This window comes from Athene noctua, chromosome 1 (assembly GCF_965140245.1).
Source record: "Athene noctua chromosome 1, bAthNoc1.hap1.1, whole genome shotgun sequence".
NCBI lineage: Eukaryota > Metazoa > Chordata > Aves > Strigiformes > Strigidae > Athene > Athene noctua.
The window spans coordinates 198,498,745-198,708,062 of record NC_134037.1 but is presented as its reverse complement, the minus strand read 5'-3'; the positions used below and the strand labels follow the sequence as shown (position 1 = coordinate 198,708,062).

Genomic DNA, 209,318 nt, shown 5'->3' with positions numbered 1-209,318 from the left:
CTTGTTCCCTAAGGCATTACCAGAGCTGGGAGGCAACATCTTTGCAATACTCTTGTTGAGCTCTGCAGATTTGGTACCCTGAGCTACTCCTCACTTCTGAGATGCTTTCCCGCTTCTGCACTGCTTGTGGGAAGCACAAAACTCTGGCTCTGGTTGTTCTGCTTTCTTTGGGGCATGGGCAGATCACTAACTTTAGCTCCATGCTGCCTGGCTAGTAAAGCTCTTTTGGAGAGGTGTCATCAATATTTCCTGAAGATGTAGAGCCACCCCCAATGGACAGGGAGAAAGGGAATAGCCGTAGACCATGGTCCTGCAGAGGAAATCACCAAGTGGCAGCCTGGTATCTGGAATTTGGGTAGCATAACCAAGTTTAACCATGCAGCCACAATGTTATTCTACTGAGGCAGAACTTGTCCTGGGTTATGGACTCCCATCTTCCTGAGGAGTCTGAGATATACAGGTGTCACAGCCTCAGTGGCAAACCCAGTTCCATACTGCCCATGCAGGAGAGAGGGGCTTTGCCGACACAAGGTGCCTGCAAGCTATTGGGGTGGCACTGGTGCAGCACAGTGGCTTTTTTCTGTTTGAACATTGTCCCATGGTGACTTTGAGCTCAGGCTTTGCTCTTAGAGGTTTTGTTTTCTCGTGAGTTAATGACCTTTGCACTGTAGTGTTTCTCATTTAGCAGCTGTCCCAGAGCCCTGCAGAGAAACCGGTGGGACACGCCTGGTGAGCTCGGAGGATGGCAATGGCAGGTGATTGCAGGACAATGTGGCTGCTTCCCATTGTCCTCCTTCTCCTTCAGATGGTTCAGACAGGTACAGCCTTTGCTTTAACTTGGCTTTGTGCTGCTTTGCCTAAACCATGCAGGTAATTATTTGACGTTATTTGTGCTTTGTGTACCAGGGTGACATGAGTGAAAATGTGGTAGCTTTGCTTTGTCACCCATCTTGCTCCCATTGTCTGCTGCAGTGCAGTAATATCCAGGGCTGAGTCACTAGGGGAATACCATTTTGTGTCAGTGTAAAACAAGGGGTCAATATGCAGGGCTTTCAAACTGACAGCACAAACAATGTGCTATTCTTCATGTCCTCAGGAAATGTGGTTATTAAATAATCTTTACTATCCATTCATAAACTATTGGGTGGCAAAATGAACCCCACAAAGTTTAACAGAGCAGAGGGGAATGTGAACCCTACACCATCACCCACTGTGCTTGTCTAAGTCTAAACACAAGCACCACATCTCCACTTGAGGAAGCGTCCCAACTGTCTTTGAGGTTGGACCCTGAGATGCTTCTCTACAGAGTAAGTCTGTGAAACATACTGCAGACATGATGCATGCCTTGTTGTTCAATTTTGCTGTAAAAGTCATTTGGTGATTACAGAGGGCTTAATTGGAGACAACTGAACAAACACCTGAGTCATTCATATTCCAAGAGATGAGAGTTAGAGGGAGATTTTGACATCCCAGAGGTGAGGTGGGAAAGGTACTTAGTGGGACATGGGGTGCCTGAGAGTCTTCAGAATGTTTCAAGAATAATTTTCTCATAAAAAACACATAGAAAGCAATTTTGAGTGCACTCATCTACATTTTATTTTAATCAACAGACTAAAAGTGCCTGACAATACAAAGACAGTAGATGACTTTAATAAAAGTAACTATAAAATGACAGAGCTCATGGAGGAAGTAAAGAAAAAAACCAGGAGAATAAAGATTAATGTTTATCTTTTAAAAGAGAAAAAGATCAGGCTACTTCTGAAAAACCCCACAGAAACTCTAATCAGAGGTTCTCAACCTTTCTTTCACCACAGACCCCCTTTAAATACTTTTTGTGGCTGTGGACCACCAAGTCTTAATTCAAGATTTAAAGCACTAGACTGCATCAAATATTTATTTCCGTTTTCTCATGAAGTGTCTTTAGATTTGGAGAGAAGGGGAAATAAGTTAATCTGTTAATGCACACACTCCTATTATAATATCTTTTTTACAATAGTTCCATATGAATTTAAAATAATGGCATCAACACTCTTCTTGCTCAGATGGCCCATTTTATGGTATTTTAACGTGCTAATTCTGAATTGGATGACAATTTTTACATTAAAAATTGAGGAAAAGCTTTTACAATTCTTCTCACCTCCCCACTTGTTTGTCTATGTTCAGTCACCATATATTTTTGTTTACGGGTCCAGGGCCACCACTTGGAGGAACAGATTTCAGCCCCATTGTGGCCCTAAAGAGAGCTGTTGGATTAGGAAAATGTCTATAAGAGAAAAAACACCTAGTTAAAGTGGGTCCTACCAACCATACTAACACCGAATATACCAGCGTGTCAGGGCAGGAGGGAGGGGGGGGGCGGCTTGAGTATGAGAGGACCATTGAGGGGAGGGGGCTGTGGGAAAAGGAGGCGCAGTGCTTGCCTCAGGCCAGACCAAATGTTTCTGGTCTGGACGTCCCCCACCCCTGCTTTAAGCCTTCGTGGACCACCTGTGATGACATTGCAGCCCCTCAGGGCTCCGCAGACCACATGTTGAGAGCCACTGCCTTAAGTGTTTAAGGCATATGTCCAAACTATCCCAAGGTCAGGAAAAGACAGGAGGATTAATTAAAATCATGAGCTCCTTCATGACCTGACCTCCAGAAGGGAGTATAGAAAAACCTAGATCCATATAAAAGAGTTGCAAACTTCCTGGCATAAAACCAGAAAAGCTAAGGAATTAATACAATAAGATAAACATGATGTGAAAATCAAGAGCTGATCTAAGTATATGGATATTGGAAGAGAGACCAAGAAGAATGTTACTCTGTTCCCAATGGAGAAGAAAGTCTTTATTCCTTAAGGTACCAGATTACTTGTGTCCAATAAGGAGGAAAGAAACTGCTGAGTTGCACTAGTCAAGAGCAAATCATGTCAGTGTCCTTCAAGGACAGGATTACAGGCTGGGTGGGTGCTAAAGAGGCAGTACATATCAGGTCTCTCCATTAAGGGAGGCTTCTAAAATAATTTTATATAATGCTTTTACTGTAACAGAAAGGGAAGCACTGGTCTGGATGAAACTACTCTAAATTTCATGCACACCTGATTGAGAAACTGTGTGAATTGGTTGAAAGATTATATGGAGTACAGAGATGAGCCACACAGGTGAGCCTGAGGACCTCTGATACTTGGTATTTTCCACAGTGACATGCAAGATGGAAGAGAGTGTTTACTCACTGCGTTTGTAGCTCATTCCAGACTGGAAGGACTACTATGAGTCAAGATGAGAGTTTAAGACAATCTTTTGAAACTGGAACAGTGGTCCAACTTAAATAGGAGGTAATTCAGTAAACACAATACTTCACCTTTGGTTCCATAACACACAACCAAGGAAATTTGTAAAACATGTAATAAAAGCAAGAAATCTTCTCCATTTTCATGAGGATGAGGAGCTAGGACAACAAGTAATGGGATCCTATCTCTCTGAGGGACACTCAGGTTAGATATTAGGAAACACTTTTTTAGACATTATAAGGCTAGTTAAGGAGCGGATTAAACTGTGTGGGTGAGCTGTGTAATCTTGTTGTGAATCTGTAGGAACAGGTTAGACAGCATCTGTTAGGACTGGTTTACCTCTCCTTGCTCTGTTAGTGCCAGGAAAGCTCTCCCATTCTGCCTGTGATCTTGCAATGCCAGGGACTGAGCTAAGGTGAGTAGTGTGACCGATGTACAGATGGCAAAGGAGTATTGCAAGGGTCTACCAAGAGTCTAACACTTCATTTACTGCTGATACTTTAGTTGTTGGTAATTTTAGCCTCTTACCCACATCCATGTTCATCTTTGCCTTAATACAATGGCTGTTCTGGGGAGTACAGATTATCCCTTCCTTTGCTCTTAAAGAGCTGCCATTATAGATGGGAAACACAGCATAAGATGTAAATGTTGACAGTTTACTATTTCTTAAATAAAGAGAGTTTCAACTCTTGTTATTACTAATGCCTCTGGCAGGACTTGTGCAGAATTTCCCCAAACCATGAGGTGTTTGACTAATGTTTGCAAGCGAGGTTTTATGAGCTGCCTGTGCTTTTATGGAATCACCATGAATTTGTAACCTGCCTATACATTTGTCTCCTTTGCAGTCATACCAAATGCATGCAAGGTCAACAATGGGAACTGCAAGCAATTCTGCAAAACTGAAGATGAAGGAGTTGTATGTTCCTGTGCTGCTGGCTATGCCCTGGGCAATGACAACAAAACCTGCATTCCTGTAGGTATGAAGCCACAGTTAATGTTCATTCTATGGGACACACATCACATCTTCACCACCTTTGGGAAGTGCTGATGTGTACTGCAGCATAAAGAATAATGTTAACTCTTCATGCCTTTCACGTGGCTTACTTGAGGTGTTGCCAACAAATTTAATAAAAATCTTAGCTAAAGGTCATAATTTAAGTAACATCAAATTGTGCAACTGTGAGTGATGTGCAGTAGCAAAAACAGCTCACGGAAGTGTTCTGTGCAAGTGGGTGCATTCTCCGAGCGGACCGCAAAGCCCATGTTCCAGCAGGTATGTATGAAGCCATATGAGAAACTGGTGATTACAATGGAGGTCAGAATCCTCTTCTCTCACAGACTGAAAGGGGTCTTTCAGCTTCAGGAGATTTTGTTAGAAAGGAACAGGTTAGATTTATCATTGGCAAAAATTGGTGTCTATTTTCAAGGCCTCCAGGGTGTGCTGAATGCCTACAGATCCAAATGAGTAGGAACCCAAGAAACTTCTTTTACAATCTGCAGTTCACAAGGACTCATTATAATTTTAGTGGTAGTGACATCATGTGATTGCAGTTATATCTCACTTGTTTCCCCTCAAATATCACCTCTTCTATTTTCTTCTAAAGGCAGGTTTTCTGCAGTTCACATATAGTAATCAAGGTACCTGAATAACTACTGACATTGAATTCAAATCCATCAATTTTGCCTGCATTCAAAGTGAACATTAACAGTTATTAATCTTAGTCTACTTTTCTGTCTGTCTGATGATATTTTTTATAATGCTGTTTGTAATTTAATACCAAATTGCTGTCATGAGCTTATAATTCCTAGCATAGAAAACTTTGCCCTGTTTTCCAATTACAAAAAATTTAATAACAGCAGGTACACAAAAATAATGAAGCCAATAATGGAAGATGCTTAGCTTTTAAATACTTCGAAAATGCCGAACCCATTTGTCCCCTTGCTCAAAATGCGCAAGTTTTAGAAGGGGAAAATTATTTTAATTTTTCAAGCATTCTGGTCCTTTTGCATTTGCAAAGATTTTATTAATGTCTTGGAAAATCTAGCAGAGCCAACCCTGATAAGGACACCTGCATATCTAATTGGATTGCAAAAGGCTGCTGTCAAGGAGTTTTCCTTGTGGTAAGCGAGTTTTCCTTGCGGTAAGCGGGTTTTCCTTGCAGTAAGCGAGTTTTCTCTCATTTTCCTGAAGAGTAGATTCCCTGAAAGTGACCTGTTTCTCTACAAATAATTTTCCTCCACTGTAGGTAGCTATCTGTAACTCCAAAGGCTGCTTTTGACATCAAAGCTAGATTTACTTTTCTGACCATGAAACTGTCCATTGTTCCAAGGGCTCTGACAGACAAGCTCTGTTGAATGGCACTTGGGTGACAGAAATTGTTGTCAACAGCAACTGTCTGTCCTTTTGCTCTGCTGGAGGTTACTATCCCTTGCATGTCTCTTGGCTTGGCGCCTCAGGCACAGCACAGGCACCATCCCCTGCAGAGATGGAAGACCGTGGTCCTCCACATCCTATATATTGGCTTAAATCAACGAGAAAGGTAGCTCTGAGCTAAAGTGAAGGCTGGTAACAGCAGCTGAGCCTTCACAGCTGTTTACTCAGTGTTACGGACAGGAACCCCTTGCTCTCAGTATGTGACACATGCCTCAAAGTCACATTACCATCCAGACATCAAGTATTAGCATTCTGATTTTGCCTTTGCAGTCAAGTTCCCTTGTGGTAAGCTTCAGAGAAACCATGAAGCCAGTCGAGAGAAAGTCACAGGAACCACAGCAAGTCCTGATGCCCATCCTGAAAATGAGGAAACCACCGAGACCCCAAGCAGCCATCCGGAGGTCACGGGGGAGGCTGGCAGTTTACCCACAGTGTCCCCATGGCAGGTAAGGTAAAATTGTCCTGGGATGTTTAACACCTGACCCCACTCACCAGGACCGACAGCCGTTTACTCTTCATCATGCTCATCCCTGCTTGCCAAGGGGACCTAGCCTGATTTGAGGCAGACTCCCCTGCTGCCAACATTCTGGGTGGTCATTCCACTCCCCTGAGTACTGTGTTTCTGCACAGGTCTCCTACCATGAATGATGTTGTGCCTCCTTTTCAGCATCAGTGCTGGGAGGGGGAGGCTAGGAGAGAAGTTGGGTTGCAGATACAGGACATAGAAATGGGTGTGAGCCACAGGGCCCCTTCCCTGCCAGCCAACCCGTTATTTGGGTTGCAGTGTGGTGGTATCAGAAGAATAGCCTGAATTCCTGTTGTAGCCAAGACCAAAGTGAAACAAAAAACCCAAGCAGGAACAGTGCTATTACAATATTAGCTAAATTTTGTTCAAAAAATAGCAAGCAAAAACTGTTGGCAAAATAACTGAATGCACAACCTCTGCTTTGAGCCAGGAAAAAGGTCTGTCGTGACCTTGTTTCCCGCCGTGGTGGCTACACCTCAGTGGAACTCTCACCACCTCTGAATGAGGGATACCTTTGACAGAAAATACATATGAAAATGTCTACTTTAAGAAAATGGCTTGAATCTCAGCCAGCTGTTCAGGATTTCTCTGTACATACGTTTCTGTACTTTAGCTTTCTTCTCTCTCTTTGCAGGCTGTTCTACTAGCAGATGAGTATGATGAATGGTTTTGTGGGGGGACAATTCTGAATGAGTATTTTATACTTTCTGGAGCTCATTGTGTTCAACAGTTTGAAAACTTACAGGTTATTGTTGGTAAGTGCTTCTCATTTTGCCCTTTACTACAAAAATAAACTATCCCGTGTTCTAGTCTCCACATACAAGACACTGAACTCTGTCAGAGTTTTTCTTACCCTCATTATTTCTCACTGCCTTATCTTGTCTCAACTGACAGTGAAATACATATTCAGCTTTGTTGAATGGACAGTTTTGTTAAGCTTGGCTTGGCCTAGTGAAGCTTTGTACATGACAGAAGCCAAGCATAAACTGAGAATGTATGCGAGCAAGTAAGGTTGAGCTGATGTAGTTAAATTGGTCTAACATTACACCTTTAGACAATTTCCTGTGTTGGCCAAACCTTGAAGAATTCCAGATGCCTCGTTCAGATGTTTTGACAGCATGTAGATACCAACCTGAGACTGTTTCATACTTGAAACCTCTAATTTATTATTTATTAATATCCCTTATGACAAAGTAGTTTATCACAAGTTCTAGGCACAGAAAAATGGTGTTCTGAGTCATAAAAATTGTACTCAACCTACAATACTAAAGCAAAAATTGTGTTTGCCTAAACTCCAATTGTCTGTCCATTTAATTCCCAAAAAGATTTCATACAAATTGAGAAAGACTAAATACATATAAACTTGTAAATTTTTGTATGCAGAACGTTTAAAGTTTTAAAAGCAGAACGTTTAAAGTTTTAAAAGACAATGAATATCTATTTCCTATTTAAATCTGCTTGACTGTGTTGCTCTGCTCTACAAATTATGGGGCAAGACCCTTCTCTTCTGTGTTGAGGCTTTTGGTTGTATAAGAGTGCCATTGGGAATATTGTGATGAAGGCCAAAACTTTATATCAATGCTTTCATTGAGAGCATTATTCTGATAGCAGAGTTCTGATTTTCTGCTTGCCTGGCATTGTGGCAGCCTTCTAAACCCCCTCCAAAATGGGTATAAAAAGCTACAGCATCAGGATGCAGGACTGGTCTATTTGATTTGTACAGTACAATGCCTATCCAAAGTGCAAGGAAATTTGGTCCCTTTATTTAATGAGGTGCAGCTTAGACTTGTTGGTATTGTATTATTAACAACTACTTTAATACTCTGGCACAGGGATGGTGGACAAAGAAAAGGAAGAGCCAAGTAGAGCAATGCACAGAGTGGAAAAAATAATTCCACATCCTAAATTTGATGAAAAAACTTTTGATAGCGACATAGCCCTTCTCAAACTAGAGGAACCTATCACATTTTCTGAGGATGTTGTCCCAGCATGCCTTCCAGAAGAAGACTTTACTAAAGACGTTCTGATGAAACAGACGTTTGGAATTGTCAGTGGCTTTGGGAACACATTTGAACGTGCAAGGCCAGTCAAAAGAATGAAAGTGCTTCAAATCCCTTATGTGGACAGGGACACTTGCAAGCTCGCCCTTCGTAGCCCGGTCACAAAAAACATGTTCTGTGCAGGTTATGATAAAGATGGAAAAGATGTCTGCCAAGGAGATGGAGGAGGCCCCCATGTAACCCAATACAATGGCACTTATTTTGTTACTGGTATCATCAGCTGGGGAGAAGGGTGTGGAAGGCAAGGGAAGTACGGAGTATACACCAACTTGTCAAAGTTCCTACCCTGGATAAGAAGTGTTTTAACAGAGGACTCTTAATGGTTTGACATTTGATCAACCTTATTGTCTTAGCCGTCAGATCTGATCCCTAAGTACTATTTTCTTCTTTTTAACATGCTTACTAAAATTCTGATAGTTTGTGCCTCCCTTAAGAAGGACATACTCCTTCATGAGCTAATGCCTGGTTTTCAGAAGGTGAGCTTGGATTTCTAGCAGAGCTTGATGGTTTTGGACAATAATGAGATTTCTTCAAATGGTTTAGGAACTTCCCTGCTCTTGCTGTGATAACCTAAATTTGTCTTTTGGATGCTTTGCCTGTGCTGATAAACCCCCTCCCACTGCGATGAAGGTTGGAACTAACTCAACATTTCTGTGGCAGTACATGCTTTATAGAAAGTAGACTAGGGTAATATCAAAGTAAAACAGTATCAGAGTAGGACAGCTTTTTAAAAGCCTCTGGAAAAGCTACTTAATTTTCCAGATTTATATACCTATACACAGAAAATTCAGAAAATGTGAAAACCACCCATATATCCACACAAATCTAAATAACTGGGCATGTCACTAAATCAAGTGAGTTGTTAGATGAAGCTCATTGAATTGGAAAGGCTTGCTTATCATCACCAAAAATACTGGTGTTCTGATATTTTCCTGCTTTCATTCTGATACTTTCTTCACCAGCGTTATTGATGTTGTGATTTTGTCTACAATAAAGTGAATGCATTGCATACCCTACAAATTGCAATATTGTTGCATGTCATCATTTGAATAAAGTGTTATTTAAATTATTCCCAACTAAAGAGTTTTTAAATCTACAAGGATAAATAATCTTTCCAGACTAAGAAAAGCCTGACTCTCTGATCAGCTGAACCTGACATCCTCTGTCTGCCTTATTTCAATCCAGAGGGAAAAAGACTTGTTTCTCAGCCAGCTCAGTGGTCCATAAAAATGGTGAAGTAGATGTTTGAGTCTCTACAGAAACATGAAGTACTCTGATGTACTTTAAAAAGTGTGGAGGAGAAGGAAAAAAGAGATGTTACAGATTATATTGTGGCATAAAGTGTGCAATATTTTTCTGATTCTCTGGGTTCATAATATCCAGTTTGCAAGTGTGAAAGTCACCATTTTGGGGTAGTTTTTAATATGGATTGCGTTGATCCATTTGAAAGGAATAAGGTGGTTGTATTTGTCCTGCAATGACCACTGGCCTGTTCCCCTATGAAAAACTCAGAAAAATCACAGGGGAGTCTCTTTCATTTGTATAATTTCCCCTGGTTTTTTTCTGACACATCTCCTGAAATTCAAGACCACTAAATGAACTCAGTCCTGGAGTGACAGCAGATCTCAGGTCATGGTGTTCAAGCCACAGAAAGAAGTTCAGCCCCTGATGGCTGTATAAGCGACTCACTGACATCACTGCTCCAAAGGATTTACTCCTGCTTGACTTCCTATAGGATCTCTGTTGAAACTTCTGATTATAGTTCAGCCCTAAACTATATACTGAGAGCACCAAACCTGATATATGTAAGTGTGCACCAGGCTCAGACATGTCCCAGGGACTACGGGGAGGCCGTTGCACAGGGCTTGCACTTGCTGACCCTCTCCCTCGTTGCCATCCGTCTCTCCTACTACCCAGTCCTGCATTACCGCTTGCCCCGGCTCTGCAGAACTCCAAGTTTATTCATAATCAATTACAAAATGTACAGAAACCTTCAATGGGCTTCAATCACCGTGTTTAGCTACACGTGCATTCAGAGGAATCAGTCATCTAAGTGTCTCCTTCCTCACCTCCCAGTTTGCATTGCCAGGCGTGAAACACCATCATCAACCTACTCAGATGTTCACTACCAGATAAGAACAAATTCTCTCTGCAGGGGCACTTATCCCAGTTGCTTAATGGCAGAAAGAATTGCAATTCTCACTCAAGACACATACTGAGGCACACATCATGTCATCTGTACTCTGCTGAAATGCTATCTGAGTCCTCATGAAGAGGATAGAGTTTTAACTCAAGCCATTCTGGAAGATTTACTTTGAAACTTGAATAAGCTTTTTTTTGCCATCTGTTTTCAATAAGGATGGATTTTTATTTTTTTTCCACTGTCATAAATACAGAAAACAACTTCCAAAAGCAATCTGGCAGTGCAGCAGTTGCACAAGTCCACAGAGTCCATGTCTCCCACAGCTTGAGAGCCAGGTTTATGGCAGGAGTCACTTTCACCACCCAGTCACATCTGTCTGGGCTGTGGGTGGACACTCTCTGGTGCTGGCTTTGCATTGGTGCTGTTTAGGTCAGGTCAGGGCTTTCCTCCTGCTGAATCTGTTGCAGAGGAAGTGACTGGCTGGTCACAGGAACACCTTAAATCACAACATCTGGACACAGCTGCAATGCTGCTGCCCCACGACCTCAAGGGAGAGAAGCAGGCAGAGAGAGAGAGGAACAGGAAACAGCATTAAAAAGTCTGAATTCCACATAAACACCAAACACTTTCTTACCTCCTCATGCCCAGTTCAGACTGTGTCAGCATTTCAGGAGTTTGCCTGAAAAACACTCTGTTTAGGTTTCTTTGTGAGTGATCCTTAACCATTTTTATCCTGAAGTCCAGGTTAGTGTAATGTGGAGACACTATCAGAGAAAATTGGAGAAAAAATAAAGTCCTCATCCAAATGGCACATACTCCAAAGAGATTTTTCTGCATTTTTCACAGGGGATCAGGATATTGCTCTTCTCAGGGCAAAATTAACCACCTTACTAAACCCCCTTATCCATTACTGAAACTCTATCTAGGAGCTTAAGTGATATGGCTTTGTGCATGTGCTCTGCCATCCTCTGGCTGTTCCATACCCAGTTTTATTGGTTGCAATTTTGGTAGGGAAAAGAATATTAAGAAAAATGTGGTAAAAAAGGTTAAGAAACATGAAGGTGGAAGTAAAGACAGAATGTATTTTAATAAATGAAATACTAACGAAGATTGCTATTTTAAGCAATATATGCACAAAAATAGAAAATGTCAGAGACTACATCTACAGAGATCATAGAATCATAGAAGAGTTTGTGCTGGAAGGGACCTTGAAAGATCATCTAGTGCAACTCCACCTACCATAGGCAGGGACATCTTCCACTTGATCAGGTTGCTCAAAGTCCCATCCAGCCTGGCCTTGGAATGCTTCCAGGGGTGAGGCAGATACCAGAATGGTTCCAAGGTGACTTTTGTTTTCACTGCCAGAATGTCAGGAGAATTGTACAACCTTGTGGCTAGGCTCAAGTCCTTGCTGTGGGTACAGGATCCACGGGAGAGAATCAGAGTCACATTCCTCCCCCTGCTCACTCCCCCAGGATTTCCTGCAATCTGCTACCAAACCAGAAGGACAGTGCTGATGTTCCTCTGAAATGGCTGCAAGTTCCTCCAGCTTTTAGAAATGCACTTTGGATTTGACAAGAAAAACTTTTTTTTTTCTGCAGGCAGTGAACAGAAGTGGCTGATGACAGTCCAGCTGTTTAGCTGAATTAAAACCATTTTAATCGCACTAAGCATTAACCCTTTGCAGAGTATGTGCTACCTCTCTGCTGGTTGGACAAAGTTCAGCCGACATTTTTGCCGCTTCTGTATACACAAAGACCTGTGCTGCTTATAAGCATGCATGCTGATAACCATGCTTTGTATGAGGAGAGAGTATATCGGCAAGTAAATGGGATTAGCTTGTGTCACTCATTGGTAGCTCTTGACCAAGACTACACATGACCATAGTCACCTGTTCTGGACCAGCTGGTGTCTAGTTGAGGCTTGGGATGCACTCCCTTTTCGTTGGTCCTAAACAGTTGCCTGCAAAGAAGGTTTTTTCTCTAATTTGAAAAAGCTCCTCCTTGTTCCTGAATCCACTGCTTCCACTTCCATATTCTCTATGCAAAGAATAGACTAAAGCTCCACAACATATTTGTCCATCCCCCCCCCCCCCCCGATAGATACCTCTGACAGAGGAGTTACTGAGTTAAGCCAGAGGAAAACCTGGACTCCTCCCTCTCCATCTCTTTTGAGTTGACAGCTATTGCTGTGATTTACCTGCAGCTTCTCCAGGGCTCTTCCCCATGGGGAAAGAGAGACCAGACAGGTAGCTGGTGGCCGGTCCCAATCCCGTCCTCTGCCTCAGGCAAAGGGATGGGGCTTTGGGCACCTGTTGATACTCAGGGCACGGGGCAGTTTTTGTCTTCAGTTTGTGGGGCAGGAGATGTGACCTGCATGGAAAATGATGACATGGAGGACAAGGAAATGGCTTGCTGTAGACATAGGAAGTTTAGCAAAAGGGGTGACAGGACCTTGGGACTCAGCAGCATTTTGTCTGCTTCCCTGTGACACATGGAGGTGAACAGGCATTGCCCAGGATGGGCTGCAGCAGGACTGCAAGCACATCAGTCGTTGGTTGAGCTTGCTCCTACATCCTCTCCCTGCCAGACAGGACTCTGGGTAACCTGGAGCAAGGAAAGAGCACAGAGGAAGCCAGTGGGGTTTTGAAGACCATACCACAGGCAAAATGGGGCAGGAAAGGAGGCAGAGGCAAGAAACTTGCCAGGTCCATCTGCAGCGCAGATGTCTCGGAGCAGAGGGGCATGGGGGAGGCCCTGCTATCACCTCACTTCCAGTGAGTTGAGCTTTGCCAGATCACTAACCACCAGCTTACACATCTTTATGCATGTCAGAGAAAACACATTCTTCTATTTTTGTCTGCCCCCATGCTCCCAGAGAGTCCAGAGGGTCCACAGGACTAGGGTGGGGGGCATGGTACAAGGCAACACTGGAGGGCTCTGCTTCTCGTGGGCCCTGTCCCTGTCCCTCCTCGTTCTCCCAGCTCTGCAGCAGCAAGCAGCTGTGGGCTTTCCCTTACCCTGGGGCCCACAGCTCCCCATCAAAGGCTAATGCAAAGAGAAGAGGATGTAGAGAGGTGAGGTGGAGGAGAGGGCAGGCTGGAGCTGCTCCTGTTAGCCTGCACCTTCTGCCACAGGGCAGGCGCACCACTTCACCTTGAACCATCTTCAGTGTCCACGACACACAACTAATTGCTGTGCCTGTGTGTTGCTCAGTGGGAGGACACCCCCAGGGAGAATCGTGGCTGCAAGCCCAGCCACCAGCTTACATCATTTGCTTAGTGCGGTGGTGATGTTTTCTGGAAAAGAATTGCTGTCCCCTCTCGCTAGCTGAGGTGTGCGTTTCCAGAAAACATATGACAAGAGTTGTTCAGGACAGCTGTCCTCAGCTGCTCCCACTGCAGCAGGGCTGGCGGTCAGCCAGGGCTCACAGCATGAGGTGGGTGGCATTGGCATGTCCCCATCACTGCCCCATCACTGCCCAGGCAGCTGGTCTGCAAACCTGTTTCCCCTGGCTTCCCATGGGCTTCCATGGGAACCAGGTTCTAAAGCAGGACCAACTAGCTCTGTTACTCCATCCTGAGGAACTGCAGATTTCATATCTGACATTGCGTGCAGCCTTCACGCTGGAAAGAGTAACCCTTAAAGCAGGAGGCAATCCTTAATTAGGGCTACAGGAAATCGGGTGCAGAACTCCTTAATGAAATAAGTCTCCATGTACTCACTGTGGTAATTAAAGGAATGGAAAAAGAAATGCCAGTAACTCTCCGTAAAGAAAGATGTGAGGAAAAGCCTGCCCTTTTAAAACCCTCCCTTTGTGCAATTTTCCATAGTAATATGAACATTAAAACATAAAGCCTATTGCACCGATATCAATGCAGAAAAAGCAAAGTCAGTGCCATAATGTACTTGAGTACACAGTGGCCCATTCCCAAGGACACAGCTGCTCAGTCAAGGAATACTTTTTTAAGAAACACATAAGAAAAAAATGACCATGTAAACTAATATCTGGTGAGAATACAGCTTCTGAATCTCTGTGTTGTAAATATTAATCTAATTTGAATAGCTACTTTATACCTACAAGCATTCTTAACTGACATAAGTTTGCAAAATGTAAGCACCTTGTTTTAAAAAAAATAATTCTGCAGATCCACTGTTTTGTGCTGGGTTCTGCAAAGTCCTGTGCTGACATCAAGTGGTGACATATTTTTCATGCTGGAGGGAGCCAGATCTGCCATACTATGTATGCACGGGGCGATATTCGTTATCACGGGAAGGTAAAGGCAAGTAGTCACAGGCCAGAGAGGGACTACAGCAGCAGCCCCACTGCCAGGTGCTCTTGTGGGGATGGACAGCCAGGGGAGTAAGGAAAAGCAACGCAGCCACCACCGTGCAAGGCGAGGAGGGCGAGGTGAGCCTCCCCAGCAGCTTCTGGGCGCACGAGGTGCTGGCTAAGCACCCCACCCCACACACACCAGATATGACCACTGCCAACAGCCCCCCTTTCTCTGGCCAAGAAACCCCTGTCTGGAACAGGTATAATGGGGATTGATGGCCTCAGGGGACTGAGGAGAGCACAGAGAGCTCATTTACTTAAGGAATCTCGACACACAGTTAACTAAAGAGGATGGGAGGCTATATTAACTAGTTCTACAGAAATATTAAGGAGGAGAAAATATAAATATGTAAGGTTATTAACCGGCTGTGAATAAAATCAAACTTGTTATTAGAAGGGTTTTAACTCCAAGTGAACTTCTGGAACATCCCTGCAGAGACTGGGCCCGAAAACCCTCCCACAATGCAGTTTTAATGCGACGGTTAATTATTTGCTGAAGGCATTAGGGTCCATGATGTGAGCTGTAACATCAGACCTGGGTTGGCAGGGCCTGGCCTTAGTGAGGCATGTGGTCTACTTCACTAACCTGCCTTGGTACTCACTGAAGCTTGTTTTAAAAGCTGCAGTTGATGGGAAATGAATTTTTACTTGAGATTTACCCATGAATGCTCAGATCAATTATACTTTGTTAAAAGAACTGCATGCTCAAATGATAGTTTGGGTATTTATGACATGAAAACTCAGAACGGTCTCTAAGTTTCTAACTCAGATAAAACCCCCCTTTTTTGCTCTTACTGGTTGTTGCTCTGACTGTAGAAATGGTTTCCTGTTCCTCCCAGGAACCTGCCTGCTCTGGGAGCCAAAAAAAATCCCTGCAGCACCATTGCCATTGCACATCAATGGGTTTATCCTTCTTCTTGTCCTGGGCCAGGCAGGAGGGCTGCCCCAGCTGCTTGGTGCATGGCACAGCATCCCGGGGCGGCGCTCTGGTCCCCTCCGTACTTACACCTCCTTTCACAGACTCTGTGTGTCTGTGAGTGTCCATGTGTCTGTGTGTGACCAGGATCCTGAGGTCAGGAAGAGTTTTCCATGTTCTCCTTCATGTCTGGGCAATATAAACCTAACAGTGAAAAAGAAGAATGCTGTTATCTGTTCACATACATCCCTGTGGGGGAAATCCCATGCTTGGTTTCTTGGTTGCTTCAAAAGCTGATGGGATTTGACCAACGCAGCTAAGCCTTGGCAAATGTTTTGTGGGGACAGTGTATGAAAATGCCACACCACAAAACTGATCCCCGTAGTCACCGTCCAGATTGTGCTTTGATATGGTATAAAGAAATGTTCGTACTGTTCATCTCGGGTTTTGTTACAGTAAGTGAAGCCTGGAGGGTGGGAGGAATACCCAAATCTTGGTGCAGCAATCAGCAGAGCGGGCAAACCTGCAAACCTTCAGCCAGTGCACTAAGAGAAGGGTCACTATTGCACCACTAAGCAGTAGATTTTTTTGAGGTCTTTTTTCATCTGTTGACATTGGGGCTTTGCCCTTAGAGGTTTTGTTTTCTCATGAGCAGCTGGACTTTAATCTTCAACATCTCTCATGTAGCCATTTCCTCCAAGAGCTGCAGGAATGCAGGCAGGCTACCACTAGGCTCGGAGGGTAACAATGACCAGGTGCTTTTGGACAATATTGTTTCTTCTCTCTGCCCTTTTCCTTCAGACAGAGCAAACAGGTATGGCCATTGTTTTGTTGTGGCTTTAATTCTCATTTGTACTACTGCTCCTCTAAAACCACCAGCAATTTTTTACCTTGTACTGTGTTTACTTTGTAGCATAGAGTGACATCACTGAAAACTGTCCCTTATTTTCCTTACATTTCTCCTTTTTATTTCCTATAGTTAAGTAAAAACCGCAGTAAGTTGCTGAGGCAATGTAATTTTGAAGTACCATCATTTACAGCGGGGTAATATTTTGTCTTTTATATAATTCTTAAAGAGTGACCCAGATATTAAAGAAAAATTTGTTTTATATTCCTAGTTGCTGATGAAATAAAAATAAGAGTCCTATGAAAGAAGCTGAGATGCATGCTTCTTATAGCTTGAAGAAATTTATGTTTCTGTATTAATCCTCCATGGCTTGTCAAAAATAAGAGCAGCTGGGCAAGGACAAAAAAGATGGTGACTGCTTAAGAAGGCCAAAAAGGCCCTGGCAGCCATAGAAGTGCACTGCCAGTCATGCTGGATGCATCGGAACCACCACACAGCAGAAATGTGCACTGTGGTGTCAGACAACACTTTAAAATGCAAAACACAGTCATGAAGATTTTTCTTTTTTCTTTTTTAATATCACATGCAGTTTATCAGATATCCTTCAAAAAGCATAACTAAGGATTTGTATGCAGTTTCAAAATCATTTTGTTATTGCTGTCACTTTTGACCTTTGTGCCTAGCGGTGCTGAGCCCCAAACACTGTATAAAACACAAAAAACCCCCAGTCCTTGCCTCAATGGGTTTACTTTCCAAGCACAGCAGAACTGACAAACACACACTGACACACACAGCCAGATACCATTTAATGTCAAAGGCAACTGTCTCCAGCATGACACCAGCCTTCTGACTGGCAGGTGGTTTTTGTTGTGGCCGTTACTGGCAAAGAAGAGTTTTAAGGTCTGATAACTCTCATGTCTTTGATCTCTCTTCCTCTTTACTCAAATCAAAAAGATGATGGTGTCTTCCACATAAGGATGGTATATGATATAGCTCTCTTAACTTAGAGAATTGCTGAGGGGTAGCTTTGGTGTATTCTCCTTAAGAGAGATTTGATCGAGATCACGTCATGGTTTTGCCTCTCAGCAAAAAAGTCCCTGTGAACTAAGACTGAAAGCCATCAGTTTGGACCCATCATCATAAATGAATACAGATCATTTCCAGTTCTACTGATGAGTCTGAAAGCCCCATGCAGTCTTATAAAATAGCCCCTATCTTTATGACAACACTTTTCCCCTTTCCGTGGCTGTACCACAGCAACGTTGCCCTGTGTGTCTGGTGCAGGAAAAAAATGTGTAGGGAAGGGCTTCAAATTCTCCCTGGTTGGGATCAAGTCAGGCACTCCCCAAAACTGAAAGGTCATGACTTCTCGGCTGAGTTTGGGCTAAGAAAGTAGGGCTCTTTCCATAGGTAAGTTTACTGTGGCTGAAACCCTGAATCAGCCAAAAGGTTTTCTCTTTTAAAAAAGGAGGTAAAAGTATATAAGCAAATGAATCTAAGTACTTAAATTAGCATTTTGTCATACAACATTCCAGTGTTTATATCAGCTGATGACGCAAACAATGTTATCAAGAGACAGCGGCGTGCCAGCTCCCTACTTTTGGAGGAGGTCCTCCAAGGCAGTTTGGAAAGGGAATGCCTTGAAGAGAGATGTACACAGGAAGAAGCAAGAGAAGTATTTGAAAATGATGACATGCTCGTAAGTATTTTATTTGCCTGTGTGCAAAATAAAAATTACTATCTTGGTCCTTTGCTATCAAATACAGCTCCACAGCCTTCTTAATTTGCTTGAGTCTCTCTCCATGTGAAATCTTTGCAATTTCCACCTCAGCAGGTAGAAAACAGGTGTCTTCAGTGGTGGAAATGGAAATGCAGAGGCCAGCTCTGACACTTTTAAAGTCCCATCCCGAAAATGATCTGTCCTGTGCCTTATATTGCAAAAGTATATGGCTGTTGTCCCATCCTGACCACACACAGAGATACAGCTTCAGCATCCCTTAGGAACCAGGAGGGGCAAGGCGGTGTTGGGATGAAGGAAAGCAATGCACCAGCGAGTAGTGGGACCTATAGCAAGAGGCTCACTTGATCAGCAGCTGCATATCCCCTTGTACAAGAGGCCCTCCTGACACCTACAGCCGGGTGCCGTGCTCTTTAAGGGGAATCTGGCTGAAGACTGCGTTTGCAGGGAAAGCAGAGGAAACAGCTGGCAGGCTGCTGGTGGACAGTCCAGGTGCTTTGGGGAAAGTTGATGGAGGGGAAGTACAGGGAGTGGGGAGAGGGGTCCCTATGGGGAAGGCAGCGGCAGAGCTTGGCTGTGTGTACCCAGGGAAAAGCAAGGCACATGAAGGTGGTCATTAGCGTTTGTGATCTGCAGCTCCTCTCTCTGCTGTCCCCTCTGCCTCCAGCAGCACCTGCCAGGGGACAGGACAGGATGGGGTCACTTCCTAGGGCGCTGCATGACAGAGGGACAATGGCCAGCCAGTTTTTCCAGGAAGCCATATTGCTAAAGGATTCAGCTGTTTCTCTCTTCTGTGAAAAGTGTTTATTTTCCTTTATAGCTTATTAAGAAACAATAAAATAAGCAGGATGCAAATGCCCTCCCATCTCATTCAAACTTTGCTGGTAGGGCAGAATTTGCAGTCATGCAACTGTGTAAACGTTAAACCATAGTATACATTCTCTAATAAAATGGGTTTTTTTTAATCAAAATATTTATGGAAAAATCACATGAGAATTAAAATCTTCTTTCCCTTTTTTATTTTTTCCAGAAAATGTTTTGGGATGTCTACTATGGTAAGCTGGCCTCTTGATTTCTCTCCTTCATAGAGGTGTCACACTGTGAGCGCTGTAATTCAGTCCAATGCTGGTTTTCTGAGAGGCTTTAGCAGTTTATCCTACAAGAAACACCCAGTTGCTTGTAGTAAAGCAGGAGGAAAAGCGTTGATATGAAAGTTCTAAAAAAGTAATAAATAGGAAAAAACATATAAGACTGCAGAGCAAATAAAAATTGAAGGTGAGTAGCTGTTTTCATAGTAAATGGGCTATTTCTTTTCCTGAACTTAAAGCTGTTTTGAAAACAAGCTGGGAGCTGAGAAAGTCTGCTTTGTTGATAACAATAGAGCAGCACATCTTTACCAGCTCCCAAATACAAACCTAACTCTTAAACTTGAGGGAGATTAATAGGTGTTAAAAGCTACTGGGCTGTCTGCAAACTCTCGGTGCTGGCACTCATTCCTTGGCAGCCTTCAAGGCAAAAAATTAATCTGTAAAAGCTGAGGGGCTGATGTAACTAGATGCCTCCTGAATAACGACCCTGGGGCACCAGCTTATGGTGACTACGTCTTATTACCCCCACCTCTTTTCTGCATGCATCATCCTAAATTTTTCTCTTGTTTTTAACTTAGCTTCTATTAATTTCTAATCTTAGGTTCAAACAGTGGATAAAGGGGTGGCAAAAAGAGCGGTTAGTATTACTTTTCTGCAGAAGCCACTAAAACACTGAGTCCATAGAAGAAGCCCATCAGTGATATAAATGTTATGAAGAAGGATGCCAAGTACCTGGTCTTCCATTACTTCTGTGAGGAGTAATTTCTGTCACTGGGTGTTTGTACTAAGCATGTCATGCAGGCTTCCTCTCTAGTCTATGAAGAGAGAAGGGCAACAAGTTGAGAGTGATCCATCCAAGCAAGTGTAGCCACAATCAGGATGCATTATTGGCTTTGGCCTTAGGGGTGGCTTCCTTGCTGTAATTAAAAGCCATTATGTCTTATCTTCTTCCTACACACTAGCAGTGTGTATTTCCTTCTTTGTGATATCCTTTCTAACATTTTGAAGTGTTGCCTCGCATCTCCATGACTTCTTTCTTCCTCACTAAACTACCCCATTTTTGCATCCTGTCTTCCAAAGTCTCATTTTCTAGACTTCTGGCATGTGTGTTGCTCTCCCTCCATAGTCCAGGGTACAGTAAGTAAATCTGCATTGTGAATAAAAGAGGGCTGGGGAGAAAGGCTGAGTGCCCACCTAGCTGCTGGCTCACCCTCTGGCTCTGTTTCATACCGCTCCACCTTGGTCTCTTCAAGGCAAAGCTGATGTGGCATCTTGTTCTAGCATGGATGTACGCAGTCGGGGCACTTGACCTGAGGCCACACTTGTCCCTGACTCCCTTTTATTAACAGTATAAATTTAGCTATTGATAACCTCTCTTTAAACATAATTTTCCAAACAGTTTTGTGCAGTAGTCTGTTTTTCTATCTCACTTAATGACAATGTCATCTGAGACATTTCTATGAAGTTCACTGATTCCCCACTAGGTCACTTATCCTATACTACAATTAGATTTAATTGTTTTGGATTATTTGGTCTTGAAAAATACATGTTGGTTGTTACTAACCACCTTCTTATTTTGTTGGGTGCTTATAGTTTAATCATTCCAGCAGCCTTCCATTAACAGAAATCATGCTGATTTCTCTATAATTCCTTGAATCTTCTCTTTCCTCCTTTAACAAAGCTAGGCACTAGGTTTACTTTTTTCCCAGTCTTATAGAACCTCACCTGATCTCAGATATTTTTTGAGACTTCCTTACCTATATTTGAGAATGCATTTCAGAGGCTTGAAACCATCTAACTTGCTTCAGGCTGTAGGTGCAGCACTTCTCTAGCTCCAGCTACCCATCACTGCTGCTGGAGGTCTTCACTCCTCAATTCTACCTGCTCATCTGTGCTGATGACACACCCCCCCACCACCCTCTTCAACCCTCCCAGGAGACCTAAATTGTGCCAGGGTATGCTGATGGCACCTGACTGCAGGTGGTAACTGCTTTAAGCCAGTACTTTAGTACTACTAAAGCTAAAAGATACACATGTCCATAGTCTGAGTGGATGGTGGTTGTTTTATTTTTCCCCATACCAGACAGAGTTTTCACCTTTTCATCCCTGATATCAATTACAGCAGCCTGCTGACTGAAGTTAACCTCTCTGATGAAGTCTCAAATTTTAGAAATGTTGGAGCGCATGTCCCATGTTGGGCTTTTCTGACTTGCTCCCTGATCACTCATGTCTACAATAAGCAGTTGTTAAATGGAGAACATTTCCAAACTCTTTTGGAGTCTTTCCAGTAGGCAGCTTGAGGGGAAACTGGCAGCTCTGCCTGGTGCTTCACCTGTAGTGAGGACATCCTCTGGTTTCATCAGAAAGGCTAAGCTTGCTAGCATCTGAGCTGCTGGATAATAATTGTACAGATGAGTAAACCCCAGATTTCCTCCTATTTTGATGTTGCTTGCTGTACAATTTTGATGCCAGCTTTTTTTATCCAGTGACAGAAGACCTAAAACACCAGCCTTTCTTTCATCACATTCATAATGAGCTCAGGAACTGTAAGTCAGTGCTTTTCCCTGAAGCAGAGCATCCATCTTCCAGAAGCAAGCTCTACCCCTGGGCACTCCCCAGCCTCCCTGCCAGGAACTATGGGAGTGCCTCTGGAAGCAGAGTCTAAAATAACCCCCGAGGAGCTAAAATTAATCCTGAGGAGCAGTTTGGTGATACATAGCCCATTTCGTTCCAAACTGCTTTTCCCAATTCTTCTCCAAGGGGCTCACATGCCAGGAAGGGGGCTGCAAAGTTCAGGTCAGCAGCAGTGGCGACTTGTCCCTCTCCTGTGGCATTTGTTCAGGTGGCAGGAGGTGTTCTTCAAGCCCTTGCCTGCACAACGGCGTGTGTGAGGACAGCATTCGTGGCTACACCTGCACCTGTGCTGAGGGCTACGAGGGAGAGAACTGTGCTTTTGGTAAGGCATCGCCCCCCTTCTGAGAAGCCCTACCTCTTCCTGTCATAGCAGCTCTCCCATTACAGACAGCTATCATATTTTAGGTTAAAGCACACAGTTCTTGGCAGAGCAGGGGCGATGTGTGCTACCTGTCTACTGAAACGTTATGGCATCCTGAGGTTACGCAGGCTGCCTCTTCTACCTGAGCTTCCCTTCTCTGGGGGCGCAGCAAAAGGGCTGCAGCAAGTTCCCCTCCCGAGTGGGCTCCAAAGGCAGCCCTGCCACTGCCATCTGCACTCCCCAGCTGATTGTCCTGAAGAACCAGGGCTGTGCTGCCACTGGGGTGGCTTCCCAGCCACCTCCGAGGCCACACAAAGCCACAAGACAGTCCCTCAGGACAGAGCAGCTCCAGAAAACAAACTATTTTCAGTGGAAGTGTAAAAGGCATAAAGCAAAGCAGCCGCTTTCTGACATGGTAAACAGCCTGGCTGGGTCTTACATTTTTAGATCTGCCAGGTTCTACTTTCCAGGCCTTACGTCAGTATTTCTGCTGGCTCAGAGGTCCCCTGGGTGGGAGACGCCCTAGCTGCTGCAAGGCAGGGTCATTTTCTGTATAAGGGGTGTGACTGTGACCAGCTCCTGGGGAGCACAGAAGGTGACAAGGCTTGAACCAGTGCTGGGAACTGGATCTGCCTGAGCCTTACAGAGTCAGGTTAGGTGAGGATTTTTGCTGCTTCTCCACCGGTGAGCTAGATGCACCATAAAATGGCTGATACTCCTGGTGCTTTGCACTGAAGTGTTTGCTCAGCTATGGAAAGGTGACGGACTATGTTTCAAAGATGACTAATAATCGTTTTCTTTTTTTCTTATCTTGGGCAGCTGTTAATTTCCTTAGTACAAGTGTAAGAAATAAGAATGATACATTTGTTTTTGCTGAAAACCAGAAAGCTTTAGCTTTCTTCCTCAAACAGCACCTGCCTTCCTAACATGTGCAACAGTCCCCCCAGATACAGATACTTAGTGTTTTGTTTAAGAGGAGAAAAAAACCCCATGGCATCCTTTCATGGGTTCATATGGAAGTCCTTGTTTGACCCTTGGCTAACGTTCCCCAAAACTCAGAGCTACACAAGGTGCAGGGAGGTGCTGCATGAGCACAGTTTGCAATGAGTGTGGATGCTGCAGAGATTCAGCTGTCTCCAGTTTCTGCTTAACAAGGGGAAAAACAACGTGGTGGAAATACTACCAAGCCAGAGTCCCTACCAACCTCCACACAAAGCGAGTAAAAATAAAATGCTTAGTAAAGACGACTCTTTATGCAAGAATACTCCAGCTGAACTACTCCAATGCTTTTCCTCCACTTGTTCTGTTTAGCTAAAAATGAATGTCACCACCATGCAAAGGAAGGATGTCACCACTTCTGCTACCCAGGAACTAATTCCTACCGTTGTTCCTGTGCTGATGGCTATGAGCTCGGGAAGGACAAAAAACAGTGCATCGCGTTAGGTAGGTGTGAGCGTGGAAGTCCAGGGGGCACATGTTCAGTGCTGGGGTGGGCAGGCCACCATCTGATATCCAGATGCCATCAGCCTGCATGGAGACTCAAGCCATAGGAATATTACTGACCTTCCAAGATGGGCAGAAAAAGGAGGAATCTAGGGACCATGACCCAAGATGCCAGAGTAGTGATAATCTGAACATTTAAACACAGGTCTGCAGAGAGGACTTGCATTATCCTACACATCACTCGCTGGGCCAGGTTTTCCACTCCTATGCTCAGCAAAGAGTAATGCTGCTGAAGACCTGTTTGGTAATGAGATTGAATTGATTCTGGTCAGGCACCTGATGGTCCGATAAATGAAGGCAACATTTGTTGCCATATTACTTAGTTTGAAGCAGTAGCCCTCTTCATTTTTTCAATCTCATCCCCTTATAAACTAGATCTACTAAAAACACACTAGCATACCTAGGCTATAGACCTTGTCTATACTACAAGTTGAGCTGTGGACCCATGCTTTTGGTGATGAAGGCTTGATGTCCATACTCAGTGCACATCAGGTGGGCTTTACTTCAGATTAGCTCTAGTTCGGCCCTGTGGACTAAGCACCCATTAGCTATGAGAGCACGTCGTGCGTGCTCCTGGAGAATGTCTTCTGGTTTAGCTTCTCCTGAACAGAATCCAGTCTGTGTGACCCAAGACCATGCCACAAGGTGAACAGTGTCATAAATGCAGATAGCCGAGGGATCCACTGGAAAAGCACACATGCTGTTTGAACTAGAACAGAAAGGCATGCACATCCCCAGAGTAACAGCTTTAATGAGCAAAACCCACCATTTACCTTGTCCAGATTGGGCCACAGCTATCAGGTATTTGGTGCAATTCGGATACAGGATACAAGGATGAGGAAGGAAGCTATGCTGACGGTTGTCTGGAGGGGAAGCCTCATTTCATTAGTTACAGACACAATGAAATCTGGTCACCACAAGCCTAATGCAATGACCTGAAATGTTCAGCGCCGTCGTTAAGCTTTCAGAGTACACATGCCAAGCAAATCATTTCAGTTTTGACCAGCTGAGAAATTGTCCTTCTCTTTTTCCTTGGTGCAAAAACAAAACCCCAAAGTCAAGGTGGAAGTAATTAGGTATTTGCAGGTATTAGCTGTCTTGAAATGATACAGCATGAGGTTTTGATTTTTTTTAATTCATTTGCTAGATCAATGTGCATGTGGCAGACTTCAAGACAGTGATAATCTGATAAGTGATACCAGGAAGAAACGTGATGAGCGATTTCCTTGGCAGGTATTTCTAGCAATTCATGAAACCCATCACTCAACCTCACATGGACAGTGATCTTTGTCTTCTTTTTGCATTTTCTTAGGTCCTGCTGCTAAACTCAGAAGGGAAGGGCTTCTGTGGAGGAGTGCTGCTAAAAAGTAACTTTGTATTGGCTACAGCAGAGTGCGCCCTCCTGCACAGCCATTTTGAAATCAGAGTTGGTGCTGGTAGGTGATCACATCTTCTCGTTACAGCACATTTTAGCATTGACAAGCTAATTTTTAAAAAAGCTTACTAAAATTTTTGCTGCATAAAAATATTGTTAAAGGAAACAAATCTGCTGTCATCTCATTTAAGCATCTAAGTATTTCAGGCTAGTACTACAGCTACTCTATACCCCCCTACAAGCCAAGTGGGGAGACAACTGCCTCTTGAATGCAATTCAGAACTCAGCACCTAGGGATAAGCTAAGCCAGGTGGATTTAGAAGTGGCTTTTGTTTCATGCCAGAATTCACTTCTCTCGTTTCGCTCTGAAATGATGCATGCTTCTACACAGCATTAAAAGTCTGTCAATATATCATTCCTAGTTTACTGCAGCGATTACAGGAAGAGCGCCTTTAGTTTCTCTCCTGCACATATTTGTCAGCATGACTAGGCAGATGTCAGTTTGCATACAGTTTTCAGGTCTCTGGTAAATTATTCCTAAGAGCAGTGAAATGTCATTGCTTCACAGGACCTAACGGAACAAGCGGAACTGAGAAGATAATGCAAGTTAGTGAGAAGCACATACACATTCGGTATGATGAAGACACTGGTGAGAATAACATTGCGCTACTACAACTCCAAGAACATGTTGAGTGCAACAACCACCAGCTTCCTGTATGCATCCCTGAAAGAGACTTTGCAGAACACATTTTAATTCCAAAACTGGCTGGTACAGTCAGTGGCTGGAGAATGGAAGGTGATGAACTTCAAAGTGAGGAGTTGCAGGTTTCATACCTTCCTGCTGAGGACTGCAAACAAATACTCAACATAAGCCTCACAAACAGGCAGTTTTGTGGACACCTTCAGGAGGCTGTAGACAAACAACTGGCCGGAGGAAGCTTTTTAGCTACTGAGTATAAGGGCACTTGGTTTCTGACTGGGATTCTGGGATCTTGGCCACTAGAAGACACTGACTGGGAAACACTTCTATTCACTAACACCGCGAGGTATATGATATGGTTTAAACAAAAAATGAAATAAGACACAAACACAACCAAGCCTCCAGCACCAAAACCCTACCCATCACTGCAAGGAAACATCTGGATGCAGGCAGTACACCCATTTGACTCTGTTGCAACTTCCATTGCTGCAAATTGTGATAATGTAACTCAAATTCATAAAAAGCCCGTTTGTCTTTCCTTCTGCTGACAATTCAGTGAAAGTCATGATGCAGTAAATCTCGTTATTTTACTAAAAACTGACTGAACTTTTAAGTTTCCTAGAACTGTTCATCCTAAAACTCAAGCTGTTTTTCTGGGATTTTAAATGTTGCTAGAAGAAAATGAGTCTTTTTAATTTTTGTTACCCTGAGGGTTTGATTCAACAAATTCATATTCTTATTTCAGCATCCATACCAGTAAAACTTACGAAAACCAGAGGAACTTGTCCAAGCCTTTAAATGCCTGTGTTGATCTAGGACTTGACACTCTCATCACACTAAAAAAATGTTTCCCCTCATACATGGTACCTGTGTTTTCCCTTATGAATTATGTCCTCATCAGTTAGTGGGTAAAATAAAACCCAGCTCTCAAAGATGGGGAAAAAATGTTTTATTTCCTTTAAAAATAATTAAAAAAACCCTAAACTACTGTCCAGCTGCTATGGACAAAGTTATGTTGTATCACCCCTAAACAGAACTCCCACTGTAGTAACACTTAAAATAATGGATCCTGTGGCAGTATTTTCCCCAGAAGCAGAATAAAACAGAGTATGGATAAGTTACTTAGATATGCTTTTGTTCATCATAACAAAATTGAAACAAATGTTACCAGAATTAAAAAAACCAAACCCATCTGTGGGCACCTACAGACAAAAATCAACACATTTATTTAAACCTGTAAGTATCACTGACACAGTAAAGCTTTTGCTGTCAAGCACTTCTCTAGGTTTTTAGAGAAAGCCTGAAGGGAGTATTTAATACCAGCAAGGTTATTGAAGAGACTTTAAAACAATGGGAACTATGAAAGAAAACACTTCCATTCTGAGCACAAGTAACAAAGGATGATACTCTCTCCTTTGAAAGATAAATACAGAAATACTAACACAAAGTCCTTTGTAAGAGCTTTAAAGTAGTTTGGAAGGAATTTGGAATGCTTTGCTTTATTTCCTCATGAAATACTTTGAATGATGTAGAAAGCCTGCAGAAACTATCACTGAAAAGTTAGCATTTAATTCCAATGCACTTTGTAACACTGGCAGCCTTGGTCATTCTGGGAAAGGAGCCACAAACAGTTCCTGGTATTCCAGTCCTGGACACGAACCAGGTCATTTACAGTGTTCTCAGGGTGATTAGGAGCAGCTCCACTGGGTAAGCTGAGCATCTGAAAAGTACTTGCATGGATAAGACGCAATACTCAACACACTGTTGACAGCGGAGGAAACGGGTTCTGCTTACTGACCACAAGCTTTTGATGCTGATGAGATATATAGCCTTTAATGTGACCCTGGCAGACGGAGAAAAAGACAGCGTTAGTACTGGAAGCTGGTAACACAAGGCCTATAATCTCCCGCTGTCTTCAGACTACATCAAGCAAAGCTATGTGTGTATACTCAACACCACTGCACTACCGTACTTAATACCTATAAGGATCCAATTTATGTAAGTGGGTCAACTCACAGAGTAAGCAGAAAGTTGGAACCATAACCATGTTTGCATACTAACGGTGCTGTCAGGCTGAGCAGCTGTTGCCAGGGCCCTCTACTGGTCTGCTTACAGTTCCTTGAAGAGACAAGAGTTCTACACAACTGTTTCTAAATTTACACTTGCTTACTTTAAAATTAGGATTTTAATTAATCGCTATTCCCTACCTAACAAACCAGTACTTCCTTTTCAGACACAGTGTTGTAACACCAAAAGAAATCTTCCAGTGACATAATCCCACCCTCTGTTACTCTTAGACCACACCAAATAATGTTTCAGAAACAGAGAAGTGGTTCATTTTCTTGCTGACACTGCAGTGCTGCTCCAAAACCTCAGATTTATTAGAAATCTCTAGACTTCAAGCCTTTATCTGCTCATGAGTAGCTGAGATCCACTTAAAGACAAAATGAGAAATAAATCCAGAGATCTGTTTTTTAATTTTTTCGCATGTCAGATTGGCAAGAGTCTCCTACTTCAAATGCAGAAGAAGTAGTCTCTTTTTCGTCCCAGTTTCTGTGTTTTTAAATCAGTATTTACGCATATATAGCAATGTTGGTACTGGATTTGTAATGAAAAATTCAACATTGATTTTAACTGATTCCTGCAAAGCAGGCAGGAACTAGAGGAAGCCTTCAGGGCAAATGAAAACATTTCACTTTGGGCACAAGTGAATCAACTTTCTTACACAAGAAAACCTGGAACTACTGATATGTTTTGCTGAAATAAATTTTTACTATCTACCTAGTATTTTTTACTGTCTGAAGCCTGGAAGGACCAAACATGTGGTAAGCACATACCATATATATAAGATTAGCTAAAATGCACTGGACTTCATCAATATCCACATCATCTACTTGCATGAATTTCAGGGCAAACAGAAAGGCATCTAGAGATAGCTGATGGGTTTTGAGTAGTAAATATCTGAAAGAAACAACAGGAAAAAAATCTGTTATTGAGAAGCAATCACTTAAGAGTTCTGGTTCTTAGAAAAATGGCCTTTCTACAATAAATTTACTTTAACAGGAATTCAGCTCTCAGAGAGAACTAATGAGCATATATGGTTCTATCTCAGTCCTAGGTGAGACCATATTAAATCTGCTTTTGCAAAAATGTAGGGTTTGTTATGCTTACACTTTCTTAAAGAGATTTCTGTACGTGATGATTTTCAGCTTCTCAAGGATAAGAAAGATTCCACATCGAATAAAGAAGGTCTCATGCTTTGTCAGAGCATCATTCAGTAGGAGAAGATTGCCTTCACTACAAGGATGAAGAAATGAAAACATGAGAACTGGTCTCACCCAAATGAGAAAAGAAATTGACTTGGTAGGAATATCCCTCCCCTCCTTCCTCAATCATCCCAAATAAATAATTTCACTTAATACTTTTTGATCTAACACAATGCAATGAAACAATCATCATACCTCACAGCCTTTGTTACTTCAGCAAACTGCATAAGGTCATACTTTTTTAAGAGCTGAACTGTTGGCATATGGCCCTGAAAAATAAATGGTTTCCAAATTTTCCAGGGTAAAGTCAATTGCATTTAAAATATAATCTAGTAAGCTATAAAAACATTTGTTAGAGAAAAAGACAAATGTTTAACCACTTCTTTTTTCCCTACAGAATATGAGAATAAGAGTACTTGTAAGATGATAGCTCAACTCACAATAATTATTTATCATGGTTTAGGGAGTCTCAGTATTTCTTAATGTTGCGGAACCGTAATACTTCTAAAATCAGGATCCTGTGACATGAGGCCTATGCAGGTCCAAATTTTATGTCATGGCTGTATGATCTAATCTGCAAACAGAACAACTACAGGAATCCCAAGCATTACTAATAATATAAGCAGTGCTTCAGCACTGTCAAGTGCTAGCTCAGTCTGTACCATGTTTTTTATTCGCTACGCCTCTGTGCAGAAATAAAAATGTACTCTCAAAAAACAAACCCAAACACACACACACAAAAAAGAGAGAAATTTAAATTTAAAGAAACATAATTAATTCTCACTGCTAGATCAGGTAAGACTGAACCACCTTCACTATCACAAGGAAACTTTGGTTTTTTCCCCCTGCACAGCAGAGATCAGATTGCACACTGACTTGGGTCAGACTTTAAATTTAGTTACCATCATGCTATGCTGTTGGTAACTCGTTTCCTGTTCAGAGGATTAGCTGAGAGCAGGACTCAGCTGCATGTTTACTGAGAGCTGCTAGGAATAAAAAAAAAAAAATCCAAGCTCTTTTAGTACAGTTTAAGGTTAGTGCTAATGTTTGGGCTCCAATTAGAAAAAAGCAACTGTAAAACCAATGACCTTCATCTAAATTCTTTAGTGTCTCTTGTATGCTAGAACTGCTCCTGAAAAGCCACAGTAATTCTAGGTGCTAATGGACCCAACCAGTTTAAGGCACCCAGTCAGGACTGGGACAAAGTTTTTAGGAAGACTGTTAGTTTTCCTTTATCAACCCTTCCACTGATTGATCTGAGTAAAGAAAGTCAATAATCAAAAAATGAAAACCAGAAGCCAATTATCACACCTACTAGGGTTTCCCTTTACCCAGCTGACACTGCAAGGGACAGGAAAGGGAGCACTGAATGGAAAAGGGAGGATGGTCATAAACAGGCTGAGGCAAAGGTGACAGATGCAAACTCACAGAAGCAGGTGATAACAACATTCTCCATGGGTAACTTCGATAATAGGTCCAGAAACGGGAAACTCTTAAAATCTAGTTCCTGTCCCCTCAGTTACACTGAATTAGTTGTTAGCATAACCCCACTAACTCAGGGATACTCAAATGCTAGCACAGGATTTGGAACAAGAGGCACAGATGCGCTTAATTCTTTTAGTAGAAAGATGAAATGATCAAGTAGTTACCAGTCTTCACTGATTTGTTCAAAACCAAAATGCTCTACTTCATGACCCTTCTAACATGCTTCCGATGGACAAATGTAAAAGGTGCAAATAGAAAACCCAAAGATAGGAATCTTTTCTCTCCTGTCACAACACCCCCCCCAACATTCTTCAGCCATCTGTTTGCAGATCATCCTTCACTTTACTAGGTGAAAGAAGCAGACAGATTTGTGCTGGTGAATCCACACATTTCCTGGCCCATCTGTGCAGCTCATCACCAGACACACTGGCACAGATCTGGCACTCAGCTACATGACAGAAGTTACACTGTGAAGTGCTTCTCCAAAGAACTCAAAGTTATCTTCATTACAGAAGCAACCTCAGGTTGTACCTTTAGGAGGGGTGGGATGAAGGTAGGGGGAAAAGAGAGTGGGGTTTTGGTTTGGTTGGTTTGGTTACCCTGTCCCCCCTTTCTCCTTTCCCGTGTTGCTATAAATCACAATTCAACATGTTTTGTCCTCACACAACAAACTGTGCATATACTGGCTCTTATGGGGGTCAGACACAGATAGCCTCTGAATTCCAATAAGGGGAAAACAAGAACAATACTGAGCATCAGTTTGGCTATCTGACCCCAAGAAATTATTCAGAAGAGTAACATCTACTCACCAATAACATTTTTACTGGCAGCAGGTAGATCAAAATCATTCTTTTGTTCTTCTGGCTTGAGCGGTGACAGTGCTCAAAGGCAAATGACAGATACTCTTCAGCTGCAGACACAAATAAGAGTGCTAGTAACTTAAGTCAACAACAAAAATGGATTAAAACTGTAACCCAAATTCTGTGCTCAGTGTCCATCTCTAGCTTGAACACATGGTATTTGAAATTATATAAACCAGAATCACACCAATCAAAATACATTAAGAGAAATGCTCTAAGAGTTACTGGGAGATTCACAGAAAATACTAAGTATTACCAGAAAAATAAGCCTTCCTTCAGAAAGTCAAAACTTGTCAAGGTCTAGATGCCAGAGGTGACAGTTACAAGCAACACTGGAATTTTCAACTCATTTCAGTAATATTATCGTGCTACTATTACAGGAAGGGAGAATCTCAAGAAGCGCTGATGAAACAGAACTTTTATTTTCTAAATTCACAGATTAGGTTCTTCAGTGGATGTAAGCTGCATGTGACACATGCATCTGCTGAGCTGCAGAAACGTTAACAGTGAGATCACGCAGCATGACAACATGAAAATATCTCATTGGTTTTCACCAAGAGAGAAAAATTACAAGCCTGACAGGCAGAAGACACCGTTTAGAGTAAGAAAACCAGCTCCAGAATAGATTTTGGTCAGGGGCTTCAGTTAGTGATAAAAGATGTATACCTTAGCTCTAGAAGCATTTCTATTAGTGAACCTATTAGAAACCTCAGAAATTAGCTTTCTACATCTTCCAAAATCAAGGTACTGAGAAACTAATTCTGCAGTACAGTTTGCTGAAGATTCCCTACATGGCATACAGCAACTTGAAAAAGACGAGAGATCCACAAAGCCTCCTTTGTGAAACCTTTTACAAACCTATTCTTTTGGATGCTCATACATTTTATTATGCACACACATAATGTGTAAGACTACAGAAAACTTCACTGACATAAATATTCTAAAATTGAGCATGTATTACAATTAGAAGTGTCATGTAATCTCATCTCTGATCTGCCTCAGCCAGTGGGCCTCAGATCTTTCAGCATAACTTTTCCTTTGATCAATGCAAACACAACAGCACCTTCTAGGCACATTTTGAGTCACACACACACAACATCAGACAGATTTCACACCCAACAGCAAGACTTTAAATCTCTCTTACTAGCACATAATACCTTGCTTAAAGTCACTGTCAAACATGGCTTTGCGTCCAACATAATATCTGTATGTAACTCGCTGTGCCATACTATATTCGTCCTTCAGATTTGAGCTGTCAATTGCTCTAATTAAGGGCTTACATAAATGGAGCTTGTTGATCTGTTAAAAAAAAAATAATTGCATTTTACTCAGTGTAGATAGATAGTATCATATAAAAAAGGGTGGGGTTGACTAAAAATACAAAAACCAAAACACAGCTTACCAGACTTGAACCCTACCTTAAAATAAATTTTAAACAGCTGATTCACGAGAAACAACATGCCCCACTTCTTGGAATCTTCAATGCCTGCTCGACTGTCGTAAGAACAAAAAAAAGGAAAAAACCTACTGAGAAAGTACCGAGCAGTGTAAGAAAATGACAACTTTGTCCTTATGGTAAACTCCCCCCATATATATTTTATTTATTTTTAGGGTAAAAACAGGTGTCTGAAAATAAAAGTCAAGGCCAAACTCTTTGTCTTAAACCATATGAGCACTGTCAAAACAGAGCATGTGTTCTTATCTTAAATTTAAACAATTCTGCTACATTTCTTCTCGAGATAACAAAAAGATGTCATGCAAAATGTTATTCGTCTACATTAGTGCCCTCACTCCAGTCTGCAGATAACAGATACACTAGCATAGCAGTTTCTTATAATATTCAAGGTGAAACAAAGGTGGAAAAAAAAGCATTTTCTCCACTTCAGAAGTATTACAATTCCTAAGACCGGAAACCAGAGAATAACCTCTTTTCCATCTAATCATAATGAAGCTAACTTCACAACTGAACAGGGCAAAAAATCATTAATCTTTTCCAAGAAACAGGGACATAATCAGTCCCTCCCAACAACATCTGCTAGGAATGTGGAACCTGAAGGGAGGCTTCACCAGCTGTAGTTAGCAGTCAAAAGAGAACAGACTATAAATGAGAGGAAGTGAGCCTCAGAAGTGTTCATTCTTACCCAGAATATGGTCTTAGTGAGTGGAAAAATCTTATGTAAAGTTAATTAAGTTCTTAGTTTAATAGTGCAAATTCTACAGAGGATCTTTCACTTACGTGTCACTGGCACAGACTCGAAAACAGCTCATCAGCAGTTCTGCTGCTTTTTCCAACATGTCGCCAACTTTGCTCTTCCCTTTCTTCACTAGCTGTTGATCTGCCTATTGTTACATAGCAAGAAATAATATGTAATACTACATCCTGGTTCTCTGGCTTCGGAAACAAGTTTAGTTCCTTAATACAGCATTTTATAAAGTAGCGTAGCAATAGATTTGTCATGCCTGCTGCTATCCTCCAAATCTAGAAGGCAGTCAAGCTTACAGAACAGAAGAAAACACTCAAAGAGGCTCCTGAATGTGTACCAAACCTAATGCACGGGGGGACAGTCCTCTGAGAACAGCACTGAGTGCTATTACCTTTAGCGCCACTAAACTTAATGGAGCTCTCAGAAACCTAAATTCAGGATCATGTGATAGCCAAACTGGAGCATTAACACTTCAATGCAAGTTTTCAGAGAACAAAAGTCTGGCAAAAAAATGTATTTTGAACAAAAGCAAACTAAAATGATTCCACAGTTATGGAGTTTGAGTTTTAGAATTTATAATTAAGCTTCTCATCACAGCCACAAAGGCTAGATTTCTAAATCATAATCAACATTTTCTAGTAGTAACACACACTGCTAGGTCCTGAGACTCTCAGAAGAAAAGGAAAACATATGTTACAGTGGCAAGAGAAAAAAAAATGAGTTGCCAACACATGGGAAAGATTCACGCACTGATTAATTCAGAACTCGATAAAAGAAAAGTGGGGGGAAAAAACCAGTGAGAAGATATTTACTATGTACTTTCTAAAAAGTTTTATTATAAAGCTTGCATTCTCACTAGCTGAAATATAAAGAAAATAAATGGAAATGCATCCTTTTTCTGCAGAAGTGTTCTCTGTATCCATATTGTTTGAACCTACTAACTAACATTAGAAGAGTTCAAACATTTCCATCATGACTGATCCCACTTTCCCTTCTCATGCATCTCAGATACATGAAACTGCCTTATTCAGACTGAGAATCAAGACTTGTTACCGAGCAGGCACACACACACACACAAAATATTCTCTGTGTAAGCATGCCAAAGGTGGGCGGGCACAACAAAGTGCTGAGGGGACAAACACTGAAAACATTCTGGATATTGCCAAACTCTAACCTAACCTTAACTCTAGCTTCACCTCTTCAGGTAAAGTGACCAGGAGCAAGATCATGACCCTGCCACTTACTCTGGCATAGCAGTTCTTAACAGATCCCTACACAAGCTAATTCCCTAGCCTGAGAAAAATAATGTAAATTTGGGTGGGTTTTGCTTGTCAGCAGTTGTGTGTGCTCAGCAAGGGCTCCAATGAGCATCAAAGACAGTACACAGAGCTGGAAGAGGGGAAAGGCAGCAAGAACTTCCATCTTCAGATGTGGCAAGTGGTTAGATTAGCTCGGTTGTCTGGGATATCTCCACCCTTATAAAGATATCCATCAAATCTCAAGGATATCCCACAGAAACAGTGAGCTGTGTCACCATGCTACTCTATAAAGACAGCACTTAATCACTTCATATTCTCTAAGCAAGTGCTGTGAGTTGCATGCAGGTCCTCAGAACCTCTCTAGAGTTCAAGCTGCAAATGGGAGGTGGGCAGACTGAGCAACCTAGTTTTTCAATAGGACTGGACAAATTTAGCATGTCAACAAAATCCTAAACAATGAGTTAAACAGTACTGAGCAAAATTAGGCTATGTAATAAAGTCTAAAATATTTCCACTGTGGAAACTCTTAACAGATAAAAGTAATGACGCTGTTAATCAGCTCTACTTACATTATTAGCAAAAATTCGAAGATCAAGGGCTACAGCATACATAATAGGTAAAGCCCTGGAAAAGTAAAACATAGATACTCAGTATGGGCAAACCATGTGTGGTGGTTTAGGCCCTGCCAGGACCAGAGACCACGTTGACGTTGCCCCTCCCCCACCCTCAGCCGGTCAGGCTGGAAGTGAGGCACAATCCCCGGGTTAAAATAAGAAGAAATTTAATACAACAGTGTGATAAACAATCTGAACAATGACAGTAGCAATGATAACAGTGATGAACAGTAATAACAGTAAACAAAAGATATACAGAGAGATACCGCAAATGGTTACAGACAGCTCACTTGTGTGCTCCCCGCCACCAAAGCCACAAAGGAAAAAGTTCCCGTGCTCCCGTGCTGGGACCTGACATCAGCATGGTATGAATAACCACTATGAATAACCCGGCTGGAGATCCCTTCCCCCTTCTCTGCTGGGGAAACTTAACCCTATCCTAGCTGAACCAGGACATCATGTAATAAGTAAGACATGAGAAACAAGCTTTTTTTTTTTTTCTAGTTGGTCATAGAACAAGAAGAATATTCATCCATCTTTAAATAAAGAAGGATGCACTTTTTAAAAGAAAAGGTCTTCAAGATATCAGCATTTCAGAAATCCTACACTGGAGGAAGAATTAATTCTACAACCTTTTTTACTGTAGCTTTGATACGATCTCACCGTTAGGAAAATTCTTCACGTTTTTACTTATGGAACATTCTACATAATTAAGCTCAGATGTTCTAGTTTTTACACTTTTGAACCTAAAAACTCAAACAGGTAGCAAAACCAATTAGGCTGCATTTAGGTGTCCCTGGGGATAAATAAAAACTATAGACATAATTTTAGTTTTACTGCTATGGTATTATACCAGCAAAAGATGAGAGCCTAGTTTTTAGTAGCTCTCTGTAATGTACTCACCAGTTTTCTTCTTTATGTGCCTGAAATGCTCGCAGGAAAGATGTACTGTATTTAGGAAAATTTAAATGCTATTAAATGAAACACAGATTTAAAAAACAGCAGTTAAATGGTACCATATCTTACTACATGAAAGGACAGAAACCAAAAAAGTAGCAAGGAGACGAGGAGCCAGGATGCAATGATGTAGCAGGGAAGAACATGAGCACATCCACATACTCCTTGGTGTGGCAGCAGCAGTAAGATACACTGCCCACTTGGAGAGATAACAGCTTTTTTTATCGGTATATTCCTCTCTAGCCAAGTACAAACTGGGAGGTATATTAATGGATTTGAGGGTCTCCTATACGCTGTAAGAAATTAATTTTCTATTTTAGTGCCAAATGACAGATTCCTTCTTAGTCCTTGTGCTAGTTTGAAAAAAAACTAGTGGGAGACACCAAGTCAGAATAACAATTTAATAAGAAAAAAAATAAATTATAAAGGCAAATAACACTGGGTTAAACTGACAGAGTCAGGATACAACCTGACACCCTGTTAGTCAGGGTGGTGGTAGCAGTCTGGTAGAATGGTGGCTGCAGTCCCCCCGAAGCAGTGATCCCGTAGAGAAAAAAAAATCTGCTCTTCCTCAGAAAAGCCCAGTGGTGGCTGAGTAGCTCCTGTCCTCTGGAAATCCAGTGGAAAAGAGAGATCTGGTATTCAGAATCTCAGGTTATATCCAGGATGGAATGCTGGTTTTCTCCCTCTGGGTGGGGCATCTCACAATGGGATAATGAGTCATGCTGCACGGCATTGATGGGCCATTAGCAGAAAGACAGTCTGGAGGTGGGGGGGGGAAGCAAGGAAACACTGCCCCACCTGATTTCGGCAGCTCATGAGGATGGTAATAGAATACACTGCAACCCAGGACAGTCCTACAGAAAGTTGAAAGGAGAAGAGTTTATTTGGATTTTCATGCTTAAGAACCTAAACAGCTGAAGTGCATTTGGAAGCAGACCACATTCTGTTAGATTTTAAAAGGGGTGAAGATAACTTATTCTACAAGAAGACATATAGTTAATCTGAAAACAATATGCAAGATTTATGGAAAAGGATATTGGACAATAACTGTTTGGCATTTGTAGGCTTCTATAAAGTCATGGTTTCCAACAGCATAAGTACACCTGTCAAACAAAAGGTGCATTAGTGCATCAGAAAATATCATATACGTAAGACAAATCCTTCTTGTTGCCTCTTAACAGGCATAGAGCTTTACTGTTTATTTAAGAGAGATATGGAAATATGATTAAAAATGTTCCTAACAAAGTGGCACAAGTATTTTAACACAGCATTAAGCTTGCTAATCGTAGAAGACTGACTGATCCAAGATGAATGGGGATTTGTTTCTATAATACTTACAGTATCAACTGTAATATGCTAATGCTTATTGAAACTGTCACCAAGATTAGCACAGGTAAAAAAATTTCAAGACTGTTGAAAGTGAACTAAAGACTGTGTTGTTAATGCAGAAATTTTTTCAATATAAGTCTCACAGAATTACTTAGGCCCTAAAGCTATCTTAAAAGTACTTTTATGACTAAAATTCTCTTTTAAAAATATTTCCCTTACTTATTTCACTCTAAATTCTTGTGTAGCTAGTAAATGCAGAGCAAAGGAAATAGCAAGCAGCAAAACCAAAGCTGTGTCAATGACTATATGCAGATAACTGCCAGATACATAAAGCAATCTTTACGTGGAGAGGAAAGAGATCTTTATTTCCTGCAGTTTTAGCATTATTTATGAATAATACCAAGTTTTCTGATGTAAGTCCTTTAAAATAACTAAGTATACTTGAGGATATCCTTCCCCATCCCTGCTGGATGCCTCACAACTGACTTGACATCCTTGGTCCATCTTTACCTTAAGTGGGCTGCAAACATTTCATCATATGGTGGTTCCAAAACTTGTTGACACTTCTCCTCTGGAGATGGAAGCTACGTATAGAACATATCAATGAAACATTAAGGTAACACTCAATGCACCAGACACAGAACATCATATGGATATGCATATATGCCTTTGCTATCTATCAGAACCTTAAGTTATATTAATAATCACATCCAGTGTAACAAATTGCTAGTGTGCACTCTGCCTCCAGAACCCGATTAGAGCTAACCTTCAATAAAAGCATCAGAAATGGATATAGCACTAACAGTGGACCCTTGCTACTACTGGTTTTCTCCTTATAGTCACTTCCACTATGCCACATTACTAACTAATATAGACCTGGCCAGAAGGGACTTCCAAGACTGATTCTATCCATAAAACAATTCAAAGTGGAACACAAAAAGCCACCTGGAGGAAAAAAAACCCAAATCCTTGTACAAATAAAAGGGAAAAAAACCTAAAAGGGGATCCTGCTCTGACCTGTGAAACAGATTTCTGAGGTTTCTCTCCAATGGAAAGGAACCCATATAGAGTGCTAGGAAAACTGAAAGCAAAACAAAAGAAAGGTCAAAAACAGATTCTCACCTGTAGCCTTGGGTTTGCAACATGTGGATGTTTAAATGATACCAATTCTGCACAAAATTGTCCATCTCTGCTGTCAATAGCTTCCTGTACCTACCAAAGAAAACAGCCACATTACAGAATAAAACCAAGCCACGCAACATATTTACACATGACCACAGAAGACACCTTCTTGTTACCGCTGTTCATCCACATCAACACCAACTCAAATGGGAGATTTTAAAGGCTTAAAACTGAATTAATCAATATTGTACTTTCAATACACCTATTTTTCAATAGGGTATCAGGGAGAAGGTAGGAACACTATTATAGTTTTTATTTGTAGGATACAGGCAAACCAGAAAATCCCCAAACAACTTGCATGCGATTAGTACTGTAAAACAGCAGTTGTGAGTAAGATTTGGTTAAGCTTTTTAAAATTCCAGTTGGACTTATGGTCATCAAACATATATGTGAAGGCATAAACAATCTTTCAGTAATGCTTAAAAATGAAGACAAGTAGATTAAACACACAGCTGCCATTCCAAAGGCAATGTCTGATATTAGACTAGCACCTGTACAGAGTATGTCTGAAACCTGCCAGGGCTGTAAATGTTATATTCTGTGGGAGAACTGTTTAATTCTGCCTCTTGCTAAAGGTAACTCCTTGTAAAAAAATAGTGTGTCTGAGCAGCTTATTCTGACATCAAGCTGAAAACTTCTTCAGTTGTGGAAGTAGTTTTAGATATTAATTCTTAAGAGTTCTTTTCCCATTGCTTGTGCTTTATGTGTCATATTTTTGTGTCCTGATGGAAAAAATCTTTTTTTGTTGTATGGAAAGCTTGTATCAAATGGGAAAAATCATAACCTAAAATAGCAAGGGAAGCAGTAAATGAGGGAAAATCAACTCAAACTTTTTCAGAGACTGGTGGTTTTTTTCAAGTCAAGGAGAGATAGTGTTGTGTTTTGAAAGTATTTTTCTTATTAAATGCTAAACGGACTGTCAACTAGACAAGATGGTGACTTTGCAGAGCAGATCACTGTCCTCAGAGATCTCAGATGCTCCATTTTTGAGACGAAAAACCAAACAATTACTCTTTTTGTGCCCCTCACTCAATCGACTTGACTGAAGTGAGTAAGATGATAACAGTGATGGTTCAGAAAGGAGCAGTTAAGAGTGGTCACACTACAGGCTTCACACTGAGGGTTCAGTCCAGCCGGTATCCTTGCGACTGCTCCTGTTTTTCCATCCTCCATGCCATGCATGTTGTTGTCTCTGCATTTCTGTACTCCTTAAATCGCCGAGCTGCATTTGTGCCAGCATACACACACAATCCCACCGTGTTAGTGCTTATGGATGAGTTACTTTGCTATCCATTATATGAGTAACCACCATGCTTTTCAGAAATTCCAGGTATACATCCTTATCACACAGCCAGTATACTTAATACAGACTTAAGAAGCATATTTCTTAACCATATCACACGTTCTAGATTGATTTATTTCTTAAATAAGGTAACATATTTACAGCAAAGAATAATACATTCACATAATCTAACTGGGACCACAAATAAAAAAACTTGCTTACTTGCTGCAAATACTGATTTATGGTGATGTGCGCCATTAAAATAGAAGTCGAAGAGGCAGGAGTCCCAAATAAAACGCAGTTGCATCACATTCTGCGAAAGGAACAGATAAGAGCAAAGAGAGGGTACCTCGCACGCATCCCGTCTCCGCTCCGAGGAAACCCGGGATGACTTTACCGAGCTCCTAGCCGGTGGGCAGCTGCTACCAGCCTACGGGTACTATAACGCAGCCGTGATGAAAGCGGACCCGAGCACAGACACCCGCTGCCCGCCGGGGGGAACAGCGAGCGGAGGAGAAATCCTGGCCACGAAGGCCCCGAGGAAGGCGCAGGGCAGGCAGCGGGAGAGGCAGGAGCGCCGCGGCGGGACGCGGCCCCGCTAGCCCACGAGTGCGCACAGGGACACCCATCCACCCGCGCCCCCCAACTTGTCCCCAGCGGCCCCTCCGCCCCTCACCACCAGCAGCCCCAGCCGGCCCTACCCCACCGCAAACCCACCCTCAAGCCTCGGCGCGGCACTTCCGGCAGCCGGCACAGCGCTTCCGGCAACTTCCGCCGCGCTTCCGGTACCCGGCAAAGCGCGGGGCGCGAGCCAGCTGCCAAAGGGCGCCCGCGCGCCCCACGCTCGAGGGGCAGCGGGAACGACGCCACGAGTCACGTGATACCCTACCAGCCTCCACCAATAGCTGCTGCCGCGCCTCTTTCCCGCCTACCGCGGCGCCCTGGAGGCGTGGCTTTTCCCGCTCTAGCCAATAGGAAAGCGCGGTGGGCGGGACCGAGGGCGTGCGTCAGCGATAAACCTCGTGCGCGGGGGTACCCGCTGCCGCAGCGGGGCCGCGGGAGTGGTCGGTCGGTCGGTCCGTCCCGTTCGCCCTTGTCCTCTCACCGTGTCGGGCGGGCAGGCAGGCAGGCCGGCAGGCAGGCCGGCCGGCCGGCCGGCCGGCCGGCCGGCCGGCCCCGTGTGGTGGGAGTCCCGCGTCGCTTTCCCGGCAGAGCGCCGGAGCTCGCCCAGCCGTCTGCTCTCCCCGCCTGCCGGCTGCGGCCGTGCTCCCGAGAGCCTCCCTGCTCGTGGGGGGACCCTCTCCGGACCTGGGTCTAAAAAGTTAAATCCGACGTTTAACTCCTGAGACTGTTGCTCTTAAAGGCGCTAACGTGAGGCGTGTGGAACCGCGGCCCGTGCAGGCGGGAGGCCCGGGCGTGTCCCGGCTGCGCTGCGGGCTGCCGCTGCCCCTGGCGGGTGAGGAACTGAGGTCAGGGTGGGAAACGCAGCTGCCCCTCGCCTTCTGCTCCGGCCGTCCCGCGGCGCGGTGCCGCTTCGCGCCCGGTACCGACAAACAGAGCCAGGCGAAGCAGGGGGAACCGAGCGGCTGCGAGGCGACGGCGGGGAGCCTCCGCCCGCTGGGCCCCGCGGGGTCTGCCCCGGCCGCCGGCGGGAGCCATCTTGTGAGCGGGGCCGGCGCTGCCCGAGCGCCGGGGCGGGAGCGGGGGGCGGCCCGGACCCGGGCACCGGCCCAGCCCCGCAGCCGGGCTGAAGCGGCGGGGTGTCCCGGGGAGGGCGGTGCGGGCGGGCGGCTGTCGGTGCCTCCCGGCCAGGCGGCACTTGGCAGCCACCGGCGAGCAGGGCCGGCAAGCCGGCGCGGTGGGGGAGGGCGGCTGGGTGGTGGCGGAGGAGGAGGAGGAGGAGGAGAGCGGAGGCGGGGACCAGGCGGCCCCGGCCCAGCCCAGCGCCTTGCCCTGGCCGGACACGGCGCCCGGGGCGGAGATGGCGGACGAGCCCCAGAAGAAGCCGCACTTGTCGGCCTTGGTGGGGCACACCAACGGGCTCACCAAGCCCGCCTCGCTGGCCGCCGCCACCCGCGCCGGGGGAGGAGGAGGGGGAGGCGGAGGCGCGACCGCCTCCTCCAAGAAACTCGTGATCAAGAACTTCAGAGGTGGGTGCGGGCCGGGCCGGGCCCTCTGCCCCGGCAGGTGCGCCCTGCGCCGCCGCCCGGCCCTCTCCCGACCTTTGTTTACCGCCGGCCCGGCCGCTCCGCTCCGCTCCCCGCCCCTTCCCCGCGGCGGGGCCGGGCCGGGCCGGTGGCGAGGGGGCCCCGCCGCTGTCACCCGCCCTGCCGCCTTATCTGGGCGCGGGGAGGCTGCCGCCGGGCTGATAACCCTCCCCGCTGCCGTCGCCATCCCGGTTTAAGGGCTTACGGGGGAGAGGCGCGGGGCTCCGTGCGTGGGGGCAGCGGGAGGAGCGGCGCAGCGACGGCTTGCGCCCTGTGGGAAGCGGGCAGAAAGCCACCTTGGCGTCGAAACTAATTAAAGCCGGGCGAGGGTTACCTTGCTGGAAAGAACAAGGGGTGTAAAACGCGGCAGCCCTGCGGCCGGAGCGGGGCCGGGGCTCTGCCCTCGCCGGGCAGGGTCCGAGCCGCGGCCCCGGCGTGTGCGAGGCCAAACGTACCGTGCGAAGGTTTCGTCGCCTTGAGTGGAGTTTGTAACCCGCTCCTTGTGCCAAACTTCCACGATCAAGCACGACGTGGCTTGGCAGAACGGAATGAAGCAGGGTGAGGAGGACTGGTACGGGCTCCCGTCCGGCAGCTGGTTTTCAACTACCTGTATCTTCCTTCGCAGAAAGACCCAAATTACCAGATAATTACACTCAGGACACATGGCAGAAACTTCACGAAGCGGTGGGAGCGATACAGAGCAGCATTTCTATTAAATACAACCTTGAAGAGCTCTACCAGGTAAGGCGTGTAGAGTTTTTTACAGTTTAACAAAAGGACTTTCACAGAGCTACATACTTAATGTAATGCATTTTGATTTGTTAAAAGCTGATTATATTTTCTGAACTGTTCATTCCATACTCTGTTTCTAGTCAGTTTGCAGTTTTATATAGCAGTTCCCTGGAGAGTTACCAGGATCTGGGCCCATGAAAAAGCAGTTCATGAGAGTCAGAGAAAGCTGTGCCTGGGCAGGGTTGAGATTTAAGTCTAGATCTCTCCACTACAGTGCCTACCCAAGATGCCAAACCCAGGATCTTACTCTTGCTGGATTATTCAGATATGTATTTTATCATGATTCCTCTTCTGTACATGCTTTGGTCTCTTGTGAATACTAATGTTGAAATATCTGTTGTTATTATAGATAATAACAATTAGACCAGCATCAATACCCCTTGGGGAATTAAAAAATAACCTTGACTGAGCAGCCAACAAACTGTTAGTTTACTTGTGTTGCAGATTACTGTCACATTTTCATAACAATCAGGATCTTAATTTTTTGATTAAAATAGTGAAAAAAGTATTTCTGGAACATCTGGACTACTGGAGTATGGTCTAGGGAGGGTAAAATAGAGAAATACTCATAAGCCATTTCTTTCTAATTTGTCCATTTATATATGGTTTAGTTTTATAATATTTTAAATGTATGCTTTGAGATATTTATCTGAAGTAATTTTTTACAGTGATCATGTTATAAAAAAATTATTGGTGCGCTAAGTTGTGCTACATAGCTTGTTAGTTACGAATTTTCTGTGGGTGCAGGTGTTTGATCTGCAGGTGTGGATCTCATTGCCAGATCAGGACTTCAGACATTATTATGCTCACCTGAAATTTTCTAAATGTTTAGATGAGGTAGGTTTGATGTTGTCTGCAAAGTGCAGACTGAGTGAGGAGGCGGCCAGCTGTCCACACTGGGTCCATGCTCAAGAAAATGAGCATGAATTTGAGAGCTGACTATGCTTGCTTGTCTCTGTGATTAGTTAGGGTGTATAATATATGGCTGATTATGTAAATGCATATTGACTTAATATAATTTATTCCCTTTAAATAGGTGACTGTGATATACTCATCTATTTATACTTGCAGGTTTGCAGAGTTTGAATTACATATTTTATGGTTTTAAATGCTGCATTTGAAAAATCCTGCTTTTTCATGCCTAGCTAAAAAAAAAACCACGGATGCTTTGAGTGTTACCTAACTTGTTTTCAGAGGCTGAGAAATGAGATTATAGTAATATGGCTATGAAATTGCCAGAGTACAGACTTTTTTGGCAGAAGAGGAGAGAGATTTCAGATAAACTATGAAGGCAGAACTGTACTACTTGCTTTTTCTGTTTGCCTGCTTATTTGTAAAAACTGCACAAGGCTGGTCCAGTAATCTGTAAGGCAGCGGTGCAAATCAGCAAGACTTCTGCACAGTTGGGTGGTGGTGGTCAGCATGCCTGTGCATAGATAGGTACATACACTCCTGCCAAAGGAATAAAAGATGAAGTTCAGCATCTGTTGGAAACCTGATCTGTACTTACAGATCGTTTTAACTGCCTCTTGGTGAGCACCGAGTCATCCACAGGGGAAAATTTCTCTGTGTGCATCAGTTCTTAAGCTCAGGGCTTTCTTTTTTTTGGTGTCTTTATCTGACCTTATGGGAGGAAGTGAAAGGAGGCCTACTAGAATTCAGTGCAGTGAGCAGGCTGGTGTACCAGCCTGCCTTTGAACTTTCTGATTTACTTATTTAATTTGGCACAGTGGCTGAGGAAAAACTGAAGAACAGTGGCAAGGCTTTGTAGGAAGCTTGAAGGATACTCCTTTCCAGGCATTAGAGGCAGCATGGGATTAGACATGAAGGTGCTTGGCAGAGATGTAGTCAGTGAGCAGTGGGAGGGTGGCAGCCAATTTTTTGCGACTAAAATAGAAATGATGTCTGGAATTGGTGGTAGATTGCACAGATTTTGATAGAAGTAGCTTATACATGATGGGATAGAGAAAGTGGGGCAGTGCAAAGAATTGACGAGTGAAGAATGAGTGATAAAAATAATGGAAAAAGAAAATTCCCTTTGCAGCAAGGTCCTAAATAACCTGAAATGGGGCAGCACTGCCCTTCTGGAGGACATGAGTAGGACGGTGTAGTAGTGAAGGAAAAAAATTGATGAGAGTCCTGACCAGACTATTTGGATGGATGGATAGGAAGGACTGTGTCATAGGAAACATAACAAACTATCTGCAAAATGATTATGTGTAAATACTGTTCGTTGCAGATGTCATTTCACTTAGCAGATGAAAAACATAATATAGGCACTGTGTGATAGTTTCATTTGTTTATTTGCTTTCTTTAAGGTTATATCAAAATTGAGGGAAGACATTGTTAATGTGCATTTAAATAAAATTACATCAGGTAGGTTAGAATTACCCCATGGGGAGATCTCTGGGAACCAGATTCACTTTATGTTTTGGAAGACAAACTCTTTAGGATGTTTGGACCTGTAGAGGAAATAATACAAGAAGTAGCAATTATTTGCATAATAAATGTTAAAACAGAAGACTCTGCTCAAAACAAGCTATTAAAAGGTTGATTTGAAACAGAACTTTTACTGGGTTTGTGTAGGTGAAGAGTCTGAAAGTGGTGTCTTTCTCCTATCCTTGCAGATGTCATAATTACTGTTGCTTTTTTCCAAACTAATTGTTGCAAGATGACTAGAAGTCAAATTTTGTCAGAAAGAGGGACAGCAAAAACTCTGAAAGAAACAAAAGGTGAAGGAGAAGAAAATTGCTGGGTTTCATGTCTCCCCATCAAAAAAAGCAGAAATGGCTAGTAGAGGTGGCACTGAGGTGATAGGGCTGTGGTTTGAAACACACTTGAAGCTGACGCTCTTGCCCAAAGCAGCAGCCCTGCTTTCCCCCTCACCTCAGTCTTGGCCTGTGCACTTGCTAGCCCATATGTTTGGGTGATTTTAAACTGAAACAGAGTGAAAAACATTTACTAATGCTTTGACAAAGAGCTACATGCTGGCATTAGGCACCATAACATTTCATATTACAAAGAAATAAGGCGCAGCAAAATAAGCTAAAATTTGGGGAAAACTGAGTAAAGGGCAAGCACTCTGAAAATATTGAAGCTTTGTCCAAGTTCACTGATGCTATCAAAAAATTTGTCAACAGAATGTAGCACTATAAATCCTCTGGAGCAAAGAAAAACATTCTTGGGTCAGGTTTAGTTGCCCAGATGAAATTGTGCTTTAAATCTTAGGCCTGTTCTGTGTAGTATCACCTCATAGTATAAATGCAGTTGAGGTGAAGTTAAAGGAAAGGACAGCTGGATTTTTAGTTCTGAAAATCATGTTTAACTCCTTCAAATGTATGAAGCACTGAACAGCCAAAAATACTTGCTGTAAACTTTACAGTTCTTATAGAACATTTGGCTGTCTTCATTGTGATTCATTTCAGATGCTATGGTCTATTAATGAAATTATTGAAATACAGCATACAAGTTAAAGTGTGCCTGGACCAAAGTCTAAATATAGGCAGTGGTATAAAGCATGTCTATGTTTTTCTCTTCATCATTTTCATTGAGTTTCTTGTGAGGGGAAAAAAGTTAGTGTAAGACAACATAATTACAAATAGCTGAACAGCAGTATTCTAGAGATGGCCAGATCTGTCTCGGTGTAGTCTAGGTCAGCTGCATCATAACTCGATTTATATTAATGTGGTAACCACAAGAATGTTTGGTTTGGGGCAGAATCGGTCATCTTAGTCAACTATGGATAAATACTCAACTAAGTCACATGAGGTCCCAATAAATCAATTCAAGTCTTTATTTAGTGGTTAATGTGGGGGGGTTGGTTTTGGGTTTTTAAAAATTATTATTATTTTTTTTTCCCCTTTGTTTACACACCTTAGCACAAGTGTGTGAATCAGTGGAAATATTTGGAAAGAAATAAGTTAAAATGACAGGAAAGCAGCTGTATTAATTTACCTACCATTTATAGAGAGTGATTGGAATGTCTACCTTAAAATTACTAAGAAGTGAAAATATTTGGTATGATTGTGTTCCCCCCCAAAAAGTGCATGTGTGAGTGCACTGGAGGGTGGACAAAATGGACCTACAGGAAGAGTTCCACTGCTGAACAGTATTCAGGGGGAGGGGTGGAAATTCTAGTCATGTTTGACAGCACGTCTGAAATATGATCCAGATGGTCATGGTGGACCTTGTTTGTACACAAAATCTAGCAGCATAAGAGAGATCAAAATCAGAAAGGAATCATGAAGTCTTAATTTCTCTATGTAGTTTGGGTAATTTTATTTTGATGTTTTGTTTTTGTGCATGGCTTGAACAGATAATGCTGATATTTTTTTCTCTTTGTTGTTGGCCTTGACTACACAGGTGCAAAAATCTGAGTTCTCTCTCTTTTTTTTTTTGGGGGGGGGGTCTCATTCATAATCTTCTTTTGGTTTTTAGGCTGTTGAAAATCTCTGTTCTTACAAAGTCTCTGCTACACTGTACAGACAGCTGCGACAAGTCTGTGAGGATCATGTGAAAGCACAAATCCTTCAATTCAGAGAATATCCTTTTTTCGTGCACAGGAATGGTTAGAATGGTTAGTTTAAACCATTATTTTTAAAAACAAAACTTTGTAAAAATGACACCAGTATTTGCCAGTGTGTTAAAGAGGTTCTTTGACCACTTACATGTTTTTAAATCAGGTGTAAGCAACTTTAGTTATCTGGGTGAATAATTTCTGTGCACCAATATGTAGCATGCTAATAACAAATTGCTTATAATTTTAATAGGAATGCAAATTTTACATTTAATCTAGAAAATGTCAATCGCACTATGAGATTTAAGAGCAGGTATGGATTTGTATGACAGGTGACTGGTGGAGATGCTTACAGTAGCAATAGTTTAAAAACAATCACTGCAGTAATTTTCAACAACAGTGTCTTCTGTAAAAGAATTCTCAAACCTAAAGTACACCTGTTTGCCCAATAATAGGTCAGCAGTGATGTGTCATGGAGGAATTCTACAAACCCTTTAGGTATCTTACATGTACCTTGTAAGGTTCTTGGCAGAGAGCTCTAAGTTTAGGAGATTACCGGTCTGTCTTCAGACACAGAGAAGCCTGAAGGTTTGTGGTAAATTACCCCACAGTTTTCTGAAGTTACATTGCCGGACTTTTCTTCTGGCCGAACTGGTCACGGAAGTGCCTGTAGATCTTCTCTGGACACCTGGGTGTAGCCAGCCCTATTTTCTGAATCCTGTAGTGCTTTGCATGCTGAGACCATGCTTTATGTGATAGTTGTCTTCTGTGTAATAGCTTTGGGGTTGTGCTTGCTCTGGCAGTAGGATAGAGTCTATGCCCACCTGGCTGTCCCCACATTCTTGGATAGTGCCTTAGCAAGCAGATGCTGGAGAGTGCCATACAGATACTGCTGTACTTCAGGTGTTAGCAGTGTCTCCCAGGTCTCTGTATGTTTTTATTAGTAGAAAATGATAGCTTACAATAGACAGAAGGAAGGCATGCGTGCTCAGAAAGAACCTTTTTTCCCAGTGAATGCCTTAAATGTACTTCACACTGTGACTCTCAGTTTCTCAGTTCACTGCATTCCCCAGGTAGGCACCTACACTCATGAAGAAGATAATTTTTTTTATTCCCACCCTCCCACCCCATTATCTAGCTAAGTCCCAACATGGTTTTGAGTTGTGTGTTTTGGGAAGTATTTTTGAGTCCTGGTTAAGGAGTCTGGCTTCTACATAGTATATAGGAAGCGTAGGTACATAAATCAGCACTGTGAATTCACCTTTTATATGGTAGCTGATTTTTTTCATTAGTTTGATGCATTTAAACTAAAAAGTACATCAGTCAGTACAGTAGCCTCTTAAACATAACCGATCTCTGAGAACCAAATCTTTCAGTCTTCTTTAAAGCAGTGTACAACCATTTTTTTGTATCCCTGCCTTTTCAAACTGTAGACAATCTTCTGAAGAGGTGTTTTAAAACTGCTTTCTCCCTGCCCTCTGACAGAGCTGGTGGTTTTGAGAGTCGAGAATTTTGTATTTTACAGGTATATGACTGTATATCCCAAGGACATGAGATCAAATTAATCAGATTTGACCAGAGGGAACTGGAGATGATACTGTGCAGGAGAGGAAGGTAAAACCCCATTTGGATTTACTCATACGACACATGAGAATTCTGTTATTTGTAAATAACAATTGGATCTGTTGTGTAATGAAGAAAACTATAGTTTACTTATGGAGACCTGGAGATGCATATGAAAAGAGTGGTATTTGGATTTGTTGAGGATTATTTAGAACTGTAACTGCTTTTAAGAGATTAGGGTCACTCCTGTTGTGCTCAGTGTGAACTCATTAAACAAACAAAATAAACCTTTCTATACCTTTCACCTCAGTTGGTGACAAGGTTGTTTTTGACACTGGTGGGATTTCTTGTTTAAATCTATATCCGAGTTATACATTGCAGCCACTAGATGGTATTACTGAAGAGCAGTGAGCGTTATTCCTTGAAAACATAGGGAGGCCTTCTGGAGAACTGCCAGCCCCTTTGCTAGGCAGAAGCTCTGCAATTAACAGTTTATCCCTGGGCAGTCACAGTAACATCAGAATATCCATGGAGCAGCTTTGCTTAATGGCTGGCAAGATCATCTCCAGAATCTGGCCTGAAAAGATATCAGCAAACTAGTTTTCCTTAATAGGTGCTGTACAGATTCTCTGGATAGTCTTTTATTTTTAAAGAAGATAAATAAATGCTGGCAAGATCATTGCAGACAAATGGTAAGTTGAATGTTTGCTCAGAATACATATCCTTGAAGTGTGAAGTCTGACAAAAAGGGAGGTTGTCATGTTTTAACATGGGACTGCGTTGCACCTTCTCCTCCAAGTTTCAGCATTGCTTTTACTCTTTCCCCTTTGCTAGCTGGGGGTGGTTTCGTTGAAAACTTACGTTCAGTTGTGTTAACTCTGACTTTCATAGGTTTCATATGAAGTTGGCATATCACTCAGAAATATATTGACTCCTGTTTTCTGTGGTGTAAAGAAAAGCTAACCAGGTTATGCTGAAATTGTTTGCTGTTTGTAATTTTAAGTAATTGGAGAATGCACAATCTTGACTTTTAGATAGCTCCAAGCATTAGGTTAATTTGTGCCTTTTTTTTTTTTTGGCAAAGCAGAGATGATTATCCTGAGTATAGGGCTAAGAAACAAGATTGAAGAACTGAAACTCTTTTTCTTTCTGCCTCTCTTGTCCTCTACCTCCACAATAAATTGTTACAGAAAAAAATTCTCTCTCAAAGATACTCTGTGTGAATTGTCCCTTTAAGAATGCATCATTATAGTTCTAAACCAGCATTTTACATTGAGTTTTCATTACACTGTCACTTAGCTTTGGCTACAGATGCCCCAAATGTTTCTATTTTCATTCCTTGAATCCACCCGGCTCCCCTCCCCTATGAGGGGTGAGCAGAGGTATGTGGTTTTTACCTGAAATAAAAATGGAAAGCATTATGGAAACTATTAAAAATAAATTCAACAGTCTGAGAAAATAGAGTTGAAGTTTATTGCCTTGAAAATGTAATTAAACTGGATCTGTGTGAGGTTTTTTTTTTAAAGGCTTTTAATATGACCTCTGTTCACTTTAATTACTTTTGAGTGTTCTTTTTTTTCCTTCTCAAAGCAACAACCTGTAGTAAGTGGCTTTCTTGCCTATGTGCTGAGTTAGCACTTGTGCTATTTAAGAAAAAAAGTCAGCCTTGCTGATGTTTTACTTTAATATGCTTGGCCGGAAACTATGTCAGCTTGAGAATTGCTTCAGAAGCAATGAAATCTTTTAGGGGAGGAGTAGGTGGACAGCTGGGGATAGAAATCTCTGTAGCTGGCCTGGAAGTGAGTTAATTAGTGTGACTGACATCAGGACTGACGTCCTGAGTTATGCTAATGCTAAACTGAAAGCTGGACAGCCTTTTTATGAGCAAAATTAAAAATGGGGTTTGAATGTGAAACAGTGATAAGCTAAAAAACCACCTCCTTCTCCCACTTCTTTAATTTTAAAAAAAGATAACACGAGAAAGAAGGTATAATAATATATTATAATTAATGTGTATCTATTTTTCTCAAATTTTGACAGCTAACTTTTATTGTGAAAAGATTTGTTGCACAGTTTATTGCTGTCTTTGCTTAAAGCTGCTTCTCCTCTAAAAGCGAAAACTGTGGCAGCATGCTATTTCAGGGGGTTTATTGAATGTCTTGGTGGTACTGCTTGAATAGCTTATGTATCTCTAGCAATAAAACTCATTAACAGGCTAGTAAAACTATTTAGTTAATGGTTATGAATTTGAAAAACCTCTTGGATGTACTTACCAATAACACTTAGTAATCGTATTAATATCCATAAATTACATACCAGTGGCTGTACAAGTCACCATAAAAGTTGGAAACACATGCGTCAGTAGTTAAGGTGCATGTCTATATGATGTAGTTTTTCAGAAGTTGCTTTATAATTTAAAATGCCACATGATGGTAAAGAGGAAAGCATTTTCTTTATATATTTTCAGATCATGATCAGAAGCATTTTCTTATTTTTGGATCGTACATATGTACTTCAGAATTCAATGCTTCCTTCTATATGGTAGGTATCCATGTAAGTATTCCTTGAATCTGCAGAGTTTGAACATGCTGTTATATTTGCAAATGTTGAAAATGAATTTTTCACATTATATTTGATCTGTGTAATAGGTCTCTCAAATTTTGTGTTAATTTATGGAAATATGTGTGTCAGCATATGCATGTGTCATTTCCTCCTTCCCCAGGAACATTTATTGTCGAGTGAGGGTAAAAGAAGAAAAAGGTCTGTGAACATATGCTTAAAAGTCAAGGCATATATATAGCTGTAGTTGTGGGGAACTTCCTTGGGCTGCCGCCTCTGTGCCTTAGCGCTGGCCCAGCATTACTTTAGGTGTTTCTGATTTTGATAAAATTCAACATTCAAAGTTTTTTTTAAATAAGATATACACTGACAAGGTGCAGGTCATCTTTGTAGCACTGGCCTCTTGAGAGTCAAGACCTGTCAGTGTTGAGATGATGCTACTGTACTTTCAGCACACCATGATCACATATTTGGGCATTCTGTTTTTAAGCATCCCTCCTGAAGGGCATTTTATATCATTGCCCAAGCAAACAAACCCAGACTTTGCTGAAAGTTTCTGGTATTGTTACTCAGTCTAAAGCAAAACAAAAATGTAGATGAAGTACTGAAGTAAGAGCGTGCCTTTTCCCTGCCTGCCTGGATTCTGTGCTCTCCAGAGTTCCTCAGGCTGAGTAACATGGCATCCTTCTCCCACCCCTTGCTCATTCTATGGATATCTGTCTTTCTGATGTCTGCAGTAGTTTTCCTCCAACTTTGTCAAAGAAGTCTGTTTATACTTTATGTCTTTTTTTCCTCTGACTGAAAAAATTCCCTTTATTGAAATCCTGATGCATCTGAAAAAGTTGGAGTTAACAAGTTTTATCTAAGGTTCCTCTTTTCCTTGGCCAAGGCAATGAATGTTTAGTAATTGGCTGCTTTGTGGCATAGAAGCACCATTCTTCATCTTCTCAGACTGAAACAATCTGATAGATCATAAGGTCCTAATCATACAGAAAATTCATGCTTTTGAACAAAACTTACAAATTACACATAGATTGACCGATCCAGGGAATTTTATGTTAAGGTATGTGTTCATATTTTTTTTATTTTTATAATTTTTATAACAGGAGCAGAATGTTATAGTCTATTATGTGAAATATAGGCAGGCTGGTCACAGTTCTCACTGAGGTGTATGCATCTGGTAGTATGTGGGCTGGTATTTTTATGATAATTCTTGTTACAGTTCTCTTAGTGGACAGTGTCAAAAAGAATATACATGCCATTAATATATTCTCTTTATAATATGTATACAGTGTATTTAATGTGTATTTATTTGATTTTTTTAAAAGACTCAGCAGTGTGCTTTATTCATTTTCATTATTCACACAGGGATATGGGGCTAGAGTTATTTAGAAATCACGTCATTTGTGACAAGCAAGTTCAGAGCAAGACTATTGATGGAATCCTCCTGCTGATTGAACGAGAACGAAATGGTGAAGCTGTGGACAGAAGTTTGCTGCGGAGTTTGTTGAGCATGCTATCTGATCTGCAGGCAAGTACAGCAAACTTTATAATAAAGGCTATGTTTAGAAACAAAGTTTGGACTTTTATAATTCATGTGTTGTACAGAAACAATTTTCTTCTTATAGTAAACGTGCTTCAAAATCTAGCTATTAGATTGATAAGATTGCCTCATCTTTACCCAGTGTGCAATTTTTTTTATTCTCTGTTTTGAAGTGAGACCTCTTTGCCTGTTTTCCTTAGCAGAGGTAATGGCCTGCAGACTCTTAAATAATAGATTTGCAAGTCTTTTAGTATGTGCAATATTTTATCTGTTTTAATCACTCATTTTCTAATCCTAGTGCTGATTAAATGTTGGAACAAAAAAACACCATCTCTGTCACTCCAAAAAAGCGTCACTTCTTGGAGTCTGGGTCTGTCACAAAAACATCACTGAATTGGCAACTTTTTATCAAAGATGCCAAGGATAGAGTATGATGCAAAGTTAACGTCAAGGTTTTCGAATAGATAAGGTCAATCTGTAATTTACTGGAACTTTTCTATTAGCATGGATAACCCAATAGACTAAAAAATGTTGTGCTTCTGACTTTGGCATAGGTTGTCATCTAGCTGTGATGTATGTGATGTGCAATAAAACTTAGGAGCTGTCTTTCATTCTTAAAAACTGTTGAGGTTGCTCTGTTCCCAAGTGGTGTATGGTGTTATGAAACTGGCTGAAGTTTTAAGAAAGAGTTCAAAGAGGAGAACTGCATAAAATAGTCCTTTCTGGTCAGGCAGCTTACCTGCTTTTCTGCCTTTCATGTTAACCCTCCAACTTTCTCTAGTGTACCAGAAAGGTTAATAACTAATTATTCCATTCAAGAGAGAAGGCAAACTTCTGTCAAAGAATTTTCAGATCGCGTAACCTGGAGGTGCTTTTTCCAACTTCTGTTCCCACTGTTATTGCCAGGTTTCTCTAACTGCATCAGCTTTTCCTAGGTGTTGAGTTTTTAACATTTACGATTTTTTAGCAAAGTACACTGCTAACTAAAGATAAACATTCCCCTTTATCAGATGCTTCTTACAGAATTGGATTTAAGTCTTCATTCTCCTTCATTGACTCAAACGTGTAGTTTTCTCTTTTCACTAGGGAAGCTAATCTAGTCTCATCTGTTCTTTTATAACATCTGTCACTTCACTGAGATAGAGATATGCTCATAATCCTGTAATTATACAGCAGGATCTATACTTTTTTCTCTTTCAACAGAACTTCTGGAGAAAGACTAATTAATTAAGCAAATCTTATATTAATTTGAAAACAGTTCATCTCCTACTCATTCCTGATTTTTAGGCAATTAATGCAGTTGAGGCCCAGCTACTCAAAGTTGATTCCTCCTTGCAGAAATCCTATTCTATGGCTGTTTCCTATTGTAGAGTTTTACATGTTTTATGCAGAAGATAGTTCCATATGCTGTTAATGTTTTTCCAGTTATCTTGATGGAAAGAAAGGTAAGAAATGCAATATAGTATTTGATTGTTGAACATGGAGCTAGTCTGAAGAGAAACAATGAGTTGATGCTGAATTAGTGAACTGTTATGCTTTGAATGCTTGTTGAGCCAGGGGTTTCATATTTAAGTTTGCATTGAAAGAAAAAAAATAAAATTAAAGCTTTTAAAAATTCTTAAGAGAAAAAATGGTCAGAATATAATCAGTTTACAGCTCTGCTATATGTTTTTGAAGAAATATTTTCTTCGGTCCTTCCAACACATTCAAGGAATCTTTCCTTTTTCTTTTCACTAACTGTCCGTTTACATGTTATCACCTAGCTACTTTTTCCAGCCTCTTTGAACTATTTTATATAGTGGTCATTTCTAACTTCTCTCTATACTAAACTGTTAATCGTTAAGCAGAAATTTTTCAATGTATGTGAAGTTGGTGGTGCCCTTCTTTCCCTGGAGAAAGAGAGTTCACCTTATTTGGTATAATTTGTTTTTCCTGGGCCATTGAGATAAACATGGCAGATCTTAAGGTGCGTTACTGAGCATAGTATTATTATACTGATGGGAATTACCTGTTTTGTACCAATGTTTCACTAGTTGGAAGTATTTTCTTTTATTTTAGCCAGAGAAATATCAATGGGATTCTTGAGCTCAGGTGGATTGGATGTATTTGCTGTGCTGTGATGTTGGGTGCTGGTGTTGGACTGTGTGCCTTAAACAGAAGCCTGTCAATTTAGCTGATTTAAGTACTGATGACTGAAACACACTGTTGCTGCACTGGAAAATCAGCTTTGATCTCAGTCTTTCTAAAACCAACGGGCAGAGAACTTATGTGTAAATGTAATGTTACTGACACATCTCATAACTGTGCATTCTTGAGATTTTATTTGCCCTCTATGCCTGTCACCAAAAACCGGGATAAAAATAACTTATCAACACCAATTTGATGCAGATAAGCAGACACTTCTTTATTTACGGCCGGACGTGTAGGGGAGTGCTCTCACCAACAACACGTACCAGGCACCAGAACCACACACCTTCTATAGAACTTACTCAGACCTATTCATTAAGTATTCATACATAAACAAACAATTTCCAAGAAATCATTAACATATTCTCCTCCTATTTCCGATTCTGCGCAGTAAAGGTTAGAAATGTCTAGAAACGGGTCTGGGGTGTAATGTGAGTAGGTGGTCCGTGAGTCGGTGGTCGCGATCTCCCCCTGCCGGAATTACCTTTTGCTTAAGGACATGGTTTTCTTGGCAGGTACTTGCAAGCTGTTACGGTCACTTCCCTCAGTTCCCATTAATCCTGGACCTTGACAACTACTTGCATTCTTCTAGTCCTATATATGTATTATAAATCAGTTTACAAATCATCTTGTGTTTTGTTACCTAGGTTCTAACCGTTCCTACTAGACAATTATGACCAATCCCTTCGGCCTTGGTATGGGACTGTACAGGGGATTTTAGAGTAGCAGTCGGTTGCTAGATTCAAATTACGATAAATGTAAATAAATGATTTTTACTAAAATTATCTCTTAATTCTATACTTATATTAAAATCAAACACAATTTAATTTCAGTTGATAATAAAATCAGTAACATGCCTGACAGCCAAAATATTCTACCCTTACTGGAAACTTAATGTAAGTAACTAAATTGATTTTATTTTTTTGAGCAGGTTTACAAGGAATCATTTGAACAGAGGTTTCTGGAAGAGACAAATTGCTTATATGCTGCAGAAGGCCAAAGATTAATGCAAGAAAGAGAAGTAGGTGCATGCTGTAGATGATTTCAAAATGCTGGTTTTATCTGCTGTGGGGTTACATAAGAACTTCTGGTAGTGCCATGGTGTGTTAATGTTCAGTAACATTCCACTGGTACCCAGGTACACATTCATGTGTTTTGATGTGGACCACACTATTGTATCAAAGGGAAGAGCAGACTCCAGATTGCCTTGGTGCTTGAAATGTACAATGAAAAGTGGAGAAAGCCAGTGCCATTTTGTGTAGCTAAAGTCATGCTACCAGAAGTCATTTCCACATAAATCTTAAAAGTGTGCCATCAATATTATTTTTGCCTGAGAGCTGTAAAATATCCACTGGCATCATTTTATTATGTGGTTAATACCTAAGTAAACCACTTTTTTGTTGCATTTATTTTGCGGTTTTGTTTCTTTCCTTATTAATTAAATTATATGTAAGACATTTTTGCTTTCTGTCCTCTTGAGGTAAAATTATGCTCTGCAGTGGGCAGCCTGCAAATGTGGTTATCTCTGAGAAATGTGTTTCTTGGTGTTCTTGGGTTTGAGCCTCTTTAGCCTAGTAGAAAGTGACAGGACAAGAGGGAATGGCCTCAAGTTGCGCCAGGGAAAGTTCAGACTAGATATTAGGAAGCATTTCTTTCCAGAATGGGTTGTTAGGCGTTGGAATGGGCTGCCCAGGGAGGTGGTGGAATCCCCATCCCTGGAGGTGTTCAAGAGTCGGGTTGATTTAGAGTTTAAGGATATGCTGTAGGTGGGAACTGTGCTAGGAGAACTGTTGGACTAGATGATCTCCAGGGTCCTTTCCAACCTAGATGATTCAAGTCCTAATTCAAGTTCAAGAATACAGAAGACTACCTTTATTAATTTATTTTAACACTGAGCCACTACAAACATTTTGAAAACGCCTGTTTGCATTGTATTGAAGTGAATCCTTGTGTCTAATCCTGCTCTATTCACCTCATTCCCTGGCTTTCCGTTGGGACCTGAAGTGAAATGCTTCAACATAGATTTTGAGACAGAGTCTTGCTGCATTTTATATGCCTAGTGGGAAGCTATGGAAAAACACAAAAGGAGTGAGACCCTAACTTATATACATGTACATACTTATACATATGCACATAATACATACACATATATGCATCATGCACATGTGTATGTGTGTGCATACACGATGCATAACTGTTTTGATTGTTTGAAGCCTGAGTTTCATACATGTGTTGTAATATGTGCTAAATCTATTAACTCTCCATAGGGACAGATACTCCACTGGAGAAACAGCCATTGAAATAATAGAACTGTATGGTTCACACCAACTGAAAATCTGTTCCATGATATTTAAGGGCTAGCTTAGCTCAGAATGATTGTAAAAAAAAATTAACTTCCTCTGAAAAATTCTCAGATTTCTGTTTTTCTCTTCCTTTCTGTCAGGTGTAGTTATAATATTTTTAATATGAACTAACATTGATTAACAAAAATATAGGTTATGTAGTATGTAACAATATTCTGGTGGAGTAGTTATTTTCAATTGGTATTCTCTTTAAATCTGTAGTTTAAAATAATTGTCATGGAACAAGATTATCTGCCTTTCGTACCTTTGTAGTTGAACTTGACATTCTGTTGTCTTGCTAGGTCCCTGAATATCTTCACCATGTTAATAAACGTTTGGAAGAAGAAGGAGACAGAGTAATAACATATTTAGACCACAGCACACAGTGAGTACAAATTTTGTCATTCTTAGAGTAAGTCAAGCGTCCTTCATGAAACAGTGTGATTTTTCCGTGGTTGTAGAGACACAGATTATTTCTTACATACACTGTCTTGCTGACAGCACTTGTGATACAGCTTGGGTTTTTTATAAGACTTTATTTTTATCAAAACCTATTTCTTTAAAATTAAAATATACTTTGAATAAGAGGGGAGAAATTTGTCCAGAAAGATTTATTGGTATATACTGAAGTTAACAAAGCATTATATAGGAACTCAAATTTTCATTGTCAAAGTAGCAAGCTTATTTTAGCCATTCATGTACTGATAACAACATTAACCACAAATCCCTTGGGGGAAAGAAAGATTCATTAGGCAAAAAAAGAAAAGAAAAGGTTAAGTTATGGCATAGGATAGAGGACATGAACATCACTCATGAGAAGTCCGGTATGTGAACTTAAAAGATGATCAGCTTTGGTGCATCTGTTGCCAATGTATTGTGCAAGGTAGCTTGTCCTTTTTTCACTCGGGTGTTGGGTAATAGTTTGTGTTTTGCTGGGGTAAGAGTGTGCATTCAGGAAGTACTGCAGAGTCACTGACACACTATAAATCCATATATAATTTGTTCTGCAGGAAGCTGTTACTTTTTTAATAAAGAACATAACAGTTAATAAGGAACATAAACTTTTATTTTCTAGTTTTCTGGATGACCTATTGACATTTCCTTGGATGTTAAAAGAAAAACTGAATAAAAATTATATTTTTAACTTACTTTCTTTAGACATATTTTATATATATACTCACACATGTGTTGTGTGTCGTGGTACATATTTGAACTTGAATCTTCTTCCTGCAAATGCTGATTGCAGGGTGACTAGCTTTTTCTGGGAAAATCATTCACATTATAGCATATATATATATATATATATTTATTTACGGTTTAAGTTAAATAGGTTGATATCATATTTTTAGTCTAGATATATGCATCAAGTCCTTGCTTTGAATCTTGTCCTTAATTAAAGAAACCTTGTCCTTAGAAACCTACTTTTAGAACGGTTCACACTAATTTTCTTTCTTTGCATTAAGAAACAGTAGTTTTTAATATTAGTGCCCTTGAGTTGTCCTCAGCTCATACTGTCTCTCTGGGTGTGCATGAAAAGAGCAGAAAAGATATTAAATTCAGTTATTTGGTTTGATCTTGAGGTGGAAATGATACTACCAGGACAAATCTGTGATGGAAAACGCCATTCAAAATACTTCAAACCAGATTTGTGCAACACTTAGAGAACATGTTGTTGCAGCCCGTAGAGGGATTTATTCAGCCCATCAGTACATGCCTTTCTGTGCAGCTGACCAGAATAAGCATTTCTCCTGGTTGGCCAGTAGGTGATCAAGGTGGATGACTTTCAGGCCATATGGAACGTACCTCATTAGCTAGCAGTCAGGATAAATACTCATCCTGTCTGCGTGTTAGGAAATAGTGCTCTGCCTCTTAGTCTCAAGCAGATGAATCATCCTTACTTCCTCTGTAGGCAGAATAGGTCTTACAGGGCAAAGAATGGTATTTTATACAACCCTGACTCCTTCCATTGTTGGAGACAGTCAGCAGCTGTAGGTAGCAGTAGTTGGAAATTTCAGGGAGTATGGAAGTGACCGTAAAAATGGCCATATGTGTTAAGACCAAGGGTCTGTCTAACTGGTATTTCATGTTCATAAGCCTACCACTGAAGGGAAAGAACAGAGTAAGTATATGTGATGCTCTGATACTCTCCTAGTATCTGCCTGCTTTCAGCTCAGGGTATTTTCTGAACCTGATGTGGTTTGTCTGTTTGGATCTCTTTCAAATAATTGCACTGTCTCACTGGGATTTACATAAGCTTTTCCATCTGTGCCAGCCTTTGGCAAAGCATTCCACCAGTGCACTAGCCACCATGTCATAAATTGCCTCCTTTTGTTTAAGTCTGGCTCCCAGTACCATCACTCATGACCCCAGTTCTTGCATTGGGAGAGTGATCAGTCAGTTCCCTTCCACTTTTTCCATGCCTGTCAATGCACTGTAACCCTGCTAAGTCATCTCTTTCCCAGAAAGAAGAGTCCTAACACATACAGTTGTTTCTCTTGTAGTTGCTGCTGCATGCTTTGATCATCCCTGTTCCTTTCTCTGAACCTTTCTAAATTCTAGTTTACTCTTTTTAGGATGAAGGGTCTAAAACTGTGTTGTATGGCAGGTCAGACAAGTCACTGATAGAGCGTTTCGGGAAAGGCAGTGTTTTAGCAAAGGTAGGGACATAAAGTGGATGCTGCTATGTAAAAGGCTTCCATCAATCTGAGTCGAGCCTCTCTTCTAGAAAATCTAAAGGGTCTGAGAACCAGTTTTATAAAACTTAGAAAGAAATGTTTTGTCTTTTGTTGTCATATTGTAAGCATCAGTAGAAGCTTAAATGTTGAAGTTAATTATCCCTTTGCACTTCAGGAATTTATTTCTTCTTTTAGGCTATAAAAGATATAAAGGAAAACTTGCCATTATTTTTCAGTCCTGAATAAACTGAATATATCAAGCAAATATTTCATTAATAGTAAAAAGTAGGGAAGATTCAGGACAAATTTAAAATGTTTTGCGAATGTGAGTCTTGTGGTTCTAGCTTAATTTATGCTTGTGTAGGTGCGTAACACAATCAGATGAAATGTTTGAGTTTTGAACATCACCAGCGTGTACTATGCTATTTCGGAGTTCAAACCCTTGGAGATTTTTGTTTTGTTGTTTTGTTTTGTTTATTTGCTTGTTTGTTTCCGAGCAAATGTCAATTTGACTTTTTTTCCAGAAACATGTTTATATTGATTTTTGGTATCTGAGATTCTCTTTTCTACTGTGTAGGAACTTGCCTTTTAGTATTCAGACTTGAATTTCTTTTTTAATTACATATATGGTTTATTGTCCTCTTTCTTGGCATACATTACATGTGACATTTTTGTCTTAATTTTTAGCCTTTGTTTTAAGTAGAAAATTGTTTTGCATTATAATGTAAGTTATTCACAAATACACTGTGACAGGAGGAAATTCTCTTATACTCTAGTATTTCTAATATACTTTTCTTGCCTTATTTAGGAAACCGCTGATTGCTTGTGTGGAGAAACAGCTACTAGGAGAACACTTATCTGCTATTTTGCAAAAAGGTATTTAAAAAAAATTAATATAATCTGTGATAAGCAACAGGTCTTCATACTCTGCAATGACTATAAACTCCACAGCTTTTATATAAGGAAGTATATTAGCCATGAGAAAAACTTCCACAGATACAGAAAGCCAACCCTACGGCTGTTACACCCACTGTGACAAGTAAATGTATAAGTGGAAACAAATATCTAAAATATAATTCCATATTTGTAAAGGTTGCTAAACCTTCTAAATCTGCTTTGACTTGCAGCAGTGGTCTTCGGAATTAAACCTTTGAAACTGCTTATTTCCTAGAATTAGATAAACTTCTAAATGAGAGATGAAGTTACTGTCGTGGCTTCTTTTATGTGATAATGACACAGCTCAAATGCAATAGCTTCACGTATTCTTGTGGTTGTATAGTTTAAGAATCATGAGGTATTGGAACTAACAATATTCCAAGGCAATGAACTTCCATATGCATTTGTCTCTATTTTACCTTTTGTCTGGCAATTTCAGATAAGAGCTGCATCTTCTTAGGAAGTCCTTATTCAGACGTTAGTGTCTTCAAGTCACCATTTCTTTGTTCCTCTTAACTTTTAATCTCTCCTTTTTCATGGAATTTCTGGATTTGGTCAGTATTCCCTCATCTTTTAATGCTTTAAATGATCCTTTCCTCTTCTTGCAGTAGCCATGTTTTAGGTTTTACATCTTCCATCAAATTGTCCTTACATCTTTGTTTCCTTTACTGATGCAAAACAGATACTTTCACTGTCATACATACCCCTTTCACTTGTTTCTTCATCCCCTTTAAAGATAGACATACACGTACAGTTTTCTCTGAACTACTGTGGGAATAGGTTATTTCACTGGTTTGAATACATTTATAAAAATAATCATGGTCTCTCCATCTTAGCTATTCTTAAGCTTATCATAAACACAAGGTAAAAATAATTAATTTTTGTTGATAGATGTAAATTTTGCTTGCTGTTTAATTCAAGAATTATTTTTATGGTACTTTTCCAGTGACAGATTTGCTTATCAGTTGGCTTAACCAGAAAGTATGTGGTCTTGTTTTAATCTGAACTTTTTCTTGGTTGATAATGTATATATACCATCCATGTAAATATGGAGAGATCTGTACATTTTTATAGTTACTGTGTTTTAGGACTGTAGTATTGTTTGATCAGCTTTTGCATTCTACGTCTGTACTTTAAAAAAAAAAAGTCTAACATGACGCATAACTTTTTGTGTTCATCTGATCTAGGGTATGTTGTAATTTGCTTATAACATCCTCGTATTCTGTGTAGATAGAATAATATTGCCTTTTGTTTAGGCGAAGGCATGTGATATAGTCAGTTTGATTACAGGGGTGAAAAAAGCTTACAAATGCAGGGTATATTTAAGAAACTTTTTTTCTTGTGTTACTACAACTGCCATTGACTAGATATTAGTGGGTTTTTTTCATTTTGAGTTTAATAAATTTTTCCAAGGCTGTGGCAGTACTTTCTGGAAGTTGTGTGAAGCGTTGTGTCAGAGGACTTTCCTGTATGTCTTTTTTTCATTTGTCAAGTACGTGACAAAATATTTTTTTCAGTCACACAGCTCATGTGCCAGAGGAAGAAGAAAGGTTCAACTTTATCGTCTAGGTTATAATAAAGCAGCTGGTGTATCAGTTCTTTAAATGAATAGGAGGTGATGCTTGAATGTGATGGAATGGGCATTTCTTAATTTTCTGTTCGATGCCAAAAGAACATCAATCGCATGTACTCGGGACTTTGTAATCTGTTGTCTTACATTTAAAGTATGTCCATTCTGATATCTCAAAAGTTTAGGAAATCTCAAAACATCAGGCAAAAATTTACCTGACATCATTTTTAAATATTGGTTGCCTTTCTGAACATGTAAGTTATAATATACAGTGAAAGTATTTTTAAGATGAAGAATATAGTAGAAAATGGGATAATTCAGCAGTAATTGCAAACCCTTTGTAATCTAATACCATTTAAAAATTGGAATTAATGAAGTGTATGGTGTGAAGTAGGATAGTTGTATGGTGTCAACTACACTGATTATGTGAATTGTCAACCTGTATAAAATCAAGATTTCTGGATTTAAAAAAATGCCATAAATCTTTCATATATCAAATGTAAAAATGTGTACATACTTGTTGTTATATGCGTCACATTTTGCTTTGAGCTTCACTTCTCCATTTGTTAGTCCAAAGCTTAGTCTCATGTAGGCTGAATCAATAAAGGCAAAAGTTACTTGGAAGGAATTTTTAGTCTTGTGTTATTCCATAAGTCTGAGCGCAGACAATTTGTAGTTCATACTTAATCTAAAAACATGGGCTCACCACTCTCCACAGAAGAAATCTTGCAAAGTATTTATATTTACTTTAAAATTGGGACAGTTTACTTGGCTTACTGTTTTCTGATATTCTGAAGAGGTTCTTGATAAAAGTGTACCCTTCAAATCAAGTACTGTTCGTAAACATTCTGCAAAAGGCTTAGGGTCAACACCTTATTGGGAAAGTACTTCAGTTGAAATAGTTTTTATATTATACCATAAATCATTTCAGCCACTTTAAACAAGGGAACATGTTAACTATGAACATATCACTTGCTTTCAGAAATTTAGTCTTAAACAGTTCATACTTCTTAAGCACACTGGAGGGTCTTGTCTTTTGATGTATTTCATAGAGATTTTTCTAATACATTTCTAACTGTATTTATGCACCCATATTCAAATTTGCTCTCTCTTCTAATTCATTTTTTTCAGGTCTTGACAACCTGCTTGATGAAAATAGAATATCAGATTTGACCCAGACATACCAGCTGTTCAGCCGGGTAAAAGGTGGGCAGCAGATCCTTTTGCAGCATTGGAGTGAATACATCAAGGTATTTCAAAGATCTCTTACTAATGTCAAAATTTATGCAGTTATCATGTATTTCTTCATCAAACCCAAGAATAATATGTAGGTGTATGTATCAAAATTCTGTTTTAAGCAAATATGGGGAGGGATGTTAATGCTTCCCCCCCAGTAACAGTTACATGATGAGAAACAGCAACACCTAAGTTTTGGGTTTTAAATTTCTGCTTGGAAATTGCTTTCCTTATAGGTATGAACCTTATACAAGAAGTTATTTTGGTTTGCTTTGCCTTTAAATAGAGCCATATGCACATGTGTTTGGAGTATGCTGGACTGTACTATGTGTTGTGTTTTGCTACAAATGTAAACAGTTCAGTGTATATCTGGGAAATCAGTGAACCATGAGCATGTAGCTATCCTGCAGCAGGTTAGCAGTGCTACATGTGACCAACGTATAGCAATGCTGTTGAATGTTGAAGCTATTTGCAAGGGAATACTCCTCTTGAAAATAGTCCATCATCAAAGTCGTATTTAAATGCTTCAGGTTTGTTTTGTTAGGCACAATATGCATATAGTATGCTGCCCCAGGAAGTTTGCACTCTAGTGCTCTTGCAAGATGAAAGCAGGAAAGCCTCACAGAAGATACTTCTCTCTGGAGTTGATAATTCCCGATGTGGTGGTTCTCCCCTGAATCGCCCATGTGTTCCTCAGCCTTCAGGACTAAGTGTACATCATTTCAGTGGTGCCTTTCCTGCACGTGTATGTCTGGAGTTTGGCGTGGTCCACCAGTGTGCAGCCTGTGGGTGTGGGACATAGTCACCCCTCTGTCCCCCAGAACTGAGGTGGAGTTTGCTCTGCAGGGTGTCCCCATATGCAGCCTGTGGATCCATAGGCAGCTGGGCCAGTTGAACAACTTGTGGCTGAGAAGATGTTGTTCCCAGATCCCATTCCTGACTTAATCCTTGTGCTGCTTGCCTCTCCATAGCCTCTTTTGTGATCTGTTTTAACACAGTACCTGGGCAAGGCCAGTTTTATGCCAGGTTCAGTAAGCTAAAGAGGCTCACAGAAAAGTCTTTGTGCTGGCCCGAGAAAAGAAGCAGGCGTTCAGGACAGGTAGGAAAGTAAGGGAAGGAGGACCAGAACCTCTCCTTTCACAGCAGCAAGGCTATTACGTTGGCTTATCATGTCTCACAGACTGAGACCTTGTATGGCTTTGTTTCTAGGAAATTTTTTTACAGACTCAAAAAGCTAGAAACCATTTTCTATACTGTCAGTAAATGCTCTCCTTTCAAACATTTTGTATGACAGAATGCATTAAACTGAAACTTCAGGAACTTTCATCTTGTGAGCCAGTGTAAGAAGGAGCACAGAGAGTGTGCCAAATTACTGGGGGGATGGTCTGTGCTCTACTGTAGTCACCTTTTTATGATTTCAGAGGTGTCACTTTGCTTTCTGTGTCTTGGTTTGCCATTTGCAGAATGGGGGAAATGCCCTGCAATTTATGAACGTACTTGACAGAGGCTGTGAGATAATCCAAATGCTGTGTTGATGAAGGGGAAATTGTGCTAAGTATAAGATATGATGGACTAGATGATCTTCAGAGATCCTTCCAACCCAAACCATTCTGTGATACACATACTGAATCTAAGGAACTTGAGCAGTCTTGTGTTTGTCTTCACTGTGATATGTTACTTGAGAAAGATCTCAATGAAAGATGACAGTGGATAATTAGATACTGAAGTGGAAATTCTGAGGTTTGGGAGGGATTTCCCCATCTCTCTTTGACTGTTGGGGCTAACATACTTAAGCTGATGAAAATACACCGACTGAATACTGTTTGGCTGCTACTCTGCAGATGTTTCTCTTTCCCATCTTGGAAAACTGATCATTCTGTCTAGGGTGCTGATTGGTGTTACTAAGTAATTGTAAATTGTCTGATAGGTTAAAATTCTCCCTTACAGGATATTTTGGTTCACTACACAAATGGTATTGTACCTCTAACTTTAAGATAATAAATGTAGGAATAAGAAAAGAAGGTCAAGGCTATAGCTGCTTCTTGCAAATGGGAAAATTTTATTTTATTGCAAGTCAGCTAGGTTTCTTTTGCTTTTAAGCCCTTGCTGAAAGAGAAATCTTGGAGTGATGAGCAATGGTTGAATTTTCACCACCTGTTCCATCAATAGAGCTTTCTATTGGATTTAAGAAAAATAGTGCAAAGTTTCCCATTACAGTTAACATTACTGAGGCAGTTTCCATACAATTTCTTTTATGTGAATCATGTAGTTCTGTACCTAACTGTAAACTTGCACATCATACAGTCATGTCTACTGTGGGTTTTTTTAGCTTTTGTCTTGAATGTATATAATCTTTAAATCAAACAATAATGTTTGAAATCCATTAATGTGTGTCTGGGTTTTTATTTTAAATCTCATTGCATCTCATTTTTTGAAAACTCGAAGTCATATAAGTAGCTCTGTAAAAAAAATTATTTCTAATCATAAATTTTTTAAGGGTAAATGTGTTTGTTGGGGGAGATAGGTAGCACTCTAAAGTATTTTATTATCAAAAGTGTTTGTTTTACAGAACTTTGGGACAACAATAGTGGTTAATCCTGAAAAAGACAAGGATATGGTGCAAGAGCTACTAGATTTTAAGGATAAAGTGGACCATATCATAGAAGTGTGCTTTCAGAAAAATGAAAAATTTATAAACTTGATGAAGGAGTCCTTTGAAACATTTATCAACAAGAGACCAAATAAGCCTGCAGAATTGATAGGTACACAAATATTTTTCTGTAAAATATTTCAAAAAATCTATAGAAAGCATGATAAGATAATGCTGCTGAGTGTGCTAGTGCAATAGTGATGCAGTATGCATTCTGCTTTAGGAGACGCGTTTTTTGGATGCAAGGCAAAAGTTCACCTGGGAGTGTTGCGGGTTCGAAAAGCTTGGGTGTGCTCTTAGGTGTGTGCGTGGTGTCCTGACAGAGCATGCCAACTTCTGCTGTCCCTGCGCTCTGCTTCCTGCACGGTGCCTGGTGCTAGCAACTGCTCAGAGTGTAATGCTGATGCTACAAGTGGAGTAAATGGTTAGAGGGAAGAGCAGCTGTGGCAAAAAAAAGGGAACTGTTTTTAATCATGGTAGTAGAGGAGTTCTTCGGCTGTTACAGATCTCAGAAAGGACTAAGTACAGCCCATCTGCCTTGAAGGCTGAAGTTGGGAAAATAGTTTTAAAGCCTTCAGATACAAGGAGTTTGAATAGAGGAAAAAAAAAAAAGTTTTATTACCTTGAAGGAGGGACTAGTGTACATTAAGGGGAAGAATAATAAAGACATCTTAAAAATTGGGTTTATCCCTGATCTGGCAAAAGCTGTTCTGACGGATTTGCCTGCAGCAAAACTGGAGCTGCACCATTTTACACCAGGAGAGGATCACACTCCTTGGTTGTTCGCTTTTTCTCTGTACGTTCTTTTGCCTTTATTCAACTTATTTTGTGGCTTCCTTCTAAAACCACCTTTGTGTAGGACAGATTGCACAACTTAGTGATACAGGTTAAAGCCATGATATGGGCTGCTGTCATTTGTGGATTGTGGTGCTTCAGCTCCTGGAAGGGTTTCCTTCTTACACAGAAGATTGTATAAGGATGCTAATGTGGCTTAGTAAATAGTTAGCTAAACTCATGGCTTAACCTTATTTCTGGCATTCTGCAGCTACTAACTTGAAAGCATTGCTTCTGTGTAAATTTTGGTATGCTCTTACCAAGGAGCATGAGGGACATGGTCACAGTCTACAAAAATATAGTCCTTTTTGTGTTGTTTGTTTCTGTTTCTCATAAAATACATTCATATGTATTGTACACTTCCAAAACATTGTTCTTCAATGAGTACTGTGCTTGCTATAACTATAACACAAAATGTGGGAATTTCTAATGCATTAATTTTAATGATTGTAGTGTTTTGGGGTTTTTTTGGATGGTTCCTTTTTTGTGATATTTTTCCTTCACGGCAGTAACACAGTGGGGCTCTATCATTCCATTGAACATAGGGGTGGGAAAAGGGAAAACAGAAAATTTAACACTTAGGCTATATTTTAACATATAGTAATATTTCAAGTGGGAGACACTTAAGTTTGTTATTTTAGATTTTGGGGTTTTTTTAAAGCTCTTAAACTGTTTTATTTATTTGTAGCAAAATATGTGGATTCCAAGTTAAGAGCTGGTAATAAAGAAGCAACAGACGAAGAGCTTGAAAGAATCCTTGACAAAATCATGATCATATTTAGATTCATTCATGGTAAGAAATAACAGTTCACCATTGATGCGATTAAAACTGTTTTCTTTGCTACTAGCAGGACTGCATTCCTCTGAATGTAAGAGATCTTTTTAGTATGAGTTTCTGCTCAACTTGGTCTTAAATTCAAGTTGCCTTACACCTAAAGGGTCACAGTAAATACTCCAGAGAGGACAAACTTATGCTATAGAGATTGGCAAGTTACAGACCTTTTACAGTCTGTGAGTGGAGACCTAAGAGTTAGAGCTGTCGGTGGAAGTCTTTTCACATAAATTAACCATACCTGTAACTACAGCCTCTCTTCTAATGACAGAAAACAGAAAGGTTCATACAGATTTTCTCTTCCCTGCCCACCTCAGTATGTCACAGGTGCAAACTGTGTGAAAACCCAGCAACTAATGACTTGCCTTTTCTCATCATGGCTGCAAATGAACACAGATGAGGGCTCATAATGATGGGAGAAAATGTTATTGCTGTGTTTTACTGCCTTTGAAATGCATTTCCCTTATGGATGTCCCTATCCCAGTAAAACCCTTGAAAGTGTTAGGAATTTTTTTTTTTTTTCTAGGTTGGATATCAGAAAAAAACATATGTTGTTGAGTCCAATAGGTCACTTTTGAGGGAAGTGGGATGTGTATCCTGGGCTGGGATGGAATAAGCAGCAACTACCCAATTCTGTATTAGTACGTTCTGAGATCTGTGGGGTTCTTTCCTCATAAAATCCAAACCAAGTACAATATAATGGGAAAGCAGACAAGAAATCAGTCATAAAGTAATGTAATTTCCATCGTGATTTTTGTCAAATGCAAACAGTATTGGATGGAGATGGTGAATGAAAACAGTATTGCTGCCAATTTATCAGCCTAAGAGATTTATTTCTGTTAATCTGAAACTTTGAAACTCTTTTAATATTTTTTGTAGTATTAAACTAAAAGTGCAAAATTATCTTGAGCTATCTAGTGCATAAGAGTCCTTTTAAGAGCAGATGATTATTAGTGGTTCGTTTCTGGGCACTGTACTTTTTGATGGTATCTTGATGTTGCTTCATGAAAGAGCACTTCACCAGAGGGCAGGATGGAGAAGGGAGAAGAGTGTCAGAGGAATTGCTACATTGGAAGGTGTTTGAAAGGAATTCAGAGGGGCTGCTGTAGGCAGTGCAAAAACAGTGCCTTGAGTTACAGTGAATTTCTTCCTGTTAAAAGTGAAACAACTTGCTGATATCTTTGCACTATCAATAGAAAAGATTCGCAGAAGTTCTGGTTTAAGGTGTGAAAGTTTGTGGGTGCCTGTATGACTTCTTTATTTCAAAAGACTCTTGGCAAACCAAGTGAGAAGACTTCTGTTAATTTTTCTTCACCTTAGGCTTTTAAAAGATATTTCTTTAATACATAGGAACTTTTAAAAATTTTAATAAATCAGACCATGTTCCGAAGGGAAAAAAAAAAGAAGACAGAAGTAAAAATTTTGCAAAATATGTTAAGAAAATTACTTGTTCTTATTATATTTTAATTGTCTACATGTTTTTCTTCACTGTTATGTCGTGAATATTCTGCTGATCAATATGTCATGAGGAAGGCTTGTGTCACAAACCTGAAGTGCAATGATGCAAACAGAATGTATGATTTCAGTTGTATTTTATTTTTGTTTGAATTTCCATACAGGTAAAGATGTGTTTGAGGCGTTTTATAAGAAAGACTTGGCCAAAAGATTGCTGGTTGGAAAAAGTGCATCAGTAGATGCTGAGAAGTCCATGTTGTCAAAACTTAAACATGGTAGGCGTTTTCAGATGTGTTACATTTTTATAACTTTTCGGCATGTAAATTGGAACACTTATTTTCTCATGCTTTAAGAAGTGACAAGCTGAATTTTAAGTAATAGCTGAGCATATCACAGCTTTCACTGTGCTCAGCGAGAACTTCTCAGCTGACCTCTTAAATATGTGACTGGTTCATTTAATGTACCTACAGAGGAGCGAAATCCTTAAAATATGTACCTATTTCTGGGTGCTCTCTAACCTGGAAAATCTGGCTCATCTGTCTCAGGTTAAACCTTTATTGCTTGTTCTCTGCTTCTTTGTAATTGTGGCATCTTTGCTTTAATTCATGTGACAGAATGTGGTGCTGCTTTTACCAGCAAACTGGAGGGCATGTTCAAGGACATGGAACTGTCAAAAGATGTCATGGTTCAGTTTAAGCAGGTACATTTAGCTTCTGTTTGTGTACTAAATTTTGCAATAGCGATGGTGTTATACCTTGAATTAAGCTAAAATTAAGCAAAATGGCTTTTGAGTGGGTCCTGGTCACAGTAACAGAGTCTGCTTATAGTTCTATATATCTATGTATGCTCACCCTGTTGTTGCACTTGTCCCTGCATACCTTTTTTGGGACCTCATTGAAGACAGGGTATGGAGGTAGAGATCTGACCCAGGACACCTGCTCCTGTAATAAAATACTCTAGTGACTTTTCTGTCCCAGACTCTGCAGTCTAGCTTGACTGATGCTATGCTTGAATTATGTGAAAATGTTTTGTCTAACAGATGTGGAAATCCCAGGGGATCCTTTTGATCTTACAGTTCTTGCCCTGGCTTTGCTTTATTTGCAAGTGACTGAAGTTCCTTTGACCTTAATACCCTGTAGAGACAGTGGTCTAGGATACTTCAAGGCATGTTATTTTCTTTTTACTTCTAACTACTTCCTGTGTTATGAAATCGGGGAGGGGACATTAAATAGTCACTCAAAATCCTGGTAGAACATGCCTAACCAAGGATGTGGCCTGTAGACATTTTTCATTGTTATATGAATTTAAATTTCTATTTTTAGTGTGTGTGTGTGTATATATATATATATATTTAGCATGCAGACAGTATACTTGAATTATTTTTGTTTCTTGTATTTTAGTATATGCAGAACCAGAGTGACCCAGGAAATATAGACCTGACAGTAAATATATTAACTATGGGATATTGGCCAACTTATACACCTATGGATGTTCACTTAAATTCAGAGGTTAGTGTTTGAATTATTCTTCTAAATGCACTTTAAAGAGTGGAATCACAATCACTATCATAGGGTGAATTAATGCCCTTCATTTAAGGCTTTTCTGCTAGATATTAAAGGGGTTTATCTCACTTTGAAGATTTCAAAATTGCAAAAAATAAAATGTAGTGGATAAAATCCACTTTTTTTCTGGACAATTGTTGGTTTTACCTTTTTAATAATAGTAATATAAAATTCTTATTAAAATAAAATCAGTGTCTTACTTAACATGGCAGTCAAGCACTTAGAAGTTTAAAACTGGACAGGTCACCTTAATTTAGTCAATCTTTAACTACATTGGTTAGGTATTTTGATCTAGCCAATAGTTATGTTGTTGCTTGTTCTTTTTTTTCTGTAAGATCCTTCCTCTGTTCCCTTCAATGTGTCACACAAAACGCACAAACTCTGCATTTAAATGGAATTTGCCTGAAAAAACATTGCTTCCAAGTTGAGAGATTTTTGCAAAGCTCACATCAGTAGCAATTTAAGTTGAAATACATATTTGGAGTCTTCTTTCCTGCAATATCTTGCTTGATCTGAAACATGGGAAGCACTTCAGAGGCTAAAAGTGGTAGCAGGGTTCCTGTTCAGTTCAGAAGATGTGGAAGCTTTTGTGCTCTGGCTCCTGTGGCGTCTTTTCCTCTGTAGTAGACTTTGGAGGGATCCAGCCTGAGCAAGAAACACATCATGAAAATGGAGGAATAAAAACCCCTTACTTGGAAGTAAGAGGTTATAAAATACTGGAATCAGACTTGAATCTGCGTAAGACAAACTAAAGGAAGAACCTGCGAGCAGGTGGTAATAGTCAGTGTATAGGTGTGAGAAGTATGCTTTTGTCCTGTGACTTCTTGGTCAGATTCAAAGTCCAGGACAAAACTAGTATTTATTTTTGAGATTTAAAACTCCTTACAGGGCATTTATTTTACTTTTATTTAAAACAAGCAAGGGAAAAAAAAGGGAAATAAAAATTATTTTTGAATCGAGACTTTCTTTTGTGAATAATAGTACCAGTATACTTGAGAGTAGAATTTTGCTCTTTGAATTTCGTTTTTCACACAAAAGCATTTATTATGAAACATCGTTGAGGAGAATAAAGAAATTACATGTGTGAAATCATCTGGAATTATTGCATTGGTACAATGCTAGTAAACATTTTTCTCTCTTTGCTCTACAGATGATAAAGCTTCAAGAGGTATTTAAAACCTTTTACCTGGGAAAACACAGTGGTCGAAAGCTTCAGTGGCAGACCACTTTGGGGCATGCTGTGCTAAAGGCAGAATTTAAGGAAGTAAGTTTGCTTGTTGGGATAAAATTTCAGTCAATTATTTGGAATCTAGTCATGTATTGTATTTTTTACAAAGGTAGTAACATTTTTGTGGAGGAACAATCACAATGCTGTTATTTTGTATGGAAAGTAGGCTTTTTATAATTTAAACTGAAATACTACCTGGCTAACGGAACACAACAATATGATACCTTTTGGTAACATTTCTGTTCATTTGATAGGAATTGTTGCTCATTTGAATAAAGAAAGTTGTAATGAAGCAGGAAATTAATGAAAGAAAAACAGTGCAGCATCTTTTTATTTTTAATAAGGAATTGTTTTGATCACAGAAATACTGGTGACGGTTTTAGTCTGCTTCACTGATACAAGGAGAGACTGAAGGGTGTTAGTCATGTAATGACTGTGATTAAAATTTTAATGCTTGTTGAATTATTTAAGTCTTAAATAACCATATTGTTTCTTAATGTGGTTTTGTTTTGACTCATGGAATATCTTGCCTTGCTAATAATGCAGCTAAATTGAGCCAGAGCAAAGACAAAAAAATTTGAATTCTCTTACTAACTCATTGTGAATATGAAACTTAGAGGTTTAGGCATTACATAACAGTAAGATGGATAGGTTTGTAGTTGTTGATTGACAGAAGCCTTTACAGCCGTCTGAAGAGTTTTGAGTTATTTATTTCCTTTCCCTTGCCTGTTTGTACAAATGTTATGCTACTGATAATACTGTCACTCTGTATCATAGTAAACCAAAATTATCTTTTGTTTCTTTCATATTTGATCCAATGCCAAGATTTTTTTTTATTAGTTTGCTTATCTCTATAAAATGAAACTTGAGTGAAGCATAAAGAGATTTGCTGTTGATGGCAGCAAAGCCAGGATTTCATATATTGTAATTAAAATTAAGTAAATTATATCAAGTACATACAAGGCCATTCTAATGAGCTTCTGCTGTGTGCTGTATTGCTACTGTTAGAGAAGCAAAAAAAGATGTTTTAAAAATATCCAGTTTCCTTGATGCTGCATTCAGGCAGATTCTTCTGTGTGCTAGGCATTCTAAAATGCACATCTCCTTTTCTAGAAATAGAAAAAAGAATGTATAGCTTCTGTAACTTGTCAGATGGGGGGAATACAATAGAAAATGCTCTCAATAATACTTTTAATTACTTGATGTTTCTTTTTTAGGGAAAGAAAGAATTTCAAGTATCACTCTTTCAGACATTAGTGTTGCTTATGTTTAATGAAGGAGATGAATTCAGTTTTGAAGAAATTAAAATGGCTACTGGTGTAGGTAGGAAGAATACTCTTTTATTCTTAAATTTATTTATCGAGTGATTGCCAATTATGATTTGGTATGTAAAGGCCTAATTTTAAGAAATTTTCCATGATCATTAGGACAAACTTTATGAGCCAATAGTATGTAGACACCAAAAGAGATGACAAAAACACACTACTGGTACTTCCTAGTGTAGATAAAATAGATGCTTCACAAAACTAATAGCTGTGTAGTGTATGGAACTACTAACAACCTATTAGATTTTACAAATTGCATTATTGCAATTCTTAAAATTCAAGTGGTGATAAAGATTGTTGTGTGTACAGATTATTTTTTTGTTCTGTTACGGTTTCAAATGCTGTATCTTGAAAATGATCTGTTGTAGAATGCTGTCATTTTGGGGTGATTCAAGAGAGTACTTTCAGTTGAACTGTTCTGAGAGCTTTCCTCCTCTTTTCTATTGCTGTTGTTGGAGTGCCCCATTTACAATAGGTCTGATTTGTTAAGAGCAGGGTTCTGTAGGGTGTATACTTTGTATCTGTCTGTCTCTGCACTTGTAACCTGAAGGCAGAAAGGACAAAGAAAACCGAGGAAGAGTTCAGTTTTCTTTTTAACCGTCTGCATTATTTGCATTCTGTGTTCTTACGTTCTTGGGTGATTTTTTTTTTCCCCCCATCCTTTAAATAGTTACAGCCATTGGCATTAAAAATGATAATGCTGTCATCTCTTTACTCTCTGGAACTTCTGCATCAACCAGCAGGTCATACCCAGTAGCCCTTCATATGCTGAATCTTAAAATCAACCCAATACAGCAACTGCTGAAAGAGTAATTGAACCCATACAAGTACTAAAATATTGTAAATATATTTACTGAATAACTGTAAAATGGGGATATCAAGAATCCTTGTGGTTCAGAATGATGAGTTGCAGAAGTCAGTTCTTCAGTCAGAACTCCAGCTTCTCAGTGTCAGTGCTTCAAGTTGCTTAGTCATCCACTCCATTAATGTTAAGGGAGCTGAAGAGAACTCATGCCAGTGTGAATGATAAGCATTGGGATAGTCCAGAGAGGCTCATTAGGTCAGAGTACAATGGTTACAGAACAAACATAAGTTCACACAGGCCTGATCCAGGTCCTCCTTTCTCATCTTGTATTGATGTGCCTCGGAGCTTGCGTTCTGGCTGCCTGACAGCAACAGATAAAATCTGCTGCATGGAAATCCAGTCCATTATAGCACAATAGAAAGCATTTCAATAGACTATTTTTAAGGCAACTGGCTAGAATTGGTAGTTGGGAGCTACCTGTATTATGTTATGTCATTGCGCTGAGTGCCGTGTCTGTTTCTATCTCCTGTGGGGAAGTAGTTTAGGAATGCAGGTAATGAGGACAGTTCATGGTCCACAGGGTTCTCATGGAGCCAGGATGGATGATGTAAAATCTCTGTCTTCCCAAGCTCTACCTACACAAGGCATTCAGAGCTGCTTTAGAGAGGTCCCATTCCCACCTAGCAGTCTCCGTACTTCTAAAGAAGAGAAAATTCTTCTGGCTGGAAGTTACGTCAGAAATAGGTCCCACACTGTGTCCTTCCTGCCTCCTGCTACTTGGATGATCCTTTTGCTCAGCAGTACCCTACCGAAGGCTGGTATCCTGGCTGGTTGGAAAAGAAGAACAGTTCAGTTATTAGAAAACGTAGCTGAATTTTTGATGCAGCTGCTTGGTGATTTGACCACTAAGGGCAGAGGTGCTGACAGCCAGATCTTCAGAGACCACCCTGGATGAACCAGATGTCCTGGCTCATGGGTACAAGTAACAGTATGTGGTGGAAATCCTGGAGGGCAAAACCTGGCCATTAAGGCTTCCATAGAAACTGTTTCTAAATGTTCTAAACGTCTGTCTAGCCCTGCACATGATAAGTGGAATTGCAGTATATGCTTGAAAAAATGTCATCTGGAAGAGGGTCCAGATTTATTAGGAAGTAGGAAAGTCTTTGAAACAGGGGGGATCTCTACAAGGAGGGGGTCTCCACCTAAATTCAAAGTGACTGAAGTTGCTGGCACATACTAATATTTTAGAAAGTCTGTAGGGTTTGTCAGACTTCTCCCTCCACCATCTAAAAATAACACAGGGGATCTGAGAAATGTTCAGAGAATGAGAATAAAGGTGGAAGACATGGCTTCTTGAGAAGTTATATGTGCTAGGACTAAACTAAATAGACCAAAAGGTAAATAGAAATCTGTGAACAAGGATTTGTTTTCTTACTCAAAAAGATCTAGAGGGAAAAAAACCCTGAAATTAGTACATGATGGTGAAAACTGAACAGCATGTTGTAAAAGCTGGAAGTGTATAGAGTTCAAGGGGACAGGTTCAGGGAAGAGCAAAGCATGAAGGTTTCTTAACATATAGAAACCACCTCTGGCTTAGGAAGTCCCTGAGCCCTAAGTGATTGGAGACATAGAGAGCAGTAGGATGAGGAGAGTGAAGAAGAGCAGGGAAGTGTGGAGCTGTGTTAGCTTTGCTTTTATATGCTGCCCTATGCACCTGCTTGTGGCCACTGCTGGAGTCAGTGTGCTGGGCTAGATGGACCTTCTGACACAGGGTGCCCATTCTTCAGTTCTAAACTAAAAACTGGAAGGAATTCTGAACCTCCTAACTCTGAAGAATTGGCCCTAAGCACTTCCTTTACTTCGGTGTTCACATGCTCCAGCTCTTTTTGGGAGGCGGTGGAAGCCCTCTGCAGTTTTTAATTAACATGTGTTTATGTTGAGACCTGTTATGAGGTGTTGCCCAGTCTTTGCATATTGGTGATTACTGCAGAAGAGTTCAGAGGGCTATGTACCTGCCACAGGGCAGAATAAAATACTGCAAGTTGAAGTGTCAGTAAAGGGTTTAGAACAGATGAGTAAATCAGACAGTAAATTAGAACACTGCCAATTCAATAGTATTCACCCCAAAGCTTTACAGGAATCTATCTAGGTTGTAATTTAAGTGAGCCTTGGGTGCAGGCTTGACAAGACCAATGCTAAATTTTTTTATCTACTTTTTACGTTCATGTGGTGATTTTGCGGACTACTGTGGGGTGGCAGGTCTGCACTGGGAAGAACAGAATTGGTAGGCCCATGGATAGGTGTATATTAGGGAAGAGCCCGCATGATTTATGTGATGCATGATTTTCCTTTCAAATTCTTGGAGAGACTCAGCAAGTATATGCAGACAACCACAACATATGCAGCATATGTAAATGGCCACAATCCCCAGCAGCGCTACAGGCTTGGGGAGGAGTGGCTGGAGAGCTGCCAGTCAGAGAGGGACCTGGGGGTGCTGATTGACAGCCGGCTGAACAGGAGCCAGCAGTGTGCCCAGGTGCCCAAGAAGGCCAATGGCATCCTGGCTTGTGTCAGCAATAGCGTGGCCAGCAGGGACAGGGAAGGGATCTGACCCCTGTACTCGGCACTGGTGAGGCCGCCCCTCGATTCCTGTGTTCAGTTTTGGGCCCCTCACTACAAAAAGGACATTGAATGACTCGAGCGTGTCCAGAGAAGGGCAACGAAGCTGGTGCAGGGTCTGGTGCAGGGTCTGGAGCACAGGTCGTACGAGGAGCGGCTGAGGGAACTGGGGGTGTTTAGTCTGGAGAAGAGGAGGCTGAGGGGAGACCTCATCGCCCTCTACAGCTCCCTGAAAGGAGGTTGCAGAGAGCTGGGGATGAGCCTCTTTAACCAAGTAACAAGCGATAGGACAAGAGGTAATGGCCTCAATTTGCACCAGGGCAGGTTTAGACTAGATAATAGGAAGCATTTCTTTACAGAACGGGTTGTGAGGCGTTGGAATGGGCTGCCCAGGGAGGTGGTGGAGTCCCCATCCCTAGAGGTGTTTAAGAGTCAGGTTGACATAGCGCTGAGGGATATGGTGTAGTTGGGAATTGCCAATGTTAGGTTAATGGTTGGACTAGGTGATCTTCGAGGTCTTTTCCAGCCTTGATGATTCTGTGATTCTGTGGAATGTGAATATTGTGCACTTGGCTTTTTAAAAGTTCTTGATAAGAGTTCCTCACAATCTCTAAAAGAGACTAAATTTTCATGACTTGAGAGGGAAGTTCCTCTTAGGGGTGAATAATTGATTAAAAGACAGAAAACATGTAGAAATGAATGAGCAGCTTTCATAGTGAAAGATCGCTCTTATTTAGGATCCCCAGGTATTATTCAACATGGCCATTAATGATCTGAAGGAGATTAATATTGGTGTGACAGAATTTGATGCCAATTTGTTGAGAAGGTCAAATCTGAAATGTCTAAAAATGTTACAAAATGATCTTACACTGTTGAACCAATAGGAGATCAAATGGCGTCCAGTGTTGAGGAATATCACTATATCTGGGCTGAGGGGAGCGAAAAAACTTAGTTACCTGTTAGAGATTGGCATTGTGAGGCATGACTGCTCAGGAAAGAAATTGTGCTGTCATTGTGTCCCCTGAAAACATCAACTTCATCGGTGATCAGAAGGGCAAACAGCGTGCTGGTAACTTCTGGGGAAGTTACTGAGAACAAAGCAGAAAGCATCATTGTGCTTTGTGTGTGCTTGTGTTTGGATACTTAATAAATTTCAGTTTAGCCCATCTTTACAGGTGTATAGTAGAATTAGATAAGGACAAAGAAGGATGAGAAAAAATATGGAAGGTATAAAACAGTTCCCATGCAGAGGATGGAGAGGTCATCTCTTAAACTTGGGCATGATAATTTGGAGGTGAAAAGGAGGAAATATGTGGAGTTATGAATGGCTTAGAGACAGTGAATAGTGAATTCATGAGTTCTCACAGCACAAGAATTCAGGCACCTTTTAGCTTCTCCATCTGTTACTAGCTAAGTCAAAGAGCCCATGCTGGGCAAGGCAGACATTTTGATCCAATCCATGGAACCGAGTTAGCTGCCTAAGATTAATGACAGGCCTTAAAGCACTAATTCTCAAACATCAAATCAACTCAAATTGAGTTAGCCCCCAATTTCTTGCATGTACATTGATTTTTTGAGAACACCATAAAGGTGATCATAAGTTATATTCTGCTTATTTAATGTGTTCCTGTGGACCTCTGACTATATAATGTACTGGAATGAGGTGTGAAGCAGTTGGGTTTTTCCAGTGTTAGAAAAATCTGTGGCAAGTTTTGGTGCTCTTACTTCTCCTGTTGAAGCAGCTTTAAGCAGTGCTTCCACAGGGCTTCCTCAGGTTTGTCAGTCCTGTCTCCCCAACTCCCTTCCTGACTACAGCAGAAGATACAGGCAGTCAGGTAAATTTATGTTTATTTCACTCAAGTTATACTGATGTTAACATAAAGAAATGGTCAGCCAGTATGGTATGACTTAAAACTTTCAGTTGCTTATGCAAGTGCTTTCACCACATAAAACCTAGCAATTTGCTCTTGGCAGGATAGGACAGCTATGTCCAGAGTTTCAGTTCTTTAATAAGTCTTTCATACATTCATTATCTACTATATATATTTTACAGAGGTGAATATGATATATTATGTGGTTCCACTGTCCAGATGCTCATTCATTTATGCAGCTTCGGTAGTAGCTACATTGCTGTGTTTACAGTATGACAAGTTAGTTTTTAAAGTACAAGACATTTGCAAAACTAAGTGGGTATCTGGATACCAAAACCCTTGAGTACTGGGCAACTGGCATTTCAGACTTTGTCTGTTGTCTATCTCTTATTCCATTGCCATCTAACACAAAACACATACACTTTTGGAGGTCAAAAAGTCATACTCATATGAATTCTCCTCATTCTAAGTAGAAGAGTACCTCGGGCAATTAACACATTACAAAAAAAAACCTCAACCCACAAACCAAACCCAAAATAAACAGCACGTGGATTTCTGCCCCTTCAGGATATCCCTGTCTTCATCTGCATTAACTGGCCATAGTTGGAATTTGTGTTTTCCAGTCACTGTTACAATCAATTTTCACCAGTCTTTAAAGAGATGAGATTGTCTCTGGTACGTTAGTACATTTAGGAAATGCATCAACTGTCACTCAGAGAAAGAATGGTTACCTTCTCTTTGGTAACCATGCTGCTTTGAGACATGTTGCCTAAATACACTCCATGTTTTTACTTGCCTTTTGCATTATCAAGGAGCTGTAGTTTTTACTTCACTGATTGATAGGTAATCACAGATTCCTTCCTGCTGGCAGACTGTAACCTGTGACTTAGCATGCAAGGCAAAAGCAAAGCTTCAAAGTATACAGAGTGTTTTTAATAGTATCCTTACTATTAAAAGTAGTAAGGATACTATACTTGACTCTCAACACTCTGCACTTACTGAAGGTGAAACACCTAAAAAGTGCAAAACATCTTAAATGCCTGGTTAGTCAATGTGGTTTAAAGATTTTTTTTTATTTTTTTTTTTAGTAAGCACAGAAAAACTGGAAGATTAAAAAAAGGAAAACATCACTGGTTGAAGTATTTTAGAAATAATAGTAATGTTAATCTTTTACTTGGCTATACTGCACTTTAGCACTTAGATTGCAAAAGTTTTCTTTCAACGTTTAGACTAAAACTCTTCAGGAGATCCAACATATTTGGTGCTAACTCTGTATTGTGAATAAAAGTATTCTAGAGACTGCAGAGGCTGTTTTAATGCAAAATCTTGATACAAGACTTTGCAACATAATTAGTAGAGTGTTTTAGACTTCATTTTACCTACTTGTCCAAATGCTTTTAGCTTTAAATCTTGCTGGATAAAATTTTCCTCACCCACTTGTTTCTGCTACTTTCCTGTTGTGGGGGAAGTTTGTGACTATAATAGCTGTTGGGTCTGCCTTCTCACAAAACATCTTCCTGCCAATTTAGACTTATGGGTTTTTATTTTATTATATATTTTCTGTGTTAAACATAGTGATGAAATCTTAAAATGGGTGACTTGAACTTCTTGTCACGGAGTGATTTGTTTTCTTCTAATGTCTTGTTACTACCAAACAAAACTAAAGCAATAAAACCAGGCTCATGTTAATGTGAAGTCTTTTCTGAAACTTTTGGATGGAAAGCTTACTGAAGTGAGCCTGAGTCTGTCTTCCTGTCAATTCTGAGCATGCTCTCAGTACTCACCTGTGAAAGGTGTGAGACTAAGCTTGAAGGCTAAGTTCCTAATTGGAACTTAGCTGGAAGAAGTTATTAAAGTAAAACCAGTAAGTTTTCAATTGTATTTCTAGATTAATCACATAAAACTCTTCATATTAATGTTTTGTTCTGCTCTCTTCCCATACTTTGAACTTCTTCACAGAGGACAGTGAATTAAGAAGAACCTTACAGTCTTTAGCTTGTGGAAAAGCACGAGTATTGATAAAAAATCCAAAAGGCAAGGATATAGAAGATGGAGATAAATTCATCTTTAATGGTGATTTCAAGCATAAATTGTTTAGAATAAAGATCAACCAAATCCAAATGAAAGAAACGGTACGTATTTATTTTTTGCATTCGTTCAGTTTATGTTAACTGTTTATCCACATCCCACATGGAGAGACAGAATCTCTGCATTTCCTCATAGTTTTTGCATATGGAGAAAGGAAACAGTTGATTTTTTCAGTAGTCAGGATGACTCACAGAGGCAATAAAGGTTTTTAAAACTCACTGAAATTGAAACAACTTGGGTTCCTTCCTGTGCTTGCAAATTTAAATGCCTATATATTAAACTGATAGGATCTTGTAGGTGCTTCAGTCCATCTTAGAAGTTTCTATGGTATTGCTGAAGTGCTGGTACTACATTGAATTAATGAATCAAATGTCACCATGTCACTTCTTTATTTAGAAGCTAAGAGAGTTATTAAAGTCAGGGTTGTCCCTGGTTTTGCAGTGGATGTCTTTGTTGTACTTAAAACCCAATTCTTGACACAAGGTGACATGTTTTAATTAACATTGACTTGTTTCCTTTTGCCTTTGCATATTAAAATCCACAAGTCAATTTGATCAGTTTGTTACAAAAGACTACTGTGTTTGGGCTGTCAAACTCTTATGTGTTCTCAAAAATCTGAAGTGAATTTTTAGTATTTAGTTTAATTTATCAAATAGATTTTAAATGAGATGTACATTATTCTTTACATTATCCTTAATTTTATCTTAGACTTGCTTTAGCAGTACACGTAAGAATCAATTAGCTCTTAACATGTAGTAATGCATGCACTTGTCTCAACGATGAATAAGAATACATGAGTTTCATTTCATTATAAAGGTTAACTATAGAAATATAATTGATTTTAAAAATAGTAATAAACCTATGATTTGTGGCATTGTATTGTTCTTCAGATCGAGGAACAGGTTAGCACAACTGAAAGAGTATTTCAAGACAGGCAATACCAGATTGATGCTGCTATTGTACGAATAATGAAGATGAGAAAGACTCTTGGTCATAATCTCCTTGTTTCTGAATTGTATAATCAACTGAAATTTCCTGTGAAGGTAACTGATTTTGTTTTTCAAACCATCATAGGATTATCTAAAAATACACAATGTATTCTTCAATTCAGCTTGTCCGTAAGAGTAAGAAATGTGAAATATGTCTGAATCGAATCCAAAGATTAAGGTATTAAAATGAGCACGTGAACAGAAATAAACTAGAGTATCAGTAGTATATTTACTGCGGTGTATTTTCTTATGTAGCTGTTAGCAGTCCTATTTTTAAAAACAAAATATATTTGCATTTATATTACTAACTGTTACACTAATCTCATCTTTTCTTGTAGCCTGGAGACTTGAAAAAGAGGATTGAATCTCTCATTGACAGAGACTATATGGAGAGAGACAAAGACAACCCTAATCAGTACCACTATGTTGCATAATGGAGAATAAATACTTTTATTTAAAAAAATAAAAAACAAACCCAAAAAATAAAAACCAAAATCATCTACATATATCTTCAGGACACCAAATACCTATGCTGTTCCAGACTTTCCTTTTAGCAGATTTCAGGTTGATGTATATTATTCAACCAGCTGCATGCACTGCTGTGGAAAAGAAGCAAAATGACATGTTAATTGATCATCCTTGTCAAGACTCCTTACTAATTTAAAATGTCATGGTTTTATTTCTTTTAGTTATTCTTTTGTTCTTTTGGGTTCTTCAAAATTTAGTTTTACAGTTTTGTTTAACAATGTCATTGAAGTTGGATGGAAGGGTAAAATTACCTGTGTGAGAAATACTTTTGTGATGGATGCAAGTCTAGTTTCTTCATTTATGTGTTTCTAACTGCATCCCTAAAGACCCTATATGCTGCATTCTTTAGCTACAGCGACAACTTGGGTAACTTTTAAAAACCCTTAATTGATGAACACTTATGTACAAGCAGTGTTGTTGAAATACACTGAATTTTTGAAATTATGCACCATGAAAACCCCTGAACTTGTGTTCAGTAAATTTTCTTCCAAACGATGATAAACTTCAGTCTGGTTTGGATAAATCAGGTTTTGAAGTGAGATCCTTGAAGTGCCAAGAGGACAACTGTGTTCATGTGTGTAGTGAGTTGCTGGATTATTTAGCTGAAATACGGATTATTATTTTATTACTATTTCTGCTGGCTTGGGTGGCAAAGATTAGATCTGAGTCAAAGAGGCCCTACCTCATTTTAGGGCAACTGTTGTTTTATCACTGTTTATGTAATTGCCGTAACATTTAGTTTTGCCTTGAAAATAACATACAGGGAACCTACTGTACAGTGTGCTCCACTTGAAAAAACAAAACCTTTTTTTTTTAAGAAGACTTGTATGGTCTCAATATTGTGAAAGCATAGCTTTTTTGTCTTGAAAGACTAGGGATTTTGTGAGCACTTTGTTACATATTGTATATATGTAAGTTGATTTGAATTAAAGAATGAAAGACACTGTAGATCTGTAAGGTAATTGTAACTATAAGGAAGACACCTTTTGTGGCAATACTTACAAGACTCTGTTTATTTTCCGGATTTGCATACTGGTGTGTTTCATTCTGAAAAAGAGCTACCAAAGGAGGTTTGATCATGGCATAAATCAGAATTTAACTGAGCAATATTTTCTTGAGAGATACATTACTAAGTTTATGTAACATGGGGTTTGTACATCCATTGAAAGGCCACCACCTCTTCTTAAAGTAAACAGTGCTAAGAGTTGACATCTTGTGGATTTACATACTGAAGTCCTTATTCTGTCATCTGGTGTCATTAATTGTATTGCATTCTTCTGAATTATTTTTGTTCCCTTTGTGTTTAGAAACTAAACACGTTTAGTTTATTGTATTTAAAGCATATTTAATATTGTAATTTAATGTAGACTTATTTTAATATTTGAATCTTCAGTTAATGCAAATAAAATCTTTGATGCATATTAGATGTTAATTTCTTAGCCTTTGTCAGGTTGTGGCACTTCAGTTTGTGAAGTTTGCTCTTCACTGTTCATTATACCGTTCACCTTGTAATTCATTTGCTAGGCATATGGAAGCTGATCAGCTCCATCTTACTAGACTTAAAACAAAAAAGATTATGTGCCTCACAGGAATGTAATGGCCAGAGGCTTTATCCGCACAGAGAGTTGGCAGCAGTGTGCAGTAACTGATCCCAAGCAGTGAATGTGTGCTGCCTTCCCTTTCTGAAACCCAGCTTCCTGGTTCAACGGTTTTAAACAATGGATTAAAAGCAGTGGTGTTACCCTGAAGATGGTTGAAGTGGTTCTGCCTTACAAAGCAATGTTAATTGATTAGAAGTGCTGAGATGTGCAGTTTTTCTTAATTGCTATAGACTAGAACTCTTTGGCCAAATTGGTATAGCAATTAAAAATGAGTAGTTCCATGAGCAGTGGAAAAAATGAAGCCCATCTTTGTGACGTATGGCCTTGATCCCCTATTGTATCATCCCCCCCAAATAACCTCAAGCAGCCATACTGAAGCTTTTTTCTGCTTAGTTCTGCCTTTCTGCTTGTGGGAGCATTGGTTTTGTTCTTCTTTGTCCAGCTGCTGATCTCCACCTGTCCCCTTGCCCCCCAAACCTATGGAGGATCTAATGATCTCTGAAGACTTTTAGTCTTCCAAATCAGTCTGAAAGTGGCTTCAGAGGTTCAACAGTTATGGGAGAGATTGACAGGCCAGGTGATCATGACTCTCTTTTTCTCAGGTCCTCATTTTTAATTTGACTTCCTCAAACTTCTCTTCCTGGGATTTTGTATGTGCTCAACCAAGCAGGTAAGCAGGTAGTTTATTAGTCAGCAGGGTAGTCACTTCTTCATAGCAAAGTAGCTGCATTTGATTACTCTTTGAGAGCTGGTGATTGAATTTGGCTGAGCATCCAGTCTCAACCAGCTGTTGGTTCGATGCTGGCTCTTTGGGCTCACATCGTCACCCGAGTGCGTTTGTGCCCACAGGGCAGAGGTTACTAAACATTTCCTGGAAGTTCACCAGTGTTGAAGACATCAGGCTGTAGCAAAGTAACAGATTTCCTCTTTAGCACATCTGTGTTCAGAAGGTGTCTTGAAAACCTGGATCTTGGCAATTCAGCATCCTTGGGACAAACTGTGTAGCAGCTTCTATGGAATGACAAAAAATACAGCAGGAATCTGGGATACAGGCAAGGGCTCTCCAATCTGACTGAAAGCTTACAATTTCACAATTTAAATATTTCCTGAGAGAAAGCAAGTATGAGAATGCAGGCTGACCACTGACTTGCAGATCCTTCCTAATTACAGCTCTTCTTACCAGCTGCCAAGAGCCTCCTTCCTGCCTGCTCCTGTCCTCTTCTCTTAGTTCTGTATTTTAGCTTCCTCTGATTCCTTTATCTGAATCTGGGTTTATCATTTAACTCTCTTCTTGGTCTGCTGCATCTTCTTTCTGTCTGTTTTGTGCTATGCATCTTTGAAAAAAAAATTACACCCTTTTCAGGCAACTGAGTGCATTGATTTATTATGCAGATAGACTTATTTGTAGGTTTATGATCTTGGCAGGTGTGTTAGGGAGAGTGGACTCTGTACTATGACCTTGGTTATCTATTCCTAGCAAGTCTCTTCAGAAAGAAAATAACCCTGTGCAGTCAGATAATAAAAAGACTACAGGAAAAATGGAGTCGTGTTTTGTGGAAATTCTTTCCTGACAAAATTCCCAACCTGTGCTCTGTCTTTCATGACAGTATTCTGCCTCGACTTTGCAGAACACTTTGTATTGTAGTAACAGCTCTAGTTAATCTGAGTATTTCCCATGTTCTTCCCCACAAGCAGCTGTTCTGCATCCACAGCTCTGAAGAAGGGCCAGGAGCTGTACCATGGTTAATCTGGAACGGTGTGCACATTGGTTGGCCAGCACCTCTGTCAAACAAAATGCATAAGGGCTGGGTATGGACTACATTTCCCTTGGTGACAGCACTAATTTGGATCTCCAGGCTGTCTATATACCAGCTTTTACAGAAGCTGTAGCTCCGTGTTTGTTTATGTCTTACCCCACTATCAAGTTTGATTGATGTTGGCCAGTGAGTTATTGAGCAGTGAGTCTGATGGTATGGTTGTGTAAGACTTACTCCATTAGGAAAGGAGGGTAACAAACATCCTGGTGATGCTTCGACTGACGACATGGAAGTTGGTTATAGTGCAGTCTCTACACCACTCTAAAAGGCTTAGTAAGCTAATGATCCACAGCGTGTAAGATCAACATCATTCTCTGCTAATAGCCTTATGTTCTTTATTTACCAATTTCTTGCCACAGTATTGTTGCTTGATGCAACTCATGCACTGATATTAAATGGTAGTAAGCCAAGTATCTGTTATTTTTCAGTTCATAGATGCTTACCAGTTTTCCAGTAGAGGGTCAGACTACTGCACAGCAAGTTTAAACCTGACGTTGGGCTTCCCTCTCTACTTTGTTTTCTGACAGACTTCAACTATTACACAGACCTTCCTTGACTCCCACTGCAGGTTTCAAAAACTGATCAAAAAATGAGAACAACCTATGGCCCACGTCCATTAACCTCAACTCTTCTGCAGATGACTCATTCAAACACTTGACCAGAGCTGTTCCTTATGCCCTTTTTGCAAGCTGACTAACTTCTGCTTTTGGCAATACGTAGCAAGAATAAAGATTGCTAGAAGTGCTGCAGGGAAAACCAAACATTACTGCCTCTAAAAATGCACAGATAAAAATGCAGTATTAAGAAAGAAATGTCTGTCAATAGTGTTGGAAAAGGCAGGCAGATCCCCAAGCTACTTTGAATGAACTCCAGGATGTTTTGGGGAAATGGGAAGTGTAAGTGAACCGAGACAAACATCGAGGAAAGGTCAAGTTTACAGTAGCTGGACTTTAGCAGCGGGTAGTAGCTAAATTGCATTTCAAATTGGTTCTAAGTAAAAATGTATGAAGGCAGATTGGGAGCATAAATGACTCTGTCTCAGAGCTGATTAATCTGGCGTACGCTGTAATGAGGAGAGGGATGACATGGCAGTCATTTTGAGAAAGCAAAAGCACCCTGCTATTGGCACGCTTTCCAACTGCACCAGAAATAGGATTTCAGTAGCAAAACAAGTACTTCTGAGGTTTCAGATGAAGAAAACATATCCTAAATAGCTTAGATAAGAAGGAGCATTGAATTACAAATGGCCTAGGCTCCCTATTTCCGTTACTATGCTAACATCTGAGAACGTTAATAGATTAACTTAATCTATTTTTTCAGTTTTCTCAGAAAAAAAAAGGGATTTCTTGAAAGTCTTGTTTATCAAAACATCAGACATCATAAGAAACTATGTGAAAGTGCAGTTAATCTTCCCCATGCAGTCACAAGTCATTAGCAGTCTGGCTTGGAACACATGTGGATGACATGTATACACAGGTATACATACATGCATCACTTCAGAGATAATAGACTGTTAACTTCCAGTGCTTTTACACAGCTGGGACTGAATTAGTTCTGTGAGAGATGATTGTACTCACCTTAGGCTGCCTTTAAACTCAGTGGCAAGAAACATTCTGGAGGTAATACATAAATTAGATGGGTTAATTGCTTACCAAAGCTACTTTTCACCCTCTACTATCACCTCTCCTTTAATAAAGGAGCACCTGTGCTGCATTCCCCACTGGGAACCACAGTTAAAAGCCTAGAGCTGGTAAAGCTGTCCCAGGCCCTGATGTTCCTCACAGCTCTCATTTGTCCTGAGTTACAGGGCTAAGCCATATGGCAGTTTGCAGAAAGACCCCAAACCTCGAAATGCCCGTTGCCAAACATCTGTGCCACAGGTGAGTGCTAGGCAGGTGGCCTGTGCCAGAGCAGCAGTGCCTCAGGACCAAGCCATGGCTGTCTTCAGCCCATGGCAGAACAGGATCTGAAAAGCCTCGAGCCAGCAGGTTAGGGCTGGTGGCAAGAGGAGCCTGAGGCTGAAGCACAGCAGCTTGTGACGATGGTGCCTCTGTACCTGTGTGTACCTCTGCATGCTACCACACAAAGTGTGCATGTGCCCCTGCAGGGGGGAAATGTACGCACCCGCCACCCCACGGCTGTGTGCAGGATGCGTGAGGGACACACACACGACACTCACACCTATACTGGGGAACAGGCCTGCTCCCTCTGCGTTTGCCTGTGTCAGAGCCACCCACCTGCTTTCACACGAGTATGTTTTCACACATTTATCCGTGCATGTATGTGCATGTACACCTGCATGCACATTTCAGAATCATAGAATGGTTTGGGTTGAAAGGGACCTTAAAGACCCCTGCCATGGGCAGGGACACCTTCCACTAGCCCAGGTTGCTCAAAGCCCCGTCCAACCTGGCCTGGAACACTGCCAGGGAGGGGGCAGCCACAGCTTCTCTGGGAAACCTGTTGCAGTACCTCATAGTGAAGAATTTCTTCCTTACAGCTAATCTAAATCTATGCTCTTTCACTTTAAACCATTACCCCTCATCCCATCACTACACTCCCTGATGCAGAGTCCCTCCCCACCTTTCCTGCAGCCCCCGTTCAGTACCGGAAGGCCACTATAAGGCCTCCCCAGAGCCTTCTCTTCTCCAGGCTGAACAGCCCCGGCGCTCCCGCCCTGCCCCCTGCGGACCCGCTCCAGCCCCCCCGACCGCCCGCAGCCGCCCCAGGGGCCGCCGGGGGAGCCCCGCCCCCTCCTCTCGCGAGAGCCTTCCCACCTCTCTCGAGCGCCTGGGTCACGTGACAGTGCCCGGGCGGGCCCGATGACGTCAGAAGTCATATGACCGGCCGGGGCCGTCGCCACTCTCCCGAGCGCGGTGCGCTGCCGCCGCCGCCGCCCCCCGCCGCCGCCGCCCTCGCCCCTTCTCCGCGCTCCCGCCGGTGCCGCCTCGCCTTATCCCCCGCCATGGCTGGCGCCCAGGGCGCGCGGCGGCTGCTCGCGGCGGCCGCCCTGCTCGGTAAGGAGGGGGCGGGGCGGCCGCGGCCTGTGGTGCCCGGCGGTAGGGGGGTGGGGGGGTGGTCGCTGCGGCCCGGGGCGGCCCCGGGGCCGGCGGCGCTGGACGCGGCACCTACGCGCCGGCTGTAACTGGAAACCCGCCCGCCGGCTCCCACCTGCTGTTGCCATTCCGGGGCGGCGACTCTGACCCGGTGGGTCCTGGGCCTGCCGGGGGCGGCGGCGTGACACCCAGCTGGGGCCGGGCCGCGGCCCGGTCGGGGGAGGGGGGGGACGGGACCGGGCAGGTCCGCCCGCAGGGATCCCCGGCCGCTGTGCTGCGGCGGGTCCTTTGGGGAGGTCATCCCTTTTCCTCCCTGCACCGGGCCCCTGCGGCGGCCGGGGGCCCCTGACAGCTGCCGGAGGTACGAGGGCAAGGACGGAGGGAAGGCGGCAGCGGCGGTGCTTGGCGGGGAGAACCGTGCGGCGCCCGGGAACGCTCCTTTAAACATCTGCTCGGGATGTAGGGACAGCGCTACGGGGAGAACCGGAAAATACGCCTTTACCTCTCACGAGGCATGGAAGCGCAGGATCTACTGATGTCATTGCTAGGAAATAGGAGGCTGGGGGTCAGAACTTGATGATCCTTACGGTCCCTTTCAGCCTAAACCTGTTTATGGTTCTATAAGTAACTCTTCTATAGCGCGTGTAATGCTCCCTTCACTGCTGGCTTTCACCCTGCCGTATCCTGAGTGACAGCTGAAATGTTGCTGGAATGGATTTTAGTGCCTTGATGAGGTTTGTTAGTGCAGTAAGACTGTTTTATGAGGAAGTGTTTCTTGCTTGTTCACTGATAACTACCTTGCTTTAGCTTTCTTTACTTGAAAGCCACATCACGCGACACGGTATCAAGTTTCTGAAATGTGGCTTTGGCAGCAAAGGAAACTGCTTCAGCAGCTAGCACAAATGAAGCAGCAGTTGAGAACGGTTATCTGCCATAATTCTGGAGATTGACACCCTTTGAAACTCTTAACTTTGGCATTAAATAACGTTATCATTGTTGACAGTAGTTCAGTTTACTGAGCCTGAAAGATGTCACTCACAAGGGGCACTGAGCAGTTGAAATATCTAGCTTTACAAGCACAGTGACTTACAGTGCTGTTAGACTTGCTTTTTAGGACTGACAACTTCAGTAGCATTGAACTGGTGTTATAGTGGGAATTCTTTGTGTAGCTTGTTTAATATAGTTACGACTTAAATAAAGAATTGCTGTTGTTTGCTTTCTGATCAGCCTGTGTAGTTTTTAAATGGTACTACAGATACTGTTTTCTGGGCCTTTAGCAGTCTTCCCCTGCTTAATTAGCAGTTACAAACATAATTCAGTGCATTAGCTTTGTCACTTTCTGGCATGTAAAGTGTATTAGATTCCTGCAGCTGAGGCAACAGTTTATTTTACTAGCGTAACTAGTGACAATCAGGGCTTTGTACCTGTGACTAGTAGCTGGGTGTTTCTACATAACTTCATCCTACAATCTCAGGGGAAGACTTTGTGGTGCAAATAGGGATCCCTTCTTGGGGTACAGATAGCCACCCTCTCTTGCCAGAGTGTGGGGCTTGGGGGGTAGTGAGGGGAGAAGAATATGAGATAATGAGAAGAGAGGAGTTTTAGATGCTCGTTTACAACCTTTTAGTCATCTGAGTGAACACTAAGGATAAGGTAATGATCACAAGAGGCTGAAGGATTAGCATGGGTGGGTCAGATGTGAAAGCTTGTTTGGCAATGCCTTGATTTTGGGACAATAGAAGATTTTTATTTTTTTTTTCCTCCAGAATACCTCACTTAGCTTTTCAGTTCTCCATTCACACTGAACAGCAAGCACTAAGCTAAATATTTCATGTCAGCATTAAGTATTTCGTGATGAATTTCCTCACAAGTATCAAATGTGTATATGGAATTAAAAAAAAAATAGGTAGTACAGTTATAAATACAGGGAATGGAGGGGTACGGGAAGTGAAGTACCTCTGTTCAAACTTAGCTGCTGCTTTTTGAATTATGGAGGAAGATTATGCTTGTCTGTTTTTGAGCACAGTGGGTCAGAGCTGCTTATGCTCTTTGAGTCCTAGAGCACCTGTAGTTTTTTCCTTACTGAAACACAAACACATCAGAGAAAACATTTCTAAAAATCTAAGTTTAGAGTCAGACATGGATTCACTATAGGGGAAGGAAAAAGTAGTTTGAATAAACGTAGTGTGATGCCATTTCGGGGCTATTGACGCATAATTCACGTGTTTCTATTGCACAACTCTAGTCTAAAGGGGAATTTCAAACCTTGCTACCAATGTAGGGATAGTTGAGAGAAACTTGGATAATTAATTCCAGCCAATGACTGATTTGTTGTATTGTTTTCTTCAGTTTTGGCATTTGCTAGCTGTGTGGAACTGAGAGTACAAATTAGTTTTCACAAAATATAACTGCTTTCATGTTGTGTGACTTTTGAAATGTTGGTTTACCAAATGCTGCCCTTAACAAAGTGTTTGCTTGATTGCTTAAGTGTCTTGACACGGACTCTAAGGATTTGAATTTGTGTGTTAATCCCAAGCCTGTCACCAGGTGATAGGTTACTCAGCTTTGACTTCAGTAGCTTTTCTGACTTGTAAAATAACTTCTTACTTGCTGAGTAAGAATTCCGCAGGCTCCCTGACATGCTACTTTTGAGATACGCTCCCTAGGTTCCTGTTCAGGCTGACTGGGAAGTTTCGTTTTTGGTGTAACCTGCTTCTGGATTGTTCTGTATTGAATAGGATGTTTTCTAATCAGTAGCAGACAATAAACTGAAGAACTGCCTCTAGGTACAGAGCAACCCTACTCAAATAAAAGATGGATATTTTATTGAGAAGTTAGCTACTGTTATCTCTGTTAAGCATTTCTATGTCTTAAAGATAATGTATTTCTAGCACTAAGAAGACACTCCTCGCCTTTGCTTGTTGCAGCTTGACTGCAACAGTTTGTCTTTTCTCTCAAGTCAGACACGATTATTTGGAATTATTTAGAAATTGCTTAAGAAAGCTTGGTGCCATAATGGATTTCCTGGTATTTATTCTCTTGAGCTTGGCAGGAGACCCTTTTGGGTGTGTGAGTGGCAGTAGTTAACATGTCTATTTGAACACTTCATTGCATTATCTTAATTCTGAATTACATATTTTAAAATACACTTTATGTTTTGGTAAATCAGGCTTCCATGTCTTTTTTGCATCTGACTTCAAGATGGACTGGTGTTCCTTTCAATCTGAGGGCAACAGTCTCTTAACCTTCTGTCACTTGACAGCACCACTGATTGCCAGTACTACTGTTTTTCTACTGTAATTCAAAGTGTAAGAGTGTTAGTAGCACCTTGATAGTAGAGTACAGTTTCAAATGTGGTTCAGCTCTGCACAGTGGGCCCTTGTCTAGCTGTTCCCTCTCCAGTGCTCAGGCTTGAGCACAGTAGTCCACACTTTATATGTATACTTTTATTGTATAAACTTAAATGGCTTCTTATTTCTTAACAAGGTAGAATTCAGTCTGTGTAATATGGGAATGCCAGTTTGTCTTTACTTTCCTTGATGTGGGTGAGGTCTACTCTCTTTTCAATAGGACTAAGAGAGTGGATTTACTCAGGCAGTTGGTTTATTATCTTTTTTCCAATGTGCTCTCCTCTGAGGAGGCTTTATCTTTAAATTGTCAACACAGTGCTCCTTCCTCCAAAAAGGGGTTTCCAGCTTGTTTGGGTCTGCCACCTACCTTGAAGGATGTGTGTTAGTTGTGTGATATGATACAGCAGCTCAAACCAGAGCAAGTACAAAATGGACTTGTGTGAATGCTGAAAAGGGTCTAGCCACCCAAGTTCAGACCTCCCAGTGGACTCATGTAATCAGCTTCTGTAGAGCTATCCCAAGACTTACTTCCTCTAGATAGGAAACCATAAAGAAGCTTCATGTGACCGAACTTGATGCGGTTGTGCAATTTGCCGGCCAAGTGGCAAGTGTATGGCTGCTAAATAGCTTTTCCTTTACACTGCTTTTGTACTTCTATAAATTTGCTTATAAAGACAGAGGTTATTAATCTGCAAACTTGAATTGAGAAACAAAATGTTTACTGCCTTAACAAAAATCAAGAATATCAAAAACATAATCTGAGACTGTGTGAATTTGTTTCTGTTGGCAAGTGCATCTTGTAGGGCTGGATCAGGCACTTGATATAATCAGGTGCTGCATCTGCACAAGTGCAGCTGATTCTCTTTTCCCCTAAAGTACTCTCATCCATCCTTGAATAAAGCTGTTTCCCCTTTCTGCCACTGCGTTTGTATTCAAGTGTGTCCAACAGCACCTGAAGTGAGTCCAGCCTTGTCTTTCTCTACAATGCTTTCCAGGTAGCCAGTGTTCAGTCTTCTGAGTTCATTGGTGACAGGTAAGTATAACTCATAATTTTATGAAGACCATATTGTCTCATGCAGAGTGGCTTGTACATCAAGTCTGTCAAAGGATTTTCCTGCTTTCAGTTGTTCCCCAGAAATGTTAGGATTAGTAAATAGTGTGATCTTTCAAAAAATATTTTAAGTTCTTGCTTTTTCTGTACTATCCCAAGGTAGTATAGATCATGGATCCTAAGCAAGTGATCTTGACTTTGTTTGCTGAGAAAGGACTTGTACCAGGTGTCCCTCTGGGAAGTGGTGCTTACATTGGGAGACAAGTGGTTAGAGGAGAGCATAACTCCTCAGGGATTTTTCTGTTTTCTTCTCTGGCATATATTTAGGAGTCTGAAGTGGTGATGAAGGTCAGCACTTTGTTCACAAAATGACACTGAGCTGACAGGATCCTTCCAAGCCATCAGATTGAATAAATTACTGGGCACTTCTGCTCACATGTACAATAGAAAATAAACCTTCTTTAGATGACAACCAGCATTTTTTATCTCCTCGGATTAATGCCCCATAGATAGCGGTGTTCGCTGCCGTGTACCCTAAGAACACCTGGGCAAAGGTGCAGGGCAGCGCAGTAGTGCTGTGGTGTAGGTACAGAATGATTGTGTAGTGCCAGTGTCAGTCAGCAAGCACCTTCTGAGTAGTGCTGCACAGCAATTACAGGGTAGGCTGTAGCCGAGGAGAGTCTTTGATGTGTATGACCAGGCTGTGGGTGTGACACTCTGAACTGCTGTTGCAGTGCTTGTGGGGAGCAGTTAGCTGGGCTATGCTGCAGCCATAGTTTTCCTCCCTCATGCCATAGTCACTCAGTGTGATCGCAAACAGTCCCATCCACTTAAACTACTGATGTGGAATATGTGCCCAGGTAGATTTGGATGGCTTGTTGTCCTTTCTTTCAAGAGGGAGGAAGAAAACTTGACTATAGTAATGAAATCCAAGTTGTACTAAATAGCTTTTGTGTTTGAAATCTGTATTGTCGGTGTCCCATGTTTCTAATAAAGACTGGAGACAAAGTAAATCATTAACTACAGTAACTGAAGTCCTCTTTGCAAGCAGTGTAAACAATTGCCGTTACTATATGCTTGCTTTTTTAAAGCACATCAACCATTCATCTTTCTCCCTTAGCAGGTTTCCATTATGTGGCAGAGTAACCCAAAGGTAGCTGTGCTTGGCTACCAGGATTTCAGTTATAAAAAGGTTGAAACCCGGAAGCATCTTTGTGTGGTCAAAGCCATTCTAAGAGCCACATTCAAAAGATTTAGGTTGTTCAAATATGCTAGATGGTTTTGTTAGCTTAGTAGTTTTCAGTTTAAAACAAACTTTTTGAGTTAGATTTCTTTAAGATAGATCGTTATATAACCAAGCAAGTCTTTGTTTTGATTGACTTGTTTATTGTATTTCAGTGTTAATATGATCTGCTTGGGTTTTTTTGATGTAGGTCTGTTAGGTAAGGAAGGGTGCTGGATTTAATTCCAGTGACATATCTAGCTGTTTTAACTTCATCTTTTCTTGCATGAAGCTATAATTTCAGAAATGAGGCAAGAGGTGATAGATTTTTTTCTTATGATTTTCAGTTGAAAACATGCAGCTAGAATATGTAAGCAACCCTTTTCCAAAACCTATTGGAGTACAGAGGAAGCATCTGAACTAAGTGAAATTTTTCATGTGAGTACATTTTTGATGGTTCCTCTACTAGATATGTGTAGTATTTCCAGCCAAGTGAATAATGAACTTCACAAAACTTACTTTTTGTTATTGAAAAGTCTAGGAGCTCTTCAGTGGTGTAAATCTGTAGTACTGCACTTGCTCTAGTGCAGGTAGTTGTCAAATAGGACACTGCAGTTTATCAAGAGCATTTCAAGTCTGAAGTTAAGAAACTGGAGGTTGTATCAGGCTTTTTTAAATATCAAAGAATGATATTGTTATGAGAAGTACAAGCAATATTCTCAACTTTTAGATACACCATGACAAAAATTGAGCAATACTTTATGTAACTTAATTAGAAATATTCGCAGGACAGATTGATTCAACATCAGTTTGCTTTTCTGTATTCTTGACATTTTGACTGTAGGCTCTTACTATTTGTGGGCTGGTGATGATTCATGCATTAATCACTAGTCTACACTGAAACTGCCTTCACAAACTCAACAGCTGCTTTCCTGCAAAACCCAGCGAGCTCTTCCTCTGCCTTAAACTGGCTGGAGCAAAGAGTAGGCAGGACCTTTTTTCCTTTAGTGTCTTGATTTGTTTTTCAGTGGTTTTTTTTTTCTAAATTTTCTTTGCCCCTACGTCCCTTAATGTTTCATCTGCATTTCTCCAAGACCATGGGAGAAGATGATGCTGCAGCACAGTGTTTGCTCTGATCGCCATCCTTGTGCACACTGGCTTACTTGTGGTGAAACAGCTTTCTTGCTGCTTCGAGGACAGCTCAGTGTCTTGTGCTGGATGTGTCTGTCTCATCTCCAACGCTGCAAACCCAGCAACTGCTGAACCTTTGCATAAAGGCAAAGGTAGGACAGTTTTGCTTTGAAGTACCAGTTTTCTACACTATCCATTCTTAAGGAATGGGGTTTCATAGTGTTTGTTCCACGCTAACAAAATCAGGTTTTGTATCATGGTGTGAACTTAACCTCACAAAAATCTAGTACTTATGAGGTGGTATTTTTTACTGCTTGTTCATTCCCCTTTGTTCTCTATTAATTAAACTTGCTGAGGGTGATTTGTCACCTCTTCATTCCCAGAATCTGTCTTTCATTTGGTGCTTTCTGGTACCTCTGTGCTGTCTTTTGTTCTGTAACGGACAGGTCTGTCACATTTTCCTTCAGGTCAGCAAAATTTTTCTTAATTGCTTTTCAGTCTTCCCCCCCCCCCCCCCCGCATTTCTTTTTTAAACTGATTTTTTTCTTCTTTCATTCTTTTACTGCCTATTATTTATTTTTAGCTCTAAAATTGCCAGCGTTTTTAATAGCTATCAAACAAGAGCGTCAGCATGCACGGTGAAAATTTTACTTCTAGCACATTTTCCATTGGTAGTGTTAGTTCAAGTAGCCATGGACTCTTCTTCCCTGACTCTATGCTGTGCTAAAAATCTTCAGGAAAGCGTAAGCAGCTTGCTCTTGAGAAAAGAAGTGCTTGGGTAAAATGTAAACAAGTTCCAGATGTAAATTCAAATTGAAGGAAACTTTGCAAATTGAAACTTCCATGTGGAGGAGCGTTGACTGTTTATAGTACTGCTCTGAACTGCAATAAATAACATTTTCTTTGTGAATATATGTTCCTTAATGAGCACTGAGCTGGACATAAAGGCAAAGGTAGGACAGTTTTGCTTTGAAGTACCAGTTTTCTACACTATCCATTCTTAAGCAGTTTCTTTCTTCTGACTAGCTCTGGTTTCAAGTCTAGTCTCTTTAAACAGCTGGGTAAAGTGTATAAATTCCAGTTTAAGTTTTGGCCCACTTTGGTGCTGGGGGAGGATATATTGTTGCTAAGGGGAAGGCAACAAGGGAAAAGGCTGAGTGCCAGAGAACTTGTTTCCAATGTGTTCCTACAACTGAAGTGCCTTCTACCAAAGTTCACTTGACAAAAGTCCAATTCTTCTTAATAATTGTCTTCATACAATTGTACATACCATAGTTTTGTAGTGAAAAGTTTTCAAATTGGTACTTTTTGAAAACTTTTGGGGGAGAGAAGCTAGTTAATGGATAACCCTTCAGCTGGATCTTTTTTGCTGTATCAGCAGTTGAATGGATTAGCATGTTTGACTCTTTAAAGCTTAATAGCTTGAGATATTGGTTTATGTCTTGCAGCTGCTTTTTTTATCAGGCTTTCTGCAAGACAAGTTGCTGCAAATGCAAGCTGATAAAATGCTACCATGAAAATGGTGCAGGGTTTTTGCTGTGAGGTTTGTTTCAGATGTGACAAACTGAGAATCAGAAAAATCAAGTGCTCTACGATAAAGGACCTGGATCACCTTGGTATGATTTCAGATACAGGAGGACTGTCCAGTTCACCCTTATTGCAAATGAAGTATGAGATAATCAGCTTTCTGGCTGTATCCAGCCTGCTGCAACACATCCCCTAGGTGAAGCTTCATTGGCAGTGGATGCTGGTCTAAGTCCGTGCTGCTGTCAGGAAGGATGATTCTGCGCTCCTCTTGCCACATGTTCTTACCCTATTAAGTCAGTAATAGTGTGGTTGGTTGTACTAGTGCTCTGAGTGCTGGGGTGTAGGGGAGCAAGTGGGGGGAAAAGCTGTCAGGTCTGAGGTTAGCATAAACCAGTCACAAAAACATAACCTCAGTCTGTGTCAAGGTCTTGGCTGCAATCCTCTCAAGTGCAGAGAGCGTGATAACAGTAAAGAGAAGTTCTCCTGGCAAGGGTGGCATGTTCCATCATGCTATTTTTGGCAGTCCCTTTAAAACATCTGCAGTCAGTCCAAGGTTTCTAAATGCTGCATTCAGTGCATGTACAGCTGAGTGTCCTGGTACAGTGGGAATGAAGGCTGCATGGTGTGCCGCGGGGGGAAGGCTGAGTGCTGTAGGCATGGAGGATCAAATATGCAGTCAGTTCAGGCTGAAGCTTGCTAAATGGTTGCTGTGTAGGGTGAACACTGGTTAGCTGCCTTGAACAGTATAACTGGTGTTTGTTGCAAGATTTTCTTACCCTCTGAGGACCCAACATGTTAACAGTTTTGGTTTGGGTGGCTTTGTCTTTCTATAAATGGGGTGTTCAGTTTGTCCTCTTTGTGTTAGTGATGTTGAAGCTAGTATAGAGACTGTTCATGCCCAGGTTTCCAAACTCAGCTGCTGTTTAGGATGTACTCCCAAAATGTACAGTTGTACATATTTGTCTCTTTGGGATCAAAAATAAAAATTTACGTGAAACCTAGTTAACCACTTGTCATTCTTAACAGGCTTTTTACAGGCTTCCTCTTCATTTGAGGTGAAAGATTCAAGTGGTAAGGTCTGCATAATCGCTGATATGACTGTAGCCTTCTCAGTGGAATACAAGAGCAGGGGGCAAAAAGAGGTAAGGGCATTATCTCACTGGTAGTCTCTAACTTGTATTTATAAAATGTGTGGTATTTCTGCATGTCCACGGTATTTAAACTTTGGACAAATATTTAAGCATCGAAAAACTGCTTCAGCAAAGATTTCCCCCCTCTGTCATGTTGCATCAACTTTTCTGTATTACTGATGCTTCCTCTAATTAAACAATAGGGTTAAGGCTGTCTGAAACCATCACAAACAGTCATGTGTGAAATTGCTGTTGTGGCTGAAGTTCCACACCAGTCCTATTGGTAGCTAGAATGGCTTTCACTGTGACTTGAAGGCAAAAATGCTACCAAGCATCTTTTGATGAACTTGGTCATACTTAGATGGACTAGATCTGAACTAAGCCTAGCTTTTAAACTTCCCTGAAATCTGTGGTCTTCTCATTTAGCAAATCTGTAGATTTCAGCATGTTTACAGTCTAGTGCAGTGCTTACAGGTTGTTCCATATTAACAACAAAAGCCTGTTAATGGAAAGCTAAGAACTTTTATTTATAAATACTCTGCTTTTCAGTTTACTTTTTTGGCTGCCTTCACTGCTGAACAGGAATTATGGATTATTTATAATCTCATGCAGTTGCATGTTTTGAGGCACTCTTATTGAAGATTTTTTTTTTCTAGCCATCAGTGTAATGCAAGATTAAAAAAATTAGGTCTGAGATCCTGCTGATACTGGTGTACGAGTTTGCATTCAGAGGTGAATGCTTTTATAACATGCTTTTCCCTGTTTCTTCTTGTAAGCAGGAAGCTCAAAATTTACCAGTAAACGTTGTATTGGTCTTCAGGTACCACATTACTTCTCAATATGTAATAAACTCATTTTATATATTTTTATTATATTTATTATATTTTATATTATAGCCAAACTATGTAGGTTGTACCATTTGCTTTAGTTCTTGCTCATTGTGCTACAAGAAGCAAAGCTTAATTTCTCTCCGTTTTCATATGTCCAGAGTTTGCCAGATTTGAGTCACCTAGTACAAAAGTACCTGCAAATTCATAGTGCTAGTTTAGGGGGGAAAAGTCTGAGATGCTGTGAGTATGTACCATTTTATCCTCAAGTTTGAGAGCAATATTCTTAGAAATCTGAGTGCCAGTAACATGCTACTTGTTATATACAGGTATATAAGTAGAAATCTTACAGCATGTATGAATGTCAGCTGTATGTTTACAACATTTTCATAGGATATTAGAAGGCAGTAAGGAAAAGCTGTTACATCATCCCATTTACATGTTTTGTTTTCTGCCCCACAGTTCGCACACTTTTTTCTTCCACAAAATGCTACAGTAGAGCCACAGAGCTCATGTGGTAGCGGTAACACATCTCATCCTGTTCTGGTATTGGGTTTTGGAGCAGGACATTCATTAAGCCTGAATTTCTCAGAACTTGCAAACAAGTACCAAGTCGAAGAGCTAGTTTTCCACTACAATCTGTCAGATGCAACTTTATTCCATAATTCAACTGCAGGTAAGGTGAAAACTTCCTGTTCTCATTGTGTTAACCTTTAGAGATGTAATACTGATTTGTTTCTGTAAATACTGGTTCATACTAATGCAATGTAATCTTTTTGCAGGAGAAGTGAAGAGAGTATCACATAAAACTATTATTCAGGCATATGTGGGCACAAAATACAGATGCATCAGCTCCAAGGATGTCAACATGAAGAACGTAAACATTACTTTTAGCAATGTTACTTTGGAAGCCTATCTCACAAATGGCACTTTCAGTATGAACAGTAGGTATCTTGTAGCAGAAAATGTACTTGGTGAGCTAATATTTCCAATAATAGATTATTTCTTTTCAAGTCCTGATAATCATATTTAGGCAGGTACAAACTGGATCTGCAGCTCTAATAGCAGCATCTTTTGACATAAATGAACCTGCTTCAGGTTTTCTCTGTAGGGGTGTCAGCATTCATGACTAGAAGACAGCTCAGTGTTCGCATGGGTTTTGTACAGGTATTAGGGAACACTCCTTCTGTTCATCAGTATGGGTGTAAACCTCTGCTGCAGTAGGTCAACTGGGCACATGCCCAAAATCCTAGTTTAAGAAGTATCTGATGACTTCCAAGTATTATGCCTCTACCAAAGTAATTTGAACTAGTTACTGTGTGCTCTGGGGAAAATTAGTGATATAGTGGCAGACAATAGAGAACTGATCTGTTGGGAGCAGATACATACATCTTCCTACAGGAGGCTTTATGTAAGCTGTAACACTGTTCTTTCTCTGTCAGGCTCAGTCACAAAGCGACTTTTTGTCCTGATGGCTTGTATTGAAAAGCATTTTGGAATTTTACTGCTATAATGAATTTTGGAATTTTACTTCTGACAAACTGCTTTAAGGTGTGTTCGTGTCCTTTGCTTTTGTGGCACACTCTTCAAACACAGAGCAGTGTAAACTGATCACCCATGCTATCTTAAGGAGTGATAAGTCTTTGCCTTTTGGGGCAAGTAAGAAGTCTTCTGGGAAATACAGAACTTATGCTGTTAATCCTATTTGTGCACCTGTTAAATTGAAACATCTCTTAAAAACTAGGGTAGTCAGTGCTGGCATGGGATGGATACACTGAACAGGTGCCTTCTACAGGAGTATCTCTACCTTGTCCTGTATCTCTGAAAAATACCTTGTCTGATGCATGGTAATACTGACATTGACTTCTTTTATGGCTGCCTCACGTGACTGGCTCAGATTTCAGTGCGTATCATTCTCTAGATCAGTCTTTTCCATTCAGTGATCTAGTTTGCAGCAAATATGCGGACCTACATTTGTAATTTAAAAAAAGGTCCCTTAATTCTATTACTCCAATCTTTAGAACTATCTCTTTTTTTTTTAAGATGATACCTCAATCCAGTTACATCAGATAACCGATCACTTATCATTCATATCAGCAGGCTTGAACATAAGCCATAATATTGGGAAAAGCTGGTTTTTAACTTCTACAAAACTTCAATAAAATCTCCCTACTGTGTAATACTCTTCCTTTTAAGACCACCTGTTATCTCTTCTTACATAGTCCTTTGGTTAAAACAGTTCAATATTGCATTATTTCTGGAGGGTGTTTCTTACACAGCACAAGTTTGTCAGTATTTGCTTTGTTTTCTGGACTAATGTAAATGCTTTAATTTACCATGATCACTTCCCCAGAGCTGCTTTTCTCCATGGTACCACTGTCTTGATGAAACTACAGAGCCTCAGAAAAAACATGATTTCCTGTGATCGTGGGATAAACACTGGTCTGAGTTCAAGCTTTTTGTTTCGTTTTTTTGTTTCCGCATTCCTGTTATCCATACTGCCATGCACAGTTTTTTTCTTTAAATTGTCATCATACCTAAGTTTTTATTACTCTCTTGGGTCTGCACTCAGATTATTTTATTTTTCCATTCCTATAGCACAATGAGCTCTTGTTGTTTTTTTTTTTATTCAGATGGTTAAAAATGTATCCTTTTTTTTAAATCTTCTTGTCCCTGAAATCATTGTTCTTTCCAGATCAGTTCCTCTTTTCCATTCTTGTAGACTTGAGATTTTTCCTGTCCTTTTGGCAGCTAGTTATTGATAAACTTTAGATCTGGAATTCTCCGTTAACTTTTTTTCCCTACAACTTTTTAATTAGAGGATATTTCTGCTGGTGATCTGGGCAAGGCTAACTGAAGTCAGTATTCAGTGCATCTGTATATCATTAGCAATGGTAACTTCTGTCAGTGTACCTAGAGGTTAGTGACTGAGGTTACAGTAGTGATTATCTGCAGCTCTGAAGAAAAGGAGGGTTTCATTTTATCTGTTGGTAGTGTTGTCAGCTGCTTTCCTGTAACTGTCAGAAAAAGACTTAAGAATTTGACTCCTCTTCACATCTGTCTTGAAGAGTTACTAGGAGCTCTTCTGTAAATAAGTCCAGTAAAAATACTGTACCAAGACACCACCTAGGACAAACTTTCATTTAAAGTGATTTGGTTGTTTCCATCTCTGTCAACTTGAGTAAGAGGCTCTATGTGTTGAGGTCTTGCAGATGGAGGGAAATTCTACATTGAAGTATCAAGTAACGTTTCTGTTTGGTTTATTTATTAGGGAATGATCACATTTTAGGACCTGACCAGTATCCACCTACAAAAGATAGGGTCACTCCTCCATTTGTCCACCTCCCTCTGTTCTTTGACTTTCCAAAAATGTAGAAATAGGAGAGCGTGCTATGTTGGAGTCCAGCTTCAAAAGGTGTTACTAAAGTTCCTCTTTCTGAGCCATAATCAAAAATTAAATTGCTGTTTAAGTTATCTAGTATCTGCAAGATACATATGGATTAAATGTTAGAAGTAGTCCCTTTGAGACAGAATTGACTGCTGTTGCAGTTGCTGTCATCCTTATGAAGTGGTAAACTGTTACCCCTGACGTGTGGAGATGACCTTGGCTTGGGACATGGAAGCCTCTACTATAGTAATGACTTTGCTGTGACCTTTGGTTTTGGCTTAGATGTTCAATGCAGGAATCTTCTTGGCTCCTAGATCAAGTTCAGATCTTGCTGCCAGGTGTTTCTGAGTAATTTGGAAAATCAGAGTCAGTTTGTTGTTTCTTCTTTTGCCTTGGAAGTTGCTGCTGAACTTACCCTTGTACCACCAGTGGTGGGTGGCTGCTAATGCAGGACGAAAGGGAGGATGGATGGGAAAAGGACATAGCTGAAATTTTGCCACAAGCAACAGCGTTTTGGAATTCCTTTGTTAAGGATAGAAGAGTCACAGCACTGCTGTGAGGACTTGGGGGGTCCAGCAGTATTTAATGTTATGACGAGTATTGGCAAAATAGTAACAAGAGGATCTCACCACCTGGTAGTGTAACTGAGGAGGGCAGGGAGACCACATCTCTTGGGAGACCACTTTTACCAGTGGGCAGGAGAACTGTTCCTCTGCCTCTAGCCCACGAGTGCCCAGAGCACCTGAGGGGTACTCAGCCCTGCTGTGAATGTTCGGCAGGAATGCTGGCTCTGTCAGTGTAGCAGTATCTGATTTATCCTGACTTGATGGCAAAGTGAAATGACTGGCATGAGTGCAAGTAGGTGTGGTCACTGTGAACTTCTGTAAACAACAGCAGAGGGGTCACTTTCACATGCCAGGCTTTAAAGTGTCTCAGACTTTGTGACAAGAGTTTAGGTAGTGCTTTACCATTGTGTTCCTAAGCTTTAATTATCTTCTATTAGGAAAATACTTGAAATTGTGTCCTCCTTTCCCTTGAGGATTAAAAAGGTAAATCATCCCACAGCTTCATTTTGTTTGATAATGACTGTTTTCCTTTCTCTCCAGAGACCGAATGTGCTGAAGATATGGTCTCAACTACTGCTGTAGCGCCTACAACTCCTAAACAGACTACTAGCCAGGTTCCAACAACTAGCCCAGCACCAACTGCATCACCCCCAAATCCTGCAGTTGGGAAATACAATGTGACTGGTCCAAATGGAACCTGTGTACTGGCCTACATGGGGTTACAGCTTAATATCACCTATCCAAAAAAAGATGGAAAGGTACTTTTTTTTTTCTTCAAAGCCTTAAGATTACTACTTTGGGGAAGACTTGGTAAACTATTATAGACTAACTTTTTTCTTTAAAAATCCCAGTTCTTTGTGGTGTTTGTCCATGTTTGTCCTTTATTTGAATTTCTTAACTTGGACTAGACTAGTGACAATTTCAATAGTTCTATTCTACTGAAATTGGTCATGAAAGATTTTTTCATTCAGTGAGAGTACTAAACTTGTCTGTCAAATCCAGTACGTGTATGCGGCTATTCCACAGAAGCAGTAAAAATTATCAAGATACGAGTAGGGGGAATCCTGTTATCATATCAAAGATGCCATCTAAATATATTTAAACTGTTAAACGAAATACAGGAATTTGGTGTGAGGCACCTGAATGAAATCCGTGAATGACTATTAGAAGGGAAAATCGTTACTACTGTAAAACTGGCCAGGCTTGTGACTTAATTTCCAGCCCTCACCAAAGAGGCTTGGGTTTGACTTTAATGCTTAAGAGCTACTTGGTGGCTGATTTTAACAGCAAGAATGGTACATGGTTTATGTAAGATCCAGCTCTGGCACAGGTTCTTCCCCTGTGTTGCTGATGCAAAGCTGAGCTTGCTGGCCTCATGGACAAACCTGTTGCCTGCTGACTGGTAAGGCAAAGCCTTGAGGAGTGATCCCAAAGGGATGGCTGAAAGCCCTCAACAGGAAACAGAAACCAAGGGTCAGCAGAACTTTATGTTCCATGAAGCTTTGTTACGAGGACCTTTGATCACAATCTGCCTTTTCCTAGCCTGTGGTTTAATCTGAGGTAAGGAGGACGGGCATTGGCAAACAAATTATGGCAGCTTTTGTGTTGTTTAAGTTGGATATCAGTGAGGAAGGACCTGGTGTGTGAGGAGGGTGGTATCGCTGTAGGATTTAGCTGCTTAATGCTGTGGTGCAGAGGAATCTATTGCATTTATGATGATGATGACTGAAGTAAAATCATGAGCACTGAGAGGTGATGTGTGGCTGTACAGTAGCTGGTGCTGGTGGCAGCTGTGTTTTAGCCACCTTTAATTGTGTGAAGTTCCCTAAGCTGTGTTCTGTAGCATGGCATTCTAGCTCTGCTGGAACAGCTGATCTGTAGTGCAGTGACCAGGGAGGAGGTGGCAAACAGGTTTTCCAAAGTCACATGAGGATCAGCTTAGAGCTACTGAAGAGGTTTCTGTTTGATCGTTTGGCAAGTGCATTTAACTCACGGCCTTGTGCAGATACAGGATGGTATAAAATCATGTACCATGGTCAAATCTAAAGCATTTTGATCTGAAGGGACTTGCAAGATGATTGTGCTTACAGGTGGTTCCCTTGATTGCCTCTTCATTATGGCAAAGTGGTATTTTACAGCTTGTTGCCCCTTGTGTAGTGGTGGTTATTCATGTTTTTTCTTAAGCTGCTAGGACCAAAGATGTTTGGGTGCTCTTTGTTCTCTGTGCCAGCCTGGTAACTCGGGTGCAGTGTACGCCAGCCTCTAACTGGCACACGTATCTGCCCCGGTGTCTGTAACGTGTGGGCAAATACAGCACTGTGTGCGTGAGTACAGGCAAGCTAGAAGTTGACTGAATGTGTGGTGATATGTTAGTCTCTTCAAATGCCATAACTGGTCCTCTTCTCTCACAGATGGGTTTGGATTTGCTGAATTTCATACCACATAATACAACTTTTTCTGGGACATGTGACAATACGTCTGCCTTCCTGAATCTGACTTTTGAGAAAACAAGGGTTATCTTCCACTTTGCATTGGTAAGAATCTCTAGACAGCATGTATAGGGCCTGCAGGACTTCTCATGTGGGGAAAACTAATCGGGACAACTACAAGAGAAAAAAAGATGCAATGACAGGGAGGGGAATAAATAATTCCTTTATTTTTTTAATACTAGGATTTAGAGGTTTTAATACTTGGTAACCATTAGGAGGAAATAATATGTATGTGTATGTATGCACACACATGTATGTATACACAGAAATGTATTTTGTTTGGAATGGGGATTTCTTTTAAGATTATATTGCCGACTCTCTAAAGCTTCTTGCCCAAACTGTGAACAGCTTATGACAAGTAGGTATTTCATCTAATTGTACAAGTCCAGAACTGGATTTAAATCTTCATTAATACTCTGTGTCCAGCCCAAGGACCATGTGTGCTTGTTTTATGGTCTTCTATGATGGTTGAGAATGCTGTTTCCCACAGTCCTGCCCCAGTGCTGTATTAGAGCTGTGGACCCTTGAGGACCAAATCCACTGTGTTAGAGCTTCATGCTCCTTCTAATACTTGTGAGATTGATTAAATGTGACCACCTTGACCTGTTGCTATTAAATGACTCCCCACATCTCTGTGGGGTACCAAGCTGCTTTAAAGCTGTATCTGTAGCACAGGTGAGATCATTGCAGCAGCCTGGTTAAGGCATGAGGGGGCTGTGCCTGTAGTGTGGAAGTCAAGTCAGCAGTCTGAGGGGTGACAGTCCCCCCTTCCCTCCCCTAAAGTAGCTTTCCCAAAGGTGCATATCTTCTGTAACTGTTCTCCCCTAGAGTGCACCTAAGCTCTTCCTTTGGATGCTAATCCAAATTGTGGACCATCCTTTGAAAACCTTTCTCAAAATGCATGCAGAATTGAACCCAAATGTTAACAGCTTACGTTGTACATCAGTAACTTAAATGACAACTACTGGTTTCTTTTTTTTTTTTTAAAGAATGCAAGTACTGAAAAATTCTTCCTGCAAGGTTTGAATGTAAGCACGACTCTGCCTTCTGAAGCAAAAGGTAAGGACTTTTATGAAGTCTGCTTTCAGTCACTACTTGTATAAATATTCAAGGTTGCCTCCATTAAATAACATGTTAGAAATGTTGGGAATGAACGTATCAAATTTAAGCTCTATGAGCTTACAGCTCCTGCTCTTCAGGATTTTGTAATAACACTTTCTCTTCCACAGTTCCAAAGTTTGAAGCATCGAACAACAGCATGAGTGACCTGAGAGCTACAGTAGGGAACTCCTACAAGTGCAGTGCAGAGGAGAACCTCCAGGTCACAAATGACACCCTTGTCAATGTATTTAATGTTCAGATTCAGGTTTTCAAGATTGATGGAGACAAATTTGGGGCAGGTAAGAGGTTTACATTTTGCAGGGGGAACCAAAGATTTGTGAAGCACACTTTGATGTTAACATAATATTCTGTAGTCAAATGTCAGCTTGTGGGTGCTACGCTTAGTCTCTGCATTCCCAACTGCAGATGATATGGGGGCTGATATCTGAGTTGAGGCTAGTGCAAGAAGTATGTAAAAAGCTTTGAAATAACTAGGACTTGTTCCTTGTGGTCCAGAGAAGAGTTAAGGAAGAATGTTAACTTTCTGTCCTAACTGTGCATGGACAGTTGTATGAAAGGGGCAGAGTTCTGGGAAGTTCCTGACTCTTTTAGTGAACCCTGTCCTTTGGGACTGGTTAAAGCAAAGGAGCTAGGGGAGGACTCGATCTGATGGCTAAGCCTGTGTCCAACAGTAACAGCTCTTGATAAGGCAGCAATGATTATAAATCTTCATATTGTATATACAACTAGTACTAGAAAGACCTCATCCTGACTTGGCTTCCTTTTGGTTGTTGGCAAGCTAAGCTAGAAGTTAACTTGAGCCAGTTTTATCTATGTGCTGAGTGCAGAAGCTTGAAGTTCTGGCTATAGCCATCTGTTGCTGCATGGGTGCCTAACATGGATCTTTTTCTCTCTCTTCAGTGGAAGAGTGTCAACTGGATGAAAATAACATGCTGATTCCTATAATAGTTGGTGCAGCCCTTGCTGGTCTTGTTCTCATTGTCTTGATTGCTTACTTGATTGGCAGAAAGAGGAGCCATGCTGGATATCAAACAATTTAATGACTTGCACTAAAATTCAGTGTAGATGAAAAGCAATTGCAAGAGGCTGGGAAAAAAAACACCCCACACATTTCCCCTGAGCTGAGATTGATATTGTAAGGGAACACCTTTTCTTGCAAATTGCTTCTTCTTTAAAGTCTGCTTTATTAAATGTGAAATCATCTTGCAGCATTTAACTATGCACAAAAATAACTTCTGAAAATTCTGGTGTTTAATTTTGCTAACTAGTTAAAATATTTACCCACTTAGAAACAAGTGAAAAGTTTTTAAGGGTGCTTTTTTGGAATTGGCATAAGGTCATGTCAGCTAAAGATTCCAGAGAGGGATGTTGCTAATTCACACTGACTCGATTTCAGAATTCTTAACAAAGGGAAAAAGTTCTTTGTACTGCTGCCATCCAGTGATGATGTTAATTATACTGATGATGCATTTAAAGTTTAGTAACAACTGACAAAATTGAAACTTAAAATCTAAATTCCACCTTGTCTCTTAGGTGTGTATTTTTTACTTAGCTTTAAACTCAATGCCTGGCACATGCAGGGTGTGAACAACGCAATACTCCAACCTTACAGGAACTCTTTAATGATTGGACAACTCCCTTGTTTGATATTTTTGATGCTACACCAGCTTGTTAGGAGCTGGTACTTTTTTAAAATGGGTGTTATTTTTATTTACTTTTTTTGTAAAGTGATTTCAGTCTATTCTGTTGGAAGGTCCAGAGAGATCCTGTTACTTCACATGTGTACAATATAGATCTCAATCTGCTGATTCTCTTGCTTTAAACTTGGCTGGGGGTTGTACACTTTAAGGATCAGTTCTTATGTATGCATTGCCTGTAACAATGCTAATAAAGACACTTTTTTTCTGTATATCTTAGTGTTTCTGATCACTGAAACATGTTTGACTGTTTGCTAAGTGCTAAGGTTGTGGTTTGGCTCTACTTGGGAAGCTTTAAACAATCCTTAGTATGGAGTTGTGTTAAAGAAGTGTTTTTTCTCTGGCACAAAGGTGAGGCTTAACTGTGCATCTTCAGAACAGTTCCTTGTTTTGGACTTTGTGCTTGGAAACAGGTAAAGCTTCTGTGTATCAGTAACCTGAGATCTGAAGAAGTTAACTCTTCCATTAAACTGCCACTCATTGAGAAATGTCAGTATATTGATCTGCCCTGCTAAGTATCACTTGCTTGGTATAAGGACTGTGTAAATGACATCTTATGTTTTAAAGTTGGATTCTTACCACAGAGTAGGAAATGCATGACTGCTGAGCATTGTGTGTTGTAATGTGCTGGAAATGAACTTTTTTGTTTAAAACTTCCCTGACCCCCTCCTGCAGTAATGTTGAGATATTAACAATGCCAACTATGCAGGGCAGGAACCAAGGCACAGAACACTGCTGCTGACAAGGAGAACTGGCTGGCCAAAGACACTTTGAACCTCAGAGGTATCTAGAAACTGTGGATTTTGGCAGTGGTGAATAAACTAGTATGTCCTAATACCTGCTGATGTACTGAAGTATGGCACTGCTACTGTCTTTATAATTTGGTACTCAAGGAAAAAGGTGTCTATCTGGTACTGTAAAGACAGGATAGCTTGGAATCATACTGCTGAGTAACTGTCTACTTGTCTAGAAGAGCACTTGCTCATCTACTTCCTCTGAAAAGTTGTGGTTTTTTCCCTGCTGAGGAATAAAAGAAACTCAGTCTGCAGGGGGGAGATAAAAAAAAAAGCCTTGCTTGACAAGGAATGAAGATAGCTTGGAGTAGAGTCTGAAAAGGAGCGTGGTGTTAAAAGGCAAGGCTTTAAACGGGAAGAATGAAAAGCACAAATGGCTGGTCTCTCTTCAGTTGTCTGCCCTCCCTTCCGCAGCAGGAAGATGTGGGGAAGATTTGGCCACGAGAGGGCTCTGTAAGGACAAGAAAGCAAGTCTCAGGCCCCTGGCCCCAGCAGGCTCGAAGGCTGCTGCTGTGGGTTTTTTCTGCCTAGGGGTATAAGATGGATAGACCTGCATTAAGGTACAGCCTTGGAAGTGCCTGATGCCTCACCCTGTCATGAAGGATGTCTGTTGGTTGTGGCTGTCTTTCTTTACAAGTGTTTTTCCCCACATTTTTAGAGATACAGGTATATGAGGATATAGCACCTGTAGTGCCACCTCAGTATACCAGCACAAAGTAACAGTACAGTATCTACTTTCAGTATTCCTTACAACAAAGTGAGAAATGATTGAGTCAAATTACATGTTACCTACTCTGGTAGAACTAGAAAAATATGAATAAGCATATAAATATTAAGAGTGGTTATAGAGGAACTTTTGCTACTGCTTTCTGGAGCCTGGACTTGCACATATTCCTGGCTGCTTTTACCTGAAGAGTCATTGTACACTGCATAGAGTAACTGCTATTGAAGATAAAGATCACCTTCTTCATGGCTGTCTTGTCCTGCACTTTACCATATTTGAGTTCCTTAAGTGATAACAGCAAGAAAAAAGGAAGATGCTTGTATTCTAGCCAACTATTGACAGTCAGGAAGGAGATCATAGAGATATTCTCTTCACACCAAGAAACAGGTTCTGACAAATTAAATTAATTTATTTTGTACAAATGATAGTGGTGTCACAGTTAATACAGTAAGAAGGATATATCATTTTATACACCCGGGGGTTTAACATAACAAAATGCCCTGAAAAGACAAGGATTGTGACTTTTTTTAAAAGGAGGGTCCTGACACTGATCACATTCTACTCTGAAAACACTTTAATCCTTTAAAAAAACCCAAACCAACAAGAACAGAACCACCCGTTCCAGTTATCAAGTCTAACATACAGTACAAATGTTAACAACACTTACTTGAAAGGCAGGAAAAATTGGTCAAGTGTCAGTTAACTCATGGAAAGCTTCAAGTGTGCTTTAGTCAGTGCAAATAGAGGAATGTGTCATTGCTGTAGTATCTGACCACCTGGTTAAGTCTGCTGAGCTATCCCTGAGAAAGCACCTTCTCTCTGCAAGTCTCTCTGAGTTTGTTGATTGTTGCCATAGACAAGCTTCCAGGGTCTGTGAATATTTTCTGTGGGCAAAAGGAGAAAATTCTTAGTTAAAGTATTGGCTTTGGAAAACATGCTGGAATTCTCACATGATTATCTGAAGTGTGAAATCCCTGTGTTGATATCCACACTGTGACCAGTGCTTACTGCTGTTTGGCTTCCTTGTGACAGGGTAGCATCTTCATCTACTCTGCTGTAAAGACATGGTAAACCTGTAGCTTGTAACAAGTGCTGTAAGTTACACAAAAGCAACAATACAAAAGCTAGTTTGAATATGTGTCCAGTTAAAATTATTTTAGAAGGCATTTGTGTTGGGGGTGGCTGACATATTTAGAACATTTTAAGCCATCCTAGGTACTGCTGCAAAGCACAAGTGCATTTCTGATGTGGTGCCAGCACAGGGTGTTCAGGCTCTGGAACACACACATGCAGAAAAGGGTATGTTCCTACTGCAAAAAATATCAGTCTCAATCCCTTGCTATGCTACCTTAGGTCTTCTTTCCAAGGCTTTCCAGGGTAGTCATGTATATAGATGTAAGAAGTTGAGCTACTTCAAAAGCCATCACATATCTGGTTGGTTGGTTTGTTTGTGGTTGGGTTTTTTTTGAGTTGCTGCTTAAGAACAATATATTTATTTCCACTACTTCATCTAAAACTATGGAGCAAGCTGCAAGTTTATGCACTTCAACCTACAGGTAAGATTTGTGGGCCCCTCAGCTCTCTAGTTGTAACTGACAGCTCTGGAGACAAGATTATAAATGAGCCAGTTCTGAGCAGCATTCTGGTAAAGAAGCCTGCACTGCATTAAGCTAAAACCTAAGGTTTTGTTCAGGCAGAGGGCAACATAAAATACTCAACAGACATCCCCTCTACTGATGCTAGTATCTGTACTGATGAAAAAAAAAAAAAACCCAAACAAATCCAAACTCCAAAGTCTTTCAAAGTTATATAAGAACCTAACCTAAACTTTTATTTAATTGCCTTCAAAGCCCCCTCACTACAGTAGCCAATACATTTAAAATAAACTGCAAGAGAAAGGTAGTTGATTTTCTAAAAACAGCTGCTGTAAAATATAATTAAAGGAGGCGGGGGGAAGTCCTTCAAGGACAAGTGTTTGTATCTCATGCCAATTAACATTTAACAAAACCCTTATTCAAAACCCTTTATGGAATAGGAAAAACCCCTCAAACATCTCCCTTCTAAATTAAAGCTCCACCTGCAATTTATGTTACTTTAAAGACTCAAACACTAGTAAGTTAAGCTTATTTTTCTTCTGTATGAGCAAAAATGAATCGTAATATGAATGACATCCTACTATGACAGACCTATGCACAGAGCTCTGACATGAGAATGAAACTCTTTTTGGGGTAAGAGTCACCTGCTGGGATGGAGTTTTGTGCACGCTAGGCAAATGGTGGTAGTGGAGGTGGCCAAGTGTTTTATGACAGATGTGCTCCTGATAGATTTTTGGAGCTAACATGTTTTACATTTCCATCTTCTGAGTTAAGCTCTAAATCTAATGTTCTATACAGATTTGGCATCCAATCTATTCATAATTTACAAGAAAAATTCTTAGTTTGGAAGTAAGAAGCTGGTGCTACCTTTTTGTTCTAAACAGAACAAAATATTCTGGCACTATAAAGATTTATCAATGCAAGTTTAAACCTCACTTTGTGTCTACAACACTCCATTATGGTTCATAATCCGTAGTTCACTGAAAGAATGCACTAAAGTTATTTTTGTAGTCAGATTTCCTGCCTTCTGGTTAAAAGGGCAAAAAGCCTTTTTTTCCCTGTACAACAGATACTGTGAATGGATTGCTATATATAGATTTAGATAATCCTTTTTTAAAAAATTCTTAGAAAGGTTGGAGTTTCTTATGTAAAAACATTCTTCATCCCTTTGGCAGTTCCCACAGTACATTTCTCCTAACTGTATCCATCTGTTTTGACTGAGCAAAACATGTTTAAGTCAGTCTTGCTTTTACTTTGTAACACCTAAAAGCTGCAGAGATTTTACCTGCATGAAGCTGTGACACTCTGTTACAAATGTTCCTTTGGTGATCTGCTTAAATTTGTCACAAATGTCAGGGAAATTTGTGGCTTCCAAAATAAAAGCTTGGTGTTGCTTAATTAATGTTAAGGCCACACGGAAGATGATCTTTGACCCTTCATAGAATAAACAATCCCATATTCGGAGCACAGTCTGCAGAAAATGAGAGAATTCAGATTATAGCTTCTTGATTTCCAGTAGGTAATTATTTACTAAAGCAGTACCAATGAAACAACAATTGCAAGTGTATATTAAGAGAATTTTATGTTACCAATTACCTCTACTGGAAGAATGTCAATGAACAAGCATATAAACCAGCGTGACACTACTAGGGTCCACATTACTCCATGTCTTTCCATCAGCTCTGCCACAGCTGGAACTTTCATTTTCACAAGTTCTCCAAGGACTTCCTGATCAGTTTTCAGACCCAACATTGCAGGGCTGTAGTAATCTTGGAGAGAAGAAACCAAAATTCAGGAATCTGTGGACATGATCTTTCCACAACAAAGACAATGTCCTGTGCAGCTGAGTATATAAAGGCATGTTGAGCCTGTGAATCCCAAGCTGATGTAAATTAAACATGAAACAAAGATGACTACATTGTGGTCATACAGATCTCCTCTTTCAGCCAAGGCAGATCCCCCTACACAAACACTTCATTCATGCCTACCAAAGTATGTGCTTTCTCTCTGATGTTTTTTGGCAATTCATTCTTCCTTCCCAAGGAAGGATAATCTAGGTAGTATTTAACTGCTGGCTAAACTACAAAAGTCTTACTAATATTTAAACAATACAACCACCACCTCCTTCCCATGTGTGGGGGCTGCACACCTCCCAGTCCACACAATACTCAGACAGGTAACAAAAAAAAAAACAAACCCAAACAACTTGTAGCCTTTAGACTGGGTCCAGTCAGGAACTGGAAATACAAATTTCTGAGTGCCAGCTGTGCAGGGGTGCTGTACCACTTCTCCTAGGGTGTGACCTAGCCCTTAAGAGTTTTTCTCTTTTTTCCTCTGGCCAAGGAACCCACTTTTCATAGAATAATTCCAAAAGGAAGTGAATAACAGACCTCTCAGGCAACATTTCCTACTTAATTTACCAGCAAGATGGGGGTTAAAATTAGATCTATATCTCCCACACTGCTGGTCATTGCACTAAACGGTTAAATCCAAAATGAAGATCAGTGGAGCACACTTATGACTGGTTACTTCACAGCCTGTTTGACAGGGTAAGCATTTTCATTACCAAGGTACAGGCTGATATAACCAGAATCTCAGTTCTATAAGCAAGCATAGTGGGTATACTTAAGGAAAGTTCCTAAGAGTTCAGATGGCCCAGCAAGGCACAAGAATTACACAGGTGTTTAAGGAAATTGTATTTTTCATTTAGATGTTGACAGAAACATTTAAGATGGACTTGATAGCTCCAGCCCTGAGAAGCAATCCTTGATGGTTCACTAGTTCTTTGCTGACAAGACCTATGTAATTATTTAGTAAAAGAAGTAACTGGTAACACAAGCACCCTTGTATGTGTTTCTTTACTTCACTGATTCTGGAAAGCTGCAATTCAGGTTTCTACAATTTAACTGGTTTCTGCCAAGGTTCCGAGACACACACAACATAGACCAATGGTTCATAGGAAGGTGAAGGAATCAGAAAAACCAAAGTCTGTTTGTCTGAAATTATTTTAATAAAACTTCTCAGTGCCACAAGTTTAAGATGTCCAAATCACACAGTAAGTTTACAATCACTTTAATTTCTCTAATGAAATCACAAGAGCAGTTTAATATTCCACTCTTCTGTGTCAAAGGTTTTCTTGACCAGTCTTCCCACTTCAGGAACTATTTGCTCTACATTTGTCCTGTCCAAACTGCAAAACATCTACAGGAGTTTTTATGATACCAAGGAGCACTGCATTCAAGTTTTAGGAATCAGGCTTTTTGTCTGTGATCCTTATTTGATTTGCTCTCATTGAAGAATGATAGGTACAACTCTACAGACAGAAGAGGCACTGCCACTATATACACTCCTTTAACCATTTGCCTTTCACTTGCTTGGAGGCAAAACTCTGAGAGCTAAAGCACAAGTAATCCCATGAAAAAGTGTACTAAAACCAGTCACACCATGACCCCAAAGCCAACACAAAAACCTCTTTCTGCATATTTGGTGTTAGTGTTGTGCTCATTTGTGAACTGGAATGCAGGTGAAGTAACATTAACTGGCTGAGCCTTTTTTTAAATGCTGCTTTAAGAATAAAGACTCACATTTCAAAAAACAAGCCTTCTTCCCTTTCCAACCCTTCCTCCTCCTCTCATACATCCACAACCCCATTTATTTTTTTCTTTTTTGTGCTCCTGAGACATGTGAGCACTTAAAAGTTCTTCAAGTTACCACTGGCAAGTGTCCTCAGGAGGAAGGACAGCAGCCCACAGGCTCTCTGCTCTGCTGCAATCATCCGATATGCTGAAATCAACAGCAGCTTCTATTTTTAATTTGTACAGCAAAGTAAATGTCAGGATCTCAGTGAGAACACAACCGGACACTCACCCAGCTTTTTTGAAAGCTGGCAAGTAAAAAGTTCACATCCAGGCCACTTGAATTACTGAATTATCCTTGAATTACTGAAGCAACTAGCAGCGGGAAACCTTGACGTAAATGAAAATTTAGTTCAAGTTTGTTACATTGTACTGCTGGACAGAAAGGAAAAAGGAACTATTCATCTATCTGGGGCAGCCTCCTGCCACTCCTTGCTGAGCAGAAGCGGCTCTCATGTGCCCTGGTACACAGCAGTGCAACCTTCAGCTGAGCACTGCCGCAAAACAAACAGGGGGAGGGATTAACGATTTTATGCAAATACCAATAACCGAGTAGCACGTTTTTTCCAGGATATTAGCTGTCAGTTCACAACAAAAAGAAGTTACATTAAAAGAATCTGCATCTATATGTAATTATCACACATTAATTATAGTTACAGGGGTTATTATCATTATAACACATAATTAATATGTAGTTATAATTTAATATAATTTTAATATAGACTATTATACAGAAATATACATATATAAAATTAGCTACTCAAATTAAGAAAGCTGCATTTCCAATCCTCCAGAAACGTTCCTGCAGCATCTCATATTTGTGCAAAACTTACTCACAGATCATTTACAAGGAACATAAGGGCATTGCAGCAGCCCAGAGGATAGTAGAGACCCAACCGTAGAGCTCTAACATCGATCTTCTGAGGGCAGTGTTACCTTGGAGGTGAGCCAGGCCTCCACCCTGGAGCATGCACTCTGCCACACACCAAGTCATCAGGGCTACCACAGGGGTAGCCAGAACTACACAGGTGAGTCAGAAAAGGATCCAGCATCATGCTTGAGCCACCTTTCATGGTCCACAGCTGGTCTCACTAGTGGAAATTATTTTGTAACTTGGGTTGGTGCCTAAGTGCTTGGGAACATTTAACCTATACAGATCTTCTATTCTGTTCTTATTTACTAAGGATGCCCAGTCCCTAGGCCTTCTGGAAATGTTCCCCGCAGCAAAAATCACAGAATCATCTAGGTTGGAAAGGACCTTGAAGATCATCCAGTCCAACCATTAACCTCACACTGACAATTCCCAACTACAGCATATCCCTAAGTGCCATGTCGACACGACTCAAATACCTCCAGGGATGGGGACTCCACCACCTCCCTGGGCAGCCCATTCCAACGCCTCACAACCCGTTCTGTAAAGAAATGCTTCCTAGTATCTGGTCTAAACCTTCTCTGGTGCAACTTGAGGCCATTCCCTCCATTACCTCCTGTCCTATTGCTTGTTACTTGGTTAAAGAGGCTCATCCCCAGCTCTCTGCAACCTCCTTTCAGGGAGCTGTAGAGGGCGATGAGGTCTCCCCTCAGCCTCCTCTTCTCCAGACTAAACACCCCCAGTTCCCTCAGCCGCTCCCCGTACGACCTGTGCTCCAGACCCTGCACCAGCTTCGTTGCCCTTCTCTGGACACGCTCGAGTCATTCAATGTCCTTTTTGGAGTGAGGGGCCCAAAACTGAACACAGGAATCGAGGTGCGGCCTCACCAGTGCCGAGTACAGGGGTCAGATCCCTTCCCTGTCCCTGCTGGCCACGCTATTGCTGACACAAGCCAGGATGCCATTGGCCTTCTTGGCCACCTGGGCACACTGCAGGCTCCTGTTCAGCCGGCTGTCAATCACACCCCCAGGTCCCTCTCTGACTGGCAGCTCTCCAGCCACTCCTCCCCAAGCCTGTAGCGCTGCTGGGGGTTGTTGTGGCCCAAGGGCAGCCCCCGGCATTTGGCCTTATTGAAACTCCTCCAGTTGGCCTCAGCCCATGGCTCCAGCCTGTCCAGGTCTCTCTGCAGAGCCTCCCTACCCTCGAGCAGATCAACACTCCCACCCAACTTGGTGTCAGCTGCAAACTTGCTGCTAAATCCTTCAGCTCTCTCTTGCTGCAAACATTTCAGTGTTCCCTATTTTCCTCATCTTTTATAATTGGCTGCTCTGCCCAAAATCTCTCCCTAAAGTCAAGATATCCTTGTTTATAAACAAGTCTCCACAAGCCTAACCCTCCCCTCACCACAAAGCTGTTTTTCACAAGATACCGTGCAGCAAATTAATTTTACTCAACTACTATCAAAATACAGTAGCTTTATGTTCCTTCTATATCTTATCTTACACATTATTTGTAATTTCTAGTTTTTACCATCCACATTTAATTAGTGTATTGTTTTTACCTCTCAATCTAGCAAAATACTGAGCAGTTGATCCAGAACAGACCCGAGTCAGTAACTGCTGTCAATCTGCCACTTACCAATTTAAGATATATATATATATAGGCTAAATTATATTATGTATCTATTGATCTAGGTAGGAATGTCCTCTCTGTATCATCCTCCTGAAAAAACACATAGCTTCCTTTTATTCTTCAATCAAACAGAAGTGAGAGCATTAACATTTAGGTGACTGTGCACTACATTACTTTTCATCGCATCTTCTTCTGGAAGGCAAATGAAATATATTATAATTTAATAGAAGAACATAATAATTTATTATTAACTTCCAGAAAAATCTCTAGATGAAAATTATGGAGTTTCCTATTGGAAAAACTTGTCTCCAAGCTCTTTTGTAAACTGGTCCTAGGGTTTCCTTACTTTCCTCTCAGCTTTCCTTTGCCTGTTGCTTTCCCAAGTGTACCTGCTTTGCCTAGTCTGTCATCCTGGTGCCTGCCTGTGAACTTGCTAAGTTTAACAGTGCCCAAGAATGTAGCAAAGGTCAATGCAAGCAGCACCTCACATGGAATTCACCTCACCGAGTGCCCCTTCCTCAGAGTCCTGACCCCAAAGAGCAGCTCTGCCGGGATCATCAGCTTCTCTTCCTCTTGGAGTCAAGCAGCAAAAAGGAAAAGCCAGCTTCACCAACTGCCAGGTATTTTATTGCTACTGTACAAGTCAGGTGACTAGCTGAAGGGACTTTTTTCCTTGTTTAAAGGGTTTTTTGTAACTAACACTGCACTGACTGGCATGCTGTCACTGAGCTTGAAACTCTGTTCTGGCTCAGCATCTGGCAAAGAGCTATTCCTTAAGCTACATTTCACTGTCTCCCTGTCACAATAATTAGCACCTCTCTGAATCCTACCAGGATGTCCAGGACTAAGCTTGTGCTCTAGAGCAGTAATGAGATTTGCAGGAAATAAGGATAAAGCTTGTAGGGACTGTATGACCTTGTTCTCCATTACAAATAGATTAAGAGGTTCCAAAAATAAAAGTTTAAGAAGCAGTTCTCTTATAGCCTTGAATTACCTCTACAAGTCTGAGCTGCAGAAGTTAAAAAAGAATCCTTTAACTCTTTTGTGCATATGTCAGGTTAAATATAAACACTCCTACTGGAACTAACATGATATGAATTCTTACTGTTATAGAAATACTCAAGACAAGACCTCAGCTCTGCTGCTTATCTTCCAGCATTTCTAACTGTTATTTCAAGAGCATATATAACCCAGCCTGGGACAAACCCAGTGATTTGTCTTGGCAATCCAATTTAACCAGACTGAAAAATTAAAAATCAGCTGTTTTAACTTTTCTCACAGTCATGAACAATGTAAAGTATTTTATTCACAAAAATATAACGTCCATGAGAGCCATAACAGGGCAGGGGGATTAATGTTCTTTCTCCCCCCACAAACAAGCAAAAATGGTTCATTTTTATGCCACCATGCAACATTCAAAAGTGTCTCCTTGCTGTAGATTCACATTACCATTTGCTACCAGACTTCACTGGAATCCAGAAGGGACAAACAGAGCAGGCCTCAGTGCTGGCAGGCAAAAGCAGATGTTGCCATGAACAGATTGGCCAGCTTAATGAAAAAACACTCAAGTTCTACATTTCATGTCAGAACAGAAACAGATTCTACCATGTGTCTTTGTGGGAAAAAAAGTCCTATAAAAAAATCCTTCATTATAAAACTTAACTGTTTGTATGTTACTGAACAGAGGGATTATTTTAAATAACCTTGGCAGCACAAAAACTTTCCTTTCCAAAAAGATATGCTATCATAGCTGAGTTTATAAACATCATGCAACACATATGGAATGAGTCTCATCACTTCAGCTAGAGGTCAAACTAGATTACAATAGCAGTCCCTTCTCACCTTCAGAGCATCTAAATACCATTTATGCTATTCCTACACAATTTATTGACTCACTCATTCTCCTTATTGGCGACTGTAAGCCTGCTTTGTCCATGAAGGCAGGGCTATTGTATTTCTACCATGGGATAGTCCAAGAAGGTGCAACAGATCCTGTAAAAATCTACATCATAAGCCTGGCATAAAAAGTTGGACAACCTATGTTTGGGGGGAAATCAGAAAGTCACAACAGGAAGAGGAGGAAAACCAAGAGTACTGCAAATTCTTTTTGCAATAATCCGGCCAAAGTGACCCCCTGCAGATGTCCTGCCCAAAGAAATATCCTGCAGATATGTGGTTAAGCAGCAATCTGAACTTCTAATTATGTTATTTTTAAGACATAAATTCATAAGCCTCCATGGAACTGATAAGAAATCCAACAAACAAACAAAACAACCCAAAACAGGCTCAAGCCATATTTTTTTCCTTCATTGAACCAAACCAAACCAGAATTTCCATCCTGAGGTAGTGAACTCACACCTGAACCAGCAGTAACTGTATCATTCACAATTGAATATTAGCTTTAAAAAGAACCCAACCCATAAGCAAGCCCAATTCATTTTGTATGGCAGAACTACCTTGAATGCAAGCATTTTATGGATGCTTATTGGTTGTGATACTGAGATTACACAAAACTTAGAATAACATTATTCTGAGAAATTATTTACTATTAACGCCTTTTCATCAAGCACAAAAAGGCAATGTTTGATGGTTTCTACATAATTCCATCTGCCTGTATACATCTTCTGCTTCTGATCCCAAACTTGGAAACATAGATCCCGTGGAGCAGAAAGAGCCCTTTGGTTTCCTATTTGCATTTCACACAGCACAGTGGGATTGTGAGCAGATGTAGTAGCCACCATTTGAAAACTGAAGGATCCTTGTTAATTATAAAGACAATGGAGTGAAAGGCAAAGATGATATCCTTCCAGATTTTACAGAAGGCAGAGATGAAATATATTAAATACTCCATGGGTAACCTCTCAGAGAAAACAAATTGAAGTTAGCAGCATGTTAGAAAGCACAAATGCAACTTTCAGACATTCTAGAGAATGAAGCTGGCTAGGGTTTTTATTATTTTTTGGTTTAAACACTAACTCTGTTACGTGCTGCTCAGTGGAGATAAATACATCATTAAAAACTAGTCTAGATTAAAGTTAAAGCTACCAAAACACTCTTGTACAGATAAGATATAACTGAGCAAAATGCTGTTGGCCTATTCTCCTTTCTTCCCTCTCTCCTGTCTTTGTATCCACTACCACTGGAATTGCTCCTTTTGTGGATAGTGGTTTATTCCATAGTATCAGGGAGGTGATAGATACCAACGGATACAGGTTATTCAAATGGCCTGGTCCGACTCCAGTCATTGCACTCTGAATTCTGACAGTCCAAAGAATTGCAGAAAAAGCCTTTGGAGAAGGCTGCAGCTTACTGGGTTGATGATGGTCCCAGGAGCCAAGGCTTTTAATTCACAAACTCACTTTGACAGAGTTTTAACACCAATTTCCTTAAATGAAAAGGAAATTCATGAAAAAGCATTGAAGATTACCACAACTGCTTATCATGCCTGCAGAGGAAACAAACTTTTTTAAATTTTTTGTAAAAATAAGTTTACAGTTGTACAGTGAGTCTTAATGACTGATGACTTCAGCTGAATAAGAATTCCTAGATCTGTGGCTTTTTTAATTCCTCTATGTGATTAGGAAGAATGGCAATTTTATCAGTTCACCACACTGACAAGATTATTCTTAACATTCCAGCACAAAACACAGCATTTATATTGTCTTGCACTTGAGAATCAGCTCTTTACAAGAACACTACAGATTGAGCACCTTACTTAAATGGCTGGGACAGAAGCAAGAGGCTTAAAATACAGAGCTGGACAGACACATACAGTTCTAGCCTGATATTTAGAGAGGGAAACCAATCCAACACTTGAGTCTGAAGAGAATAAAAGCCACAATCCTCTTATTTCAAGCTTGAAGAAGCTAACAAGAGAATTAACTTTAATCTTGAAGCAACAGGTTTTAAAACTACAAGAAGAACAAATGAGACCTTTTCACTAGCTATAAATTGAAAGCTTAGTAAAGCATTCAAGTCTTTTGAACATAAGACACATGTATCAACCAAGGCTGTACTTCCAAGCATCTCTCTGAAATTCAACAGTCACTTCTCATACATTTAGGTAGACAAAAGTTACCACTGTGCTCTGCACATGATTTTCTTCATGTGATTTCCTTTACTCCCAAAGCACATCTCCCTTCACAAACACATTCTTTACGTAGCCACCTATGCTACATATGCATTAGATATTGTTTCAAAATATAGTATAAGTCTGCTGTCAGTGCTTCTTTATAATATTCCATAATAAAAAACCCCAACAAACTTGACAATATGGTTGAGCAATTTAAAATAACAATTTTGCAGTATCTTAAGTTGCAAATACAACAAATCCAGAGTAAGCACATCTTAGTTCAGGAAAAGCCAAAGTAATCCTTGGATATTTCCACTACTGAAGGAGAGAGAGTATGTCATATCTGTATATGACATCAGCAAACCTGAGGTTAGAAAACTGCATCCAGCTCTGATATTCACATTTAAGGCAGGAAGCTGAAGAACAGGAAAGGATGTGAAAGAAAGGGTTACAAATACTACTTACAAAAATTGAGCTCTGTAAAGAACTTATTTGTAGAATTTATGCAAGGAAAATTAAAAGCAAACGACCACTTCATTGAGAAAACACCCTAGGTATCATGGGCTTTTCAATATAGAAAAAGAAAGTCTTAAAAAGAAGCAATTGCTACAAGTTAGGACAAGATAAATTCCAATAAGAAGTATATCAAACATTTTAGAGTGATTTATAGTTTGAATACACTGCTAGGAGTGCCAGTAGGGTTTTTCTTTCAGACCAAGTTTGGGACCTTTCACAAAGACAAGCTCTAGCCAAACGAGTCTGCTGCAGAGGGAATGGGAGGAAATACTATCGTTTCCTCAGCTGGCTTCTTATACAACAAATCCAGTTACATTTCCAGTTTTATGAGTCTTGGCATTTAACACATGGATTACTTCAAGCATATGAATACATCTTATGGGGATTTACAAGTTAAAATACAATCCTGTATATTAGGATCTACACTGAGTGCCCCTAACAGCATTATACATTTGTCAGCAATTATATTATGCTTCCTGCTGTCGAAGTGACATATTCGTGAAGGCTGCATTATTAAAATTTTAATTGAATGTACAGAGCCCTGGCTGACCATTAGAAGGTCAAAAAATGCTATGAAGAACAAAATATGCTACTCTACCTTAGTGCCTCTGCCACTTTAATTATACAGTTAGAATAGCACAATCCTTTCAACATGGAGACAGCTCTGTCAAAAGTATAGTTTCAATACTACATGCATATTAGTGCTTTCACAACTGGAGCCATTACCTAAAACTAAAAAGAACCCATCCCTACAACATGGCTATTCCAATAAAACATAAAGCACAAAGTAAGTAAGCCTTATGCTGCATGCTAAGACTTGGCCACTAACTGTTTTTTGCTGGTTTGTTTTTTTGTTTTGGGTTTGGGTTTTGTTTGCTTTTGTTTTTATCATATAAAAAAAGAGGGGGGTGGGGGGGTGTCTCCTCTTGCAAACCCATACTTCTGTGTTTCTACCACTCTACCTACCTTCCTCCTTTGTACCCAGCCAGGGAATTCTACTTTTGGTCAGTCCTAACTGAATTAAATTTTCATTTGAAAAGTTTATTTTGCTGGTGGCTTTTGAAATGGATGAAACTTTGATTTACTGGGGAGATAAACAGGCAAATATCATTGCTTGCACAGATAGCCAGAGGCTGCAGTCCTGTCCAGAGTAGTGCCACAGGAGGCTTCTGAAGATCTCAAGTTCCACATAATGGAATTATATTAATACAAGTCTTGTCTCCCAGAAGGAAAGAGGCATACTTGACTTTTTGAGTGGAAGAAGTCATTTAGGTCCTGATTCTAGTGTTAATACAGCCACATCAAGAAACACAATATTGTTTAGCATTTTAAAATGCTACCGGTCCCTTTGCTGCATACCTGAAACTTAGCATGTTTCCTCACAATTGTAAGGCTAACAACATGTATATTCTTGACATGTACAGGAAACTTCTGTTTTAGACAAAACTAAGATTTCTACCCAGATACCTAAAGCACACCTAAATATTGTTCTTTTATTGATGAGGCTTGTGATTGGGGGTGGGGTACAATACATATAGGAAATAAATTATTCCAAAAGTCTAAATATGTGTATAATTTTAAAGAAGAAATACATCAGTTACTTCCTGCTTGCTCAAGTTTCCCAAATCCCCTAGCAGTTCAGATTTGTAAGCAATAAGCATTTCAGGCTTATCATGGTTTCTAAATGCAGACACATGATGACTCCTACATTCCACCTTCACCTTCACAGGACACTGCACACTTAATTCCTAGGTAAATACAACCAACCTCTAATGTTCAAAGATTAATGCTTTCACCATGCCTGCTAGTTAACAGTAAAGCATGTTGGGGTCCCATATTTCAAAACTCCTAATTATTCAGCCTATCAGCCAAGCATTCCTCTTTCCTAGCAGCAGATGTGACGTCAGAGGCTACGGCTTCAGAGGAACTCTCTGCCAGCTCATGGCCCTGTAGCTGGGTGCTACCAGAAGAGGAAGCGAATGAAACAGCCCAGAACTGATCAACCTGCTGAAATTTGAGCTGACGGTGCTATAAAAAAAAGCTTGGTTATCAAAAACTATTTTGCAAACATAAGGTCATGCATATTATGCCTAGCCTTGTGCAAGGAGCTTTCCACCCCAAAGAAACATGGCTGTGGTGCTCGAGCATTCTCTGTGAAAGGACACGCTTTTCATCAGAAGTCTCCTTCACAGGCTGCAAATTCAACTCAACATTACTACTATTCAGGTCTAGCGCTATCTTTTAGCTACACAGCTGAATAAAACGCTTCATGTGAAACAAAGTTCCACCCTGCTTTGGAGAAGCGCATCTTAAAAGACACAGCTGCCTAGCCAGTTCTGCATTCAGAGGTTTGCTGGCAATATCCAGAGTATTAAAATAGATTCAGACACAAGAGCAAAACAAATACATGCTTAACTGCAATTAAAAGCAAGCAGTCTAAACAGAAATACTGTAAAGGTAACACAGCATTCTGCATTTCTCAAGTGGCCCTTCCCTTCAAACCTGGAAGTCTGTATGACCGGACTTCAAAGAATTTTATCACATGAATCATATGAAAGAGAAGGATATACAAGAGTTTGATACATAACTATGTTATTATAGAGTTCAAATATTCATGTCTACTACTATGCCTAATATCTTATGCAACAGTACCTGCAAGTTTGTGGTTGATACAATTAAGAACCACAGAAAGGTCAAAACAGAAACATGTTAGATACCTATTATCTCAACGTGCAGACATTTGCCTTAACCAGCAGTCGCTAAGCTACCCACCAAAGTGGTATCTTGCATTGCACCTTGTATTCTTGCAGATAATGCCAGTTAGTTCAGTGCTGTCTACTACTTTTGTGACTATTACATCATTCAAAACTCTGTTCTTATTTTTAATTATTGATAAACCACCAGGCAGTACATGTGGATAAAATTTTTAAAAACCAAAAGGCTAAGAAATACCAGGCTGAAGGAAGGTTGTTAGACTGGTCCTTGGAAGAATGCTTGTAAACTACACCTCATGTAAGAAATGTATTAATGACGGAGAAAAAGAAAAAGCTGGTATTTGTTAACAATATGAAACCAAGAGATACTGTTCCATGTTGATACACGAGGCACAACAGAGTAACATAGTGAAAAGACTGGAGTAAGAGAGACATGGTGATATTTATAACAACAAGGACAAGAATGTGCAAATAAAGGTCAGCAAAAAGCAAATGAATTCCTATAAGCTGTGGAAAAAGCATCTGTTGACAGTGAGAAAGGAGCAATAGCATATGCATTATTACTGAGATCATAAATCAAAACCAGAGTGCCACAAGGGAAAAAAGGCAAGGAGATCCTACAGTTTTTCCCTCTCAAATAAAATGTTTTCAGCTGTGAAAGAGAAATAATGCCACTGCATAAGGCACTAGCAAATCTCCCACTGGAAAAAGGGTGCCATTGTGATTAAGTTAAAGTAAATTTGAACAGGAACAAGAACACAAAATAATTATTAGGCTAAAACAGGAACAGAGAAGAGTTTCATGCAAGAAGAGTTTGACTGTAGCATCTTAGTAATACAGAAGAACCGTAAAATGAATTGACTGTATCCTACAAACACATGAAAGGTAAGCACAAGAGGGGGACTTTATTTTACCCCCAAAAGTCATCATTGGCACAAGAATAAAAGGATAAAAAAATTGGCCATGAACAGGCTAGCAGAGAAATCATAGCACCTCTCAATCACTGGAGGAGTACTCTACAGTTGGTTTTCAGTAAGAGTAAATAACTCCAGTATAATAGTCCAGTAGACTAATTGGAGTATACCTTGATAAACACTGCTGTTTTCAGACTGAGAACCACTGAAGTGAGGGGAAAAAGGAAATTAAAAATCATTCCTCTATATATAAGCATAACTGTCATGCTAAAGCAAGTTCAAGTTGTCAAGTTTTTCTTCTCAAACTCACCATTTGATCACAAACATGTAAAATATGACAAATATGCTCCTTAAATTACATACCAAAGTAACACAGTTAAAAGTTCCCACCTACCTGATGCTTTCTAAAGCAACCTCCCCAATTATTTCCTCACCAGAACAAAAAGATTTCTGAACAAGAAGCAGAGTGATGAACAGAAACACTAGAGCTACGCTGAATACATATTGCAGACATATCCACTCTGAGCTCAAATTGAATCCATATTGCTTCTTGTGGGCAATACCGTCTGCTCCAGCCATCTGTTTTGAATGAACCAGGGAATAAAAGATCTTCGTAACACCCAAAACTTCAGTTAAACAAATAATTTTCTTTCCCCTTGCTGTGTTTAAATGAGATGCACTCCTAATCCCTCCAAATCCCTGGTTGAGTAGCTGACAGACACAAAAGGGAGCAGCCTAGGGGCTTGCCTTCAGCAGAAGCAGCATCTTTCTGTCCTCACCCAGCAACACTACGTTCAGACAGGCGAATAGCACGCACACAACTCCAACAAACCAAACTGTGATTGTTGCTGGCTTGCTCTTCCTACTGTGCTAACTGTATCTGAGTTTAACAGAACAATTCAGCCACAGAACCTCTGCTGATGGGGTCCTATTCCCAAATTGTCCCCCTTCTGTCAGTGGGTGGAGCAGTCACACCTGTATCCTATTCTGTGGTACATTCCTTCACCCAGACCTAAAAAACAGTACAAGTGGGGAGGCAAGGCATAGCTTTGGGAGCCCTTGTCTGTCACTTCCCCAGAAAGCTGCCACTAATGCCCCCCATCTGTCACATTCTACATTTTTCAATCAATGACATTGATCTGTGGCTGGCTTGGTTCATCTGCTGACCAAAAAAGTGCTGTCAGCATCAAGGTACTGGAGCAGCTGCTTAATATAATTAAATGCTTGTGGGCAAGGGAAAAGAAGCATTCATAGGGACACTGCAGAGGGCAGAGAAGGGATTCCTAAACTGTCCTAAATCATCACTGATTTAACTGGCAACAACAGAACATACTTGAAATGAGGACATGACCTGAAGGCATAGCTGTTGTAATGAAAGAGGAAAACATGTAGATTATAATGCAAACAGATAAAGAAGAGAGCATCAATGAAACCAAAGGAAAAATGTTGGCTAATCAAACTGTTAGCATCCAAGAAAAAATGATTGCTACTTTTCCCTCTGAAGATCTGGAAAATATTTCTCTGTTTCCCCAACAAATAATTACAGGACTTTAAACTGAAATGTGCTGTACCTTACACCTTTAACAGAAGGCTAGTACTTACCTGAGTTTATGGATACAGTCTGACTGATTTTCTCTCACATATACACACATAATATTTCACTGAAATTATGCCAATAATTTTATCCATCATGCTTTGATTTGTATAAAAGTAAAATTCAAGCATGATATAGGAGGGTAATGGGAATAAAAGGGGAAAAAAAATTAATGGGGGGAGGGGAAGCATCAGCAACACATTTTCTGATAATTAAGCCTTGTATACCTAATACACATATTTTTACTACCTAAAAGATTCATACTACCCTAACTTGGGCTCAGGTTGAAGCACCCAAGTTGGAAGGAAGACCTCTCAAAACTGACTGTGGAGGGGAAAGGGGCACATTCAAATCAGCAGTTCTGATCAGATATCCCCTTCCCCACTGACTATCAAAGAAACATAAGCACGTGTGTTTCTAACTTCAGCACCTCAGATGGATGCCTGTATTGGATGTGCTGAACTCAGGCCAAAGTCTGTAAGAAGACTCTTGTTACAGGGTAGTAAAAATATATCTATAAATACAAGTAAGTGTACATCTCCTTTATACACGGTAATTGCCTTTCACATTATGAGTTTCTTCTCATCACCAATGCTACAGATATAAGTTCAACAACTAAGAGGACAAAACAAGAGCAACCTCTGTCATTTAGGTAGCAGCAAACAAAGTACAGAAGGATATACAAGAAGAACTAAAGGAAGCGCTCTATCAAAAGCAATGAGTAAAAAATTCTGAATCTACTCCCTTGCTGCAAATGAAAACATGTAAGATTTAACAGCAAAATTTGCCACACATCACTTTGCAGTGAAACCTCCCTTTTACTGAGGGCCTTATCCCTCACACAGTGATGTAAATGGAAATACATCCAGTGATGGCAGACAGTGGCAGGTCATGTGGTAGACAGCAGCCCTCAAGCCTCCTACCTGTTTGCACAGCTTATAGTTCTCAAAGCTGAACAAAAGCAACACAGCTGATTATTCTTTAGGCTATTTTTATAGCCTGAAAGTAAGCTTCAAGGCTGCAAACCCTCAAATATTTGCAGACTGATTCCACAAGTCATAGCACTCCCAGACTGTCTCTACTCTTTCAATCTGCAAATGAAGTCCAACCACTCTGCTCATATGCAAGGAAAATCTAGGTTCCTACAGGGTGTATTTAGTGTAAAAGATCATTTCTTACAGTCATTCAAAAGCAGTAGAAGACTTCATTAGTTCTTTTTGCTTCTTTCTCAAAGTCTCTACCTTCTGTTCAATAAGGAACCAAAAATTTTATGCTTTTTGTTTGTTTAATCTTAAACAAGGACAGAAAGAAGCAAAAGTGGAAGTATCAACCTTGATGTCCTTGACCAGGACTTAGTTGCCACTGTAATACTGAATTCAGCCTCTCACCATTTGGGATAAAATTCTATTCAAAAGCAAAACTGGGCTAATAGGGAATAAAAAAATTAGTCTCCCATTTTGAGTATGGCTTTACATTAAGGGTGTAGCTGTAGTCAGTCCTGTGCGATACTAAGGGGAATTCATGAGGAAACCATTCTTCCTCCATAATTAAATCCCAAGAAAGAGTATTCCAAAATTGATTTCATAGGGGTATAAAACATAGCTGTGCCTGATGTATGATGTATTTTAAAACTAGAAGCAGACACGTGGCAAGATTCAGCTTATACATGGGGCAAAATTCAGTATATAAACACCTCCTGCAAACTCAGGGATCCAGGCAAGGGAACCTAGAGAGCTACTGAACTGACCAGATGTAGACATTGTCTATAGCTTCGGGTGTGCTGAATTTCCCTCTGGACTCTGTTGACCAGCCTGGCTAGATCACCACTGAGTGTAACAGAGCTTTGATAACTTCACATACAGACACAGACAGAGATTGTTTGTTTTGTTGCATAATCACAGTGTGCAAAGTGCCCAAGATACCCCAGCTCAGAAGTGGGGGATACAGCAGAAACTAACACCACCTTGCCAAATACCTCTGAAGAAAGCTTATGCTGCCTCCACTCAAGGAGGCAAACCACTGAGAATTCCTACTTCAGGCTCAGTACTCAAACTGCACCCATCTCCCATCTTTGCTCTGCAGTCACTGCTTCATCTGTGTCTTACTGCAACCAGAAGTGCCAAACCCCAGACATCCTCCTGAATCCTGTTCTCCGGCACCATACTCCTATAGGAAGACATCTACCTAACAGGTATAAGTAGGGAGAAGTAAGAATGCCAGTTAACATACGCATAAACCACTGCATCAAGACTAAGATCTGACTATAAAACTGACACGTTCTGCCTGTGTGCTGTGTCTTTCTTTGTCCTTTGTTCTGTATCTCCTGGACCCCTTCAGTCTATGCAAGTCTATTTTAACATCTAAAACCTCTTAAAAAAAAAAAAGGAGAAGAATGCAGAGATAACATAAAAGCCAAGCTCCAATATACAAATACAGCTATATATGTTTTTAGTATACCAGGCAATATTCTTCCAATAAGAGCATCTAGCAACCAAAAGGACTCCTCTTCATTCTTTGTAATAAGAATCAGGTATCCAGCTATGAAGTTCATGCCCTGAAATAGAAAGAATGGTTTTAAGATGCATAAACTAGAAACTCTTTAAGATAAGTGTATTTCTTTTGATCAAGGACTATATTACTACAGTTCTACAAAGTGGGCATATTAAGTAAAATCTAGTAATAAAGGCCACCAGCGGAGTAAGCTGTTAAACCTGCATAACAGCTAACAAGAATTATTAACAAAGATCAAGGAGAGAAAAATGAAAATAAAAAGCTTAGTAGTCTGTAATTTACCTTTTTTTTTTTTTTTAAATCACAAAGCCCTCTCCCAGTGTAACTGGAGACTGCTTTGATCATAACCAAAACACAGCTGTATCAGATGTGTACTACAAACACAACACATCTACAGGTAAGACAGTGCGGCTGCAGAAGGAGAATGCCTGACACAAACAGCCTTTAGCAAGAAGCTGCAGCTCCAGCAGCTTTTATAAACTGCTTAACTCATCAAATGACTGTATACGAATCATTTACTTCCATAATACCTTCAGTACTCCACGTGCTAGTCAAGAACTCGCCACTAGAGCTTCTGGCTTTCAGTGTGCAAACAGACAGTAAACACTGGGCTTTGAGTAGGAATATTGGAAGAGCTACCAGAAAAATCTATGAAAAGTAGTCAAGTCATAACTAGCCAAATCCCAACTGTGCAATCTTTGTAACTATTACTGACTGACTCTGACTGGAGAAGTGCCATACAGAACACACAGTTTCATGAACTGGTATTCCCTGTAAACGCCCTGTCTCTGTCTCAGGCACCCTTTTTCTTGTATCTACCGTAACACTGCTAAGTTATGGCAATATTACTGATTTACATGCTTAAGAAAGTGAACAACTGTGCATTTAAGATGTCTTTTTCATTGTAAACAAGCTAACAACCCCAATAACATAGACAGTACATCAGAACAATTTACATAAGCTGCCTCTGATGTGCAAGGCCCCTCAAAGTCTTCCTAAGCTAACAGAAAATTACCTTTAAATATTTACAGGCTATGGTGTTGGTTACATTGCCTTCTTTGGTTTCATCCTTTTTTTTGACCTTCTCCCTGTGCTCTCTCCCTCCCTCCAAGCTGGGCTTCTCCCACACATCTGTCACCACAGGCAGCACCATTGTCTCTAGGTATCCTGCAGTGCTGCCAGTTATGGCTTTGAGCCAGATGACAGCTGCCAAAACCAACACCCCTCACAGCCCCTGGAAGCTACAACATCCTCTCTGAACCAATTTCTGATATTCAACAGATTTGACCCACCTGTCCCACCTCAGAAAGCCTTGCAATACTCCCAGAACATGGAAATATTAGGACACTGCATCCTCTCCAATGTCTCATTTTCAAGCTTTGAGTCACTACAGCAGTTGTTAAACAAATGGCTTGGATAGATGTTGGATGGCCTTACACGGTGCTTGGCCTTCTAGTTAGGAAGGCAACTATTTGTTTCCATGCTGACAGTTAGTATTGTAATCGCATCTATGGTGACAAGAGACTGTTTGGTATTTAACATGGCATGCACAAAAAATTACTCTGGAGCATATGTTCACAGGACACTGAACTTTGCTGGTTGTACCAGGGTAGGTAACACCGTACGCCTGTCACAACATGACAATGCAAAGCCTAACACACTCCCAGATGGGAGACTTAAATGCCAGTAAGTACCACAAATGCACCAGCATGATGGAAACATTCCCTGAAAAGCCTTCAGTCAGTAAAGGCTCTGCAAAATACTGACTTTTCTAGTGTTTACAAGAGCTCTCTTATCATGCAGTGGATATCACTATATCTATCTTGATGAAGTCTGCTGCTTCACTAGCCGAAAAGGTGATTTCCTGGAACTGCTTGATTTATAACATGCATTGGAAAGCAGATGTTGACCTTTGGTTTATGTTCTGGTTATTTAGACAGAAATGATAACATTCATCCTGTGAGGAGACTAGAGATGAAAAGAAATCACATAAGGCTTCTTAATTATTCTTCTTTCACCTCCAGTGTTCATAATGCCAAGTTAAAATGCAAAAGGTTAGCCCATTAAACAGTTAGTGTACCAAAACTTTTTTTGTAACAATTGGATGTATATTTTGGGTAGAAGCTAGCATGGTTTAGAAGTTGTAGATATTTGTGGCTATAACTATCTTTATATAGGAGCCTGATACTTGCAAAAGAAAGTATTCATAATTCTACCCCTTCTGTTATTCTCAAAATATTTTTAAAATATTTTAATAAATACATAGTACTGAAATAAAAGTCATTTATCTTTTACTCCATTCTTCAAATAATTTCTGTAATAAAACTGGTTTGGATCCAATTTTTTAATTTTTTTTTTTTTTTTTTTAAAGGGACTTCAGCCTAGGATTAAGTCCCTCTAAGTCTTCTCTTCAAAATTCAATCAATACAATTCATATTCTTTTAACTTACAGTTGTATTTACCATACTAACTAACATGAGGTATAGGTTAGCCCACATATCCTTGGTGTGGAAGGGGAGAAGAGAGGACTCAAAAGGAACTGAAAACAGATTTTGCTCATAACAGTTCCTGCTTCTTTATGATCCTTAAAGATGACCACTTTTTTCTTGACTGACATGAATCAAATTTTATCTTTTGTGCTCCACAGGAAACTTTACAGTACTCGGCAGAGACCACAGAAGCTTTTTTGAGCCGCCACCTAACCTTCAGTATCAGGTTAAATTTCAAACAGATTTTCTACCTACTTGTCTGTCTATACTGATAGAGGGCACTAAATAAATGCTACCACCCCCCAACAATGTTATGTTGCATGAATGCTGGTCTTGTTTTCAGTCACATTTTTCAAAATATGAAGGGAACTAAGATCTCATGATGCCTTGTACAAACCAAGGACTGTTTTGGGAAGGATAGAAGGAGGCAAGAAGAAGGAAAGGCAAGCTCACTTTCTCTCCAAAGCAATTAATCTTGATACAACCATGTATGATAAAACATTTATTTTGCAGCTAACAAATGGAACCAAACTTGACCAAGCTAGCTACAGAAGAGGCCACAGAGAAACTCACATGGACATTTGAACTTGCCTGAAGTGATTCATTCCACCAAGGTTATTTTAAAAACAGAAATAGCTTATGCATCTGCTTCGAAAAAAATGCACAAACAGACAAGAACAATTATCACTGTTGAAATGCAGCATTGTTTAAAAAACAGTCATTACATACCTGACAATATCCTACTGCTTTATTATGATGCCCATATGCTACCAATACATTGTAGAGTGTATGCTGCAAACAGGGATCAGCAGTTTTGCGGAATTTTACATTATCTGGAAATGTTCTGTTCATGTCTAGACAAAAAAGGAAAAAAGACCAAATTCACTTTCCAAACAAACTTTCACAGCTTTTCTGAAGTACAACTGAAACTTCACTACAGTTCACTAAACTGTAGTTTTGGTGGATGAATTTTAAGAAATAGCTTTACCTCCATTTTGGCTAAAAGGCCATCTGCATTCAAGGATAATCAACTCCTAGAAAGATTATTAGTGTACAGAAATCAATTTCAAGCAGGACTAAAGAAATTCTCCTGCAGATTGGACTCTCTCAACATCTGACTGCAAAGGCTTAAATGAAAGCAAACCAGACATTTAGACTGATAGAAACAACACATACCAAATTCATCTAGCCAAGTGGCACAAAATGAGCTGCACCTCTAGAAAAGTATATTCTCAGAACAAATTAGATGAACTTTCAATTGACTTATTCAGTGAATTTCTATCAGTCCCAAACAGCTAAAGAAGTAGTCCTATTCCTGCAGCTGGTAACTTCTACTTAAAAAAAAAAAATCACCTTTTAAAAGTTTTAAGTTTCTCCATGTGACCATGAGAAAAGTTGCTTCTTCACTGGTGCAAGATCACTGAGAAGGAGAGAAGATTTTTGGCATCCAAGCAGCAGAGCATATCCCACATGCTTCAAGCTCAATCCTAAACTAAGTAAGGACTATGCAATTACTGACACTTCAAAACATTCATTTCTTCCAGACAGAACATGAATAGTAGGACTTATCTCTCCTTACAAAGATCTAAATATTAGATACGCAAGTTTGAGCTAGTCACCCAAAACTCTTTAGTTGTTGGAAAGAAACATGCAGAGTTAATTTTTGGCCTGCTTCATTCTATAAAGGGGGAACCCAAGGTCACTAGTCCAGACTTGTGCATCTGATTTTCAGAAGTTTAAGTTGGGGAGAAAAATCCTATTAAAAAGTAACTTTTGAAGATTTTCAAAACCCAAGAGTTATTTATAAAATACGAATAGTTGTTTTGGTTATATTTAACAACAACAACAAATTGGGTTAAAGTTAAAAAAAAAACATCAGTAACAGCACTACTGTACAGATACCTATGTCCTATGACTTATCACTTCTTATCAGCCTTTTCCTGCATAAAGGAAGAAGGCTGTTACAGCTCTGACACAAAGTTGAGCTGTAAGCAATCAAAGGAAGAGAGCTCCTCAAAATCATTATTGTAATTGAAGTCACAAGCATAAAAATTTTATCATGCTAATCACTATTTCTTCCTTTTAAAGTGAACAAATCATTTACAGAAATGGTAGAGCAGGGTAATATTTCACTTCACCTCTCATGTGACTGAAAAGAAAAACACAAGGAAAAAGACAATTTTTAAAAGGACTTGAGCAACAGCCAGTTATAGGATAGATAAATTTGTTTTGTTTCTTCCTGGTAGGAAGAGCAGCACAGTATTTTCATAATCAAAATTTGTTGTTTATTAAAGTATGTGCTGGATGTTACAGAAAAGATTAATGCTGACATTTCAGTTATGGTTCTTCCCCTCAGCTATGCAGAACAAGGGTGAGGGGGGAGTATGAAGAGTCCACCACATGCAGAGCAGAGACTACTCAAACTGAACTCATCTTTAATTTCACAACCTGAGGAAGGCCTGTATTTGAGAGAATCAGCTCCAATTTGCTTTCTGATTGCAGAGTATGTTTTTCCCCACAAGGGCTAGGGGAAGTCTTCTCCAATTTTATGAGGGATTTAAAACTTTTCTTTCTATTTAGTAACAGTATTTTAGTTTGGGAGGAGGAGATGGGGACGAAAACAAGATACTAGAAGTCTTTACCCTTAATAAAAGTCATAGGGTACAGTCTCACAGGATTCCTTATGCCAGATTTTATCTTGAGCACACCAAGAGCAGGGGGTCCTGCTTCCTCTGTTTTCCCCTTTCTGCTCCATCTGCATGCTCTCCCTCTTCCTCCATCTCTGAGGCTCCTCAGACTGCAAGCGAGGGAAGCCAACCTGCTCCTTAAGTGGACAAGCTGTTATGTTTTACTATACTACAACTGCTAGAGATGACTTGAGGCAAACGGCAGGAGCTGTTCATCTGACTTGAGCACTTACCCACACTTTGCTACACCTGTTCCAGGAGGCATCCAAACACCTCCTCCTCCCATTCTGTGCAGCCCACCCTCTGATCTACTTCATTCTTGATAGACATTAGAGTCCAAAGGAACACAGCCTCAAACTAGTCTAGTTTGTGGAAAAAAACATCAGAATTGTTTTCAACCAGGAAAAGGAACATTAGAACTTAATACGGCTAGATAAACCCCAAAACTATGACCATCTTGTGGTTGCATGCAGGTCTGCTGGCTATAACCAAACTAGGTATAAGAGCACAGGACCAGGAAGAAGGCCACAAAGAAAAGATTAGCTACTCCTTTGCAGTAAAGTCAGATTAAATCCTAATAGCATTTTTTATTAGATGATCTTTGAGTGCTGTGAGGTGGAAGTGTTATGCTGCTATGAAACAAAACCAGCATCTTTCCCTTCCTGTTGATTTACCTCTGTGCAGCAACCATAAGACCACCACTGTCTTTGTTGCCTCCGTTTCACAGGTCTGCAGTACTTCTACCTCTCATTTAGTAATACAAACATAGGCAGAAAGCCACATTAGCCTCAGTTTATAAAACAGATATCTGTTTTGGTACCTGGAATCACAATTGTTGATACTATTTCTACAGCAAAGACATTTAAATGTGCAGTCCATAAAACTAATGCTTTCATATCAGTCTTGTGCTTTTCATATTTAGGGTACTTCAAAATCAGGCACCTATAAGTCAACCTTCTTCATCTTGCTATCTCATCCTTTCTGTTCTCACTTTCATGTCCAGGTGCTACCCACTTGCAAACACAGTGCCCAGTAAATCACACAAGTATTTTTATAACTAACACCCTCTACTCTACTTAATGGTCACTTCTTTGCTACTGCTACATCTGTAACTTGGATTTGCTCTGTCCAGGCAGGTAATTTTTTTTTTTTTTTTAACTTAAAGAGCAGAATAAAAATTCACCTCAACTGCCAGCTACAAGCATTCAAAAACTCCACTGCAAACCTCCAGAATAATGAGGTAAGGTCATCAATTAAGATTTGTAAAAATAATATACTTAAAGGGTATTATAAATTTGTTATTTGTTATAACTGGATATTTAGGACTCAAGTTCAAATTTTTCCCTGTAACACCTGAAACTAGAAATTGTTTGGAGGCTTGGGGTTTTTTTTGTTTGGATTGTTTGGGGGTTTTTTTTAAGTTCATGTCAAGTTGCTATCAACTAAAACCAGAGAAACTCAGCCTGACACCCTCCACCACCAGCACCAAGTAACAGTTCAACAGCTTGCAGCAGTCAAGAAAGCAAACAGGGTTAGGATTTCCTACAAAAGAACAATAATGCCACTGTATAAATCTGAGAATCACCCACATGAATTCCAGTCTCCTTCATCTCAAAAAGGCGATATCAAAATTGGAGGAATTGCAGAGGAGAATGGCAACAAGGAAGATCACAGGCATGAAGTGGCTACCATACATAGTATAAAACAAGGTGAATTAGAGCTCCTTAGTTTGGAAGGACATGCTTATGAGCAAGACAGCACAAATCTGCAAAATCACGAGCAAAGTAAATTATATGGAAAAGGAGCAACCAGAGCTTTTTCATTAATTTTTCCTCATCCAATGTTATTAACTACAAACACGTGGCACATGACTCAGGGACTCCCCAAACCACTGATAACTGGAGACTACAAAAAACATTCGTAGGAAATGAGGATGAGGAAATATCACGACATGCTTTACTCCTCCAGTTCTTCCTTTAGCTGTTCTGGTAGGCAGAAGACCAGATGAGGTAGCCATTTGGATATGACCTAACATAGCTTCTCTTACAGAGAGCCAGAAGAGCTGACACTGCTGTTCCCCTTGCTCTTGCACGGTTAAATGCCCTAAACTCACGTGAAAATTCCTAACCTTCACTAACAGTTTAACCCCATTCAGAGAAGCTTATTAGTGCTTTAATAGCAAGATATTCACTGTCTCCAGTGCAGTGGCAATGGCTATTGTTTGAATTAGTTTTCTGAAGCCATCAAACTAAACTAAGACCCTGCAACCGCTATCAAATCCACGCAGTCAGACCTTTATGCCAGCAGCCATGCAGGCTCAGGAGACTGCTAATTATCAGACCCTGGACTTCATAGCATCTATACCACCTCCTCAGGAAATGCAAGAGTGGAAACGTGGATATTAGCTGCATGTGCACACAAGAGGACTTGCAGACACAAACAACTGGGCCCAAGAGGGCATACTGCGAAGAAGCTACGTCAACTTACACCCCAGCCTTTTTGTAGCCAGCATGTAGCCTTTGCATTAGGAGGATAGCCATATTTTATCCTGCTAACATCATCTGTCCTACTAAACTTTACTATAATAGGGCATGCAGGAATGCATGCCCTTCTAAATACATACATAAACTAAGCCATGAAAATTTCCATCAAAATTTATAGACCTGCATTCTTTAAGCTCTTATTTTTATGTTTAGAGTAAGAAGCCTGCTCTCTCCTACATTTCTTTTTTTAAAAAAAGCATGTTCAAACAGCAAATATTATATAAAATAAAATCAGCAATAAAGCCCATCAGTTCAGAATCAGCAAATTAAAGGGCAAAGACAGTGAAAGGACATTTAAATTTATTTAGCTGAAAGACTTTTATTACTGATCAGATTTTTCTTTAAAGATTAGACCATTTCTCTATATAGTTCATCTGCATGTTTTAACACGATTATATTCCATTAAAGACATTCCCATATTGCAAATAAGTTCCAAACATACATGAAATTGTTTGGAGCTTCTGGGCATGTGAAAGAAACAGGACACATCGGCTCATACACATGTTCTAAATTGACTTTGAAATAGAGTTCTGGTTGGCCTTGTCCTCCTGTCCCTCCCCTTGGATTAAAAAAAGAAAAAAAGGAAGCATGGTGGCTGTTCTTTTGTTTTTAAACCACAGCATTGTCCTGGGCTATAATTTTACAGCCAGACCACAGGACTAAATACAGCACAATTGCCTGGAAATTTTGGAAACTGCAGACATGAAAAGCGAGTGGCAGCAAGATTCCACATCTTACTTTAGTTTACTGTTAAAAACTACTACAGTGATGTGAAAACAATACTAGCAGAAACAAACTGAATGTCAGATAACAATTCACCCTGAAACAGTCCTCAGCTAAAGCCCACTATAAAATTCGCACAGTCAACTGTAGCACTAAATTTATTGAACAAAGTTCCCTTTCACCTGAAGTACTTTGCTCCTTTCATCTCTCATATGTTCACATTGTTTCTTCCTTTATGATGGGAAATCTATCACTCTGGAGTCCAAGGTCCTCTTATTCTTTTTTCCCCTCCAATAAAACCTCCAACCCATTTTTCTTTATCCCTTCCCTCACTTGCTCCTTGTTAGTTTTCTCTTCTGCTCTTTCTCTTTTCCAATCAATGCAGTAGCTCTTCTAAAAATTTATTTTCTCCATAATTCACAAACAGATATTTATCTTCTTCCATTATTTTTCCTCCCCCAGAAAAATATTTTTATTTCATGGCATAACCTGTGTGAAAAGCCTCCCACCGTCATGATATGATCTTTCATGTCATTGTCTAGTACTGGAAAAGAAATTGTTTGCAACTCTCTCCTGCAGCAATTGTACCCCAACTGAACACAGTTTGATCTTTCCCCAGGCCCTTACCAAGGCTGGCTTTGGAAATTCACCTTAGTAGCTCCCTCTGTATTCAGTTAGAGCTCTACTGTTTCTAGTTCTGAGCAGGATATGAGCCTGAAAATTTCTGGCTAGTCTTCATATTTGTAGGAACATGAAAGTTTATGCTCCAAAATGCCTTACTAAGGCGTGTAGTCCCAAAAGCCCACAGAGTTGCTGCTGTTGTGAAGAGAGGTGGAGAAACTCAGCATAAAACAAGAAGTGTTCAGATGGTTATGCAGCTTGAATAAAAATCCATAAAGCCCCAACTTTATCTACCTGGCTTTTTCAAGAGGAAAAAGATAACAACTGCACCTGCAATTGTAAGTAAACAACTTCACCAGAGCACTGCCCAACCTCTTCACTCATTAATTGGGCAATTCAACCAATTATCAGCTTCTCTACAAAAGGTCTGCTGTAGCAGGTTGAAAAGTTTCAGGTCAAATAACCGTTACATCAAACTCATACTTGGTTATCTTCCCCTACTGTCTCTTTTAAACACCCAGTGGGCCAGTCTACAGTCTAGTTTCCCTAATATCCTGTCATCAATATTGGCCACTGATCAATGTTGACAGACAGCGTACATGAAACTGGATTAGCAGAGGGGTATTTCTCCTCCTACACTTCCCTTCTTTCAGGGATTTACGTTAAGTGTTTAGGATTTCATGTGTCTAGTAGATAACCCCACCTGTCAGTTTATTAAATTCCTTTTTAAATCAGTTCATACCTCTGGCCTCAGCAGCACCCTCCAGTAACAAGTGCCACAATTCAGTGATAATGCTCTTCTAGACCTGCAGCGTGACAAATTTCATTCAGTGTCCTTGGTTCTTATGTTACAAGATATAAATGACAATTGCTCCCTGTTCACCCTCTCTACACCATTTACAATTCACACAGCTGTATCAGCAGCTTTTTCTCAGCAGTCTTCTTGAAGCTGAAATCCTAGTATTCTTCACCTGCCTCATACAGACACTGCACATCTTCAGCCATCCCTGCTGCTCTTCTAGTGTCTTATTGGGACAGAAGGAAGGAGAAATAGACCCAAAGGCAGGTCTCATGGTACAATGTTACAACGCTTCAACCACTTAGTAGATGACGTAATAACATTTTCTAGTTTGTTCTCTGTTCTTTCCCAAATAATTCCTAATCTTCCTTAATGCTTTTGACAACATGATGAACCTGGAAAGATTTGTGCTGTTAAAGAGCTTAGGGCTAAACTAATTTACATGTTAATTCAGCACTTAAGCCACTACTACAGAAACCTATGTTTTCCATGACATAACTTGGTCTCTAATATTTAAGGACATAGGACAGATAAACAGTGCTATCAAGACAATAACCTGTTTTGATTGCTTCAACAAGCTTGTCATTCTTCTCTCCTTCAAGCAGTGTGTGGTAATACCCAGGGTTTTGTTCCATGTTGGCTTGGGCCCCACTCACAATCATCCAGATCAATGCACGGTGTTCATTGGGGATGCCTTTCCTGATATATCTCTTCACTGCAAAACAAGAAATTTGGGGTTGGTTTTTTTTGAAATAAATAAAAGAATTCAGCTGTATTTCTCTTTCAGAAATGAGCAACAGAAAGTTGAGAAGTCATAGGAAAACTCTTGGGTAGAGATTTTATGATGCTTTCTCTCCTAGGCTGCCATTTGGGATAAGTGTTTCCTTCTCAACTACATAGTATACTACAGATTCACTCCCAAAATCTTGCCACTCAGACTCTCCACAGTGATCCAGACCCAGGCTTTCCTCCCTATTCTGTTCCCCCATTAGGTTTTTGAATCCTTCCTTCTTCTTCCCACCTCTCTGGATATGAACAGCAAAGTTTCTGCTTAATCTTTGTCCTTTTTCACCCAGACAAGCACTGACTTTTCCTTTCACTACATTACCAATGGCCTCTGACATGACAGCCCCCTCCATTTCCTTGGTTACGCTCTAGCATAAATGGCTATGTTAACATAATCCTAGGATTTCAGTTTAGCACCTAACTACTGAAATCACAGGCGAAACTGATAAATATGAAATATGTGGATACAGTCTAAATGAGACTCTGGAAGAACTGGAGATATGAGCGAGCAGCAGATTATTTTTCCTAGAATAACTGGGGAAGTCTTTTCAAATCTAAAGTAGCTCTTATCTCCTGCATCACATTCGTCACCAGGGTATGCTTTGGGGGTTTAAGCAGATGATTCAGTGTAAATAACTAGGATGCAAGATTGCAGGAAGAAGCATCAGGCTAATGACACCCAAAGCAGCTTCCTCCTGGGAATGACATGCAAATAAGGAGCCAATGCCGCTCATTGGTATACAATTCTAAATCAGCATTAGCCCTTCTGACCCCAAAGGACAGCTGAATGTTTGAGATCCTTCTGCTCTTTCCAGGGAGGACAAACTGACAAAGGAATTTGACATTTCTTAGTAAATGAATTAAACTGTATCAATTAGAGTATTGACTTCTCCTCCCTAAATTCTATGGGACTCAAATGAGAGTGGGGATTTTGCTTTCTCTCCCCTCCCCCCCAATATCATTACCTAATCTGGTTTTATCCAATCACAAAGATCTGTAACTCAAGCTAAACACTGCCTTCATTAAAGGCCTTAAAACAGCAGAGTGAAACAACATTTTACAACACCTCAGCCAGCCACCTTCTATAATACATTCCACCTGCCTATGCTTTAGGACCCCAAGCTGCTTTCTGAGTGTCAAGAGAGATCTGTGCATCTCTAATGGGCATTTCACCCACCTAAAATCTGGTACTTCCTCTCAGAGAAACACTCCTACCCTTCACATTTGCAGTAAACACCATGATGCAGTTTTTCTTTTTCTCATCTTTTTGATGAGGATTTATACTATGGGTTACAGTCTCCACTGTTCTAGCTGTAAAATAACTTTTAACTACAACCTTCTTTTAGACAGACTGGAAATAATTTACTTGTTTCCATGGTTGTTAAATAATCCCCACTTCATGTTTTTTTTACAAGATTCTAAACTCTAATGCTCAGGAAATCCTATAGACAGACATAGCAAATGCAGGAATGAGTATGAGAAACCAGCTGCATTTAGGTCAACAAGAAGAGACATTCGGATGAGCCTGCAAATGTCTCTAGAAGCAAACTTACTGGCTAAGTTACTTGATTATCATATTCTAACATATAGTTCCAACGGTATTTTTTTCTGGAACAACTATCAGTTCTGAAAGCAGAGCCAACATCCACATCCAACAATACACATTAAATTCAAGAGAAGCAGGGACAAGCCTTTGACACTGGCACAAGGGGGAAACAGCCCTGCAGCACAGCATATATTCATTATTTCTCAGCATCATCATTCTCATAGTAATAGACAGCCAGAGGCTTGTATCGCCCTAAGTGACTGCCTACCCCAGCTCCCCTCAGGGGATGAGGAATGGAAAAAGCCCTTACACAGTGCTTTTCTTCCTCATACCATTATCATACTTGCCAGGATCTGCAAACTGACATGCAGAAGCAGCAAAGTAGTTTTGAAAATAATGATAGGTACAATTTATTATTATATTATTATTATAATCTTTTATATATAAATCTATGTGTCATATTCCATACATAAAGATGTTTTATACAAATATTTGTTTATATTGTTTTCTATAGACCTTCTTCCACATTAACCTCAGGAACTAAAAAGCCCACAACAGTCCACACCACAGAATATCCATCCTCCTGCTGTGACATTTAAGAAGCTTTCACAGATGAAGCCAGATCACACATCTGACTCCAACTGTAAACCAAGGGCTTGATCTCAAAAGTAGCCCTGTTGAATACCACCCAGCCCTGAGTATCCACATGCAGAATCACTCTTAGAGCAACCACAGTGTGCACAACGCAGTCTGAGCTTTAAAACATGCATAGTAAAGAAATATCTTTAAGTGAAATTTTTGCCACTGTTCATTAACAAAATACGAAATATCAATTTTTAAGCAAATCAAAGCAGTCTTAATTCCATTATTTCTGACGCTCAGTGTCAGTTCCTGCAGTTTGAGTCACACTTTATCAGCATGTTTATCTTATAACAAGAAAAAAAAAACAGCTACATGATAGGGTAGTAGTCTAGAAAAGCTGATAAATACCCCAAGAGAAAAATACGCAGAAAATAACATTTTCCAAGACTGTGCACTGCTTATAGTGATAAGATCTAAAAAAAAGTAAATTAAACCTGCCTGTCCTTGTTTAATGGTAGAATACAAGAATTTTGGAGGCTTCTGCTTCTAGGTAAAGTTGTATTTACCTTTTCCTATTAACATTGTTTCACTCGACACCATAGACTAAGTTTCTGTAGGAAAAACCCATTTAAAAACAAAAAATGTATTGTCTAAAATACTAGAAGAGTGTGATTTTTGAGAAGCATCTGCACTTTTCAGCTATTTTTTCAGTTATTAACAATTACTGTTGAATGCTGAGGAAACTAACTTGGACTCTAGAGGAAAAATTATACAAAAGAGCTGAAAACAGCATACAACAAGAACTTTAAAGTTTTATTTTATGAATACATTACAGAAGAAACAATGCAGATCTGTGCTGTAAATGTTCAGGTTAAAACACAAGAACTGACTTTCTAAGATGCTCCTTCTTTCCTCCAACCCCTGAGCTCCTGTTATAACTACTATTTAGTACCATTACTTTCACCTTTCACTGTATTTTTTCAGCTTCAAAGTCTAGAAAGCACTTTCTGCTACTGGTCAGTTTCGACTAATCCACTTAGAGCCACATTCTTTTAAGTAGCACGCTTTTGGTCAGAATTAAGCTACTTTGGGCAATTATATCAGAGAGTTTGCTGCCCACCTATAAACAAGCCAGAGCAGAAATCTGTCTTTTGGTCCTACAAAGAGAGCAGCTGAGGGAAGAAATGCAAAAGTTAAGAGGTTCTCAGTAGCGGTGGAGAGAGAGGAGGCAAGTGACTGAAAATTCACATGTGCAGAGGAGACAGTGAAGGTAACAAGGGTAGAGAGGGAAACAAAATACCAGAAAATAATGAAAAGGAAGAGACTAGAGCAGAAGCCAGAGGAACTGTCAGCCAAAATCCCCATGACTCGCCATGCCGGGAGGCTGTAATCCAAACCAACAGGATATACTGCTTAATTACTGTGGTTAAAATGTAGTCTAATTATTTTTCTTTACAGTAGAACAGAATTAGATCATACATACCACCCTGGATGCAAGGCAAACACAGTACCATGTGAACACGCCACATTTCCAAATTGGAAAATGAACACAAGTCATCACTTCTTCCTGTTTACCCGGACAGGAATTACAATCTCCCCTATGTGTAAAGGCAAATAGGTGTGGAGCTACCGAGATACCACACTTACGATGCCTCCCTCACATCTACTCACAGCAGGACACATTTTGAAAAGGCCCCAGAGCAGAACTCAGAATAAGGATATGGGTTCGCAGATACAGCTATTGCATTTGGGGGGGAAGCGGCAAATCAAATAATCTTCAGTTCTAGTTCATGGTTGACTTGCAGCAGAGGGGGAAGTTAATCAGAACCAGCAGCAGCTCCTGAGCAAAGCTTCAGAGCAATGAAGTCAGGTCGTGGAGGAGGGAAACTCAGTGCATCACCAGCCAGATCTTCTGCTCTCTGACTGCCTGCAAGGAAATCACTGCAGGCTCCTCTTGCAGGATAAAGCACACACCTAAACAACTGCTTACATAATTCATATGCCACAAACTTCAATCTTAATACTGATGTCAGAAGGGAAGTATTTAAACATCAGTAATTGTACAGGTTAACCTGTTGCTTTCTTCTTCTGAGGCATCAGTTGAGGATAATGTGAAAAGCTTATTGTAACAACTTTGAATTTACACTCAGATTACATTTCCTCAACATTATTTATTCCAGTCACTCTCCTTAGAGTTACATATTACACATATATATGAGAATACATAGTCTACAAATTCAAGTATCTTGAGCAAAAGTTAGTAATACCAAAGATGATGCACCAGCCTGGGAGGGCTTGCTACAGTCAAGAGCCATTGCCTGTGTCCACATGGTGGATTTACAGTATCCCATTTTTCACGAACAATAGCCTGTTAGAGACTATTAAAACCATGTTAATTACATGGCTAGCAGGGCAGCATGATCACTGGTACTGAAGCCTGACAGATAAGTTGAGAGATTGGGTCAAAGTTTTGGCTCCAAGATAAGACCAAACGTATCCACACTGTATCACAGTGGCATTCTGTGTCTACAATGCTGGACCAGGGAACACAAGCAAAGAGAAACATAACTAACACACAGAAATTGCTAAAAGCTGCCATTGTCACAGTCCATGCATTTTAAGACAAGATGGAGATGAATCAAAACCTGAGATTATTTCTTCACAACAACTAGAAAACTAAGTTCTACAGAATCTCAAAATCCTCACTAATTCAAAAAACTGCACAGTTATCACTATATTCAAACTCAACATCCTAAACAAAAGCATTTTTACATTTGGAAGAAAAAAGAAGAGAGTAGAATTAGCTACTTTCTGGTTAGCAGTATATGATCTAGCAGCTATAGCTCTAACCTACATTTTCTGGGATCCTCGGCCTTAAAATGGACATCTGTACACTAAATACACTGTTTTATTTTAAATATCTCATTAGTTATCATGCCATTCTTGGTGCCAATAAAAAAAAAAAAACCAAAAAAACCCAAAACAAACCCACCAGCATTAGCAGTTGAAGTCTGCACCTGAAGCACAGCTCCAAATACTCAGCAGCTATGTTAGTCAGTACCTGATTAACTTTTACTTAGTTTTACTCTAACATTCTATAGAGAACACTGCCCAACTCTGAAAGACTCCCAAGAGAAAGCAAGCTGAATAGCATCATTAAGAGCAAAGATGAAAATTTAGGTGCTTATATAAAAAAAAAAGCCAGAGTAAGAGTGGCAGGAAAAAAACCCACCCCTTAGTTTCACAGGATTCTCTGACACCTTCTGACTCCATTTATTTCTCCCTGTCTCTCCTATAAGATGAAAAAATTACTAGGGGTTTTCTTGCTTTTTGAAGTGGCCATTAATAGTTCCATCAGCAATTTATCCAATGTTGCATTAGCTCCTGCGTTAATTTTATTTTCTTTACATCATAAGGCATTCAGCATCAGTTCTTAGTACACACCTTTTTAGCCGCGAGGTGAACATCATTTTACAAAAGGAGGATAAGGAGAGCTAGAAGAAATCTCAGCGATCTAAACAACAGTCAAAGAGTCAGCAACTGAGAGCCCCCTTAACATCCTGATCCCTGTGGTTCAAGACAGGGTCTTCTACATAGTCTCATGTCTTTTTAAAGAGAGCTCAGAGCAGAGTACAATACAACAAACTGCTGTAAAACCACACCTTGAAGTGACAGTGGCCATAATCCTTGGGTTACAGATATAATAAGATATTACAGGATTACTCTTCCGTAAGCTTTAAATCAAATCAACGATCCCCCTAACAGCAGCATACTTGCATATGTATTATTACTGTTCATAGCACTGTTTTTTTATTTGAAAACAAAAATAGTATTTAACATTCAAACACACAAACCAATTTAATAAAATTCATATTGGTGCCAACATAATGCACTTTTACCTATAAATAGACATACATCTTACCTTTTAAACTCTTCTGTATACTCTTATTCCCTTTTAGGAGCTTGGACCATTTTATTGCTCTTCTAGTGAGTACCACTAGATATCTGGAAAAGAATGCTTCATAGGATGCATAATCAAAGTCTTCTGGCCTTTCAAACCCATATGAATCAACCCTACAAAATAAAAAAGAATTCTTGTACAAATGTTTCTACGTATCTACAGCTGAAAAAAAAAAAATACGCAAGTATGCTTTAAATAACTTCCAGTTGCTATTTCTAAAAGCAGCTCAAAACTCCCTCTTCCCAACAAAAACCTACTTTAGGCAAACTGCTACACTTCGTTTAGCATATCAAAGCTGTCTAATTAAACGAATTTAAACATGCACTGTTCAGTCAGTTTTAGAGCTTTCACTACTTCTAGAAGTAAGGAGCTGTTAGAGCAAAGGATCTGTTGTGTGCAAAACTGAGCCAAATTATGACCACACAGAAGTCTGGGAGGTACTTTTCTGCACAATACCAACAAGCAGTTGAAAAGTATGAGGGTATAGCACAACAGCTCAAACACGGCCTGAACTCTCCTTCCACACAGTTCTGCACAGAAAAATGACAACAAAAGGTACAAGCGTAACAAGTTATAAAGATTATTTTTAAAGGAGGTAATTTCTGAAATCAGCTTCATTAAAGTATGCAGCTTGGGAAAAACCCATAAATCCTTGTGTCAGTCTACCTTCTTCATATGTAGTTTCAAAAATGCTTATTTTATTATCTTTAACAACTTTTCAACGTTATAGCACTATCTCGGGCAGTATGACACTGATGAAGTTTCAGAACTGCGAGTCTGATTATGTTTTAGCTTGATATATCAAGTCACCTTGCTAAACTGGATTATGGCAACTTCCCAGGATGCTGTCTACCTGCCAATTACCACCTGAGTACAGAACACTCATCAGCTTCGCAGAAGTCAAACAGGCAGAGGGGTCTGTCTGTCCATGCAGAAAAGTCTGCAAGACAGACACCGAGGCTCAACTTCCAAAACCAGTGCCCGTTTCATTGAGGGAGAAGGAATTTGCCCATGGTGCGGCACTCGGCCAGCATTGGGTAAAAACGGGATCCCGTGAGCATTGGCTCACAGGATCGTCATGGGTAGTAAAGCATGAATCAGAAGAGGAACATATTCAGACCTCAAATTGGTATTATCTAATGGGCAGTTAGAAAAGCATTCGCGTACACCTCAAATCTGACACAAAATACACCGGTGTTAAAAAAAAAACACCGAAATCCCCAACACAGGTTCCTCTGAAAACACAGAGCAGGAAAACGCTCACAAAAGCCTAAAGCCTGCATGCACACACAACTCCTATTTATGACTGCCACCGTCCAGGCAGCAAGCACGGATTAATTTCACGCTCAACTCCATTCCTGAGGTAGAAAGGGAAAATAAAGAGCCAGGAAGTCCGGTTTTAAGGTAGTTACCTTCCCTAACCTGCCCTGACGCTGCCGCCGCACAGTCCGCGGGTCTGTGCGGGGCTTTCCCCGGGGGGGGGGGGGGGGGGGGGGCGGCCTCCCCCCCAGCCCCCTCGGCCACTTCCCGCCGGCCCCCGCCCGTTACCTGCGCCCGCCCCTCACGACCCCAAGCGCTCGGGGAGGAAAGTCTTGCTCTCCCCGCATTACCCGCCTCCAAACTTCACCCTCCCTGCCCCAGCCCTTCGTGTTTCTCGGCGAGATACCAGCAGGGGAAAAGGCTATTTTAAGGGACTACCAAAAAAACTCAAACTCCCTGCAGGGCGCGGAGAGCCACCGCTCCTGCTACCGGCTCGCTGCCTCCCTCAGTCAGTGCTGCGGCTTTATAGGAAAGTTGTAAAAGCCGCATTTTTAGATGTGTCACTCACACACACACACCCCGAGAGAGTCCAGGTGGGAGCGGGCCGCGGCCGGCCCCGGCTGGGGGGGGGGCAGGGCACACCGGTTCCCCCCGCGGGCCGCTGCCGGACACCGGGGACCCGGCCCTGGCGAGCGGAAGCCCCCCGCCGCCGGCAGCCCTACCTGTACGCCCAGTCCCGCCCGTCCTCTCGCCCCTCCATCGGCCTCTCGCCGCCCCGGCCGCGGGGTGGGCGCTCCTCAGGCTGAGCCGCGCCGCGGCCGAGGCCCCACACGGAGCGGCTCCCGAGTTCAACTCTCCTGCCGCCCTCCGAGGGGCGGGGGCGGCCGCCGGGTCCCGCCTCCCCTGCCAGGGGCCGGGCGGTTCCGTGCCCGCGGGGCCGGGCGGCGGAGACGCGGTTGCCCGCCCCGCCCCGCACGCCTCACCTCACCTCACCTCACCTGCGCGGCCGCCGCTCCGCGCCGCTCCGCCGGGCGGGGGCCCGGGGCGAGGGGGGCGGGCACCTCGGCAGCAGGGAGATGTTGATCTGATTCTGGTACCGTTTTAGATTTGTGTGTTTCACATTCCTGTCACGTCCTGGGGAAAATGCAAGTATTTTAGCGCGAGGGAAATGTCTCGCTAACACAGGGTGAGAGTGGCTGTGAGTGAGGCCCGTCAAACCGAAGGAATTCCTCCGTAACCAGGGGGAAGAGGTGGTCGTGTTAGTATTTAAGTTCAATTGGTTGGGTTGGGCTTTTTTTTCCCCAAAAACCCTCTTACTCTTCCATTTGATTTCCCCAAATAATTCGTGAAAGCCGATGCTTGGTTATGCTGAAATATTACCAACTTTAGCTTCCGCTGACTTATTTTCCACCATAAACTTACGGTAATTTAAAAATCATTTAAATAATAAATGGCAGGATGCCAAAAACGTGGAGTAATAATACCCAAAATGATACCCAAAATGGCATCCCCATTTCCAGAACCCACCTCTAACATTATCACACTGTTCTTTGTCTTCAGAGGTGTGGAACAAACCCCAAAACCCACACAGACTCTGCCCTACCTGCCTGCCAGCAGCTTAATTCGTAACACACTACCTAACAGAAGGGAGAGAGTGAAATAATATCCCTGCTTGTCCTTTTTGAATCAAGTTCTGACTTTGCACCCAGCAAAGCACTTGGAAAATTACAGCTACTGCCGGAGACACATTATCTCGTTCAGCCAGCAAGTAGAAGTTGCTGAAGACAACAGATGGGATTTCACAAGGGAGATCAACAGTTGTTCCCTCCCAGCACACTCCTCGAGAAAGCTGCCTCCTCTCTGTGGGATCAAAGACAATCACCCACACAGAAATGTGGAAGTAGTTCGGCTCCAACAGCAGGAAAAAAATACGGAGATTCATACTTGGTTTAACTGCCATCACAGGGCCGTAAAGTTTGTGATTGTTCAGCAAAACTTTTTTTTTTTTTTTGTGGAAAAATTCTGTGCTTCTGCAGGCGTAGGGCTTCTCCTGCAGGAGGGTGGTCCTGCTCAAATTACTGTGCAGCGTCACGAACACGCTTGGGTACTGGCAGGACTGGAACCTGATTATAAACCAGCCTGGGGAGGGTGGCTGGTGCCTGTGCCAAGCCTGTGCTTTGACATCCCGCCAGCATTGCCTTGGCGGATGTAGGCAGAGGCACGCTCTGCAAACAGCTCTGCCCCAGTGACTTGGTCAAAGTCGCATAGGAAATCCTTGGCAGAGCTGTGAATAGAAGGAGGTGATGGTGTCCCATGGAAAAGAAGAAGGAAGCCTCAGTCAGGCAGAATACCCCCTTCTCCCCCAAATCCTGAAGCCATAGACTTGTTGGTAACAGGGTTATACTTCACCTGACAAGGCCAGGCTCTTTGGTGCATATTCCTTTTTAAATGGATCCGTCAAAAGTTCACTGCAAACAGCAGATTGTTTCTGCAATTAATTAAGGGTACATCTGCAGTGCATCAAGGGTAGCCTTGTGTATACCACAGCGCATTTTCACTGTCAGCAAGCCTTAAATGTTGTATACAGTTTCTGTTGCTCTAACACAAGCGTGAAAACTGTGTGGTTCACTCAGATTTATGCGTTTCACACAAAGGCTCATATTAAGAATCTTCACGTAACTACTGTTAAGGAAGCTACTTAGAATGTTAATTGATTAATAGAAATAATGCCTACATTTCAGTGCAAGAATTGGATCCCCATATTGTGCCTGATAATACAAACCAGCCTACTGTCTGGCAATAGATAATACCTTGGTTGTCCTTCACAGGGTATCAATGCTGCTCTCTTCTGGGCAGATTGTATCATGCTGCTTTTAAAGGCATTCAAAGAAATTGATGCATAAACCCTCTAATCTGAAAACTGCTTGGGGTTGTGATCAGGAGAAAAGGATACTCTTTACTTTTGATCCTTTACTTCTGAAAGAGTTTGTGGCAGTGGCAGAGGCAGGAGGGAGACTTAGGTGATGTTCAGGCAAGCGAAGCTCACAGTTTGCCTACCTACCACCTGGCACAAAGGAAATGTACCTTATGTAACTCCCCCCCCCCCCTCCCCCCCCTCTTTTGCATCTGAACCTTATCCCTGACATTTTTATGTAATGGTGAACGTGTCTGGTAGAAATTCCCATCCCGCTGCTGCCAGAGTAAGTCCTTAAAATAGTGACTTCCCTTTAAGGGTAGGCATTTAGATGTGTTCCCTGCAAAGGCAGATGAAGACAGCAGACAAGTGTTTCACAGGCTGAGGCATTCAAGGCTTCACTTGTCTTACACCCTGTATTTTAGGGAGCAAGGCTTCCCTATCTGTGTTTGCAGAGCAGTTACTGTTAAATAACAATACCAGCAAAATTTTCAGCCTTATCAGGAATTAGTCTGGAGTGGCTTTATGCTTCCCAAAGCTGTGAAATGTGTGCTACACCATGTATGCTTGCACTATGCAGTGCTAAAATGTGGTCCAACTTGTCACACACCACCCCAAGGCCACTGTTACTTCTCAGCCAGAACTGGAGCAGGAGCATCAGGAGAAAGCCTTTGATAATATTTGTGCCTGAAAGTATTTCCTCAGCTGCCTGTGGGGGCCGTAAGGATTCTTTATCCATCCAATCCTAAAACAAATATCTTTATTATTTTGTGTATCATAAATGTGTTGGTTTTCCTCCCCAAGGTTCTTTTCAGTGGCTACAGGGATGTCCAAGAAAATAAATTGTTAGGAGAAAGCAAAGCACAATAGGACCAAGAAAGGGATGAGGTGTGTGTGGATACAGAAGGTATATGTGGATATAGTGTGCCCACTATTTTTACCAAGACAGCATGAGTGAGTCTGTTCATTGAGAAATACCAGTGAGAAACACCATTCCCAGCAAAGTTATCAGCTGTGCTTTTCCAGATCCAGACAGTAAGGTTTTAAAAAACCCCTAACCACTCACAAAATGGTTAATAGCCCCTGTTCAGAGTGAATGCAGCAGCATTGGAGAAGAGATAAAACAGTAATTCTTGCTAGTGACTGGGTGTTGTAATATCCCAAGTAAACGATGAAATTCCCACAGCATACGTGGGTTCCCTAGCTTGTGTGGTTTGTCATACAGCCACCTAGTTTTGTGTCTGTATTTAGTAAACCATGCCACGCAAGCGTACTCTGCTTTGTTGGAGCTCTACTCTACATTCATTTGGCTTGAGCTACTGTCCCATGACATGAATAAAATCTGCTACTCCATACTTAGGGAAAACAGTTTAGATTAAGCAGATTTGGCAGTATAGAAATATCCAGTTAGAAGTAAACATATGCGTGTGTGTATATATATTTTTTTTTTTAATTTTTTTTTTTTTTTTTAACTCCTGCAAGTCTGTGTTCTAACCTAGGCAAAATGCATTCCAGCACTAGACAACTCATCCAGCTAGTGAGGTTAAGGAATGCCACCATCACATCCAGACACTTTTGGTTCCTGTTACAACCAGCTATCTACTAAGTTTAGTCAACCTTCACCTGCGTATGGATTGAGGCTGTGAACAGGTAATAAAATGCTGAACTTGCTCCATATTTTTGTCCCAGAAAATTGCATCATGCTTACACAATTGTAGTCTGCAGGCCTGATTAAACCTGTTCAAGTGAATTGTTCCAACAGCAGTCACTGAACTTTAGAACAGACTGCATAGCAAGGACAGAAACGTATTTTTAAAAGCTAATTTCCTCTATTCCCTGAAGGCTTCACAGCTTCATGTCTATGAAGGTTACTAGCTAGTAGGACAAGTTGCAAATCCACATATAGTCTGGGAAGTGCCAGTATTTTGATTATTCTCAGTATGACTGTGGCCCCAGGAGTCAAAGCATACTGATATAAAAAGGATCTCTAAAGCTTGCTGCAAACTACTGCAGCTGCCTGGAGAATAAACATTACCCATGGAAATCTCTGCAGAAAGGTTTTGCACTCAGCTGCCATCCTCCAGCTGCATTGGAAAAGAAGGCTTGAGGCTGTGATAATGCTAGAAACAACAGGGAAACAGAAATAATATGGTAATGCCCTCAGTGTGAAAAACACAGCAAAATTATATGTCAAAACTGATATGGAAAAGATACTCAGACATTATTAGCAGGAAGAGTTCCTAAGACAGGGACAAGGATGTCCTTAGTAAAAGGTCAGTAACTACCACAGACCAGTAACCCAAAGGTATGGAACTGAGTAAATCAAAGGAGAGATTCATAGTGGCTAATTCCTTGATGAATCTAGCTAAGGTCAGGCTGTAACGCTGTAAAACACGTCTGTTATTTCAACCGACAAAATGAAGTATTTTCTAGATGGCTTTGTTCTGCCTGTTTTGTTTTTCCTTTTCTACTTGAATGATCATGAGAGGTATGCTGAAAGCACCTTAAATTCATGCTGATGATGTTTACTTTCCTGATTGCACGAAGGCTTATAACTGAACTTTGAAATTTAGCAGGGAGAGATGGCAGACAAGACAGGAGATTATTAACTCTTTCTTACTTCTCGCATCCCCTTTTTCTTTTTTGTCCCTATTGGTGAAGATATCACGCCTAGCAAATCTGACAGCTCCAAGATCTACTGATTAGGGATGGGGATTAACCTGCATGTTCTCTGGCTGTCTACTATGATTTTACATTTAGTCCTAGTTGGGAAACGTGAAGGCAAACCTTCCCCAGGCCTTCAGCTGCCTCTGCATTAGGACTCCTGCAACGACTTCCATTTCAGTTGTCTCAAACAATATCCTATTCCATAATGATCTGGCAGAGTTGTCATTACAGGTATTTAAATACAATCATTGTATGTAAATACAGTGTGTTAGCTGAAAAGAACATTATCTATTTCACTTAATTGTCTCTATGCAGTTAAGGGTTTCTCTAAAAATCATGCATGAAGGAAAAAATCCTTAAAGTAATGACACAGTTTGGTGTAAAAAAAAGAAGGTATAGCTACCCATTACTGAAGAAACATCCATTTCTCATGTGTAATACGGCAGGATTTTTCCAGGAGCATTGATAATTTTAAGTTTTTATAACTAAATACTATTTCATAATGGATAGGTGCAAGGGTACCAATTTTAGGTCAGATCAGCAAATTCCCTTTCTGTAAGTTCCCGGCTTTGAAGCGCTGAAGTAAGAAAAGGTAACATCCTCCCAAGGAGGTTGTTCTTCACTGTAGCTTTCTGTGTGTTTATTCCCTGCATATTTTTCAAACTCACAGGCTGAAAGAAAAATAAGAGATTTCTGAAAACCCAAATTTGGGTTTGACAGCAGGAGTAGCTGAAGCTTCTTTGAACTGCAAGGTTATAGCAACAACCATATGTACAGATATGCCTCAGTATTAACATGTGATACAGGCTGAAATATCATGTTTTAAAATTCCTTTGAAAGGCAAGAATCTTTGATTGCAACATCTAGGATCAAATTGTGACTTCCCTCTGGCTTACTTTGTCAGGTTACAGATTATATCATGCAACTAATACTGTAGGAAAAATTAAATTCTCATTCTGTGTTAATTTGCAGATAAATGTCCTGCAAACACTAATGTTATCACTAGCTGACACATTATCAAAACTGAAATTAATTAATTTAAATTTCCTTTTTTTATTTCGGGTACTGCTGACACTGTTTTTTCCTGTCTTAAATAATCAAGTTGAGGAGGGATGTGTAGCACTGAAAACTCTCAGCAACATTTTGGTATTTCTGTGGTTTGCTGAGTGGTTACAAAAATAATGTGTTCTCAGAGAGCTATTTGATTCTTTTTTCCATTGAAAGTGTAGCTCACATGACAACAATACACCAGATTTTTTTTTCAACTGAGTAATTTTATCTATGTGTGAACTCTCAAGAATTATAGAACTTGATTTGCTGTTATTATCCCTTGAGCCATAGCAATCACTGCTTTTGACAGTGCTGCAAATTTGTATTGCTACTGCAACAGGTACCTTCTATTTCTGTATTTTCATATTTCTCAGCAATGTATTTTCCAAGAATTTTCTTCTCAGAAACTCCAGTAGTATTATTTTTATAATAATTTCCTTTTACATACATCTCATCACTACCAGTTCTCCATGAGCAATTTATAAACTTCTGAACAAAGTCAAGTAAGCTTTATGATAATTACTATCGTTCTTGATCTATGCAAGGTCATTTCATCATGTGGTTGCAAAATTGCAAGCATCTTCTTATCTGATGTTGATGGAAAATTGACCATCGTTATAATACACATGTAGATGCAAATCAACCCACCAAAATACATAACAAATATTTAGAATGGACATGAGACCATTACAGTTTTGCCTGCTGTGGACATGCTGGTAGGGCCCTTGATGCTCTGCCCCACTCAGTTACAATTTAGCCCATGATATCTACATGTGATGAAACCATTTAACATTTCAAAGAATGAGTCTGTAAGTAATTCCAGCTGCAATTCTCTTAACTATGCTGTTCTAGAAATATCTCTCAGACATAGCTTTCTGCATTTTGATGCCAGCATACATGCCCTGTATAAAATTTGATGAGAATTACAGACTTTGAGTATTTAATGGTTCTTTATATGTGTGCAGCAGATTAGCTTGTGTAAATGAAACAACTTTTGGCAAAGAAAGCTCAGATTCAATCCCACAAAATTCACCAGAATGGCAGGGGGAAAGGGATGAGTGATCATCATGCCTCTCTTAATCATTTTCAGTTCTTTGTTTTAGCCTGTCCCAGTCCCCGGGGATCAACAGCCATGACAGTGCAAGACCAGAGAGTGTACGAATCACTCAAGGAGAGGAGATGATTCTCCTCCAAGTGTGAAAAACTCTCACTCAGGCCTTCACCCAAGTAAAAAAGGTGATTTCTTTCCAGTTCCAGTGCCCAGCTCTGAAGCCCACCCAAGGCTTGGAGCCCCCCAGGCTTCAACATGGGGTTGCTGAACCAGAAGAAAAGCTGCTGGGAAGCTCTCTCACTCTTTCTAGCCGGAAATATCCAGTCTCTGCCTGAAGGAACCAGCTGGGACTCACAAAATATGTTACATGTGGCTGTTCTGTCTCACATGGCATTTCTTTGCTTGCGTTACCAAAAAAAAAAAAAAAAAAAAAAAAAAAGGGCTGAGAGCTATATGTTAAAGCGGGCCAGGTCTTAAATGTGAAGCTGCAGCCACAGTTTTACTTCACGTTTGAGTAGTCAGGGAAAACAAATGTGAAAGAGCTGCAAGTAGAGAGAAAGAAAGTTCAGCCTTCCATCCAGTAAAGAAAATTGATGGTGCACTGGATGTTGTGCAGAACATTGCAGTTTTCTCCCTGCACATCACAGGATCAAATATATCTTGCAGCAAAATTGCAAGTCTAGCACCTATATGCAAGCTATATCAAATGGTCAGATACCAGGAAGATGAACAACTTCCTGAGAACTTCCACCTGTTGCTTCAGAAAGAAAAAGACAGGAGTTTCCACAAAGGGGACTCTTGGAAGTCCTTTTCCAGGGAGGACTCAGCCCTTCAAAGTAAAATGTCAGTATTCATCAGCATGACTGGGACTTACTTGTGTGGAAAAATGCCGGTGGCCCATGTGGAAAAACACTTTTGATCAGAGTACTGATGTGTGGTTACTACAAGGGGTGGTTAGTATTCACAGTGTCGTTTCTAGTATGAAACAAATGCCAGATTAGCAAGGTGTTGTATTTCCCACAGCAATGATAGTGTGTCCCTGGCAATACCATTCATATTCCCAGGGGAGAAAGCTAACACTGGTCCTTGGAGTCAAGCTTATGTGGTGATAATAAACAGGAGTTAAAAACCTCACAGTTGCTGTCAAGAGTCCTTACAAAAGGGACACTTGTAATGAAACAAGAGACAGCTCCCATGGACTGTTTTCTGGGAATAAATAACAATTAGGTAACACTTACATAAGAATCAATGGCTGGTTTTAGTTTTTCAATGGTCTGGTTTTCCGCTCGAGCACCCTTCAGTATCCTTTGTAAATACACCCGCCTGTGTGCAACTGGCTTTTGCGACTTGCACTTCCCTGACCCACACAGGGATCCCTTCAGACGTTTGGGTCTGGACTGCATATAACACTTCTCGGTAAACACTTTTTGAAAACCGGTGGAATAACATAAAATAATATTTGAGAAATTTGCAGCACATGATTACAAAGAGGAAAGCTGTGAATGCTGAAATGTTGATAATAAGGACATGCAAGATACCTATCTTGCTACTTCTGTTTTAGCAATCACCTTTAATTAAACTAAAAACCCGTCCCAACACATCTGGGATCTCCTCCCTGAAAGTATGTATTTCAATACAGTGACTGAGTTGATGGTCTGTAGCATGAAAGATGGGTAAAAACTGTTCAGAAGGTGAGGCAAAATCTGTCTTTGATGAGTGTGAGAAGAGATGAGGCAGGACACCACAGAGAATCACTGCATCAGGGTTTTTGCAGTTCTAATTTGAACATGGTTATTTTCAGAGGACTGCTGTACATACCAACAACACTAATGACTACCAGCAGAGATAACCATGTTCCTAGAGCCAGTGACAACGTGTACAGCTCTCAGGATTTAGCAAAAGCATGTTTTTGCCAAGTAGGCATTAAGTAATTTATTCCTTATGTTTCCATCAAATTGAATTATGCTTTTATTTTACCTCTCTTTCCCTTTTGGGCTGCCATTTTTAAAAATAAAACTGTGTGGAACAAAGGACTTACAAAGTAGGGCCTGAGAGGTTTCCACAAGCAAAATTAGCCTGAGATAAATGAGTGGTGTGAAGCCAACCCAAGATCAAGCATGTGTGGAGTGCAAGAGGAAGGGTGGCTCAGGGGACATTAGGCTGTGCCAGTTCAGTTGGGTATGGGATCTGACTGCCCAGGATGGGTGAGAAATTACAATTATTAATGTTTAAATCTGATAGAGGAGGGTAAGAAGGTGTAGTGCAACGACACCAGTCAGAGCACCACTTCCCTACTGGAACATTCAAAGGCAGTCCTGGGAGGTGAGTTTGTGCCTTAAAGTGTGAAAGCAGTTTAATTACCTGAATTCTTATCTGTTACCTTTTACCTCTGGAGAGTAATTTTACAGCCTTCTCACTATTTATCATTATTTAATGGAGTGAATGGCTTTTCTGCAAAACTGATTTTTTTTGTTTTGTTTTGTTTTGTTTTGTTTTGTTATGGATGGTAACGGTGATTTCCTACTGCCTTCTTTTTATTGCTATTCTGTGGTGCTTCTGACATTTTGGGAAGCAAGGTGATCCCTGACAAGAAACTTGTCTCCCTCATTACTTAATTCTGAGAACAGCAGAGAGCAAGACTCCTGTAATCTCTAGCAAGCACATTTGCCATATAAACCCTCATTCAGCTATCAGAAGGGCATCCTGAGCTGGCCCAGAATAAGGAAGCTGTCTGTACTGGGTTTTCATGGCAAGGTTTTGGTAGCAGGGGGACTACAGGGGCGACTTCTGTGAGAAGCTGCTAGAAGCTTCCCCCATGTCTGATAAAACCAATGCCAGCCGGCTCCAAGATGGACCCACCACTGGCCAAAGCCAAGCCCACTGGCTATGGTGGTAGTGCCTCTGGGATAACGTATTTAAGAAGGGGAAAAAAACCCTACTCCATGGCAACTGCAGCTGGAGAGAGGAATATGTGAGAGAAACAACTCTGCAGACACCAATGTCAGTGAAGAAGGAGGGGGAGGAGGTGCTCCAGGCAGGATCTGTGGATCCCTGGGGAGAGCAGCCCACACTGGAGCAGGTTTGCTGTCAGGACTTGTGACCCTGTGGGCGACCCATGCTGGAGCACTTTGTTCCTGAGGGACTGCACCCCGTGGAAGGGGTACCCACACTGGAGCAGATAGTGAAGGACTGGAGCCTGTGGGAAGGATTAATGTTGGAGAGTTTGTGGAGGACCCACGCTGGAGCAGAGGGAGAGTGTGAGGACTCCTCCCCCTGAGGAGGACAGAGTGGCAGAGACAATGGGTGATGAACTGACTGCAACCCCCATTCCCTGTTTCCCTGCACTGCTGGAGGGGAGGAGGTGAAGAAATTGGGAGTGAAATTAAGCACGTGAAGAAGGGAGAGCTGAGGGGAAAGTGTTTAGAGATTTGTTTTATTTTTCATTACCCTTCTCTGATCTGACCGCCAATAAATTACTTTTCCCAAGCCGAGTCTGTGTTGCCTGTGACGGTAATTAGTGAGTGATCTCTCCCTGTCCTTATGGCTACCTACAAGCCTTTTGCTATATTGTCTCTCCCCTGTCCAGCTGAGGAGGGGGAGTGATAGAGCTGCTTTGGTGGGCACCTGGTATCTAGCCCAGGTCAATTGACCACACTGTCACAGGGCAATATTACTTCTACCTTTGCCAAGGGCAGCTTTCTTATCACCATTTATTGTTAGCAAGCTGTTTGCTCACAGATCCACGCACAGTGCCGACTAATAATATTCATAAGTGATAAAGCAGCCTTGTTTAAAAAAGCTTCTGCCTAGCTGTGATGGCTGGGGAATGCAAGTTGAATGACAAGCTGTAGGGGGTCAGAGAGAACACTTTGATCTATGCTTGCAGCAGAAAAACAGCCAAAGAAATAACTGTGCAAACACTACCGGGGAATGTCAAAAGGGCCTTGAAGCAAATCGTGGAGGATTTGATTGTTGATCTCAGCAAAACCCTTCTCAAGTCTGGAAAATGGAAAGAAAGGGCCAGATCCTACAAAATGCAGGGGCTCTGGCTAGACAGAGTCACTTTGCTGTCGGTCTGTGTTCAGTGCAGCTATTGGGGCCACTGCAGACATGACAACAAAACCCTTTACACTGAAGTGGCAGAACTTTGCAGAAATCTGACAGGGGACCCTCCAAAATGATGTAGGGGGTGGAGGGAGCTGGTGCCCTCACTGGAGAGAGATAGCCAGGGGTGAAGTCTTCCTCTCAGGCCTGCAGCACCACATCATCTATGTGGCAGCAAATCCTGGGATTATTTTCGTCAGCAGTAATCTGGGGCAGCAGTTGAATGATTTCTGTCCTATAAGATATGAAAGTACTCTCTGTGCCAGGTGGTAACTGGGCTTTAAGGCCCCAGCGCCCTGGTATTCTGAAGAACCTGTAACAACTTCACTCATAGCTGAGCCTGGAAGCCCTGTGTGCCTTGGGAAAGGCAGAGGTAATGGCACAGAGAGTCTTGCAACTTGCAAGGAGGTTTAGTCAGCTGAAAATGCTGAATCTTTTCAGCTGAAAAATGCTGTGCCTATGAAGGGAATACCCCCAGGCTAGTGAAATACCCTAATGAGGTATTGCCTCTGCTCCCCTTAGCTCTGCCCACATGGCACACAAACTGTTGGTCAAAGACAAGCTATTGAGACCTAGAAATGAAGTAGTGTCTCTGGGTTTCTGGAGAGAGGAGGTACTAACAGCTGCTCTTTGCCAGAAACGTGGTCTTCTGAGCATAAATCAGAAAATTTTCCTCTTTATTACCACTCAGCCTTTGCTGTGCATTTGTCCTTTCCTGGTATTGTAGAAAACTTCCACCTTCTTCTGTGGTCCACAGCTGCTTGCTGGCTCAGAGGACATCCCTGCAGCAGCACCCAAGCAGCTCCAATCACGGCAGCAGCCTTGCAGCACTGGGTGTTGGGCATGCAGAGGAAAAAACCCAGGCAAATAGAGCCACCTATGTATCTAGGCTCTTGCAAAACTCACCCATTCCCTGTGGTCTAGTGGGGGACAGTGGTGATGATGGCAGAGCAAGGGGTACTTATCTGGTCTTGCAGTTTGTAGAGATGAACACAATGGCAGAGCTCATGCCTGGTGCAAATATAACAGGCCTGGCTTGTTTGCAGTGTGTTTATGGTCTGATAGCTGAGATAGCATCCTCCTGCAATGCTGGAAATGTCAGAGGGGACGCTGCTACCTCCTTTGTCGGAATACTGGCAGCAGCAGCAGCAGCTGCCTTTGTCTTGTGCTGCCCAGGGCTCCAAGATGGAGAGGATCCTGCCTTCCTTCCCCCCAGGGCTCCTCCTGAAGCTTGGGTGGTGGCAGAGGAAAGTCCCAGGCTATCCAGGGAGGAGTGGGTACTGCACTGGAGAACAGAAGGCATGGAAAAATGCGCCTCCTCCTCCACACCCCACACCCCCCACACCCCCCCGCCTTGTTTTAGTTATTTGGGCACCAAATTATTACCAAATTTGAGATTTGCAGCCAGAATGCAATATGTGTGCACATTTGTGTAGTTGATCAAAACAGTGCATTGAAAACGGTTTCTTTTGAATGGCTGTGAGTGCTTTAACAAAGTAACTGTGAAGCTTCAGAATGGAAAGATGATTACCTTGTCAAAACCTGTTTGTTTTAGGGGTTTCCCCAGGAATTAATGAGCAGCTGCATTTTTGGAAAGACATTCCTACTCATGTGGCTCTTGGGAGGACTCAGAAATCTTTACTGAAAAATAACTGGAAAATTTGATCCACAGAGCAAGTTCTCTGTGTTTCTTGGAAACACATGATTCACATTCCAGCCTCATTTTGTAGCCCTTGGACAGGACAGAAACATAAGGGTAAAGGTAGGAAAGTGGAAAGGAAGAGAGAGAAGCCAGCAATAGGAAATGCGTGTGTCACAGGATGAGCTTAGCGGAGTTTCCGTGTGGGCAGTCAGGGAAAAACATGAATTCTTGTGTCTATTAAAATACTCTTTTCAACTTTGTATTTTTACTTTTGTGAAGTATTCATATTTTTATTTTTGTGAATTGGTGAAGGAGTCCAGATGAGTTTAAAACACAGACATGGATTCTGAAAAACCGATAGGGAAACTATGTTTTCCTAAAGGTGTGTGATGATTCAGTGTGGCCCAGACTCAAAATTTTTTACCTCCGCTGAGAATTTGGCTCATGGTGACACAGAGATCAGTATATGCTGCAAGTCATTGCTTGAGTCTTAGTCTTGGGCCTTACTGTGGGACCTTTGGAATCAAGCAGTCAATGTGGGTAGCTCTTAATTCATGTCCGTGTATTACTAAAGACCATAGGGGGGGTTCAAGAAAATGATAGGATGATCATCACATACCTTTACTTCACCTCCTGGAAGAGCAATGTTAATGATTTTGTGCTGTGCACTGTGGCTGCTGCTGAAGTGGATGGTGAAGTTCCCTATTTCTATTGCAAATAGTGGTATTTAATGATCAGCCAAAGTAATGATATTTACCATCTTCAGTGTCATATCCTCATGCCTAGTAAACAGTTGGTCATGCACACAAAATTAAGCATATGGGAGAGCTGTTAAGGAGAGTGAAGAGTTAATTCTTAATTCTCATCTGTTTTTTTCAGATTCCTTTAAGGATGCAGGGCTTTCCCTCATCTTGTCAGCAAACAGCCACGTCTCCAAACGGCAAACTCGCCATCTGCAGGCCAGCAAGACAACTCACAAGGATCGGGAAAAAAAAAAAAACAGCCTCACAAGCTCATGGACACCTTGCTTACAGTGGTCTTGGGGTTTATCCTATGCCAGTGGATTGTTTAAAAATTATCTAAAAAATGAAACTTCATGTTCTTCTTCAGCAGGTTTTTCTACTCTTGCTAGTGGTCTCCTCATGCCTGTTCCTAGCTGCAAGGGGGCTCCTGCCCCCTTCGGCTTCCCAGCCCAGGCCTTAATACCCTCCCCTGCTACTAGAAATCAGCACCGATTTCCCCACGAAACGTGGTTTTGATTGGAACATACTGTTCCTTAAGCATACTTTTTTTCCATTAAAACATGTTTTATTTTTGAAAGATACCAAAACATGGTGTTCCAGGAAGTTTGAGCTTTCTTTGTCAGGCTGGAGAAACATTACTGGAATGCATTTTTCTATTTGAAATACATTTTAAGGAGAAAGGTTACCTTATTTCAGTGGCTGTCTTGTAGTGTTCAGGATCACAGTCACATCCAATTAACAGTAAAAAGTCAAAATCAAAACAAAATGTTTTATTTTTAAAATATTGTTTCCATTCAGCCCTTTAAAAAAAAAAAAAAAAGGAAACTGAGGCAACCTCAGTTTCACCCTGATATCACAGAAAGGAAAACACACATAGTCAGCTCCCCCAGCAGCAGAAAGGTTTGTAAGCACCAGCAAGGAACCAGAGAATCTGCAGGCCTGTCTTTGCCAGCCCTGTGTAAGCCATGTCCTAAATACCATCATGCAGCACTCTAATGAGAAACAGCAGAGCCTTGTTATTGCTATGCCTCCTGCCCATAATTCACTGTGCATTTGGCCCCACTGGTCCTAGCAACTGTGAGGGAAACCCAAGCCTGTCTGCCGTGTTCTCCTCTGGCTCTTATCAGAGGTTTGGTGGTGGTCTTGTCCCACCTGTAACTTCTGCTGCGGAGGGAGCTGCTCTGCTGCTGAAGAATTACAAGGAGGTCAGCCATCAGATGACGGGCTGCCCAGCAAACCTGTCAAAGCTTTGTGGTCCTGTCGTTGCTGGCTGACTTACTACACTCTTACAATCCTTCATCAGTTACAAGGCACTCAAAGAATTTTAACAGTCTTTCTGGAGGCTGTCATGATCTCACGGCCTTCAGAAGTGATGCTGAACTGTTCTTCAGCCCTTAGGAAGTAGTCAATTATCTCATCATATTTAACTCCTGAGATTTGAAAACAGCTGATTTTTCATTTTAAGATGTGTTTCTAAAGGAGAAAGCATAATGAAAGAACTGATTTTGCATTTCTCTTTGCCTAGAGTTGGATGCTAGTGGTGTACATTGGAGAGCAGTGGCTATTCATTTTAAAAAGATATCTTAAAAAGTTGGTGGACCAATTTTTTAATACAAAACTAGGTGTCACTGTTGGCTTGTTTGAAAGGAAGCACCCAAAGGTTGTGACTGTGCCATGTGTCTGCTTCCAGGTGAATTCTGAAAACGAGGGCCCGAAGTTAATAGGAAATAATAAATGTAATCTTCAGTCTGAGTTTCAGCATTGCCTGGAAACTTCACGGAAGGTCTTGGTTGCAGTCAGGTAGGCAGTACATCTGCATACATACATATACTTGTTGCAGACTGCCATGACCCAGATAACTTGCATATCACATATACAAAGACAATCACCAAGGTGAGGGGAAAAGTCATTCATTCCCATTATGCAGATGGAGAAGCAAGGCATAGAAAGAAGCTGATTCTTTTGATGTCAGAAAGACTTACTCTACTGGGGGGGGTGGAATCAAGACTCACCTGTGTTTTCATTATATTTTCTTAGGAACAGCTTGTGCTTAAGTGCTTGCTCCCATGTGGTACTTGTACAGGTCTGTTTCTTCTAATTAGTGACATTCAGCTTCTTACTCGCTCCTGCCAGGAATCATGCTCCCACACACTTTACACAAACCTTTTTTGCCTTTTTCAAACATGGGTTGTACAAGACAGAAAAGAGAAACACCAGAGGAACATCAGAAGTCCCCAGGCAACTGCTAGCATCTGTTTGAGTTGCTGCTCCACCAAACATACAGCTGAAAAAGTGTTGCCTCTGTATGGGATCACTCTGATAACCTGTGTGCTCACATGAGTTGTCTCCCACTGCAGCTCTGCCCACTCTCCACTGCAATTCTCCGATTCTCCTGCTCAGTGGCCATCTCACGTACACATGTCACCTGGAGAATTAACACTGAAGGAGCCAAAGTGGAGATGAGGTTCAGCGGCGTTGGTTGTGGAAGAGGAGTCAGATGCACAGGACAACAGTGACTGTGGGTGAGCAGCCTCTGCCCTGGTTTCCCTGTGCTGCTCGCATCCAGGGGTAGGCCTAGGCTGTGTGCTTGCGAGACCCTGGCCACAGCTGGCACCCAAGCTTCCCCATGCCTACAAAGTGTGTCCTCTGTTTTGCAGGTGGGATGCATGGATGGATTAAGTGCTGACAACTGCAGTTTGCAACAAGAAAGAACAGAACTAAACTCGGTTCCTCCAAAACATCTTCAAAAGGGACAAGGTGAATCCTCATCAAGATCCCTCTCTTCCCTTCACCAGCGTTTGTGGGAGCTGAAGAAAGGCCCAGCTTGGGCAAGGGCCAGGAGTCTCCCCAGGGTTTGCTCCTCACAGGCTAGCTCCAGGTTTGCCCAACTGCTCTGGTGAGCAGCAGGCAGGGCTGGGGCACTTGCAGGTCACCCTGGACCACTCTGTGGGTAACTGTATTTCCACATTCAAAGGTTCAGTTTTGCTTGAGATTCATGTTCCGGAGGGGTCAGCATCCAGCAATCTCAACAGTAAATTCCTACTCCTTCCTGTTAGATATGAAGGAGTAGCTGCCCAAGGCCTTTCTGCAGCTCTAATTAATGCACTAATGCAGCCACCAGGTTACTGGCTTCCCCTGCCAGCCTCAAATCACGGATAGCCAAACTTGATCCAGCCCTGCTGCAGCCCCAGATTCATTTCAGGTGTGCATTTAATCACTCCCATCACCAAGGATAAGCAAGATAGGCAGTCATGTCAGGTCATGCAACCCTGGCTGGCCAACCTCACTCTACGGGCAGAATGGGAGGAAGAGGTGGTTGGTCCTACCAGCCAGGTCCTTAGCCTGTCAATGCTCCTGTTTTGGTGGCTGGAGTCACCTCCCTGACACTCATCCTTCTCTTTGGCTGGGTCTGAGGAGCCAGCAGGAACAGGGCAGCAAGAACCAAGCTACATAAAATGCAGCTTGTCATATTCTTTTCAAAGCCACAATATTTGCAGAATTAATGCTTCACATTTTCTACCTATTCCCAGCTGTCCCATGAAACTCAGCATGTGTCAGCTCTCTTGGGCGTAAGGAAAACAGTTTGCATACTGATGAGATACTTACAGGCGCTGTTTGTCTTTGTTTCTCATGCTCCTTCCTTGATAATGACAGAATGATTACAAGATCATTATTTTGTATGCTTTTATTATTTTCATCTTCTCAACACACAAGTAAGACTCAATGGCACAAATAAGTAACCCATCTAAGAAGGAAAACAGTTTTATTAAGAAATCTGTATAGTCTGACAATGGTACAGACTTTCTTGTTACGTGATGGGTGTAATTTAAATGAGTTAATAAAGAAGATGTCTTTTGGGGATTTCTGTTCTTCTGTGATAAGCATTCTGGAGACAGTTGGAGCTGAGAAACATTTGGTGCGACCTTATCTGGATGCTTGGATCACTGCTGCCCACAATGTTCCCATTCTTCAGAAGAATGAAAGTTCTCAGTAACTGGAGCTAGCAATCCAGAGCTACCTTTGGGTAGTGCATTGTATTGCTACAAATCTCAAGTGACACAAGTATTTCACTCTGATGGTGTAACTTGGCTAAACACAGTCATTTCTTGGTAAGGAGGGACTGCCTCTGCAGTGTCCAAGAGTTTTCTTCCTTTGATTTCTTCCAGAAGCCTTGGGGAGCACAGCCATGGGAAGGATTCACCTTCTTTTTAGGCTGCATTTCAGCCACATAAAAACTCTCTCACCTCCCTCCAAGAGCTAGAGTGACTGGCTTAGCAACTGCCATGGTGCAGGCCAAAAAAGGTGTGTGGTCTGCAGAAAGCGGTTGCAATTCTTTGTGGTAAAAGCAACCTGCACTGGCTGCATTCACCCACAGGGCTGAGAAGAGCTGGCCGGTCCCTGCACGACAATTCACAGCCATTTTTCTGTATATGTGGGGGAAAGTAGGTACCTGTGAAACTCTCTTGTATTTCAAAATCTGAGTTAATTTTTTTAAAAGGGGCTTTGGTTGCCTAACATGAGGCATCTTATGAAAGGAACGTGATTTTCGGATAGTGAGTGCTGAGCATTTTCCCAGAAAATCAGATCCTTTAATAAGGTGTCCCATATTGGATATTTGGAGTCACTAGCCATTTTCAAAAATATAGGTCCTAACAGATATTTGATAGCTTTTTGAGGATAACCAGTTCAGTGCATTATAGTTCTTTATGGCTTTATTGCCTCAAGAAATTTTCCCTCTGGCAGTGCATTTCTGCCGTTACATGACACACATCACTGAAAGCCTGCTGTAGCATTTGCTTGCCCAGTGAAAATTCTCCCATTTAATGAAGTTGTTCTTGCACCTGCAGCATAGTGAAATACAAGCAACTGGAGGCATATTAAGGACAAACCAAGTAACAGGAGGTGTCTAGCAATTCTCAGAACTGTTTCAGGTCCTTCAGGTAGTAAGAGGGAAAATACTGACCTGCTGCTGCTTTGGCTATTCGGTATACAAACAGTCTTTTAGTTGGCAGAAAAGCAGACACCCAGCAAGATTTTTTTTCCTATGTTGGATGTTCTCATCAAGGAGTGAGAAATGTTCCATTCTATAAAAAGAGATGCTCATGGAAATGAAAAAAAGAAATAAAGCTTGGAGGACATGATGCATTTTGGAAACCATATAGTGAGTAGTTAAAACTGCTTCTGCTAATATCTGATAATACCCCTGTGGTTATTTCTCAGGTAACAGAGATTTCCTTTAGTGTTCCAGATCACCCCCCCACCCCAAAAGCCCTAAGAATCCCTAGTTATTGCTTGTAAGATTTCTCTGGTCACACAGACAAGCTCCTTTTGGATGGCGTGCACAGGAATAAGAGAAAAAATGGTTCCCTAAATTTCCCTATGATTCCCATAATTATTCCCATTTTTCCTCTGCATTCATCACCTCTTGCTTGCAACCCGCTTTACAAATTTAGCCATTAGGTGGAGCGTTTCTACTGTCAGCAGCCCAGGGGTTTAGTCTGTGGCATCTCCCGGATGGGAGATATGCTTTACCGAAATCCTGAATAATCCCTGTGTGCTGGGATCTGCTGGATGCAGGTGGAAATGAAACAGCTAAAATGGGGAGGAAAGTGGCGTTTTAATATGAGGTCTTTTCCATTATCTTGAGTGCTTTCTTCTATTACCTCCATTGACATACAAAAAAAGTGCAATGGAGAAAACCTGAGACAGATCATGCAAATTAAGGTCTTGGTCTCTATCGTTTTTGTCATGTGCAATGTGTTAAAGATTGAGAAACAGCTCTAAAAGATGCTTATAAGTTACTAAGTTATTTCACGGTTCAGAGCCAATAATGAACATTCATTAATTTTTTGTTTAATTTGAACCATTTGAAATCAGACAGCACTACCAGGACAACTGCTTCTTCCCAGTGTTGGGGTCTGCAGAAAAGTAGTGACGTGTTTCCCAATTTTGATGTGGACTGTTCATGCCTTGTGGTCAGCACTGGCCTGAGTTCTGCCACTGGCTAATCTTCGCAGGTCTTGGGATCTTTTTGCTGAGAGTAGCGATGCTTTATATGCCCACTTTCAATTAAAAAAAAAAAAAAATAAAATCAGCAAGTGGGAGCTCTTTGTTATAGTTTCACGGAGACAACACTCACCCAGCACAGCTTAGCAGCCCTTTCTGAACTGAGAGGGGAGAGGGAGCTCTCAGCCCTTCCCCTGGGCCCTTGGAGCATTCTCGGTGCCTGAAGCCCCAGAAATACAGGCATCACATTCTCTTCACAAAACTTTTGGAGAAAGTGGTGTGATCTCTTTACAAAGCTGGGGCTCTGAGGCCTGTATTTGTCCCACTCAGCCCCAAGTGCCTCAGCTGAGGGCTGTGCTGCTGTAGGAGGTGGAGGGAGAGTGAGGCATGTCCAGAGGGCAGTTGACCTAGTGCCTAGTTTGGGACCAAAGGGAGAGGTTTGTCCTTCAGTCAAAAATGCAGGAGGATGCATAGGGCTGCTGGAGACGGTGGGCATGTGTTGACAGTGGGAGGGAGACTGTACTACCACACTGCTATGCAGGTTTTTTTGGGTCTGTGCTTGGCTACCTAAATCACCACAAAGCTATCCTTTTGTATCCCATATTACTAAGCCTGTTTGAGAGGTGTCCTGCTGAAGTGCTAGGGGAGGTTTTTGCTACGGCTAATTAGAGAGGACGTAAAAAATTTGAAATACTTTGCTGATGGCTGTTGCTGGAAGCCTTCCTGGCTTCTCTGCTTGCCCCAACCTCTACTCCACCACCTACCACCAAACCGCCCCTCAGACCTGCTTCTTTAGCTGGGACCCTTCAGGTGCCCCGGCTGCAGCTTGGAGTCAGGACTCCTTTAAAAAAGTCCTTTGTTAAGACTTTCAAAAACTCCTGGAAAGCTACACTTTAGAGAATCTGAAACAGTGGCCTATGCCTGGGGAAATGACACTGTCATTCATTTTGCCCAGTCCCCTTAAAAATTTCTCTCTCTCTGAGAGGCTAATTCCGTAAGAGTCCAAATTTCAAACTATATTACTGCAGAGGGGTAACCTTCAAAAACCTTTTCTACCTGGGCTTTGTTTTTTCTTTCTTTACCACGTGCCTTGCTTAGTTTTGATTGTCTGTCTGTATCTGTAGCTAAGCCAGGGATTTAAAGAAGCATTACTAAAACTGGCCAAAAAAATCCTGCTACATTTAGTGAGGGCTAAGGACCTAATGCCTTCAATGACCTTGAGATATGTTTGCCTTAAAAGTTGTGGTTTAGTAAAGCAAAGGTTTGTAGTGTGGTGGAAGGAACAGAACTGTACAGAATTATACCCACCATGCAAAAATACAACAGCCCAGAGATGTGCCAACAAATGCATCAAAAATATCTGTTGCCTGTTCAGACAAAGTGAAACAGGAGCCTGAGAGGGCTCCCTTCACAGCCTCTCCTGTGACAAGGTGGGAGATGAGCTTAGAGGGGAGCAGAAGCACAAGACCTTGCCTCCCAAGGCAAGGGAGACTGGGAAGGACTCCTGGGCACTGGGAATGAAACTTTATTTTCTGTTGTGTATCTCCCTCAGGCAAGGGTCTCACCAGGCTTTAAGCCTTGCCATTTGCACATGTTCTGGCACAGTTGACATAGATCTGTGTAACCCTCCTCAAACTCATTTCTGAAATACTAATTTGTGACATTTCTTTGCTTATCACCAGTGCTAAATTTCCTTCCAGCATGATCTGGAGTGGCTTGTTTTGGGCTGTTGACTGCAAGACACACCAATCTGCTACTGCTCTTCTAGCTTCACTCTCTCCTTTCCTGGAGGATTAATTGTGTTAGCTCCTGAAACTCAAAACTCAGTGATTTGCTTAAGTGAGGCATTACCCCTAAGGATGCATTTAGTGCAAATCTGTCATGTTTTAAGTGCACTTCAGGGAGGAATGGTCAATTGACTTGGATGGATGATTTATGTTTTATTAGCAGAGATTAAGGCATGCAGCAACCTAAAAGTTAATCCCCACAAGATGACTCTGCCTGTGTTGTCCTGAATACAGGGTGCTGCATCTGAGTCTTCTAGTGCTGTATCTCTGTTGAGAAGAACAGACATTGCAGGTGTAAACTGGAAGAGTTAAAACTAGCTCTCCTTGTGGGTATCTGCTTAATATCTGACAAACAGAAGTCCTTTAATTTGTGACAGGTAGTGATCTTTCTAGGTGTGAATAAGGGGCTAAAAAAATCCCCTTTAAATTTATTTTAGAAGATTAGAAAAAGAATAATTAAAACAGCTTCTCCTGTGCTGGCTGGAGAAGCCAGCTAATAGAGAATATACTATTCAAGTCTGGTGCAAAAGCTTTATGTTGTGAAGACTTTTCTCAGATGAGAAATGAAATCATGGACAATAAAAAGCAAATTATGGTTTAGGTTTAGTACAAAGTGGCCTTTATGGTTGCCAGCTCATAAAAGCTTTGTGGGCGAAACACACCTCTGCTCAGAAGAAGGTACCTTCAATAAATTCCATTTAGCTTCTATTTTGAGGACTGGTGTGATAATACATGTGTGCTTTTCATTTTGTGAGCCTCCAGATGCCAGGAAGCCTAATTCTTGGCATGTTGCAAAGGAAAAGAAATCAAAGTCTAAGCCTTTTCAGCAGCCAGGGGACACAATGTTCACGTCCCCTCTTCCTCCCGCAGTGTCCCTGGCTGGGCCAGCCCAGTTGTCACGTATGTGACTCATGTGCATTGTGCTGGCAAACGGGTTGGATCTCAGCTTGCTGCCAGCCTGCTCTCGTCCTTGTTCCCTTGCTGGCAGTGGGTCAGGGCGCTCGGCCAACCTGGGCTGGAGGAACGGCCAGCCCTTGGCTGCACGGAGTGCAGTTGTGGAGAGCGTCTTAAAAACTGAAGGGAAGTCACTGCCATGGGGGAGAAGGGCCTCACTTGTGTAAAGCCTCTCTCTTTCTGGATAGGTATACAACTTTCTGAAGGTGGGTCCTTAGGATATGCCTTTAGGGTTCCTCCACAATAAGTTTTAACCTGAATGCATGGTTACAATGCTAAATTAAACTGGCATATGGGAGAGTAATGCTGCAAGATTTCTCTGTCTGTCACAGCTTTGCTATGACACACAAGGCAGCAACCCTTCCCTCACTTCTCCAAATCAACTTTCATCACACACAAACTTTGTGCAGAAGACACTAGTGCTATAAACACAAAAAATCGTATTCCATTAGTAGGATTCAGTGACACTGCTGCTTCTTACTGCTCCGTTTCACAATGTGTTGTAAAAAACCCCACTTCCTAAGACTTTGAATGTGAGCTGTGGCACCTGCCTCATGTCTGTGTGCCCTGGGAATTGAAGTGGGACAGATGTCCAAGGAACAGCTGAATTGCCCTGGCAAGGTGTTGAGTCTCTCTGACTTACATTGTCCTCAGGAGAGGTCCTCAGGGCCTTTCAGTGTCGAGCTTTTCTGAGCTCTTACACTTGTTGCATGTTCATCTGCAGTAATTAAGAACCCCTTGAAATGGTGTATCTTCACAACAATAACGCATACAGTGTATGGCCAAAGTGCAAATAGCTTCAGAGAAGGTTAAATCACTATTTTTCCAATGTTAATATTAATGAGGCTGAACATTTGCATTTGTTGTAAAACCTCTTGTAGCATCAACGTCCTTTGAGGATTTTTCTGCAGATAAATGAAGCATTCCTCTCCTTCCCTCACTACTTCTGCCAACAGCGTCACTCAGTGCAGCAATAGATCAACAGTTCCTGTTAATCTGTGAAAAGGCAGAGCTTAGAACAAGCGCTTTTTGACATAATTAAAGCTGACACTGCCTACCACCATTCCTGGAAGAAGTACTAACAGAGTTTCATTAGAATAAGTAAATACAAATGGAGTTCACCCCGAACAGTCGTCTTTGTTACAAACAAAACCCATTAGTTAGCAAGGAGAGTCTGGAGCAGGACTGAATTCGTGCTGATCTCAAAGCCCTTCTCATATTTAATTTATAAACTGATGATTAATTCAGTGATTAGCTAATTCACTTGCAGTGATTAATTTAATTCATGTCTTCAGGCTAATGTTTAAGAAAGGAAAAAAGCCCAGCTCAGATAGATGCACATCAATGTCCTTGTGATTAAAAAATGATAATATAATGCCCTGGAGAGTAAAGGAAAAAAGAAAGATTGAGAGAATCGGTAGCATGATCACTTGTAAGTTCTTGCCTAAGCTGTAGACGTATTTTTTAGCTGTGATGTTTAAATGTGTCAGTTACTCTAATGATCAGTGGTTTGAAAGATGAATCTAAGGGTCTTTCACTGTAGCTTTCCACTGTGTATTTTGAGAATGACGCTGCTTTAGAGCAGTCCTCTAGTTCTGTTTTTTTCTCATTTGTTTTGCCAGCTGCCTGCCAGCTCCCCTCCCTTTCAGCAACATCTTTCTCATGCCTAACCAAATTCTTTGATGAGAGCACTTGGTACTTCTTAAATCCAGGCTGTTTTTTACTATTTCCAGCAGGATTTTCCTCATCTTTTGAAGCAACATGAAATGAGGATGATTTGGGGGACTTCTCTGTATTAAACAAACTGGTATCTTTTGGGACAGTATTGCTTTTACAATTTATGCCACCACTTGGCAATGGAGCTTGATAGCTCTTAAAGTTGCTCACAGGGCCTTCCTTTCCTGAGCCATCATTGCTGTGCTTCTCTGACTGAGCTGAAGAGCATGGCTGGTATTTCTCTCTTCTCCCAGGTCCACTCTTCTTTTCTGAGCCACCAGTTTTGTACATTGTTTTTTCATCAGGTGGTAGAGGTGATTGCTTCTTTTTGGCTGTGGCATTCTTTTCTTGAGGCTTCGCCATTGAATTTGAAGATGGGGACTGGCACACCCCAGAACCTAGATCTTTCCTTTTGTCTTTCACAGCACTCGCACCAGGCTTTGTAAAACTTTCAAATACAGTTTGTTGTTTTTCTCCTTCTGGAGTATTTTTCTCAGGCTTTGTTGACTTACTTGAAGGAGGTAACTGATGGTTACCAGAATGCTGGTGTTTATCATCCTTTTTTACATCCTTTGATTCAGGTGACCTGATGTCGTCTGCTGCTCGTGTCTTTTGCTTTTTATCTCCTGAGGTAGTTTTCTCTTGGGACTTCACCACTTTCTCTAAAGAGGGTGACTTCTCAGAATTTGGATCTCCATCTTTTACTGTTACATCATTAGTACCAGGTTTCTTAAAACCGGCAGAAGAAGATGTTTGTTGCTTTTGTTGTGGAGTATTTTCTTCTTGAGGCTTAACCAATGTTTCTGATGATACTGATTGGTACTTCCTGGAACTTGGAAATTTGTTCTTCTCTTTTGCGGCATAGGTATCAGGCATCACAAAATCTTCACATCTTGTTTGTTGCTTGTCTCCTCCTGGAGTGTTTTCGTCATGCTTTTCTGATTTTCTTGAAGGGGGTATCTGGTATTTCCCAAAACACTGGTGTTTATCATCCTTTTTTACATCCTTTGATTCAGGTGACCTGATGTCGTCTGCTGCTCGTGTCTTTTGCTTTTTATCTCCTGAGGTAGTTTTCTCTTGGGACTTCACCACTTTCTCTAAAGAGGGTGACTTCTCAGAATTTGGATCTCCATCTTTTACTTTTACATCATTAGTACCAGGCTTCTTAGAACCGGCAGAAGAAGATGTTTGTTGCTTTTGTTGTGGAGTATTTTCTTCTTGAGGCTTAACCAATGTTTCTGATGATACTGATCGGTACTTCCTGGAACTTGGAAATTTGTTCTTCTCTTTTGCGGCATAGGTATCAGGCATCACAAGATCTTCACATCTTGTTTGCTGCTTGTCTCCTCCTGGAGTGTTTACCTCATGCTTTTCTGATTTTCTTGAAGGGGGTATCTGGTATTTCCCAGAACACTGGTGCTCATTATCCTTTTTTACAGCCTTAGTTCCAGGTGACCTAGTGTCCTCTGCTGCTGGTGTCTTTTGCTTCCTCTCTCCTGAGGAGCTTCTTTCTTGGGACTTCAGCAGTTTGTCTGAAGAAGGTAACTGGCTCTTCTCAGAGGTATGTTTATTCTGTTTTTCAGCTGGCTTAGTTTCAGGCTTTACAAAGTCACCTGGTGACATTTGCTTCTGTGTCTCTAGTGGGGATGATTTCTTGTCTTGCTTCACCAATGGATCTGATAATGGTATTTGATTTTTAGGATCACACAAAGTATTCTTCCCTCTTTCACAGATCTTTTTATGCTGCACTGGTTCATTTTTCAAATTATGAGGGGTATTCTCCTCATCAGTAGTCTTGTTGTCCTGCCTTGATGTATTTCTTGGTGGCATTGAATGATTCTTGAAGTTTGACTTGATGTTTTTCTTCCCTGCACTGTCATTTGCATGTTTCGTTAGTATGTTTGATGAGGACAGGTGGTGTTTCCCATTATTGTCGCAGATATTTTCATCTACTGTCATATCATGTTCATGTTTCAGAAAATCTCTTGAAGGTGTTAGAAGCTTCAAACTCTGCCCAGTATTTTTCACTCCTTGAATGTTGGTATCATGCTCTGATGAAGGTAACTGGGATGTTTGAGGTCTATGAGCATTATTCTGATCTGAAGTGTTATTATCATGATCCACTGTATCAGTTGGTGTGAATACTTTTTTATCCTCAGATTTATGCAAGACATTTATGTCTTCTCTCTCTTCTGTCTCCATCCCATCACTCTCATGCTTCATGTCATCATCTGATGACAAGAACTTATCCTTTTTATGTTTGGAGACCTCATTTCTACCCTTCGCATGATTCTTTTGGTCTGAGATCAATTCAGTTGGTGAAGGAAACAGGTTCTCTTCCAGCATATCACTTCCTTGCTTCGTGGTATCATCTGAAGTTAGTGTTTGTTTCTCCTCCAAGGGTAATAGGGGCTTTCTTGATAGTGTGGTTTTATTTTCATCTTTTCCTGGCTTCTTGGTTGAAAGTGAAAGACAGTTCTCAAGTCTCTGACATGTATCTGTCTCTTCAGATGTAGAGTTTTCATCTTCTGTGGCATTATTTGGGGACAGCACTTGGTTCTTAAAATCACATGCAGTTTTCTTCTCCACCATCATATCATTCCCATGGCCTGTCAACTCATCTGAAGAGGGTGATGGATGCCTCTCACAGCCATGTCTGGCATGCTCATCTCCCACACCACCAGGTCCCTGTCTCACTGTAGGTGGAAAGGAAGGGAAGGGAAGATCTGTAGGTGGAAGGGCTGGGAGATTTCCAAGAACGCAATGGATTCTTTGTCTTGCAATCCCACTCACTAGTGTTGGTAAAGAGGTTGAGGAGGGTGACTGCCATGCCTCAGTGTCAGGCCCAGGCATCTCATCTGCAGTGGCCTCTTCATGCTCAATGAAAGATTTGGATGGCTTGTGACAGGTCTCCAGGTCAGTCAAGGTACTCTTGTGCAGGGCTTGATTGTTTGAATGATTCATCATTTCATTTGATGAAGATAATTTGTTCTTCCCAAAATCTTCTTCTGCAATATAGGAACTGTGCTTCACAAGGTCACCTGGCAAAAGGCTTTGTGTCTTTTCCAAATGATAAGGGATGTGTTCTTCTTCTGCAGCACCAGGCTTCTGCTCCTGGCTCTCATTTGGGGACACTGTGGGTTTGGTCTGATTTGCATCTGGATTTGATATGTCCACACTGGAATTACCAAAGTTATTTTGTCGGCTGAGCATTTGAGGAGGCTGTGTCTGCTTGGTTTTGGATTCATTTTGCATTTGGCTGTTGGGTGTTTTATTCTCCTCATCCTTTTTAGTTGGGACTTCACTATTATTTTTGATAGAAGTAGAGGATATTTTGTTTTCACTGTGATATTTTGCTCCTTCTTTGGCTTCCTTAGAACATCTGCCTCTTAAACCTGGTGCCTCTTTTTGGACTACTGGTGGCCTTTTGCCAGAATCTGGTGTTAGGAGAGTTGGCTGTTGATCCTCCATTGGAAGGTCAACTTCACAAGATGCTTGAACTCCTGGAGAGTAAAATGGCAGAATGTTTTCCAGTGCTTTATGCTCTGGAAAACATTTTTGGCCTGCAAAGAAAGGATCCTTTTCTGACTCTGTGAGCCCTGTGTCAGCTTCCTCTGAGCCGTATAAGTACATAGTTATTTCAGGAATCTCACTTGTTTTAGTATCCTGAGGACTTTGTTCATGGGATCCTTCAGCTGTGCTACAGTAAGGTGACTTTGAAGGTGGGCTGTCTTCCTTAACATGTCCCACAGCATTGGTAATCCCCAATAGTGAAGATGTATCGTGTCCAGTTGGCATGTTATTCCCGTTGCAGTCTAGACTACATTCAAACAAGGGAGGATTGCAGTCTGCAAAAGCTTTGTTTTTATGGATAGTAGAAGAACTATTTAGATTAGGATTAAAGCTTGTTCCTTGCTTTGTGAAATCTATTTTAGCCTCAGCATGGTCCTTTGCCTCAGACATGGCCTCAGGTGCCACCAGTAACTCTTCTTTGTCCTCCCTGTTCTGTGCTGCATTTGCTAGTGTTTTGTTCTCACCAGGCTCTCTGTCCAACCTCCCCTTTTCCTTCAGTGGTGTGTCATGACTGAAAGGCTGCTTCACAGCGTTATTTTTTGACCAGCTCCAAGGATGGTTAATTTCAGTAGCGATGCTGAGTCTGGGCACCGGGACTGTGGAACACACTAAATATTGGGACTCTGGGCTGTTTAAACCTGTGGCTGTCATTGCTGCCACGCGCAGCACTCTGACCTCTGGCTTACGAATAGTTTTTCTGCTCAGAAAGTTTTTAGGCTTTTTGTCACCTTTGCGCAAAAGTGATGCTTTCACCTCTGCAGCTGAGCAGAGAGTGTTTTGTTCAAACTGCTCCTTCAGTTTGGACAGGACTGAACTTCTGTTGACTATTTTTGGCAAACCACTGTTTGGCCCCTTCTTTTTCCAGCTGGAAGACTTCTCCTTGGCTTCTTTTTCTTCAGCAGCTAAAAATTTCTTCAGGATGCTCTTCACTGTGTTTTTCCCACTCATGCAGGTCCACCTTGCTCTTTCACAGGCCGCTGTCTCTGCACCCTCCTCTGCTGCTTTTCCATCTCCTTTCCTGTCTCTGCTTCTGTCCAGCTTGTTACCAGCCCTGCTCACCCACAGCTTCTCTTTAATGACCAGTTTGCCAACTTCTCGTCTTTTCTTGGTGTATGGCTCGCGATTGTTGTTTAGAAATCTGGACCGCAAGAGCTGAAATCTGGTCGGATGAAGGCCTCTGTTTGGATCTGGATGTGGCTGGTTATAACTCACCTTGTTTTCTTTACCTTCTGCCCATTTTGTCCTCTTGTTGCTGAGCTGTGGATCTCCGACCGCGAGCTCGGTGACGTACAGCAGCAGGCTGCTGAGAACAGCAAAGGCCCCTTGCTCTGTTGCCAGCCTATTGAGCTTCTTCTTTAGCACCAAAGGGTCTACCAGCATCTTATCATCTCCACAAAAGCGTGTGCTTTTGGTGCTGTGCAAGAGAAAACAGGAATGTTCCTTTCAAGTCATCAACATTGCTGCTACCTCCTTATTTTGCTTTAATGGCATGCTGCTGTGCATAAAATGGAAAAAAATAATTTAGAACTTCTCAAGAGAGTTGTCATTAGTGGCCTGTTAAAAAGCATGCAAAGTGCTTTACAAGCTTCATGAGGCATGGTGTAGCAGGAGCGTGCAGGGCTTCACATAGTCCCACACGTCACCGTTGGCTCTCTCTTCTGTGTTTTGTGGCCAGTGGAAGCACTTAGGGAAGTAAGCAACACTAGTTGGAGTTCCTCTGTGCCACTCCTCACTCATTTAATATTATTGTGTCCTAATGCGAGGGCAACATCAAAGGTGTTTTCCTCTCCTGCTAGGTAAACGAAGGCAAAGATAAATATGATGAGAATGCAGTTAGCAGGAAAACATGGTTCTGTCTCTGGGTTATAAAAACAGTCTCAAACCATTAAAACAAGATATCAAGGCTGAGAAGCACAAATGTGCCACTGATAGTTTTTGCTATTGGTACAGGTTAGAAGTCAGTAGATATCTCTCCAGAATTACAAAAAACACCACAGAAGTTGCATTATTTGCTTTTTGATAGCATTCAAATCCCACATCAGGACTATCCTCTTAAGTCTACTTTGTGAAGGATAGCACCACTACAAAAACCCTGGCAATGTCCCTTGAATACAGCCCCCTTTAATTTGGAGGAAGAAGGCTGGTATGTTGGACCTATGCTTGAGTTTGAAGAATCAGGTCCTTGGACAGCTGGGGATTTAGTCAGTGCTTTAGTTGGTGTGGATCAGTTACTAAATAAAATACTGAACTCAGCACAAAAGCTGGAGTGTGAAGTCAATAACAATAGATGAGGCTAGGAAGGAAAAAAGCGAGAGGTGTCGGCTTTCTGACACCTCAAAAAGCTGGAAGGTTACTTCACTGGGCAGTGAAATAGTTTCATGCACAGAATGCAGCCTGCATACCGGGAGGGGATTAATTTTTATGAGCAGAAGTGGAATAAAATTCTTTAAATTAAGCCCACACGTAGAAAATGAAGAAAGGCTGCAGAGAGGCTTATCCTTTAGGGAGTGTCAGCCTCAAAAGGTTGGGGAAGGCCCAGCTGTGCCCCAGCAGCTGGTACCCCACAGATGCTGAAAGAAATTCGACCTGGCCCCCTACTGTGATATTATGGAGGCTGTTTGCAAAGTGGGGGGCTGGTCCTCATCCAGTTGGGTCATGACATTTGGGTTCTATTTGGATGTGTTTCAAGTGCACATATTGAAAATTACATCCCTCAGCAGTGGGATGAAGTTGCCATCTTGAATGGAAGAAAGGTTATTTATAATGACTTTGTAGATATTTTTAAAGGACCATAAAAGAAAAAAGCATGACAACTGGCCCATGTATAATATGACAAACAATACTTCATAGGTTTTGATTGGGAATAACCACATTTCAACATGGCACAGGTGCATGCTCCCATGTGCATAATGTGGTAACATCCACCCTTTCCCTTACTGAATTGACCACAGCTGAGGAGGCAAGGCTTCCATGTTACACCGAGATTCCCATTTGTGACAAGCATGGAAATTTTCAGAATAAAGAAAAAAACAGAATTCAGGATATAGTTGGCTAAAAAGATCCTGTTTCACTGTCCCTCCTATAGCCAGTCTGCTGATATATTGATGGAAATCTTGCCATGGCAGAAGACCACTCCTCTCCTACCTAAGAAGTACTTGCCTGGTGTATTCAGAAACACAGATGGGGCCATCAAACAGCATGATTTCGGGTCAACTCTGATGTCTTAGAATAGCAGTGGAACCAGATTCTCTGCTTACCTCTCCCTTCTGGACTACTTTGGGTACAGCAAATGGCCACAGTAAAATATGGACTAGTCCTGCTTTTGGTGAGGTCAGCATAGCCAGACTATTACTGACTGTGAAGGGAAGAACGTCAGACCCTCTCTGCAAGGAATATTCACAGTAATTAATCACTTATGAGATATAAAATGCAAAGAGCTTAATTAAAATATATTACTAATGAGCTCTGTTCAGGGTTTTCCTTTTCCACGTTAGAGTGTTCTTACAGGATGCCATCTGAAATGTAGCATTTGTGGGAATACTGCATTGTCCTAAGTACCAAGACATGTTGCATGGATTGAGTGTTTGATCCATATTCATCATTCTGCAAGAAGCAGAAAATGAGCAAACAGCTATGGCACTTATTTAGGGCATCTGCAGTTCTTCCAAGGTGACCTCACCTGCAAACCAGCATCATGACTGTGTAAATCTGAAATGTGTTCTGTGAAAAAGCTGTGGTACAATGACACTGAATTCTGAGACAACCACAGAAAATGTGAGTAGTGATGAGTCTGTGTTATCCCAGTGTTTGGAAAACACCATGTTTCCTCCTCTGGGAAGGAAGGCAAAGTCAGAGTGTTTCTCAAGTTCGGAAATATGACCACCATTTTCAACAGGCTAAGACATCATTCCTAATACTTCTTCACCATCTTTTCCGAAGTTGCATCCTGCTGTCCTTAAACTATGTCACCTATCAATGAAATGCAGACACATCTATATTAACTACAGATAGTCAACTCTAGTCTCACCTATGGCTAGGAGGAACCAGGCAGGTACCCACCATGCACAGGGGAACCCCATGCCAGAAGAAGTCACTTCCTAGTGGTGTGAGCTATGCCAGATGACAGAGTAGATACTTGGGCTCCATTCTTGATGCTGTGAAATGGCCTAACATGGACTGCAGCCTCTTCACTCCTCTCCTTCCCCAGAGATGCTGGTTTTCATTGTTTTTAATGTGCATGATGCTGCCTCAATGTGCTGCTGGTTTCTGGAAGTGCTGCTGTGTGGTTTTCAGTGTCTGGAGGACAGACTGCTTGGACCTCCAGAGGAGGCAAGGCCACCTTCAAGAGATTTCTGTCTTCTTGGCCCACGAATAATTAAGATGCATAAGACAGTATCTTATTTATTTATCAGTTCTTTGGTGACACTTATCATGGCAGCATCAGAGTGGCAACAGCCTGATATGCTGACGGGCAGCAGTGCAACCCTATCCTCCTGGCTGACCCATCCCAGGGAAACCTTTGCAGTGGACACCGCTGTGTTGCAGGGTGGAGGAGAGATGACATGCCATGGCAGACGGTGAGGAGCTGACACTCTCTTCCAGCCCTGCCTGCACTGTCCCGCACCAACACACTCCTGGCTTTCCACTCTGTTAGGGGTCCAGAGGCTGCCGAGTGGTGACATCCCATGGTGTTTGCTAAAAACATACAGCTTCAGGAGTTTCTGGTTTACTGTCTCTGGTGTGGAGAAGGGAAGGCCCTGTCTCTTGACCCAGAATTACATGTTAAATATCCAACCACCATTTTGCACACCCTATCAGCCTGAAGGACTAGCTGCTGCAGAGGCAGCACTCAGGACAGGGGCATGAGCAGGAGGATGCAGCACTATGGAGACTTCATCAAAAGACAGGAAAAAAATTGGAAAACACTATCCAACTTGCAGAATCTGCCAGAGATCGATGAATTGCTCTGACTCACTGATGACTGACTCTGGGGAAATGGCCACGAGCTGGAGCATGCAGGGTGCTGCAACCTGTAAGCCCCCTTGCCCCTTGGGCATCCTGTTGCTACCCAGCTCTGTGTGGTGTTTGGTCCAATGACCTACCCCTAGGTAAGGAGGGCAACCAGGACCAGCTCTGCCTGCTCAGACCGATGCATAGGCCTTTATAGTGTTTTCAGTGAAATGATGGCCAACACGCCATTCACCTCAACAGCTGCAGAAATGGTGCTTTATAGGTTCAGTCTTTGGCAACCACTTTTTAAATGAGATTTTCTTATTTGTCTCTGAAACAAAACTTGGTCCTCACTAGCCTGGATAGAAGGTAAAGTGGGAACAGTTATGAATGCTCTTCATTGTTTTTGTGATTACTTTATCTAGAGGAAAAGGAAAAGACAAAGTACTAGAGTAAATCCTACCTTATGCAGGATATGTTCTTCTCTCTTCTCTATTGCTGAATTTATTACAGGTATGCTAGAGGCATCCTAAACTAGAATGAATATTTTTAGAAAGTCTTGGTACTCTTTTAAATCAGAAGCTACTGACAGAAATGCTCCCTTTGGTTTAACGTATCTCCAAAGCAAACAAGAAAGCATCTTGCAAAGCTAGCAAGAGAAAACATGCTAAAACAACAGTGTGTGAAGTAGCTCATAGTACAGAAGACATTTTCATACGGATATTGTCATGCAGGCAGCTATTCATAACAGCATGGATCACCTGCTCCTCTTTCCGCCACATAACATCACAGTGATGATTCCAGCAATTGCTTGCATGGAAAAAGGGGTAGGAAAGTACTTATGTATTTTTAGCGATCTTTTTAAAACGCAGTTCAGCAGCTGGAGAACGATAGGAGAAACCAACACCATGTAGGCACTCATGGTGGAGATTAGAAAGTGCCATGTAGACCTCAGTTTCTGAACTTCTGAGGTAAAACACAAGGTTAAGCACCAGGAACAAATTCTGTGCCCACTTCTTCTGTGTCATTTCATTGAGGATTCCAGATTCATGCCTGTGCTGCTGTGAGGGCATCAGAATCTCCTTCACCAGGGTCTACTGTTTACTTTTTTCTTCTACGTGCAACTTTTAATGAAATCATACTTTGTGGTTTTCTTGAAGAATAAAAATAAAAAATATAAAAAAAGAAAGAAAAAGAAAAAGAAAAAGAAAAAGAAAAAGAAAAAGAAAAAGAAAAAGAAAAAGAAAAAGAAAAAGAAAAAGAAAAAGAAAAAGAAAAAGAAAAAGAAAAGTTGGAGAAGTGAGGTGAGGTGAGGTGAGGTGAGGCAACATGAGGCAAGCAAGGAAAGGGGGAAAAGAAAAAAGAGAATAAAAGGAAAAGAAAAAAAGGAAAAAGGAAATAGGAAAAAGGGAAAAGGTAAAGCAGTTGTAACTGGTTTTTTCCTAGGGTTTTGGTGGTGCTCAGACTTGTGAATTATATCACAGCCTGACTGCTGACCTATTACAACTGCTTGAAGACCTCAGTCAAAAATTCTGATACTGATACAGCAACATATAACCTGCTCAATCTAAAAATAAAGAATGATGCTTAGAAAATAGAGTAAGATCAATTTATTTACAAATATTTCAGAAAGTTATATTTTAAAAAACTTTTTGTTCTGAAGACTTAAGAAGAATAAAAATGTAATTCTGAAATTTGAGACACGCTGATGCTTTGCTGTTCCTTGGGGGTATTTTTAGTGTTGGCTTTTCCTTTTCTGGAAGCTTCTAATGTAACAATACCTTGCACCACAGTGCTGATGCAGGGATCAGTGGTTCATTAAAGCTAATATGTGAGACATTAGGTTTACAAGTGTCACAGACACATTAGTTTTGAGAACATGGAGGAACACAGTGGTGAAAGGATTGTCAAATATACAGAAAGTATCCCCATAAGTGGGTACTACCATTAGTTTTGCAGGAAAGCATTAGTTCTGAAAATTAATTTCATATGTGTAATTACTGGTCATAGCTGTTTAGGAAGTGGTATTATAGCAAGTTAGACTGAAATCAGTCAAAAGAAGTTTTATTTATTTTTTTCCATTTGAGATGATCTCACTGGTTTAAGCAGCACTCTTTATACTCAGAAATCCCTACATCTGTAAAAAAACCATAAAGACTGTAAATATCTAATCAGTCTTCAATAATTCAGTTATCTTCTCTTGCACACAATCTACATACATCCTTTCAGACTAACGCTCAGCTAATTCCTTTGCTATGAACGTCAGTTATCTACAGGGTCTGATATAGTCTTTATAGAAAGAGAAATGGCAGAAACCGCTTTACTTTTCCTCCGTGGATAGTCGGTAAAGATTCTCGCCCAAGTACTCGAGCCTCTCCCTTTGTTCCAGGTCCTGGTACAAGCCTTTGGGGACCTTGCTCAAGCCGTAAACCAAGCCATACAGGCAGCCAGCAATAGACCCGGTAGCTGCACTTTCTCCTGCAGGTTTAAGCACAATTGCAATGGTCTCTTAGTGTCATCTTCACATACACAACCAAAAACTGCGGAGAACAGAGGAGGAAATACTAAGTTGCTAATGGAGCATGGTGGGGACATGCTGGGCCAGTCCCAAAGGCTTGCACCACCCCATGTCCTGCCTTCAACAGTGCAGGTGAGGATGCCTAGGGAAGAGAGTGATGCCAAGGCAAGCACGTGGTGATGCCTCTGCGGCAGGCGCTCTTGCACCAGGAGCTTACTTGATTTGGGGAAAAACCACTCTGACACAACAGCTCTTGCAAGCAGCTAGCCATCATTAGGAAAAAAGGAGGGTAAAGCAGTTGCATGGGTTCCTGCTACATGGCAAACCTCCTGGACTGGAGTGTGTCCCTTCCTTCCCCACAGCACAGAATGGCACTGCATGTGCCTTAAAATATCTAGCCACGGTGAGTAGCACTGATGCTCTGTGCAGTGCCTGTGGGGTTGTGTCTGCTGGGGTCTGCAGCAAGGGGCTGTGGGTTCTCACTACTGCTTTGGGGTGAGTGAGCGAGCCAGAGCCTCTGCGAAGGGCCCACACCAGGCAGGAAGGGAACAGGTGATTCGGGGCTGGGATCCTTCCCCGCTAGCTACACTGGCCCTCTCAAAAGCCCAGCAGGATGCAGCTGCCAGTGAGAGAGTTATCTCTTGCAAAGCTGTAGAAGTAATTAATTGTGTGCCTCTAAATGCTAGATTTTATCTCCCTGGCACTTGATTGGGCACTGTATTATTTTTCTCCCTTACTTGGTTTCATTATGTGCAACTAAAAGGTTGTTTTGCCAAAGGCGACAGAGCTTTGGTGGGGGAAGATGCCAGCCCTTGACAAAGCTATACTGGATTTACTCCTTGTGTACCTCTCAAAACTGTGAGACTTAGATAAAGCATCATTTGAAAAGCACCATGAACTGTCTGTGTGGCAGCTGCCGCTGCAAGAACAGCCTTTAGGGCATAAAACCAGGGGCATAGATATAACAGGCAACATGGCAGGTTGACCAACAGCGGCAGCCAACAGCCGTGAGGGGTCTCTCCCATCCCTGGTGAGGGAGCAGCGGGCAGGAGGCGTGGGGGACCCTCACCTCCATGGAACATGGAGCGGTTGCAGAGCTCTGTCCAGTCCCCGCCGCAGCCCAGCAGGGCGTCGTAGGCGATCATGGGAGCGTCGTGGCCTCGTCTCCCGCCCCGGCCCTCGGAGCTCCACCTCCTGTATGTCTGCGGGAGAGACCATGGTGTCAGGGCAGGGCACTGGAAATGGGGACATGGGGCATGCAGCGATGCCAGGGTGGCTTCTACCCTGGTTGGTGAGAATCGTCTTGCAGAGAAAGGGTGGTTGCCTGCACTGCTGCCTGCTGTGTGGGATGAGCCAGCTCAGTGGCAGCTGCCACAGCCTAGGTGATGCCTGAGGTGCAGGTGTAAGCCTGCACCCCAGCTTAATGCACCAAGTTCTTGGCAGGCCAAGAAGCTGGCTTGATTTAAGCAAGCCAAGAATGGCAAAAAGTAGATCAAGATAGATTCCAAGTTCACACTCTGGAAATTCCTTATTATTTAAAACATTAGGGTTGGTAAGGGCTTACTTTGTCAGTCCTCTTCCTGACTCTTGGAAATATTCTGAATTCCCCTTGTCACATGTCTGCAAATGTTTCAATTAGCCAAGTTTTAAGTGGGGGGGTGAAAAAGTTCTGATTCAATAATTTCTTTACGGGGTTGATTTGAGATTATGTTAATTTAAGACCTCTGACTTTTTCTTGTCAAGTCTTTTCTTTCCTCTTCTACAAGCATTTCTTGAACGAAAGGGACAATATTTTGCAAATGTAAGAAGCATTTCTTCCCCAGAAGAAGAAAGAATGAAAAAAAAATCCAAAGTTTGCAAAGGAAAATCAGATTTTCTCTAGAGGAGATACCTCTGGAACTCACTTATTCCTGTCCAAAATCCCAAAATTAACTCAACAATGATGAATTTATGGTAAAAATATACCTTTGTTTAAAGGAAATGGGCAGCTTTATTTCCTGAAGTTTAAGTTACATGGTGGTAAATTGAATTGTTGCTGCTTGGCTGTCTCTTGGCTTCTGCAACACATATGAAGGGTTAGCCTTTCTATCTATTCACTTTCACCTCAGTCATTACATACTCGGTTGTGGTTTATCTGCACATACATCAAACAAGGCAGAGTTGGACTAAAGCTTCACTCTGGTGCTTTCTTTTTTTTCTTTCTTTTTTTTTTTTTTTTTTCCAATCTAGAGAGTATTTATATCTTTGTGCCACATGCAGATTTTCCAGCCTTATTGCTGCAGCTTGAATGCCGGTGGAGCAGTCCTGGCACACATGTAATACTACCAAAGGCAAGAGGACTAAGTGTGGAGGTGCTATTCTGGGTGCGCAGGTGGGCAGCTCAAGTGTCGCTTCATTTAGCCCTTAAGATCACTGGTGCTCTGCACACATCTGATGTCATCTCTCCCTGCTGAAACAACTTTACATTAGGGATAGTTGTCCTCAGGACCAAGCCTGGGGGGACTTAACTGCACCAAGGCAACATTTCTCAAACTTTTCAAAAGGGCAGCCTTCTTTCAACTCCTGCGCCTCTGTGCAACCCTGCAATGTGGCACCAGCCCAGCTTCCCTAGGTTGGGCGGGCGAGGACCAGTAGCACTGAGTGCATGGACAAGGTGTCAACACGCACTCCTTCTTGCTGAAGGCACTGATTTGCTGCCAGGCCTTGGAGGTAATCCACAGGTCCCCTCCTTGCTGTAAACCCCTGCGTCAGTATTTACCGCTGCCTCTGACTTCCCACCCTCCAGGAGCTGACCTGCTGCTGACTAGCACTCCCTTTCCATTCATTTTGTTTCCCTTTCTGGGTCCTTTCACAGTGCTGGTTTAAGCAACTCCATCTTAAGGGGACAAGCTCCTCAGAGTCTAATTGGCATGGATGACTTTGGTTTGGTTCCTCTCTTGTTTTGTTGCACATCATGTCCAACATGAGAAAGCGAGCAGGATGACTGACTGGTTTGCAGAAGCAAGGCTGATCCCAACTGCGGTGCAGTTTCTGACTATTCACTGTATATCTAATGTACTCCAAATGCTTATCACTGAAAAATGATTTATCCTACATTGGCCCATCTTGTATTTATGCATTCAAGAAGAGGTAAATTCCCTTTTATCCCCATATTTCTAGTAATCTCCAAATTTAAGCCATATACCTGCTTATACAGAAAGTGGTCTTTGCTGCTTAACATTTCACGGTATTATTTCTTTTAGAGAGGGAATTGCCTTTTCAATATACTTGGATCAATCCAAGCCGCATTTGGGGGCCTCACTTTCACAACTCCTGCGGCTGGTGTGTGCCTGCAGAAAGGTGCACCTGGACAAAGCAGGAACATGCATACAGCGGCTTGCTGGCAAGAGTGGTGCTTTATTAATTGCCTGGAGAAAGGCAATCAGCTATACATCCAGACACAAGTGGACAGCTGGTCTGGAGGGAGTGCAAAGGAAAACACTCCTGGGAAAAAGGCAGGCAGGATGGTTACCTTATCCTCATTTATTCTTTCCATCACTATAAGCACGCTCGGCCTATAAGCAAATTAAGCCTCTCAACTGCTGTCAGGCCGTGGTTTCTGGCTGGCAGTGAAGTTTGAGGGTCGAGCAATATTTTCCTTTCTTGTGCATGAAAATGACTAACTCAATAGGCCAAACTAGTTTGGCTTGGGCAATGAGGGTAAATTCTGTTTCTGCATTAGGAATTCATGCAGTTCTCCCTTTAAATGATCATGGGAAAATACTGTTGCGCTTAATCCCTCCTAAAGCTCTGCTAAGACTCTGGTAGAACTGGAAGGAGCAAAAAACTAATAACAAACTCATGGCACTGAATTAATAAAAATAAATCTGGAAGGAGATCTATTCTTTATGTTTAGAGTGAGCAATTTCTTATTATCCACAGTCAGTCTATCCATTGGCACTTTTCACTGCATAAATGAGCCCCTAAAAATATACAAAGTGAATTCTCAGAATAGAACTGTGCTTTAATAGCCTGGAGAAAAGGATTGATTTATGGGAAAAGGTGTCAAGAACCACATACTTATTGCTTAGCTGCTAAGTGGAGAGCTTTGAGAGGTGCCAGCACGTATCAGAAAGCTGTAAACACTAGGGAAGAAGACAGATTATTTCTCTTGAGTTAAGAAGATATAACCAGAAGTCATGAGGCAAAGAAAAGATCATGTATGCTATAAAATAGTATCCCATGGGACGTGATGAAATACCATCCCTCAAGACACTTAAAACTAGCCTGGGCACAGCCTGCATTGGCAGAGAATTGCTTGGGATGGCTGTCTTCTGTTCAAAGAATCATAACAAAGTCCAGCTCCTAGTACCAGGGGAGATTTCTGTGGGACTTGGGCCACAGCTCCGTTAGGCTTTAATGAGAGTCCCTGTGAAACATTTGCCTTTTCCACTCTCAAATAGCTGTGGCTTATGTTTTGTACCTGCTCTGGGCGTCAACACATCTGACCATTAAGTCTGCCTCTTTGCACTGCTCCCCCCCATTGCAGCAACCCCAGGACCAGTGACAACTGCTTTTTTATGCTAACACATACCCAAGCCAAGCATGGGAGTTGTTTTTTCTTTCTTGAAATTTTAGGAAAAAAAAGAGAAGACTTCCTGACTGCTCTGGCACTAGAAACAGCTGAAAATTGCTCGTGTGTCTCTTTGAAAATACCTCTCTCAGTTCCAAGACTTTCTGAGCGCTTCCTGAAGTTACAATTACCTTTTCTCTCTCCTCTGCATCATAGTTGTCCGGAAAGACAGGTTTATTCTGATTTTCCTCATTGATTTCTCTCTCCTCCAAATAAAACTGCCATTTAGCTTCGAAGTAAAACCAATGCTCCTGATATTCTGAATGCAAAAGAAATCAATGATGTAGTATTTCATCTCAGCAACATTTTCAGTTCTACTTTACTAAATCTTAAAGAAAATGACAGTGTTGACTGACCCCCAAAACTATGCATTTTACAGCAATGTACATTAAGTAGACATATGTACTAAGTATGCATTTTAATATGGAGTGGAACACCTAAATGGAAACAGGAGATGTGAAAAAAGAAAATATTTTCAGAATCTTATACTATTTTTATGGTATATTAAAATTACATTAAGATTCATCAAGATGAGATTTTTAGAGAACTCACTGAGGAACACTCCAAGTTAAGAGTCAAAAAAAAGGGGAAAAAAAATATTCTATGCCAATTTTTGTATTCTTTGCTGTGACTAAAGAATATCTAAAAATGCTTACACAGCCTAATTACAAATTGCCTCCTATGTCAGTTATCAGTTTTTAATCACATAATTTCTTCAGTATTTCTGTCCTGTTCACACAGTATTTCTGTGTGATCTTTCAGGAAAAGGCAGATAGGAAAGATCAAAATTTCCATTAGCATATATTATAATATGTATCAAATGTAGTAAAAGGCGTAAATAACACGCATCTGCTATCTTTACCCTTAGAAATAAGTCCTTTTTAATAACCATAGGTCTTTGTCCTTTTTCTGTCACTTTGGCAAGAGCATCTCTAATCATGCTTAACATTGTCTCTGTAAATAATTTTATTAAATTCAAGGTTTTTTTCAAGCCAGTGCTCTGGTTCAACCTTTTTATAAAGGCCTAAAAAGGCATGTAAGTTACGATGACCTGTGAAAATCACACTCACACACCTGTCTGCAGAACTGAGGCCTGAGTGAAACTGTGCCTGGGAAGTTGATGGGGGTAAGGAATTAGAAATCAGTGAGATGGATCAGACGGCTAAATATGCCAAGGCAAAATAGCAATTCAGTATGGGACTATTGGTGTACGGTTTGAAATAAAACTGAGCATTGCCACTTCTTCCCTGGCTCCGTCCTGCTTGGTCACTCAGTTCTGTGCTGCAAGTGGCTGAAGAACATGCACACACCCAAACAATTTCTCTGAAGCACATAATCTGATTTTGCTTCTTTTCCTAAAATGCCATACAGGTGACCCTCTTTGTCACTTAAGATCCTTAAAGAAGTTCAACTCCGTGTAAAAAAATCCAAGCTGCCTTGTAAGACCTGATACTTTCACAAGGTTGACAGTTCCCCAGCCTCACACTGGGATGAGCCTTCAGCCACATGCCCTATATGCCTGGGAATGCCCAGCTTCCCTTTTCCTGAGTCCATGCCCCAGTTTTGCCAGATTACAAGTAAGCTATTCACGAGAACTCTTAAAAATAGGGGAGTGTTTAGAAAAACAGTGTGAAAGTGCACTCAGGCCATGGAGAGCATCTTAAGGGAAAAAAAAGGTCACACAAAGAAAATTTTGTTGGTAAACTACCAACACTCACTCCAGCTGGTTATAAGACTGCTTTTAGAAATGCAGGTGACCCGACAGGTTACTTTCTTTGTGTTTTTTTTTTCAGATTTCCCCCATGACCATAAACCATGAATGCCTCAAAAATGAGTGTTTTCTATGTAGCACATCAACAAGCAAGGAAGCATGTTTATTCCAATGCACAGCTTCAGAAACAAAGGGATCAAGTTGTTGCAGGAGACTTTTGTTGCATGGATGACGTGTAGCATGCTCAGAAATCCCACACTGCAAGCCCTAGGGAGGCTCTGCCCCATTGCTCAAACCCAGCCTGAGATGACGGTCAGACTATCTGGCAAGTAATCACACCTGAATATCAGAGGGGTATTGAGTTGAACCCTCTGTGACTGAACACTGTGTTTGTTACCCAAGGGGAATATCACAGCTAAAAAAGAGTTTTCTAAAATTGGAGGACTCTGGCAGGATTTCTTTGCAGTGCATCTCACCAGTCAAGGAGCTTAACTTTAATGCAGGAGACTTTTCCCGCTACCAAAATAGGACAAAGCTCGACAATACAGGCACTAGCCGGAGAGCGTGCCTCAGGAGTCCAACACGCATACCTCCACGCCAAGGGGTCCTGCTCGGGTGGAGTGACAGGGACCTGCTGCAAAGCCACTCAGAGAGGAGCTCGCTCACACTAATCCTGCACCTGCTTCTCATAGGTCTCAGCTAAAAAAATCCTGGTGTGCAATGAGGCATAGATGAAAATGTGGGGTCTTTCAGAAATGCTCCCTCGTGCTCCTTTCAGATTCTAAAGCAGCAGCTTTTCTTCTGGGTAAATGTTCATTTCTGAGTGCTCTTGAGAAAAGATTTCCACTGAATTCAACCTTTTTCAACAGCTGTGCCTTGAGGTTATCAAAAAACCCTCTTTCCTCAATGTTTTAATGTAAAGGTACTCATCTGTCTGTATCAGGTCTCACCATTACAAACACATCACTCCCTAGCAAGAGGGAACCAAAATACCTTTGCCCCGAAGATCACACATATTAGTAAAGTAGCAATATCAAATTCAGTAGTTGTGTTAAGATTAGTTGTTTTAAAACAAGGATAGAACAAGTTGTATCTTAAATACATGATCAGAAAAGCAACAAGTCAAGACTGAATTTGTGGTCAATAATTAACTCTTGGTCAGGAGGCATCTGCAGGTGAGCTTTTCCTGGGAAAATGAGGAATGTCAGTCAGTTTTCTCATGGAAAATATTGGACAGTGCTAATTGATGGGAGCTAAATAATTCATATCTCAGCAGTCAGTTTGCCTAATAATCTGCAAAATATAATTTTCTCCCTACCCCTCTGTTCAGCAATCTTTGAAGACTTCCTAAAAATAAAACTGTGCTGTAGGGCACTATCACTGTTATTTCTCTTCGTATTTTTGCCACCAATATACCAGGCAACTAACGGATGGTAGAAGAATGTGGCACCACCTACCAAGAGCTTTCAGTCTGAGCAGAGAAAGCAGGAGGACAGCCTGTGGAGGTGGGAGAGGGGGAAAAGCAGCAAAATGGGGAGACTGGAGAGTGACGTTTCTTCAGTGTCTTTCTAGCCAAACCTAGATTTAAGAAAATAACTGTTTTGATTCAGATACGTTACCTGCCATGTGACGAATCGTCTTCTTGCAGTATTCTTCAGCCATTGGCACAACCTTCATCATCTCTCTTCCCCACTGCACAAGGGGTTTCCCTTGTATTGCGTACGCCACAAAGAGAGCGGTACATAGGGACCCTAAAAAGCCTGGAATTCATAGATAACAATGATTACCAATGTGCAGTCTGTGCTTGTACCATCCTTGTCTCTCGTAAAATCATTAGTGGAATGTCTCATGGCTGTTGGGTAGACTAACAAATGTACATAACCTATCTCTGCCTGTTTACCCGCTGACTCATGTCATGTTTAAATTCTTGGCTAATGCATGGTACCCATTGGTTTACAACTTATTTTACCTAGAGGGGAGCTTCTGGTCTCAGTGGTGTAACATGACAGAAATTGAGGTAGGGGTCAAAAATAAACATCGTCCACTAATGTGATACTGAAAATCTTCTATTTGAATTCACATGAAATAATTGACTTGTGCAAAGTGATTCAATTACAAGCTATATCACCTTGCTTACAGAGTCATCCAGGCCAGGGGCTGTGGTTGTTAGATCTAAGATTATTTCTGGCTCATTTTACTCTATGGGGACAAATCCATGTCTTACTTGGACAATTGCTTCTTTCCTCTAAGGGGACATGGACTTGTCCAAATAAGACATGCTGTCTGACTGCCTAGCTAGGTTTTCCACTTTGGATACAAATATACTTAAGATGAACTTTCCGCTGATGGACACTCAACACTTCCATGACATCAGAAACAGAGAGGCTCGTTCCTTCTATTTGCTTGTGGCCTTGGCATTCTGTCAAAGGCAACAAAGCCAACCCAGTGCAATGTGTAAAAGAAGATTAAGAAAACAACTCAGTCATTTATGTAAGCCCCAGGTGAGCAAAGTATTGATGTGTGTGCTTCTCTTGGTGCATGGGTCCCAAAGTGTTCGCTCATGCATAGAACTAAGTATGAACTTCATGTGCTTTGCTGAAGGTAAAACCAAATTATTTTAGGAGATTACAAGCCCATATGAGACAACTACTCATGCTCTCTGCTGTAAGACCTGCAATACTGTGCCAGGCTAAAGGCACTTCTAACCCAGGATCCAATAAATGCTTTCAGAAAGAATAAAAAAATAGGCAGAGATAGCTCAAAGGGTCTCACTCTGATAGACAACATCTAATCCAACTTCCATAAAGATCCTTGAGTGTCACATTCAGGGTGAGGGTGGCAGCAGATGTTTAGAGGGTGAGGCTAGTAGGGGGCAGCAGGTGGTGAAGAGGGTGGTGGAGGCTGCAAAGGGTCCAGAAGGTTTTAGGGGGGCTGGCAGTCTCTTCCTTACTGCTTTCCAGGTAAAACTCTCTCCCCCTGCTGCTATTGCCCTGCTTCCCCTTCTCCTGGCAGCCTTCACATAGCCTCCTGCCCCTCACCAGGGAGAAAGCAAGCCCCAGCTGAGGTTTCTGGCTCTGCAAAAAATGCAAATACAGAGTGAGCCTAATTGGCTTGTCTTCTCCACTCCCCGGAGCTTTTGGACTAGCTTAGGGGCAATTTTAATTAGTCAGCTTGATTGCTTTTAATAGCGACAGCCCTTCTCGTCCGCTTGCTTGATCCCTTTTGAACCCAGGCGTATCTGTGCACTTTGCAGCTGCCTGTAGCAGCGAGATCTGCAACTTAACTATGCACGACGCAGGGAAGTATTTCCTTTGTTTGTTTCAGTCCTGACTGACATGTCAATTGGGTTTTCCCTGTCTTTGAGTTATGAGAATCACAACTGACATTTCTCTGGCACCTTTCAGGATGGTAGTGAGGTTCGTGGTGGCCCTTTCACCCTTCTCCTCCCCGCCGTGCCACTTGTCACTTTTCCCAGTTGAAAACTCCTTCTGGATATAATTTCTCCTTGTATGGAAGGCGCCTGACAACTTGGATGCTCCTTGCTGCCATTTTCTGGCTCTAGTGAGTCGTTTCTGAGGTGGGAGACCAAGAACTGCAAGCAGTCTTATTGCTGTTAATGCACCAGGGACTTGATATATTGGCTTAATGAGATTTTCTGCTTTGCTTTGGATTCTTTTCCTCTAATTTTATGCCATCCTGATGGCTTTTCTGACTGCTTCAGAGCACTGAGCATGTTGAACATGTCATCATTCATTATGGTTTTATTTATTGCTGTTTAAAGCAGGCAGAATGAATACACACTTACATAGCATAAAATTATCAGAATGGCAGACTTCAATATTCAAAACAACATTAAATCAGCTTATTTATGTTTTGTTCAGAGAATGTGTCAGATTGTGTCCTAAAATACGTGGAGGTAGATTTTTTGGTTTTCTGCCTTTACCTACAGGGATTGGATATGACAAAACCTGTCAAGAGAAAAATGTTTTTGTCTTCTGAACCATAAACTTGCATGATAACAGCAAGTCATCTGGATGTACATGAATCCTAAAATTTGATCAGAACAAGAGATATGAATATGCTTTGGACAAGAGAGATTGTGTTTTGTTATTGGGATTTTAGGAGGGAAAAATCCCAGCCTGACATTGCTGTTTTCATAATATTCAAGAAAGTATATAAACCTATGTATGTAATATATGCATGTAAATACTATCCAAGCAGAATTCAAACTAAGGCCTTGTAGTCTACAAAGTAGAAGCAGTTTAACCAGGTGAATTTACAGAAGCTGCATTAGTCCCACAAGAATGAAAAGCAGCCTTAGAGACTTCAGCACACGGACACATCAGTGGACATTACCTGTAGGATGGTTATGAGTCATTCGTCCGCATTCAATGCTCACTTCAATAAGTGAATCCAGCCTTTCCGGCTTCCAGTATCGCATCCCTAAACACATGGCTTTTGTGGATGCTCCAAATCCAGAACCTAAAGTAAAAAAATGATGTCAAGCATTTAAAAGGAGACTAATGATACACAAGTATGTTGCTAAAATGTGAAACAAGCATATTTCATTAATTCAGCTCATGTGTGGGAACTCCTCACGGAATGGGAAATTAGCATGCAAAGTGAGTTACAAGTTTTGAAAGTTTATTGCAAGGAATTTTGTTTCTACACAGTCATTCTGGTTTTACAGGTATATTCCAATATTTTCAAGTGCTATGAAGAGCACAGCGCATTCAGAAAGCAGTGTGCTCTCTTGTTCACAGGACCTATTTGATTCAAACTCTCATGACATATTTACTCATTCTTGGTTGACCCCACTGTTTTGCTCACTCCAGATGCCAGCACTAGAAACAGAAGTTTGAGAAACAGATACACTTTTGCTACACCCATACTTTAGTAGTGTTCATGCTGAATGCACATGATTAAAACACTTTATATGAGTATCACAGTTGATCTTACAATTTTAATGCATGTTTCATCCTAGAGAGCCCTGCAGGTAGTTCACAAAACAGATTCTGTTACATACAAAAATAATGTGTCCAAAAGCAAACTAAATGCTATGGAGCCAAACCGTCCAAAGTTAGGCAATGATGTCAGAACTGAGGTTTCCTGTGCAACCTGAGATTAATGCTTGCCTGCATGCTCATCATGCTACAGCCTGCACTTACTGAGTGCAGTCTTGGGAATTTCTGCCTTGTGCAGCACAGAGATTATTTATTGAATAGTTAATTCAGAATTTCTTTTAATCCTCAATTGAATGCATGATCCCAGGTGTTCAACTTTTCAACACTTCATTGAATGGGGAGTTAAATTTACTAACGAGTTTTTCTGCTGTACTTATCACAACAATATCAGGATCCCACAGAAGTTTTAATGAGCTTATCTTCAGAAGGCACCAGTGAGGTGATTATCTCCTCTTTGCAGCTGGTGAGCCAATGCCCAAAAAAGCATTAACTCATTGCAGGCACCCACCCTGGGATGGGTAGGGTTTGATTTTTCAAAGTAAGTGGCATTTTTCAGCACTGCCTTTGCTCATTCACACTTCTGAGTGACCTTGGGTATAGCTGAGAGCAATCAGCATTTCTCTACTTGGTCCCTCGAAGATAAGGGACATATTTATGCCACCTAATTTTAGCCTCTGTGGAAACTGCATTAGGAGCACAGTCTCCCTGTTTTTCCCAGATAGGCAGTGTGGAGAAAGGCTCTATCACCATTAGCTGGTAAAATAGCGTAGTGGGAGCAATTCATGGACTGGAGTGAATTGAAGCAGCAGATACCAAAGAGCCAGGGTCAGGGCTTTCAGGCACCTTTCTTGAGAAGATCCCTCAGCTGCTCCCCTGAGCTGTGCCTGCTGTGGATGCAGAGCACCAGGGACTCTCTTGAAACACTGCTTGCCATTTAGTGTCATCCCAAGTGGCTCCAGCTTAGGTGTCCTAAGATAATGAGTGTGATAAAAGTGTGGTGGGGGGGGTGGCAGGAAGATTTACTTCAAGTCAAAATGAAGCCTGAGCCAAACTAATATAAGACACTCATTGGCATCTCCAGGTGCAATCCCAGATCTGATTTTCTCTCTTGAGAGAAGAGCTCTTCTCCATGGAGAGCAGCTAGCCTGAGAGAGAGCCCTGGTTAGATGATCTAATTAAATTAGAGGAAGACATTTCTTCCCTTCCTTCTCAGAGTCTGATGTACAAATTTTGCTTGCAATAACTCTTCAAAAGAAGGCCAAACACCTGATAAACGTGACATGAAAGGCTTTTCAAAATACCATTTTATTCCCTGCAAGATCAGAGCTTGCTTCCTCATCCTTTGTTAGCCTTCCTAATAACAGTGAAAGGGGCCTTCTCCAGAACACCTTTGGCCACTGGTCCTGATGAAAAGGCTGGATACTTGTCCTGCAAATGGTGTGTTTTCTCCTGTACCTCATGTGCTGCAGCTGCAGTGTCTGGTTATTAAGGAGCCAGTAGCAGATAGAACTGTCTGCCTATCCCACAAATCACAGAGAAACCACAAGGCAGAGTCAGGAAAGAAATCCAGTCTTCCAGAGCTCCAGTCAACTTAAATGAGAGAACATAATCTTCTGCTTGCAGGACCAAACTCTTCATTAAACACTCTGCTGCCACAGAGCATCAGATAAGAGTCTTTTTCATTATGTAGTCTTGGTTTCTCTAAAGGACACAGTCCATGCTGGTTATCCAGAGGGAAGGGTGTTGCGCTACACAGAGCTACTAATTAAATAACATCTCTTAGTATATCCAAAGTGGAGGATGCACTACAGTAATCTGACTGCTGGTCTGAAGGATCTTGTCTTTGCAACTTCATTGTGTTCCTCCAGTCTGGGAAGTTATATTAAAATCTTCTGCAGAATTAGACAAGAAAACTCAGTAACAAAAAGTTCCATCACATGGAGTAGCATTAAGCCTAGACAGAGCTTCAGGTGATTAGCAGCTGTCAGGTCCCATCTCTCAGTATCTACTATTTGAATCAACGAAGCAAGGGACAGTGAGACTAGTCCAAGCAACAGATGAGACATGTGTAAGAACGTAAGGACTGTCTTCCATGATCAGACCAAAGATTGACCTAATTTATCATGTCTGACAGTGGCTGATGGAAAGAATAGTTAAGAAAGAGTAAAAAGCACCATGACACTACCCCTTTGTGCTCACTAAACTGAGGACAATTTGTCTCCCTGATCCAGGAGGCAGCTGGCTATTCTTCTTTCTGCTTAATAACTGTTGAAGGATTTCCCTTGGGTGAATTTACCCAGCTCTTTTTTGAATTCACATGAACTCTGTAGCATCTGCAAACTGACACTGTAAAATAGTTGGGGAGCTTAGTTAGGTGTTGTGTGAAGAAGTCCTTCCTTTTTCTTGCTTTGAACTTATAACCTGCCAGTTTCATTTTGAGCCTCTGCTGGAGGAGACAGTGAGTTTTCTTTGTCCCTATTCATGTTCTCCAAGTTATCTATGACTTTACAGTTCTCTATCGTACTGTGTTAGACATTACAGCCTGTGGAAGCTGTTTTTTACTAATCCAACCTTCCTTCCTCATATTTATCTAGTTCTCTTACATCCTTTTGGAGGAGGGAGGGACCAGATCACACAAAGTAATCAAGAAACAGCAGATATGAATTTATACAGTGGCGCGAACATGTTTGGTGTTTTGTTGTCTTTTCCTTTCCCAGTCATTTCTAATCATCTATTTGCTTTCTGGCTCTTACTGAGTGCTGAAGTGGCATTCTGCAGAACTACTATAGCACCACTATCCCTTCCCTGAATGGTAACTGAACGAGCAACTGCAACTACGTATATAAAATTAGGATTCCTCCCCTGCCCCTACCCACATACGACTTTTCACTTGTCTGCATTGCATTCGGTTCTGCTACTGTGCCGCACGGTTATTCATCATTGTGAGCATCTTCCACAAGTCTGCATCATATTTGCTGACCCCACTATGCACTTGTATTTCCAGACAGTTTGTGGACATGTTGAACAACAGAGTTCCAACACAGACACCTCCTTCTCTACAGAGAAGACAGACCACAATCTCCTGCTCTTCATTTATTGCCTTTTAACCAGTTGCCTATCCTCAGAAGAACCTCTCCACCATCCTGTAGCAACTTAGTGCCTCATCAATTAGTGCCTTTGGTGAGGCACTTTGCTGAGAGTCTTTTGGAAATCCTAACAGACCATCTTCACAGGGTCTCCTTTTTCCTCCTGTTTCATGGCTACTTCATGAGCTTTCTGACAGAATTCCAAGGTATGACTTCTTGTCACAAAAGCTGTGTTGGCACTTTCTTATTACATGATTTTCATTCATACGCTACCTTATTCTCTTTTAGCCTGTAATACCCAAGTGTGTTTTTCTTCACTCTACATCTGTAGAATAACAAAGATCAGCTTAATGGCTGCTAAGCCCTGAAGAAGATGTGTCTTTTGTGACTACAGGCGATTCTGCATGAGAACTTAGGGCCTGGTACCGTTATCTCCTCTCCCTCTGCAGCTGATCCTTCTCTTAATTTTTGTTCCCCAACTTTCTGCATTTAACTTACACTTTTTTCCTCATGCCCCTCTAACAGCAGTAAGGCACTGTTCTCAAGTGCTGCTAGGAAGTCCAGCAGCTGCTCTAGTAGCTGCAAATGAAGACCTGCTTGGATGCCTCAGCCTCGGCCGAAACACACACGATACAGGTAGAGTCAAACTGCCATGTGACTGTCCTTTCGCAGTGGCTCCGAAGGCACATCTCTGGCTCAAGGGGCACCACCTTACCCAGATTTTGCTTCCAGCTCCCAAACATCAATGATTATTTTCTGAACAATCTGAGGTTTTGGCAATGGAACAAAACATTTTTACCATGTCTCAGAAACAGCAGACTTGTCTGCCTCAAAACTTTAAAAAAATGTTAACAGACAAACAAAGACAAACACTCAGTAGTGAAATTTGTAGCCTTGAGCTTGTCAATCTCAGAAATTGAAAACAAACTCTTAAAATGGAAGGTGTTAGACTGCCTTTGACAGGTCTTCTAGTGGTTACAGGAATCTCACCAGCCTTTAACATAATCCAGGTACCTCTGCAATGAGTGTGGCAATGAGCATGACATGAGGTGGCAAAAAAGAGAGACACAGAGCAGTTTGTCTTACGAACTGTATGCTGACTACACCCACAGGAATTTGAGCAGAGGTACATTATATAAGCAATGCAAAATTACCTAAGCTAAGACTTCACTGGTCCATGAAGGCTGGCACATGAATTGTTGCTAGAAGTGAGATAAGACAGAATGACCACAGGAAAACAGCATTTTGGTTCCAACCCATCCAAGATATCACCCAAATGCTAGACATTTCATGCCTGTGGAATGTTTTTGCCTCAAGAAGAAATTTGTGAAAATTCAATTAAAAAGTTAATTATGTCCATAGTAGTATCAAGTCCCATGGTAGGCTGAACACCTCCACCTCAGGTCCCTGGTTCTTTCGCTCTCAGGGTGAAAAAAAGGCTTATTGAGATGTTCAGCGTGGTATTTGTCAGACCAGATGGTGAAGGTGGGCTTTAGCTGCCAGGTCTTAAGGCACGAATTTATTTTAGATCCTTCTAGCCCAGTGTACCTAAAAACAAATAGTTCATCATGGAAAGCTGGGAAGGCTAGAAGAAGAGATGTCGCTCCAACATGGCAATGGGCCAGGGAATAGCCATGCTCCACTGCTGGAGGTGTTGAGAGCTGCTCAGGGCCAGCAGAAGCTCCCACAATTATTTTGACCAAATTTTACTCACTGTCAATCAGAAAACATATGACAGCTGTCAAAGGGGCACTTTCTCAGATGTGCTTGGTTAATAGCAGGGTGGGCAGAATACATGGGGAGGGGATCCTTTTCCCCCCAGCAGCTGTAGTGAGGAGCAGAGGCATAGTAAGGGATGCTTTTTGTCAGAGAAAACTGACTGCAGAGACCCAGAAATAGCCATGGCATTGTGCCATCAGGTCTTTGCCACAATGTTGTATCAATATGCAATGCTGCTGAGCAGCACCGATATGTACTGTGGTGGTAGAGCATCACACGGACACAGCACAACATCTGTGTGAGCTGCCATTCTGATGATGTGGCATCTCTACAGGCTTTCAAGGTTAGTTGCACCATATGGGTATATGCATATATGTGTGCACACAGCTGCAGGCATGTTATTTGTCTTGAAGTAAAAATTTAATTAATCATCAAATGAAAAGTTCATAAACAGAAAGAGAGGGTCATGGGTAGGGAAACAAGGCTAGGAATATTAGGAATTACTAGCAAAAGAGTCATAGCTGTTAGCAGGGTATCCACCTGGAGAAAAGCCTCTGCTTTCCCTCCAGTGAACGCATCGGCACTTAGAGCAATATACAGGTTTGGCTTTTTGTTTCAGAACTGCCATCACTGAAAAGATCCAAGACTACAAACATTTAATTAAATGAAAAATGGCAGAAAATATTTCTTAAAATAGCCATTAAACTCAAGGACAAAGATCTGGACCCTGAGGCACAGAGCCAAGAACAAAGTCTCTTTAAATAGATGTTAAAGAGGGAAGGGTTCATTTACAAGAGGACATAGTGCCCTACAGAAAGAATTCCTGGCAGATCTTTTGCCATCCTCAGGCAAACATGGAAAAGTTTCAGGGGTAGTAGCCTTTGATGTCAGAGGGGAAAAAGGAAACAATTTCCATATAGCCACCAACACTGAAAACATGCATTATTCAAGGCAGCTTCTATAACTGGAAAGCAGTACCATACCCTTTTCATTGAATGGCGTGTGCCAAGCAAGAAGGTAGTTGTCTGGTTTTAATTCTCTGCAGCCTTCGATGGTAGCAGGGTCTGGCCGCCTCCCTGAGAGCTTGTCGATAGCATCCACATAACGTTTCACCAGCTCCCGGTACAGGTCTTCTAAACACCAGTAATCTGCTCAGAGGGAGGAAAAGAAGGTTGCTATGTGAAGGCAGAGGAGCAAGAGAGCACTGAAAACAAGCAAGCAAGCTCACTGTGCATTTAAGAAATGTCCCCATTTCCACTTCGAATACACGGAGTCATGTTTCTGGTGCCACTGTCAACACATTTTTACACACCATGAGAACGGAGTGTTTCATCTCTCTGTTACCTTTTCCGGCTTTCCTTTCCACTTTTAATTTTTTTAATTGGAAAGATGTAGGCATTCTGTTCATCAACAGTAGCTGCTCAGGCGCTTTATTTAGACTCTGTGGTGTGAAGTATTTACAGAGGTGTCTAACTGTAAGAGGAGTGTGTTGCTGCCGTGGGGACTGGGTGTGCACATGAAGCCAGCTGTGCCTGGCTCAGCCTGTGCTTTTGCGGTCATTTGCAGACCAGAATGCAATTTAAAAATGAAAGCGTATTTTTAAAGTTACCACATCATTAAAAAGAGATATACATGATTAAATGCAAAAACAAGTTTGAGACCTTGACTTTTAACCTGTATCTTATATTTATTTTGTCTAAAATTTGTATGTCTTTCATGCAGGAATCCCAGTATCTTATATCAGCACAGTAACTAGAACAGCAAGCTTTTATAAAAATGACTATAAAAATCAGTAAGAGTAGTAAACCCCTGCAGTCTGTAGTATTTCCAGCAGATAAATTTCTTTCTGGAATAAGTTCACTAACAATATCTGTTTATTGGTTATTTTTACCAAGGCCTGCACTTTTGCCTAAGGAGGAATCTTCCCCCTGTTAAACATGCACTGTTTCTTCAGTATAGCTGCTTCTCTTGACTGCTGTTGCATGTTGCTGGGCTTGAAGAGCCCTTCCCTCAGCTCTTGCCAAGGAAAAGCTTCCACTGGCATCTATTACAGTTGTGTAATCAGTGGGAACTGAGGAGGCCGTTGGGATTTGTCCATTTATATCTTTTCTATGTACTTAGAGAAACCCCATTTAATACTTGGTTTGATGCACAGATTGAATGACACAGCAGGGGAAGTTCTTCTAAAAATATCTTCATTTTGTCAAAGATGGTGATTTCTTGAAATCCACAAAAGAAGTATCGTTTAAGAGAAAGTTTGGAGCTCTGTAAGCCAGAGCCACTTGAAAGTACCAGCTGTGCAGACAGGTGAATAGAGAAGCAGGGTAAAACCAAGATTTCCCTCCTTTCACATAAAAAAATACCTTATCAGTTATGCTGGCCATCCCACATACAATCCTAAAGGAACAAGATACTTTCAAGCTGCCGACTCTTTCCAGATTTAGGAATCAGTTGTCAGTTTATCCGGATGGGAGCCAGGAGCAGGATTTACCATCAGGCAGCTTCTGCAGAAGCCTTGTCTCCAGAGCCAGAGTCCCTGTGGTCCAGCACCTCTGGCTTGCCTGAGTCCACCACAGTTCCTGCACCTGGAGCCAGGCTGTTGCCTCAGCCATCAAGTCAATAGGACAGGTTCTTTCTTTAGAAATGAACCCGTATTTCTTTAAAAACTGTGTTTAAGTCAGAGAGGAAAAGCCTTTCCTCATTGCCGGGATAGTTCCTCTGTTTTTGATAATGCAGTTCTCATTCCGCCCTTGCGGGACAGATTCCTGGTGGAAGCAGATGTTCTGTTTATCCTGTATTGTTGGATCGACCTTTCAGTCTTTGCATGTGGTGGATCTGAGAAGCACCAGCTCAGTCTGCAGCAGTGTCTGGAGCCCCTGCTACTTCTGGCTGTGGCTCTTCTGGGATGTCCTCCACACAGCCAGCAAAGTGCTGACCAAAATCGCCTTCCTGGGTGAGAACTGCCTTTGTCCTTAACACAAACCTCCACCTCATGCTTGGCTGCTGTGGCAGCGTCAGGCTGGGAGCTCTCCTGAGGGCAGTGCCCTGGCAATGTGACTTCATGGCAAGTCTAAGCCCTGGGCATGCCCATCCCAGCCTGCAAATGTCCCGTGTGTACTGCAGGTATGCACCCAGGGGATGCTGCCTGCGGCTGGCGGGCAGCCAGCCAGGTGAACGGGACATGCGGTGAGCGGGGCAGTGAGGGACAGGAATATTTTTATTACTTATTCTCCCTCCTTCTTTCTTGGCTGGTAATGTTCCAGACACTCAATATATTCCTTAAAATCTCAGTCTCCATGACAACGATGGCTCCCCACTGCATGAGGAAGGCAGGTCCCTGGGGCTGGTGGCAGCTGTCTTCAGCCTCACGGACCAATGTTCACCTTCTTCAGCTTCACTCTGTTGACTTGGGTGATTTGGCATGCAGGCTGGGCCATGAGCAAGACCAGTGGCTATTTTGGGTTCCTCTTGCCAGGAGGAGACACTACTGCTAGCAGGAGTGGTTCTGTTCCCTTGTGGGAAGCAGAGAGAAGAACTCATTTTTCCCTGTTCACCAATTACTATGAAATGAAGATTTCTTACTAAAATTCCTCACTCCAGATTGTTGCTTTCTCACCAGCCCATAAAAGCACCTTTTAAAAAAGCTTGTCTGATCAGGCCAATGAGAGTATAGGATAAACACAGCTGATGGGAATTATAGCTGAGACATTTTTCTTTAGAGCCACAGTGCTCCTTCTATATTTAAGAAACAAGATTTATTATTTTAGTGTTAGTCTAACTGGCTCGATTACCCAGAAGTTATGGTTTTAGAGAGTTCAATAAGCAAGAAACATATGATACGTATTTAATCATAGCCTATATTCAGAAATATGTTAGTCATCTTTTTTCTTGATAGGCTGACATCTTGCCCTTATCTTTAGTGTATTAGCTACCCCTTAAACCATTGGTTAGCTAATAGCCAAGTATGAAGTATCCAACACACTCTCCAACTGATCTCTATGTGCTAAATTTAGAGCAGATTGGAAGCAGGCAGACAAAGCGGTGGAGGAGAAGCACAAGGGAAATTCCATTGACATGAAGGATACTTAGCTACGTTGTGAGCTTCTGCTACTGTTAGTTATCCAGAGTTATGTGTTTTATGAAAAATCAGGAGTATTTTTACAGAGATTAAAAAAATTGATTTATTTGAAAGAGGCAAAATATTGCTGAATGGTCACTGTCTTCTGGTGTACTTTTGATGATGATCTTGACAGTCTGAGAGCTTTAGTTCCATGGGTAAGGTGTCGATACAAATGTTTTTGTATCTTACAAAAGACTATTCCTACCTTAAGAAAAAAAAGTTATCTCTCAAACTATTGTGATTTTAGAAGACATATGTTAACCTCCACTATTCTGACAGAATTTATTATAAATGTATTATGTTAGGATGTTTTTTGGACTAAAGACACAGAGCTCTCCTTATAAAGCAAATTTTTCTTTTTCTGGCCTTGCAGGTGCAACTCTTTGCCCGAGGGGCAGCAAAGAGGAGACAACACTAGTGATTTTAGCCTGAAAGAGGTATTAAAGTGACTCTACTCCAGCCTGGAGTTCTGGACACAAACATGTTAAAAATGCACTTAGAAGAGCTCTTATCTTTTACAGAAGAATCTTTAGTGGTTATATCATTCCCTGACATATTCCAGTGTACAGATAATGTACTTAACAATGATTTTCATTATGCTGGACATGTGGTATTTTAGTCTTTAAGCTTTAACCAACTGTATAAACCTAGGGAAAATACAAGGAGAGCCCCTCCACACACAAGAAAACAGAATTCTGCAGTTTGTGTGATGGTTACGGGATTATGTTCATGGAGAAAACAAGTTAATACCCATTATCATTCACATAAGCAGCATTTCCGACAGGCTTTCTCATGACTTCCCCAGCACTCAGGCTTATTCTAAGCAATGTAGCAGCCCGACAATTTTGTTCCTCTCCAGACTGCATTTGCTAGTCCCGTCGTACCTACCTGTGATGACAGCCTCTGCTGTAGCCATATGCATGAGAGTGTTGTCACTTACTGGCCACTTGTCGGGAGAGAGCACCAGGTTCTCAAGGCCTCCAATTTCCTTCAGCTCCTGCTGGATTTTTGCACCTAAGGCATTGTTCTCTCGGGAGAAATTGCGATAACCAAGAGCATCCCCTACCCCAGCCAGCACAAGCGCAGCCTTAAATTTATCCATCCCTGACACACTTTCTGCTTTTCTTTTGTCCAAGACAGCCACTGGATCTTGATCTTTCTTTGTTCCTTTGCCTTCGGCTCAGCTCCCCTGACACTTTATATCAGCCATTGTGTCACACCGAGAGCGCACTCTATAAGGCAAGCACTTCCTTTTCTGGCTCTGCAGATGCCATCTCTTGTCCGGGACCCGACGGAGAGGAAATATTTCATAACCCTGGGATTTTGCAGGGGCTTTGTTCAATGAAACTGCAAGAGCAGACCTGCAAAGTGAAGTGCAAAAGCCTCGTTTCTGCAACCCAGCGTAAAGCAAGCCAGGAAATCCTTAGCCCTACCCAGCGTAAGTAACTCTACACCCAGAAAAACAGATGCCTCCACAGGGGTGTTTATTTATTTAATAACTTGTAATTAATATATATTCTTGCCCTTTTCTGATGTGCTGGAATCAGCCTTCTTTTCAGGGACCAGCCAGAAGGAAAGCCTGTGATAAAAGCAGTTTCCAAACTCTGTAAACACTAGAATGAGGGGTTAGGCAGTAAGAAATCTAGTCAAATGCAGACAACCTCTCCCATTTCTAATAATTATGCCCTATGGTGATATTTTTGTCAACAGTTTTCTTGCTCTGTTCCACCTATTATGAGAATGTCTTGCTAACTCACTGCACCCCTGGACAAACAATGAGGAAAACAGCAACTTCAATCCCATTCCTCTTACCCGTTGGCAAAGAGTGAGTTTTTCCTAAGGCCGAGCTCAGGTGTACCCCACATTTGGACTTTGGAAGGAACCTATTTTGAAGGATATATTTAAATGGCATCCTGTGAGTCTAAGAAGTTAATGTATGAAGAAGTAGGAGATGGGCTTTATTAATACCATTCTTTCTGACTTCATACTTGTGCAATTATGTGCTTCATAATATTGCAGTTTTTTCTGTGCTTCTGCCATGCAGTGCAAGCAGGGGCTCTGTAGTCTTGTAGCTTTTTGAATGTATTTTGCCCACAAACACGTCTCTGTGTAGGCTTAACATTTTCCTTCAAGGGTTCTGCTGTGACTGACTCAGATTGTGGTTCTGAGTCATCATCCATACTGTCCTAAAGGCTCACAAATTACTACCAGTCTACAGACAGAAATACAAATGTAAATATAAACTTACGTAGATAAACAGAAACCTTTGACTGGCTTGATTGATTTTCATAAAAGATAGCTGGGGGGGTCTTTGATTTTCCTTGATCTTTTTCAGAAAGGAATACTGATTGCTATTTGGAAGGAAAAGGCCAGCAGTGTACAGGATGCATCCTCCAACCAACCAGAGCAATAAGCAGTTTGAATTATTATCACAGACTGAATTATTGACATGTGTAGAAATATCACTGTACTTCACAAGAAACCTTAATACAGTTTCAGAACACAGATAAGCATCGCCATCCCTATTTTACATTACAAGAAATAAGGTGCTGAAGTGGTTAAAGTAGCCTCTGTTAGTACATTCTTGTTTTAAAGGTTAGGACTTGGGTAACAGAAGTATTGAGTATTAAGAAGAGGATGCTGAGAGTGTGTCTTCACTGCTAGAAAGGAAAGAATGTGCACCGAAAAAGACAAAACAAAAGGGCAATTATGCCTTAGGATACCAGGGGCATTATGTAGCAACCAGAGGAGATGCAGGGCCAAGCGTTCTACAGTGAGGTCATGTCCAGCCTGCCCTAGAGATGGCTCACCATGAGCAGTGAGGACACCAGCCCCTCTGCCCTGCATGGCTATGGGAACAGGCATCACCTCCCACAGCTGGGGCATTTAAGCAACGCAGAGGTAATCTGAGTCACCCCTGCACTGCCAGAGTTACTTCACGTTCTGCGTGTCTGAAAGTGAACACTCAAAATGGAAAACTAAGGCCAAGGCTGCTTACAAAAAACATTGCAGGCAGAAGTACTGATGCTGATGTCTACAGATCCACGCACCCTTCTGTGGCACTCACTCCTTCTCTATTCCTGCAGAGCATTATGATCTGGAAGCATGTGGAAATTCGAACTAGTGAAACAAGGACCTGCTGAAGCACCATGGAGAGCTAGTAAGGGCCTCATTGGAGGAAAGGTTCCTTCCTGAAAACGGACAAAGCTATTCTTAGTTTTCCATTTATCTCTTCCTTCTGAATGTGGCTGGCAGTTGAACTGCCCTTTTGCCTTCTGTGGACTTTACCCTGTTGCATGCACGCTTGGCTGCTTGTAACACAGCCCAAATTAGGAGTAAAATCTTTGGCTTTAGAGAAAGGGCTATAATGAAAACCCAGAGAAAATTTCATAGAATTTCTATTTTTCAGCTCTGCAAAGCAGAACACACAACAAAGAATTTAGTTTTTATCTAGTTTGTTAATCGCACATGATGTCCTTTTCAACCGGTACTTCGAGCCACTATGATCTTTCTGGGCAGAGGTAGGTTAGGTGCACTGATATCTACCCCTACTCCCCCCAAAGGAGAAAATTACTTGTAAAATATACTTGCATGTCTTAAACAACCAAAATACAGTAACTCCATTGAGATGGGTAAGTATTCACTTATAATATATTCACAACAGGAAAAAAACACAAATAGAGCTAGCAAAAAATGTTTGATAAATGTTAAATCAGATAAAAATGCAGCTTCGGAGTCCTCTCATTCGTGTACATATGACTGCTTTCGGATGGGGAGAATCCAGAACAAAAGGAAAGGGAAGTTGGGACAGTGAAGAGACTTGTTCGTGTTGCTGGCAACATGCTGTTGTTTCAGCTCAACTGCATTTGAAACCCTACATGAGAACATTAAACCAGCCTTCAACAAACATGGCTCCACCTGCCTCCTCCACCTGAGGGGATGCGAATCGATGATCTCCACCACCCTAGAGAGGACTCTATGGCAGGCACTGCTGTCTTTTATGAATAAATGAACCAGCAAATGGAGCACGTGTTGAGACTGCCCTATCAACACAAACCCTTCAGCATTTTAAGGTAAAAGACGACACCCCCGGTTCTTCACTCATGAGTGAGTGATGCTTCTGCCATCCAAAGACATTCAGCAGAGAAATGCTCTTGATTCCAAGTTCACCCATCCAAAGGATGCAGAGCCACATCCTGGAAAGCAAGGCTGATACCCAGTGGGTGTCAGACTTCAGTCAGAGCTGCATTTTTGCCACTACTGAAGGGCTCCACTTTGGCAACAGGATCATTCCTTTAGGAATTATACTAATTATAGAAGACATTCATTGAGATCCAGGAAGAAATAGACTGGTTTTCCTCAATTCTTTAATAGGGGGATGAATCATTTTCATAGCACTTTACACCACTGCCTTAAAGGAAAAAATATTCCTTTAACACCACAGCATGAACTTCTTTCTTCTTTACCTTCAAGCCTATGTCATGACATGAAGCCTATAGGGTTTGCCTAACAACAAATAGAGCATTTCCCTTCTTGTAAAAGAGGGACAAGAAAAAACACATGGGAATTTGTCAAGTATACATACCAACAAGAGGAAATATCCC

The 209,318-nt window shown here is 41.2% G+C and overlaps 7 protein-coding genes across 16 annotated transcripts; 4 read left to right on the top strand and 3 right to left on the bottom strand.

Moving 5' to 3' along the window:
* The first annotated feature begins 742 nt into the window (after positions 1-742).
* On the top strand, positions 743-8,611 carry LOC141958366 (coagulation factor X-like). Its single transcript, XM_074901157.1, has 5 exons — positions 743-818; positions 4,117-4,248; positions 5,976-6,151; positions 6,866-6,986; positions 8,064-8,611. The coding sequence occupies exons 1-5, from the start codon at positions 743-745 to the stop codon at positions 8,609-8,611; spliced, it is 1,053 nt and encodes a 350-aa protein (XP_074757258.1).
* Positions 8,612-16,332: 7,721 nt separating this feature from the next.
* PROZ (protein Z, vitamin K dependent plasma glycoprotein) lies at positions 16,333-26,431 on the top strand. Its single transcript, XM_074910001.1, is given in 9 exon segments — positions 16,333-16,404; positions 16,406-16,499; positions 18,068-18,231; positions 19,301-19,325; positions 22,201-22,314; positions 23,665-23,796; positions 25,004-25,089; positions 25,169-25,292; positions 25,800-26,431. Coding segments are annotated over 9 exon segments (1,323 nt in total). The 3' UTR covers positions 26,312-26,431.
* A 446-nt stretch (positions 26,432-26,877) lies between these two features.
* On the bottom strand, positions 26,878-41,291 carry PCID2 (PCI domain containing 2). 2 transcript variants are annotated; one of them, XM_074909989.1, is made up of 15 exons: positions 41,090-41,291; positions 40,595-40,685; positions 39,031-39,120; positions 38,419-38,492; positions 37,617-37,682; positions 36,523-36,564; positions 35,575-35,629; positions 33,779-33,882; positions 32,961-33,036; positions 32,700-32,841; positions 31,492-31,592; positions 29,393-29,466; positions 29,103-29,228; positions 28,765-28,892; positions 26,878-27,774 (listed from the first exon to the last, which is right to left on the bottom strand). In XM_074909989.1, exons 2-15 carry the CDS (start codon positions 40,628-40,630, stop codon positions 27,764-27,766), a joined length of 1,125 nt encoding a protein of 374 aa, XP_074766090.1. In that variant the 5' UTR covers positions 40,631-40,685; positions 41,090-41,291; the 3' UTR covers positions 26,878-27,763. The 2 variants fall into 2 exon arrangements, with proteins under 2 accessions (XP_074766090.1, XP_074766082.1); XM_074909981.1 differs by having other exon boundaries at positions 26,882-27,774; positions 28,769-28,892; positions 41,090-41,283.
* Positions 41,292-41,539: 248 nt separating this feature from the next.
* CUL4A (cullin 4A) lies at positions 41,540-84,708 on the top strand. Of its 5 annotated transcripts, none has more exons than XM_074909943.1 (20): positions 41,707-41,828; positions 43,205-43,320; positions 47,809-47,913; positions 50,074-50,142; positions 51,918-51,991; positions 53,378-53,540; positions 56,671-56,760; positions 58,384-58,466; positions 61,565-61,632; positions 64,394-64,512; positions 67,068-67,260; positions 68,671-68,775; positions 70,434-70,544; positions 70,884-70,969; positions 71,670-71,777; positions 72,982-73,095; positions 74,277-74,382; positions 81,639-81,811; positions 82,658-82,810; positions 83,095-84,708. In XM_074909943.1, exons 4-20 carry the CDS (start codon positions 50,140-50,142, stop codon positions 83,188-83,190), a joined length of 1,845 nt encoding a protein of 614 aa, XP_074766044.1. In that variant the 5' UTR covers positions 41,707-41,828; positions 43,205-43,320; positions 47,809-47,913; positions 50,074-50,139; the 3' UTR covers positions 83,191-84,708. The 5 variants fall into 5 exon arrangements, with proteins under 5 accessions (XP_074766035.1, XP_074766044.1, XP_074766016.1 ...); XM_074909915.1 differs by lacking the exon at positions 41,707-41,828 and adding an exon at positions 42,313-42,522 and having other exon boundaries at positions 47,809-47,912; positions 50,073-50,142; positions 70,884-70,984; XM_074909906.1 differs by lacking the exon at positions 41,707-41,828 and adding an exon at positions 42,313-42,522.
* A 4,829-nt stretch (positions 84,709-89,537) lies between these two features.
* Positions 89,538-109,470, top strand: LAMP1 (lysosomal associated membrane protein 1). Its single transcript, XM_074909957.1, has 9 exons — positions 89,538-89,719; positions 99,066-99,181; positions 100,459-100,672; positions 100,779-100,940; positions 104,491-104,708; positions 106,362-106,484; positions 107,429-107,498; positions 107,669-107,839; positions 108,462-109,470. Exons 1-9 carry the CDS (start codon positions 89,542-89,544, stop codon positions 108,599-108,601), a joined length of 1,392 nt encoding a protein of 463 aa, XP_074766058.1. The 5' UTR covers positions 89,538-89,541; the 3' UTR covers positions 108,602-109,470.
* Positions 109,471-111,057: 1,587 nt separating this feature from the next.
* On the bottom strand, positions 111,058-149,727 carry GRTP1 (growth hormone regulated TBC protein 1). The gene is made up of 8 exons (XM_074909969.1): positions 149,550-149,727; positions 147,529-147,680; positions 141,249-141,407; positions 134,049-134,173; positions 130,777-130,873; positions 113,968-114,140; positions 113,657-113,842; positions 111,058-111,660 (listed from the first exon to the last, which is right to left on the bottom strand). Exons 1-8 carry the CDS (start codon positions 149,585-149,587, stop codon positions 111,571-111,573), a joined length of 1,020 nt encoding a protein of 339 aa, XP_074766070.1. The 5' UTR covers positions 149,588-149,727; the 3' UTR covers positions 111,058-111,570.
* Positions 149,728-166,573: 16,846 nt separating this feature from the next.
* On the bottom strand, positions 166,574-205,904 carry ADPRHL1 (ADP-ribosylhydrolase like 1). 5 transcript variants are annotated; one of them, XM_074909874.1, is made up of 9 exons: positions 205,603-205,904; positions 201,578-201,742; positions 195,182-195,307; positions 192,445-192,585; positions 189,246-189,373; positions 185,572-185,704; positions 184,309-184,462; positions 178,247-178,448; positions 166,574-171,058 (listed from the first exon to the last, which is right to left on the bottom strand). In XM_074909874.1, the coding sequence occupies exons 1-9, from the start codon at positions 205,814-205,816 to the stop codon at positions 170,975-170,977; spliced, it is 1,347 nt and encodes a 448-aa protein (XP_074765975.1). In that variant the 5' UTR covers positions 205,817-205,904; the 3' UTR covers positions 166,574-170,974. The 5 variants fall into 5 exon arrangements, with proteins under 5 accessions (XP_074765975.1, XP_074765967.1, XP_074765958.1 ...); XM_074909866.1 differs by having other exon boundaries at positions 166,574-169,060; XM_074909857.1 differs by lacking the exon at positions 166,574-171,058 and having other exon boundaries at positions 172,937-178,448.
* Between the last annotated feature and the right edge of the window lie 3,414 nt (positions 205,905-209,318).

Coding starts and splice junctions, on each gene's coding strand:
- LOC141958366 (XM_074901157.1), top strand. CDS start 743: ATGGCAATGGCAGGTGATTGCAGGACAATGTGGCTGCTTCCCATTGTC. Junction 819..4,116: donor CCTTCAGATGGTTCAGACAG/GTACAGCCTTTG, acceptor TCTCCTTTGCAG/TCATACCAAATGCATGCAAG. Junction 6,152..6,865: donor CCACAGTGTCCCCATGGCAG/GTAAGGTAAAAT, acceptor CTCTCTTTGCAG/GCTGTTCTACTAGCAGATGA.
- PCID2 (XM_074909981.1), bottom strand. CDS start 40,630: ATGGCGCACATCACCATAAATCAGTATTTGCAGCAA. Junction 35,630..36,522: donor GCACATAAAGAAGAAAACTG/GTGAGTACATTA, acceptor TTACTTTTCCAG/GGCTTTACCTATTATGTATG. Junction 27,775..28,768: donor TAGCTAATCTTATATATATG/GTATGTGCTTAC, acceptor TCCGTCTGCCAG/GGTCACATTAAAGGCTATAT.
- CUL4A (XM_074909915.1), top strand. CDS start 42,354: ATGGCGGACGAGCCCCAGAAGAAGCCGCACTTGTCGGCCTTGGTGGGG. Junction 42,523..43,204: donor CGTGATCAAGAACTTCAGAG/GTGGGTGCGGGC, acceptor CTTCCTTCGCAG/AAAGACCCAAATTACCAGAT. Junction 70,985..71,669: donor AGCAGGTACATTTAGCTTCT/GTTTGTGTACTA, acceptor CTTGTATTTTAG/TATATGCAGAACCAGAGTGA.
- LAMP1 (XM_074909957.1), top strand. CDS start 89,542: ATGACCGGCCGGGGCCGTCGCCACTCTCCCGAGCGCGGTGCGCTGCCG. Junction 104,709..106,361: donor ATCCAAAAAAAGATGGAAAG/GTACTTTTTTTT, acceptor CTTCTCTCACAG/ATGGGTTTGGATTTGCTGAA. Junction 106,485..107,428: donor TTATCTTCCACTTTGCATTG/GTAAGAATCTCT, acceptor TTTTTTTTAAAG/AATGCAAGTACTGAAAAATT.
- GRTP1 (XM_074909969.1), bottom strand. CDS start 149,587: ATGGAGGGGCGAGAGGACGGGCGGGACTGGGCGTACAG. Junction 141,408..147,528: donor TATACAGAAGAGTTTAAAAG/GTAAGATGTATG, acceptor CTTGTTTTGCAG/TGAAGAGATATATCAGGAAA. Junction 114,141..130,776: donor TATTGGAAGAATATTGCCTG/GTATACTAAAAA, acceptor CTTCTCTCCAAG/ATTACTACAGCCCTGCAATG.
- ADPRHL1 (XM_074909857.1), bottom strand. CDS start 205,816: ATGGATAAATTTAAGGCTGCGCTTGTGCTGGCTGGGGTAGGGGATGCT. Junction 195,308..201,577: donor CACGCCATTCAATGAAAAGG/GTATGGTACTGC, acceptor TTTTTACTTTAG/GTTCTGGATTTGGAGCATCC. Junction 189,374..192,444: donor GACGATTCGTCACATGGCAG/GTAACGTATCTG, acceptor TTTTGCATTCAG/AATATCAGGAGCATTGGTTT.